The sequence below is a fragment of the Procambarus clarkii genome, chromosome 85 (genome assembly GCF_040958095.1).
Source record: "Procambarus clarkii isolate CNS0578487 chromosome 85, FALCON_Pclarkii_2.0, whole genome shotgun sequence".
Classification (NCBI taxonomy): domain Eukaryota; kingdom Metazoa; phylum Arthropoda; class Malacostraca; order Decapoda; family Cambaridae; genus Procambarus; species Procambarus clarkii.
Window position 1 is genome coordinate 13,576,964 of NC_091234.1, and position 288,358 is coordinate 13,865,321.

The following is a 288,358-nucleotide window of genomic DNA, read 5'->3' on the forward strand; positions in this document are numbered from 1 at the left end:
ATTTGTCGCTGGCGACAAATGAGCGGTTGTGTATGCTTGGCTTGCGTGATTCTGGGGCGTGTGTCCATTGTGGTTTATGTGAATCGCAGGTGCATGTATTTTATTTTTGTGTCCGGTTACAGGGGTTGGTGGACTGGTTTCGGGATGTCCTGGAGGTGTTTTGTGGTCCGGGTTGTCGGGGTGATGTTTTGCAGTTTTTGTTTTTGTATTTTCCGGCTTATCCGCTGCGGGTGCGTAATACATTATGTGTTTTGGCTGCTGATTATGTGTTTTGTGTGTGGGTTGGGAGGCGGGAGGGTTTTGGGATTGCCCGAATTTTAGGATTTTTACGGGGGCGCATGCGGTTTACCTGGTGGTGGTTGCAGCGCGCTTTTCCGGAGGAGTTTGGTCGGTGGTTCACAGATGCCTATGTTCGTGGGGTTGCCTTTGGGTCGGCGGGTGCCTTGGTGGCAAGGTGATGTTCTCGTCTTGGGTGGGGTTGGGGTGTTGATGGGGGGTTTAGAGGGGTTGGGGGGTTTCGGGGTTTGCTTTGCTATGCGCTCCCTTTCCGCTTCTTGGGGTGTCCTTGGCGGGGGTTGCGTGTGTTTGTGTGTCTCCCCCCTTGAGATGCTGCTGCTCCTGTGTGTGTGTGGTGTGTTTCCGTACCTCCGGGTGCCGGTTGTGTCCGTATGCGTGTGGGTGGGTGTTTTTGAGGGGGGTTTTGGCTCCTGCGTGGGCCTGGGTTTTTCTGCTGTACTGTTTTCTACTGTTCCTTTTGTGGCCGTGTTTCGCTTTGGCCTGTAACCCATTATTTTGCGTGCTTGGGTGCAGTGTGGTGTGCCGTGGTGGTGTGGGTGGTGTGAGTGTGTTTGTCTTGTTGTTTAGTGTGTGTTTAGTGTGTGTGTACATAATTTCTTCTCATTTAGTGTATGTCATTTTCCTGGGTAGCGCGTGTATGGTCCTATGCTCCTTTGTTCTTCTGTGTGTGTGGTAGGCGTGGTTTTGTGCACGTGATTCTATATCCACGTCTGTGTATGTTTATGTTATTGGTTCCAGGTGTGTTTAAATGTTATTTATGTACTTTATTGTTTTCTTTATTGTTCATGTAATTTTCTTGGCCATGTTCTGTGTTGCTATGTAGATATGAACTGTTTAGCCTATTGTTTCCATGTACTGTTTTAGCACTTATTTCCCTGTACTGTTTAGCCCATTGCTTCAATGCGTTTTTATTTTGTTCAGCGCTTGTGTTTGTTTTGCGGTTACTGTTATTGTTTAGTGTACAGACTGTTTATTCCTGTGTACTGTTCATTCATTGGTGTACTTGATGTGTACAGGTTTGCGTTGTTTTGTGTGTTCTTGTATTTGTGTAATTTATAAAAAAAAAAAAAAAAAAAAAAAAAAAAAAACTTATCCAGGCTTCGCGATTCACCCTTAACGGGTACGCCGGGGCGCATCCGATCCCACGATCGTCCTCGCCCCTAAATCAACAACAACAAGGGACTCCTGGTTCAACCTTGAAGCCGAGCGGAGGACTGGACACCTCCGCCTGGGTACCGCCGGTTCACGTTTTGTTTTCGCGTTTTGGCTTTGCTACTGCCGTTTGGCATCCCTTTTCAGCGGTCCGATTGTACGACGCCTGGCGCACATATCGCCTTGGGGTCACAGGATTGTTGATATATTTTTTTTGACGTGTACTGGCTGGTTCTCCCGGCGGGGTGACCGTGTTCGGGGGCCGGCTTGGCCGAGAGGTGACGGGGGTTGGCGGGTCTTGGTGGGCTCCTGGTGTGCCCTGAGCCGTGGTGGGCGGCCAGCTTCTGCTCTGCCGGAGGACACTGGATGACTTTTTGCGTTTTAGTTAGGGGCCGAGTTTTGGTTTTGCTACCTGGTGTTCTCTGTGTGGGGGCGGGGCCGGTGCTTGTCACCCTGAGGGACTCCTGGGGCTCCCCAATCATCTGCCTGACTGTGCGTTTATTTTCCGTAAGGCATATAAGTTTCTGGTGATTGGCGTCACTCGTTTTGCGATTTGTCTTGGCGTTCCACCTTTCCAGGCTTCGCGATTCACCCTTAACGGGTACGCCGGGGCGCATCGATCCCACGATCGTCGTCGCCCCTAAATCAACAACAACTTCCTACGGCGTCACCTGCTACATATTTACTTTTAACTTAGTTATGAAATTAGATTATTTCAGAGTAAAAATAGATTTGATCATGTTCTGCATTCAGCACCAACATTACAGTAAGTAAATATACCAAATTTCTTCATTACGTAATGCTAGGAGGATTTGGGTCAATTTGGGTAATTCTACGGACCGACTCGCACTGTATCTAGTGCATCCAAATACCCCAGTATATGTACCTAAGCCATGTAACTTTACCATTTTAATCTTTGAAATCATCTGATATTATGGATATTATATTGAGTGCATATTCTATGGCATTACCCCTTGAAATGATCCTCAAATTCTGCAACAGTGAACCAATATATAATCCTGATATTTTATCCTCATGTACCTAGTAATCCTTGTTCATTATAGTGTATTATTATTGTATATTAACCTAATCTCTGTTTATTGTGTCAAAATTTCTTACAATGTACTTGTAAAAACTTTGTCAATTTTACTGTAAATTATCTACTTAAAATTATCTGTTAGTTTAAGGACTTGCCCTAAACGCTATGCATGCAAGGCTTTACAAGAATGTAAAAATCAACATAATTTCTATGCACTCTACTAACCCCAATGTACCTTCTTGTATATAAATATAATAAATAAATAAATATATGAGGATGAAATTAGGTACTTTTTGGTTTCACTTTTTTAATAATGTATAAGTTGTACAGCTTCTGAATTCATTAGGGAGTGAGTTTCATAGACTAGGTCCCATTACACACAGAAATCACAATAGCGTGATGCATGAATGAACAAATCCACAAGGGCTATGACGAGGATTCGAACCTACGTCCGAGATCATCCCAGACGCTGCCTTACTCGACTGAGCTGCGACATGGTAAAAGAGTACCATGGTAATGAAGTATGGGCTAAGAGGTTGAACGGCCTATTGACATAGCTCGAGTGCATGGGAGTTGTGTAAAACCCTGTTTTGTGTCTCAGAGAGGCTGCAGGATCCAAGTAAATTAGTTACAACTTCTGGTTTCAACTCTTTTACCATGTCGTAGCTCAGTCAATTAAGGTAGCATCTGGGATGATCTCGGACGTAGGTTCGAATCCGCGTCACAGCCCTTGTGGATAGGTCACATTATTTGTACACGTTTATTTTGACTCTGAAGATATCAAAGAGATATTTATTTCTAGTGTGGTGATTATAGGTTGTATAACATCTGTCAAGGAAGATGTTTCAGATCAGGATCAATATACAGTACAGCAATTGTTGATATACTCTTAAAAATCATATATTATGATCCCTACTCTGCTGTCCTTTAAATATACCACTCCCTAATCTATCCACATCATATGGTATCTGTGCATAGGGTTCAACCACTACAAATTATTTTAAGCCCATCATCACCCAGCAAAAATCTTCTATTAGAACTATAACAAACTCTGTCTTTATAAAACACAGACCCTCTGTTTAAATCCCTAAATATGTTAAATATTACTCACTCCACACATATTCTCTTGTGCTATTTAGATGTTCAAAACCTTATTCCTAAATGCTAATACTGATCTGTTCTCAATACTTATAATGATACTGATCTCAAACTCTTCCTTGATTTATGTAACAGTATCCTTGAGCACCCCACCAAAAATAAATATATCTTTGATATAATTTCAGAAAATATTAATTTGATTGCCAGTATGGATAATGTAATTGCCAGTGATGCTAATACAGTATAATTAACGGTCATGCTAATATAACTGCCAGTCAGGCTAAAATAATTGACAGTCAAACAGGCTGATGAAATCAGCAGACAATTATAGCGTAACTGATAGTTAGGCATAAGAAATGTAAGTGTTTGACCAGGTTATCAATGCCAGTATGTCTACTATAAACTCTTGCATAGGAATGTGATGAGGTAATTCCTTGATTAATATACATTTCTCCTACCAATAAAAAAAAGGACTCATCTTGAACATGTCTTAAACTATGTTCTTCACCAGCTCCAATGCGATTAATAATATCACAACAACAATGTCCAAACATAAGTACAGAGACTACATAAATTATAATTACCCAAAACGCTATGCATGTTAGTGGCTTTACAAGAATGTAAAATCATCAATGCTATGTACTCTCATAACCCCATTGTACCTTCTTGTATATAAATAAACAAATAACATATATAATACATTTTAAATTAATTTCTAAAGAGAACAAAAATAAAAAGCACATTGTTATTTAAATATAAACATAAAACACATTTCAAATTTGGTTTATTCTTTGCAAAAAGAAATAAATATTTCATTAATTATGAGCAATATGGAGTTTGTCTAGTGACAGCTTATTTAGCTCTTGCTTGGTCTACGAGGAGCACCTAACTAATACACTGACAGCTTCTCAAGTTCTGGCATGGTCTATGAAGAGCATCTAACTTTCATTAAGAAACAAAATAATAAAATACCTTTAGATCTTTACCTGTCATAGTGAAGCGAATTTCTCACAAATATATACATAAACTCTGAACGACATCCATCTGTGTGATAGCACAATATTTTTATGATGAAGCTAAACTTCCAAAGTGAATACTATATTTAAAATAAAAAAATCAAATAAAAATGTTTATTCAGGTAAAATTACATACATAAGAAATGAGTTACAAACATAATTTATTTATTTATTTATATACAAGAAGGTACATTGGAGTTAACAGAGAATACAGAAATTAAGTTTAATTTACATTCTTGTAAAGCCATTAGCACACATAGCATTTCGGGCAAGTTGGATGATAATGTTGGATTTATTGATAGACCTAGTAAATACAATACCTAAAGCCACTAATACACACAACATTTTGGGCAAGGCATGGGGAAAACACTTAGACTAAAGCTTAATAGTAATTGTGATTTAAGTATAAATTGTGTAGAAAAAGAAAAAGAAGGAAGGGGGGAGGGACCATGACATAAATCAGCAATTTTACAACTTGGCCAACAGTATTGTTTGAAAATAACAAGACATAGGTTGACATTAAGGGAGTAAGGTAGGTTACATGGATTTTATTAGGTAGAACTTAGTTTTTCTCTTAAACAGTTTGAGAGAGGTACAGCCTTTGACATGAATAGGAAGGTCATTACACATTCTGGGTCCCTTGATTTGTAGAGCATTTCTTGTTTAGTTAAGGTAAACTCTTGGAATATCAAAGAGGTATTTGTTTCTGGTGAAGTGCCCATGGGTTCTGTTATAACCTTCTAGGAAGCGTTTAAGGTCAGGATTGGCATTACAGTTCAGAGTTTTAAAAAGTAGAGTACACATGAGAGGATGTGCAGTGACTTAATATCTTACATATTAAAAGTGTTAAGTAAGGGTACCGAGTGCTGTCTGGGGCCAGAGTTTGATATTGTTCTAATAGCAGCTTTGTGTTGAGTAATTAGAGGACATAATTATATTAAATTACATTATGTTAGATGCAATTAAATGTACATTAATGTAAGTTAATGTACTAATATGTGTCTCATTATACTTCAACATTCTCTCAATTATCTCCCACACTCAGAGTGTTTAGCTTATCACCTGAATGTATCATCCTGTGTGTCTTCATATATCCAAGACGATTGAATCTCTTTCCACACTCTGGACACGCATGAGGTTTATGACCTGAATGCACTAACATGTGACGTATTATATTTCCACGTTCTGTAAATTTTTTGCCACACTCGGCACATTCAAAACGTCTTTCATCCGTATGCACCATTCTGTGTTTCTTCATATCTGCAAGACATCTAAATCTCTTTCCACACTCTGGGCACTCATGAGGTTTGTAACCTGAATGCACTAACATGTGAGACTTCATACTTCCAAGTTGACTGAATCTCTTCCCACACTCTGAACACTCATGGGGTTTATGACCTGAATGCACCATTCTGTGTCGCTTCAAACTTCCAAGTTGACTGAATCTCTTTCCACACTCTGGACACTCGTAAGGTTTGTGACCTGAATGCACCATCCTGTGTCTCTTCATACTTCCAAGTTGACTAAAACTCTTTCCACACTCTGGACACTCATGCGGTTTGTGACCTGAATGCACTAACATGTGACATACTATATTTCCACGTTCTGTAAATTTTTTACCACACTCGGCACATTCATAACGTCTTTCATCCGTATGCAACATCCTGTGTCTCTTCATATCTCCAAGACGTCTGAATCTCTTCCCACACTCTGGACACACACGAGGTTTGTCATCAGAATGTACTAACATGTGAGTCTTCATACTTCCATGTTGATTGAATCTCTTCCCACACTCTGGACACTCATGAGGTCTATGACCTGAATGCACCATCCTGTGTACCTTCATACTTCCAAGTTGACTGAATCTCTTTCCACACTCTGGACACTCATGAGGTTTATGACCTGAATGCACCATTCTGTGTATGTTCATATTTCCAAGTAGACTGAATTTCTTCCCACACTCTAGACACTCATGAGGTTTATGACCTGAATGGACTAACATGTGAGTCTTCACACTTCCAAGCCGACTGAATACCTTCCCACATTCTGAACACTGGTGAGTTTTCATCTTCTTTATGATAGCTGTAGTTTGTGTGTGAAGATTTTTTCCTCCAGATGTCATCAGGGTCCGGCGTCAATGTTGACGGTTAGAAAAGGCTGGAGTGTTGTTTCTTACAGTTTGACTTGATGTGAATACTTGGCGGTCAATGGTGGTACTTCTTCTTTACGATAGGTGCAGTTTGTGCCAAGGTTTTAAGCTCCTCTCTGGACACTCACCAGCGACTTCTGTTGACAAAATGGCACCCGCCGCACATACAAGCATTCTAATGTTTGTTTTTGGTTCCATTTTTTTATTTCCTACTTCTTGTTTTTTGCTTATACGCGTTTTCTGCATTTATCACCTATATTTTGCTCATATTTTCCAGTTAAAGAATGTACTTGTAACACTTTTTTAGATAATACCATAAGATTTTATACTTTTTGAAGGAATCATTTCTCTCCTCGTGGATGGAATCCACAGAAGACAAACTCTGACTCCATTATTGATTATTTCATTCTCTCTCTCTCTCTCTCTCTCTCTCTCTCTCTCTCTCTCTCTCTCTCTCTCTCTCTCTCTCTCTCTCTCTCTCTCGCTCCCTCTCTCTCCCTCTCTCCCTCCCTCTCTCTTCCCCTCTCTCCCTCCCTCTCTCTCCCCCTCTCTCTCCCCTCTCTCTCTTCCTCTCTCCCTCCCTCTCTCCTCTCTCTCTCTCTCACCCCCCCTTCTCTCTCTCTCTCTCTCTCTCTCTCTCTCTCTCTCTCTCTCTCTCTCTCTCTCTCTCTCTCTCTCTCTCTCTCTCTCTCTCTCTCTCTCTCTCTCTCTCTCGCTCCCTCCCTCTCTCTCCCTCTCTCCCTCCCTCTCTCTTCCCCTCTCTCCCTCCCTCTCTCTCCCCCTCTCTCTCCCCTCTCTCTCTTCCTCTCTCCCTCCCTCTCTCCTCTCTCTCTCTCTCCCCCTCTCCCTCTCTCTCTCTCTCTCTCTCTCTCTCTCTCTCTCTCTCTCTCTCTCTCTCTCTCTCTCTCTCTCTCTCTCTCTCTCTCTCTCTCTCTCTCTCCTTCTTTCTGTCTATATCTTTCTCCCCTCTTTCCTCTCACCTCCCTGCTCTCTTCTCTCTTTCTCTCTCTCTTCTTTTTTCCCCTCTCACGTGTTTCTCTATTCTCTCCTTCACGCTCGACTCCTCTTTCTCTCTTATCTTTCTCCCCCCCTCTATCTCTCTCCCTCTCCTTTCTCCTTCTCTCTCTCTCTGTTTCCTCTCTCTCTCTTCACCCTCTCTCTGTCTTTCTAAATGCAATTAAGATAATAATACCTAATATTTCCAGTACTGTAGTTTTTTTGCAGGGATATTCTTGTGCGAGCCCTAAGCCTCTGGCTGGCCCACTAAGTGTTGCTTGTTTCTGTTTTACTTGGGCAGAGTATGAGTATTCATGACTCGTATGGTCGGTTCAGTAAGATTTTGCCATATGTGTTTAACCTCTTCTTCTGCTCTGTGGAATCTAAGTTGAAATCTTAATGTGTTTGTAACTGTGCACTGTGTTAGATAATGTTCCAGTGGTCTGTCGGGAATTTCTCCACGGTGCTGACATTTCCTCTCATCTTCCGGAACCTGTAAGCCTATTTCCCATGCACATGGGTATCCAAGCCTGATGCGATGTAAGTGTACTTCTGTTGCTCTACTGTTCCTTTTCATCAAACTAAGTGGTTCGTAGTTGGTTGAATTCTTGTGCCAACCCGCAGATCCTGATGTTGCAACTGCTGTGTTGTGGTCACTGTACATCTTTTGCATTGCTCTGTTTCTAATTACTTTCTTAATCTGTGATAGACTCTGTGGTATGGAAATGTCTACATTTCTTCTCTTAGTTGCAAGTTTTGCAGCTTCGTCTGCAATGTCATTTCCTATTATTCGCACATGACTTGGCACCCAGTTGATAAGTACTCATCGGCCTTGTCGTTTGAGTGTTTACATTAATGATATGACATTTGTGATCAGATTTATGTTATCACATATGTGTTCTAGTTGCAATGCTTCAATGGCGGTTCTCGAATCTGTATGTATGATAACATGTTGTCGGTGTTCAGCAAGAGCATGTTCCAAAGCCTTTTGAATGGCTAGCATCTCTGTAGAGTCATTTGTCACCCATTTGAGAGCCTCCAACTATTTACAAAGTTTCCTGCTTTAACTGCAGCTCCTGTTTCTTGTCCCTGTTGGTCTACTGATCCATCTGTGAAGTAAGTAAAGCTGTCGGATGCCATGTTTGCTCCTATATGCATCTGTGCAATGTTACGTAGCAGATGAGGATTTGTCTGGTTCTTTTTTCCTTCAATACCATAATCTTAAAGTCTTGCTGGAGGAGATTCCCAAGGGGCTTGCATAACAAAGTCTGCATGTATGTCGTCGACACCCTTCTCAGTGACTGTGTTTGTTATATCGAATGTATTGATGGTGTTTATCGCACAATGGGTCCACCTGTTGCTAATGGAGGCTCTTCTGTCCAGAGTTAGTGCTCCAGTGATTATATCTTTAAGTGAACTGATTCTAGGTCTAGTCAATATCTTGGTCAGCAAATACTGTAGTTAATAATTAGAATTAACGTTTTAATAACCTTTGCTCCAAAACGATATATCATAACATTTATAACACGTTTTATACTCGTCTTTACAAATTCTCAAAACACGTATATTAAACGTAATTTAAAACGTGTCCAAAACAATGAAATACTATTTTTAGCACGTTAAGAAAACGCGATAATGTTTGGTGGGATTACCTCTCTTTTTGGCAGTTCTTCTGCAATTTTATCTCCTCTTATATAACTAAGAATTATTCTGGATTCTATCATTACCTCCTTTTACAACAAGGTATTAGTTTATTTTAACTGCATTAAACTGCAGTATGTTTTCCCGCAATTTAGTTTCCTCTCATTTCCAGAATCTTTTTTTTATTCCGCTTGATGCTGACCTCTGGTTAACCTCAGCAAATTATTCTGCATTAGTCCCCCCCCCCCCCCTTCCTAACTCAACTGCATAAATTTTATGGATTTCTTCTTTATTGCAATTATCCGCAGTACTAATGTCCTGGCATTTTATACCCCTCTTTTCTGCAGCTCATGGATCCGCTTATGTTGGTACCTTCATTTATCTGCAGAGCCTTACTGTTTTATTTTCCCTTTCATTCCCTGCAGTTGTATATGCCGCCTTTCGTTACCCTACTTTAACAACTCATTTACTAGCATTTCTCTACTTTGCTTTTCCCTTGAAAAGCATTAAGGTTTTCTCTTAGGCCAAAAATTGCCTCCTTTACAGAGGTAGTATTAGCGCTCGCCTGCATTTTGCTTCAGTTCAAGCCCTCTGGCAATTCTTACACAATGATTTATTATGCAGTTCTTTTGCATTAATTCTGATTTGGTTCAAGTATTACACACTTGTGTAACAGTCTCCTCCTTTGGTTTTCCTTATACGACTCCAGAGAGTTGTTACTGTTGGTAACCTTAGTATAACAATTCTTAAGTTAATATGGAACAGCATTAAAGAAATTCATATTTTCTTTTAGTTTGTTCATTATTAATGAATTCCACATATTCTTGTTCATATATATATATATATATATATATATATATATATATATATATATATATATATATATATATATATGTATATATATATGTATATATATATATATATATATATATATATATATATATATATATATATATATATATAAATATATATATATATATATATATATATATATATATATATATATATATATATATATATATATATATATATATATATATATATATATATATATATAGTATTAAATACGACCGAAAAAGAAAGATTAACAATTCTAACACGAATTTTCTCTATCTTTCTTATGTTTCTTTTCACTTTTGATGGTAATTCAAAGATCAATTCTCCAAAATTCATTTTTATTTCTAGTCTGACGCGACACTTGAGCGCGTTTCGTAAAACTTATTACATTTTCAAAGAGTTTAGTTTACAAACACACAACTGAAACTGAATAGAGCTTTACACATCTTCGAGGTTTATATCTACATTTGGGTGAGGTGGATGAGGTGAAAAACGAACTTTCAACAATGGGTATTCAATGGGTATTAAATTCCAACACAAGACAGAACACGAAACAATGGGTATTGAATGGGTATTAAATTCAAACACAAGACAGAACACGAAACAATGGGTATTGAATGGAAGTAATTGTAGAAAGCCTATTGGTCCATATTTCTTGATGCTTCTATATTGGAGCTGAGTCTTGAAGTGGGTAGAATATAGTTGTGCATTAATTGGCTGTTGATTGCTGGTGTTGACTTCTTGATGTGTAGTGCCTCGCAGACGTCAAGCCGCCTGCTATCGCTGTATCTATCGATGATTTCTGTGTTGTTTGCTAAGATTTCTCTGGTGATGGTTTGTTTGTGGGAAGAGATTATATGTTCCTTAATGGAGCCCTGTTGCTTATGCATCGTTAAACGCCTGGAAAGAGATGTTGTTGTCTTGCCTATACTGTTATTTTTAGGCTTACAGCCCCCAAGAGGGCATTTGAAGGCATAGACGACGTTGGTCTCTTTTAAAGCGTTCTGCTTTGTGTCTGGAGAGTTTCTCATGAGTAGGCTGGCCGTTTTTCTGGTTTTATAGTAAATCGTCAGTTGTATCTTCTGATTTTTGTCTGTAGGGACTGTTACGTACCCTTATAAGATACGTAAGTAAATATATTAATATGTACATTTATAATTATGTGTAAATTACAAGCATGTATATTGTTATACTTATATATGTTCTATGCAAATGCACATTCATGTTACAGTGTTGGCGTTAGGCCCAACGTATCGTGGGAATGATTGTTTATTTCTTTGTGTGATCAGTTTTCCCACGGGAACTAATGATTTATATGTGATCATAAGTGGGTAACAGAGGTGAATAATAATTGAGTGAACTGTATCTGGCAAATTGTCGTGGGATCGTCCGTTGCTGGGTGTGCATGCCATTATTCCCTTCTGTATGCATATTTTAATTACTATGTAAAGAAACTATTACTTTAATTTGTGTATATCAATATGTATTAATTATTCATTAAGTTAGTTTAAGATTACTCTTGTCACAATGTATTGCTCCATTGTTGAAATAATAAATATTGTACTTTGGCAATTTATTCGCGGGGCAAGGCAATCTGTTTTGATTCTCGCGTTATTTTAGTCAGTAGCTGAGCAGGAACCAGGGAGATAACATCTTGGAGTTAAGTTATAATATTTTGTTCTGTCATAGCCAATATTAATATTTTAATTTAATGTCTGGAAGATACAGTGATATTTTTAATGTGATATATTGTGACCATATAATCATCTGTTTGCTTTTGAGATTTATTTAATATATTTATATATATATACTTGTTGTATCTCTTCTTCAGTCCTATGAAGATTTATTATTGTGCTCATTACTTATCAAGGGGTTATACTGGTGATTCGCTATTGAGAACAGCAGTTGTGTCGTATCCCTAGACGTAATTAAAGTTGGCTGCTGTAGGATCACGAGCCGTAACGTACGATAGGTAACAAAGAGTTATGGGGGCCTGTGCCGGGAAATATTGTTCTCACTTTAACTTAACTATGCTAATCTAACCTTGCCTTCCTAGGTACCAGTGTGTCAAGTGTCTCTGTGTGTTTCTTAAGAACTATTCCATGTGCCAAGCAAGCCTTCCTGTGTGTCAAGTAACAACGTTTCACGATTTTGAGGTAAGTCATCCTATATATTTTGTTTGTGCAGTGAGGCCAAGCGAATTTTCAGTGTGGTGACAATTTTACAGTGAAGTGTAGTGCAGTGCCATTGTGTTTAATTATTTTGTGAATCAAGTGCCAAGTGTTAGTAACGATGGAGGAGAAAGTTGCAGCGTTGGTGGCTCAACCAGACTTTGAAGGGATTCAGAACCTTAAAAAGACTGAGTTAATACAAATGGCAAATCAGTTGGATTTGACTGCCAGCAATAGAATGGTTAAAGCCCAAATATTGAAAGTCATTGTGACGCATTTTGTTGAGAATGGGGAGTTAGAAGAAGAAATTCTAGAGGAGTTAAGAGAGGAGTCGAGTGATCAGATGACGTTAAAGCGTCTTGAGTTAGAAGCGCAAATAGCCAATGCTAAGCTTGAAGCTCAAAGGGAACAGCAAATATTAGAGGCTGAAGCTCGTCAAAGAGAGATTGAAGCTCAACAGCAACAGAAAATATTAGAGGCTGAAGCTCAGCAAAGGGAGCTGGAGACTAGGCGTTTAGAAATTGCGGTACAGTTGCAAATAGAAGCCACAAAGAAGCAACAAGCCGAGGAACAAACTAGGCAATTAGAGATTCAACAACAAATGGCTGACACTAACTTCAGGCTTGAATCACAGCGTATGGCAGCTGGGCATGGAAATACTAGTAATGTTTCAACAAATAGTGATAATAATCCCATCAGGATGAATAAGTATATAGAGTTGCCCAAGTTCAATGAGGAGGATCCTGAGGTTTTCTTTGCACATTTTTATAAAATTGCCATCAGTATGAACTGGCCAAGGGATCAGTGGGTAGCCATTATGCAGTCTCAATTTAAGGGGCGTAGTCAGGAGGTTTTCACATCCCTACCTGACTCTCATAGTTTTGATTATGATTTTGTAAAGAAAAGCATCCTCAATGCGTACCAGCTAAATCCAGAGGCACACAGGCAAAAGTTCAGGAACCTAAGGAGAATCAGGGATCAGACAATAGCAGATTTTACTCGTCAGAAGACGAATTTTTGCAACAGATGGTTAAAGTCACTTGCAGTCACTGATTTTGATGCTCTAAAGAATCTTCTTATAATGGAAGAAGTATTGTCATGTCTTCCAGACCAGTTGTCTACTTTTATGGCAGAACAAAAGAATGTAACAGATATTGATGAGCTGTCAAAGCTCGCGGATGAGCATGAGTTGCTGACTAAGGCCCCGTTTACGGCCACTTCACCTAAGTCTAGTCGTAGAGTAAATTTCAATGCTCACCGTACTCCTTATCAGTATAAGTCTCCTCCTGGTGCGACAGTTACTCCCGTGAACTCTTCTCTTACTAACCCTAAGATGGTTACTCCATTGCCAGGATCATCTAAGCCTAGTAATGCTAATTCTAAACCGGCAGTTGGTTCTACCAGTGTGTCCACTGTCAAACATTGTACCCATTGTAAGAGAAGGGGGCATGTGATTTCTTCATGTTTTAGTTTGCATCCTGAACTACGACCAACTGGTCTTATTATGAGTAAAGGATGGCAACCTATTAATTCTTCATGTATTACAGTCAGTCCCAATTGGATGGCTGAATTCAAACCCTATATTTCCACAGGTACCTTATTATGTAATAATGGTAGACATAAGACTGTTCAATTACTCCGTGATACTGGAGCTTCCCAGTCTCTTATTACCCAGAAGGTACTTGATGATGTTGACACCCGAGATCTGGGTGAAGTTGTGCTTCTCCAGGGTATTGCCGGTAGTGTGCAACCAGTGTCCTTATTGCAAGTTAACCTTGATTCTAAATATACTTCAGGATGGTGTAATGTTGGTGTAAGTAAACAACTGCCCATTCCTGGGGTAGACATTATTCTAGGTAATGATTTTGGCAACCAAATGGTTGTAGGGCCCAAGTGTCCCATCATGTTAACTAAACCCCATAATGTATTAGCTCAACCAGTAGCAGATGATGATATTATTTACCCTGCTTGTGTTGTAACTAGATCAATGGGAAAAACAGGTGAGAGTAATCCTGTCTTCACTGAGGTTGCTGTTCCCAAGACCAGGACCCCTTCAGTAAAGGAGTGGGAGGTGGATCTTGAGGATTCTTTTATGACTCGACTGGATGATGAGAGTGAGGCCGTAGTAGAAGCCCCGCCGAACCTAGATCACAAGGGAAGTGAAGGTGAGGAGGCTGAACTATCTGTACCTTGCCCGCTTGTCTCCAGTGCGCCAGTTGTCGAGAGTGAGGCCGAAGTAGCTATGACTCCATTTTATTCTGATCAATCGGGAAAAGAGATCAAGCTACTAGGTTCTTGCCCGCTCGCTGCTGAGTCTGAGTCATTGCCCTTAAGTGTTGTACAGACTACTGATCCTAGTTTAAGTAAGTGTATTTCTGAGGCTCCTGATAATATTGATGCATTGGAGGAAGGGACGGGTTTCTTCTTCAAGGATCGACTTCTGATGAGAAGGTGGAGACCCAAGGGAACTCCCTCTTCAGAGGATTGTGAGATTAGAACCCAACTCGTTGTCCCCAATGATTATCGTAGGCAGGTCCTGCAGGCTGCACATGATGACCCCCTGGGAGGTCATCAAGGTATCACGAATATGTACCATAAGATAAGTAAATATTTTTTCTGGCCAAAGTTAAAGAAAGACGTGGTCAGATATTGTCATAACTGTATACCCTGTCAAATTGTTGGTAAACCAAATCAATCTGTACCTAGAGCACCATTGCAACCTATTGTAGTTCCTGATGAACCATTTACTCATGTTGTAATTGATTGTGTGGGTCCTTTACCTAAGACTAAATCGGGTAACATGTTTTTGTTCACTCTCATGTGTATGACTACTAGATTTCCTGAAGCTTATGCTCTACGGAATACCAAGGCTCATAATCTCATCAAGTGTCTTGAAAGATTCTTTTCGTTGTTTGGAATGCCTAGAGTTATTCAGAGTGATAATGGGGGAAATTTTGTTTCTAAAGTTTTCAGAACTTTTTGCGAATCCCGAGGGATTCGGCACCAATTATCCAGTCCATATCATCCACAAAGCCAAGGTGGACTTGAACGTTTCCACCAGACTTTGAAACAAATGCTGAAGACAACCGGAGAAACTCATCCACGAAATTGGGATGAGAATCTCCCCTTTGTGTTGTTTGCTGCTAGAGAAGGGCTACAAGAGTCATTGGGCTGTTCACCCTTTGAACTAGTGTTTGGTCACCAAGTAAGAGGTCCTCTTAAAATGCTACAAGAAAAGTTGTTGGGAGATGTCTCTGTTCATCAGAGTGGATTGTACTTGAGTGAGGTCAAGGCTAAGTTGTGTCGGGCTCGTGAGTTGGCGAAAGAACATCTGGGAAGGACTCAACAAGCCATGAAAGTAAGATATGACAAGAAGTTCAAAGCTAAGCTAAGGTCGTTTAATGTCGGAGATTTGGTGTTGGTGTTGAAACCTCGTATGGGGACTTCCATGTCCCATAAGTTCGCAGGACCCTACCAAGTGGTAGACAAGGTGGGAGACCTAACTTATAAACTAATTAACCCTAATCTTTCAGAACCCCAAATGACTGTGCACATTAACAGATTAAAAGCTTATGTTGGACCTGGTGTAGTAGCTTGTTTTAGTCGGGAAGAGTTACCACCTGAGGATAATCGTAGTGAGAGACATGATGTTAATATCCCACTTCTCAGTTCCAGTTCCAATGGCAGGGAGATGCTATGTCATTTACAGGAGGAACAACGTGATGAGTTCCAGGTTCTGCTGGACAACCATACATCTCTGTTTGGGGAGGTTCCTACCCAGACCCACCTCATCACACACGACGTTCAGCTCCTGGACAGCACCCCCATTCGACAACATCCGTACCGAGTGAATCCCGAAAAGAGGAAAATTATGCAAGCAGAAGTGGAATATCTGCTCCAGCATGATTTCATTCGGCCAAGTCAAAGTACTTGGAGCTCTCCGTGTTTGTTAGTGCCAAAACCAGATGGAACCTGGAGATTGTGCGTGGATTACAGGAAACTGAACAAGAACACTACAGTGGACGTTTTTCCTTTACCCTTGTTGGAAGAATGTATAGAGTCCATAGGTCATGCCGAATATGTAAGTAAGCTTGATTTGTCAAAAGGGTATTATCAAATTCCATTAACAGGGTATGCTAGAGAGGTTACTGCTTTTGTTACACCTGATGGTGTGTATGAATTTAATGTCATGCCATTCGGTTTGAGAAATGCACCTGCTACTTTTCAAAGACTCATGAATTTCTTACTCAAGGATGTGCCAGATTGTAGGGCCTACCTTGATGACATTGTTTTGTACAGTAAGAATTGGGCCGATCATCTCTTAGGCCTTAAGAACTTGTTTACAGTGTTGAAAAACGCGAAGTTAACCATAAATATGAATAAGTGTAGTTGGGCCAGAGGTACGATAACTTATCTTGGACACGAGGTAGGACAAGGTAAGATTATCCCCTTACAAGATAAGATTCAAGCCATTGTGGACTACCCAGTGTTGACCAATAAGAAAGGAGTCCAACGGTTTATTGGTATGTGTGCATATTATAGGCGTTATTGTAGAAATTTTTCAACAGTAGCTGCTCCTTTGACTAACTTGTTACGCAAGCAAGTAAAGTTTCAGTGGACACAAGATTGTCAGAATGCTTTTCAGAACCTAAAGGGCATATTGTCCACCTCACCTATTCTTGCCAGTCCCCAATTTGATAAACCATTTATATTACACATTGATGCGTCAGATGTTGGAATAGGTGCTGTGCTTATTCAAGTTGGTTTAGACCAGATTGAGCATCCTGTGTATTACTATTCTAGAAAATTTAATGCAGCTCAGAGAAATTATTCAGTGGTAGAAAAGGAGGCGTTGGGTCTTATATTGTCAATCAAGAAGTTTGAGATTTACTTATCAGGAAATAAAGTGTTAGTATTTACAGACCACAACCCCCTTATCTTTATAAATATGATGAAAGTCAAGAACCAACGAATTCTGCGCTGGTCATTGTTTTTGCAGGAATTTAATGTAGAAATCAAACATATTCCAGGCAGACAAAATGTTATTGCTGATGCTTTGTCAAGAAGTTTTGATGTACCATAAATGAAATGTTTCTTTTTACTTAACATTTTTACTTCGGAAAAAATGCCATTGATCTTCAATCCATTGCATTTTTTTTCTTGGAGGTGGAAGTGTTACGTACCCTTATAAGATACGTAAGTAAATATATTAATATGTACATTTATAATTATGTGTAAATTACAAGCATGTATATTGTTATACTTATATATGTTCTATGCAAATGCACATTCATGTTACAGTGTTGGCGTTAGGCCCAACGTATCGTGGGAATGATTGTTTATTTCTTTGTGTGATCAGTTTTCCCACGGGAACTAATGATTTATATGTGATCATAAGTGGGTAACAGAGGTGAATAATAATTGAGTGAACTGTATCTGGCAAATTGTCGTGGGATCGTCCGTTGCTGGGTGTGCATGCCATTATTCCCTTCTGTATGCATATTTTAATTACTATGTAAAGAAACTATTACTTTAATTTGTGTATATCAATATGTATTAATTATTCATTAAGTTAGTTTAAGATTACTCTTGTCACAATGTATTGCTCCATTGTTGAAATAATAAATATTGTACTTTGGCAATTTATTCGCGGGGCAAGGCAATCTGTTTTGATTCTCGCGTTATTTTAGTCAGTAGCTGAGCAGGAACCAGGGAGATAACATCTTGGAGTTAAGTTATAATATTTTGTTCTGTCATAGCCAATATTAATATTTTAATTTAATGTCTGGAAGATACAGTGATATTTTTAATGTGATATATTGTGACCATATAATCATCTGTTTGCTTTTGAGATTTATTTAATATATTTATATATATATACTTGTTGTATCTCTTCTTCAGTCCTATGAAGATTTATTATTGTGCTCATTACTTATCAAGGGGTTATACTGGTGATTCGCTATTGAGAACAGCAGTTGTGTCGTATCCCTAGACGTAATTAAAGTTGGCTGCTGTAGGATCACGAGCCGTAACGTACGATAGGTAACAAAGAGAACGTTTCTACTGACAATATCTTTCAGGACCCTTTCCTCCGTTTTATGGGCTGTGGAAAAGAAGTTCCTGTAAAATAGTCTAATAGAGGGTATAGGTGTTGTGTTAGTTGTCTCTTCAAAGGTTGCATGGCGTTTCACTTTCCTTCTTATGATGTCTTCCACGAAACCATTGGAGAAGCCGTTGTTGACTAGGACCTGCCTTACCCTACAGAGTTCTTCGTCGACTTGCTTCCATTCTGAGCTGTGGCTGAGAGCACGGTCTACATAAGCGTTAACAACACTCCTCTTGTACCTGTCCGGGCAGTCACTGTTGGCATTCAGGCACATTCCTATGTTTGTTTAACGATGCATAAACATTGTAAGCCTCCCTTTCCGAGTTTTTTCTTAAACTGTTGTGTAATATTGTAACTTAAAACTGGGTCAAGTTTGTACATACCAGAACTAACATTAAGAAGATTTGGACATTGACTAATTAGCACAGACTCAATTAAATTCCGTTCCACAAAACCATTGCAATTGACAGTGCTTTTCGCCCCATCCCAATTAATAGTGTGATCACACAAACTTGTATGTAGATACATACAAGACGTTTGTGCAGTTCTTATACTATAAGCATGTTGGGACATACGTAATTGTAAGGATTTTCCTGTTTGTCCAAGGTACACAGACTCACAATCATTGCAGAGAATCGAATACACACAACATGCTGTACCAGGGGAGTTTTTTTTTTTATTAAATTAGACTTGATCGTATTATTACTGAACACCATATTGATATTAAGGTTCTTAAAAACTGGGGAAAGTTTCTCAAATCCCATCGCATAAGGTACCACCAATGAGTTTCTATTTTCTGGTTTAGCTTTGGTGACAGTATTATAAAACGTAGGTTTAGCTTTCCCAAACGAACAATCCAAAAACATCTTAGTCTTGCATCCAAAAACATCATGAGTGGGGAGTCTTGCGAGGAGTCGTCCCATGAGTGGGGAGAGCCGTCTTGGGTTCCCCCACAAATAACATCGACGCCATGCCAGCAGGGTAGACTGGGGGCCTCAGTTAGGATGGCAGGACGTCCCACTTCGCTCGGTAGAGAACAGCAACCTGTTCAACGGGAACATGAACAACCACACCAACAGCAGGAACTACCCAACATAACACCAATACCACAGCACCCACAACACCTAGGTACACCTCATCCGTCACTACAACAACCCCAACCCCACCTCCCATACCTACCCCATCCTCAATTCCCATACCAACCCCATCCTCAATTCCCATACCAACCCCATCCTCAGTTCCCATACCAACCCCATCCTCAGTTCCCATACCAACCCTTCCCCCAACCCCAGGCCACTCCATACCCATTCCAACCCCAGGCCACCCCATACCCATACCCATACCCATTCCAACCCCAGGCCACCCCATACCCATTCCAACCCCAGGCCACCCCATACCCACCCCAACCTCAATCCACACCCCAACCCGAGGCCACCCACACCATACCTCAGCCTCAACCCCAACCTCAATCCACACCCCAACCCGAGGCCACCCACACCATACCTCAGCCTCAACCCCAACCTCAATCCACACCCCAACCCGAGGCCACCCACACCATACCTCAGCCCAAACCCCAACCTCAACCCAGTTCCCAACCCCAGGACCCACCCACTGCCAGTAGCTCCGCGTCATATACAGAGGGACTTGTGAGTCTGATTCCCAAGTTGACTCTGCCGACACTCAGAGGTAGGGAGTTGCCGCTTATTAAGGTGGAACGCAACCGCCAGGTGGAAGACTGGCTTTGTGAAATTGGTTCGATGCTGGAAGCTGTCCCAGAGGATAGATCGAAAATTGCTCTCGCTATGGGGGCTTGCGTGCACGTAGCCGGTCCACTGGCGGGATTTACAGAGTTTCAGCACCTGACATCTTGGCCTCAGTTTGTCCAAGCGATTAGGGACAGATTCAAAGACAAGGTTTCAGAGGATGAGGCTTACTTTTATCTCGAGTCACTTAAGAGGGATGGCCGAAGCACTGTCAAGGATTTCGGGTCAATATTAAAGAGAAGGGTTGACGACCTCACTAAGGAACTGGGGTTCGATTCGAGTCAGGCAGAGCAATTCGCTAAAGAGTTGTTCTGCAAAACGTTACCTTCCGATATGGGGCCATTGTTCCTTGCGGGGAGAGCGGGTGTGAGTTATAAAGACCTAGTCCAACAGGCCGCCACAGCCCTAGACAGGCAGACGCGCGCAGGGACATCGGGCACTCAGTTGTCGCCATACGTAGAGGCGGTAAGTAAAGGCGAGGGAGCCAAGCCGAGTCACTGTGGCGCGGGTTCATCAGGCAGGAGGCAGCCCTCAGCTGCAAGTTCGAGCCACCCTGCGCGGGGTAACAACAGAGATCCGCGGAGGTGTTACTCCTGCTGGAAGCGCGGGCATATACAGAGGGACTGTAAAGTCACTATTACGAGAGCATGAAAGCAGTCTCCTAGTGATGGTAGGCCTACTTTTGAGGTGAAAGTGGAAGGTGTGAGATTGACAGCTTTTGTTGATACAGGAAGCCAGGCAACAGTAATTAAAAAGTCAGCCTTCAGCAATTTTAAGAATGCACGTCTTAAACGTTGCGCAAAGACATTAACAGCAGTCAATGGGGAAAAGATTGAGATCGTAGGTCAAGGTACAGTTAATTTTGAGATTGATGGGGAATTGCAGCCTCACACATGTACGATCGTAGAGAACCTTGATTTTCCTGGTCACATCTTAATGGGAACTGATTTTCTGTCGCGATTTGATTATTCCTTGTCTGCTCAAAAAGGGGCTAGGAACTGCAGGTTGCAGTTGGGACAGACTTCCTACCCAGTGGAGATGATCGACCATCCCCCAGTTGTAGCTTCAATTAAGAGGAAGCTGAAATATAATGCGCACTATCCAAAATTGATTTTTAAGTCTCTTCCAGACACAATTAAGAGGTCATGCGCATTGCATGCATTGACCAAACAGAGTTGCCCACCACATTCTGTTAAATTTATTAAAGTAGCCGTGGGACGTCACATCCAACCAGGTACCACCCTTCAGGTGGCTGGGAGATGTGATAGTTTATTAATTCCTCATCACTTAGTTGCAGTGCTCGATAAAGGTGCACTCATTCCAGTTGTCAATCTTTCACATAAGACTTTTCGCTTCAGGGCAGGTGATAGGGTATCTCAGGGAACCATGGTGGAGGACACAGAAATCTTTCACCATGAGTCAGCTGAGACGCCAGCCGTCACTGCACAATGTAGTGCACTGAATATGCTGAACACTAAAACTCTATCCAAAGTACAATACGAAACGAGAAATGTTGCACAGAATGTAGAGGAAATAGAAAAATTAATTTCAGCACTTGATTTGCAACATGTTGCACAGGCGGATAGGAAGGCACTGAGAGGAGTTTTACGAAAATTCCCGAAATTGTTTGCGACAGAGGATGACCAGATTGGTCTCCTTGATAAGATTGAGCACACCATTCCAACTGGTGACCATTTGCCTGTGTACACAAGACAGTGGAGGTTGCCGGAACAGGCAAAGAACATTATCAGGGAGGAGTGCCAGAAAATGTTGAGACAGGGCGTGATAGAGCCTAGTACGTCACCATGGCTCTCTCCTGTTGTGCTAGTTCGGAAACCGGACGGTAGTTATCGTTTCTGTGTTGACTACAGGAAGGTGAACGAATTAACTAAGGGTGATGTGTATCCGTTGCCCCGAATACAGGAGATAATAGATCAATTTGGTGCTGCTAAGTATTTCTCAACTCTTGACGCAAAATCGGCGTATTGGGCGATTCCGGTGGCAGAACAAGATAGGGAAAAAACAGCATTCTCGGATGGTAGGCACACTTATCAATTCCGTAGGATGCCGTTTGGTTTGAAGACAGCGCCTTCGTCGTTTCAGAGGGCCATCAACTTTATCCTTAGTCCGGTACTGGGTAGGCATTCTTTAGCGTACCTGGATGATGTTGTGATATATTCCAGGACGTTTGAGGAACACCTGCAGGACTTGACTGAGACTTTGAAGTTGTTAGATAAGGCAGGTTTCAGGCTGAATGTTCAGAAGTGCACCCTGGCGGCTCAGAAATTCAAATTTCTGGGGTTCCAGGTGTGCCGACCTGACCCAGATTCTTGCCGCGCCATTGCTGACATGCCTACTCCAAGGACAGCAAAGGACGTGCGTAGGTTTTTGGGGGCGGCCGGATATTTTCGTCGTCATATTGAAGGTTTCGCTGGCATTTCAGCACCCCTGACTGATCTGACAAAGAAAAATGCGAAGTTTGTGTGGAAATCAGAACATGACGAGGCCTATCGCAAACTGAAAGATCAACTAATCACGACACCGGTATTGGCTATTCCTGATTTTGAGAAAGAGTGGGAAGTGCACACTGACGCCAGCGGTATGGCTATTGGCAGGTGCTTAATTCAGCGAGACGCAGATAATTTACCCCATCCAGTAGCCTATTTCAGTAGGAAGGTCAAAGGACCTGAAGTTCGCTATTCAGCTACGGATCGGGAGGCACTGGCAGTAGTAGAATCAGTTAGGTATTTCGAGCCTTACCTATTTCAGCGGCATTTTGTAATCTACACAGACCATCGAGCGTTAACACATATATTTAAAAAGCGAACGAAATGCCCACGAATGTCACGCTGGTCTCACGAACTTTCGGCCCACTCATTCCAGATCTTGTACAAGCCTGGTCCAGCACATGTTGTGCCAGATACGCTAAGTAGAAATATAGCGGCAATGCAGATTAATGAAAATATTGAAACTATTCCATCAGATAAAATGAGAGAATACCAAATGAACGAGCCGAGATGGAAAGAGATTATTGAGTATTTAGAGGGAGGAAAATACCCGAAAAAGAAAAAGAATTTACCTATACATGATTTTGAGATGAAACAGGGCGTCCTGTATTATGTTAATAGCCAGAATGATAGGGCAGTATTTCAGCTAGTTATTCCGGACGCGTTGCGGTCATCAGCGTTAAAGCTTGCGCATGCTTCAAAAATTGCAGGGCATCAGGGGATCTTTAAAACGCACTTAAAAGCAAAGTCTCTATTTTATTTTCCAGGATTACTTTCTGAGGTAATCAATTTCGTGAAGTCGTGCCCTCGTTGCCAGAGGAGGAAAGGCACCCTTAAGGTACAAGCCCCAATTCAGGAATTTCCTGAAATTCGTGAACCGTTAGATCGTGTGGGGGCCGATCTGATTGATTTACACCACAGTCATTCAGGTAACAGATATGTGTTGGTGCTAGTTGACCATCTGTCTAGATACACTACACTAGTTGCATTACCTCAGAAGGATTCTCGTACGGTTGCAGATGCGTTCTTGCGTAGGTTCGTTACTGTATTCGGACCTCCTAAAGTTTTAGTCTCTGACCGGGGTCAAGAATTCAATGGGAATATATTTAGAGAAGTTTGTAAGATTTTAGAGACAACTTCGGCTTTTACAACGGCCTACCACCCACAAGCAAACGGAATGACGGAACGGACTAATCGTTCATGTCAAGGATATGCTTGCAATCCTTGCTGAACATGATGCAAACACCTGGGATGAACACCTACCCTATGTTCAGTTCGCCTTGAATACTGCCATCCACCAATCAATTAACACCCAACCACTTCATTTGTTTACTGGTAATTCATGCAATTTCCCGTCAGGTCTGCTTAACAGACATAATGTTGCATACGGGGAGGACTATCCTTCAGAGGTCCTGGGTAAAATGAGAAATGCATGGAATATTGCAGCTGAAGCGTCCAAGAAGGCACGGACTCGGTATGCTCATTTTTATGACAAGAAAGTGCGCCCTCTTGAGTTGAAGGAAGGAAGCCTCGTATTGAGAGTGAATGAGGCTGCGCCCGCCAATCAGAGCAGGAAACTAGCTCCGAGGTGGCGAGGACCATATAGAGTAATTAAAAGGGCGGGGCCGGTTAATCTTGTTATAAAAGGAGTGTTCGAGGACCAGGTGGAAAGGACAATTCACGTGAATAAATTGAAACATTATCATGCTAGAGAGGAATTAGAACTGCCTTCAGCGGGTCTAGTTCCTGACTCAGCAGTGCTGACTCAGGGCTTCACCGACGAGTCAGAAGATGAGGATGACCCTCTGTCATCGCTCATCAGTAGTCAGGTGCAGTCTCGCCACCCTATGGTGACGAGATCTCGCGTTATACAGTAAAGTAACTTCCTTGGTTAGTATAATTTAGTATTCATTAGATTTTCCTGTAAAGGCAATGAGATGTACTATGTCTATACTTGACTCAGGTAGCAACTTTTACCGTGCTCTGGGGTTCCACCTCCACCAAACCCAGAGTATATCTATGCTTCCGCTGTGTTGTGTCTGTCTGTTCCCAGGTCTGATTGGTACACCGACCCAGTTGTTCCAGCCACACGTGAACCCTTGTCTGTAAAGACCGAGGGGGGAGGCACGTTACACAAAGCCCTCCCCCCACCAGACCCAGTAACCCATACATCAGTTACTTTGGGGATGAGTGACTGTCCAAGAGTCACCCGGCCGACGCCTCACGTCACTAACGAGGTTGTCAGGGCCAGCGAGCTGTCCACATTATAGCAGTCACCGGAGGTGCCATACAACGCCGGGGTAGCTGTCTCGAGATCACTAATACCCACCTGCTGCGTCATCAAGACTGCAGCCATTCCAGCAGTGTTGGAGGAGAGGTCAAGAAATGGAAAGCGCGTAGCAGTACTCAAGAATTTCGCCGGAAGATTAATGATTACGTCATCTGAAGTAACAAGAAAGCGGAAGTAAGGCGGTCACAGGTGGAAGGCACGGTTTCCCTACAGAGTACCGGGACTCGCCAATAGAAGGTCGCAAAATTGTCTCCTTTGGCCTAAAGTCGGCGGTACGAGGGTATACACAGTTGGTGTTTACGGCCTAGTAACCTGGTGACATCAAGAAACGCCTGAGATGACGTGAGCAATGATGGAAGACGAGATTCACCTGTTCTGCAAACAAGCAACCCGCCTCTACGACCTTCTGACACCACTCCTGCTAAGAGACACCGTTGGTACATCCAGTCCTGCTCTGCTGTGGTCATCTGCGCCGTCAAGTTTAACATCAAGACTGCCGTGTGAACTGTGATTGATATGAAGGCGTGTGGACTGTCGAGAGCAAGATTAATGGCCTAAGTAACAGTATTCTACAGCTGTCACTTGGCACTCAGCTCTACTACACTCTGTCGTCATTCAGGAGTACCGGATGGGAGTACAAGAGGACCAGGTATTGATGTCTACACATGAGAAGAAGCAAGATCGACACCGTCATCGTCAGCGACTACATTCGGCATCCAGCAACATCGATTTTTTTTTCTCGATTACTCAATATGAACAATTGATACAAACAACAAAGTTGGCTCTGAACATCTGTGTAAAGAATATCTGGACACTTTTGTTTAAATGTTGAAAAACAGAGTTAGAATCACAATCCTTTTTAAATGTTGAAAAACAGATTTAAAATAATTCTGGTATAATATATGAAAATTTAACTATAAATTGGTCAGTAATCAAAATCGAAGCCCCTGTGTAATTGTCTCAGCCCAGAACAAACGGTTATGGAAAATTATGTTGTGATACTTTTTCAGAATGTTTGAACACAGGAGAGGCGGACCAATATAAACATTGACACTTCTAGTGAGTGAGAACACTTGGCTGTTCAGTCAGCTGAAACCTGTGATATAGTATAGGAATTTTTATTTTTAGATACATGTAATAAACGTTAGGTGTGTTCCTTAACATGTCAAGGTTGACATTGATGGGGAGTGGTTAGTACACGGATGTGTACCTGATAGTTCCGTAGTACGCTCCCGGATGACTGAAAGTTCAGTCTGAAGTTATAACTTTAATGTTTATGTTTGAGCACGGTGTGGCCGGCTCTAGAGGACACATAGACTTGGCTAGTGAAGAGCCAAGAGAGTTTAATAGCTAGTCTTTGATGATAGAGTAGGGACATGTTATTTAGCTATGTCAGTAAGGATAGGATGTATGTTTCTTGATGTTAGAAGATTGCTGTCAGTTGACAGCTGAGAAATTTATGAAATATGAACATGTTTATTATGATGTTGGACTATTATTTGTCAAATTTTATTAGTTAGGTTAGCTTTTGTTTGTGGCATGAGTTGAATTGTGGGTTTGGATACTAAACCTCGTGAATTTTAACAAATTAACAAGGTTTACTAAGTGCTTGTGCGGGGGGGTTGTAACAAACTAGGCTGGTTGTAAGAATTATCCAGAGTGGTTTATCGACAAAAGAGAATGGGAAGATGAGCCCGCATGGTGACCTGGGGACCTGACCCCCAGGGGAATTCGCGGTGGAAATAACCGACGCTTTGTTCATAGCTGCGTATAATGAATCATCCTATAGTATTCAGTAATTTAGAGAAATTAGCCTTTATTCATTTTGTATTAAAATTGTATTGTATAATAGTACTGGGTACAACATCAAGAGTATTCTAATTATTGAGTTTAAGTCACCATCAGTGACGTCACGAATCAGATCTAACTTGTAAGGCGGAGTGACCGGCGGTCATAGGTCATTAGGGTTGACAGGTCTACTATTTCTCAGTTTTAATAACCATTTTTGTGATCGGGAACAGCTCTGCCGTTAGATGTTTGTGTAATTTAATTTCAGTAAAATAATTCAACCAGTCTGGATCAATTAAGTACAACAGAGTTTAATTGTTATAACTTAAACCTTGCTAGTAACTTGGTAGAACTTTGACTGACTAGGCGGAAGGATACAATGCTCTGTCTGGGGTAGACCAGACAAGGGAGAGATCAGTGTGGAAACGGGAGCAGCTGGGATAAGAGGTCAAACATCTTACCTCTCCCCAAGACCAGCCCAACATCTAGAGCTGGTCGCCCAAGGTATAGTTGCTATTGTTAATTATAGGGATAGTCTTCTCATTTGCCACTCAGGTCAAGTAGGGAGTGTTAAAGTGACAGGGAGTGAACATATTTAGATTTTTGTTTTAGTTTTCTTTTAATAAATTAAGTTAATAATTTGCATTTTTATTGTTTCCATGTGTTTTATGTGTATACTTGTCCTGGTCACGTGGTCCACACGAGGCAGAGTTGCATTGGGCGCCGATTCTAACATCGGATCGGAATTCATCATCCCCATCTAATTAATTCCACACTCAAGTTTCCGAGGTTATAAACTACTAGTGGGGATCAAGCCCCAAGGTTGATTAATTAGCGTGATCGATCCAGACCTCGATCATTGCTCTGTGTAGCTGGTCTGGTGGTGGCAGCGTAGAGGCGACTCTAGGGTTTTGCTCAGAGCCTAGGTCACGTCATACTGGGTGTAGAATCCTAAGTCGGTCAATCGTCTTAGGACCACGTGGCGTGGAGTTGGCTTTGGTAAAAGTTTTGGAGTCCCTTGGTAGAGAATAAAAAGTAAGAATACGGGTAGAGGGAGTAGAAGGAAGATAAGTAGAGAGAGAAACTCTAACCCGTGTTACAATATAACAGGGGGATATTAATAGGGTATTAAAAATATCAGCACAAGGCAGAACACGAAACAATGGGTATAAATTGGATAAGTTTAGATTTAGGAAAGACTTGGGTAAATACTGGTTCAGTAACAGGGTGGTTGATTTGTGGAACCAATTGCCGCGTAACGTGGTGGAGGTGGGGTTCCTCGATTGTTTCAAGCGCGGGTTGGACAAGTATATGAGTGGGATTGGGTGGTTATAGATAGGAGCTGGCTCGTATGGGCCAATAGGCCTTCTGCTGTTACCTTTGTTCTTATGTTCTTATCGTTCTCAAAGACGTCAGCATACTGGGGACTCGCTGCCGGGGCTATTGCTAGCTGGCCTTACACGATTTTGTTCCCAGGAAGACTTTAGATTCTGAGCACCCATCAGCTCAAAACACCACGGTTTTGTGAGGAAGAACACATCAATACTCGAAAACCCAGAGAATACCTTGTTGGAAGGAAGTTAATCAGTTCACTCTACAATTGATGGATAAACAACGTTGTTGATTAGCTGATGTCCAGCTGACTATTATTCTGCACAACCCAGTACGCAGGCAGCCCAAACTGTTGTACTGCACTCGTCGCCCATGAGTTTTATTTTTAGGACTGTGTAAATGACCAGGTCAGTTCGTCCTACCCTGAAAGGCGAGACGATGCCTGCAGGTGTATTGAGCCTAACAGGTAAAGGTAGACCAATGTGCTCAATTTGGTGTTGGGAATCCCTGATTCCACCTGGAGGAATCATTTTACGACCTCCGTTGGAGAGCAATGAATTGCTCCAGGCCTAGGAGTGTCTCAGGCATTAGGTAGGGCAGTGAATCGGTACTTATTATGTAGAGTCGTCATGGGGAAGTCTGATAGAGAAACAATAGAGGCAGCTGTAACGGTTCTATTGTTACGTAAAGTATGGTGACAATAAACACAAAGATAATAAATATATTTGGTAGAATATACAGAAGTACGCAGGTGATAAATTTGGTGAGCAATGGTGTGAGTTGAGTGCACTGAACGTCAGTACAGTATTATATTATTGGGATAATCTACACGCTACTGAACTCCTCTGCCCAGGGGATGAAAGTAAAAACACTTGATTAAGGAACCTAACTGGTCGGTGAATTGTACGCCCTGCTCGCGTTGTATAACCCTCCAAGTTAACTTTCTCCTTTTCGCTGATAGCATCTAACTGGGGTCGTAGTGTGGGAGGTCGCACAGGATCGTCCGTCGTCGTAGGATCAGGTGGCGGTGCAGCTGGTAACTGGTGTTGTAGGATGGGAGGTCGTACAGGGTCGTCCGTTGTCGTAGGTGGCGGTGCTGCTGGTAACTGTGGTCGAAAAGTAAATGGCGTAGTCGGTGGATGTGTGCCTGGAGGGATGCCAGGGGCAGCGTCACATGGAGCTGGTTTAAGGCAATCAATGGAGATGTTTACCCGCTGTCCTCTGCGTTTAATGGTGAAGAACTTTCAGCCCGTCCTCCAAAAATGGGGGTGGTAAATGTATGACAAATAAGTACAATTATGTACTATTCATAGCAGTTAGGAATTGTACTTATTTTCACTTAGTATTAAATCGTACTGATAAATATATTGTGAATATTTGAGTTTACCTGAAAAACTGAATAGAAAACCACAATCTCACCTAACCGTCTTAGTTTTTGAAGATAATAATTTTATTTCTTCTTAATTACAATTAGTACTTAATCTATAGCTATATTGATATTACAGTTTTATAAAACTAATAAAACAAAATTAAAATATATCAATAAATTGTAAAGTAACTTGGATTATTTTAAAATTTTGTATAAAATCTACATTGTTTAATAAGCCTGAAAAATCAATTCCAAATATTTAAAACTTGTGTATTGCAACTTGACATTAAAATCTTCATCCTAAAATTCTGAGTGTCTTAACAGAAAACGAGGAGAATTAAATTGGGGAAGGGTTGGGTAAACGTAACAGCCCCATAAGTGCAATTATGCATTGTTTATGACAGTAAGAAAATGTACTTATAGCACTTGGTATTAAATCGTACTGTCAATTCGGAGGATGGGTTGAGAACTTCGGTGTTCGAGAAATAACTTTAAATGGTCCTTCGTAAGGTGACTGTAGAGGGCATCAAACAGCGTAGACTCTTACAAACACGTGTTCAGTTATATGGAGCTCATGAGGCGCACATGTAACGAGTTGTCGGTTGGCGTGGTGGTGTAGGCCGAATGTTTGTCATGGCCGCCCGTAACTTCTGGAGAAAAGTGGGGTCTGGGGGGGGGGGTGATAAGTGGCGTCGGGGTTGAGCATTCGCCCGGAAGCTGCAGGCTAGATCCGTATACTAAGTCTGCTACCGAGAATCCACTGCCCTCCTTCGTGGCCGAACGAATGCCAAGCCAGACTAATGGAAGGTTGTTGATCCAATCATCAGGGCGTGCTTGAGCTCTTAGGGCGGCTTTTAGTTGTCTATGAAAGCGTTCTACCATTCCGTTCGACTCAGGGTGGTATGCTGTGGTTCGGTTGTGTGTTGTGCCGAGGAATTCCACAAGTTCCTTCCATAGATATGATTCGAACTGTCGTCCTTGGTCGGTGATGAGGACAGAGTGTCTGCCAAAAACGGGCGACCCATGCAGAGAGGAAAGCCTGGACCACTGACTCAGCTGAGATGTTGATTAATGGGATTGCTTCCGGCCATCTGGAGAATCGATCGATGCAGGTGAGTAGATAAGAATATCCTCTTGCCGACGGTAACGATCCAATGTCGTCTGCATGCACCACCTCGAAACGGTCAGAAGGTAACGGGAACTGTTGAAGCGGGCCTCTTTGTAAGTGTGTTCTCGCTCGCTGGCACTGGAGACATGAGCGAGTCTACCATCGAACATCGGTATTAATTCCTGGCCATACGACACGCTCCGTTAGTAGTTTCTGGGAAGCACGTACTCCTGGATGTGCTAGGGAGTGAAATACTGAGAATGTTTTCCAGTGAAACTGGACTGGAATGTAGGGCCTAAGTGCTCCCGTCCGTGAAGTGGCACAGATTATATTACCGCCAACTTCCATGGGAATCTCGATGAACCGGAGAGCTGTGTCAGATGTTCATAATCGCTGCAGATCAGGTTCTTCCTGTTGGGCCTTGCTGATTCCACAATAGTCCATCTGAGCTGGGTTTTTCCACGACGTGGTTTATGGTGGGTCGAGACAGTGCATCGGCTATGATATTGTTAGTTCCTTTGACATGGCAGATATCTGAGGTAAATTGGGAGATAAATCCAAGGTGGTTTGCTACTCGAGGAGAGTGACCACCATTGGCCCCCAGTGCATACGTGAGGGGTTTGTGGTCTGTGCGGATGTGGAAATTCCGCCCCTCGAGGAAGTGCCGGAAACGTTGTATGGCTGCGTAGATGGCGAGCAGTTCCCTATCAAAAGTGCTGTACTTCTTTTGAGTGGGTGACAGGCGCGCTGAAAAGATGCAATTGGGCGCCATTCTCCTTCAATGAGCTGTTGTAGTACAGCACCAATAGCTGTGTTTGAAGCGTCGGTAGAGTGTGGTGGGAGTGTTAGACACTGGGTGTCCAAGCAAGGTGAATTACGCCAGCTTGTGTTTTATGTCGGTGAATGCTGTCTCTGTCTGGGGGAGTCCACTCCAATAGAAGACGGGACGTGTTTCCGACCACGTAAGAGGTTGTACAAGTGTCGCAAGATGTCCGAACAATGTGGGGAAAATCGATGATAAAAATTCACAACACCAAGAAATTCTTGCAACTTCTTTGGAGTGGATGGGTGCGGGAGTTCCTTGATTGCCTCGATTTTCTTTTCTAGTGGTTGGACCCCTGCTGCTGACACACGGTGTCCCAAGAAATCCAGCTCTGGAACATGGAAAATACACTTCTCGGAGTTGAGCTGCAAGCCGAAGTTGCACAGACGGGTGAGGAGTCGGAGGTGTAGCAGATGTTCTGTTGATGTACTGGCCACCAGCAGATCATCAATGTAGGCATAGCAAAAAGGAAGGTCCTTAACTACTTGGTCGATGAAGCTTTGAAATGTCTAGGCTGCATTCCGTAGACCAAAAGTCATCCGGACGAATTCAAACAGTCCAAAAGGTGTTGTGATCGCTGTTTTCGGAATGTCTGCCAGTTCTACGGGGATCTGGTGAAATGCCTGCACAAGGACAATTTTCGAAAAAACGGTTGCGTTGCTCAATCCCTGTGAGAAATCCTGGATGTGTGGTATTGGGTAGCGACACGGCAGAGTACGAACGTTGAGAGCCCTGCAGTCCCCGCAATGGCGCCATTTCCCTGGGGCTGTTTTCGGGACCATATGGAGAGGTGAAGCCCAAGGACTGTTCGAAGGGCGGATTATTCGTGCCTCCTGTAGCTTGTTGAACTCGGCACGTGCTACCGCCAATCGTTCCGGTGCCAGGCAGCGTGGTCTTGCGATGGTAGATGCTCCCGTTGTAGTAATGTGATGCGTATTCATATGTTGCACTTCAGGTCGAGGGCTGGCGGGCTGGGTCACATCTTTGAATTCATCCAGGAGTGCTTGAAGTTCCGTAGATGCACTGGGATGACGCTGTTAACCTGTGTAGAGGTATTAGGAGAGGCTCGAAGTACTGCCCTTGCGGGATCCACAATAAGTCGATGGTGTTGCAGGAAATCCCATCCAAGAATGGGTTGTTCGACATCCGCTATGAGGAAAGTCCACGTAAAGCGACCCAGAGGCAAAATCGAGAACCAGGGCGCGGGTCACATATGTACAAACAGGCGTATCATTGGCGGCACGTAAGTCCAAACCAGGAGTACGGGTTGGTTTGACCAGTGGGGAAGGCAACACACTAGCTGCTGCACCTGTGTCAACGAGGAAACGGCATGTGGTTATGATGTCAGATATGTAGAGCAGTGTAGTGTTTGAAATGGCGGGGTTATTGGCCGTTAACAGTCCCCGCCGAAGTAGTTTCCCGACCAGGAACAAGGAGCCCTACAGTTGTGGGCTTGGTGTCCGAACCTCTGGTGGTAAGAACAAAGCTCTCCCCGATGTTCTCACTGTAGCCTAGAGACTGATACTGGATTCACGTAGTACTTCCTTCCTGGGCGGAAAAAACGCTGGTTTAGGCGGACGTAGTTGTTGGGTGTCTGTAGTCTGCTGTGTAACACTGGGGTGGGACAGCATAGCGTTATCAGACGTCGTATGAAGCAGGTCTGCCAGTGTAGCCAGCTGGGCTAATGGGGTATCGTCAGCCATACTGAATAGGGCCGGTTGAATGTGTTTTGAACAGAGTTGTATCTAGAGTGATCTCACAATCTCGCTGGGGGCTGGACCAGTTGTAGTATGCATTACATACTGAATATGCCGCAGAAGCTGGGCTGGTGTTTTGTCTGCTAATCTTTTGTCAGTGAGGAGTTGATCCCTTTGTTGAATGCGGCGTTTCATCGCTGCCTGTAGAAGAGCGGCCTTCAATGCGGTGTACGTCTTGGTGTCCGGTGATGACAGCGGGGGGCAGTGTGCATAGCCTCCGAGGGAAGATTGGCAGGGTACAGGCATTTTGGGCTTTCTCAGTAGTAATTTCGTGAAGGTCGAAAATAGCCTCCATCTGCATGAACCAAAATTCTGGATCATCTGCGTTGTATGCTGGAAACCTGGTAGATAAATCCATGACGAAGATCTAGTTTGCGACTAGGTGTTCTTTTCACTCACTGGATCACCAATGTAACGGTTCTATTGTTACGTAAAGTATGGTGACAATAAACACAAACACTAAGATTATATATATTTGGTCGAATATACAGAAGTACACAGGTGATACTTTGGCGAGCAATGGTGAGAGTTGAGCGCACTGAGCGTCGGTACAGTATCTCGCAAGTGTCTGTTCTAGACCACACTTGAAAGTAGACTAGTTATTATTCGCCACTCTACTGGTTGTATGCTCGGGCAACACCTCACCGTTCTCCAAAGGTTTACAGAAATAGTATGTGGAAGTTGGGAAAGGTTTGAGTTCCATAATTAGTACCAAGAAGAGCTTTGCTACTCTCATTAGTCCTAATGCATTTGGAGCGAGTATATTATTGGGATAATCTACTCGCTACACAGCTTTTAGACGAGGAGGGGCAGTAGACCGAAGTGCAGCAAGCACTGCAGAAAACTGCTATCGAGGCTTCACCACGTGCTTCTATCAGCAAAACACCAGACATAATGGACTTAGAGGACAGTACCAGTCACACACCAGCCAGTGTAAGACAATGTACTTCTCCACAGCCCAGGCACAAGACCACTGTGAGACCAGAGGGGACACCACCAGTTCCCCACTTGTGGGGGGAGGGGGACTTAGTAACAGTTAATTGATTGACAATTCAGAGGCGGGCCGAAAGAGCACAGCTCAACCCCTGCAAGCACAACTAGGCGAGTACCAGACATCGTCACTCTGCACATCTTCCAGCATTAAAGATAATGCAGACAGACAACTTTCCTACAGCATATGGAGTAGTAATGGCAATGAACAGGAACAACCAGAGCTCAAACTTTCCATCTCAGTCAACCTGAGAGGAGAAGTAATGATGACACCACGAGACCAACAGACTGCAAATTACTTAAAAAAGTACCAATCCTGCAACGAAAACTGTTACCTGGTTGATGGGGTTCTGGGAGTTCTTCTACTCCCCAAGCCCGGCCCGAGGCCAGGCTTGACTTGTGAGAGTTTGGTCCACTAGGCTGTTGCTTGGAGCGGCCCGCAGGCCCACATACCCACCACAGCCTGGTTGGTCCGGCACTCCTTGGAGGAATAAATCTAGTTTCCTCTTGAAGATGTCCACGGTTGTTCCGGCAATATTTCTTATGCTTGCTGGGAGGACGTTGAACAACCGCGGACCTCTGATCTTTATACAGTGTTCTCTGATTGTGCCTATGGCACCTCTGCTCTTCACTGGTTCTATTCTGCATTTTCTTCCATATCGTTCACTCCAGTACGTTGTTATTTTACTGTGTAGATTTGGTACAAATCTCCAGTATCTTCCAGGTGTATATTATTTGATATCTCTCTCGTCTTCTTTCTAGTAAGTACATTTGGAGGGCTTTGAGACGATCCCAATAATTTAGGTGCTTTATTGCGTCTATGCGTGCCGTATATGTTCTCTGTATTCCCTCTATTTCAGCAATCTCTCCTGCTCTGAAGGGGAAAGAGAGTACTGAGCAGTACTCAAGACGGGACAACACAAGTGACTTGAAGAGTACAACCATTGTGATGGGATCCCTGGATTTGAAAGTTCTCGTAATCCATCCTATCATTTTTCTGGCTGTAGCAATATTTGCTTGGTTATGCTCCTTAAACGTTAGGTCGTCAGACATTATTATTCCCAAATCCTTTACATGCTGTTTTCCTACTATTGGTACATTTGATTGTGTTTTGTACTCTGTATTATGTTTAAGGTTCTCATTTTTACCGTACCTGAGTACCTGGAACTTATCACTGTTAAACATCATGTTATTTTCTGATGCCCAGTCGAAAACTATTAATATCAGCTTGAAGTTTTTCAATGTCTTCAGCTGAGATAATTTTCATACTGATTTTTGTGTCATCTGCAAAGGATGATACGAAGCTGTGACTTGTATTTTTGTCTATATCTGATATGAAAATAAGGAAAAGCAGCGGTGCTAGGACTGTACCCTGAGGTACAGAGCTTTTAACTGCACTTGGACTAGATTTTATATGGTTGACCGTTACTCGCTGAGTCCTGTTTGACAGAAAACTGAGTATCCAGCGTCCTACTTTACCGGTTATTCCCATTGACTTCATTTTGTGTGCTATCACGCCATGGTCACATTTATCGAAAGCCTTTGCGAAGTCCGTGTATATCACATCAGCATTCTGTTTTTCTTCTAATGCCTCAGTGACTTTGTCGTAGTGCTCAAGTAGCTGTGAGAGGCACGATCTTCCCGCTCGAAATCCATGTTGGCCTGGGTTGTGAAGGTCATTGGTCTCCATGAAATTGGTGACCTGACTCCTAATCACTCTCTCAAATATTTTTATGATGTGCGATGTTAGTGCAACTGGTCTATAATTCTGTGCCAATGCTTTGCTCCCTCCTTTGTGTAGAGGGGCTATGTCTGCTACTTTAAGCGCATCTGGTATCTCTCCCGTGTCCAAAGTCTTCCTCCACATTATACTGAGTGCATGTGCTACCGGCACTTTGCATTTCTTTATAAATATTGAATTCCATGAGTCTGGACCTGGGGCCGAGTGCATGGGCATGTTTTCAATCTATCTTTCAAAATTTAGTGCGCTCGTGTTGATATCAGTTATATTTGTGCTTGGAAAAGCTGGGCACTTCAAAAAGAAGCAAACAAGTCCTGCTTTATGGATACCCAATCGACTTTCCACTGGCTCCAGTACCAGAACACAAGCACTTTCAGAACTAAGAGGCATGAGTTATGGGAACAGACTACGTGAACTGCATCTCACTTCGCTGGAAGACAGAAGAACTAAGGGAGACATGATCACCATATACAAAATTCCCAGGGGAATTGACAGGGTAGACAAGGATGGATTATTTACCACGGGTGGTACAAGCACAAGAGAGGGGACACAGGTGGAAGCTGAGTACCCAAAATGAGCCACAGACACATTAGAAAGAACTTTTTCAGTGTCAGAGTAGTTAATAAATGGAATGCACTAGGCAGTGATGTGGTAAGATGATAAACACACAGTCCAGCTACAGTAGTCACAACTGTAGGTGGTGTTTACCTATCGTGCTTCCTCGAGAAATCGAACTCGGTCCCGTAGGGGAACTAAAGAGAACGAATACCGGAAGGCTGAACTAAGTTCAACCGCAAGGAATTTGGCACGTACGAAAGAGAACTCACTATTTGAACACTCACGTTATTTTATACTGGTATGACATCCACTCATAACAATCACTCACTGCCCAAGCTGTTGCTTGAAGCACGAGCCAGGGGTGACGGAGTGAGGTGAGGATTGAGGTAGGACGCTGTGCTCGGAGGCAGCGAGGTGCGACAAGCGAGGCGAGAGCCCTGCCCTTAGGCAGCACGGCCGGTGAGGTGGCTGCGCACGCGACACTAAGGTCGGAAATTGCTTAATTCCCCCAGCAATAAACGGAGAGAACGCGCACTCGATATACACCGGTTTATACACAAGCGTGATGTTGCTGAAGGCTGACTGTCTGCACGTTTGAATATGTTTGGGGACACCACGAGGGACGCCAGGGGACACTGGCGTGGACATAAACACAGAGCAGAGTCAAAATTGGCAGTCCACGCTTCCCACAGTAAGGAATATTGACCCACGATCTTCGCTCAAACACTTGGAATCACTACTTGATTCTTATTTGTCACTGAGCAATGATGGATTGCTCACAGTGAAACCGGCAACTCACGATCACTTGAACACAGTCCAATTGCACCTGTGGTGGAGGGTGACGCATGTAATGGCAGAGACCACGTATCTTTGTTGATTTTACCACTAGCGGTGCCCCGTCACTGAAGGCATCTGTAACTGTAATGGGGATGAGGGGGTGGATGAGGTAGGGTGAAATGGCTGGCTTAACGTTATATGGATGAGAGGAACCAGAGGAAGCCAGGACCTTGGCTTCCCACATCTTGACAGCACGGCCTTCACAAAATGCCCGCCCTTGAGCGGGAATCACACACCCGCAGCGTTGTGGCGCGAGAAATACAGGCAGCGGCTCCCATGATGCCAGGCACTCGCGAATCAGTGGCTGCGAGGGTGCACTCGTGTCGCAACCAATCACAGCGGAGCTGGCTGGTGACATCACGTCACCGGCAGGGAACCGCTGGCCACTTGAAACAGTCCTTGTTCCTTCTCTCTCCCCTTCTCGCTGTGGCCATGGGCCAATCTTACAGAGTTCAGAGAACCTGTAACTATTCACTGAGAATGCCTACATCAACGAGAGCTAATTGTTTGTAATGCTGAAGGCATCCCCTTTCGAATGAGATGCAATTTCGACCTTCTGTCTCCACTAACATGAAAAATTGGTTTTTGTGTACATCCTGGGCACATCTCCTAAATTTTCTAAGGCAAAATATCCTTTTCTTCTATTTAATAAATGCAAGCTAGCTGAGAAGTGAGCCAAAATCTATCTTCTTACTCGGAACACTGGCAAGATATTCCCAGGACTCTCCACTGCTGAGAGACACTAGCAGGAGATCGGATGATGGCCGGAGATGGGGATGCACAAGACAGTCTGTTGGTACCTGCTCATGTGTTTACCCACGTCTCATTTCCAGTTAAATACTTTATCACATGCAAATACGACGAGTTCCTGGATTCTGCTACGTTCCCTGCGGACACACGTCGTTATCACGCAGATGTAAAGTGTACTAGAGGCTACAGCCAACGACGCCTTTACTTTGTTGGCCGACTTTGCAAAGATTAAGTTTAACACAGGCAGTAGCTAGGTACAGAATTGCATCATGATGCCCAGGCCGGCAAGGTGCCGGCTTCCCGGTCCTCCTCAAACTATCCAGTCAGACACGCATCTAGGGCCTTTGCCAATCACAGCTCCCGTGCTTGGTGTGCAAAGTGGCGTCCCTAAGGCGTCTGTGCCTTGGTTGCTATGGGAACTGCTAGGGCTGGCTGGCCACCTCACGGCTTCCCTGCTGCTCTGCTCCTTTCTCCCTCACTCCTACAGTAATAAGCTGTTACACGCTCAAACTATTTCCACAAATGCGTTTCAACAGCCATTGTAATATATTTGGAATGCTGACGACCTCAATTCTCCAACGAGCCAAAACACGGGATGTCTCGGGTATGGGTTACCAAATCTAGACAGAGTGCATGGCCATTTACGGGCCCGGTGCCCGGCGGTGCTCGTGCATTCCACACAAGACATTTTAGCTGGTAAAAACCCATACCCTCACACTTGGCAACTGGCCGCTTCACATACTTCACACATGGACCAGTAGATCAGCAGGGACAAGAATTCAGAGCTGCAGATAAGGCAGGAAATTCTATATTTAGTTGGAGACTCAAACAGGTGTTCAGTTTTATTGAGATGCTATCCATTCAAAAGGCTTTGGAACAGGCTCTGGCTGGACACCGACAACATACCATGCATACAGATTCAAGAACTGCCATTGAAACCTTGCAACAAGAACATATACATGACAACATTCATCTGATCAGTCATATAATTAATGCAACACTCAAACGTCAAGGCTGTCGGGTACTTATCAACCGAGTAAGTGATGTGTGAATAATAGGAAATGACATTGCAGACGAAGCTGCAAAAGTTGCAACAAAGATTGGAAATGTAGACATTCACAGGGTCTATCACAGATTAAGAAAGTAATTAGAAATATATCAATGCAAAAGATATACAGTGATCACAACACAACAGTTGCAACATCAGGATCTGCAGGTTGGTACACGAATTCGACCAACTATGAACCACTTATTTTGATGAAAATGAACCGTAAAACAGAAGAACACTTACATTGCATCAGGCTTGGATACCCATGTGCATGGGGAAATAAGAACATAAGAACAAAGTTCCAAGAACTGCCAAAACGTCTAATCTACGAGAGTTGTTGTCCCTCCCCAGTGTTAAAAGCAGAATTAAGGAACTGAATGCTAAGCTTGCAATTAGGATTGCCAGAGATCCCCATTACAACGATATTGCTAAGAAAAAACTGAGCTCTGGCTACTTTCAGGGGGAAACAAGAGAAGCAAAACATGGCATCACAGATCAGTCTGCTACCTCGAAGAGCTTCACCTGCTTGAGCAAGCCCGTGAGCTCCTCCCTGGGAGGATGACTCGGGCAATATTATCATCAATGAAATGGCAATGAAAAAATCTAACATGTTACCACAATAAATGAGGCACAAGTATCTCGAGGAAATTTATAAAGAAGCCGGAGATGAACTAGATCAAATCTACACTGGCGGGTCATCTAATCCTGTCAATGTTAGGGCTGGTGCAGCATTCATGGTAATCAAGGATAATACTTTCCGAAGTAGAAATGAAGAAAAAGCGCGTTTTGAGAACTATGCCTCTTCAACGCAAGCAGTGCTAACTGCCATTGTTATGGCGTTAAGGTTTCTTGAATGGAACACTAGCGGTGAAGTGTTTTGCACTGATTCAAGAGCAGCACTTCAAAGCCTAAGTAAAAATCGGGCAGAAAATCTTGCAATAGTCTCTGAAATTCAGAGAGCTGTGAGAGTACTTACCTATATATAGGCCACCAAATTTAGACACAATGGAAGCAAAGCATCTATGGGATGAAATATCTAGAGCATCTAGATCTAACAGTATTTATGTCATGGGTGACTTTAACTTTAGTGGAATAAACTGGTTGAACAAAACAGGGAATAGTGAAGCAGATTTTCTAGAATTAATTGACGATTGCTTTCTTACACAACACATTAAGGAACCAACGCGGGAAAATAATATTTTAGATTTTGTGTTAACTAACATGGAAACACAAATTAATGACATCGAAATAGGGAGTGAGCTAGGGAACAGTGATTACAAAGTTATCAGATTTAGCATAGAATGGAATAGACCTGTAGGAGAAAATTCAGTTAAAGTGCCAGATTTTCGAAAAGCTGATTTTAATAGCCTAAGAAATTTTTTGGGTCAAATGGATTGGAAAGTCTTGGGTATGGGGTGTGGGCCGGTCTTAGAGCAAGACATGAACCCAGCGAAAGGTGACGTAAAAGGGGATTTCGATGTGGATTTAATATATAACTTATTTAAGAATATTCTAAAAAAGCACAGGAACGTAGTATACCATACAAATTGAATAGATCGAGAACTAATGACCCAAAGTGGATAATAAATAATTTAAAGAACCTTATAGGTAAAAAGAGAGCTTGGTACAAAAGGATTAAGAATGGGGAAGTCAGGTTAGAACAGGAATTCATACAACTGGTTAGAAATGTTAAAAAAGAGATTCGGAAAGCAAAAAGAAACTATGAAGTTCGCATAGCAGAGCAAGCAAAGTCAAATCCTAAAGGGTTTTTTCAGTTATATCGAACTAAGACTAGGGAACGGATAGGTCCATTAAATTCTGAGACAGGTCAAATAACGGATAATGACAAGGAGATGAGTAGTATTTTTAACAAATATTTTATAGCTGTATTTACTAAAGAAGAACTTAACAATATGCCTTCAGCCGAACAAGTCTATGTGGGTGGGGATGAGGACAGGTTGACTAGTTTAGCAGTTACCAGGGGGGATGTAATTAAACAATTAGAAAAACTAAAACCAAACAAATCCCCAGGGCCGGATGAAGTGTTTGCCAGGGTGCTTAAAGAATGCAAAGAGGAGCTTTCCGAGCCACTGTCTACCATATTTAATAAATCAATAGAGTCAGGCAGAGTGCCAGAGTCATGGAAGGTAGCTAATCTGGTACCAATTTTTAAGAAAGGAGAAAGCGTCAAACTATCGGCCAATTAGCCTAACGTCTATTGTGGGAAAGTTACTTAAATCAATAATTGCAAATACAATTCGTCTCCATCTTGAAAAACATAAATTAATAAATGAGTCGCAACATGGTTTTACAAATGGCCGTTCATGTTTAACAAATTTGCTAACTTTTTATTCCAGCATAGTTGAGGCAGTTGATAGTGGTAAGGATTGTGATGTTGTGTACCTTGACTTTAGCAAAGCTTTTGATACAGTGCCACATGAAAGACTAATTAAAAAAATAGAAGCTCATGATATTGGGGGTGCTATACTAAGTTGGATTAGGGCATGGCTATTCCAAAGGAAACAGAGTTAGTATAAATGGGGTTAAGTCAGAGTGGGATAATGTTGTTAGTGGAGTACCTCAAGGCTCTGTCCTGGGACCTCTGTTGTTTATAATATATATAAATGATTTAGATTCAGGTTTTAGTAGCAACATCTGCAAATTTGCAGATGATACAAAAATCGGTAGGGAAATCAACACAAAAGAAGACTCGCTATCACTTCAAGTTGATCTAAATAGGGTTTTAGAATGGTCAAAAGATTGGCAGATGCAGTTTAATGCTGATAAATGTAAAGTTTTGAGGCTGGGTAATGATGATAGAGTTACAAGATACAAGCTAGATGGTGTTGAGATTGCGAAGTTGGATTGCGAAAGGGATCTGGGAGTTATGATTAGTAAGAATTTAAAACAAAAGGATCAATGCATGAATGTTCGTAATAAGGCGAATAGGACACTGGGATTTATTAATTGCAGCGTTAGTAACAAGACACCTGGTGTGGTTCTTCAGCTATATCTTGCTCTGGTTAGGCCCCATTTAGATTATGCAGTTCAGTTTTGGTCGCCGTACTATAGAATGGATATAAATTCACTTGAACGTGTCCAGCGTAGGATGACAAAGTTAATTCCCCAAATTAGAAGTCTTTCATATGAAGAAAGATTAATAAAGCTTAAATTGCATTCAATGGAAAGACGAAGAGTTAGGGGTGACATGATAGAAGTTTACAAGTGGTTGAATGGACATAACAAAGGGGATATTAATAGGGTATTAAAGGTATCAACTCAAGACAGAACACGAAACAATGGGTATAAATTGGATAAGTTTAGATTTAGGAAAGATTTGGGTAAATACTGGTTCGGTAACAGGGTTGTTGATTTGTGGCACCAATTGCCGCGTAACGTGGTGGAGGTGGTGTTCCTCGATTGTTTCAAGCGCGAGTTGGACAAGTATGTGAGTGGGATTGGGTGGTTATACAATAGGAGCTGCCTCGTATGGGCCAATAGGCCTTTTGCAGTTATCTTTGCTCTTATGTTCTTATGTAATGGCTCCAAAGAGCCTCCACTTACGGGCTCACCATAGCCCGTGCTACCGGAACTTATTGTTCTGAGTAGCGAATCTTAAACAACAACAACAGCCGCGTAACGTGGTGGAGGTTGGGTCCTTCGATTCTTTCAAGGGTGGGTTGGACATGTGAGTGGGATTGGTTTGTTATAGATAGAAGCTGCCTCGTATGGGCCAATAAGCCTTCTGCAGTTACCTCTGTTCTTATTTTATATTTTTTAATTTTGCCCCGAGGGGCGACTTTATTGGGCAGCGCCACTCATCTTGTGAGTGGACACATCGCCATAGCAGCATGTACAACACTCCCAAAAAGGAAGAAAACCCGCTGGTTTGTTCATCCTGTCACTTGTACCCAGACACAGCTGGGACTTGCTTAACTGTCTCAAGTTAAGTCATAGACAACTGGGAACGCTTCCATGGAAGAAATGAAATGTATGCACGTGATGGGGTGCATCTATCGAGGGCTGGGGTTGTTGCTGTTGCGAACTCGTTGGAACCAGTGGTTAGAGGTGTTTGTTTGGGTTTAAACTGTTAGTAGATAGTGGTATGGGAATTGATTTGGAGGAAGGAGGTAATAAAAGTATGTGTTCGTGGGAGAAAAGAATTGGCAAAATGATCAGGGAAAGAAAAGGGCCTCAAAATAACAATTCACTTAGGATATATTACACTAACAGTAGAAGTCTAAGAAATAAAATTAATGAATTAAATGCTCTTGTCAGCACAGAACAAAAAGATATTATTGCACTTACCGAAACGTGGATGAACGTAGAAAATAGAGAACTATTAGCTGAATATCAGATAAATGGATTTAAACTATTTCACACAGATAGATATATTAGACGAGGAGGGGGAGTAGCCATATATGTTAGGGACAATTTGAAATGTAGTCTCAAAGAGGGACTCAAAACTGAGCCACACACAGAAACTACTTGGATAGAATTAAACGAAAAAGCAAATAATATTATAATAGGAGTTATATATAGGCCACCAAATTTAGACAGAATGGAAGCAAAGCATCTATTGAATGAAATATCTAGAGCATCTAGATCTAACAGTATTCATGTCATGGGTGACTTTAATGTTAGTGGAATAAACTGGGTGAACAAAACAGGGAATAGTGAAGCAGAAGATTTTCTAGAATTAATTGACGATTGCTTTCTTACGCAACACATTAAGAAACCAACGCGGGAAAATATTATTTTAGATTTAGTGTTAACTAACAGGGAAACACAAATTAATGACATCGAAATAGGGAGTGAGCTAGGGAACAGTGATTACAAAGTAATCAGATTTAGCATAGAATGAAATAGACCTGTAGGAGAAAATTCTGTTAAAGTGCCAGATTTTCGAAAAGCTGATTTTAATAGCCTAAGATTTTTTTTGGTCAAATAGATTGGAAACTCTTGGGTATGGGGTATGGGCCGGTCCTAGACCGAGACATGAACCCAGCGATAGGTGACGTATAAGGGGATTTCGATGTGGATTTAATATATAACTTATTTAAGAATATTCTAAACAAAGCACAGGAACATAGTATACCATACAAATTGAATAGGTCGAATACTAATGGCCCAAAATGGATAAATAATTTAAAGAACCTTATAGGTAAAAAGAGAGCTTGGTACAAAAGGATTAAGAATGGGGAAGTCAGGTTAGAACAGGAATTCATACAACTGGTTAGAAATGTTAAAAAAGAGATTCGGAAAGCAAAAAGAAACTATGAAGTTCGCATAGCAGAGCAAGCAAAGTCAAATCCTAAAAAGTTTTTTCAGTTATATCGAACTAAGACTAGGGAACGGATAGGTCCATTAAATTCTGAGACAGGTCAAATAACGGATAATGACAAGGAGATGAGTAGTATTTTTAACAAATATTTTATAGCTGTATTTACTAAAGAAGAACTTAACAATATGCCTTCAGCCGAACAAGTCTATGTGGGTGGGGATGAGGACAGGTTGACTAGTTTAGCAGTTACTAGGGAGGATGTAATTAAACAATTAGAAAAACTAAAACCAAACAAATCCCCAGGGCCGGATGAAGTGTTTGCCAGGGTGCTTAAAGAATGCAAAGAGGAGCTTTCCGAGCCACTGTCTACCATATTTAATAAATCAATAGAGTCAGGCAGAGTGCCAGAGTCATGGAAGGTAGCTAATGTGGTACCAATTTTTAAGAAAGGAGATAGATCACTTGCGTCAAACTATCGGCCAATTAGCCTAACGTCTATTGTGGGAAAGTTACTTGAATCAATAATTGCAAATACAATTCGTCTCCATCTTGAAAAACATAATTTAATAAATGAGTCGCAACATGGTTTTACAAATGGCCGTTCATGTTTAACAAATTTGCTAACTTTTTATTCCAGCATAGTTGAGGCAGTTGATAGTGGTAAGGATTGTGATGTTGTGTACCTTGACTTTAGCAAAGCTTTTGATACAGTGCCACATGAAAGACTAATAAAAAAATAGAAGCTCATGGTATTGGGGGTTCTATATTAACTTGGATTAGGGCATGGCTATTCCAAAGGAAACAGAGAGTTAGTATAAATGGGGTTAAGTCAGAGTGGGATAATGTTGTTAGTGGAGTACCTCAGGGCTCTGTCCTGGGACCTCTGTTGTTTATAATATATATAAATGATTTAGATTCAGGTTTGAGTAGCAACATTTGCAAATTTGCCGATGATCCGAAAATCGGTAGGGAAATTAATTCGAAGGAGGACTCACTATCACTTCAAGTTGATCTAGATAGGGTCTTGAAATGGTCAAAGGATTGGCAAATGCAGTTTAATGCTGATAAATGTAAAGTTATGAGGCTAGGTAATGATGATAGAGTTACAAGATACGAGCTAGATGGTGTTGAGATTGCGAAATCAGATTGCGAAAGGGATCTGGGAGTTATAATTAGTAAGAATTTAAAACCAAAGGATCAATGCATGAATGTTCGTAATAAGGCGAATAGGACACTGGGATTTATTAATCGAAGCGTTAGTAACAAGACACCTGGTGTGGTTCTTAAGCTATATCTTGCTCCGGTTAGGCCCCATTTAGATTATGCAGTTCAGTTTTGGTCGCCATATTATGGAATGGATATAAATTCACTTGAACGTGTCCAACGTAGGATGACTAAGTTAATTCCCCAAATTAGAAATCTTTCATATGAAGAAAGATTAACAAAGCTTAAGTTGCATTCACTGGAAAGGCGAAGAGTTAGGGGTGACATGATAGAGGTTTACAAGTGGATGAATGGACATAACAGGGGGAATATTTATAGCGTATTAAAAATATTAACACAAGACAGAACACGAAACAATGGGTATAAATTGGATAAGTTTAGATTTAGGAAAGACTTGGGTAAATATTGGTTCAGTAACAGGGTTGTTGATTTGTGGAACCAATTGCCGCGTAACGTGGTGGAGGTGGTGTCCCTCGATTGTTTCAAGCGCGGGTTGGACAAGTATACGGGTGGGATTGGGTGGTTATAGAATAGGAGCTGCCTCGTATGGGCCAATAGGCCTTCTGCAGTTACCTTTGTTCTTATGTTCTTAATTTGCTAACTTTTTATTCCAGCATAGTTGAGGCAGTTGATAGTGGTAAGGATTGTGATGTTGTGTACCTTGACTTTAGCAAAGCTTTTGATACAGTGCCACATGAAAGACTAATTAAAAAAATAGAAGCTCATGGTATTGGGGGTGCTATATTAACTTGGATTAGGGCATGGCTATTCCAAAGGAAACAGAGAGTTAGTATAAATGGGGTTAAGTCAGAGTGGGATAATGTTGTTAGTGGAGTACCTCAGGGCTCTGTCCTGGGACCTCTGTTGTTTATAATATATATAAATGATTTAGATTCAGGTTTGAGTAGCAACATTTGGAAATTTGCCGATGATCCGAAAATCGGTAGGAAATTAATTCGGAGGAGGACGCACTATCACTTCAAGTTGATCTAGATAGAGTTTTGAAATGGTCAAATGATTGGCAAATGCAGTTTAATGCTGATAAATGTAAAGTTCTGAGGCTAGGTAATGATGATAGAGTTACAAGATACGAACTAGATGGTGTTGAGATTGCGAAGTCGGATTGCGAAAGGGATCTGGGAGTTATGATTAGTAAGAATTTAAAACAAAAGGATCAATGCATGAATGTTCGTAATGAGGCGAATAGGACACTGGGATTTATTAATCGAAGCGTTAGTAACAAGACACCTGGTGTGGTTCTTCAGCTATATCTTGCTCTGGTTAGGCCCCATTTAGATTATGCAGTTCAGTTTTGGTCGCAGTATTACAGAATGGATATAAATTCACTTGAACGTGTCCAACGTAGGATGACTAAGTTAATTCCCCAAATTAGAAATCTTTCATATGAAGAAAGATTAACAAAGCTTAAGTTGCATTCACTGGAAAGGCGAAGAGTTAGGGGTGACATGATAGAGGTTTACAAGTGGATGAATGGACATAACAGGGGGGATATTAATAGGGTATTAAAAATATCAACACAAGACAGAACACGAAACAATGGGTATAAATTGGATAAGTTTAGATTTAGGAAAGACTTGAGTAAATACTGGTTCAGTAACAGGGTTGTTGATTTGTGGAACCAATTGCCGCGTAACGTGGTGGAGGTGGTGTCCCTCGATTGTTTGAAGCGCGGGTTGGACAAGTATATGAGTGGGATTGGGTGGTTATAGAATAGGAGCTGCCTCGTATGGGCCAATAGGCCTCCTGCAGTTACCTTTGTTCTTATGTTCTTAAGCTTTGTTAATCTTTCTTCATATGAAAGATTTCTAATTTGGTGAATTAACTTAGTCATCCTACGCTGGACACGTTCAAGTGAATTTATATCCATTCTATAATATGGAGACGAAAACTGAACTGCATAATCTAAATGGGGCCTAACTAGAGCAAGATATAGCTTGAAAACCACACCAGGTGTCTTGTTACTAACGCTGCGATTAATAAATCCAATTGATAGATTTGCCTTATTACGAACATTTATGCATTGATCCTTTTGTTTTAAATTCTTATTAATCATAACTCCCAGATCCCTTTCGCAATCCGACTTCGCAATCTCAACACCATCTAGCTCGTACCTTGTAACTCTATTATCATTACCTAACCTCAGAAGTTTACATTTATCAGCATTAAACTGCATCTGCCAATCCTTTGACCATTTCAAAACCCTATCTAGATCAACTTGAAGTGATAGTGAGTCCTCCTCCGAATTAATTTCCCTACCGATTTTCGGATCATCGGCAAATTTGCAAATGTTGCTACTCAAACCTCAATCTAAATCATTTATATATATTATAAACAACAGAGGTCCCAGGACAGAGCCTTGAGGCACTACACTTACAACATTTTCCCACTCTGACTTGATTCCATTCATACTAACTCTCTGTTTCCTTTGGTATAGCCATGCCCCTAATCCAGCTTAATATAGCACCCCCAATACCATGAGACTATCTTTTTAATCAGTCTTTCATGTGGCACTGTATCAAAAGCTTTGCTAAAGTCAAGGTACACAGCATCACAATCCTTACCACTATCAACTGCCTCAACTATGCTAGAATAAAAAGATAACAAATTTGTTAAACATGAACGGCCATTTATAAAACCATGTTGCGACTCAAATATTAATTTATGTTTTTCAAGATGAAAACGAATTTTATTTGCTATTATAGATTCGAGTAACTTTCCCACAATAGACGTTTGGCTAATTGGTCGATAGTTTGACGCAAGTGATCTATCTCCTTTCTTAAAAACTGGTATCACATTAGCAACTTTCCAAAACTCTGGCACTCTGCCTGACTCTATTGATTTATTAAATATGGTTGACAGTGGGTCACAAAGCTCCTCTTTGCATTCTTTAAGCACCCTGGCCAACACTTCATCCGGCCCTGGGGATTTGTTTGGTTTGAGTTTTACTATTTGTTTAAGAACATCCTCCCTGGTAACTGCTAAACTCGTCAACCTGTCCTCGTCCCTACCCACATAGACTTGTTCGGCTGAAGGCATATTGTTAAGTTCCTCTTTAGTAAATACAGATACAAAATATTTATTAAAAATACTACTCATCTCTTCATCACTATCTGTTATTTGACCTATCTCAGTTTTTAATGGACCTACCTTTTCCCTAGTCTTAGTACGATATAACTGAAAAAAAAACTTTAGGATTTGTCTTTGCTTGCCCTGCTATGCGAACTTCATAGTTTCTTTTTGCTTTCCTCATCTCTTTTTTAACATTTCTAACCAATTGTACGAATTCCTGTTCTAAAGTGACCTCCCCATTTTTAATCCTTTTGTACCAAGCTCTCTTTTTACCTGTAAGGTTCTTCAAATTCATTGTTATCCACTTTGGGTCATTAGTATTCGATCTATTCAATTTGTATGGTATACTACGTTCCTGCGCTTTGTCTTGTTAAATAAGTTATATATTGAATCCATATCGAAATCCCCATTTAAGTCACCTATCGCTGGGTTCATGTCTCGCTCCAAGACCGGCCCACACCCCATACCCAAGACTTTCCAATCAATTTGACCCAAAAAAATTCTTAGGCTATTAAAATCAGCTTTTCGAAAATCTGGCACTTTAACAGAATTTTCTCCTACTGGTCTATTCCATTCTATGCTAAATCTGATTTTTTTGTGATCACTGTTTCCTAGCTCACTCCCTATTTCGATGTCATTAATTTGTGTTTACCTGTTAGTTAACACTAAATCTAAAATATTATTTTCCCGTGTTGGTTCCTTAATGTGTTGCGTAAGAAAGCAATCGTCAATTAATTCTAGAAAATCTTCTGCTTCACTATTCCCTGTTTTGTTCACCCAGTTTATTCCGCTAAAATTAAAGTCACCCATGACATAAATACTGTTAGATCTAGATGCTCTAGATATTTCGTCCCATAGGTGCTTTGCTTCCATTCTGTCTACATTTGGTGGCCTACATATAACTCCTATTATAATATTATTAGCTTTTTCGTTTAATTCTATCCAAATAGTTTCTGTGTGTGGCTCAGTTTTGATTTCCTCTTTGAGACTACATTTTAAATTGTCCCTAACATATATGGCTACTCCACCTCCTCGTCTAATATATCTATCTGTGTGAAATAGTTTAAATCCATTTATTTGATATTCAGCTAATAGTTCTCTATTTTCTACATTCATCCACGTTTCGGTAAGTGCAATAATATCTATTTTTTCTGTGCAGACAAGATCATTTAATTTGTTAATTTTATTTCTTAGACTTCTACTGTTAGTGTAATATACCCTAAGTGAATTGTTATTTTGAGGCCCTTCTCTTTCCCTGATCATTTTGCCAATTCCTTTCTCCCACAAACACATACTTTTATTACCTCCTTCCTCCAAATCAATTCCCATACCTCTATCTACTAACAGTTTAAACCCAAACAAACACCTCTAACCACTTCTTCCAACGAGTTCGCAACAGCAACAACCCCAGCTCTCGATAGATGCACCTCATCACGAGCATACATTTCATTTCTTCCATAGAAGTGTTCCCAGTTGTCTATGAAAGATATTGCATTTGATTTGCAATATCTTTCCAGCCGGTAATTGACACCAAGTGCCCTCGATATCCATTCATTTCCCACTCCCTTTCTTGGAAGAATGCCACATATGATCGGGATTCCTCCCTTGCTCCTAACTAATTCTATGGCTGTTTTATACCTCTGAATCAGTTCCTCACTCCTAGCTCGACCAACATCATTTCCTCCCACGCTAATGCAAATAATGGGATTGTTTCCATTTCCAGCCATAATATCATTCATGTTGTTTATAATATCACCAATGCCAGCTCCGGGATAGCAAACCCTTAACCTGTTCCCCCTATCTCTAGCACAAAACGTTCTATCCAAATATCTTATCTGGGAATCTCCCACAACTAAGGTTTGCTTAGGTACTTCCTTTACTCTCTGAGGGGCCTGCGCTTCCTTGCTCTTCGTTGCTTTCCCTTTTGCGTGATCCGCAGTCTTACCACAGCACTCGTCCTCCAAAACGTCAAATGAATTAGAAGTTGCTATTGCGTTTGAAGGCGGCTTTATCAAAGTTTTCTTAAGGCCCCTGTCTTTCACAACTCTCCAGGACGAGGTCTCTTTACTACTGGTCTCCTCCTTCGTTACTTCTCGTTGTTCTTTCAGCTGACGCACCTCCTCCCGCAGAGTCCAACTCTGTCCTCAGGGCTCTCACAAGAGTCACCAGGTCCTTCACTACAACTTCCATATTGCTATGATAATATAACATCATCACCTAGCCTCAGAACTTTACATTTATCAGCATTAAACTGCATTTGCCAATCCTTTGACCATTTCAAAACCCTATCTAGATCAACTTGAAGTGATAGTGAGTCCTCCTCCGAATTAATTTCCCTACCGATTTTCGGATCATCGGCAAATTTGCAAATGTTGCTACTCAAACGTGAATCTAAATCATTTATATATATTATAAACAACAGAGGTCCCAGGACAGAGCCCTGAGGTACTCCACTAACAACATTATCCCACTCTGACTTAACCCCATTTATACTAACTCTCTGTTTCCTTTGGAATAGCCATGCCCTAATCCAAGTTAATATAGCACCCCCAATACCATGAGCTTCTATTTTTTTAATTAGTCTTTCATGTGGCACTGTATCAAAAGCTTTGCTAAAGTCAAGGTACACAACATCACAATCCTTACCACTATCAACTGCCTCAACTATGCTGGAATAAAAAGTTAGCAAATTTGTTAAACATGAACGGCCATTTGTAAAACCATGTTGCGACTCATTTATTAATTTATGTTTTTCAAGATGGAGACGAATTGTATTTGCAATTATTGATTCAAGTAACTTTCCCACAATAGACGTTAGGCTAATTGGCCGATAGTTTGACGCAAGTGATCTATCTCCTTTCTTAAAAATTGGTACCACATTAGCTACCTTCCATGACTCTGGCACTCTGCCTGACTCTATTTATTTATTAAATAGGGTAGACAGTGGTTCGGAAAGCTCCTCTTTGCATTCTTTAAGCACCCTGGCAAACACTTCATCCGGCCCTGGGGATTTGTTTGGTTTGAGTTTTACTATTTGTTTAAGAACATCCTCCCTGGTAACTGCTAAACTCGTCAACCTGTCCTCGTCCCTACCCACATAGACTTGTTCGGCTGAAGGCATATTGTTAAGTTCCTCTTTAGTAAATACAGATACAAAATATTTATTAAAAATACTACTCATCTCTTCATCACTATCTGTTATTTGACCTGTCTCAGTTTTTAATGGACCTACCTTTTCCCTAGTCTTAGTACGATATAACTGAAAAAAAACTTTAGGATTTGTCTTTGCTTGCCCTGCTATGCGAACTTCATAGTTTCTTTTTGCTTTCCTCATCTCTTTTTTAACATTTCTAACCAATTGTACGAATTCCTGTTCTAAAGTGACCTCCCCATTTTTAATCCTTTTGTACCAAGCTCTCTTTTTACCTGTAAGGTTCTTCAAATTCATTGTTATCCACTTTGGGTCATTAGTATTCGATCTATTCAATTTGTATGGTATACTACGTTCCTGTGCTTTGTCTTGTTAAATAAGTTATATATTGAATCCATATCGAAATCCCCATTTAAGTCACCTATCGCTGGGTTCATGTCTCGCTCCAATACTGGCCCACACCCCATACCCAAGACTTTCCAATCAATTTGACCCAAAAAATTTCTTAGGCTATTAAAATCAGCTTTTCGAAAATCTGGCACTTTAACAGAATTTTCTCCTACTGGTCTATTCCATTCTATGCTAAATCTGATTTTTTTGTGATCACTGTTTCCTAGCTCACTCCCTATTTCGATGTCATTAATTTGTGTTTACCTGTTAGTTAACACTAAATCTAAAATATTATTTTCCCGTGTTGGCTCCTTAATGTGTTGCGTAAGAAAGCAATCGTCAATTAATTCTAGAAAATCTTCTGCTTCACTATTCCCTGTTTTGTTCACCCAGTTTATTCCGCTAAAATTAAAGTCACCCATGACATAAATACTGTTAGATCTAGATGCTCTAGATATTTCGTCCCATAGGTGCTTTGCTTTCATTCTGTCTACATTTGGTGGCCTACATATAACTCCTATTATAATATTATTAGCTTTTTCGTTTAATTCTATCCAAATAGTTTCTGCGTGTGGCTCAGTTTTGATTCCCTCTTTGAGACTACATTTTAAATTGTCCCTAACATATATGGCTACTCCACCTCCTCGTCTAATATATCTATCTGTGTGAAATAGTTTAAATCCATTTATTTGATATTCAGCTAATAGTTCTCTATTTTCTACATTCATCCACGTTTCGGTAAGTGCAATAATATCTATTTTTTCTGTGCAGACAAGAGCATTTAATTCGTTAATTTTATTTCTTAGACTTCTACTGTTAGTGTAATATACCCTAAGTGAATTGTTATTTTGAGGCCCTTCTCTTTCCCTGATCATTTTGCCAATTCCTTTCTCCCACAAACACATACTTTTATTACCTCCTTCCTCCAAATCAATTCCCATACCTCTATCTACTAACAGTTTAAACCCAAACAAACACCTCTAACCACTTCTTCCAACGAGTTCGCAACAGCAACAACCCCAGCTCTCGATAGATGCACCTCATCACGAGCATACATTTCATTTCTTCCATAGAAGTGTTCCCAGTTGTCTATGAAAGATATTGCATTTGATTTGCAATATCTTTCCAGCCGGTAATTGACACCAAGTGCCCTCGATATCCATTCATTTCCCACTCCCTTTCTTAGAAGAATGCCACATATGATCGGGATTCCTCCCTTGCTCCTAACTAATTCTATGGCTGTTTTATACCTCTGAATCAGTTCCTCACTCATAGCTCGACCAACATCATTTCCTCCCACGCTAATGCAAATAATGGGATTGTTTCCATTTCCAGCCATAATATCATTCATGTTGTTTATAATATCACCAATGCCAGCTCCGGGATTGCAAACCCTTAACCTGTTCCCCCTATCTCTAGCACAAAACGTTCTATCCAAATATCTTATCTGGGAATCTCCCACAACTAAGGTTTGCTTAGGTACTTCCTTTACTCTCTGAGGGGCCTGCGCTTCCTTGCTCTTCGTTGCTTTCCCTTTTGCGCGATCCGCAGTCTTACCACAGCACTCGTCCTCCAAAACGTCAAATGAATTAGAAGTTGCTATTGCGTTTGAAGGCGGCTTTATCAAAGTTTTCTTAAGGCCCCTGTCTTTCACAACTCTCCAGGACGAGGTCCCTTTACTACTGGTCTCCTCCTTCGTTACTTCTCGTTGTTCTTTCAGCTGACGCACCTCCTCCCGCAGAGTCCAACTCTGTCCTCAGGGCTCTCACAAGAGTCACCAGGTCCTTCACTACAACTTCCATATTGCTATGATAATATAACATCATCACCTAGCCTCAGAACTTTACATTTATCAGAATTAAACTGCATTTGCCAATCCTTTGACCATTTCAAAACCCTATCTAGATCAACTTGAAGTGATAGTGAGTCCTCCTCCGAATTAATTTCCCTACCGATTTTCGGATCATCGGCAAATTTGCAAATGTTGCTACTCAAACCTGAATCTAAATCATTTATATATATTATAAACAACAGAGGTCCCAGGACAGAGCCCTGAGGTACTCCACTAACAACATTATCCTACTCTGACTTAACCCCATTTATACTAACTCTCTGTTTCCTTTGGAATAGCCATGCCCTAATCCAAGTTAATATAGCACCCCCAGTACCATGAGCTTCTATTTTTTTAATTAGTCTTTCATGTGGCACTGTATCAAAAGCTTTGCTAAAGTCAAAGTACACAACATCACAATCCTTACCACTATCAACTGCCTCAACTATGCTGGAATAAAAAGTTAGCAAATTTGTTAAACATGAACGGCCATTTGTAAAACCATGTTGCGACTCATTTATTAATTTATGTTTTTCAAGATGGAGACGAATTGTATTTGCAATTATTGATTCAAGTAACTTTCCCACAATAGACGTTAGGCTAATTGGCCGATAGTTTGACGCAAGTGATCTATCTCCTTTCTTAAAAATTGGTACCACATTAGCTACCTTCCATGACTCTGGCATTCTGCCTGACTCTATTGATTTATTAAATAGGGTAGACAGTGGTTCGGAAAGCTCCTCTTTGCATTCTTTAAGCACCCTGGCAAACACTTCATCCATCCCTGGGGATTTGTTTGGTTTGAGTTTTACTATTTGTTTAAGAACATCCTCCCTGGTAACTGCTAAACTCGTCAACCTGTCCTCGTCCCTACCCACATAGACTTGTTCGGCTGAAGGCATATTGTTAAGTTCCTCTTTAGTAAATACAGATACAAAATATTTATTAAAAATACTACTCATCTCTTCATCACTATCTGTTATTTGACCTGTCTCAGTTTTTAATGGACCTACATTTTCCCTAGTCTTAGTACGATATAACTGAAAAAAAAACTTTAGGATTTGTCTTTGCTTGCCCTGCTATGCGAACTTCATAGTTTCTTTTTGCTTTCCTCATCTCTTTTTTAACATTTCTAACCAATTGTACGAATTCCTGTTCTAAAGTGACCTCCCCATTTTTAATCCTTTTGTACCAAGCTCTCTTTTTACCTGTAAGGTTCTTCAAATTCATTGTTATCCACTTTGGGTCATTAGTATTCGATCTATTCAATTTGTATGGTATACTACGTTCCTGTGCTTTGTCTTGTTAAATAAGTTATATATTGAATCCATATCGAAATCCCCATTTAAGTCACCTATCGCTGGGTTCATGTCTCGCTCCAAGACCGGCCCACACCCCATACCCAAGACTTTCCAATCAATTTGACCCAAAAAATTTCTTAGGCTATTAAAATCAGCTTTTCGAAAATCTGGCACTTTAACAGAATTTTCTCCTACTGGTCTATTCCATTCTATGCTAAATCTGATTTTTTTGTGATCACTGTTTCCTAGCTCACTCCCTATTTCGATGTCATTAATTTGTGTTTACCTGTTAGTTAACACTAAATCTAAAATATTATTTTCCCGTGTTGGTTCCTTAATGTGTTGCGTAAGAAAGCAATCGTCAATTAATTCTAGAAAATCTTCTGCTTCACTATTCCCTGTTTTGTTCACCCAGTTTATTCCACTAAAATTAAAGTCACCCATGACATAAATACTGTTAGATCTAGATGCTCTAGATATTTCGTCCCATAGGTGCTTTGCTTCCATTCTGTCTACATTTGGTGGCCTACATATAACTCCTATTATAATATTATTAGCTTTTTCGTTTAATTCTATCCAAATAGTTTCTGTGTGTGGCTCAGTTTTGATTCCCTCTTTGAGACTACATTTTAAATTGTCCCTAACATATATGGCTACTCCGCCTCCTCGTCTAATATATCTATCTGTGTGAAATAGTTTAAATCCATTTATTTGATATTCAGCTAATAGTTCTCTATTTTCTACATTCATCCACGTTTCGGTAAGTGCAATAATAATATCTGTTTTTTCTGTGCAGACAAGAGCATTTAATTCATTAATTTTATTTCTTAGACTTCTACTGTTAGTGTAATATATCCTAAGTGAATTGTTATTTTGAGGCCCTTCTCTTTCCCTGATCATTTTGCCAATTCCTTTCTCCCACAAACACATACTTTTATTACCTCCTTCCTCCAAATCAATTCCCATACCACTATCTACTAACAGTTTAAACCCAAACAAACACCTCTAACCACTGGTTCCAACGAGTTCGCAACAGCAACAACCCCAGCCCTCGATAGATGCACCCCATCACGAGCATACATTTCATTTCTTCCATAGAAGTGTTCCCAGTTGTCTATGAAAGATATTGCATTTGATTTGCAATATCTTTCCAGCCGGTAATTGACACCAAGTGCCCTCGATATCCATTCATTTCCCACTCCCTTTCTTGGAAGAATGCCACATATGATCGGGATTCCTCCCTTGCTCCTAACTAATTCAATGGCTGTCCTAAATCTCTGTATTAGTTCCTCACTTCTAACTCGCCCAACATCATTACCCCCTGCACTAATACAAATAATGGGTTTGTTTCCATTTCCCGCCATAATATCATTCATGTTTTCAACAATATCACCAATTCCAGCTCCCTGATAGCAGACCCTTAACCTGTTCCCCCTATCTCTGGCACAAAACGTTCTGTCTAAATACCTCACTAGGGAATCTCCCACAACCAAAATTCGCTTCCGTACTGCCCTAACTTTCTGAGCAGCCTGAGGGTCCTGCGCTCTGCCGTTCCTCGCTGCAGGCGCACTACAGCACTCGTCCTCCAACACGGCAAATGAATTTGCCGTCCATAAGGCGTCTGTAGGCGGCCTTGTCAAAGTCTTCTTAAGACCCCTGTCTTTCACTACTCTCCACGATGAGGTCTCGTCAACACTGGTCTCCTCCTTCGTTTCCTCTCGAAGTCTCAGCCGTCGTACCTCCTCCCGCAGGGAATCCATCTCTGCTCTCAGAGCTCCAACCAAACTCACCAAATCATTCGCTAATCCTTCCATTATTGCAATAATAATGTTACTCCAGAGCTCCAGCTAACACAACCTCTCACTGTGACAGCACCTGACATAGATGATTCCCTATGACTGGGATTGTCCGAATGTATCAGTGGCTGATACTACAGATGTGGCGATGGATGGGGGTCTTCATGATGGTTTTCAGCCTGGAGGGCTGGCTATACCAGTTATGGAGCTGGTGGGGTTAGTGTTTTCTAGGTTTTCCGTTTTTTCTTTTCTTGCTCTGGCTGAGCAGTGCTATCGTTAGAGTTTGATGACGTGGCCTCCATGAGGAAGTCTTGAACCGTGTAGGTGTCGTATTTGTGATGCGGCGGTGGAGCTCCTACAATGATTTCCTCGTCTGAGGAGTCCGTAACCTCCGTTGTGGGCGTTTTTGTCTTTCGCCTCGCAGCCTTAGGTAGGCTTAGGTGTCGTTGATTGGTGGTTGTAGCTATTTCAGGAGCGCTGGTGGTGCTGTTATCGTTTGTAGACAGCACGTCTGCTAGCGCGGCTGCTGAGATAGTGATGGTAGGAGTGTTGGGAGCTGGAGAAGGAATTACCTCAGTTTGTGTCGCCCGGGTCATGGGCGGTTCTGGAGTCGCTGTTGAAGTTGACCACCTGGTGGTCGTCCTGGTGGTAGTCTCTGGAGTGGTAGAGGAGGCAGTGAGATTTACGCTAGTGGCTATGATGGGGGCCAGGCCATTGTCTATGTATAATGCGTTTAGTTCACTGACAAAGCGCTGGTTGTCGGGTCCTGCAAGCCTTTCCGCTAGTTTAAGAAGACCAGGGATAATGCCTGCACGTGATGCAGGGGGCTGTGAAGGAGCCTGTGGGACCTTGGAGACCTTGGGTCCCCAGTGAGAAGGCTGTGTCGCCTGCAGGGAGGAGTCACATGTTGGTTGGACCGGAAAGTCTTCTGATCGACTAATGAGAGCTGAGGTGGTGAGTTGAACGCTTGGGGCTCTGTGAAAGAATGCCACATTCATTCGAGGAGGTAGACGAGTTGTTTCTTTTGGCTTCAACCTGGGCCTTGATGATTTCCTGTCTGCGGGGGCAGCGGTAGGAAATTGCGGGGTGATTGCCATCACAGAGCAAGCAGTGATGGACTGTTGCCTTACATATGGAGTAGTGATGGTCCAGTGCGCACAGGCTGCACCTCTGGACAGGGTGCTGACACTTGTTGGTCGGGTGGGAGAGCTCGTAGCACTTAAAGCACTGCTGGATCTGATGGTATCGTTCCTTTTTTATTTGGTGGGGTGGTATTTTTAGGCCGAAGCAGTAGAATCCTTGTGTGGCAGCCTGGGTGGCCGCAGCTATGGTGGTGAACGTAATCTTCATTGATGTTTTGTCGGTGTTGCAGAACTCTAGATTGAATACCGACAGGTTTGGATTTTCGTCCTCGATATTGTTTATGATATGATGTTGAGGTCGCTCAGCGATCCACCGGCTAGTCCTGCTGGTAAAAACAGTTCTTCCGGCCAGGAACTGACGTGGGAAGTGAGGATGTAGGTAGTGCTCTTTGCGAAGAAAGGCATCGTTAGTGAGGAGTTTTTCTAGCTCCTCTTCACATGAAAAGTAGAGCACGATATCTTCACCTTCCTGACTAATGTCAGCGGGTTTGAGGCCAGTTACGTCCTTCAGAACCTTTAAAGTATTGCTTCTTCCGATAGCATGACCGTCAAGTGGAGTAGCTCTGACCTTAAGACGTTTGGGTCGCATTGTGACCACACTGCGCCTTGTGATGTGTTGGCGGGAGATGCCTCTCCCGTCCTGTGTGCCACGACGAATGGAATTGACTGTGTGTTAGTTAGTTACGCGGCAATTGGTTCTACAAATCAACATCCCTGCCTATTTGAGAAGAGGTGTAGTGAGCATTAAACACAATTTTTCCTTAACGGAGAATTAAAAAATTTTCGGAGATGGAGATCTCCTTGAGGAGATAAACAGCTCTTGAGGTCTGCCCATCTTTTGTACCCCTCATTAAATGAGTATATCATAAGAACATAAGAACAAAGGCAACTGCAGAAGGCCTGTTGGCCCATACGAGGCAGCTCCTATTTATAACCACCCAATCCCACTCATATACATGTCCAACCCATGCTTGAAACAATCGAGGGACCCCACCTCCACAATGTTACGCGGCAATTGGTTCCACAAATCAACAACCCTGTTACTGAACCAGTATTTACACAAGTCTTTCCTATATCTAAACTTATCCAATTTATACCCATTGTTTCGTGTTCTGTCTTGTGTTGATACTTTTAATACCCTATTAATATCCCCTCTGTTATGTCCATTCACCTACTTGTAAACCTCTATCATGTCACCCCTAACTCTTCGCCTTTCCAGTGAATGCAACTTAAGCTTTGTTAATCTTTCTTCATATGAAAGATTTCTAATTTGGGGAATTAACTTAGTCATCCTACGTTGGACACGTTCAAGTGAATTTATATCCATTCTATAATATGGCGACCAAAACTAAACTGCATAATCTAAATGGGGCCTAACTAGATCAAGATATAGCTTGAGAACCACACCAGGTGTCTTGTTACTAACGCTGCGATTAATAAATCCAAGTGTCCGATTTGCCTTATTACGAACATTTATGCATTGATCCTTTTGATTTAAATTCTTACTAATCATAACTCCCAGATCCCTTTCGCAATTCGACTTCGCAATCTCAACACCATCAAGCTCGTATCTTGTAAGCCTATCATCATTACCTAACCTCAGAACTTTACATTTATCAGCATTAAACTGCATCTGCCAATCCTTCGACCATTTCAAAACCCTATCTAGATCAACTTGAAGTGATAGTGAGTCCTCCTCCGAATTAATTTCCCTACCGATTTTCGTATCATCGGCAAATTTGCGAATGTTGCTACTCAAACCTGAATCTAAATCATTTATATATATTATAAACAACAGAGGTCCCAGGACAGAGCCCTGAGGCACCCCACTTACAACATTTTTCCACTCTGACTTGACTCCATTTATACTAACTCTCTGTTTCCTTTGGTATAGCCATGCCCTAATCCAGCTTAATATAGCACCCCCAATACCATGAGACTCTAACTTTTTAATCAGTCTTTTATGTGGCACTGTATCAAAAGCTTTGCTAAAGTCAAGGTACACAACATCGCAATCCTTACCACTATCAACTGCCTCAACAATGCTAGAATAAAAAAATAACAAATTTGTTAAACATGAACGGCCATTTATAAAACCATGTTGCGACTCATTTATTAATTTATGTTTTTCAAGATGAAGACGAATTTTATTTGCTATTATAACCGTGAATGGCTCATTAAATCAGCTATGTTTCATTGGATCTGTAAACCCACTTACTTGGATAACTGTGGTAATTCTAGCTATTATAGATTCGAGTAACTTTCCCACAATAGACGTTAGGCTAATTGGTCGATAGTTAGACGTAAGTGATCTATCTCCTTTCTTAAAAACTGGTATCACATTAGCAACTTTCCAAAACTCTGGCACTCTGCCTGACTCTATTGATTTATTAAATATTAAATATCCTAAAATGTTTATTTCTTCCATATGTTCACGTAAAAAATTCAGCCTTAGCATTTTATGAAGTCAAATAAAGTAACGTTAAATTTGTACTATTAAACCTACTCATTACCTGGGCACAAGAGTTAACAAGATAGAATGCAGCATTCACACAGCCCCTTATAGCATCCATAAAAACAAAGTAACTGCAGAAGGCCTATTGGCCCATACGAGGCAGCTCCTATTTATAACCACCCAATCCCACTCGTATGCATGTCCAAACCACGTTTAAACTAAGTGTCCCCCACCTCCACCACGTTACGCTGTAATTGGTTCCACAAATCAACAACCCTGTTACCGAACCAGTATTTACCCGTCTTTCCTAAATCTAAACTCATCCAATTTATACCCATTTGTTTCGTGTTCTGTCTTGTGTTGATACTTTTAATACCCTATTAATTTCCCCTTTATGTCCATTCATCCACTTGAAAAGCTTCATCATGTCACCCCTAATTCTTTGCCTTTCCAGTGAATGCAATTTAAACTTTATTAATCTTTCTTCATATGAAATATTTCTAATTTGGGGAATTAACTTTGTCATCGTATGCTGGACACGTTCAAGTGAATTTATATCCATTCTATAATACGGCGACCAAAACTAAACTGCATAATCTAAATGGGGCCTAACCAGAACAAGATATCGCTGAAGAACACCACCAGGTGTCTTGTTACTAACGCTTAGATTAGTAAATCCGTGTCCCATTTGCCTTATTACGAACATTCATGCATTGATCCTTTGGTTTTAAATTCTTAATAATCATAACTCCCAGATCCCATTCGCAATCCGACCTCGCAATACACGGAGCTGGTATTGGTGATATTATAAACAACATGAATGATATTACGGCTGGAAATGGGAACAATCCCGTTATTTGCATTAGCGCGGTCGGAAATGATGTTGGTCAAGTTAGAAGTGAGGAACTGATTCATATGTATGAAGCAGCCATAGAATTAGTTAGAAGCAAGGGAGGAATCCCGATCATATGTGGCATTCTTCCAAGAAAGGCAGTGGGAAATGAATGGATGTCGAGGGCACTTGGTGTGAATTGCTGGCTGGAAAGATATTGCAAATCAAATGCAATATCTTTCATAGACAGCTGGGAACACTTTAGAAATGAAATGTATGCTCGGGATGGAGTGCATCTATCGAGGGCTGGGGTTGTTGTTGTTGTTGCGAACTCGTTGGAACCAGGGGTTAGAGGCGTTTGTTTGGGTTTAAACTGTTAGTAGATAGTGGTATGGGAATTGATTTGGAGGAAGAAAGTAATAAAAGTATGTGTTTGTGGGAGAAAAGAATTGGCAAAATGATCAGGGAAAGGGAAGGGCCTTAAAATAACAATTCACTTAGGGAATGTTACACTAACAGTAGAAGTCTTAGAAATAAAATTACCGAATTAAATGCTCTTGTCTGCACAGAAATAATAGATATTATTGCACTTACCGAATTGTGAATGAATGTAGAAAATAGTTATTAGCTGAATATCAAATAAATGGATTTAAACTATTTCTCAGATAGATATATTAGACGAGGAGGGGGAGTAGCCATATATGCTAGGGACAATTTGAAATGTAGTCTCAAAGAGGGAATCAAAACTGAGCCACACACAGAAACTATTTGGATAGAATTATACGAAAAAGCAAATAATATTATAATAGGAGTTATATATAGGCCACCAAATTCAGACAGAATGGAAGCAAAGCATCTATAGGATGAAATATCTAGAGCATCTAGATCTAACAGTATTTGTCATGGTTGACTATAATTTTAGTGGAATAAACTGGTTGAACAAAACAGGGTATAATGAAGCAGAAGATTTTCTAGAATTAATTGACGATTGCTTTCTTACGCAACATAAAAAAGGAATCAACGCAGGGAAATTGAGGCTAGGTAATGATGATAGAGTTACAAGATACGAGCTAGATGGTGTTGAGATTGTGAAGTCGGATTGCGAAAGGGATCTGGGAGTTATGATTAGTAAGAATTTAAAACAAAAGGATCAATGCATAAATGTTGGTAATAAGGCAAATCGGACACTTGGATTTATAAATCGCAGCGTTAGTAACAAGACACCTGGTGTGGTTCTCAAGCTATATCTTGCTCTAGTTAGGCCCCATTTAGATTATGCAGTTCAGTTTTGGTCGCCATATTATAGAATGGATATAAATTCACTTGAACGTGTCCAGCGTAGGATGACTAAGTTAATTCCCCAAATTAGAAATCTTTCATATGAAAGATGTCGGCTCCTCCGCTGCAGCCTTCAGGTCCTCCAGCATGTCGGCTCGGTCCGCTGCAGCCTTCAGGTCGTTAATACCTGCTTCTCTCACCCTTACTCGCAACTCAGGATGGAGCATTGACATAAACTTCTCCATCACTATCAGTCGTTTGATATCATCCGCCGACTCCGGTTCCTCCGCCTTCAACCATCGTAGGAATTTCCGTTCCATATCCCTGGCAGTCTCGGCGTAAGTCTTTCCCAACGCTCTTGTACACTCTCTGAACCGCTTCCGGTACATTTCCGGAGTCAGCCGGAATGAGTGGAGCACCGCATTCTTAATCGCGTCGTAACTAGTACACTCCCCTAGGTCCAGCATGTTGTAGGCTTCCCGGGCCTCACCAGTCAACCTGCCCTGGACCAGAGCAGCCCAATCATCTTCCGGCCACTCCTTCAGAGTTGCTATCTGTTCAAAGTGTTCGAAGAACGCCTCAGCTTCTTGTGGTTCAAACGTAGGTAAGTCACGTTCCCTTACCTTGAGGTCATCCCGCCGTGCAGGTAGTGAGGGCAGACCACGTTCAACGCGACGTAATTCGACTTCTTTCTTTGCCTTTATCTCCTCCAGTCGCAGTTGTCTCTCTCCTTCTTCTCGCTGCAGACGAGCTTCTCGCTCCTCTCGCTGCAGCCGTGCTTCTCGCTCATGCTCCTCTCGCTGAAGCTACAGTTCAGCTGCACGTTCCTCTCGCTGCAGCTGTAGCCGTGCTTCTCTCTCCTCTCGTCGCAGCTGGGCTTCCAGTTGCATCTTCATTATTTCTAGTTGCAGGCTTCTCTTACTACAGCTGGACCTTCCACTGCTCCCATGTTCACTGTGAATTCCCTCCACACTGGTAGGCGCTTGGGGTGGCTCTAGTCGGGACGGTTCACCTTGCGACGGCTCTCCTCGGGATGGCTCCTCTTGAGATGGCTCCTCTCCCGTCGCCTCCTCTCGAGCTGTGAGCTGTGCCATGATCTCTATCCTTCGCTCCGCTACCTTAGTCGTCCTCAACCTGATCCCAAAGTGGTTTGCCACTTGTTGGAGCTGGGGCTTGGTACACTCTTCCAAAATTCTCTCGTCCCTTGTGTCAATAAATTTCTTTACTTTGTCCTCCTCCATCTCTATATCATTGAGCATACCCGACAGCACAGACAAGTTAGTAGGCACTAATTTCACCGTTTCAGTCCCTTAGCTGGTTGAGTAACAGTACCACTGAATTCACTGGCCACACTGTATTTGTACCCTGGCAACACTTGTCTTGAAATTTGGGCCACACTGTAGCTTGATCCACGCTTCCTGGCGAAGTTCCCAGTTCTTGGCTACCGGGGTTCGAATCCTGGCAAGGTCGCCAGTTCTTGTCACGTGGGGGTGGGCCGGGGCTCTGCTAGCACTCAGCTGCTAGGGGCTCAAAAGGCTGGGTACTCAGCCCCTCTGATTCCCTGGATTCACCGGAGTCTCCTTAGTCACACAAGAGAGGACCAACAATGCCCACCTCCACAGGTCTTTGCTTCCACCAAAAAAAGGGGGGTGCCACTGATTCACCCTGGAAGCCCTTCAGTCAAACACGGGGAAACTGCTGTTAACAGTTCCAGCCTAGACCCGTGGAGGAGTGAAGGAAGACTCAGGCTTACTTTATAACAATAACCTCCCTGAGTCTTGCCTGCTAGACAAAAGGGTTGCAGGAACTCTTTTCTCACCTGTTCTCTATCTTCTTCTTAACAAGGTCGCCAGCTGGGTTATTATATCTGCACCCCAGCAATGCAGTTCAGTGGGTGTATTATATATTGTTTGTAGCCAGAAGGTTGCTACTCCAATAGATCTGCTACTAGACTACTAGACTGTTGGCCCAGGGTACTCTCCCAGGAAGGTCTGTATGGCTTTACCTCTCTCTAGCCACTACGTTTATAGTTGCCACCATTCAGGCACTGATACTGATCGGATGGCTAAGGGTACACTTTTATGTAAGTCTGTGCTGTCTTTACCACTCTCCAGGCAATAAGAACTTCTATAGAGAATGTTCCCTAGGTGGTACTATGATAACCTTCGTGTATGCTCATAGAGAAATATCATAATGGAGGCACACTTAAACACAATGAAAAGGTGTGAATTTACTGATGCAAATTACATGATCACACATACAATCACAAGTAATACATGAATATGAAAATAAGGGTAATAAGTCTGGAGATCGTCAGCCTCTTCTTCCGCGACCTCCAACACTCCTTCAACTGGGCAGAAAGACAGGAGTCCCACACTTTCTCACAGGAGGGCCTCTTCACCACGTCGGCGCCTCTTCTTCACTGTCCTGCCATCCATACACACTGTCCCCTCTGACAGTCTTGGACACAAGCTGCCTTGCAGCCTATTCTACTACTAAAGTATTAATGTCCTGTTGCCACATACATAAGTAAATATTGTGGCCTAACTAGCCTACTCATACAAGGGGTAATGGGAGGGAAAATGATCTACCTTACATTCCTGGCTCACGACGCCTGTCCCTCGATGGTGTGAGGTTCCCACGCTTCCTGAGTCGATCCTTGACGATCCAGGAACGTTCCGCAGGTCCTCAGGTGTCGTGAAGCTTTCGCGTCGTCGCCGTTCCAATCCCTGAGATTCAGCTTGTGGGACATTTGGGGCTTGACTCTAATTATTTAAATATTAATATAGTAAATTCAATTACGAAGGACCACCCACTTTTATAGTAAAAGAGGGAAACTGAGAAAATATGATCATTAGAAAATTCTAGATGAACCAGTAACTATGGATAAAATACTAGAGAATATGATCATTGAAATAATTAATGGGCTGTATAATTAAATGAATCAAAGCCTCAAACACCTACATTGGGGGGTATTACTGGAATTCAGTACGTCCAGGAACTAGTGTGGTTCGTTCACCAGTTCAATGTATAATAATCTAATCCTATGAATATTTATGAAATCATTATCGTTATCATTAATGGGAACATAGATTATGAATATGTATAATAATAATTATAATAAACACATGTTAATCCAATGAACAGGGTTCTGCATGTAAAAGAGTACAGATAATAATCAAGGAATACAAAGAAATCTTAGCTTAATGACGATTCCTTAGAAGTTAGTTAAGACTCATCTTCTGATTCCCCTGGACTCGTCATGGAACACTGGGAGGTGATTAACATGAGAAATGACAGCTCGGAGAATTCTTCACCCACGCTGTAAATCAAATTAATTTCAGTAGTAACAAATTAAACTACTAGGAATCTATATTCAAGAAAACGAGATTAAACATCAGGAAAATAATAACCTGTAGTTTTTAGTTGTCATACGTCGTCACGACAAGCTACCCAGCTATAAACCCACCCCCTATCTGATGCATCAAACAAGGATCAAGGTACTTAGCTAATATGGGCACTGTGTAAGTTAAGGCTTGCCGAAGGTCGCGTCCTAGGCTCCGGTCTAGCCTATCCTAGATACTGACGCGCTTCACTGGCCGGTCACGTGGAGTTACATAGAACCAAATTTAACAGGTTCCGTAAATGACACTGACACCAGGTGAAGATATTGTCTGCAAAGGTTCTTCACACCTCACAGTGGAGACTTTCTTCTGGAGATTTGATAGCGTTTACCCTGATGGCTGGGTAATGGCATCTTCTCGTGAGCACCACGTGAACACGTCTACTCGTGAGCGCTTCAACACGTGGACTCGCGTCTCTTCCGCCCCGCTCCGCGTCCCGCGTTTGTTAAACAAATTATTTGTTATGGATATTGTCATTTCTCGCAGTTGTGCTTGAAATGCTCGGGTGAGGACGGGTTTATTATTTGGAAGAGTTAAATATTATTATTTGCCCGTTTTATGATAGTAAACGAACAATGGAGAAGAATTATAATCTCTCCAGGGCATTCACGCGTGACGTTAATTTTATTACTAGATAACAGCTATAACTATAAACGCTCTATTTGGCTTTAGTTGGAGATCAGTTTATCTGTAATTAATTATCACACAGAACACCGTTGTTTATAGAGAATCAAATTCAATTCTCAGACACATTGGACATAAATGTGTTTATTACAATGGAATCTGACGCAATACTGGCATCGGGTGACGTAAGAATTCTAGCCTTATTGTACAGATGTAATTATTAGTACATGTGAACTCTACGTTGGGTTAATTTTAATCACTACAATGATTAGTAGAATTAGTAGTAATTAATGAGAATACAACAGTGTTGTATTTAGTGTTGGAAATTTCCAACACAGCTACCCCAATCCTGGTTCATCGATGGGCACTGAGTTAACCACTATTTTCCCACACTCGCCCCTTCCACAAGGCGTTGCTCCAAGTCCTAGGCACGGTGTCGTCCTTCCAAAACCCTCAGTGGATGTGACCTGGTCACAGCTAGGCTTGCCCGCCACACCTTCTCAGGCCCTCAACGTCCAGCGTCGCCGCCCAGCGTCGTCACCGAATATTTTCCAAGCTTGGCACTCTTTTGCTCAATAAACTTGGTTCCTTTTTGCTTCCCAGAAGCGCGGGGTCTCCAATACATCAGATGGGCTGCGATAGCCAGCACTAATCCACTACGAAAGGCTTGTAGAGCCTCAAATCCTTGAGAGCTGACCGAGGTGCGTCCTCTCGCTTCCAAGGTCAGGTCAACTCTGACGTTGGCGCCACCCTGGGGCACTCGATGACGTCATGGCGGGCCCTGATTGGTCGCCTGCGACCTAAGTCGGCCAATCCGCGATCAGCTAGTGTCCCTTCCAAAACGTCATATCTGCATTAGGGGATACTCTTTCATTTTATATCAGGGCGCCAATTTCCCCTTATTTACAACTTATAATGTAACTTCCTCCCTTAACTGGCAGCCGGTCTGGTCGCCACATATATCAATAGAGTCCCTGAACTTCAGAGAATCAGTAGGGAGAGCTGATATGACTCTTAAAGCAGGCAAACGAAAGAGATAGGAGAGGGCACCGTAACAATATATATATATATATATATATATATATATATATATATATATATATATATATATATATATATATATGTATATATATATATATATATATATATATATATATATATATATATATATATATATATATAATATATATATATATATATATATATATATATATATATATATATATATATATATATATATATATATATATATATATATATATATATTGTTGGGGTTTATACTCTCTTATATTCTTACTCTGGTTCGTGTTCTTCCCTGCGTTGCTGTGCTTCTCGTTCCTCACGCCTCAGCTGTGCTTCTGCTTCTCGCTCCTCTTTGCGCTGCTGTGCTTCTCGCTCTTCTCTGCGCTGCTGTGCTTCTCGCTCTTCTTTGCGCTGCTGTGCTTCTCGCTCTTCTCGCTTCAGCTGTGCTTCCAGCTGCAACTTCATTATTTCCAGCTTAACGCTGTGCCTGCTGCCGCTGGATCCCCTGCTGCTTCCACCAATGCTCAGGTGTTCTCCCACACTGGCAGGTGTCCGTGGTCGTTCCTCCCCCAAAGCTTCGTCTCGTGCTCTGAGCTGTGCCATTATCTCCAGTCTCCTTTCATCAACTCTGGCAGATCTCAGCTTTATTCCAAAATGATCTGCTATTGCCTGTAACTGTGCCTTGGTGCACTCCTCCAGCACCTGTTCATCTCTAGTGTCAATAAACCTTGTTACTTTATCATCCTCCATCTTGTGCTATGAATGATAATCTGCACCTGATCTCTAATACCACTGCCAAGTACCACCACTGCAACCTTTATTTCGATCGATATCCTGGCGAGGTCGCCAATGTTGGGGTTTATACTCTCTTATATTCTTACTCTGGTGAGCAACCGTTATCAGTACTTATCTTATCCGTACGCCACCTGTTGGGGTTTACACTTACTCTCGGGTGATCAACAGTATACTTTCAATGTCACTCACCGTAGCACTGCGGGTCTTCACTCTAATCCTCTCGGCGCCACTGCACGCCAGGAGAGTATCCCAGTCAATCCCAACCGGCCTCTGATTGAGAAGGAGTGGGAACACGACTCGTTCCTTTAACTGTCATGCGCCCGCCCCAACACTAGGGCTTTACTATTAACCACAAGGTCGCCAACTGGTGTTTTCGGTGTCCAGTAACACGTCAGTGGACTGGTTGAATTGTGGTAGCCTTGGCAAGGTCACACTCAATAGATCAGGAATCAGGCAGGTACTTACTTTTATCACTCTTTGCTTTCAAACATAATATAGCCACAAGATAAATGGAGGGGATGATATTAAACACAAAAGTATTTTGTAATTTACTTAAAATTCATTCAAAGATGTAACAAGGTCATATCAATTATTAATCAGCTGATCCAGGCGGGTGTCGGTCGTTCCCACGTATATTATACGCACACTACGGTGGCAACACTTCCCCCCTCTTGTAAATGTCACGATCAGCTGAGCGCCCCCTTTCCGCACGAAAAAGTTTATTGCTTGTTTCTCTAGCGGCACGCGCGCTGTTTCTTTAAGTTCTCACAGTCACTAGAAGCTCGCACACTTGATATTTGCAACAATAGCACGTATTATCTCGCTACACTGTACTTGGGCTCTAAGCAATCGTTTCTATAATAAATGCGACAATAATTTACTGTAATGGTTTTATACACTGCTCGTCATTTAATGGTAACTTATGGATTATTTAACACTGGAGTTCTCAGTACTTCCTTTTGTGGGCGATAATACAATAAATCACTGCACTCGCAAATGGTTAATCAATGCACGAACATAGACATATATAGTATAGATAAATCAGACATCAATAAATGGTAAATAAATAGTACTGGGCAATAACCTAACTTCCAAATACTGGCATAATATTATATATAATTTATCCTCTATGTTCACATTAAATTCTCATGAAAGATACTCAAACGCACAGTAAATTCATCACTTAATCCGGGCGCCTGTACACACCAATAATAATACATATAAGTATCGTGAGTACTCTTGATAGTACTTATTCTGCACACTGGTGCCTTACTGTGATATAGGTGAGCCTTGTTCATGACATACAAAATCCTCAGGCTGAATAATATAGCCGAATAATATAGCTGACTAAGGGGAATGGGGAGGGAAACTAGAACCACCTACTTTCACCTATCCTCCGATGAGAATTGAGTTGTAGCTCCTGGTCCTGGCTCCTGCCTTGTGTCGGGAACGCCCCCACGCACTCGTTGTCGTGTCCTCCAGGAACCTCGACCAATGTCCCACCGTTAGCGCGTCGTCTCCGTGCCTTCTTCCCAGCAGGTCCGTGCTCCTCCTCGACTTCTTGTAGGGTTGGAGTCGGTCTCCTGGCCGTCGACTTCTCCCAACTACGGCTGTCCGCCTACTTCTCGGCTGCAGTCGTCCGGATTCCCAACTAGTCCTCTTCTTCCTCTGCTACCCAGTGGCTCTGGTCAGCCACTACGCCGTCACGAATGGGTGAACTGCCTCAGACGTCACCTACGTCACTGCACAGACTTCACTTCTCCTTGCACAGTACCTGTCCTGGAGCACTTCTTGCTCAATAACCGTCGATTCCTTCTCTGGTTCAACACATGAACTAAGGAAGACCTCACAGAGTACTGGCAGACTTCAGGTGACGCGTAAATCCACGGGAGCGGGAAACAACTGTCAAACTGACAGGACCAATCGTCGCACGTCCAACCTCCTTGACGTGTCGTGTCTGACTGATGGTGCCAACGCGGCGCGCTGCCCGGACCCCCCTTCCTTCGTGACGTCACATTCGCCACGGGAGGTTTTCATTGGCTCCCTGTGCCACATTGCTGTCGGTGACCAATCCGGTGTCACTGACGTCACACAGTTTTGGTGGGAAAACAGGAGGGCCAGCGCCATCTTGGCTTCCTAAAGGGCCTAAACCACAGGCCAAAATATTACTGTTTCACAAATTTCTCGGCTCTCCGAAAACACTCCACTCTCCCACATATATCAAATTGATGCCTGCGACGTAGAGAACGCTTGGGTAAAGGGGACATGACTCTTACTGCAGGCGTGGGAGAAATATAAGGGGGAGAACACCGTCACATACCCCTCCCCTTAAAATAAGAGTCATGTCTGGTTAGTGTATACGGGATAGGGCATCTGCTACTACGTTGTCCTTCCCCTTGATGTGCTTGATTTCCAGCCGGTACTCTTGCAGTAACAACGCCCACCTCGTCAGACGTTGGTTGGAGTTCTTCATTTTGTATAGAAAGGTGAGAGGGTTGTGATCTGTGAATACCAGAACAGGTCTCGCCCCTCCTCCCACGTACACATCAAAGTGCTTCAGGGCCATAACAAGCGCCAATGCCTCTTTCTCGACGGTGCTATAGGCCCGCTGGTATTTTACAAACTTCTTCGAGTAGAACGCTACTGGCCTATGTACTTCACTCCTTTCTTGAGCCAACATGGCCCCTATTCCAACGTCGCTGGCGTCAACATACAGTATGAATCCGGCTGAAAAATCTGGAGATATTAATACCGGGGCCTCCGTCAACAATTTCTTGGTCTTTTCAAAAGACTCTTGGCAGGCCTCTCCCCATCTCCATCTTACATTCTTGGAGAGTAGCTCGGTTAGGGGATGCGCTACCGTGGAGAAATTCCTGCAGAACCCACGATAGTACCCTATTATCCCAAGGTACCTTAGCAACTCTTTAGGCGTTCTGGGCACGGGGTATTCCTTGATGGCTGATACTTTGTTATCAACAGGAGTGACTTCACCTTGGCCGATGACAAAACCAAGGTACTCTAAGTGAGCTTTCCCAAACTCGCTCTTAGCCAAATTTACAGTCAAGTTAGCCTCCTCTAACCTTCTGAACAATTCCCTGAGTCTCTCCAGATGCGTCTTCCAATCGTCGGCGTACACGACGATGTCATCGATGTAAACCGTGCAGCCTGTGGCACCCCTTAACAGCTCATTCATCATCCGCTGGAAGCAGCTGCCGCTGTTTTTCATACCAAAGGGCAATACCTTGTACTGGTACAGCCCGTCAGGAGTTGCGAAAGCTGATATCTTCCTGGCCTCAGGAGTCAGAGAGATCTGGTAGTACCCCATGAGAAGATCGACCTTGGATACGTACCGCGCACTGCCCACCTGGTCAATGCAATCGCTCACCCTTGGCATGAGGTGAGAATCTGCCACTGTGATGGAGTTCACCCTCCTGTAATCTGTACAAAAGCGGTATGTTCCGTCGCTTTTCCTCACCAACAAGCATGGGGAACTCCACTCACTTTTACTGGGCTCCGCAAGGTCGTTCTCAAGGAGATACTCCACCTCCTTTCTCATCAGCTCTCGCTTCTCCGGGCTCACTCTATATGCACTCTGCTTGACGGGCCTGGCGTCCCTCACCTCCACCTCGTGCGTTACACTCCTGTGTCGCCGGGGCACGTTGGTGAAGAGGGAGGCATTCTCTCTCAGTAGGTTCGTCAGGTCCGCTCTCTGTTGCCCTTCCAGATGTAGTAGCTTGTCCTTGATGTTTTCCAGAGTTCTCAGTGTTGGTGAGACGGGTGCCATCCGCCCTGGACCACTTTCCTTCCTCCTCCGGGAGTTCTTGGTCCACCTGCATACACAGAACTGTCTTCTGTTGGGGTTCTCGGGTTGCCGTCCCGTCCTGCCTGGCGGTTCCTCCTTCCACAGTGAAGAAAGGTTTCAGGCGGTCTACGTGACACACCTGCTTCTTGCGGGGTTTATCCGGCTTCCCAATTTCGTACGACACAGGACCCAACCGCCGTAGCACCTGGTATGGTCCCTCGAACCGCGACTCGGTCACCCTACCTTTACCTGGCAGCAAAACCATCATCTGGGACCCGACCTGGAAATCCCTCTGCGTAGCTCTCTTGTCGTACCACTCCGACATCTTACGCTGCGCCTCCTTCAGGTGTTTCCCAGCCAGTTCCTTCGCTAGAGTGAGACGTTCTTTGAACTTCTGGACATATTTGTTCACCGTTCCCACGGTAGCTCCCGGTGTCCATTGTTCCCTCAGCATGGACAGAGGACTTCTCACCTCGTGTCCATACACTAGCTGGAATGGTGAGAATCCTAATGATTCTACCACCGCGTTACGTATGGCAAATAACGCGGGGTATACAGCCTCATCCGACTCAGCCCCCTGTTCTGTGCAGAATACTCTCAGAACGGTCTTCAATGTGGAGTGGAATCTTTCGATCGCCCCCTGCGACTGCGGTCGGTAGGGCGACGACCGAATCTGAGTCACTCCCCATCCTGTCACCGTCTGTCGGAACCATTTAGACTGAAATATGCTTTCGCAGTCTGTCTGAATCTCTCTGGGCATCCCCACCCAAGAGAAGAATCGTTGTAGTTGGCCGGCTACTCCTTTCGACGTCAAACGTCGCATCGGGACGGCTTCTGGAAATCTGGTGGACGCACACATTATCGTCATTAGGTAGGTGTTCCCTCGCTTCATCCTTGGCAAAGGACCCACCCCGTCAACTAACAGACGCTCGAATGCAGGACCAAACGCTGGAACAGGGATCAATGGGGCCTTCGGTATTGCGGATTGGCTCTTCCCTGCCCTCTGGCATGGTAAGCACGTCTTACAATAGCGCCTCACCTCGGCGTCCATACCTGGCCAGTAGAAATAATCCCTGATCCTTCGCAGCGTCTTGGTCACCCCCAGGTGACCTGCAGAGTCCACAGAGTGCGATAGGTCCAACACGGCCGCTCTGCACTGGGCCGGCAACACTACCTGGTGCCTCGTACTTAGAGACTCTTCTCCGGCCTCCACCCTCACAGGTCTCCACTGCCTCATCAGCATGCCGTCTTGAAGGTAAAAATGAGTAGCCTTCTCAGGACCAACACGTCCTCCTTTGGCCTCACTAATCAATTCGGGGAACTCCTCCTGCTGCAACTCTCCGAGACGAGTGCGGTCTACCCCTAGAGAACTGGTGAGGGTCACCTGCAACTCACCATTTGGGCTGTCTTCGCCCTCCGCTCGTTCTCCGGGTCCTACGAAGAGGTGATCTATTCCCAGGCTGTCGGACGTCTCCTCAGCCCCATCAGATCCACAACCTCCTGGTGCTTCGCGCTGTCTCGGCATCACAGCACAAACTGGGAACGCCACCGGTGCGATTCCCTTCTCGTCCCCACAGGCGTCTAACTCTCCGCCTGTCTCCTTGTATTGTTCTAGGCACTCTTCGTCTTTCACGAGATTCGGAAGGACATATCTTCCACATGCGTCATTCCCCAAGATGACCTGTGCCTCCATCTTGGGCATTGATGTACAGACCCCCACCACAAGGGTCTGGCAGCCATAATCGGAATCCAAAGTTACCTGGTGTAGGGGCACCCTCACTGGGCCTCCCACAGTGGTCACACTTGCCACCCCCACACTGGTACTCTCGTAACCCTCGGGGAACAGGGTTTCACTCACCAGGGTAAAATCGGCCCCAGTGTCTCTTAATATCTTCACTGGGATGGGGTCTGCGTCCCCCATCCTTACGGTTCCCTGACACACGAATGGGTGAACTCCCTTCTCCCCATTCAGCACGGGTTCATCCCGCACTCTCTCGGCCCTCTGGTCCTCGAACCTCACTAAAGCAACGTGTCCCCGCTGCTTAGGGCGTCTGCATTCCCGCGCGACGTATCCGATTATTCCGCAGTTGTAGCAGCGGACCCTCGTCGGAGACCATCCGCCACCACTCGCCTTAGCACTGCCTCCAGAGGCCGTCGCTCCCTGTGTCTTTCTCGCACCATTTGTCGCCTCCTTTGTCGCAGCAACAGCTCCCGAGCTCTCAGCTTGGTTCTTCTTGATCGGCTCTACAGCACCTTTTGATCCTCGGGTGTCCCAATTTGAAAGGTGGGACTTGGGAGAACTCGCTCCTGTCCTCCATCCATCTGTCCTTCTATAATTCCTATTGTTTCCGGCGTGTACGGGTGGTCGGTGCTGTCCCTCTCGGCGTGGGCGTAGGGCTTCTTCTAACATGTCGGCTCGGTCGGCTGCGGCCCTCAGGTCCTTTATGTCCGCCTCCTTTATCCTCACCCTGATCTAAGGAGAGAGCACGGACATAAACTTTTCCATGACCATTAGCTCCTTGACCTCTTCGACCTACCTCGCTCCTTCAGAGTCCAGCCACTTAAGGAACTTTCTTTCCATGTCCCTCGCCGTCTCCGCATAAGACTTTCCTGGTGAACGGGTACATTCCCTGAACCTCTTTCTGTAACACTCCGGCGTGAGCTTGAAGGAATGGAGCACAGCTCGTTTTACCGCATCGTAGTTGGTGCATTCTCGGAAGTCGAGCATAGTGTAGGCTTCACGAGCTTCACCTGTGAGCCTCCCTTGAACCAGCTCCGCCCACTCCGCCCTCGGCCACCTCTTCAGAGCAGCCACCCTTTCAAAGTGATCGAAGAAACTTTCGGCTTCATTTGGCACAAAGACCGGCAGATCTCGTTCCCTCACTCGTCGGTCTTCCTGTGGCGGCGGAGCAGGTGCACCTAGTCCTAGTTCAGCTCGCTTCAGCTCCACCTCCTTGTTGGCTTCTATTTCCTGTTGTCTCATTCTAGCCTCTCGCTCGTGTTCTTCCCTGCGTTGCTGTGCTTCTCGTTCCTCACGCCTCAGCTGTGCTTCTGCTTCTCGCTCCTCTTTGCGCTGCTGTGCTTCTCGCTCTTCTCTGCGCTGCTGTGCTTCTCGCTCTTCTTTGCGCTGCTGTGCTTCTCGCTCTTCTCGCTTCAGCTGTGCTTCCAGCTGCAACTTCATTATTTCCAGCTTAACGCTGTGCCTGCTGCCGCTGGATCCCCTGCTGCTTCCACCAATGCTCAGGTGTTCTCCCACACTGGCAGGTGTCCGTGGTCGTTCCTCCCCCAAAGCTTCGTCTCGTGCTCTGAGCTGTGCCATTATCTCCAGTCTCCTTTCATCAACTCTGGCAGATCTCAGCTTTATTCCAAAATGATCTGCTATTGCCTGTAACTGTGCCTTGGTGCACTCCTCCAGCACCTGTTCATCTCTAGTGTCAATAAACCTTGTTACTTTATCATCCTCCATCTTGTGCTATGAATGATAATCTGCACCTGATCTCTAATACCACTGCCAAGTACCACCACTGCAACCTTTATTTCGATCGATATCCTGGCGAGGTCGCCAATGTTGGGGTTTATACTCTCTTATATTCTTACTCTGGTGAGCAACCGTTATCAGTACTTATCTTATCCGTACGCCACCTGTTGGGGTTTACACTTACTCTCGGGTGATCAACAGTATACTTTCAATGTCACTCACCGTAGCACTGCGGGTCTTCACTCTAATCCTCTCGGCGCCACTGCACGCCAGGAGAGTATCCCAGTCAATCCCAACCGGCCTCTGATTGAGAAGGAGTGGGAACACGACTCGTTCCTTTAACTGTCATGCGCCCGCCCCAACACTAGGGCTTTACTATTAACCACAAGGTCGCCAACTGGTGTTTTCGGTGTCCAGTAACACGTCAGTGGACTGGTTGAATTGTGGTAGCCTTGGCAAGGTCACACTCAATAGATCAGGAATCAGGCAGGTACTTACTTTTATCACTCTTTGCTTTCAAACATAATATAGCCACAAGATAAATGGAGGGGATGATATTAAACACAAAAGTATTTTGTAATTTACTTAAAATTCATTCAAAGATGTAACAAGGTCATATCAATTATTAATCAGCTGATCCAGGCGGGTGTCGGTCGTTCCCACGTATATTATACGCACACTACGGTGGCAACACTTCCCCCCTCTTGTCAATGTCACGATCAGCTGAGCGCGCCCTTTCCGCACGAAAAAGTTTATTGCTTGTTTCTCTAGCGGCACGCGCGCTGTTTCTTTTAAGTTCTCACAGTCACTAGAAGCTCGCACACTTGATATTTGCAACAATAGCACGTATTATCTCGCTACACTGTACTTGGGCTCTAAGCAATCGTTTCTATAATAAATGCGACAATAATTTACTGTAATGGTTTTATACACTGCTCGTCATTTAATGGTAACTTATGGATTATTTAACACTGGAGTTCTCAGTACTTCCTTTTGTGGGCGATAATACAATAAATCACTGCACTCGCAAATGGTTAATCAATGCACGAACATAGACATATATAGTATAGATAAATCAGACATCAATAAATGGTAAATAAATAGTACTGGGCAATAGCCTAACTTCCAAATACTGGCATAATATTATATATAATTTATCCTCTATGTTCACATTAAATTCTCATGAAAGATACTCAAACGCACAGTAAATTCATCACTTAATCCGGGTGCCTGTACACACCAATAATAATACATATAAGTATCGTGAGTACTCTTGATAGTACTTATTCTGCACACTGGTGCCTTACTGTGATATAGGTGAGCCTTGCTCACGACATACAAAATCCTCAGGCTTAATAATATAGCCGAATAATATAGCTGACTAAGGGGAATGGGGAGGGAAACTAGAACCACCTACTTTCACCTATCCTCCGATGAGAATTGAGTTGTAGCTCCTGGTCCTGGCTCCTGCCTTGTGTCGGGAACGCCCCCACACACACGTTGTCGTGTCCTCCAGGAACCTTGACCAATGTCCCACCGTTAGCGCGTCGTCTCCATGCCTTCTTCCCAGCAGGTCCGTGCTCCTCCTCGACTTCTTGTAGGGTTGGAGTCGGTCTCCTGGCCGTCGACTTCTCCCAACTACGGCTGTCCGCCTACTTCTCGGCTGCAGTCGTCCGGATTCCCAACTAGTCCTCTTCTTCCTCTGCTACCCAGTGGCTCTGGTCAGCCACTACGCCGTCACGAATGGGTGAACTGCCTCAGACGTCGCCTACGTCACTGCACAGACTTCACTTCTCCTTGCACAGTACCTGTCCTGGAGCACTTGTTGCTCAATAACCGTCGATTCCTTCTCTGGTTCAACACATGAACTAAGGAAGACCTCACAGAGTACTGGCAGACTTCAGGTGACGCGTAAATCCATGGGAGCGGGAAACAACTGTCAAACTGACAGGACCAATCGTCGCACGTCCAACCTCCTTGACGTGTCGTGTCTGACTGATGGCGCCAACGCGGCGCGCTGCCCGGACCCCCCTTCCTTCGTGACGTCACATTCGCCACGGGAGGTTTTCATTGGCTCCCTGTGCCACATTGCTGTCGGTGACCAATCCGGTGTCACTGACGTCACACAGTTTTGGCGGGGAAACAGGAGAGCCAGCGCCATCTTGGCTTCCTAAAGGGCCTAAACCACAGGCCAAAATATTACTGTTTCACAAATTTCTCGGCTCTCCGAGAACACTCCACTCTCCCACATATATCAAATTGATGCCTGCGACCTAGAGAACGCTTGGGTAAAGGGGACATGACTCTTACTGCAGGCGTGGGAGAAATATAAGGGGGAGAACACCATCACAATATATATATATATATATATATATATATATATATATATATATATATATATATATATATATATATATATATATATATATATATATATATATATATATATATATATATATATATATATATATATATATATATATATATATATATATATATATATATTGTGACTGTGTCCCACTCCTATATTTCTTCCTTCCCAGCTTAGAAGAGTCATATCTCCGTAGCCTTAGTATTCTCTGATGTTCAGGGAACATTTTCATGTGTGGGAAAGCGTGGAGCGTGATTAAGCTGGCTGTAAAATGACCAGCTAAGTTTGATAATGCAAGGGGCTTACGCCTCTTGGGGCACAAGATGGTGCCGAGCCATCCTGTTTCCCGCCAAGGGGTCGTTACACGCCCGTCACCTGATTGGCCAGGTGAGGTCACGTGCCGGGAGTGACCAATGACGAGAGCCCTCGGGTGGTGTGACGTCACGAGGCGGAGGGCTCTCAGGGCGGCTGGCGCCAGAGGCGGGAGAGAGTACGTCACGAGCCGCTATAGTGAGAGGACGCGCTCGAGTGAGCTCCGGATCTAGAGAGCCCTTACCAGTAGATTTAAGCTTTGCTTCGATTCTGCAGACAGTCTGAGAGGCCATCCAAGTTCCGTGGAGTGCCCGGAAGCAAGGACGGGCCGGATTAGAGAGCCAAGAGCTCTATCAAAAGTCTGCAGCAGATGGAACGTTGGGCTGGTGACGTCTGGGAAGCCCAGAGGACCACGTATTACACATCAAGCGAGAAGCTACGGCCTGGGAAGCCCAGAGGACCACGTATTACACATCAAGCGAGAAGCTACGGCCAGGCCAAATCTACTGGCAGTTAAGGCGAGGGGAAGCTGTGCTGGACTGCGAGGTGCCGACAGTGCCAGTGAGAGTGGAGGACGACGCTGGAGGTACCTGTCTCCAGTACCCCGGAGAATAGTAGGAGGAAGGCGGTACCTGTTGGGAATGAGCATGGCGAAGACGCGATACCACGAGGACGACAGAGGAACCTGTGTGTGTGTGTGGGAACTGATTGTCGGCAGACCAGAAGCCAGGACCAGGAACCTCAACATCCCTCAACAGAGGACGAGTCGGCTTCGTTGTTGGAATGAAATAAGGTAGATAATTGTCCCTCCCTTTACCCCTTTTGATCTAGGCGAGCTAGGGTATTTTATATGTTGTTAACATTTCTACTTATCATTTTATTGTCAAAGTGACAGAATGTTAGACTAGGAGCCAAGAGCTCATTTAGGCATGAGTTGGTGTATGTGAGCATTAAAGCGGTGATGTTAGTGATCCTGTAGGTGGTAGCTGGTGTGCAAGGAGCCAGCAACGAACTCTGAAACGCCCAGCTGATTGCATTGCTAGAGGCGTGGGAAAGTCACGACGTTCCTGACAGTTGGAGCTGTCAGCTGATCGTGTTGCCAGAGGCGCGAGGTGTGTGCCCGCGGCTGGAGGTGTGGACCCAGTCAGCTGATAGTGTTGCCAGAGACGTGTCAAAAGAGTGTTGCCACCAGCGGTCGATTCCACTAATAGACATTTCCTTATGCAACTTATATGTATATAAATATATCTTTTCTTCAGTAAACTTTTATACTAACAGATGAGTTTAACTGAGCCTCCATTCACTAGGGCTATATATATATTGAGTGAAATCATTTTATGATACCTTGCACTGCACGTGATATTGCATCCTTGATTAAGATAACCAATAAGACCACTGATGTGTAGCTGGGACATGAGTATAAACACCCAGCTGGCAACCTCAGAGCAGACTAGATATCAGAGAGAGAGAGAACCTCCCAGTGTCAGGACGGGCAGGTTCAGGTGAGTTATAGGAGGCTTGAACCTCCCCACTCGCTAGGGGTGTATAAGGCCAGCCCTTGGCTGACTGGGGAAGCCCCGGGGCGGACAGTGGCGCCAGGAACTGAGGGGCTAAGACTCCTGGGAGCAACCCCAACCACAGATTGGAAAGGGGTGAACCCTGACAATATATATATATATATATATATATATATATATATATATATATATATATATATATATATATATATATATATATATATATATATATATATATATATATATATATACACACACACACACACACACACACATAGACTTGCCTAAACTCGCAAGTGAAGTTAACTAACTTTAGACACTCACCCACCAGGGACTCGAACCCAACCAGCACATTTGCTTCCCAGCACCTGGCATAACTTAGTATGCCTTAACCCACTCCACCAACCTCAGATCTTTAAAAAGGATGGAAATTTTGGGGTATTTAACCCCCAAATATCTCTAACCCCCAAGGGCACCAGAGAGGTGTGACCTTGGCACAACAGCAGTCAATTGGCTGTTGATTGCTGGTGTTGACTTTTTGATGTGTAGGGCCTCGCTGATGACGAGTCTCCTGCTATCGCTGTATCTATTGATGATTTCAGTGTTGCTGATTAAGATTTCCCCGGTGATGGTCTGGTTGTGAGAGATGATTGTATGTTCCTTGATGGAGACCTGTTGTTTATGCAGTGTTACTCGCCTAGAAAGAGACGTTCTTGTCTTGTCTATGTACTGAGGGCTGACGTCCCCAAGTGGGCACGTTAAGGCATAGACGACGTTGGTTTCTATCAAGGCGTTCTGTTTGGTGTCATGAGACTTCTCCATGAGTAGGTTGGCCGTTTTCTTGTTTTGTAGTAAATTGTTAATTGTATCTTCTGATTTGTGTCTGTGGGGATAACGTTCATATTAATAATATCTTTCAGGACACTTTCCTCTGTTTTGTGAGCCGTTGAAAAGAAGTTCCTGTAAAACAGTCTAATTGCAGGTACAAGTGTAGTGTTAGTTGACTCTTCAGATGTTGCATGGCGTTTCACCTTTCTTTTGATGACGTCTTCAACATAGCTGTTAAAGAAGCCATTGTTGACTAGGGCCTGCCTTACTCTACAAAGTTCTTCGTCGACCTGCTTCCAACCAGAGCTGTGAGTGAGAGCTCGGTCGATGTATGCATTAACGACACTCCTCTTGCACCTGTCTGGGAAGTCACTGCTGGCATTAAGGCACATTCCTATGTTCGTTTCCTTAGTGTAGACTGCAGTATGGAAGCCACCATTCCTCTCCGTGACTGTTACATCTAGAAAGGGCACCTTCCCATCACTCTCAATCTCGTAAGTGAAACTCAATACCGAATTTTGCTCGAATGCCTCCTTCAGCTGCTGCAGACGTCTAACATCAGGTACCTGCATATAAATATCATCAACGTACCTGCAGTATATGGCGGGATTCAAGTCTATGTCAACTAAGACCCTTTGCTCTATGGTTCCCTTGTAGAAGTTCGCAAACAGGACACCTAGGGGAGAACCCATGGCGACCCCATCTACTTGCTTATACTGTCTGATTTACCAGTCTGACCATGTAAACACATGCACACTCATTGCAAGGGATAGAGTACACACAACCTGCTACAGATGAGGGCGAATTCTTAATTAACATGGATATAATTGTATTATTATTTTTGAACACTGGGTTAATATTAAGATTTTCAGGGCTTGGGCAAGATTTATTAGTCCATCAAAATATGGTAATACCAACGAGTTTTAAAGATCTGGTTTTGACTTGGGAGCTTGTTTGTAGAACGTTCTTTTAGCTTGACCAAATGCTACATCCAAGGCTGATTTTGGGTATTTTAACTTCTTCCCAATTTCAAATATTTTCGTTATTTCTTCATCAACAAATTCTGGGCTGTAAACTCTCATGGCTCTGAGAAATATTCCAGAAAATTCTGCCAACTGTCAAGGTCTGCCCCCTTCCAACCTATGGTTGGGGTCGTTCCACGAGTCTTCGCCCCACAGTACCAGGCGCCACTGCTCTCCCTGGGGCATCCCCAGTCAACTAAGGGCTTGCCATATATATACCTCTAGCGAGAGGAGAGGTTCATGTCTATCTGTGACACACCTGAACCTGCCCGTCTTGACACTGGGACACACTCTTAGATATCTGGTCTGCTCAGGTCGCCAGCTGGGTGTTTATACTCGTGTCCCAGCAACACGTCACTGGTCTCATTAGTTATCTTAATTTAAGGATGCAATCTCATGTGCAGTGCAAGGTGACCTCAATGGTTTCACTCAAAATAGCCCTAGAGAATGAAGGCTCACTCAAACACACAGGCAAGATTAAAAATTTACTGACGAAAAATATATACAACGTTGTATAGGGAAATAATCAGGTGGAAATTTCCGATGGCGGCAACCTTCTCTCGTCGCGTCTCTGGCAACACGGTCAGCTGACTGGGTCCACACGTCAGGTGACGGGCACACACCTCGCGCCTCTGGCAACACGATCAGAAAAAAATTTTTACTTGTGTTGCAAAAGACAAACTAAACTTACCTATACTAACCTCCCTAGGCCTTATACACGATATCTAAGGCCTAATATAGTACATACATGTGCTACATTAGGCCTAAGTATATTTAAGTTTGTGCTTTAGCTCCATTTATGTTTAAAGAATTCCTTACTAGTCAGTTTACTAGTAACTAAAAGCTAAGTACGTACGAATTCTGACTATTAACGATCGTCACAATTGGTACTATCTAAACAGGAGGATGGTTTGACCTTCGGCATTTTCATTAATTTTTGGTCTACTGTTCTTAATTAGTTTTGGTATCAGTAGGAGCTGTCTCCCCTAGGTCAAGCTGCCTTCTTCAATCCCACTTTATTATGGTGTTACGTTGTCTTGATACTTACTGCGTGTATCATCCATTATACATAATTTGTTTATCAACATAATCGATGAGGAATTGCTCATTCTTGGCCAACGCCTTGTTTTCATTGACTCCCGAGGATAGGATCTTTACTGTGAGCTGGGAGGTGTGAGGGGGGAGAACCTGTGAAATGTGAGAGGTACAGGGATATGTGAGGAGAATAGAAAAGACGTTGCTGTTATAACTAGTGGTTGCGTCCGTTGTTAACTCACTCCAGCTACCTTCAAGCAAGGAGCCAGGCGACTCGTCCCACCTGACACTAATTATGGACCGACAATACATCTTACTCTTTGGACTCTTTGTGCTTTATGCTGATGATGGTTGGTCATTGGTTCCCAAACGACCATTCATCAGCACCAGGAAGCTGGAGGTGCTGTCGGAGGCCTTGGACTTGTTCCGTGGCTGGACTGTGATACTGTACCTGGATCCTGCTGTTCCAGGCCAAACCCAGCAATCGGTAATGGCCCTGGAGGAAATGCAGGAGACGTTTCACACGACTATAAATCTTGGAGTGAATGAGAGGTGGAGGCCAGACCAGCAGGTTGTGGCGCTCTCTCAAGGCATTTCCGTGCTCCACCTCGTCCTCTTCATCGCTGACCCAACACAGTTCCTACAGCCGCTATGGCTAGACTGGAAGCCCCTGCACCTATTACTCTTCAGCCTGGCACCCAGCTCCTGTCTCGATGTCCTTAGTGAGGAGGTTTTCAGCAGCATCAGAAGTCTGGCTCTAATTGACGAGATCCCGAGTGAGGGAAATGGAAAGTCTAATGCAATGGGGGTGTTTACTATCTTGCCTTTCTCATCAAGCAGGGCGACATTCCTCGGTAAATGGAATCCCCAGTTTTTTACTCGGAGAGAAATATTGTTTCCTGACCGCTTTCCTGCATTTGAAGGGTACAGGTTTGAGTTGGCCACCACCTTGGACGACGAACCTTTCTTATATCAGAGGAAGTCTGATAACGCCATATCAGGGTCAGGAATGAGGATGTTGGCTGCGCTCTCAGCATCACTAAACTTCACCTACACAATGACGGAGAGTGCGCCTGACCACAAGTGGGGCAGAATGGAAAACGGAACCTGGGTTGGAATTCTGGGAATGATTTATAGAAAAGAAAAAAAATTCACCGTGAATTGTTTTGGGATGACCTATGAACGTATGAGAGACTTTGCAGCATCTGAGCAATATTTAGTGTATAGCTGTGGAGCCTTCCTGTTGAGGCCTCATCCCCTGGCGACGTGGAGGAACGTGTACCGGCCCCTTCAACCCCTGGTGTGGGCTGCTGTTATCGCCTCTCTTGTGGTCGCTGTTGGACTCCTAACTCTCCAGGTGAGTCGGGCCTTTCATTCACTGGTGCATATAATCAGCCCAACACACTCACAGATGAGGTTAACATATACATTGATATAAAAGAGTAGAAATGTACACAACAATGCACAGACACACACACACACAAATTGAAAAGCCATGGAAGAAGAAAATAAACTCTTAAAAATAGCTATGGAAGAAGTTAAAGTAAATTTAAACATAAATGACTATAATAGGTTAGGTAAGGAAATTCAACAGGAGAAACAGCTTTTGTCAGCACAAATGGAGGAAGTTATACAGGGAATAGAACAGTGTAAGAAAGATATGCAACTCACGTATGCATAAGTGCATACGTGAGTATGCACTTATAAGTATTTACAGTCTCCGTGGTGTAGTGGTAAGACACTCGCCTGGCGTTCCGCGAGCGCTATGTCATGGGTTCGTATCCTGGCCGGGGAGGATTTACTGGGCGCAATTCCTTAACTGTAGCCTCTGTTTAACGCAACAGTAAAATGTGTACTTGGATGAAAAAACGATTCTTCGCGGCAGGGGATCGTATTCCAGGGACCATAGGATTAAGGACTTGCCCGAAACGCTACGCGTACTAGTGGCTGTACAAGAATGTAACAACTCTTGTATATATTAAAAAAAAAAAAAAAAAAAAAAAAAGTGGCCAAGGAGAAGGAAAAAATAGAAGAAGCAGTAAAGGAAGTCAAACACTGCAGCAACCAAGATAAAACAAACATTAGGCTGGAAGTGAGAAAAGAATTGGCATCTATCTTGAGGTTATCTTGAGATGATTTCGGGGCTTTAGTGTCCCCGCGGCCCGGTCCTCGACCAGGCCTCCACCCCCAGGAAGCAGCCCGTGACAGCTGACTAACACCCAGGTACCTATTTTACTGCTAGGTAACAGGGGCATAGGGTGAAGGAAACTTTGCCCATTGTTTCTCGCCGGCGCCTGGGATCGAACCCAGGACCACAGGATCACAAGTCCAGCGTGCTGTCCGCTCGGCCGACCGGCTCCCAACCGGTCCCAACCAATCTAACCCGAAGTTGGTGCAAAACACAGTTGATCGGAGTAAGTCCCTGATAATTTTTGGCTGCAAAGAAAAGGAGATAACATCTAGGTCAGAAAGAGCTGTAGAAGAAGCAAAAGTAGTAGATAAAACTGTTGGCCTCGTGGAAGGTCTTGCAATCATAGAGAATGTGTGCGACTACATTAGAATAAGCAGAAATGTAAAAGGGAAAGATCGACCTTTGAGGATCACCCTAAATGGTGCCAAACAGATGGAAGAAGTACTAAGGAATGCTAGAAAATTACAAAGTGATGAGGATGGGAAAGTGTGGTAGTTAAGACGAGATCTTTCAAAAGAAGATAGGGAGAAGCTGAAACTGAACCTCGCCGAGACAATACGTTTAAATGAGAGCAGGAATGAAGAAGAAATCAATTCTTTTTTCTACAAAGTGATAGGGGTAGGCAGAGCAGTAAAGTGGTACATAAAGGCAAACGAACAAAATCATTAGAGAGAGGGGGAGTGAAATATAAGAAGAGGGGGAACAAGTTCCTGAAAATTGCATACACCAACATAGATGGAGTAAGATCGAAGATACTGGAGTTAAGTGATGTAATACAGCTGCAGACACCAAACATTATTGCACTCACGGAGACAAAACGTGAAGATGTTATTTTAAATGAGGTCATATTCCCAAGGGGCTACTCAATTTGGAGACGGGACAAAAAAATTAGGAAAGGCAGTGGCGTTGCTGTGCTGGTGAAAGAACACCTAAAGGTGAACGAAATAATGACTGCCAATCCACAAGAAGTTGACATAATAGCACTAGAGATCTGCCATGAGGATGATAAACTAATGATCATAAATGCATATAGTCCACCACCAAGCAGCACATGGTCAAAGGAGGAGCTAGATAGTTAACGAGAAGGTCAAATAACAATGAGAGAGATCATAGCAAGAGCGGATAACGATAGATCACGACTTTTGATAGTCGGCGACTTCAACTTGAAATCCATAGACTGGGAAGCATATGAAGCTAAAACAGAAGATTTTTGGACCTGTAAATTTGTAGACCTCATCCTGGAAACATTCTTGTATCATGTTAAACAAGCTACGAGGATGAGGAAAGGGGACATTCCCTCCATGCTAGATTTGATATTTACCAGGAAGGAGGAAGAAATATTTGACATTCAGTACCTTCCTCCCTTGGGTAAAAGTGACCATGTCTTTTTGGGAATAAAGTATGCAATGCGTTAAAATCTGGAAGAAAATAAGAAGGTTGATGCAATTGAAAAACCTGACTTTAGGAGAGGACATTATGGCAACCTTAAAAAAAAATTTAGTGAGTATAATTAGACAGACTTGTTGCTAGGCAAGGAAGTGAATGAGATGTATGTTAAGTTTTGTGAAATATATGATAAAGGCACAAACAAAATTATACCAAAACAGAGATGCAGAACTAGGAAACAGGATTGGTTCAACAGAAATTGTGAGAGGGCCACAGACCAAAAGACACAAAAATGGAATGAATACAGGAAGAGGCCAAACCCCCAAACATACCAGCGATACAAAGATGCGAGAAACAACTACACGGCAGTGAGGAGAGTGCTAGAAAGAAATTTTGAAAAAGAGATTACAGACAAATGTAAAACAGAACCAGGTCTATTCTATAAATTCATAAACAACAAATTGCAGGTAAAGGATAATATTCAGAGGTTGAAAATGGGAAATAAATTCACAGAAAATGAAAAGGAAATGTGTGAAACATTAAATGATAAGTTCCAATGTGTGTTTGTACAAAATGAAATCTTCAGGAAACCAGATACAATAAGAATTCCAGAGAACAGCATAGAGCACATAGAGGTGTCTAGAGACGAAGTGGAAAAAATGCTCAAGGAGCTAAATATGAACAAAGCAGTTGGTCCAGATGGAGTTTCACCATGGGTTCTGAGAGAATGTGCACCTGAGCTCAGCATTCCACTTCAACTGATTTTTCAGGCATCCCTGTTTACAGGAGTTGTAGCTGATATGTGGAAAAAGGCTAACATAGTTCCAATCTACAAAAGTGGAAGCAGGGAAGACCCCCTTAATTGTAGACCTAAATCATTGACAAGTGTAATAGTCAAAATATTGGAAAAAATAATTAAAACTAAATGGGTAGAACACCTGGAGAGAAATGATATAATATCAGACAGACAGTATGGTTTTCGATCTGGAAGATCCTGTGTATCTAATTTACTCAGTTTCTATGATCGAGCAACAGAGATATTACAGGACTGGGTTGACTGCATCTATCTGGACCTAAAAAAGGCTTTCGACAAAGTTCCACATAAGAGGTTTTTCTGGAAACTGGAAAAATATTGGAGGGGAGACAGGTAAGCTTCTAACATGGATGAAAAGTTTTCTGACTGACAGAAAAATGAGGGCAGTAATCAGAGGCAATGTATCGAACTGGAGAAATGTCACAAGTGGAGTACCACAGGGTTCAGTTCTTGCACCAGTGATGTTTATTGTCTACATAAATGATCTACCAGTTGGTATACAGAATAATATGAACATGTTTGCTGATGATGCTAAGATAATAGGAAAGATAAGAAACTTAGATGATTGTCATGCCCTTCAAGATGACCTGGACAAAATAAGTATATGGAGCACCACTTGGCAAATGGAATTTAATGTTAATAAATGCCATGTTATAGAATGTGGAATCGGAGAAGATAGACCCCACACAACCTATATATTATGTGAGAAATCTTTAAAGAATTCTGATAAAGAAAGAGATCTAGGGGTGGTTCTAGATAAAAAAAAAACTATCACCTGAGGACCACATAAAGAATATTGTGCGAGGAGCCTATGCCACGCTTTCTAACTTCAGAATTACTTTTAAATACATGGATGGCGATATACTAAAGAAATTGTTTACGACTTTTGTTAGGCCAAAGCTAGAATATGCAGCGGTTGTGTGGTGCCCATATCTTAAGAAGCACATCAACAAACTGTAAAAGGTGCAAAGACATGCTACTAAGTGGCTCCCAGAACTGAAGGGCAAGAGCTACGAGGAGAGGTTAGAGGCATTAAATATGCCAAAACTAGAAGACAGAAGAAAAAGAGGTGATATGATCACTACATACAAAATAGTAGCAGGAATTGATAAAATCGATAGGGAAGATTTCCTGAGACCTGGAACTTTAAGAACAAGAGGTCATAGATTTAAACTAGCTAAACACAGATGCCGAAGAAATATCAGAAAATTCACTTTCGCAAACAGAGTGGTAGACGGTTGGACCCAAGTTAGGTGAGAAGGTGGTGGAGGCCAAGGCCGTCAGTAGTTTCAAAGCGTTATATGACAAAGAGTGCTGGGAAGACGGAAGAGTTATGTGAATTACAATTCACATAAGAATAGAGCGACCTACCATGAACACCCAAATCACGGAACTATTTACTCTACCCACCATGAGAGTAAGGACAAGACAAGAACATATCGATGCCAACACAGAAGACAATGTCCAACATAACAGGCCAATTACACTGGATTAATCTTTGTGTTTAGATAGGAGATGCCTCGTATGGGCCAATAAGCCTTCTGCAGCCCCTATGTTTATCCCTTATGTATCCCCCCATGTTTTCACCTTCATTGTATTATCACCTGACCTAATGCGGGTATAAAATCAACTAGTATTGTAAGATCTGTTCACTTGAGAATGAACCATGGAGGTTCGAAACGTCGTGCAAATTATACAAATAAGTGTAATACACTCTATAGTAAATCACTTCTTTTCTTCACCTTAAAAGTACGAAAATGAGTTTTGGAGAACTCCTATTTCAATTAAGCCCTGATGCTAAGAAAATAGTTAGAGGGATAGAAGCCCTAAACCAGAAAATAATAAATACAGAATATGCGGTCATATTCAATGAAACATGTTTGAAAGAAAACCTGCTGCCAGTATACACCAATATATATATATATATATATATATATATATATATATATATATATATATATATATATATATATATATATATATATATATATATATATATATATATATATATATATATATATATATATATATATATATATATATATATATATATATATATATAAATATATATCTATATTAGTATATTTTGGTAGCAGTCTTTCCTGTAGACATATATTATTATATATGACCGAAAAAGTAAGATTATTAATTCTAACACGAATTTTCTCAATATTTCTTATGTTTCTTTTCACTGTCGATGGTAATTGAAAAATCAATTCTCCAAAATTCATTTTTATTTCTAGTCTGACGCGACACTTGAACGCGTTTCGTAATAGTTTATTACATTTTCAAAGACTTTAGTTTACACACACAACAATAACCTGCAAACACTAAACAGAGTTTAAACAGCTTTCATTTTATACCTGCATTTGGGTGAGGTGATATATTACAACAGTTTTGGATGAGGTGAAAACAAACTTCAACACAAGACAGAACACGAAACAATGGGTATAATGTTTGGTAAGTTAAAGGGAAGAATGGAAGTAACTGCATAGGGCCTATTGGCCCATATTTCTTTATGCTTCCATATTGGTGTGGAGTCTTGAAGTGGGTTGAATATAGTTGTGCATTAATTTTCTGTTGATTTCTGGTGTTGACTTCTTTATGTGTAGTGCCTCGCAGATATCAAGCCGCCTGCTATCACTGTATCTATCGATGATTTCCGTGTTTTTTGTTAAGACTTCTCTGGTGATGGTCTGGTTGTGGGAAGAGATTATATGTTCCTTAATGGAGCCCTGTTGCTTATGCATCGTTAATCGCCTGGAAAGAGATGTTGTTGTCTTGCCTATCTACTGAGTTCTTTGAGGCTTACAGTCCCCAAGTGGGCAATTGAAGGCATAGACGACGTTGGTCTCTTTTAAAGCGTTCTGTTTTATGTCTGGAGAGTTTCACATGAGTAGGTTGGCCGTTTTCTTGGTTTTATAGTAAATCGTCAATTGCCTCCTCTGTAGGGAAAGGACCTGCCTTACCCTACAGAGTTCTTCATCGATTTGCTTCATCCTGAGCTGTGGCTGAGAGCACGGTCGACATAAGCGTTAACAACACTCCTCTTGTACCTGTCTGGGCAGTCACTGTTGGCATTGAGGCACATTCCTATGTTTGTTTCCTTAGTGTAGACTGCAGTGTGGAAACCTCCGCTCCTTTCCATGACTGTTACATCTAGAAAGGGCAGCTTCCCATCCTTCTCCATCTCGTAAGTGAAACGCAACACAGGATTCCGCTCAAATGCCTCCTTCAGCTCCTTCAGATGTTTGACATCAGGTACCTGTGTAAAAATGTCGTCAACATACCTGCAGTATATGGCCGGTTTCAAGTTCATGTCGACTAAGACCTTTTGCTCGATGGTAACCATGTAGAAGTTCGCAAACAGGACACCTAAGGGAGAACCCATGGTGACCCCATCTACTTGCTGATACATGTGCCCATCCGGGCTCGAGAAGGGTGCCTCTTTAGTACAAGCATGGAGAAGTTTCCTTTAGAATGTTTTCTGGTATTTCAAGAGGAGTACAGGCCGGCTCATGATACGCTCTGTCCACTATCATCCCAATTGTTTCATCCACAGGTACGTTGGTAAACAGTGATTCTACGTCCAACGAGGCTCTTATCCCTGTGCCCCGTGTGCCCCGCAGTAAGTCAACAAATTCCTTTGCAGACTTCAGGCTGAAGGCGCAAGGGACATAAGGAGTCAGCAGGCCGTTGAGTCGCTTCGCCAATCTGTATGTGGGTGTGGGTATCTGGCTGATGATTGGCCGAAGTGGGTTTCCAGGCTTGTGTGTCTTGACATTTCCATACGCGTATCCAGGTTTGTATTCCCCATTAATCTTTGGCAGGTGGAGTCCGGATTTCTTGGCGTCCACAGTTTCGATCAATTTGTTAACCTTTGCTTTCAATCCGGCTGTAGTGTCCTTCGTTACCCTTTGAAATTTAGTTTGGTCAGAGAGTATGAGGTTCATTTTCGCCAGATATTCGTCTTTTTTAAGAATGACATATATTGGCGACTTGTCACCTCTCCTGACGACTATCTATTTGTTCTCACGAAGGCTCTTAGCTGCCGCTTTGAGCTCAGGGGACAGTATGGTGCTTCTGTAGTTGCCTCGATTCTTTCCTCCTGCTGCAATAAGTTGTGTTTGTAAGGTGTCCTTGGTGGTGCCCTTCTTTTGTGTCTCGAGGTCGAATATGTCGTCCAACAGGATCTCCAACTCCACTTTCCGGGCCATCTCACTTGGTCTGGACATAACGTGACAGTTTATACCCAGATTTAGGAGAGTGACTTGGTCCTCAATGAGGTTGATTCCTGCAAGGTTCAGGAAGCCATCTCTCGGTCGTGGAATTGCCACAGGTCCTCCATATAATGTTGTTAGTTTCTTGATTATCCTGGTTTCGGTGTTGAGGTGATGTCGATCTATGAGGATGACGAGGTATTGCTCGATGCGAGCACGGAGACTTTCGTCGATGTTGCCGTTTCTCCATTGGTTTGTAGCATGAAGTAGTTGCGTTTTGTTGTCTTTGATTTCATTTTCTGCCTTGTGTATCTGATTTCGAATCAGATCTTGGCGATATTTTAACGTGAAGGCTTGATTCCTTGCTGCTGGGTCGTGCGTTTTAATATTAGTATATTTTGGTAGTAGTCTTTCCTGTAGACATATATTATTAAATATGACTGAAAAAGTAAGATTAAAAATTCTAACACGAATTTTCTCAATATTTCTTATGTTTCTTTTCACTGTCGATGGTAATTGAAAAATCAATTCTCCAAAATTAATTTTTGTTTCTAGTCTGACGCGACACTTGAGCGCGTTTCTTAATAACTTATTACATTTTCAAAGACTTTAGTTTACACACACACAACTATAACCTGCAAACACTAAACAGAGTTTAAACAGCTTTCATTTTATACCTGCATTTGGGTGAGCTGATATGCCCAATATTATACCCATTTTTTCGTGTTCTGTCTTGTGTTGAAAGTTTGTTTTCACCTCATCCAAAACTGTTGTAACATATCACCTCAAAGTGATATGTTACAACATATCAGTTATTTCCCTTCAGATGCTCTACGAGCCTTTTCCTCACGATCTTCTCCATCACCTTGCATGGTATACAAGTTAGGGAAACTGGCCTGTAGTTCAATGCCTCTTGCCTGTCACTCTACTTATATATTGGGACTACGTTAGCTGTCTTCCAACTTTCTGGTAGGTTCCTTGTTTCCAGTTACCTGTTATACACCATAGAGAGTGGCACACTTAGTGCTTCTACACCTTCCTTTAGTATCCATGGTGAGATTTTGTCAGGCCCAACAGCCTTTGTCACATCCAGCTCAAACAGACACCTTTTGACCTCATCACTGGTGAGGTCAAATTTCTCCAAGGTTGCTTGGTTTGCCTCCTCCTCATTTAGTGCAGGGGCTTCTCCTTGTTCTATTGTGAAGACCTCCTGGAATCTCTTGTTGTGTTCTTCACACACCTCCTTGTCATTTTCCGTGTATCGGTTCTCCCCTTTTTTCAATTTCATCACTTGTTCCTTCACTGCTGTTTTCCTCCTGATGTGGCTGTGGAGCAGCTTTAGTTGGGTCTTGGCTTTACTCGCTATGTCATTTTCAAACTGTCTCTCTGCTTTCCTCCTCACTCTGAGGTACTCATTTCTGGCCCTCTGGTATCTCTCCCTGCTCTTCGGTGTTCTGTTATTTATGTAGTTTCTCCATGTTCTTTTATTCAGATGCTTCGCTCCCTTGCATTCCTGGTTGAACCAAGGATTTTTCTGTTGTTTTTCGTTTCTCTCCTTTTGGACTTGAATAAACCTGTCTGCAGCTTCCTGGCACTTCTGGGTGACAAAATCCATCATGTCCTGCACATTCTTGTCTCTAAGTTCTGTTTCCCATGGTATTCCCATGAGGAAGTGCCTCATCTTGTCATATTTTCCTCTTCGGCAATTTAGTCTTTTCCCCTCCGATCCCATCCTTGGATAGATTATCCCTACCTCCACCAAGTACTCAAAAGTCAGTACACTGTGGTCACTCATTACTATTGGGGCATCAACTTTGACTTCCCTTATTTCTGACTCATTTAGGGTGAAAATCAAGTCGAGTCTAGCTGGTTCATCTTTGCCTCTCACTTTTTTGGGTTCTCTGACATGCTGGCTCAGAAAGTTCCTTGTTGCTACTTCCAAGAGTTTAGCTCTCCACGTATCTGCACCACCATGTGGGTCCCCATTCTCCCAGTCTATTTTCAATGGTTGAAATCGCCCATGATTAAGAGTCTTGAGCCATTTATGCAGGCAACTGATGCTGCTCTCTCTATTATATTATTGGTTGCCATGTTGTTCCTATCAAACTCCTATCTAGATCTTCTGTCATTTATTGGAGGGTTGTAAATAACTGCCACTATTATCTTAGGTCCACCCATTGTTATAGTTCCTGTTATGTAATTTCTGAACCCGTCACAACCCGGAATTTCCATCTCATCAAAACTCCAGTCCTTCCTTATCAGCAGGGCCACTCCTCCACCTCCTCTCCCTTCCCTCTCTTTCCTTACTATATAGTAGTACTTTGGGAAAACAGCATCTGTTATGACTACTGACAATTTTGTTTCCGTGAGTCCTATTAAATCAGGGTTTTCTTCTAGTGCCCTTTCTGCCAGTTCACTTGCTTTATTGGTAATCCCATCAATGTTTGAGTACATTACCTTGAAGCTCACTTTCTTATATCCATTTTCACACTCGCTCCCCAAAAGTACAGGAAGTTGTTCCATGGTCGTTGCTACTTGGGCAGGCTAATCCTCCTGTGAGGTAGTTGCCAGGGGTTCAGGGGGAGGTGTAGTGGGGGATGGAGGGCTTAAGTCTTGCTCAGGCCTGCTTGGGGCAGGAAGAAGCCATGGGAGTGAGGAGGCAGGGAATGATGAGGTTGGGGAAAATGGATAACTTGGGGAGAGTTCAGGCCCTTCTGTGATGTAGTTGACAGGGGTTTGGGAGAAGGTGGAGTAGGGGATGGAGGGCTTAGGTCTTGCTTGGGCCTGCCTGGGGCAGGAAGACCAGGCGTTGGGAAAGTAGGAGATACTCGGTGTAAGGGGAGAGGGAGGATATAGGTGATATGGTGGGCATTGTGCAGGAGCAAGGAAGGGTTGTGCTAGGGGTTAGGGGGGCCCTATTAGATGGTGGGCGAGTCCCGTGACACTATGACACATTAAGTGTACGAGGCCTGATACACTATGACACAGTAAGTGTACGAGGCCTGAGACATTATGACACCAGAAAGTGTACGAAACCTGAGAAACTATGACACCAGTAAGTGTACAAGGTCCGAGACACTAAAACACAGTAAGTGTACGAGACCTGAGACACTAGACAGAGTAAGTGAACGAGGCCTAAGGCACTATGACACCAGTAAGTGAACGAGGACTCAGACACTAAACAGAGCATGTGAACGAGTTATGAGACACTATGACACCAGTAAGTGTACGAGGCCTGAGACACTTGACACCAATAAGTGTACGAGGTCTGAGACACTTGAAACCAGTAAGTGCACGAGGCCTGAGAAACTAGACACCAGTAAGTGTACGAGGCCTGAGACACTTGACACCAGTAAGTGAACGAGTTCTGAGACACTTGACACCAGTAAGTATACGAGGCCTGAGACACTTGACACCAGTAAGTGTCCGAGGCCTGAGACACTATGACACAATAAAAGAACGAGGCCTGAGACACTATGACACAGAAAGTGTACGAGGCGTGAGACACTATGACACCAGAAAGTGTACGAGGCCTGAGATACTATGACACAGTAAGTGAACGAGGACTGAGACACTGTGACACAGTAGGTGTACGAGGCCTGAGACACTTTGACACCAGTAAGTATACGAGGCCTGAGACACTATGACACAGTAAGTGTACGAGGCCTGAGACACTTTGACACCAGTAAGTGTACGAGGCCTGAGACACTACGACACCATTAAGTGTACGAGGCCTGAGACACTATGACACAGTAAGTGTACGAGGCCTGAGACACTACGACACCATTAAGTGTACGAGGCCTGAGAAACTATGACACAGTAAGTTAACGAGGCCTGAGACACTATGACACAGTAAGAGTACGAGGCCTGAGAGACTATGACACCAGTAAGTGTACGAGGCCTGAGACCCTATGACACAGTAAGTGTACGAGGCCTGAGACACTATGACACCAGAAAGTGTACGAGACCTGAGAAACTATGACACAGTAAGTTAACGAGGCCTGAGACACAATGACACAGTAAGAGTACGAGGCCTGAGAGACTTTGACACCAGTAAGTGTACGAGGTCTGAGACACTAGACACCAGTAAGAGTACGAGGCCTGAGACACTATGACACCAGTAAGTGCACGAGGCCTGAGAAACTTTGACACAGTAAGTGTATGAGGTCTCAGACACAATGACACCAGTAAGAGTACGAGGCCTGAAACACACGATACAGAGTAAGTGAACGAAGCCTGAGACACTATGACACCAGTAAGTGTACAAGGTATTAGACACTAAACAGAGCAAGAGAACGAGTCATGAGACACTATGACACCAGTAAGTGTACGAAGCCTGAGACACCTGGCACCAGTAAGTGTACGAGGTCTGAGACACTTGACACCAGTAAGTGTATGAGGCCTGAGACCCTTGACACCAGAAGTGTAAGAGGCCTGAAACACTTGACACCAGTAAGTGTCCGAGGTCTGAGACATTTGACACCAGTAGGTGTACAAGGCCTGAGACATTATGACACCAGTAAGTGTACGAGGTCTGAGACACTATGACACCAGTAACTGTAAGAGGTCTGAGACACTATGACACAGTAAGTGTTCGAGGCCTGAGACACTATGACACAGTAAGTGTTCGAGGCCTGAGACACTATGACACAGTAAGTGTACGATGCCTGAGACACTATGACACCAGTAAGTGAACGAGGCCTGAGACACTAAGACACAGTAAGTGAACGAGGCCTGAGACACTATGACACAGTAGGTGTACGAGGCCTGAAACACTATGACACAGTAGGTGTACGAGGCCTGATACACTATGACACAGTAAGTGAACGAGGCCTGAGACACTATGACACAGTAGGTGAACGAGGGCTGAGACACTATGACACAGTATGTGAACGAGGCCTGACACACTATGACACAATAAGTATACGAGGCCTGAGACACTATGACACAGTAAGTGAACGAGGCCTGAGACACTGTGACACAGTAAGTGAGCGAGGCCTGAGACAATATAACACAGTAGGTGTACGAGGTCTGAGACACTTTGACACAGAAAGTGAACGTGGCCTGAGACACTAGACAGAGTAAGTGAACGAGGCCTGAGACACTATGACACCAGTAAGTGTACGAGGCCTGAGACACTTGACACCAGTAAGTGTACGACGTCTGAAACACTTGACACCAGAAAGTGTACGAGGCCTGAGACACTTGACACCAGTAAGTGTACAAGTTCTGAGACACTTGACACCAGTAAGTGTACGAGGCCTGAGACACTATGACACCAGTAAGTGAACGAGGCCTGAGACACTAAGACACAGTAAGTGAACGAGGCCTGAGACACTAGGACACAGTAAGTGTACGAGGCCTGAGACACTATGACACCAGTAAGTGTATGAGGTCTGAGACACTAGACACCAGTAAGTGTACGTGGCCTGAGACACTATGACACAGTAAGTGTTCGAGGCCTGAGACACTATGACACAGTAAGTGTACGACGCCTGAGACACTATGGCACCAGTAGGTGTACGAGGCCTGAAACACTATGACACAGTAGGTGTACGAGGCCTGATACACTATGACACAGTAAGTGAACGAGGAATGAGACACTATGACACAGTAAGTGAACGAGGCCTGAGACACTATGACACAGTATGTGAACGAGGCCAGAGACACTATGACACAATAAGTGTACGAGGACTGAGACACAATGACACAGTAAGTGAACGATGCCTGACACACTAGACACCAATAAGTGTTCGAGGTCTGAGACACTGGACACCAGTAAGTGTTCGAGGCCTGAGACAATATGACATAGTAAATATACAAGGCCAGATACACAATGACACAGTAAGTGTGTAAGGCCTGAGAATCTAGACACCAGTAGGTGTTCGAGGCCTGAGACACTATGACACCAGTAAGTGTACGAGGTCTGAGACACTAGACACAAGTAATTGTACGAGACCCAAGACACAATGACACAGCAAGTGTACGAGGCCTGAGACACTATGACACCAGTAAGTGTACGAGGCCTGAGACACTATGACGCCAGTAAGTGTACGAGGCATCAGACACTATTACACAGTAAGTGTACGAGGCCTGAGACACTATGACACAGTAAGTGTACGAGGCCTGAGACACTATGAAACAGTAAGTGTACGAGGTCTGAGACACTATGACCAAGTAAGTGTACGAGGCCTGAGACACTATTACACAGTAAGTGTACGAGGCATCAGGCACTATTACACAGTAAGTGTACGAGGCCTGAGACACTATGACAACAATAAGTATACGAGGTCTGAGACACAATGACACCAATAAGTGTACGTGGCCTGAGACACTATGACACAGTAAGTGTTCGAGGCCTGAGACACTATGACACCAGTAAGTGTTGGGGGCCTGAGACACTATGACACAGTAGGTGTACGAGTCCTGAGAGACTATGACACAGTAAGTGTACGAGGCCTGAGACATTATGACACAGTAAGTGTATGCGGTCTGAGACACTATTACACCAGCAGGTGTACGAGGTCTGAGACACTATGGCACCAGTAACTATACGAGGTCTGAGACACTATGACACAGTAAGTGTACGAGACCTGAGACACTATAACACAATAAGTGTACGAGACCTGTGACACTAGACAGAGTAAGTGAACGAGGCCTGAGACACTTGACTGAGTAAGCGAACGAGGCCTGAGACAGTATGACACCAGTAAGTGAACGAGGCCTGAGACACTATGACACAGTAAGTGAACGAGGCCTGAGACACTAGACAGAGTAAGTGAACGAGGCCTGAGACACTAGACAGAGAAAGTGAACGAGACCTGAGACACCATGACAAGAGTAAGTGTACGAGGCCTGAGACACTTGACACCAGTAAGTGTAGGATGTCTTAAACACTTGACACCAGTAAGTGTACGAGGCCTGAGACACTTGACACCAGTAAGTGTACAAGGTCTGAGACACTTGACAGCAGTAAGTGTACGAGGCCTGAGACACTATGACACCAGCAAGTGAACGAGGCCTGAGACACTATGACACAGTAAGTGAACGTGGCCTGAGACACTATGATACAGTAAGTGTACGAGGCCTGAGACACTATGACACCAGTAAGTGAACGAGGCCTGAGACACTATGACACAGTAAGTGAACGAGGCCTGAGACACTATGACACAGTAAGTGTACGAGGCCTGAGACACTATGACACCAGTAAGTGTATGAGGCCTGAGACACTATGACACAGTAAGTGAATGAGGCCTGAGACACTATGACACAGTAAGTGTACGAGGTTTTTGACACTATGACACCAGTATGTGTACGAGGCCTGAGACACTATGACACCAATAAGTGTACGTGGCCTGAGACACTATGACACAGTAAGTGTTCGAGGCCTGAGACACTATGACACAGTAAGTGTACGACGCCTAAGACACTATGACACCAGTAAGTGTACGAGGCCTGAGACACTATGACACAGTAGGTGTACGAGTCCTGATACAATATGACACAGTAAGTGAATGAGGCCTGAGAAACTATGAAACAGTAAGTGAACGAGGCCTGAGACACTATGACACAGTATGTGAACGAGGCCTGAAACACTATGACACAATAAGTGTACGAGGCCTGAGACACTATGACACAGTAAGTGAACGAGGCCTGAAACACTAGACACCAATAAGTGTTCGAGGTCTGAGACACTGGTCACCAGTAAGTGTTCGAGGCCTGAGACAATATGACAGTAAGTGTACAAGGCCAGATACACTATGACACAGTAAGTGTACAAGGCCTGAGAATCTAGACACCAGTAAGTGTTCGAGGCCTGAGACACAAGACACCAGTAAGTGTTCGAGGCCTGAGACACTAGACACCAGTAAGAGTTCGAAGCCTGAGATAATATGACACAGTAAGTGTACGAGGCGTGAGACACTATGACACCAGAAAGTGTACGAGGCCTGAGATACTATGACACAGTAAGTGAACGAGGCCTCAGACACTATGACATAGTAAGTGTACGAAGCCTGAGACATTGTGACACCAGTAAGTGTAAGAGGCCTGAGACACTATGACACCAATATGTGTACGAGGCCTGAGACACTTTGACACAGTAAGTGTACGAGGCCTGAGAGACTATGACATAGTAAGTGTACGAGGCCTGAGACACTATGACACAGAAAGTGAACGAGGCCTGAGACACTATGACACCAGTAGGTGTACGAGGCCTGAGACACTATGACACCAGAAGGTGTACGAGGTCTAAGACACGAGACACCAGTAAGTGTACGAGGCCTGAGACACTATGACGCAGTAAGTGTACGAGGCCTGAGACACTATGACACCAGTTGGAGTACGAGGTCTGCGACACTACGACACCTTTAAGTGTACGAGGCCTGAGACACTATGACAAAGTAAGTGTACGAGGCCTGAGACACGATAACACCAGAAAGTGTACGAGACCTGAGAAACTATGACACAGAAAGTGAACGAGGCCTGAGACACTATGACACCAGTAAGTGTACGAGGCCTGAGACACTATAACATAGTAAGTGTACGAGGCCTGAGACACTTTGACACCAGTAAGTGTACGATGCTTGAGAAACTATGACACATTAAGTGTACGAGGCCTGAGACACTATGGCACCGTAAGTGAACGAGGCCTGAGACACTATGACACAGTAAGTGAACGAGGCCTGAGACACTATGACACAGTAAGTGTACGAGGTCTCAGACACTATGACACCAGTAAGTGTAAGAGGTCTGAGAGACTATGACACATTAAGTGTACGAGGCCTGAGACACTGTGACACAGAAAGTGAACGAGGCCTGAGACACTATGACACCGGTTGGTGTACGAGGTCTGAGACACGAGACAACAGTAAGTGTACGAGGTCTGAGACACTATGACACCAGTAGGAGTACGAGGTCTGAGACACTACGACACCATTAAGTGTGCGAGGTCTGAGACACTATGACACAGTAAGTGAACGAGGCCTGAGACACTATGACACATTAAGGGAATGAGGCCTGATACCCCTTGACACAGTAAGTTTACGAGGTCTGAGTCGCTATGACACCAGTAAGTGTACGAGGTCTAAGACACTAGACACCAGTAAGTGTATGAGGCCTGAGACACTATGACACAGTAAGTGTACGAGGCCTGAGACACTATGACACAGTAAGTGAACGAGGCCTGAGACACTATGACACAGTAAGTGTACGAGGTCTCAGACACTATGACACCAGTATGTGTAAGAGGTCGGAGACACTATTACACAGTAAGTGTACGAGGCCTGAAACACTAGACAGAGTAAGTGAACGAAGCCTGAGACACTATGTCACCAGTAAGTGTACAAGGTATTAGACACTAAACAGAGCAAGAGAACGAGGCATGAGACACTATGACACCAGTAAGCGTACGAGGCCTGAGACACTTGATACCAGTAAGTGTCCGAGGTCTGAGACATTTGACACCAGAAGGTGTATAAGGCCTGAGACACTATAACACCAGTAAGTGTACGAGGCCTGAGACACTATGACACAGTAAGTGAATGAGGCCTGAGACACAATGACACAGTACGTTTACGATGTCTGATACACAATGACACCAGTAAGTGTACGAGGTCTAAGACACTAGACAACAGTAATTGAACGAGGCCCGAGACACTATGACACAGCAAGTGTACGAGGCGTGAGACACTATGACACCAGAAAGTGTACGAGGCCTGAGATACTATGACACAGTAAGTGAACGAGGACTGAGACACTGTGACACAGTAAGTGTACGAGGCCTGAGACACTGTGACACAGTAAGTGTACGAGGCCTGAGACATTATGACACCAGAAAGTGTACGAGACCTGAGAAACTATGACACAGTAAGTGTACGAGACCTGAGACACTAGACAGAGTAAGTGAACGAGGCTTAAGACACTATGACACCAGTAAGTGAACGAGGACTCAGACACTAAACAGAGCATGTGAACGAGTTATGAGACACTATGACACCAGTAAGTGTACGAGGCCTGAGACACTTGACACCAGTAAGTGTACGAGGTCTGAGACACTTGAAACCAGTAAGTGCACGAGGCCTGAGAAACTAGACACCTGGAAGTGTACGTGGCCTGAGACACTTGACACCAGTAAGTGAACGAGGTCTGAGACACTTGACACCAGTAAGTATACGAGGCCTGAGACACTTGACACCAGTAAGTGTACGAGGTCTGAGACACTATGACAAAGTAAGTGTACGTGGCCTGAGCCACTATGACACAGTAAATGTACGAGGTCTGAGACACTATTACACCAGCAGGTGTACGAGGCCTGATACACTATGACACAGTAAGTGAATGAGGCCTGAGACACTATGACACAGTAGGTGAACGAGGGCTGAGACACTATGACACAGTATGTGAACGAGGCCTGAGACACTATGACACAATAAGTATACGAGGCCTGAGACGCTATGACACAGTACGTGAACGAGGCCTGAGACACTGTGACACAGTAAGTGAACGAGGCCTGAGACACTATGACACCAATAAGTGTTCGAGGTCTGAGACACTGGACACCAGTAAGTGTTCAAGGCCTGAGACAATATGACACAGTAAGTGTACAAGGCCAGATACACTATGAGACAGTGAGTGTACAAGGCCTGAGAATCTAGACACCAGTAAGTGTTCGAGGCCTGAGACACTAGACACCAGTAAGAGTTCGAGGCCTGAGATTATATGACACAGTAAGTGCACGAGGCGTGAGACACTATGACACCAGAAGGGTACGAGGCCTGAGATACTATGACACAATAAGTGAACGAGGCCTCAGACACTTTGGCACAGTAAGTGTACGAGGCCTGAGACACTATGACACAGTAAGTGTACGAGGCCTGAGACACTATGACACCAGTAAGTGTACGAGGTCTGAGACACTATGGCAAAGTAAGTGTACGAGGCCTGAGACACTATGACACAGTAAGTGAACGAGGTCTGAGACACTATTACACCAGCAGGTGTGCGAGGTCTCAGACACTATGACACCAGTAAGTATACGAGGTCTGAGACACTATGCCACCAGTAACTGTATGAGGTCTGAGACACTATGACACAGTAAGTGTACGAGACCTGAGACACTAGACAGAGTAAGTGAACGAGGCCTGAGACACTAGACTGAGTATGCGAACGAGGACTGAGACACTATGACACCAGTAAGTGAACGTGGCCTGAGACACTAGACAGAGAAGGTGAACGAGGCCTGAGACACTATGACACCAGTAAGTGTACGAGGCCTGAGACACTATGACACCAGTAAGTGTACGAGCCTTGAGACACTTGACACCAGTAAGTGTACGACGTCTGAAACACTTGACAATAGAAAGTGTACGAGGCCTGAGACACTTGACACCATTAAGTGTACAAGTTCTGAGACACTTGACACCAGTAAGTGTACGAGGCCTGAGACACTATGACACCAGTAAGTGAACGAGGCCTGAGACACTAAGACACAGTAAGTGAACGAGGCCTGAGACACTATGACACAGTAAGTGTACGAGGCCCGAGACACTATGACACCAGTAAGTGTATGAGGTCTGAGACACTAGACACCAGTAAGTGTACGAGGCCTGAGACACTATGACAGAGTAAGTGTACGAGGCCTGAGACACTATGACACCAGTAAGTGTACGATGTCTGAGACACTATGACACAGTAAGTGTTCGAGGCCTGAGACACTATGACACAGTAAGTGTACGACGCCTGAGACACTATGGCACCAGTAGGTGTACGAGGCCTGAAACACTATGACACAGTAGGTGTACGAGGCCTGATACACTATGACACAGTAAGTGAACGAGGAATGAGACACAATGACACAGTAAGTGAACGAGGCCTGAGACACTATGACACAGTATGTGAACGAGGCCTGAGACACTATGACACAATAAGTGTACGAGGCCTGAGACACTATGACACAGTAAGTGAACGAGGCCTGACACACTAGACACCAATAAGTGTTCGAGGTCTGAGACACTGGACACCAGTAAGTGTTCGAGGCCTGCGACAATATGACATAGTAAATGTACAAGGCCAGATACACAATGACACAGTAAGTGTGTAAGGCCTGAGAATCTAGACACCAGTAAGTGTTCGAGGCCTGAGACACTATGACACCAGTAAGTGTACGAGGTCTGAGACACTAGACACAAGTAATTGTACGAGGCCCGAGACACTATGACACAGCAAGTGTACGAGGCCTGAGACACTATGACACCAGTAAGTGTACGAGGCCTGAGACACTATGACACCAGTAAGTGTACGAGGCATCAGACACTATTACACAGTAAGTGTACGAATCCTGAGACACTATGACACAGTAAGTGTACGAGGCCTGAGACACTATGACACCAGTAAGTGTACGAGGTCTGAGACACTATGACAAAGTAAGTGTACGAGGCCTGAGACACTAAGACACAGTAAGTGTACGAGGTCTGAGACACTATTACACCAGCAGGTGTACGAGGTCTGAGGCACTATGACACCGGTAAGTATACGAGGTCTGAGACACTATGACACAGAAAGTGAACGAGGCCTGAGACACTATGACACAGTAAGGGAATGAGGCCTGAGACACTATGACACAGTAAGTTTACGAGGTCTGAGACACTATGACACTAGTAAGTGTACGAGGTCTGAGACACTAGACACCAGTAAGTGTACGAGGTCTGAGACACTATGACACTAGTAAGTGTACGAGGTCTGAGACACTAGACACCAGTAAGTATACGACGCCTGAGACACTATGACACAGCAAGTGAACGAAGCCTGAGACACTATGACACCAGAAAGTGTACGAGGACTGAGACACTATAATACCATTAAGTGTACGAGGCCGGAGACACTATGACACCAGTAAGTGTACGAGGCCTGAGACAGTATTACACAGTAAGTGTACGAGGCCAGAGACACTATTACACAGTAAGTGTACGAGGCCTGAGACACTATGACACCAGTAAGTATACGAGGTCTGAGACACTATGACACCAATAAGTGTACGTGGCCTGAGACACTATGACACAGTAAGTGTTCGAGGCCTGAGACACTATGACACCAGTAAGTGTTGGGGGCCTGAGACACTATGACACAGAAGGTGTACGAGTCCTGATACAATATGACACAGTAAGTGAATGAGGCCTGAGAGACTATGACACAGTAAGTGAACGAGGCCTGAGACACTATGACACCGGTTGGTGTACGAGGTATGAGACACGAGACAACAGTAAGTGTACGAGGTCTGAGACACTATGACACCAGTAGGAGTACGAGGTCTGAGACACTACGACACCATTAAGTGTGCGAGGTCTGAGACACTATGACACAGTAAGTGAACGAGGCCTGAGACACTATGACACCATAAGGGAATGAGGCCTGATACCCCTTGACACAGTAAGTTTACGAGGTATGAGTCGCTATGACACCAGTAAGTGTACGAGGTCTAGGACACTAGACACCAGTAAGTGTACGAGGCCTGAGACACTATGACACAGTAAGTGTACGAGGCCTGAGACACTATGACACAGTAAGTGAACGAGGCCTGAGACACTATGACACAGTAAGTGAACGAGGCCTAAGACACTATGACACAGTAAGTGAACGAGGCCTGAGACACTATGACACAGTAAGTGTACGAGGTCTCAGACACTATGACACCAGTATGTGTAAGAGGTCGGAGACACTATTTCACAGTAAGTTTACGAGGCCTGAAACACTAGACAGAGTAAGTGAACGAAGCCTAAGACACTATGTCACCAGTAAGTGTACGAGGCATGAGACACTATGACACCAGTAAGTGTACGAGGCCTGAGACACTATGACGCAGTAAGTGTGCGAGGCCTGAGACACTTTGACACCAGTAAGTGTACGAGATCTGAGACACTATGAGAAAGTAGGTGTACGTGGCCTAAGACACTATGACACAGTAAATGTACGAGGTCTGAGACACTATTACACCAGCAGGTGTACGAGGTTTCAGAAACTATGACACCAATAAGAATACGAGGTCTGAGACACTATGACACAGTAGGTGTACGAGGCCTGATACACTATGACACAGTAAGTGAACGAGGCCTGAGACACTATGACACAGTAGGTGAACGAGGGCTGAGACACTATGACACAGTATGTGAACGAGGCCTGAGACACTATGACACAATACGTATACGAGGCCTGAGACACTATGACACAGTAAGTGAACGAGGCCTGAGACACTGTGACACAGTAAGTGAACGAGGCCTGAGACACTATAACACAGTAGGTGTACGAGGTCTGAGACACTTTGACACAGAAAGTGAACGAGGCCTGACAAACTAGACACCAATAAGTGTTCGAGGTCTGAGACACTGGACACCAGTAAGTGTTCGAGGCCTGCGACAATATGACATAGTAAATGTACAAGGCCAGATACACAATGACACAGTAAGTGTGTAAGGCCTGAGAATCTAGACACCAGTAAGTGTTCGAGGCCTGAGACACTATGACACCAGTAAGTGTACGAGGTCTGAGACACTAGACACAAGTAATTGTACGAGGCCCGAGACACTATGACACAGTAGGGAACGAGGCCTGAGACACTATGACACAGTAAGTGTACGAGGTCTCAGACACTATGACACCAGTATGTGTAAGAGGTCGGAGACACTATTTCACAGTGAGTGTACGAGGCCTGAAACACTAGACAGAGTAAGTGAACGAAGCCTGAGACACTATGTCACCAGTAAGTGTACAAGGTATTAGACACTAAACAGAGCAAGAGAACGAGGCATGAGACACTATGACACCAGTAAGCGTACGAGGCCTGAGATACTTGATACCAGTAGGTGTACGAGGTCTGAGACACTTGACACCAGTAAGTGTACGAGGCCTGAGACACTTGACACCAGTAAGTGTCCGAGGTCTGAGACATTTGACACCAGAAGGTGTACAAGGCCTGAGACACTATAACACCAGTAAGTGTTCGAGGCCTGAGACACTATAACACCAGTAAGTGTACGAGGCCTGAGACACTATGACACAGTCAGGGAATGAGGCCTGAGACACAATAACACAGAACGTTTACGATGTCTGATACACTATGACACCAGTAAGTATACGAGGTCTAAGACACAGTAAGGGAATGAGGCCTGAGACACTATGACACAGTAAGTTTACGAGGTCTGAGACACTATGACACTAGTAAGTGTACGAGGTCTGAGACACTAGACACCAGTAAGTATACGACGCCTGAGACACTATGACACCAGAAAGTGTACGAGGCCTGAGACACTATGATACCATTAAGTGTACGAGGCCGGAGACACTATGACACCAATAAGTGTACGAGGCCTGAGACAGTATTACACAGTAAGTGTACGAGGCCAGAGACAGTATTACACAGTAAGTGTACGTGGCCTGAGACACTATGACACAGTAAGTGTTCGAGGCCTGAGACACTATGACACCAGTAAGTGTTGGGGGCCTGAGACACTATGACACAGTAGGTGTACGAGTCCTGATACAATATGACACAGTAAGTGAATGAGGCCTGAGAGACTATGACACAGTAAGTGAACGAGGCCTGAGACACTATGACACCGGTTGGTGTACGAGGTATGAGACACGAAACAACAGTAAGTGTACGAGGTCTGAGACACTATGACACCAGTAGGAGTACGAGGTCTGAGACACTACGACACCATTAAGTGTGCGAGGTCTGAGACACTATGACACAGTAAGTGAACGAGGCCTGAGACACTATGACACAGTAAGGGAATGAGGCATGATACCCCTTGACACAGTAAGTTTACGAGGTCTGAGTCGCTATGACACCAGTAAGTGTACGAGGTCTAAGACACTAGACACCAGTAAGTGTACGAGGCCTGAGACACTATGACACAGTAAGTGTACGAGGCCTGAGACACTATGACACAGTAAGTGAACGAGGCCTGAGACACTATGACACAGTAAGTGAACGAGGCCTGAGACACTATGACACAGTAAGTGAACGAGGCCTGAGACACTATGACACAGTAAGTGTACGAGGTCTCAGACACTATGACACCAGTATGTGTAAGAGGTCGGAGACACTATTTCACAGTAAGTGTACGAGGCCTGAAACACTAGACAGAGTAAGTGAACGAAGCCTGAGACACGATGTCACCAGTAAGTGTACGAGGTCTGAGACACTAGATACCAGTAATTGTACGCGGCCCGAGACACTATGACTTAGCAAGTGAACGAAGCCTGAGACACTATGACACCAGAAAGTGTACGAGGCATGAGACACTATGACACCAGTAAGTGTACGAGGCCTGAGACACTATGACACAGTAAGTGTACGAGGCCTGAGACACTTTGACACCAGTAAGTGTACGAGATCTGAGACACTATGAGAAAGTAAGTGTACGTGGCCTAAGACACTATGACACAGTAAATGTACGAGGTCTGAGACAATATTACACCAGCAGGTGTACGAGGTTTCAGAAACTATGACACCAGTAAGAATACGAGGTCTGAGACACTATGACACAGTAGGTGTACGACGCCTGATACACTATGACACAGTAAGTGAACGAGGCCTGAGACACTATGACACAGTAGGTGAACGAGGGCTGAGACACTATGACACAGTATGTGAACGAGGCCTGAGACACTATGACACAATAAGTATACGAGGCCTGAGACACTATGACACAGTAAGTGAACGAGGCCCGAGACACTGTGACACAGTAAGTGAACGAGGCCTGAGACACTATAACACAGTAGGTGTACGAGGTCAGAGACACTTTGACACAGAAAGTGAACGAGGCCTGACAAACTAGACACCAATAAGTGTTCGAGGTCTGAGACACTGGACACCAGTAAGTGTTCAAGGCCTGAGACAATATGACACAGTAAGTGTACAGGGCCAGATACACTATGACACAGTGAGTGTACAAGGCCTGAGAATCTAGACACCAGTAAGTGTTCGAGGCCTGAGACACTAGACACCAGTAAGAGTTCGAGGCCTGAGATAATATGAGACAGTAAGGGAATGAGGCCTGAGACACAATAACACAGTACGTTTACGATGTCTGATACACTATGACACCAGTAAGTATACGAGGTCTAAGACACTAGACACCAGTAATTGTACGAGGCCCGAGACACAATGACACAGCAAGTGTACGAGGCCTGAGACACTATGACACCAGAAAGTGTACGAGGCCTGAGACACTATGACACCTGTAAGTGTACGAGGCCTCAGACACTATGACACCAGTAAATGTACGAGGCCTGAGACACTATGACACCAGTAAGTGTACGAGGCATCAGACACTATTACACAGTAAGTGTACGAGGCCTGAGACACTATGACACAGTAAGTGTATGAGGCCTGAGACAATATGACACCAGTAAGTGTACGAGGTCTGAGACACTATGACAAAGTAAGTGTACGAGGCCTGAGACACTAAGACACAGTAAGTGTACGAGGTCTGAGACACTATTACACCAGCAGGTGTACGAGGTCTGAGGCACTATGACACCAGTAAGTATACGAGGTCTGAGACACTATGACACAGAAAGTGAACGAGGCCTGAGACACTATGACACAGTAAGGGAATGAGGCCTGAGACACTATGACACAGTACGTTTACGAGGTCTGAGACACAATGACACTAGTAAGTGAACGAGGTCTGAGACACTAGACACCAGTAAGTATACGACGCCTGAGACACTATGACACAGCAAGTGAACGAAGCCTGAGACACTATGACACCAGAAAGTGTACGAGGCCTGAGACACTATGATACCATTAAGTGTACGAGGCCGGAGACACTATGACACCAGTAAGTGTACGAGGCCTGAGACAGTATTACACGGTAAGTGTACGAGGCCTGAGACAGTATTACACGGTAAGTGTACGAGGCCTGAGACACTATTACACAGTAAGTGTACGAGGCCTGAGACACTATGACACCAGTAAGTATACGAGGTCTAAGACACTATGACACCAATAAGTGTACGTGGACTGAGACATTATGACACAGTAAGTGTTCGAGGCCTGAGACACTATGACACCAGTAAGTGTTGGAGGCCTGAGACACTATGACACAGTAGGTGTACGAGTCCTGATACAATATGACACAGTAAGTGAATGAGGCCTGAGAGACTATGACACAGTAAGTGTACGAGGCCTGAGACATTATGACACAGTAAGTGTACGCGGTCTGAGACACTATTACACCAGCAGGTGTACGAGGTCTCAGACACTATGACACCAGTAGGTATACGAGGTCTGAGACACTATGACACCAGTAACTATACGAGGTCTGAGACACTATGACACAGTAAGTGTACGAGACCTGAGACACTATAACACAATAAGTGTACGAGACCTGAGACACTAGACAGAGTAAGTGAACGAGGCCTGAGACACTTGACTGAGTAAGCGAACGAGGCCTGAGACAGTATGACACCAGTAAGTGAACGAGGCCTGAGACACTATGACACAGTAAGTGAACGAGGCCTGAGACACTAGACAGAGTAAGTGAACGAGGCCTGAGACACTAGACAGAGAAAGTGAACGAGACCTGAGACACCATGACAAGAGTAAGTGTACGAGGCCTGAGACACTTGACACCAGTAAGTGTAGGATGTCTTAAACACTTGACACCAGTAAGTGTACGAGGCCTGAGACACTTGACACCAGTAAGTATACGAGGCCTGAGACACTATGACACCAGCAAGTGAACGAGGCCTGAGACACTATGACACAGTAAGTGAACGAGGCCTGAGACACTATGACACAGTAAGTTTACGAGGTTTTTGACACTATGACACCAGTATGTGTACGAGGCCTGAGACACTATGACACCAATAAGTGTACGTGGCCTGAGACATTATGACACAGTAAGTGTTCGAGGCCTGAGACACTATGACACCAGAAAGTGTACGAGGCCTGAGACACTATGACACAGTAAGTGAACGAGGCCTGAGACACTATGACACAGTAAGTGTACGAGGCCTGAGACACTATGACACCAGTAAGTATATGAGGCCTGAGACACTATGGCACAGTAAGTGAACGAGGCCTGAGACACTTTGACACAGTAAGTGTACGAGGTTTTTGACACTATGACACCAGTATGTGTACGAGGCCTGAGACACTATGACACCAATAAGTGTACGTGGCCTGAGACACTATGACACAGTAAGTGTTCGAGGCCTGAGACACTATGACACAGTAAGTGAATGAGGCCTGAGAGACTATGAAACAGTAAGTGAACGAGGCCTGAAACACTATGACACAGTATGTGAACGAGGCCTGAAACACTATGACACAATAAGTGTACGAGGCCTGAGACACTATGACACAGTAAGTGAACGAGGCCTGACACACTAGACACCAATAAGTGTTCGAGGTCTGAGACACTGGTCACCAGTAAGTGTTCGAGGCCTGAGGCAATATGACAGTAAGTGTACAAGGCCAGATACACTATGACACAGTAAGTATACAAGGCCTGAGAATCTAGACACCAGTAAGTGTTCGAGGCCTGAGACAAAAGACGCCAGTAAGTGTTCGAGGCCTAAGACACTAGACACCAGTAAGAGTTCGAGGCCTGAGATAATATGACACAGTAAGTGTACGAGGCGTGAGGCACTATGACACCAGAAAGTGTACGAGGCCTGAGATACTATGACACAGTAAGTGAACGAGGCCTCAGACACTATGACATAGTAAGTGTACGAAGCCTGAGACATTATGACACCAGTAAGTGTACGAGGCCTGAGACACTAAGACACCAATAAGTGTACGAGGCCTGAGACAATTTGACACAGTAAGTGTACGAGGCCTGAGAGACTATGACACCAGTAAGTGTACGAGGCCTGAGACACTATGACACCAGTAAGTGTACGAGGCCTGAGAAACTTTGACACAGTAAGTGTATGAGGTCTCAGACACAATGACACCAATAAGAGTACGAGGCCTGAAACACACGATACAGAGTAAGTGAACGAAGCCTGAGACACTATGACACAAGTAAGTGTACGAAGCCTGAGACACTTGGCACCAGTAAGTGTACGAGGTCTGAGACACTTGACACCAGTAAGTGTATGAGGCCTGAGACCCTTGACACCAGAAGTGTACGAGGCCTTAGGAGCCGGTCGGCCGAGCGGACAGCACACTGGACTTGTGATCCTGTGGTCCTGGGTTCGATCCCAGGCGCCGGCGAGAAACAATGGGCAGAGTTTCTTTCACCCTATGCCCCTGTTACCTAGCAGTAAAATAGGTACCTGGGTGTTAGTCAGCTGTCACGGGCTGCTTCCTGGGGGTGGAGGCCTGGTCGAGGACCGGGCCGCGGGGACATTAAAAAAAAGCCCCGAAATCATCTCAAGATAACCTGAAGAAGATAACACTTGACACCAGTAAGTGTCCGAGGTCTGAGACATTTGACACCAGTAGGTGTACAAGGCCTGAGACATTATGCCACCAGTAAGTGTACGAGGTCTGAGACACTAGACACCAATAAGTGTAAGAGGTCTGAGACACTATGACACAGTAAGTGAACGAAGCCTTAGACATTATGACACAGTAAGGGAATGAGGCCTGAGACACTATGAAACAGTAAGTTTACGAGGTCTGAGACACTATGACACCAGTAAGTGAACGAGGTCTGAGACACTAGACACCAGTAAGTGTACGACGCCTGAGACACTTTGACACCAGTAAGTGTACGAGGTCTGAGACACTAGATACCAGTAATTGTACGAGGCCCGAGACACTATGACATAGCAAGTGAACGAAGCCTGAGACACTATGACACCAGATAGTGTACGAGGCATGAGACACTATGACACCAGTAAGTGTACGAGGCCTGAGACACTATGACACCAGTAAGTGTACGAGGCCTGAGACACTTTGACACCAGTAAGTGTACGAGGTCTGAGACACTATGACAAAGTAAGTGTACGTGGCCTGAGACACTATGACACAGTAAATGTACGAGGTCTGAGACACTATTACACCAGCAGGTGTACGAGGTTTCAGAAACTATGCCACCAGTAAGAATACGTGGTCTGAGACACTATGACACAGTAGGTGTACGAGGCCTGATACACTATGACACAGTAAGTGAACGAGGCCTGAGACACTATGACACAGTAGGTGAACGAGGGCTGAGACACTATGACACAGTATGTGAACGAGGCCTGAGACACTATGACACAATAAGTATACGAGGCCTGAGACACTATGACACAGTAAGTGAACGAGGCCTGAGACACTGTGACACAGTAAGTGAACGAGGCCTGAGATACTATAACACAGTAGGTGTACGAGGTCTGAGACACTTTGACACAGAAAGTGAATGAGGCCTGACAAACTAGACACCAATATGTGTTCGAGGTCTGAGACACTGGACACCAGTAAGTGTTCAAGGCCTGAGACAATATGACACAGTAAGTGTACAAGGCCAGATACACTATGACACAGTGAGTGTACAAGGCCTGAGAATCTAGACACCAGTAAGTGTTCGAGGCCTGAGACACTAGACACCAGTAAGAGTTCGAGGCCTGAGATACTATGACACAATAAGAGAACGAGGCCTCAGACACTTTGACACAGTAAGTGTACGAGGCCTGAGACACTATGACACAGTAAGTGTACGAGGCCTGAGACACTATGACACCAGTAAGTGTACGAGGTCTGAGACACTATGGCAAAGTAAGTGTACGAGGCCTGAGACACTATGACACAGTAAGTGAACGAGGTCTGAGACACTATTACACCAGCAGGTATGCGAGGTCTCAGACACTATGACACCAGTAAGTATACGAGGTCTGAGACACTATGACACCAGTAACTGTACGAGGTCTGAGACACTATGACACAGTAAGTGTACGAGACCTGAGACACTAGACAGAGTAAGTGAACGAGGCCTGAGACACTAGACTGAGTAAGCGAACGAGGACTGAGACACTATGACACCAGTAAGTGAACGTGGCCTGAGACACTAGACAGAGTAAGTGAACGAGGCCTGAGACACTATGACACCAGTAAGTGTACGAGGCCTGAGACACTATGACACCAGTAAGTGTACGAGGCCTGAGACACTTGACACCAGTAAGTGTACGACGTCTGAAACACTTGACAATAGAAAGTGTACGAGGCCTGAGCCATTTGACACCAGTAAGTGTACAAGTTCTGAGACACTTGACACCAGTATGTGTACGAGGCCTGAGACACTATGACACCAGTAAGTTAACGAGGCCTGAGACACTAAGACACAGTAAGTGAACGAGGCCTGAGACACTATGACACAGTAAGTGTACGAGGCCTGAGACACTATGACATCAGTAAGTGTATGAGGTCTGAGACACTAGACACCAGTAAGTGTACGAGGCCTGAGACACTATGACAGAGTAAGTGTACGAGGCCTGAGACACTATGACACCAGTAAGTGTACGATGTCTGAGACACTATGACACAGTAAGTGTTCGAGGCCTGAGACACTATGACACAGTAAGTGTACGACGCCTGAGGCACTATGGCACCAGTAGGTGTACGAGGCCTGAAACACTATGACACAGTAGGTGTACGAGGCCTGATACACTATGACACAGTAAGTGAACGAGGAATGAGACACTATGACACAGTAAGTGAACGAGGCCTGAGACACTATGACACAGTATGTGAACGAGGCCTGAGACACTATGACACAATAAGTGTACGAGGCCTCAGACACTATGACACAGTAAGTGAACGAGGCCTGACACACTAGACACCAATAAGTGTTCGAGGTCTGAGACACTGGACACCAGTAAGTGTTCGAGGCCTGCGACAATATGACATAGTAAATGTACAAGGCCAGATACACAATGACACAGTAAGTGTGTAAGGCCTGAGACACTATGACACCAGTAAGTGTACGAGGTATGAGACACTAGACACAAGTAATTGTACGAGGCCCGAGACACTATGACACAGCAAGTGTACGAGGCCTGAGACACTATGACACCAGTAAGTGTACGAGGCCTGAGACACTATGACACCAGTAAGTGTACGAGGCATCAGACACTATTACACAGTAAGTGTACGAATCCTGAGACACTATGACACAGTAAGTGTACGAGGCCTGAGACACTATGACACCAGTAAGTGTACGAGGTCTAAGACACTATGACAAAGTAAGTGTACGAGGCCTGAGACACTAAGACACAGTAAGTGTACGAGGTCTGAGACACTATTACACCAGCAGGTGTACGAGGCCTGAGACACTATGACACAGTAAGGGAATGAGGCCTGAGACACTATGACACAGTAAGTTTACGAGGTCTGAGACACTATGACACTAGTAAGTGTACGAGGTCTGAGACACTAGACACCAGTAAGTATACGATGCCTGAGACACTATGACACAGCAAGTGAACGAAGCCTGAGACACTATGACACCAGAAAGTGTACGAGGCCTGAGACACTATGATACCATTAAGTGTACGAGGCCGGAGACACTATGACACCAGTAAGTATACGAGGTCTGAGACACTATGACACCAATAAGTGTACGTGGCCTGAGACACTATGACACAGTAAGTGTTCGAGGCCTGAGACACTATGACACCAGTAAGTGTTGGGGGCCTGAGACACTATGACACAGTAGGTGTACGAGTCCTGATACAATATGACAAAGTAAGTGAATGAGGCCTGAGAGACTATGACACAGTAAGTGAACGAGGCCTGAGACTCTATGACACCGGTTGGTGTACGAGGTATGAGACACGAGACAACAGTAAGTGTACGAGGTCTGAGACACTATGACACCAGTAGGAGTACGAAGTCTGAGACACTACGACACCATTAAGTGTGCGAGGTCTGAGACACTATGACACAGTAAGTGAACGAGGCCTGAGACACTATGACACAGTAAGGGAATGAGGCCTGATACCCCTTGACACAGTAGGTTTACGAGGTCTGAGTCGCTATGACACCAGTAAGTGTACGAGGTCTAAGACACTAGACACCAGTAAGTGTACGAGGCCTGAGACACTATGACACAGTAAGTGTTCGACGCCTGAGACACTTTGACACCAGTAAGTGTACGAGGTCTGAGACACTAGATACCAGTAATTGTACGAGGCCCGAGACACTATGACATAGCAAGTGAACGAAGCCTGAGACACTATGACACCAGATAGTGTACGAGGCATGAGACACTATGACACAGTAAGTGTACGAGGCCTGAGACACTTTGACACCAGTAAGTGTACGAGGTCTGAGACACTATGACAAAGTAAGTGTACGTGGCCTGAGACACTATGACACAGTAAACGTACGAGGTCTGAGACACTATTACACCAGCAGGTGTACGAGGTTTCAGAAACTATGCCACCAGTAAGAATACGTGGTCTGAGACACTATGACACAGTAGGTGTACGAGGCCTGATACACTATGACACAGTAAGTGAACGAGGCCTGAGACACTATGACACAGTAGGTGAACGAGGGCTGAGACACTATGACACAGTATGTGAACGAGGCCTGAGACACTATGACACAATAAGTATACGAGGCCTGAGACACTATGACACAGTAAGTGAACGAGGCCTGAGACACTGTGACACAGTAAGTGAACGAGGCCTGAGATACTATAACACAGTAGGTGTACGAGGTCTGAGACACTTTGACACAGAAAGTGAATGAGGCCTGACAAACTAGACACCAATATGTGTTCGAGGTCTGAGACACTGGACACCAGTAAGTGTTCAAGGCCTGAGACAATATGACACAGTAAGTGTACAAGGCCAGATACACTATGACACAGTGAGTGTACAAGGCCTGAGAATCTAGACACCAGTAAGTGTTCGAGGCCTGAGACACTAGACACCAGTAAGAGTTCGAGGCCTGAGATACTATGACACAATAAGAGAACGAGGCCTCAGACACTTTGACACAGTAAGTGTACGAGGCCTGAGACACTATGACACAGTAAGTGTACGAGGCCTGAGACACTATGACACCAGTAAGTGTACGAGGTCTGAGACACTATGGCAAAGTAAGTGTACGAGGCCTGAGACACTATGACACAGTAAGTGAACGAGGTCTGAGACACTATTACACCAGCAGGTATGCGAGGTCTCAGACACTATGACACCAGTAAGTATACGAGGTCTGAGACACTATGACACCAGTAACTGTACGAGGTCTGAGACACTATGACACAGTAAGTGTACGAGACCTGAGACACTAGACAGAGTAAGTGAACGAGGCCTGAGACACTAGACTGAGTAAGCGAACGAGGACTGAGACACTATGACACCAGTAAGTGAACGTGGCCTGAGACACTAGACAGAGTAAGTGAACGAGGCCTGAGACACTATGACACCAGTAAGTGTACGAGGCCTGAGACACTATGACACCAGTAAGTGTACGAGGCCTGAGACACTTGACACCAGTAAGTGTACGACGTCTGAAACACTTGACAATAGAAAGTGTACGAGGCCTGAGCCATTTGACACCAGTAAGTTAACGAGGCCTGAGACACTAAGACACAGTAAGTGAACGAGGCCTGAGACACTATGACACAGTAAGTGTACGAGGCCTGAGACACTATGACATCAGTAAGTGTATGAGGTCTGAGACACTAGACACCAGTAAGTGTACGAGGCCTGAGACACTATGACAGAGTAAGTGTACGAGGCCTGAGACACTATGACACCAGTAAGTGTACGATGTCTGAGACACTATGACACAGTAAGTGTTCGAGGCCTGAGACACTATGACACAGTAAGTGTACGACGCCTGAGACACTATGGCACCAGTAGGTGTACGAGGCCTGAAACACTATGACACAGTAGGTGTACGAGGCCTGATACACTATGACACAGTAAGTGAACGAGGAATGAGACACTATGACACAGTAAGTGAACGAGGCCTGAGACACTATGACACAGTATGTGAACGAGGCCTGAGACACTATGACACAATAAGTGTACGAGGCCTCAGACACTATGACACAGTAAGTGAACGAGGCCTGACACACTAGACACCAATAAGTGTTCGAGGTCTGAGACACTGGACACCAGTAAGTGTTCGAGGCCTGCGACAATATGACATAGTAAATGTACAAGGCCAGATACACAATGACACAGTAAGTGTGTAAGGCCTGAGACACTATGACACCAGTAAGTGTACGAGGTATGAGACACTAGACACAAGTAATTGTACGAGGCCCGAGACACTATGACACAGCAAGTGTACGAGGCCTGAGACACTATGACACCAGTAAGTGTACGAGGCCTGAGACACTATGACACCAGTAAGTGTACGAGGCATCAGACACTATTACACAGTAAGTGTACGAATCCTGAGACACTATGACACAGTAAGTGTACGAGGCCTGAGACACTATGACACCAGTAAGTGTACGAGGTCTAAGACACTATGACAAAGTAAGTGTACGAGGCCTGAGACACTAAGACACAGTAAGTGTACGAGGTCTGAGACACTATTACACCAGCAGGTGTACGAGGCCTGAGACACTATGACACAGTAAGGGAATGAGGCCTGAGACACTATGACACAGTAAGTTTACGAGGTCTGAGACACTATGACACTAGTAAGTGTACGAGGTCTGAGACACTAGACACCAGTAAGTATACGATGCCTGAGACACTATGACACAGCAAGTGAACGAAACCTGAGACACTATGACACCAGAAAGTGTACGAGGCCTGAGACACTATGATACCATTAAGTGTACGAGGCCGGAGACACTATGACACCAGTAAGTATACGAGGTCTGAGACACTATGACACCAATAAGTGTACGTGGCCTGAGACACTATGACACAGTAAGTGTTCGAGGCCTGAGACACTATGACACCAGTAAGTGTTGGGGGCCTGAGACACTATGACACAGTAGGTGTACGAGTCCTGATACAATATGACAAAGTAAGTGAATGAGGCCTGAGAGACTATGACACAGTAAGTGAACGAGGCCTGAGACTCTATGACACCGGTTGGTGTACGAGGTATGAGACACGAGACAACAGTAAGTGTACGAGGTCTGAGACACTATGACACCAGTAGGAGTACGAAGTCTGAGACACTACGACACCATTAAGTGTGCGAGGTCTGAGACACTATGACACAGTAAGTGAACGAGGCCTGAGACACTATGACACAGTAAGGGAATGAGGCCTGATACCCCTTGACACAGTAGGTTTACGAGGTCTGAGTCGCTATGACACCAGTAAGTGTACGAGGTCTAAGACACTAGACACCAGTAAGTGTACGAGGCCTGAGACACTATGACACAGTAAGTGTACGAGGCCTGAGACACTATGACACAGTAAGTGAACGAGGCCTGAGACAGTATTACACAGTAAGTGTACGAGGCCAGAGACACTATTACACAGTAAGTGTACGAGGCCTGAGACACTATGACACCAGTAAGTATACGAGGTCTGAGACACTATGACACCAATAAGTGTACGTGGCCTGAGACACTATGACACAGTAAGTGTTCGAGGCCTGAGACACTATGACACCAGTAAGTGTTGGGGGCCTGAGACACTATGACACAGTAGGTGTACGAGTCCTGATACAATATGACAAAGTAAGTGAATGAGGCCTGAGAGACTATGACACAGTAAGTGAACGAGGCCTGAGACACTATGACACCGGTTGGTGTACGAGGTATGAGACACGAGACAACAGTAAGTGTACGAGGTCTGAGACACTATGACACCAGTAGGAGTACGAGGTCTGAGACACTACGACACCATTAATGTGCGAGGTCTGAGACACTATGACACAGTAAGTGAACGAGGCCTGAGACACTATGACACAGTAAGGGAATGAGGCCTGATACCCCTTGACACAGTAGGTTTACGAGGTCTGAGTCGCTATGACACCAGTAAGTGTACGAGGTCTAAGACACTAGACACCAGTAAGTGTACGAGGCCTGAGACACTATGACACAGTAAGTGTACGAGGCCTGAGACACTATGACACAGTAAGTGAACGAGGCCTGAGACAGTATTACACAGTAAGTGTACGAGGCCAGAGACACTATTACACAGTAAGTGTACGAGGCCTGAGACACTATGACACCAGTAAGTATACGAGGTCTGAGACACTATGACACCAATAAGTGTACGTGGCCTGAGACACTATGACACAGTAAGTGTTCGAGGCCTGAGACACTATGACACCAGTAAGTGTTGGGGGCCTGAGACACTATGACACAGTAGGTGTACGCGTCCTGATACAATATGACAAAGTAAGTGAATGAGGCCTGAGAGACTATGACACAGTAAGTGAACGAGGCCTGAGACACTATGACACCGGTTGGTGTACGAGGTATGAGACACGAGACAACAGTAAGTGTACGAGGCCCGAGACACTATGACACAGCAAGTGTACGAGGTATGAGACACTAGACACAAGTAATTGTACGAGGCCCGAGACACTATGACACAGCAAGTGTACGAGGCCTGAGACACTATGACACCAGTAAGTGTACGAGGCCTGAGACACTATGACACCAGTAAGTGTACGAGGCATCAGACACTATTACACAGTAAGTGTACGAATCCTGAGACACTATGACACAGTAAGTGTACGAGGCCTGAGACACTATGACACCAGTAAGTGTACGAGGTCTAAGACACTATGACAAAGTAAGTGTACGAGGCCTGAGACACTAAGACACAGTAAGTGTACGAGGTCTGAGACACTATTACACCAGCAGGTGTACGAGGCCTGAGACACTATGACACAGTAAGGGAATGAGGCCTGAGACACTATGACACAGTAAGTTTACGAGGTCTGAGACACTATGACACTAGTAAGTGTACGAGGTCTGAGACACTAGACACCAGTAAGTATACGATGCCTGAGACACTATGACACAGCAAGTGAACGAAGCCTGAGACACTATGACACCAGAAAGTGTACGAGGCCTGAGACACTATGATACCATTAAGTGTACGAGGCCGGAGACACTATGACACCAGTAAGTATACGAGGTCTGAGACACTATGACACCAATAAGTGTACGTGGCCTGAGACACTATGACACAGTAAGTGTTCGAGGCCTGAGACACTATGACACCAGTAAGTGTTGGGGGCCTGAGACACTATGACACAGTAGGTGTACGAGTCCTGATACAATATGACAAAGTAAGTGAATGAGGCCTGAGAGACTATGACACAGTAAGTGAACGAGGCCTGAGACTCTATGACACCGGTTGGTGTACGAGGTATGAGACACGAGACAACAGTAAGTGTACGAGGTCTGAGACACTATGACACCAGTAGGAGTACGAAGTCTGAGACACTACGACACCATTAAGTGTGCGAGGTCTGAGACAGTATGACACAGTAAGTGAACGAGGCCTGAGACACTATGACACAGTAAGGGAATGAGGCCTGATACCCCTTGACACAGTAGGTTTACGAGGTCTGAGTCGCTATGACACCAGTAAGTGTACGAGGTCTAAGACACTAGACACCAGTAAGTGTACGAGGCCTGAGACACTATGACACAGTAAGTGTACGAGGCCTGAGACACTATGACACAGTAAGTGAACGAGGCCTGAGACAGTATTACACAGTAAGTGTACGAGGCCAGAGACACTATTACACAGTAAGTGTACGAGGCCTGAGACACTATGACACCAGTAAGTATACGAGGTCTGAGACACTATGACACCAATAAGTGTACGTGGCCTGAGACACTATGACACAGTAAGTGTTCGAGGCCTGAGACACTATGACACCAGTAAGTGTTGGGGGCCTGAGACACTATGACACAGTAGGTGTACGAGTCCTGATACAATATGACAAAGTAAGTGAATGAGGCCTGAGAGACTATGACACAGTAAGTGAACGAGGCCTGAGACACTATGACACCGGTTGGTGTACGAGGTATGAGACACGAGACAACAGTAAGTGTACGAGGTCTGAGACACTATGACACCAGTAGGAGTACGAGGTCTGAGACACTACGACACCATTAAGTGTGCGAGGTCTGAGACACTATGACACAGTAAGTGAACGAGGCCTGAGACACTATGACACAGTAAGGGAATGAGGCCTGATACCCCTTGACACAGTAGGTTTACGAGGTCTGAGTCGCTATGACACCAGTAAGTGTACGAGGTCTAAGACACTAGACACCAGTAAGTGTACGAGGCCTGAGACACTATGACACAGTAAGTGTACGAGGCCTGAGACACTATGACACAGTAAGTGAACGAGGCCTGAGACAGTATTACACAGTAAGTGTACGAGGCCAGAGACACTATTACACAGTAAGTGTACGAGGCCTGAGACACTATGACACCAGTAAGTATACGAGGTCTGAGACACTATGACACCAATAAGTGTACGTGGCCTGAGACACTATGACACAGTAAGTGTTCGAGGCCTGAGACACTATGACACCAGTAAGTGTTGGGGGCCTGAGACACTATGACACAGTAGGTGTACGCGTCCTGATACAATATGACAAAGTAAGTGAATGAGGCCTGAGAGACTATGACACAGTAAGTGAACGAGGCCTGAGACACTATGACACCGGTTGGTGTACGAGGTATGAGACACGAGACAACAGTAAGTGTACGAGGTCTGAGACACTATGACACCAGTAGGAGTACGAGGTCTGAGACACTACGACACCATTAAGTGTGCGAGGTCTGAGACACTATGACACAGTAAGTGAACGAGGCCTGAGACACTATGACACAGTAAGGGAATGAGGCCTAATACCCCTTGACACAGTAGGTTTACGAGGTCTGAGTCGCTATGACACCAGTAAGTGTACGAGGTCTAAGACACTAGACACCAGTAAGTGTACGAGGCCTGAGACACTATGACACAGTAAGTGTACGAGGCCTGAGACACTATGACACAGTAAGTGAACGAGGCCTGAGACACTATGACACAGTAAGTGAACGAGGCCTGAGACACTATGACACAGTAAGTGAACGAGGCCTGAGACACTATGACACAGTAAGTGTACGAGGTCTCAGACACTATGACACCAGTATGTGTAAGAGGTCGGAGACACTATTTCACAGTAAGTGTACGAGGCCTGAAACACTAGACAGAGTAAGTGAACGAAGCCTGATACACTATGTCACCAGTAAGTGTACGAGGTCTGAGACAGTAGATACCAGTAATTGTACGAGGCCCGAGACACTATGACATAGCAAGTGAACGAAGCATGAGACACTATGACACCAGAAAGTGTACGAGGCATGAGACACTATGACACCAGTAAGTGTACGAGGCCTGAGACACTATGACACAGTAAGTGTACGAGGCCTGAGACACTTTGACACCAGTAAGTGTACGAGATCTGAGACACTATGAGAAAGTAAGTGTACGTGGCCTAAGACACTATGACACAGTAAATGTACGAGGTCTGAGACACTATTACACCAGCAGGTGTACGAGGTTTCAGAAACTATGACACCAGTAAAAATACGAGGTCTGAGACACTATGACACAGTAGGTGTACGAGGCCTGATACACTATGACACAGTAAGTGAACGAGGCCTGAGACACTATGACACAGTAGGTGAACGAGGCCTGAGACACTATGACACAATAAGTATACGAGGCCTGAGACACTATGACACAGTAAGTGAACGAGGCCTGAGACACTGTGATACAGTAAGTGAACGAGGCCTGAGACACTATAACACAGTAGGTGTACGAGGTCAGAGACACTTTGACACAGAAAGTGAACGAGGCCTGACAAACTAGACACCAATAAGTGTTCGAGGTCTGAGACACTGGACACCAGTAAGTGTTCAAGGCCTGAGACAATATGACACAGTAAGTGTACAAGGCCAGATACACTATGACACAGTGAGTGTACAAGGCCTGAGAATCTAGACACCAGTAAGTGTTCGAGGCCTGAGACACTAGACACCAGTAAGAGTTCGAGGCCTGAGATAATATGACACAGTAAGTGCACGAGGCGTGAGACACTATGACACCAGAAAGTGTACGAGGCCTGAGATACTATGACACAATAAGTAAACGAGGCCTCAGACACTTTGACACAGTAAGTGTACGAGGCCTGAGACACTATGACACAGTAAGTGTACGAGGCCTGAGACACTATGACACCAGTAAGTGTACGAGGTCTGAGACACTATGGCAAAGTAAGTGTACGAGGCCTGAGACACTATGACACAGTAAGTGAACGAGGTCTGAGACACTATTACACCAGCAGGTATGCGAGGTCTCAGACACTATGACACCAGTAAGTATACGAGGTCTGAGACACTATGACACCAGTAACTGTACGAGGTCTGAGACACTATGACACAGTAAGTGTACGAGACCTGAGACACTAGACAGAGTAAGTGAACGAGGCCTGAGACACTAGACTGAGTAAGCGAACGAGGACTGAGACACTATGACACCAGTAAGTGAACGTGGCCTGAGACACTAGACAGAGTAAGTGAACGAGGCCTGAGACACTATGACACCAGTAAGTGTACGAGGCCTGAGACACTATGACACCAGTAAGTGTACGAGGCCTGAGACACTTGACACCAGTAAGTGTACGACGTCTGAAACACTTGACAATAGAAAGTGTACGAGGCCTGAGCCATTTGACACCAGTAAGTGTACAAGTTCTGAGACACTTGACACCAGTATGTGTACGAGGCCTGAGACACTATGACACCAGTAAGTTAACGAGGCCTGAGACACTAAGACACAGTAAGTGAACGAGGCCTGAGACACTATGACACAGTAAGTGTACGAGGCCTGAGACACTATGACATCAGTAAGTGTATGAGGTCTGAGACACTAGACACCAGTAAGTGTACGAGGCCTGAGACACTATGACAGAGTAAGTGTACGAGGCCTGAGACACTATGACACCAGTAAGTGTACGATGTCTGAGACACTATGACACAGTAAGTGTTCGAGGCCTGAGACACTATGACACAGTAAGTGTACGACGCCTGAGACACTATGGCACCAGTAGGTGTACGAGGCCTGAAACACTATGACACAGTAGGTGTACGAGGCCTGATACACTATGACACAGTAAGTGAACGAGGAATGAGACACTATGACACAGTAAGTGAACGAGGCCTGAGACACTAAGACACAGTATGTGAACGAGGCCTGAGACACTATGACACAATAAGTGTACGAGGCCTCAGACACTATGACACAGTACGTGAACGAGGCCTGACACACTAGACACCAATAAGTGTTCGAGGTCTGAGACACTGGACACCAGTAAGTGTTCGAGGCCTGCGACAATATGACATAGTAAATGTACAAGGCCAGATACACAATGACACAGTAAGTGTGTAAGGCCTGAGACACTATGACACCAGTAAGTGTACGAGGTATGAGACACTAGACACAAGTAATTGTACGAGGCCCGAGACACTATGACACAGCAAGTGTACGAGGCCTGAGACACTATGACACCAGTAAGTGTACGAGGCCTGAGACACTATGACACCAGTAAGTGTACGAGGCATCAGACACTATTACACAGTAAGTGTACGAATCCTGAGACACTATGACACAGTAAGTGTACGAGGCCTGAGACACTATGACACCAGTAAGTGTACGAGGTCTAAGACACTATGACAAAGTAAGTGTACGAGGCCTGAGACACTAAGACACAGTAAGTGTACGAGGTCTGAGACACTATTACACCAGCAGGTGTACGAGGCCTGAGACACTATGACACAGTAAGGGAATGAGGCCTGAGACACTATGACACAGTAAGTTTACGAGGTCTGAGACACTATGACACTAGTAAGTGTACGAGGTCTGAGACACTAGACACCAGTAAGTATACGATGCCTGAGACACTATGACACAGCAAGTGAACGAAGCCTGAGACACTATGACACCAGAAAGTGTACGAGGCCTGAGACACTATGATACCATTAAGTGTACGAGGCCGGAGACACTATGACACCAGTAAGTATACGAGGTCTGAGACACTATGACACCAATAAGTGTACGTGGCCTGAGACACTATGACACAGTAAGTGTTCGAGGCCTGAGACACTATGACACCAGTAAGTGTTGGGGGCCTGAGACACTATGACACAGTAGGTGTACGAGTCCTGATACAATATGACAAAGTAAGTGAATGAGGCCTGAGAGACTATGACACAGTAAGTGAACGAGGCCTGAGACTCTATGACACCGGTTGGTGTACGAGGTATGAGACACGAGACAACAGTAAGTGTACGAGGTCTGAGACTCTATGACACCAGTAGGAGTACGAAGTCTGAGACACTACGACACCATTAAGTGTGCGAGGTCTGAGACACTATGACACAGTAAGTGAACGAGGCCTGAGACACTATGACACAGTAAGGGAATGAGGCCTGATACCCCTTGACACAGTAGGTTTACGAGGTCTGAGTCGCTATGACACCAGTAAGTGTACGAGGTCTAAGACACTAGACACCAGTAAGTGTACGAGGCCTGAGACACTATGACACAGTAAGTGTACGAGGCCTGAGACACTATGACACAGTAAGTGAACGAGGCCTGAGACAGTATTACACAGTAAGTGTACGAGGCCAGAGACACTATTACACAGTAAGTGTACGAGGCCTGAGACACTATGACACCAGTAAGTATACGAGGTCTGAGACACTATGACACCAATAAGTGTACGTGGCCTGAGACACTATGACACAGTAAGTGTTCGAGGCCTGAGACACTATGACACCAGTAAGTGTTGGGGGCCTGAGACACTATGACACAGTAGGTGTACGAGTCCTGATACAATATGACAAAGTAAGTGAATGAGGCCTGAGAGACTATGACACAGTAAGTGAACGAGGCCTGAGACACTATGACACCGGTTGGTGTACGAGGTATGAGACACGAGACAACAGTAAGTGTACGAGGTCTGAGACACTATGACACCAGTAGGAGTACGAGGTCTGAGACACTACGACACCATTAAGTGTGCGAGGTCTGAGACACTATGACACAGTAAGTGAACGAGGCCTGAGACACTATGACACAGTAAGGGAATGAGGCCTGATACCCCTTGACACAGTAGGTTTACGAGGTCTGAGTCGCTATGACACCAGTAAGTGTACGAGGTCTAAGACACTAGACACCAGTAAGTGTACGAGGCCTGAGACACTATGACACAGTAAGTGTACGAGGCCTGAGACACTATGACACAGTAAGTGAACGAGGCCTGAGACAGTATTACACAGTAAGTGTACGAGGCCAGAGACACTATTACACAGTAAGTGTACGAGGCCTGAGACACTATGACACCAGTAAGTATACGAGGTCTGAGACACTATGACACCAATAAGTGTACGTGGCCTGAGACACTATGACACAGTAAGTGTTCGAGGCCTGAGACACTATGACACCAGTAAGTGTTGGGGGCCTGAGACACTATGACACAGTAGGTGTACGCGTCCTGATACAATATGACAAAGTAAGTGAATGAGGCCTGAGAGACTATGACACAGTAAGTGAACGAGGCCTGAGACACTATGACACCGGTTGGTGTACGAGGTATGAGACACGAGACAACAGTAAGTGTACGAGGCCCGAGACACTATGACACAGCAAGTGTACGAGGTATGAGACACTAGACACAAGTAATTGTACGAGGCCCGAGACACTATGACACAGCAAGTGTACGAGGCCTGAGACACTAAGACACCAGTAAGTGTACGAGGCCTGAGACACTATGACACCAGTAAGTGTACGAGGCATCAGACACTATTACACAGTAAGTGTACGAATCCTGAGACACTATGACACAGTAAGTGTACGAGGCCTGAGACACTATGACACCAGTAAGTGTACGAGGTCTAAGACACTATGACAAAGTAAGTGTACGAGGCCTGAGACACTAAGACACAGTAAGTGTACGAGGTCTGAGACACTATTACACCAGCAGGTGTACGAGGCCTGAGACACTATGACACAGTAAGGGAATGAGGCCTGAGACACTATGACACAGTAAGTTTACGAGGTCTGAGACACTATGACACTAGTAAGTGTACGAGGTCTGAGACACTAGACACCAGTAAGTATACGATGCCTGAGACACTATGACACAGCAAGTGAACGAAGCCTGAGACACTATGACACCAGAAAGTGTACGAGGCCTGAGACACTATGATACCATTAAGTGTACGAGGCCGGAGACACTATGACACCAGTAAGTATACGAGGTCTGAGACACTATGACACCAATAAGTGTACGTGGCCTGAGACACTATGACACAGTAAGTGTTCGAGGCCTGAGACACTATGACACCAGTAAGTGTTGGGGGCCTGAGACACTATGACACCAGTAAGTGTTGGGGGCCTGAGACACTATGACACAGTAGGTGTACGAGTCCTGATACAATATGACAAAGTAAGTGAATGAGGCCTGAGAGACTATGACACAGTAAGTGAACGAGGCCTGAGACTCTATGACACCGGTTGGTGTACGAGGTATGAGACACGAGACAACAGTAAGTGTACGAGGTCTGAGACACTATGACACCAATAGGAGTACGAAGTCTGAGACACTACGACACCATTAAGTGTGCGAGGTCTGAGACACTATGACACAGTAAGTGAACGAGGCCTGAGACACTATGACACAGTAAGGGAATGAGGCCTGATACCCCTTGACACAGTAGGTTTACGAGGTCTGAGTCGCTATGACACCAGTAAGTGTACGAGGTCTAAGACACTAGACACCAGTAAGTGTACGAGGCCTGAGACACTATGACACAGTAAGTGTACGAGGCCTGAGACACTATGACACAGTAAGTGAACGAGGCCTGAGACAGTATTACACAGTAAGTGTACGAGGCCAGAGACACTATTACACAGTAAGTGTACGAGGCCTGAGACACTATGACACCAGTAAGTATACGAGGTCTGAGACACTATGACACCAATAAGTGTACGTGGCCTGAGACACTATGACACAGTAAGTGTTCGAGGCCTGAGACACTATGACACCAGTAAGTGTTGGGGGCCTGAGACACTATGACACAGTAGGTGTACGAGTCCTGATACAATATGACAAAGTAAGTGAATGAGGCCTGAGAGACTATGACACAGTAAGTGAACGAGGCCTGAGACACTATGACACCGGTTGGTGTACGAGGTATGAGACACGAGACAACAGTAAGTGTACGAGGTCTGAGACACTATGACACCAGTAGGAGTACGAGGTCTGAGACACTACGACACCATTAAGTGTGCGAGGTCTGAGACACTATGACACAGTAAGTGAACGAGGCCTGAGACACTATGACACAGTAAGGGAATGAGGCCTGATACCCCTTGACACAGTAGGTTTACGAGGTCTGAGTCGCTATGACACCAGTAAGTGTACGAGGTCTAAGACAGTAGACACCAGTAAGTGTACGAGGCCTGAGACACTATGACACAGTAAGTGTACGAGGCCTGAGACACTATGACACAGTAAGTGAACGAGGCCTGAGACAGTATTACACAGTAAGTGTACGAGGCCAGAGACACTATTACACAGTAAGTGTACGAGGCCTGAGACACTATGACACCAGTAAGTATTCGAGGTCTGAGACACTATGACACCAATAAGTGTACGTGGCCTGAGACACTATGACACAGTAAGTGTTCGAGGCCTGAGACACTATGACACCAGTAAGTGTTGGGGGCCTGAGACACTATGACACAGTAGGTGTACGCGTCCTGATACAATATGACAAAGTAAGTGAATGAGGCCTGAGAGACTATGACACAGTAAGTGAACGAGGCCTGAGACACTATGACACCGGTTGGTGTACGAGGTATGAGACACGAGACAACAGTAAGTGTACGAGGTCTGAGACACTATGACACCAGTAGGAGTACGAGGTCTGAGACACTACGACACCATTAAGTGTGCGAGGTCTGAGACACTATGACACAGTAAGTGAACGAGGCCTGAGACACTATGACACAGTAAGGGAATGAGGCCTAATACCCCTTGACACAGTAGGTTTACGAGGTCTGAGTCGCTATGACACCAGTAAGTGTACGAGGTCTAAGACACTAGACACCAGTAAGTGTACGAGGCCTGAGACACTATGACACAGTAAGTGTACGAGGCCTGAGACACTATGACACAGTAAGTGAACGAGGCCTGAGACATTATGACACAGTAAGTGAACGAGGCCTGAGACACTATGACACAGTAAGTGAACGAGGCCTGAGACACTATGACACAGTAAGTGTACGAGGTCTCAGACACTATGACACCAGTATGTGTAAGAGGTCGGAGACACTATTTCACAGTAAGTGTACGAGGCCTGAAACACTAGACAGAGTAAGTGAACGAAGCCTGATACACTATGTCACCAGTAAGTGTACGAGGTCTGAGACAGTAGATACCAGTAATTGTACGAGGCCCGAGACACTATGACATAGCAAGTGAACGAAGCATGAGACACTATGACACCAGAAAGTGTACGAGGCATGAGACACTATGACACCAGTAAGTGTACGAGGCCTGAGACACTATGACACAGTAAGTGTACGAGGCCTGAGACACTTTGACACCAGTAAGTGTACGAGATCTGAGACACTATGAGAAAGTAAGTGTACGTGGCCTAAGACACTATGACACAGTAAATGTACGAGGTCTGAGACACTATTACACCAGCAGGTGTACGAGGTTTCAGAAACTATGACACCAGTAAAAATACGAGGTCTGAGACACTATGACACAGTAGATGTACGAGGCCTGATACACTATGACACACTAAGTGAACGAGGCCTGAGACACTATGACACAGTAGGTGAACGAGGCCTGAGACACTATGACACAATAAGTATACGAGGCCTGAGACACTATGACACAGTAAGTGAACGAGGCCTGAGACACTGTGATACAGTAAGTGAACGAGGCCTGAGACACTATAACACAGTAGGTGTACGAGGTCAGAGACACTTTGACACAGAAAGTGAACGAGGCCTGACAAACTAGACACCAATAAGTGTTCGAGGTCTGAGACACTGGACACCAGTAAGTGTTCAAGGCCTGAGACAATATGACACAGTAAGTGTACAAGGCCAGATACACTATGACACAGTGAGTGTACAAGGCCTGAGAATCTAGACACCAGTAAGTGTTCGAGGCCTGAGACACTAGACACCAGTAAGAGTTCGAGGCCTGAGATAATATGACACAGTAAGTGCACGAGGCGTGAGACACTATGACACCAGAAAGTGTACGAGGCCTGAGATACTATGACACAATAAGTGAACGAGGCCTCAGACACTTTGACACAGTAAGTGTACGAGGCCTGAGACACTATGACACAGTAAGTGTACGAGGCCTGAGACACTATGACATTAGTAAGTGTACGAGGTCTGAGACAATATGGCAAAGTAAGTGTACGAAGCCTGAGACACTATGACACAGTAAGTGAACGAGGTCTGAGACACTATTACACCAGCAGGTGTGCGAGGTCTCAGACACTATGACACCAGTAAGTATACGAGGTCTGAGACACTATGACACAGTAAGTGTTCGAGGCCTGAGACACTATGACACCAGTAAGTGTTGGGGGCCTGAGACACTATGACACAGTAGGTGTACGAGTCCTGATACAATATGACAAAGTAAGTGAATGAGGCCTGAGAGACTATGACACAGTAAGTGAACGAGGCCTGAGACTCTATGACACCGGTTGGTGTACGAGGTATGAGACACGAGACAACAGTAAGTGTACGAGGTCTGAGACACTATGACACCAGTAGGAGTACGAGGTCTGAGACACTACGACACCATTAAGTGTGCGAGGTCTGAGACACTATGACACAGTAAGTGAACGAGGCCTGAGACACTATGACACAGTAAGGGAATGAGGCCTGATACCCCTTGACACAGTAGGTTTACGAGGTCTGAGTCGCTATGACACCAGTAAGTGTACGAGGTCTAAGACACTAGACACCAGTAAGTGTACGAGGCCTGAGACACTATGACACAGTAAGTGTACGAGGCCTGAGAGACTATGACACAGTAAGTGAACGAGGCCTGAGACACTATGACACCGGTTGGTGTACGAGGTATGAGACACGAGACAACAGTAAGTGTACGAGGTCTGAGACACTATGACACCAGTAGGAGTACGAGGTCTGAGACACTACGACACCATTAAGTGTGCGAGGTCTGAGACACTATGACACAGTAAGTGAACGAGGCCTGAGACACTATGACACAGTAAGGGAATGAGGCCTAATACCCCTTGACACAGTAGGTTTACGAGGTCTGAGTCGCTATGACACCAGTAAGTGTACGAGGTCTAAGACACTAGACACCAGTAAGTGTACGAGGCCTGAGACACTATGACACAGTAAGTGTACGAGGCCTGAGACACTATGACACAGTAAGTGAACGAGGCCTGAGACATTATGACACAGTAAGTGAACGAGGCCTGAGACACTATGACACAGTAAGTGAACGAGGCCTGAGACACTATGACACAGTAAGTGTACGAGGTCTCAGACACTATGACACCAGTATGTGTAAGAGGTCGGAGACACTATTTCACAGTAAGTGTACGAGGCCTGAAACACTAGACAGAGTAAGTGAACGAAGCCTGATACACTATGTCACCAGTAAGTGTACGAGGTCTGAGACAGTAGATACCAGTAATTGTACGAGGCCCGAGACACTATGACATAGCAAGTGAACGAAGCATGAGACACTATGACACCAGAAAGTGTACGAGGCATGAGACACTATGACACCAGTAAGTGTACGAGGCCTGAGACACTATGACACAGTAAGTGTACGAGGCCTGAGACACTTTGACACCAGTAAGTGTACGAGATCTGAGACACTATGAGAAAGTAAGTGTACGTGGCCTAAGACACTATGACACAGTAAATGTACGAGGTCTGAGACACTATTACACCAGCAGGTGTACGAGGTTTCAGAAACTATGACACCAGTAAAAATACGAGGTCTGAGACACTATGACACAGTAGATGTACGAGGCCTGATACACTATGACACACTAAGTGAACGAGGCCTGAGACACTATGACACAGTAGGTGAACGAGGCCTGAGACACTATGACACAATAAGTATACGAGGCCTGAGACACTATGACACAGTAAGTGAACGAGGCCTGAGACACTGTGATACAGTAAGTGAACGAGGCCTGAGACACTATAACACAGTAGGTGTACGAGGTCAGAGACACTTTGACACAGAAAGTGAACGAGGCCTGACAAACTAGACACCAATAAGTGTTCGAGGTCTGAGACACTGGACACCAGTAAGTGTTCAAGGCCTGAGACAATATGACACAGTAAGTGTACAAGGCCAGATACACTATGACACAGTGAGTGTACAAGGCCTGAGAATCTAGACACCAGTAAGTGTTCGAGGCCTGAGACACTAGACACCAGTAAGAGTTCGAGGCCTGAGATAATATGACACAGTAAGTGCACGAGGCGTGAGACACTATGACACCAGAAAGTGTACGAGGCCTGAGATACTATGACACAATAAGTGAACGAGGCCTCAGACACTTTGACACAGTAAGTGTACGAGGCCTGAGACACTATGACACAGTAAGTGTACGAGGCCTGAGACACTATGACATTAGTAAGTGTACGAGGTCTGAGACAATATGGCAAAGTAAGTGTACGAAGCCTGAGACACTATGACACAGTAAGTGAACGAGGTCTGAGACACTATTACACCAGCAGGTGTGCGAGGTCTCAGACACTATGACACCAGTAAGTATACGAGGTCTGAGACACTATGACACAGTAAGTGTTCGAGGCCTGAGACACTATGACACCAGTAAGTGTTGGGGGCCTGAGACACTATGACACAGTAGGTGTACGAGTCCTGATACAATATGACAAAGTAAGTGAATGAGGCCTGAGAGACTATGACACAGTAAGTGAACGAGGCCTGAGACTCTATGACACCGGTTGGTGTACGAGGTATGAGACACGAGACAACAGTAAGTGTACGAGGTCTGAGACACTATGACACCAGTAGGAGTACGAGGTCTGAGACACTACGACACCAGTAACTGTACGAGGTCTGAGACACTATGACACAGTAAGTGTACGAGACCTGAGACACTAGACAGAGTAAGTGAACGAGGCCTGAGACACTAGACTGAGTAAGCGAACGAGGACTGAGACACTATGACACCAGTAAGTGAACGTGGCCTGAGACACTAGACAGAGTAAGTGAACGAGGCCTGAGACACTATGACACCAGTAAGTGTACGAGGCCTGAGACACTATGACACCAGTAGGAGTACGAGGTCTGAGACACTACGACACCATTAAGTGTGCGAGGTCTGAGACACTATGACACAGTAAGTGAACGAGGCCTGAGACACTATGACACAGTAAGGGAATGAGGCCTGATACCCCTTGACACAGTAGGTTTACGAGGTCTGAGTCGCTATGACACCAGTAAGTGTACGAGGTCTAAGACACTAGACACCAGTAAGTGTACGAGGCCTGAGACACTATGACACAGTAAGTGTACGAGGCCTGAGACACTATGACACAGTAAGTGAACGAGGCCTGAGACAGTATTACACAGTAAGTGTACGAGGCCAGAGACACTATTACACAGTAAGTGTACGAGGCCTGAGACACTATGACACCAGTAAGTATACGAGGTCTGAGACACTATGACACCAATAAGTGTACGTGGCCTGAGACACTATGACACAGTAAGTGTTCGAGGCCTGAGACACTATGACACCAGTAAGTGTTGGGGGCCTGAGACACTATGACACAGTAGGTGTACCAGTCCTGATACAATATGACAAAGTAAGTGAATGAGGCCTGAGAGACTATGACACAGTAAGTGAACGAGGCCTGAGACACTATGACACCGGTTGGTGTACGAGGTATGAGACACGAGACAACAGTAAGTGTACGAGGTCTGAGACACTATGACACCAGTAGGAGTACGAGGTCTGAGACACTACGACACCATTAAGTGTGCGAGGTCTGAGACACTATGACACAGTAAGTGAACGAGGCCTGAGACACTATGACACAGTAAGGGAATGAGGCCTGATACCCCTTGACACAGTAGGTTTACGAGGTCTGAGTCGCTATGACACCAGTAAGTGTACGAGGTCTAAGACACTAGACACCAGTAAGTGTACGAGGCCTGAGACACTATGACACAGTAAGTGTACGAGGCCTGAGACACTATGACACAGTAAGTGAACGAGGCCTGAGACACTATGACACAGTAAGTGAACGAGGCTTGAGACACTATGACACAGTAAGTGAACGAGGCCTGAGACACTATGACACAGTAAGTGTACGAGGTCTCAGACACTATGACACCAGTATGTGTAAGAGGTCGGAGACACTATTTCACAGTAAGTGTACGAGGCCTGAAACACTAGACAGAGTAAGTGAACGAAGCCTGATACACTATGTCACCAGTAAGTGTACGAGGTCTGAGACAGTAGATACCAGTAATTGTACGAGGCCCGAGACACTATGACATAGCAAGTGAACGAAGCATGAGACACTATGACACCAGAAAGTGTACGAGGCATGAGACACTATGACACCAGTAAGTGTACGAGGCCTGAGACACTATGACACAGTAAGTGTACGAGGCCTGAGACACTTTGACACCAGTAAGTGTACGAGATCTGAGACACTATGAGAAAGTAAGTGTACGTGGCCTAAGACACTATGACACAGTAAATGTACGAGGTCTGAGACACTATTACACCAGCAGGTGTACGAGGTTTCAGAAACTATGACACCAGTAAGAATACGAGGTCTGAGACACTATGACACAGTAGGTGTACGAGGCCTGATACACTATGACACAGTAAGTGAACGAGGCCTGAGACACTATGACACAGTAGGTGAACGAGGCCTGAGACACTATGACACAATAAGTATACGAGGCCTGAGACACTATGACACAGTAAGTGAACGAGGCCTGAGACACTGTGACACAGTAAGTGAACGAGGCCTGAGACACTATAACACAGTAGGTGTACGAGGTCAGAGACACTTTGACACAGAAAGTGAACGAGGCCTGACAAACTAGACACCAATAAGTGTTCGAGGTCTGAGACACTGGACACCAGTAAGTGTTCAAGGCCTGAGACAATATGACACAGTAAGTGTACAAGGCCAGATACACTATGACACAGTGAGTGTACAAGGCCTGAGAATCTAGACACCAGTAAGTGTTCGAGGCCTGAGACACTAGACACCAGTAAGAGTTCGAGGCCTGAGACACTATGACACCAGTTGGAGTACGAGGTCTGAGACACTACGACACCTTTAAGTGTACGAGGCCTGAGACACTATGACAAAGTAAGTGTACGAGGCCTGAGACACTATGACACCAGAAAGTGTACGAGGCCTGAGATACTATGACACAATAAGTGAACGAGGCCTCAGACACTTTGACACAGTAAGTGTACGAGGCCTGAGACACTATGACACAGTAAGTGTACGAGGCCTGAGACACTATGACATTAGTAAGTGTACGAGGTCTGAGACACTATGGCAAAGTAAGTGTACGAGGCCTGAGACACTATGACACAGTAAGTGAACGAGGTCTGAGACACTATTACACCAGCAGGTGTGCGAGGTCTCAGACACTATGACACCAGTAAGTATACGAGGTCTGAGACACTATGACACCAGTAACTGTACGAGGTCTGAGACACTATGACACAGTAAGTGTACGAGGCCTGAGACACTAGACTGAGTAAGCGAACGAGGACTGAGACACTATGACACCAGTAAGTGAACGTGGCCTGAGACACTAGACAGAGTAAGTGAACGAGGCCTGAGACACTATGACACCAGTAAGTGTACGAGGCCTGAGACACTATGACACCAGTAAGTGTACGAGGCCTAAGACACTTGACACCAGTAAGTGTACGACGTCTGAAACACTTGACAATAGAGAGTGTACGAGGCCTGAGACACTTGACACCAGTAAGTGTACAAGTTCTGAGACACTTGACACCAGTAAGTGTACGAGGCCTGAGACACTATGACACCAGTAAGTGAACGAGGCCTGAGACACTAAGACACAGTAAGTGAACGAGGCCTGAGACACTATGACACAGTAAGTGTACGAGGCCTGAGACACTATGACACCAGTAAGTGTATGAGGTCTGAGACACTATAGACACCAGTAAGTGTACGAGGCCTGAGACACTATGACACCAGTAAGTGTACGATGTCTGAGACACTATGACACAGTAAGTGTTCGAGGCCTGAGACACTATGACACAGTAAGTGTACGACGCCTGAGACACTATGGCACCAGTAAGTGTACGAGGCCTGAGACACTATGACACAGTAAGTGAACGAGGCCTGACACACTAGACACCAATAAGTGTTCGAGGTCTGAGACACTGGACACCAGTGAGTGTTCGAGGCCTGCGACAATATGACATAGTAAATGTACAAGGCCAGATACACAATGACACAGTAAGTGTGTAAGGCCTGAGAATCTAGGCACCAGTAAGTGTTCGAGGCCTGAGACACTATGACACCAGTAAGTGTACGAGGTCTGAGACACTAGACACAAGTAATTGTACGAGGCCCGAGACACTATGACACAGCAAGTGTACGAGGCCTGAGACACTATGACACCAGTAAGTGTACGAGGCCTGAGACACTATGACACCAGTAAGTGTACGAGGCATCAGACACTATTACACAGTAAGTGTACGAGGCCTGAGACACTATGACACCAGTAAGTGTACGAGGTCTGAGACACTATGACAAAGTAAGTGTACGAGGCCTGAGACACTAAGACACAGTAAGTGTACGAGGTCTGAGACACTATTACACCAGCAGGTGTACGAGGTCTGAGGCACTATGACACCAGTAAGTATACGAGGTCTGAGACACTATGACACAGAAAGTGAACGAGGCCTGAGACACTTTGACACAGTAAGGGAATGAGGCCTGAGACACTATGACACAGTAAGTTTACGAGGTCTGAGACACTATGACACTAGTAAGTTTACGAGGTCTGAGACACTAGACACCAGTAAGTGTACGAGGTCTGAGACACTATGACACTAGTAAGTGTACGAGGTCTGAGACACTAGACACCAGTAACTATACGACGCCTGAGACACTATGACACAGCAAGTGAACAAAGCCTGAGACACTATGACACCAGAAAGTGTACGAGGCCTGAGACACTATGATACCATTAAGTGTACGAGGCCGGAGACAGTATTACACAGTAAGTGTACGAGGCCAGAGACACTATTACACAGTAAGTGTACGAGGCCTGAGACACTATGACACCAGTAAGTATACGAGGTCTGAGACACTATGACACCAATAAGTGTACGTGGCCTGAGACACTATGACACAGTAAGTGTTCGAGGCCTGAGACACTATGACACCAGTAAGTGTTGGGGGCCTAAGACACTATGACACAGTAGGTGTACGAGTCCTGATACAATATGACACAGTAAGTGAATGAGGCCTGAGAGACTATAACACAGTAAGTGAACGAGGCCTGAGACACTATGACACCGGTTGGTGTACGAGGTATGAGACACGAGACAACAGTAAGTGTAAGAGGTCTGAGACACTATAACACCAGTAGGAGTACGAGGTCTGAGACACTACGACACCATTAAGTGTGCGAGGTCTGAGACACTATGACACAGAAAGTGAACGAGGCCTGAGACACTATGACACAGTAAGGGAATGAGGCCTGATACCCCTTGACACAGTAAGTTTACGAGGTCTGAGTCGCTATGACACCAGTAAGTGTACGAGGTCTAAGACACTAGACACCAGTAAGTGTACGAGGCTTGAGACACTATGACACAGTAAGTGTACGAGGCCAGAGACACTATGACACAGTAAGTGAACGAGGCCTGAGACACTATGACACAGTAAGTAAACGAGGCCTGAGACACTATGACACAGTAAGTGAACGAGGCCTGAGACACTATGACACAGTAAGTGTACGAGGTCTCAGACACTATGACACCAGTATGTGTAAGAGGTCGGAGACACTATTTCACAATGAGTGTACGAGGCCTGAAACACTAGACAGAGTAAGTGAACGAAGCCTGAGACACTATGTCACCAGTAAGTGTACAAGGTATTAGACACTAAACAGAGCAAGAGAACGAGGCATGAGACACTATGACACCAGTAAGCGTACGAGGCCTGAGACACTTGATACCAGTAGGTGTACGAGGTCTGAGACACTTGACACCAGTAAGTGTACGAGGCCTGAGACACTTGACACCAGTAAGTGTCCGAGGTCTGAGACATTTGACACCAGAAGGTGTACAAGGCCTGAGACACTATAACACCAGTAAGTGTACGAGGCCTGAGACACTATAACATCAGTAAGTGTACGAGGCTTGAGACACTATGACACAGTAAGGGAATGAGGCCTGAGACACAATAACACAGTACGTTTACGATGTCTGATACACTATGACACCAGTAAGTATACGAGGTCTAAGACACTAGACACCAGTAATTGTACGAGGCCCGAGACACAATGACACAGCAAGTGTGCGAGGCCTGAGACACTATGACACCAGAAAGTGTACGAGGCCTGAGACACTATGACACCTGTAAGTGTACGAGGCCTCAGACACTATGACACCAGTAAATGTACGAGGCCTGAGACACTATGACACCAGTAAGTGTACGAGGCATCAGACACTATGACACAGTAAGTGTACGAGGCCTGAGACACTATGACACAGTAAGTGTACGAGGCCTGAGACAATATGACACCAGTAAGTGTACGAGGTCTGAGACACTATGACAAAGTAAGTGTACGAGGCCTGAGACACTAAGACACAGTAAGTGTACGAGGTCTGAGACACTATTACACCAGCAGGTGTACGAGGTCTGAGGCACTATGACACCAGTAAGTATACGAGGTCTGAGACACTATGACACAGAAAGTGAACGAGGCCTGAGACACTATGACACAGTAAGGGAATGAGGTCTGAGACACTATGACACAGTAAGTTTACGAGGTCTGAGACACAATGACACTAGTAAGTGTACGAGGTCTGAGACACTAGACACCAGTAAGTATACGACGCCTGAGACACTATGACACAGCAAGTGAACGAAGCCTGAGACACTATGACACCAGAAAGTGTACGAGGCCTGAGACACTATGATACCATTAAGTGTACGAGGCCGGAGACAATATGACACCAGTAAGTGTACGAGGCCTGAGACAGTATTACACGGTAAGTGTACGAGGCCTGAGACACTATTACACAGTAAGTGTACGAGGCCTGAGACACTATGACACCAGTAAGTATACGAGGTCTGAGACACTATGACACCAATAAGTGTACGTGGCCTGAGACATTATGACACAGTAAGTGTTCGAGGCCTGAGACACTATGACACCAGTAAGTGTTGGAGGCCTGAGACACTATGACACAGTAGGTGTACGAGTCCTGATACAATATGACACAGTAAGTGAATGAGGCCTGAGAGACTATGACACAGTAAGTGTACGAGGCCTGAGACATTATGACACAGTAAGTGTACGCGGTCTGAGACACTATTACACTAGCAGGTGTACGAGGTCTCAGACACTATGACACCAGTAGGTATACGAGGTCTGAGACACTATGACACCAGTAACTATACGAGGTCTGAGACACTATGACACAGTAAGTATACGAGACCTGAGACACTATAACACAATAAGTGAACGAGACCTGAGACACTATACAGAGTAAGTGAACGAGGCCTGAGACACTTGACTGAGTAAGCGAACGAGGCCTGAGACAGTATGACACCAGTAAGGGAACGAGGCCTGAGACACTATGACACAGTAAGTGAACGAGGCCTGAGACACTAGACAGAGTAAGTGAACGAGGCCTGAGACACTAGACAGAGAAAGTGAACGAGACCTGAGACACCATGACAGGAGTAAGTGTACGAGGCCTGAGACACTTGACACCAGTAAGTGTAGGATGTCTTAAACACTTGACACCAGTAAGTGTACGAGGCCTGAGACACTTGACACCAGTAAGTATACGAGGCCTGAGACACTATGACACCAGCAAGTGAACGAGGCCTGAGACACTATGACACAGTAAGTGAACGAGGCCTGAGACACTATGACACAGTAAGTTTACGAGGTTTTTGACACTATGACACCAGTATGTGTACGAGGCCTGAGACACTATGACACCAATAAGTGTACGTGGCCTGGGACATTATGACACAGTTAGTGTTCGAGGCCTGAGACACTATGACACCAGAAAGTGTACGAGGCCTGAGACACTATGACACCAGCAAGTGAACGAGGCCTGAGACACTATGACACAGTAAGTGAACGAGGCCTGAGACAGTATGACACCAGTAAGTGAACGAGGCCTGAGACACTATGACACAGTAAGTGAACGAGGCCTGAGACACTAGACAGAGTAAGTGAACGAGGCCTGAGACACTAGACAGAGAAAGTGAACGAGACCTGAGACACCATGACAGGAGTAAGTGTACGAGGCCTGAGACACTTGACACCAGTAAGTGTAGGATGTCTTAAACACTTGACACCAGTAAGTGTACGAGGCCTGAGACACTTGACACCAGTAAGTATACGAGGCCTGAGACACTATGACACCGGCAAGTGAACGAGGCCTGAGACACTATGACACAGTAAGTGAACGAGGCCTGAGACACTATGACACAGTAAGTTTACGAGGTTTTTGACACTATGACACCAGTATGTGTACGAGGCCTGAGACACTATGACACCAATAAGTGTACGTGGCCTGGGACATTATGACACAGTAAGTGTTCGAGGCCTGAGACACTATGACACCAGAAAGTGTACGAGGCCTGAGACACTATGACACCAGCAAGTGAACGAGGCCTGAGACACTATGACACAGTAAGTGAACGAGGCCTGAGAGACTATGACACAGTAAGTGTACGAGGCCTGAGACACTATGACACCAGTAAGTATACGAGGCCTGAGACACTATGACACCAGCAAGTGAACGAGGCCTGAGACACTATGACACAGTAAGTGAACGAGGCCTGAGACACTATGACACAGTAAGTTTACGAGGTTTTTGACACTATGACACCAGTATGTGTACGAGGCCTGAGACACTATGACACCAGTAAGTGTACGAGGCCTGAGACACTTGACACCAGTAAGTATACGAGGCCTGAGACACTATGACACCAGCAAGTGAACGAGGCCTGAGACACTATGACACAGTAAGTGAACGAGGCCTGAGACACTATGACACAGTAAGTGTACGAGGTTTTTGACACTATGACACCAGTATGTGTACGAGGCCTGAGACACTATGACACCAATAAGTGTACGTGGCCTGAGACACTATGACACAGTAAGTGTTCGAGGCCTGAGACACTATGACACAGTAAGTGTACGACGCCTAAGACACTATGACACCAGAAAGTGTACGAGGCCTGAGACACTATGACACAGTAGGTGTACGAGTCCTGATACAATATGACACAGTAAGTGAATGAGGCCTGAGAGACTATGAAACAGTAAGTGAACGAGGCCTGAGACACTATGACACAGTATGTGAACGAGGCCTGAAACACTATGACACAATAAGTGTACGAGGCCTGAGACACTATGACACAGTAAGTGAACGAGGCCTGACACACTAGACACCAATAAGTGTTCGAGGTCTGAGACACTGGTCACCAGTAAGTGTTCGAGGCCTGAGACAATATGACAGTAAGTGTACAAGGCCAGATACACTATGACACAGTAAGTGTACAAGGCCTGAGAATCTAGACACCAGTTAGTGTTCGAGGCCTGAGACAAAAGACACCAGTAAGTGTTCGAGGCCTGAGACACTAGACACCAGTAAGAGTTCGAGGCCTGAGATAATATGACACAGTAAGTGTACGAGGCATGAGACACTATGACACCAGAAAGTGTACGAGGCCTGAGATACTATGACACAGTAAGTGAACGAGGCCTCAAACACTATGACATAGTAAGTGTACGAAGCCTGAGACATTATTACACCAGTAAGTGTACGAGGCCTGAGACACTATGACACCAATAAGTGTACGAGGCCTGAGACACTTTGACACAGTAAGTGTACGAGGCCTGAGAGACTATGACATAGTAAGTGTACGAGGCCTGAGACACTATGACACAGAAAGTGAACGAGGCCTTAGAAACTATGACACAGTAGGTGTACGAGGCCTGAGACACTATGACACCAGTAGGTGTACGAGGTCTGAGACACGAGACACCAGTAAGTGTACGAGGCCTGAGACACTATGACACAGTAAGTGTACGAGGCCTGAGACACTATGACACCAGTTGGAGTACGAGGTCTGAGACACTACGACACCTTTAAGTGTACGAGGCCTGAGACACTATGACAAAGTAAGTGTACGAGGCCTGAGACACTATGACAATGTAAGTGTACGAGGCCTGAGACACGATAACACCAGTAAGTGTACGAGGCCTGAGAAACTATAACATATTAAGTGTACGAGGCCTGAGACACAATAACATATTAAGTGTACGAGGCCTGAGACACTTTGACACCAGTAAGTGTACGAGGCTTGAGAAACTATGACACATTAAGTGTACGAGGCCTGAGACACTATGGCACCGTAAGTGAACGAGGCCTGAGACACTATGACACAGTAAGTGAACGAGGCCTGAGACACTATGACACAGTAGGTGTACGAGGTCTCAGACACTATGACACCAGTAAGTGTAAGAGGTCTGAGACACTTTGACAGCAGTAAGTGTACGAGGCCTGAGACACTATGACACATTAAGTGTACGAGGCCTGAGACACTATGATACAGAAAGTGAACGAGGCCTGAGACACTATGACACCGGTTGGTGTACGAGGTCTGAGACACGAGACAACAGGTAAGTGTACGAGGTCTGAGACACTATGACACCAGTAGGAGTACGAGGTCTGAGACACTACGACACCATTAAGTGTGCGAGGTCTGAGACACTATGACACAGTAAGTGAACGAGGCCTGAGACACTATGACACAGTAAGAGAATGAAGCCTGATACCCCTTGACACAGTAAGTTTACGAGGTCTGAGTCGCTATGACACCAGTAAGTGTACGAGGTCTAAGACACTAGACACCAGTAAGTGTACGAGGCTTGAGACACTATGACACAGTAAGTGTACGAGGCCTGAGACACTATGACACAGTAAGTGAACGAGGCCAGAGACACTATGACACAGTAAGTGAACGAGGCCTGAGACACTATGACACAGTAAGTGAACGAGGCCTGAGACACTATGACACAGTAAGTGTACGAGGTCTCAGACACTATGACACCGGTATGTGTAAGAGGTCTGAGACACTATTACACAGTAAGTGTACGAGGCCTGAAACACTAGACAGAGTAAGTGTACGAGGCCTGAGACACTATGACACCAGAAAGTGTACGAGGCCTGAGACACTATGACACCTGTAAATGTACGAGGCCTCAGACACTATGACACCAGTAAGTGTACGAGGCCTGAGACACTATGACACAGTAATTGTACGAGGCTTGAGACACTATGACACAGCAAGTGTACGAGGTCTGAGACACTATTACACCAGGAGGTGTACGAGGTTTGAGACACTATGACACCAGTAAGTATACGAGGTCTGAGACACTATGACACCAGTAAGTGTACAATGTCTGAGACACTATGACACAGAAAGTGTACGAAGTCTGAGACACTAGACTGAGTAAGCGAACGAGGCCTGAGTAACTATGACACCAGTAAGTGAACGAGGCCTGAGACACTATGACACCAGTAAGTGTACGAGGCCTGAGACACTTGACACCAGTAAGTGTACGAGGTCTGAGACACTTCACACCAGTAAGTGTACGAGGCCTGAGACACTTGACACAGTAAGTGTACGAGGTCTGAGACACTTGACACCAGTAAGTGTACGAGGTCTGAGACACTTGACACCAGTAAGTGTACAAGGCCTGAGACACTTGACACCAGTAAGTGTACGAGGTCTGAGATACTTGAGAGCAGTAAGTGAACGAGGCCTGAGACACTATGACACCAGTATGTGTACGAGGCCTGAGACACTATGACACCAATAAGTGTACGTGGCCTGAGAAACTATGACACAGTAAGTGTTCGAGGCCTGAGACACTATGACACAGTAAGTGTACGACGCCTAAGACACTATGACACCAGTAAGTGTACGAGGCCTGAGACACTATGACACAGTAGGTGTACGAGTCCTGATACAATATGACACAGTAAGTGAATGAGTCCTGAGAGACTATGAAACAGTAAGTGAACGAGGCCTGAGACACTATGACACAGTATGTGAACGTGGCCTGAAACACTATGACACAATAAGTGTACGAGGCCTGAGACACTGTGACACAGTAAGTGAACGAGGCCTGACACACTAGACACCAATAAGTGTTCGAGGTCTGAGACACTGGTCACCAGTAAGTTTTCGAGGCCTGAGACAATATGACAGTAAGTGTACAAGCCCAGATACACTATAACACAGTAAGTGTACAAGGCCTGAGAATCTAGACACCAGTAAGTGTTCGAGGCCTGAGACAAAAGACACCAGTAAGTGTTCGAGGCCTGAGATACTAGACACCAGTATGAGTTCGAGGCCTGAGATAATATGACACAGTAAGTGTACGAGGCGTGAGACACTATGACACTAGAAAGTGTACGAGGCCTGAGATACTATGACACAGTAAGTGAACGAGGCCTCAGACACTATGACATAGTAAGTGTACGAGGCCTGAGACACTATGACAAAGTAAGTGTACGAGGCCTGAGACACGATAACACCAGTAAGTGTACGAGGCCTGAGTACACTATAACATATTAAGTGTACGAGGCCTGAGACACTATGACACCAGTTGGAGTACGAGGTCTGAGACACTACGACACCTTTAAGTGTACGAGGCCTGAGACACTATGACAAAGTAAGTGTACGAGGCCTGAGACACTATGACAAAGTAAGTGTACGAGGCCTGAGACACTATGACAAAGTAAGTGTACGAGGCCTGAGACACGATAACACCAGTAAGTGTACGAGGCCTGAGACACTATAACATATTAAGTGTACGAGGCCTGAGACACAATAACATATTAAGTGTACGAGGCCTGAGAGACTATGACACATTAAGTGTACGAGGCCTGAGACACTATGATACAGAAAGTGTACGAGGTCTAAGACACTAGACACCAGTAAGTGTACGAGGCCTGAGACACTATGACAGAGTAAGTGTACGAGGCCTGAGACACTATGACACAGTAAGTGAACGAGGTCTGAGACACTATGACACAGTAAGTGTACGAGGTCTCAGACACTATGACACCAGTATGTGTAAGAGGTCTGAGACACTATTACACAGTAAGTGTACGAGGCCTGAAACACTAGACAGAGTAAGTGAACGAAGCCTGAGACACTATGTCACCAGTAAGTGTACAAGGTATTAGACACTAAACAGAACAAGAGAACGAGGCATGAGACACTATGACACCAGTAAGCGTACGAGGCCTGAGACACTTGATACCAGTAGGTTACGAGGTCTGAGACACTTGACACCAGTAAGTGCACGAGGCCTGAGACACTTGACACCAGTAAGTGTCCGAGGTCTGAGACATTTGACACCAGAAGGTGTACAAGGCCTGAGACACTATAACACCAGTAAGTATACGAGGCCTGAGACACTATGACACAGTAAGGGAATGAGGCCTGAGACACAATGACACAGTACGTTTAAGAGGTCTGAGACACTATGACACCAGTAAGTGTACGAGGTCTAAGACACTAGACACCAGTAATTGTACGAGGCCCGAGGCACTATGACACAGCAAGTGTACGAGGCCTGAGACACTATGACACCAGAAAGTGTACGAGGCCTGAGACACTATGACACCTGTAAATGTACGAGGCCTCAGACACTATGACACCAGTAAGTGTACGAGGCCTGAGACACTATGACACAGTAATTGTACGAGGCTTGAGACACTATGACACAGTAAGTGTACGAGGTCTGAGACACTATTACACCAGCAGGTGTACGAGGTTTGAGACACTATGACACCAGTAAGTATACGAGGTCTGAGACACTATGACACCAGTAAGTGTACAATGTCTGAGACACTATGACACAGAAAGTGTACGAGGCCTGAGACACTAGACTGAGTAAGCGAACGAGGCCTAAGTAACTATGACACCAGTAAGTGAACGAGGCCTGAGACACTATGACACCAGTAAGTGTACGAGGCCTGAGACACTTGACACCAGAAAGTGTACGAGGTCTGAGACACTTGACACCAGTAAGTGTACGAGGCCTGAGACACTTGACACCAGTAAGTGTACGAGGTCTGAGACACTTGACACCAGTAAGTGTACGAGGTCTGAGACACTTGACACCAGTAAGTGTACGAGGCCTGAGACACTTGACACCAGTAAGTGTACGAGGTCTGAGATACTTGACAACAGTAAGTAAACGAGGCCTGAGACACTATGATACCAGAAAGTGAACGAGGCCTGAGACACTATGACACAGTAAGTGAACGAGGCCTGAGACACTATTACACAATAAGTGTACGAGGTCTCAGTCACTATGACACGAGTATGTGTAAGAGGTCTGAGGCACTATTACACAGTAAGTGTTCGAGGCCTGAAACACTAGACAGAGTAAGTGAACGAAGCCTGAGACACTATGTCACCAGTAAGTGTACAAGGAATTAGACACTAAACAGAGCAAGAGAACGAGGCATGAGACACTATGACACCAGTAAGCGTACGAGGCCTGAGACACTTGACACCAGTAAGTGTACGAGGTCTGAGGTACTTGACACCTGTAAGTGTACGGGGTCTGAGATACTTGACACCAGTAAGTGTATGAGGCCTGCGACCCTTGACACCAGTAAGTGTACGAGGCCTGAGACACTTAACACCAGTAAGTGTCTGAAGTCTGAGATATTTGACACCAGTAGGTGTACAAGGCCAGATACACTATGACACAGTAAGTGTACAAAAACCTGAGAATCTAGACACCAGTAAGTGTTCGAGGCCTGAGACACAAGACACCAGTAAGTGTTCGAGGCCTGAGACACTAGACACCAGTAAGAGTTCGAGGCTTGAGATAATATGACACAGTAAGTGTATGAGGCGTGAGACACTATGACACCAGAAAGTGCACGAGACCTGAGATACTATGACACAGTAAGTGAACGAGGCCTCAGACACTATGACACAGTAAGTGTACAAGGCCTGAGACATTATGACACCAGTAAGTGTACGAGGCCTGAGACACTATGACACCAATAAGTGTATGAGGCCTGAGACACTTTGACACAGTAAGTGTACGAGGCCTGAGAGACTATGACATAGTAAGTGTACGAGGCCTGAGACACTATGACACAGTAAGTGTTCGAGGCCTGAGACACTATGACACCAGTAGGAGTACGAGGTCTGAACACTACGACACCATTAAGTGTACGAGGCCTGAGACACTATGACACAGTAAGTGTACGAGGCCTGAGACACGATGACACCAGAAAGTGTACGAGACCTGAGAAACTATGACACAGTAAGTGAACGAGGCCTGAGACACTATGACACAGTAAGTGTACGAGGCCTGAGAAACTATGACACATTAAGTGTACGAGGCCTGAGACACTATGACACAGTAAGTGAACGAGGCCTGAGACACTATGATACAGTAAGTGAACGAGGCCTGAGACACTATGACACAGTAAGTGTACGAGGTCACAGACACTATGACACCAGTAAGTGTTAGAGGTCTGAGACACTATAACACAGTACGTGTACAACGCCTGAGACACTATGACACCAGTAGGAGAACGAGGTCTGAGACACTATGACACAGTAAGTGAACGAGGCCTTAGAAACTATGACATTGTAGGTGTACGATGCCTGAGACACTATGACATTGTAGGTGTACGAGACCTGAGACACTAGACAGAGTAACTGAACGAGGCCTGAGACACTAGACAGAGTAAGTGAACGAGGCCTGAGACACTTGACACCAGTAAGTTTACGAGGTCTGAGACACTTGACACCAGTAAGCGTACGAGGCCTAAGACACTTGACACCAGTAGGTGTACAAGGTCTGAGACACTATGACAGAGTAAGTGTACGAGGCCTGAGACACTATGACATCAGTAAGTGTACGAGGCCTGAGACACTATGACACAGTAAGTGTACGAGGCCTGAGACACTATGACACAGTAAGTGTACGACGCCTGAGACACTATGACATCAGTAAGTGTACGAGGCCTGAGACACTATGACACAGTAAGTGTACGACGCCTGAGACACTATGACATCAGTAAGTGAACGAGGCCTGAGACACTATGACACCAGTGAGTGTACGAGGCGTGAGACACTAGACACCAATATGTGAAGAGGATTGAGACACTATGACACAGTAAGTGAACGAGGCCTGAGACACTATGACACAGTAAGGGAATGAGGCCTGAGTCACTATGACACAGCAAGTGAACGACGCCTGAGACACTATGATACCAGAAAGTGTACGAGGCCTGAGACACTATGACACAGTAAGGGAATGAGGCCTGAGTCACTATGACACAGCAAGTGAACAACGCCTGAGACACTATGATACCAGAAAGTGTACGAGGCCTGAGACACTATGACACCAGAAAGTGTACGAGGCCTGAGACACTATGAAACCATTAAGTGTGCGAGGTCTGAGACACTATGACACAGTAAGTGAACGAGGCCTGAGACACTATGACACAGTAAGGGAATGAGGCCTGATACCCCTTGACACAGTAAGTTTACGAGGTCTGAGTCGCTATGACACCAGTAAGTGTACGAGGTCTGAGTCGCTATGACACCAGTAAGTGTACGAGGTCTAAGACACTAGACACCAGTAAGTGTACGAGGCCTGAGACACTATGACACAGTAAGTGTACGAGGCCTGAGACACTATGACACTGTAAGTGAACGAGGCCTGAGACACTATGACACAGTAAGTGAACGAGGCCTGAGACACTATGACACAGTAAGTGAACGAGGCCTGAGACACTATGACACAGTAAGTGTACGAGGTCTCAGACACTATGACACCAGTATGTGTAAGAGGTCGGAGACACTATTACACAGTAAGTGTTCGAGGCCTGAAACACTAGACAGAGTAAGTGAACGAAGCCTGAGACACTATGTCACCAGTAAGTGTACAAGGTATTAGACACTAAACAGAGCAAGAGAACGAGGCATGAGACACTATGACACCAGTAAGCGTACGAGGCCTGAGACACTTGATACCAGTAGGTGTACGAGGTCTGAGACACTTGACACCATTAAGTGTACGAGGCCTGAGACACTTGACACCAGTAAGTGTCCAAGGTCTGAGACATTTGACACCAGAAGGTGTACAAGGCCTGAGACACTATAAAACCAGTAAGTGTACGAGGCCTGAGACACTATGACACAGTAAGGGAATGAGACCTGAGACACAATGACACAGTACGTTTACGAGGTCTGAGACACTATGACACCAGTAAGTGTACGAGGTCTAAGACACTAGACACCAGTAATTGTACGAGGCCCGAGACACTATGACACAGCAAGTGTACGAGGCCTGAGACACTATGACACCAGAAAGTGTACGAGGCCTGAGACACTATGACACCTGTAAGTGTACGAGGCCTCAGACACTATGACACCAGTAAATGTACGAGGCCTGAGACACTATGACACCAGTAAGTGTACGAGGCATCAGACACATTTACACACTAAGTGTACGAGGCCTGAGACACTATGACACAGTAAGTGTACGAGGCCTGAGACACTATGACACCAGTAAGTGTACGAGGTCTGAGACACTATGACAAAGTAAGTGTACGAGGCCTGAGACACTAAGACACAGTAAGTGTACGAGGTCTGAGACACTATTACACCAGCAGGTGTACGAGGTCTGAGGCACTATGACACCAGTAAGTATACGAGGTCTGAGACACTATGACACAGTAAGGGAATGAGGCCTGAGATACTATGACGCAGTAAGTTTACGAGGTCTGAGACACTATGACACTAGTAAGTGTACGAGGTCTGAGACACTAGACACCAGTAAGTATACGACGCCTGAGACACTATGACACAGCAAGTGAACGAAGCCTGAGACACTATGACACCAGAAAGTGTACGAGGCCTGAGACACTAAGATACCATTAAGTGTACGAGGCCGGAGACACTATGACACCAGTAAGTGTACGAGGCCTAAGACAGTATTACACAGTAAGTGTACGAGGCCTGAGACTCTATTACACAGTAAGTGTACGAGGCCTGAGACACTATGACACCAGTAAGTATACGAGGTCTGAGACACTATGACACCAATAAGTGTACGTGGCCTGAGACACTATGACACAGTAAGTGTTCGAGGCCTGAGACTCTATGACACCAGTAAGTGTTGGAGGCCTGAGACACTATGACACAGTAGGTGTACGAGTCCTGATACAATATGACACAGTAAGTGAATGAGGCCTGAGAGAATATGACACAGTAAGTGTACGAGGCCTGAGACATTATGACACAGTAAGTGTACGCGGTCTGAGACACTATTACACCAGCAGGTGTACGAGGTCTCAGATACTATGACACCAGTAACTATACGATGTCTGAGACACTATGACACAGTAAGTGTACGAGACCTGCGACACTATAACACAATAAGTGTACGAGACCTGAGACACTAGACAGAGTAAGTGAACGAGGCCTTAGACACTTGACTGAGTAAGCGAACGAGGCCTGAGACAGTATGACACCAGTAAGTGAACGAGGCCTGAGACACTAGACAGAGTAAGTGAACGAGGCCTGAGACACTAGACAGAGAAAGTGAGCGAGACCTGAGACACCATGACAAGAGTAAGTGTACGAGGCCTGAGACACTTGACACCAGAAAGTGTAGGATGTCTTTAACACTTGACACCAGTAAGTGTACAAGGCCTGAGACACTTGACACCAGTAAGTGTACAAGGTCTGAGACACTTGACAGCAGTAAGTGTACGAGGCCTGAGACACTATGACACCAATAAGTGTACGTGGCCTGAGACACTATGACACAGTAAGTGTTCGAGGCCTGAGACACTATGACACAGTAAGTGTACGACGCCTAAGACACTATGACACCAGTATGTGTACGAGGCCTGAGACACTATGACACAGTAGGTGTACGAGTCCTGATACAATATGACACAGTAAGTGAATGAGGCCTGAGAGACCATGAAACAGTAAGTGAACGAGGCCTGAGACACTATGACACAGTATGTGAACGAGGCCTGAAACACTATGACACAATAAGTGTACGAGGCCTGAGACACTATGACACAGTAGGTGAACGAGGCCTGACACACTAGACACCAATAATTGTTCTAGGTCTGAGACACTGGTCACCAGTAAGTGTTCGAGGCCTGAGACAATATGACAGTAAGTGTACAAGGCCAGATACACTATGACACAGTAAGTGTACAAGGCCTGAGAATCTAGACACCAGTAAGTGTTCGAGGCCTGAGACACAAGACACCAGTAAGTGTTCGAGGCCTGAGACACTAGACACCAGTAAGAGTTCGAGGCCTGAGATAATATGACACAGTAAGTGTACGAAGCGTGAGACACTATGACACCAGAAAGTGTACGAGGCCTGAAATACTATGACACAGTAAGTGAACGAGGCCTCAGACACAATGACATAGTAAGTGTACGAAGCCTGAGACATTATGACACCAGTAAGTGTACGAGGCCTGAGACACTATGACACCAGTAAGTGTACGAGGCCTGAGACACTTTGACACAGTAAGTGCACGAGGCCTGAGAGACTATGACATAGTAAGTGTACGAGGCCTGAGACACTATGACACAGAAAGTGAACGAGGCCTTAGAAACTATGACACAGTAGGTGTACGAGGCCTGAGACACGAGACACCAGTAAGTGTCCGAGGCCTGAGACACTATGACACAGTAAGTGTACGAGGCCTGAGACACTATGACACCAGTTGGAGAACGAGGTCTGGGACACTACGACACCTTTAAGTGTACGAGGCCTGAGACACTATGACAAAGTAAGTGTACGAGGCCTGAGACACGATAACAGCAGAAAGTGTACGAGACCTGAGAAACTATGACACAGAAAGTGAACGAGGCCTGAGTCACTATGACACCAGTAAGTGTACGAGGCCTGAGACACTATAACATAGTAAGTGTACGAGGCCTGAGACACTTTGACACCAGTAAGTGTACGAGGCTTGAGAAACTATGACACATTAAGTGTACGAGACCTGAGACACTATGGCACCGTAAGTGAACGAGGCCTGAAACACTATGACACAGTAAGTGAACGAGGCCTGAGACACTATGACACAGTAAGTGTACGAGGTCTCAGACACTATGACACCAGTAAGTGTAAGAGGTCTGAGACACTTTGACAGCAGTAAGTGTACAAGGCCTGAGAGACTATGACACATTAAGTGTACGAGGCCTGAGACACTATGACACAGAAAGTGAACGAGGCATTAGAAACTATGACACAGTAGGTGTACGAGGCCTGAGACACTATGACACCAGTAGGTGTACGAGGTCTGAGACACGAGACACCAGTAAGTGTACGAGGCCTGAGACACTATGACACAGTAAGTGTACGAGGCCTGAGACACTATGACACCAGTTGGAGTACGAGGTCTGAGACACTACGACACCTTTAAGTGTACGAGGCCTGAGACACTATGAAAAAGTAAGTGTACGAGGCCTGAGACACTATGACAAAGTAAGTGTACGAGGCCTGAGACACTATGACAAAGTAAGTGTACGAGGCCTGAGACACGATAACACCAGTAAGTGTACGAGGCCTGAGACACTATAACATATTAAGTGTACGAGGCCTGAGACACAATAACATATTAAGTGTACGAGGCCTGAGAGACTATGACACATTAAGTGTACGAGGCCTGAGACACTATGATACAGAAAGTGTACGAGGTCTAAGACACTAGACACCAGTAAGTGTACGAGGCCTGAGACAATATGACAGAGTAAGTGTACGAGGCCTGAGACACTATGACACAGTAAGTGAACGAGGTCTGAGACACTATGACACAGTAAGTGTACGAGGCCTGAAACACTAGACAGAGTAAGTGAACGAAGCCTGAGACACTATGTCACCAGTAAGTGTACAAGGTATTAGACACTAAACAGAACAAGAGAACGAGGCATGAGACACTATGACACCAGTAAGCGTACGAGGCCTGAGACACTTGATACCAGTAGGTGTACGAGGTCTGAGACACTTGACACCAGTAAGTGCACGAGGCCTGAGACACTTGACACCAGTAAGTGTCCGAGGTCTGAGACATTTGACACCAGAAGGTGTACAAGGCCTGAGACACTATAACACCAGTAAGTATACGAGGCCTGAGACACTATGACACAGTAAGGGAATGAGGCCTGAGACACAATGACACAGTACGTTTAAGAGGTCTGAGACACTATGACACCAGTAAGTGTACGAGGTCTAAGACACTAGACACCAGTAATTGTACGAGGCCCGAGGCACTATGACACAGCAAGTGTACGAGGCCTGAGACACTATGACACCAGAAAGTGTACAAGGCCTGAGACACTATGACACCTGTAAATGTACGAGGCCTCAGACACTATGACACCAGTAAGTGTACGAGGCCTGAGACACTATGACACAGTAATTGTACGAGGCTTGAGACACTATGACACAGTAAGTGTACGAGGTCTGAGACACTATTACACCAGCAAGTGTACGAGGTTTGAGACACTATGACACCAGTAAGTATACGAGGTCTGAGACACTATGACACCAGTAAGTGTACAATGTCTGAGACACTATGACACAGAAAGTGTACGAGGCCTGAGACACTAGACTGAGTAAGCGAACGAGGCCTGAGTAACTATGACACCAGTAAGTGAACGAGGCCTGAGACACTATGACACCAGTAAGTGTACGAGGCCTGAGACACTTGACACCAGTAAGTGTACGAGGTCTGAGACACTTGACACCAGTAAGTGTACGAGGCCTGAGACACTTGACACCAGTAAGTGTACGAGGTCTGAGACACTTGACACCAGTAAGTGTACGAGGTCTGAGACACTTGACACCAGTAAGTGTACGAGGCCTGAGACACTTGACACCAGTAAGTGTACGAGGTCTGAGATACTTGACAACAGTAAGTAAACGAGGCCTGAGACACTATGACACCAGAAAGTGAACGAGGCCTGAGACACTATGACACAGTAAGTGAACGAGGCCTGAGACACTATTACACAATAAGTGTACGAGGTCTCAGTCACTATGACACGAGTATGTGTAAGAGGTCTGAGGCACTATTACACAGTAAGTGTTCGAGGCCTGAAACACTAGACAGAGTAAGTGAACGAAGCCTGAGACACTATGTCACCAGTAAGTGTACAAGGAATTAGACACTAAACGGAGCAAGAGAACGAGGCATGAGACACTATGACACCAGTAAGCGTACGAGGCCTGAGACACTTGACACCAGTAAGTGTACGAGGTCTGAGGTACTTGACACCTGTAAGTGTACGAGGTCTGAGATACTTGACACCAGTAAGTGTACGAGGCCTGAGACACTTAACACCAGTAAGTGTCTGAAGTCTGAGATATTTGACACCAGTAGGTGTACAAGGCCAGATACACTATGGCACAGTAAGTGTACAAAAACCTGAGAATCTAGACACCAGTAAGTGTTCGAGGCCTGAGACACAAGACACCAGTAAGTGTTCGAGGCCTGAGACACTAGACACCAGTAAGAGTTCGAGGCTTGAGATAATATGACACAGTAAGTGTATGAGGCGTGAGACACTATGACACCAGAAAGTGCACGAGGCCTGAGATACTATGACACAGTAAGTGAACGAGGCCTCAGACACTATGACACAGTAAGTGTACGAGGCCTGAGACATTATGACACCAGTAAGTGTACGAGGCCTGAGACACTATGACACCAATAAGTGTACGAGGCCTGAGACACTTTGACACAGTAAGTGTACGAGGCCTGAGAGACTATGACATAGTAAGTGTACGAGGCCTGAGACACTATGACACAGTAAGTGTTCGAGGCCTGAGACACTATGACACCAGTAGGAGTACGAGGTCTGAACACTACGAAACCATTAAGTGTACGAGGCCTGAGACACTATGACACAGTAAGTGTACGAGGCCTGAGACACGATGACACCAGAAAGTGTACGAGACCTGAGAAACTATGACACAGTAAGTGAACGAGGCCTGAGACACTATGACACAGTAAGTGTACGAGGCCTGAGAAACTATGACACATTAAGTGTACGAGGCCTGAGACACTATGACACAGTAAGTGAACGAGGCCTGAGACACTATGATACAGTAAGTGAACGAGGCCTGAGACACTATGACACAGTAAGTGTACGAGGTCTCAGACACTATGACACCAGTAAGTGTTAGAGGTCTGAGACACTATAACACAGTACGTGTACAAGGCCTGAGACACTATGACACCAGTAGGAGAACGAGGTCTGAGACACTATGACACAGTAAGTGAACGAGGCCTTAGAAACTATGACATTGTAGGTGTACGATGCCTGAGACACTATGACATTGTAGGTGTACGAGACCTGAGACACTAGACAGAGTAACTGAACGAGGCCTGAGACACTAGACAGAGTAAGTGAACGAGGCCTGAGACACTTGACACCAGTAAGTTTACGAGCTCTGAGACACTTGACACCAGTAAGCGTACGAGGCCTAAGACACTTGACACCAGTAGGTGTACAAGGTCTGAGACACTATGACAGAGTAAGTGTACGAGGCCTGAGACACTATGACATCAGTAAGTGTACGAGGCCTGAGACACTATGACACAGTAAGTGTACGAGGCCTGAGACACTATGACACAGTAAGTGTACGACGCCTGAGACACTATGACATCAGTAAGTGTACGAGGCCTGAGACTCTATGACACAGTAAGTGTACGACGCCTGAGACACTATGACATCTGTAAGTGAACGAGGCCTGAGACACTATGACACCAGTGAGTGTACGAGGCGTGAGACACTAGACACCAATATGTGAAGAGGATTGAGACACTATGACACAGTAAGTGAACGAGGCCTGAGACACTATGACACAATAAGTGAACAAGGCCTAAGACACTATGACACAGTAAGAGAACGAGGCCTGAGACACTATGACAGAGTAAGGGAATGAGGCTTGAGACACTATGACACAGTAAGTTTACGAGGTCTGAGACACAATGACACCAGTAGGTGTACGAGGTCTGAGACACTAGACACCAGTAAGTGTACGAGGCCTGAGACACTTGACACCAGTAAGTGTATGAGGCTTGAGACCCTTGACACCAGTAAGTTTACGAGGCCTGAGACACTTGAAACCAGTAAGTGTCCGAGGTCTGAGACATTTGACACCAGTAGGTGTACAAGGCCTGAGACATTATGACACCAGTAAGGGTACGAGGCCTGAGATGCTAGACACCAATAAATGTAAGAGGTCTGAGACACTATGACTCAGTATGTGAACGAGGCCTGAGACACTATGACACAGTAAGGGAATGAGGCCTGAGTCACTATGACACAGCAAGTGAACGACGCCTGAGACACTATGATACCAGAAAGTGTACGAGGCCTGAGACACTATGACACCAGAAAGTGTACGAGGCCTGAGACACTATGAAACCATTAAGTGTGCGAGGTCTGAGACACTATGACACAGTAAGTGAACGAGGCCTGAGACACTATGACACAGTAAGGGAATGAGGCCTGATACCCCTTGACACAGTAAGTTTACGAGGTCTGAGTCGCTATGACACCAGTAAGTGTACGAGGTCTGAGTCGCTATGACACCAGTAAGTGTACGAGGTCTAAGACACTAGACACCAGTAAGTGTACGAGGCCTGAGACACTATGACACAGTAAGTGTACGAGGCCTGAGACACTATGACACTGTAAGTGAACGAGGCCTGAGACACTATGACACAGTAAGTGAACGAGGCCTGAGACACTATGACACAGTAAGTGAACGAGGCCTGAGACACTATGACACAGTAAGTGTACGAGGTCTCAGACACTATGACACCAGTATGTGTAAGAGGTCGGAGACACTATTACACAGTAAGTGTTCGAGGCCTGAAACACTAGACAGAGTAAGTGAACGAAGCCTGAGACACTATGTCACCAGTAAGTGTACAAGGTATTAGACACTAAACAGAGCAAGAGAACGAGGCATGAGACACTATGACACCAGTAAGCGTACGAGGCCTGAGACACTTGATACCAGTAGGTGTACGAGGTCTGAGACACTTGACACCAGTAAGTGTACGAGGCCTGAGACACTTGACACCAGTAAGTGTCCAAGGTCTGAGACATTTGACACCAGAAGGTGTACAAGGCCTGAGACACTATAAAACCAGTAAGTGTACGAGGCCTGAGACACTATGACACAGTAAGGGAATGAGACCTGAGACACAATGACACAGTACGTTTACGAGGTCTGAGACACTATGACACCAGTAAGTGTACGAGGTCTAAGACACTAGACACCAGTAATTGTACGAGGCCCGAGACACTATGACACAGCAAGTGTACGAGGCCTGAGACACTATGACACCAGAAAGTGTACGAGGCCTGAGACACTATGACACCTGTAAGTGTACGAGGCCTCAGACACTATGACACCAGTAAATGTACGAGGCCTGAGACACTATGACACCAGTAAGTGTACGAGGCATCAGACACATTTACACACTAAGTGTACGAGGCCTGAGACACTATGACACAGTAAGTGTACGAGGCCTGAGACACTATGACACCAGTAAGTGTACGAGGTCTGAGACACTATGACAAAGTAAGTGTACGAGGCCTGAGACACTAAGACACAGTAAGTGTACGAGGTCTGAGACACTATTACACCAGCAGGTGTACGAGGTCTGAGGCACTATGACACCAGTAAGTATACGAGGTCTGAGATACTATGACACAGTAAGGGAATGAGGCCTGAGACACTATGACGCAGTAAGTTTACGAGGTCTGAGACACTATGACACAGCAAGTGAACGAAGCCTGAGACACTATGACACCAGAAAGTGTACGAGGCCTGAGACACTAAGATACCATTAAGTGTACGAGGCCGGAGACACTATGACACCAGTAAGTGTACGAGGCCTAAGACAGTATTACACAGTAAGTGTACGAGGCCTGAGACTCTATTACACAGTAAGTGTACGAGGCCTGAGACACTATGACACCAGTAAGTATACGAGGTCAGAGACACTATGACACCAATAAGTGTACGTGGCCTGAGACACTATGACACAGTAAGTGTTCGAGGCCTGAGACTCTATGACACCAGTAAGTGTTGGAGGCCTGAGACACTATGACACAGTAGGTGTACGAGTCCTGATACAATATGACACAGTAAGTGAATGAGGCCTGAGAGACTATGACACAGTAAGTGTACGAGGCCTGAGACATTATGACAGAGTAAGTGTACGCGGTCTGAGACACTATTACACCAGCAGGTGTACGAGGTCTCAGACACTATGACACCAGTAAGTATACGAGGTCTGAGACACTATGACACCAGTAACTATACGATGTCTGAGACACTATGACACAGTAAGTGTACGAGACCTGCGACACTATAACACAATAAGTGTACGAGACCTGAGACACTAGACAGAGAAAGTGAACGAGGCCTTAGACACTTGACTGAGTAAGCGAACGAGGCCTGAGACAGTATGACACCAGTAAGTGAACGAGGCCTGAGACACTAGACAGAGTAAGTGAACGAGGCCTGAGACACTAGACAGAGAAAGTGAACGAGACCTGAGACACCATGACAAGAGTAAGTGTAAGAGGCCTGAGACACTTGACACCAGAAAGTGTAGGATGTCTTTAACACTTGACACCAGTAAGTGTACGAGGCCTGAGACACTTGACACCAGTAAGTGTACAAGGTCTGAGACACTTGACAGCAGTAAGTGTACGAGGCCTGAGACACTGTGACACCAATAAGTGTACGTGGCCTGAGACACTATGACACAGTAAGTGTTCGAGGCCTGAGACACTATGACACAGTAAGTGTACGACGCCTAAGACACTATGACACCAGTATGTGTACGAGGCCTGAGACACTATGACACAGTAGGTGTACGAGTCCTGATACAATATGACACAGTAAGTGAATGAGGCCTGAGAGACCATGAAACAGTAAGTGAACGAGGCCTGAGACACTATGACACAGTATGTGAACGAGGCCTGAAACACTATGACACAATAAGTGTACGAGGCCTGAGACACTATGACACAGTAGGTGAACGAGGCCTGACACACTAGACACCAATAAGTGTTCTAGGTCTGAGACACTGGTCACCAGTAAGTGTTCGAGGCCTGAGACAATATGACAGTAAGTGTACAAGGCCAGATACACTATGAGACAGTAAGTGTACAAGGCCTGAGAATCTAGACACCAGTAAGTGTTCGAGGCCTGAGACACAAGACACCAGTAAGTGTTCGAGGCCTGAGACACTAGACACCAGTAAGAGTTCGAGGCCTGAGATAATATGACACAGTAAGTGTACGAGGCGTGAGACACTATGACACCAGAAAGTGTACGAGGCCTGAAATACTATGACACAGTAAGTGAACGAGGCCTCAGACACAATGACATAGTAAGTGTACGAAGCCTGAGACATTATGACACCAGTAAGTGTACGAGGCCTGAGACACTATGACACCAGTAAGTGTACGAGGCCTGAGACACTTTGACACAGTAAGTGCACGAGGCCTGAGAGACTATGACATAGTAAGTGTACGAGGCCTGAGACACTATGATACAGAAAGTGAACGAGGCCTTAGAAACTATGACACAGTAGGTGTACGAGGCCTGAGACACTATGACACCAGTAGGTGTACGAGGTCTAAGACACGAGACACCAGTAAGTGTACGAGGCCTGAGACACTATGACACAGTAAGTGTACGAGGCCTGAGACACTATGACACCAGTTGGAGAACGAGGTCTGAGACACTACGACACCTTTAAGTGTACGAGGCCTGAGACACTATGACAAAGTAAGTGTACGAGGCCTGAGACACGATAACAGCAGAAAGTGTACGAGACCTGAGAAACTATGACACAGAAAGTGAACGAGGCCTGAGTCACTATGACACCAGTAAGTGTACGAGGCCTGAGACACTATAACATAGTAAGTGTACGAGGCCTGAGACACTTTGACACCAGTAAGTGTACGAGGCTTGAGAAACTATGACACATTAAGTGTACGAGACCTGAGACACTATGGCACCGTAAGTGAACGAGGCCTGAGACACTATGACACAGTAAGTGAACGAGGCCTGAGACACTATGACACAGTAAGTGTACGAGGTCTCAGACACTATGACACCAGTAAGTGTAAGAGGTCTGAGACACTTTGACAGCAGTAAATGTACAAGGCCTGAGAGACTATGACACATTAAGTGTACGAGGCCTGAGACACTATGACACAGAAAGTGAACGAGGCCTGAGACACTATGACACCGGTTGGTGTACGAGGTCTGACACACGAGACAACAGTAAGTGTACGAGGTATGAGACACTATGACACCAGTAGGAGTACGAGGTCTGAGACACTACGACACCATTAAGTGTGCGAGGTCTGAGACACTATGACACAGAAAGTGAACGAGGCCTGAGACACTATGACACCGGTTGGCGTACGAGGTCTGACACACGAGACAACAGTAAGTGTACGAGGTATGAGACACTATGACACCAGTAGGAGTACGAGGTCTGAGACACTACGACACCATTAAGTGTGCGAGGTCTGAGACACTATGACACAGTAAGTAAACGAGGCCTGAGACACTATGACACAGTAAGGGAATGAGGCCTGATACCCCTTGACACAGTAAGTTTACGAGGTCTGAGTCGCTATGACACCAGTAAGTGTACGAGGTCTAAGACACTAGACACCAGTAAGTGTACGAGGCCTGAGACACTATGATACAGTAAGTGTACGAGGCCTGAGACACTATGACACAGTAAGTGAACGAGGCCTGAGACACTTGACACCAGTAAGTGTACGAGGCCTGAGACACTTGACACCAGTAAGTGTACGAGGTCTGAGACACTATGACACCAGTAAGTGTACGAGGCCTGAGACACTTGACACCAGTAAGTGTACGAGGCCTGAGACACTATGACACCAGTAAGTGTACGAGGCCTGAGACACTTGACACCAGTAAGTGTACGAGGCCTGAGACAATATGACACCAGAAAGTGAACGAGGCCTGAGACACTATGACACAGTAAGTGAACGAGGCCTGAGATACTATTACACAGTAAGTGTACGATGTCTCAGTCACTATGACACCAGTATGTGTAAGAGGTCTGAGACATTTGACACCAGAAGGTGTACAAGGCCTGAGACACTATAACACCAGTAAGTGTACGAGGCCTGAGACACTATGACACAGTAAGGGAATGTGGCCTGAGACACAATGACACAGTACGTTTAAGAGGTCTGAGACACTATGACACCAGTAAGTGTACGAGGTCTAAGACACTAGACACCAGTAATTGTACGAGGCCTCAGACACTATGACACCAGTAAGTGTACGAGGCCTGAGACACTATGACACAGTAATTGTACGAGGCTTGAGACACTATTACACCAGCAGGTGTACGAGGTCTGAGACACTATGACACCAGAAAGTATACGAGGTCTGAGACACTATGACACCAGTAAGTGTACAATGTCTGAGACACTATGACACAGAAATTGTACGAGACCTGAGACACTAGACAGAGTAAGCGAACGAGGCCTGAGTAACTATGACACCAGTAAGTGAACGAGGCCTGAGACACTATGACACCAGTAAGTGTACGAGGCCTGAGACACTTAACACCAGTAAGTGTACGAGGTCTGAGACACTTGACACCAGTAAGTGTACGAGGCCTGAGACACTATGACACCAGAAAGTGAACGAGGCCTGAGACACTATGACACAGTAAGTGAACGAGGCCTGAGACACTATTACACAGTAAGTGTACGAGGTCTCAGTCACTATGACACCAGTATGTGTAAGAGGTCTGAGACACTATTACACAGTAAGTGTACGAGGCCTGAAACACTAGACAGAGTAAGTGAACGAAGCCTGAGACACTATGTCACTAGTAAGTGTACAAGGAATTAGACACTAAACAGAGCAAGTGAACGAGGCATGAGACACTATGACACCAGTAAGCGTACGAGGCCTGAGACACTTGACACCAGTAAATGTATGAGGTCTGAGGTACTTGACACCTGTAAGTGTACGAGGTCTGAGATACTTGACACCAGTAACTGTATGAGGCCTGCGACCCTTGACACCAGTAAGTGTACGAGGCCTGAGACACTTGACACCAGTAAGTGTTTGAAGTCTGAGATATTTGACACCAGTAGGTGTACAAGGCCTGAGACACTCTAACACCAGTAAGTTTGCGAGGCCTGAGACACTAGACACCAATAAGTGTTCGAGGTCTGAGACACTTGACACCAGTAAGTGTTCGAGGCCTGAGACAATGTGACACAGTAAGTGTACAAGGCCAGATACACTATGACACAGTAAGTGTACAAAAACCTGAGAATCTAGACACCAGTAAGTGTAGGAGGCCTGAGACACAAGACACCAGTAAGTGTTGGAGGCCTGAGACACTAGACACCAGTAAGAGTTCGAGGCTTGAGATAATATGACACAGCAAGTGTACGAGGCGTGAGACACTATTACACCAGAAAGTGCACGAGGCCTGAGATACTATGACACAGTAAGTGAACGAGGCCTCAGACACTATGACACAGAAAGTGTACGAGGCCTGAGACACTTTGACACAGTAAGTGTACAAGGCCTGAGAGACTATGACATAGTAAGTGTACGAGGCCTGAGACACTATGACACAGTAAGTGTACGAGGCCTGAGACACTATGACACCAGTAGGAGCACGAGGTCTGAGACACGATGACACCAGAAATGACACAGTAAGTGAACGAGGCCTGAGACACTATGACACAGTAAGTGTACGAGGCCTGAGACACGATGACACCAGAAAGTGTACGAGACCTGAGAAACTATGACACAGTAAGTGAACGAGGCCTGAAACACTATGACACAGTAAGTGTACGAGGCCTGAGAAACTATGACACCAGTAAGTGTACGAGGCTTGAGAAACTATGACACATTAAGTGTACGAGGCCTGAGACACTATGACACAGTAAGTGAACGAGGCCTGAGACACTATGACACAGTAAGTGAACGAGGCCTGAGACACTATGACACAGTAAGTGTACGGAGTCTCAGACACTATGACACCAGTAAGTATAAGAGGTCTGAGACACTATAACACAGTACGTGTACGAGGTCTGAGACACTATGACACAGTAAGTGAACGAGGCCATAGAAACTATGACATTGTAGGTGTACGATGCCTGAGGCACTATGACATTGTAGGTGTACGAGGCCTGAGACACTAGACAGAGTAACTGAACGAGGCCTGAGACACTAGACTGAGTAAGCGAACGAGGCCTGAGTGACTATGACACCAGTAAGTGAACGAGGCCTGAGACACTATGACACCAGTTAGTGTACGAGGCCTGAGACACTTGACACCAGTAAGTTTACGAGGTCTGAGACACTTGACACCAGTAAGCGTACGAGGCCTAAGACACTTGACACCAGTAGGTGTACAAGGTCTGAGACACTATGACAGAGTAAGTGTACGAGGAATGAGAGACTATGACACCAGTAAGCGTACGAGGCCTGAAACTCTATGACACAGTAAGTGAACGAGGCCTGAGACACTATGACACAGTAAGTGTACGAGGCCTGAGACACTATGACACCAGTAAGTGTACGAGGCCTGAGACACTATGACACAGTAAGGGAATGTGGCCTGAGACACAATGACACAGTACGTTTAAGAGGTCTGAGACACTATGACACCAGTAAGTGTACGAGGTCTAAGACACTAGACACCAGTAATTGTACGAGGCCTCAGACACTATGACACCAGTAAGTGTACGAGGCCTGAGACACTATGACACCAGTAAGTGTACGAGGCCTGAGACACTTGACACCAGTAAGTGTACGAGGCCTGAGACACTATGACACCAGTAAGTGTACGAGGCCTGAGACACTTGACACCAGTAAGTGTACGAGGCCTGAGACAATATGACACCAGAAAGTGAACGAGGCCTGAGACACTATGACACAGTAAGTGAACGAGGCCTGAGATACTATTACACAGTAAGTGTACGATGTCTCAGTCACTATGACACCAGTATGTGTAAGAGGTCTGAGACATTTGACACCAGAAGGTGTACAAGGCCTCAGACACTATAACACCAGTAAGTGTACGAGGCCTGAGACACTATGACACAGTAAGGGAATGTGGCCTGAGACACAATGACACAGTACGTTTAAGAGGTCTGAGACACTATGACACCAGTAAGTGTACGAGGTCTAAGACACTAGACACCAGTAATTGTACGAGGCCTCAGACACTATGACACCAGTAAGTGTACGAGGCCTGAGACACTATGACACAGTAATTGTACGAGGCTTGAGACACTATTACACCAGCAGGTGTACGAGGTCTGAGACACTATGACACCAGAAAGTATACGAGGTCTGAGACACTATGACACCAGTAAGTGTACAATGTCTGAGACACTATGACACAGAAATTGTACGAGACCTGAGACACTAGACAGAGTAAGCGAACGAGGCCTGAGTAACTATGACACCAGTAAGTGAACGAGGCCTGAGACACTATGACACCAGTAAGTGTACGAGGCCTGAGACACTTAACACCAGTAAGTGTACGAGGTCTGAGACACTTGACACCAGTAAGTGTACGAGGCCTGAGACACTATGACACCAGAAAGTGAACGAGGCCTGAGACACTATGACACAGTAAGTGAACGAGGCCTGAGACACTATTACACAGTAAGTGTACGAGGTCTCAGTCACTATGACACCAGTATGTGTAAGAGGTCTGAGACACTATTACACAGTAAGTGTACGAGGCCTGAAACACTAGACAGAGTAAGTGAACGAAGCCTGAGACACTATGTCACTAGTAAGTGTACAAGGAATTAGACACTAAACAGAGCAAGTGAACGAGGCATGAGACACTATGACACCAGTAAGCGTACGAGGCCTGAGACACTTGACACCAGTAAATGTATGAGGTCTGAGGTACTTGACACCTGTAAGTGTACGAGGTCTGAGATACTTGACACCAGTAACTGTATGAGGCCTGCGACCCTTGACACCAGTAAGTGTACGAGGCCTGAGACACTTGACACCAGTAAGTGTTTGAAGTCTGAGATATTTGACACCAGTAGGTGTACAAGGCCTGAGACACTCTAACACCAGTAAGTTTGCGAGGCCTGAGACACTAGACACCAATAAGTGTTCGAGGTCTGAGACACTTGACACCAGTAAGTGTTCGAGGCCTGAGACAATGTGACACAGTAAGTGTACAAGGCCAGATACACTATGACACAGTAAGTGTACAAAAACCTGAGAATCTAGACACCAGTAAGTGTAGGAGGCCTGAGACACAAGACACCAGTAAGTGTTGGAGGCCTGAGACACTAGACACCAGTAAGAGTTCGAGGCTTGAGATAATATGACACAGCAAGTGTACGAGGCGTGAGACACTATTACACCAGAAAGTGCACGAGGCCTGAGATACTATGACACAGTAAGTGAACGAGGCCTCAGACACTATGACACAGAAAGTGTACGAGGCCTGAGACACTTTGACACAGTAAGTGTACAAGGCCTGAGAGACTATGACATAGTAAGTGTACGAGGCCTGAGACACTATGACACAGTAAGTGTACGAGGCCTGAGACACTATGACACCAGTAGGAGCACGAGGTCTGAGACACGATGACACCAGAAATGACACAGTAAGTGAACGAGGCCTGAGACACTATGACACAGTAAGTGTACGAGGCCTGAGACACGATGACACCAGAAAGTGTACGAGACCTGAGAAACTATGACACAGTAAGTGAACGAGGCCTGAAACACTATGACACAGTAAGTGTACGAGGCCTGAGAAACTATGACACCAGTAAGTGTACGAGGCTTGAGAAACTATGACACATTAAGTGTACGAGGCCTGAGACACTATGACACAGTAAGTGAACGAGGCCTGAGACACTATGACACAGTAAGTGAACGAGGCCTGAGACACTATGACACAGTAAGTGTACGGAGTCTCAGACACTATGACACCAGTAAGTATAAGAGGTCTGAGACACTATAACACAGTACGTGTACGAGGTCTGAGACACTATGACACAGTAAGTGAACGAGGCCATAGAAACTATGACATTGTAGGTGTACGATGCCTGAGGCACTATGACATTGTAGGTGTACGAGGCCTGAGACACTAGACAGAGTAACTGAACGAGGCCTGAGACACTAGACTGAGTAAGCGAACGAGGCCTGAGTGACTATGACACCAGTAAGTGAACGAGGCCTGAGACACTATGACACCAGTTAGTGTACGAGGCCTGAGACACTTGACACCAGTAAGTTTACGAGGTCTGAGACACTTGACACCAGTAAGCGTACGAGGCCTAAGACACTTGACACCAGTAGGTGTACAAGGTCTGAGACACTATGACAGAGTAAGTGTACGAGGAATGAGAGACTATGACACCAGTAAGCGTACGAGGCCTGAAACTCTATGACACAGTAAGTGAACGAGGCCTGAGACACTATGACACAGTAAGTGTACGAGGCCTGAGACACTATGACACCAGTAAGTGTACGAGGCCTGAGTCACTATGACACCAGTAAGTGTACGAGGCCTGAGACACTACGACACAGTAAGTGTACGAGGCCTGAGACACTATGACACAGTAAGTGTACGAGGGCTGAGACACTATGACACCAGTAAGTGTACGAGGCATGAGACACTATGATACAGTATGGGTACGAGGCCTGAGACACTGTGACACATAAGTGAACGAGGCCTGAGACACTATGACACAGTAAGTGAACGAGGCCTGAGACATTATGACACAGAAAGTGTACGAGCTCTGAGACACTATGACACCAGTAAGTGTACGAGGCATGAGACACTATGATACAGTATGGGTACGAGGCCTGAGACACTGACACATAAGTGAACGAGGCCTGAGACACTATGACACAGTAAGTGAACGAGGCCTGAGACACTATGACACAGAAAGTGTACGAGCTCTGAGACAGTATGACACAGTAAGTGAGCACGGCCTGAGACACTATAATACAGTAGGTGTACGAGGCCTGAGACACTATGACACCAGTAAGTGTACGAGGTCTGAGACACTATGACAAAGTAAGTGTACGAGGCCTGAGACACTATGACACAGTAAGTGAACGAGGCCTGAGACACTATGACACCAGTAAGTGTACGAGGTCTGAGACACTATGACAAATTAAGTGTACGAGGCCTGAGACACTATGACACAGTAAGTGAACGAGGCCTGAGACACTATGACACAGTAAGGGAATGAGGTCTGATACCCCTTGACACAGTAAGTTTACGAGGTCTGAGTCGCTATGACACCAGTAAGTGTACGAGGTCTGAGTCGCTATGACACCAGTAAGTGTACGAGGTCTAAGACACTAGACACCAGTAAGTGTACGAGGCCTGAGACACTATGACACAGTAAGTGTACGAGGCCTGAGACACTATGACACTGTAAGTGAACGAGCCCTGAGACACTATGACACAGTAAGTGAACGAGGCCTGAGACACTATGACACAGTAAGTGAACGAGGCCTGAGACACTATGACACAGTAAGTGTACGAGGTCTCAGACACTATGACACCAGTATATGTAAGAGGTCGGAGACACTATTACACAGTAAGTGTACGAGGCCTGAAACACTAGACAGAGTAAGTGAACGAAGCCTGAGACACTATGTCACCAGTAAGTGTACAAGTTATTAGACACTAAACAGAGCAAGAGAACGAGGCATGAGACACTATGACACCAGTAAGCGTACGAGGCCTGAGACACTTGATACCAGTAGATGTACGAGGTCTGAGACACTATGACACCAGTAAGCGTACGAGGCCTGAGACACTTGATACCAGTAGATGTACGAGGTCTGAGACACTTGACACCAGTAATTGTACGAGGCCCGAGACACTATGACACAGCAAGTGTATGAGGCCTGAGACACTATGACACCAGAAAGTGTACGAGGCCTGAGACACTATGACACCTGTAAGTGTACGAGGCCTCAGACACTATGACACCAGTAAATGTACGAGGCCTGAGACACAATGACACCAGTAAGTGTACGAGGCATCAGACACATTTACACACTATGTGTACGAGGCCTGAGACACTATGACACAGTAAGTGTACGAGGCCTGAGACACTATGACACCAGTAAGTTTACGAGGTCTGAGACACTATGACAAAGTAAGTGTACGAGGCCTGAGACACTAAGACACAGTAAGTGTACGAGGTCTGAGACACTATTACACCAGCAGGTGTACGAGGTCTGAGGCACTATGACACCAGTAAGTATACGAGGTCTGAGACACTATGACACAGAAAGTGAACGAGGCCTGAGACACTATGACACAGTAAGGGAATGAGGCCTGAGACACTATGACACAGTAAGTTTACGAGGTCTGAGACACTATGACACTAGTAAGTGTACGAGGTCTGAGACACTAGACACCAGTAAGTATACGACGCCTGAGACACTATGACACAGCAAGTGAACGAAGCCTGAGACACTATGACACCAGAAAGTGTACGAGGCCTGAGACACTAAGATACCAGTAAGTGTACGAGGCCTAAGACAGTATTACACGGTAAGTGTACGAGGCCTGAGACACTATTACACAGTAAGTGTACAAGGCCTGAGACACTATGACACCAGTAAGTATACGAGGTCTGAGACACTATGACACCAATAAGTGTACGTGGCCTGAGACACTATGATACAGTAAGTGTTCGAGGCCTGAGACACTATGACACCAGTAAGTGTTGGAGGCCTGAGACACTATGACACAGTAGGCGTACGAGTCCTGATACAATATGACACAGTAAGTGAATGAGGCCTGAGAGACTATGACACAGTAAGTGTACGAGGCCTGAGACATTATGACAGAGTAAGTGTACGCGGTCTGAGACACTATTACACCAGCAGGTGTACGAGGTCTCAGACACTATGACACCAGTAAGTATACGAGGTCTGAGACACTATGACACCAGTAACTATACGAGGTCTGAGACACTATGACACAGTAAGTGTACGAGACCTGCGACACTATAACACAATAAGTGTACGAGACCTGAGACACTAGACAGAGTAAGTGAACGAGGCCTTAGACACTTGACTGAGTAAGCGAACGAGGCCTGAGACAGTATGACACCAGTAAGTGAACGAGGCCTGAGACACTAGACAGAGTAAGTGAACGAGGCCTGAGACACTAGACAGAGAAAGTGAACGAGACCTGAGACACCATGACAAGAGTAAGTGTACGAGGCCTGAGACACTTGACACCAGTAAGTGTAGGATGTCTTAAGCACTTGACACCAGTAAGTGTACGAGGCCTGAGACACTTGACACCAGTAAGTGTACAAGGTCTGAGACACTTGACAGCAGTAAGTGTACGAGGCCTAAGACACTATGACACCAATAAGTGTACGTGGCCTGAGACACTATGACACAGTAAGTGTTCGAGGCCTGAAACACTATGACACAGTAAGTGTGCGACGCCTAAGACACTATGACACCAGTAAGTGAACGAGGCCTGACACACTAGACACCAATAAGTGTTCTAGGTCTGAGACACTGGTCACCAGTAAGTGTTCGAGGCCTGAGACAATATGACAGTAAGTGTACAAGGCCAGATACACTATGACACAGTAAGTGTATAAGGCCTGAGAATCTAGACACCAGTAAGTGTTCGAGGCCTCAGACACAAGACACCAGTAAGTGTTCGAGGCCTGAGACACTATGACACCAGTAAGAGTACGAGGCCTGAGACACTTTGACACAGTAAGTGCACGAGGCCTGAGAGACTATGACATAGTAAGTGTACGAGGCCTGAGACACTATGACACAGAAAGTGAACGAGGCTTTAGAAACTATGACACAATAGGTGTACGAGGCCTGAGACACTATGACACCAGTAGGTGTACGAGGTCTAAGACACGAGACACCAGTAAGTGTACGAGGCCTGAGACACTATGACACAGTAAGTGTACGAGGCCTGAGACACTATTACACAGTAAGTGTACGAAGCCTGAGACACTATGACACCAGAAAGTGAACGTGGCCTGAGACACTATGACACAGTAAGTGAACGAGGCCTGAGACACTATTACACAGTAAGTGTACGAGGTCTCAGTCACTATGACACCAGTATGTGTAAGAGGTCTGAGACATTTGACACCAGAAGGTGTACAAGGCCTGAGACACTATAACACCAGTAAGTATACGAGGCCTGAGACACTATGACACAGTAAGGGAATGAGGCCTGAGACACAATGACACAGTACGTTTAAGAGGTCTGAGACACTGACACCAGTAAGTGTACGAGGTCTAAGACACTAGACACCAGTAATTGTACGAGACCTCAGACACTATGACACCAGTAAGTGTACGAGGCCTGAGACACTATGACACAGTAATTGTACGAAGCTTGAGACACTATGACACAGTAAGTGTACGAGGTCTGAGACACTATTACACCAGCAGGTGTACGAGGTCTGAGACACTATGACTCCAGTAAGTATACGAGGTCTGAGACACTCTGACACCAGTAAGTGTACGAGGTCTGAGACACTATGACACAGAAAGTGTACGAGACCTGAGACACTAGACAGAGTAAGTGAACGAGGCCTGAGACACTAGACTGAGTATGCGAACGAGGCCTGAGTAACTATGACACCAGTAAGTGAACGAGGCCTGAGACACTATGACACCAGTAAGTGTACGAGGCCTGAGACACTTGACACCAGTAAGTGTACGAGGTCTCAGACACTTGACACCAGTAAGTGTACGAGGCCTGAGACACTTGACACCAGTAAGTGTACAAGGTCTGAGACACTTGACAGCAGTAAGTAAACGAGGCCTGAGACACTATGACACCAGAAAGTGAACGAGGCCTGAGACACTATGACACAGTAAGTGAACGAGGCCTGAGACACTATTACACAGTAAGTGTACGAGGTCTCAGTCACTATGACACCAGTATGTGTAAGAGGTCTGAGACACTATTACACAGTAAGTGTACGAGGCCTGAAACCCTAGACAGAGTAAGTGAACGAAGCCTGAGGCACTATGTCACCAGTAAGTGTACAAGGAATTAGACACTAAACAGAGCAAGAGAACGAGGCATGAGACACTATGACACAAGTAAGCGTACGAGGCCTGAGACACTTGCCACCAGTAAGTGTACGAGGTCTGAGGTACTTGACACCTGTAAGTGTACGAGGTCTGAGATACTTGACACCAGTAAGTGTATGAGGCCTGTGACCCTTGACACCAGTAAGTGTACGAGGCCTGAGACACTTGACACCAGTAAGTGTTTGAAGTCTGAGATATTTGACACCAGTAGGTGTACAAGGCCTGAGACACAATAACACCAGTAAGTGTGCGAGGCCTGAGACACTAGACACCAATAAGTGTTCGAGGTCTGAGACACTTGACACCAGTAAGTGTTCGAGGCCTGAGACAATGTGACACAGTAAGTGTACAAGGCCAGATACACTATGACACAGTAAGTGTACAAAAACCTGAGAATCTAGACACCAGTAAGTGTAGGAGGCCTGAGACACAAGACACCAGTAAGTGTTGGAGGCCTGAGACACTAGACACCAGTAAGAGTTCGAGGCTTGAGATAATATGACACAGAAAGTGTACGAGGCGTGAGACACTATTACACCAGAAAGTGCACGAGGCCTGAGATACTATGACACAGTAAGTGAACGAGGCCTCAGACACTATGACACAGTAAGTGTACGAGGACTGAGACACTATGACACCAATAAGTGTACGAGGCCTGAGACACTTTGACACAGTAGGTGTACAAGGCCTGAGAGACTATGACACAGTAAGTGTACGAGGCCTGAGACACTATGACACCAGTAGGAGTACGAGGTCTGAACACTACGACACCATTAAGTGTACGAGGCCTGAGACACTATGACACAGTAAGTGTACGAGGCCTGAGACACGATGACACCAGAAAGTGTACGAGACCTGAGAAACTATGACACAGTAAGTGAACGAGGCCTGAGACACTATGACACAGTAAGTGTACGAGGCCTGAGAAACTATGACACCAGTAAATGTACGAGACCTGAGAAACTATGACACATTAAGTGTACGAGGCCTGAGACACTATGACACAGTAAGTGAACGAGGCCTGAGACACTATGACACAGTAAGTGAACGAGGCTTGAGACACTATGACACAGTAAGTGTACGAGGTCTCAGACACTATGACACCAGTAAGTGTAAGAGGTCTGAGACACTATTACACCAGCAGGTGTACGAGGTCTGAGATACTATAACACAGTACGTGTACGAGGCCTGAGACACTATGACACCAGTAGGAGAACGAGGTCTGAGACACTATGACACAGTAAGTGAACGAGGCCATAGAAACTATGACATTGTAGGTGTACGATGCCTGAGGCACTATGACATTGTAGGTGCACGAGACCTGAGACACTAGACAGAGTAACTGAACGAGGCCTGAGACACTAGACTGAGTAAGCGAACGAGGCCTGAGTAACTATGACACCAGTAAGTGAACGAGGCCTGATTCACTATGACACCAGTTAGCGTACGAGGCCTGAGACACTTGACACCAGTAAGTTTACGAGGTCTGAGACACTTGACACCAGTAAGTTTACGAGGTCTGAGACACTTGACACCAGTAAGCGTACGAGGCCTAAGACACTTGACACCAGTAGGTGTACAAGGTCTGAGACACTATGACAGAGTAAGTGTACGAGGAATGAGAGACTATGACACCAGTAAGCGTACGAGGCCTGAAACTCTATGACACAGTAAGTGAACGAGGCCTGAGACACTATGACACAGTAAGTGTACGAGGCCTGAGACACTATGACACCAGTAAGTGTACGAGGCCAAAGTCACTATGACACCAGTAAGTGAACGAGGCCTTAGACACTACGACACAGTAAGTGTACGAGGCCTGAGACACTATGACACAGAAAGTGTACGAGGGCTGAGACACTATGACACCAGTAAGTGTACGAGGCATGAGACACTATGATACAGTATGGGTACGAGGGCTGAGACACTATGACCCAGTAAGTGAACGAGGCCTGAGACACTATGACACAGTAAGTGAACGAGGCCTGAGACACTATGACACAGAAAGTGTACGAGCTCTTAGACAGTATGACACAGTAAGTGAACGCGGCCTGAGACACTATAACACAGTAGGTGTACGAGGCCTGAGACACAATGACACAGTAAGCGTATGAGGCCTGAAACACTATGCTACCAGGAAGTGTACGAGGCCTGGGACACTATGACACAGTAAATGTACGAGGCCTGAGACACTATGACACCAGTAAGTGTACGAGGTCTGAGACACTATGACAAAGTTAGTGTACGAGGCCTGAGACACAATGACACAGTAAGTTTACGAGGTCTGAGACACTATGACACAGTAAGTGTACGAGGTCTGAGACACTATGACACCAGTAAGTGTACGAGGTCTGAGACACTATTACACCAGCAGGTGTACAAGGTATGAGACACTATGACACCAGTAAGTATATGAGGTCTGAGACACTATGACACCAGTAAGTGTACGAGGTCTGAGACACTATGACACAGTAAGTGTACGAGACCTGAGACACTAGACAGAGTAAGTGAACGAGGCCTGAGACACTAGACTGAGTAAGCGAACTAGGCCTGAGACACTATGACACCAGTAAGTGTACGAGGCCTGAGACACATGACACCAGTAAGCGTACGATGTCTGAGACACTTGACACCAGTAAGTGTACGAGGCTTGAGAAACTTGACACCAATAAGTGTACAAGGTTTGAGACACTTGACACCAGTAAGTGTACGAGGCCTGAGACACTATGACACCAGTAAGTGAACGAGGCTTGATACACTATGACACAGTAAGTGAACGAGGCCTGAGACACTATTACACAGTAAGTGTACAAGGTCTCAGTCACTATGACACCAGTATGTGTAAGAGGTCTGAGACATTTGACACCAGAAGGTGTACAAGGCCTGAGACACTATAACACCAGTAAGTATACGAGGCCTGAGACACTATGACACAGTAAGGGAATGAGGCCTGAGACACAATGACACAGTACGTTTAAGAGGTCTGAAACACTGACACCAGTAAGTGTACGAGGTCTAAGACACTAGACACCAGTAATTGTACGAGACCTCAGACACTATGACACCAGTAAGTGTACGAGGCCTGAGACACTATGACACAGTAATTGTACGAAGCTTGAGACACTATGACACAGTAAGTGTACGAGGTCTGAGACACTATTACACCAGCAGGTGTACGAGGTCTGAGACACTATGACTCCAGTAAGTATACGAGGTCTGAGACACTCTGACACCAGTAAGTGTACGAGGTCTGAGACACTATGACACAGAAAGTGTACGAGACCTGAGACACTAGACAGAGTAAGTGAACGAGGCCTGAGACACTAGACTGAGTATGCGAACGAGGCCTGAGTAACTATGACACCAGTAAGTGAACGAGGCCTGAGACACTATGACACCAGTAAGTGTACGAGGCCTGAGACACTTGACACCAGTAAGTGTACGAGGTCTGAGACACTTGACACCAGTAAGTGTACGAGGCCTGAGACACTTGACACCAGTAAGTGTACAAGGTCTGAGACACTTGACAGCAGTAAGTAAACGAGGCCTGAGACACTATGACACCAGAAAGTGAACGAGGCCTGAGACACTATGACAGAGTAAGTGAACGAGGCCTGAGACACTATTACACAGTAAGTGTACGAGGTCTCAGTCACTATGACACCAGTATGTGTAAGAGGTCTGAGACACTATTACACAGTAAGTGTACGAGGCCTGAAACACTAGACAGAGTAAGTGAACGAAGCCTGAGGCACTATGTCACCAGTAAGTGTACAAGGAATTAGACACTAAACAGAGCAAGAGAACGAGGCATGAGACACTATGACACCAGTAAGCGTACGAGGCCTGAGACACTTGACACCAGTAAGTGTAAGAGGTCTGAGGTACTTGACACCTGTAAGTGTACGAGGTCTGAGATACTTGACACCAGTAAGTGTATGAGGCCTGTGACCCTTGACACCAGTAAGTGTACGAGGCCTGAGACACTTGACACCAGTAAGTGTTTGAAGTCTGAGATATTTGACACCAGTAGGTGTACAAGGCCTGAGACACTATAACACCAGTAAGTGTGCGAGGCCTGAGACACTAGACACCAATAAGTGTTCGAGGTCTGAGACACTTGACACCAGTAAGTGTTCGAGGCCTGAGACAATGTGACACAGTAAGTGTACAAGGCCAGATACACTATGACACAGTAAGTGTACAAAAACCTGAGAATCTAGACACCAGTAAGTGTAGGAGGCCTGAGACACAAGACACCAGTAAGTGTTGGAGGCCTGAGACACTAGACACCAGTAAGAGTTCGAGGCTTGAGATAATATGACACAGTAAGTGTACGAGGCGTGAGACACTATTACACCAGAAAGTGCACGAGGCCTGAGATACTATGACACAGTAAGTGAACGAGGCCTCAGACACTATGACACAGTAAGTGTACGAGGACTGAGACACTATGACACCAATAAGTGTACGAAGCCTGAGACACTTTGACACAGTAGGTGTACAAGGCCTGAGAGACTATGACACAGTAAGTGTACGAGGCCTGAGACACTATGACACCAGTAGGAGTACGAGGTCTGAACACTACGACACCATTAAGTGTACGAGGCCTGAGACACTATGACACAGTAAGTGTACGAGGCCTGAGACACGATGACACCAGAAAGTGTACGAGACCTGAGAAACTATGACACAGTAAGTGAACGAGGCCTGAGACACTATGACACAGTAAGTGTACGAGGCCTGAGAAACTATGACACCAGTAAATGTACGAGACCTGAGAAACTATGACACATTAAGTGTACGAGGCCTGAGACACTATGACACAGTAAGTGAACGAGGCCTGAGACACTATGACACAGTAAGTGAACGAGGCCTGAGACACTATGACACAGTAAGTGTACGAGGTCTCAGACTCTATGACACAGTACGTGTACGAGGCCTAAGACACTTGACACCAGTAGGTGTACAAGGTCTGAGACACTATGACAGAGTAAGTGAACGAGGAATGAGAGACTATGACACCAGTAAGCGTACGAGGCCTGAAACTCTATGACACAGTAAGTGAACGAGGCCTGAGACACTATGACACAGTAAGTGTACGAGGCCTGAGACACTATGACACCAGTAAGTGTACGAGGCCTAAGTCACTATGACACCAGTAAGTGAACGAGGCCTGAGACACTACGACACAGTAAGTGTACGAGGCCTGAGACACTATGACACAGAAAGTGTACGAGGGCTGAGACACTATGACACCAGTAAGTGTACGAGGCATGAGACACTATGATACAGTATGGGTACGAGGGCTGAGACACTATGACACAGTAAGTGAACGAGGCCTGAGACACTATGACACAGTAAGTGAACGAGGCCTGAGACACTATGACACAGAAAGTGTACGAGCTCTTAGACAGTATGACACAGTAAGTGAACGCGGCCTGAGACACTATAACACAGTAGGTGTACGAGGCCTGAGACACAATGACACAGTAAGCGTATGAGGCCTGAAACACTATGCTACCAGGAAGTGTACGAGGCCTGGGACACTATGACACAGTAAATGTACGAGGCCTGAGACACTATGACACCAGTAAGTGTATGAGGTCTGAGACACTATGACAAAGTAAGTGTACGAGGCCTGAGACACAATGACACAGTAAGTTTACGAGGTCTGAGACACTATGACACAGTAAGTGTACGAGGTCTGAGACACTATGACACCAGTAAGTGTACGAGATCTGAGACACTATTACACCAGCAGGTGTACAAGGTATGAGACACTATGACACCAGTAAGTATATGAGGTCTGAGACACTATGACACCAGTAAGTGTACGAGGTCTGAGACACTATGACACAGTAAGTGTACGAGACCTGAGACACTAGACAGAGTAAGTGAACGAGGCCTGAGACACTAGACTGAGTAAGCGAACTAGGCCTGAGACACTATGACACCAGTAAGTGTACGAGGCCTGAGACACATGACACCAGTAAGCGTACGATGTCTGAGACACTTGACACCAGTAAGTGTACGAGGCTTGAGAAACTTGACACCAATAAGTGTACAAGGTTTGAGACACTTAACACCAGTAAGTGTACGAGGCCTGAGATACTATGACACCAGTAAGTGAACGAGGCTTGATACACTATGACACAGTAAGTGAACGAGGCCTGAGACACTATGACACAGTAAGTGTACGAGGCCTGAGACACTATGACACCAGTAAGTGAACGAGGCTTGAAACACTATGACACAGTAAGTGAACGAGGCCTGAGACACTATGACACAGTAAGTGTACGAGGCCTGAGACACTATGACACCAGTAAGTGAACGAGGCTTGAGACACTATGACACAGTAAGTGAACGAGGCCTGAGACACTATGACACTGTAAGTGTACGAGGCCTGAGACACTAGACAGAGTAAGTGAAAGAGGCCTGAGACACTAGACTGAGTAAGCGAACTAGGCCTGAGACACTATGACACCAGTAAGTGTACGAGGCCTGAGACACATGACACCAGTAAGCGTACGATGTCTGAGACACTTGACACCAGTAAGTGTACGAGGCTTGAGAAACTTGACACCAATAAGTGTACAAGGTTTGAGACACTTAACACCAGTAAGTGTACGAGGCCTGAGACACTATGACACCAGTAAGTGAACGAGGCTTGATACACTATGACACAGTAAGTGAACGAGGCCTGAGACACTATGACACAGTAAGTGTACGAGGCCTGAGACACTATGACACCAGTAAGTGAACGAGGCTTGAAACACTATGACACAGTAAGTGAACGAGGCCTGAGACACTATGACACAGTAAGTGAACGAGGCCTGAGACACTATGACACCAGTAAGTGAACGAGGCTTGAGACACTATGACACAGTAAGTGAACGAGGCCTGAGACACTATGACACTGTAAGTGTACGAGGCCTGAGACACTATGACACAGTAAGTTTACGAGGTCTGAGACACTATTACACCAGCAGGTGTACGAGGTATGAGACACTATGACACCAGTAAGTACACGAGGTCTGAGACACTATGACACCAGTAAGTGTACGAGGTCTGAGACACTATGACACAGAAAGTGTACGAGACCTGAGACACTAGACAGAGTAAGTGAACGAGGGCTGAGACGATAGACTGAGTAAGCGAACGAGGCCTGAGACACTATGACACCAGTAAGTGAACGAGGCTTGATACACTATGACACAGTAAGTGAACGAGGCCTGAGACACTATGACACAGTAAGTGTACGCGGCCTGAGACACTATGACACCAGTAAGTGAACGAGGCTTGAGACACTATGACACAGTAAGTGAACGAGGCCTGAGACACTTTGACACAGTAAGTGTACGAGGCCTGAGACACTATGACACCAGTAAGTGTATGAGGTCTGAGACACTAGACACCAGTAAGTGTATGAAGCCTGAGACACTATAACAGAGTAAGTGTAAGAGGCCTGAGACACTATGACACCAGTAAGTGTACGAGGCCTGAGACACTATGACACAGTAATTGAACGAGGCATGAGACACTATGACACCAGTAAGTGTACGAAGCCTGAGACACATGGCACCAGTAAGTGTACGATGTCTGAGACACATGACACCAGAAAGTGTACAAGGTTTGAGAAACTTGACACCAGTAAGTGTACGAGGCCTGAGACACTATGACACCAGTAAGTGAACGAGGCTTGAGACAGTATGACACAGTAATTGAACGAGGCCTGAGACACTATGCCACAGTAAGTGTACGAGGTCTTTGACACTATGACACCAGTATGTGTACGAGGCCGGAGACACTATGACACCAGTAAGTGTACGAGACCTGAGACACTGTAACGGAGTAAGTGTAAGAGGCCTGAGACACTATGACACCAGTAAGTGTACGAGGCCTGAGACACTGTGACACAGTAATTGAACGAGGCCTGAGACACCTATGACACAGTAAGTGTTCGAGGTCTTTGACACTATGACACCAGTATGTGTACAAGGCCGGAGACACTATGACACCAGTAATGTACGAGGCCTTAGACACTATGACACAGTAGGTGTACGAGGCCTGTTACACTATGACACATTAAGTGAACGAGGCCTGAGACACTATGACACAGTAAGTGAACGAGGCCTGAGTCACTGTGACATAGTAAGTGAACGTGGCTTGAGACACTATGAGACAGTAATTGTACGAGGCCTGAGACACTATGACACCAGTAAGTGTATGAGGTCTGAGACACTAGACACCAGTAAGTTTACGAGGCCTGAGACACTATGACACCAGTAAGCGTACGAGGCCTTAGATACTATGGCACCAGTAAGTGTACGAGGCCTGAGACACTATGACACCAGTAAGTGTACGAGGCCTGAGACACTACGACACAGTAAGTGTACGAGGCCTGAGACACTATGACACAGTAAGTGTACGAGGGCTGAGACACTCTGACACCAGTAAGTGTATGAGGCCTGAGACACTATGATACAGTAGGGGTACGAGGCCTGAGACACTATGGCACAGTAAGTGAACGAGGCCTGAGACACTATGACACAGTAAGTGAACGAGGCCTGAGACACTTTGACACAGAAAGTGTACGAGCTCTGAGACAGTATGACACAGTAAGTGCAAGCGGCCTGAGACACTATAACACAGTAGGTGTACGAGGCCTGAGACACAATGACACAGTAAGCGTATGAGGCCTGAAAAACTATGCTACCAGGAAGTGTACGAGGCCTGAGACACTATGACACAGTAAGTGTACGAGGCCTGAGACACTATGACACAAGTAAGTGTACGAGGTCTGAGACACTATGACAAAGTAAGTGTACGAGGCCTGAGACACAATGACACAGTAAGTTTACGAGGTCTGAAACACTATTACATCAGCAGGTGTACGAGGTATGAGACACTATGACACCAGTAAGTATACGAGGTCTGAGACACTATGACACCAGTAAGTGTACGAGGTCTGAGACACTATGAAACAGTAAGTGTACGAGGTCTGAGACACTATGACACAGTAAGTGTACGAGACCTGAGACACTAGACAGAGTAAGTGAACGAGGACTGAGACACTATGACACCAGAAAGTGTACGAGGCCTGAGACACATTACACCAGTAAGTGTACGATGTCTGAGACACTTGACACCAGTAAGTGTACGAGGCCTGAGAAACTTGACACCAGTAAGTGTTCAAGGTTTGAGACACTTTACACCAGTAATTGTACGAGGCCTGAGACACTTTGACACCAGTAAGTGAACGAGGCTTGAGACACTATGACACAGTAAGTGAACGTGGCCTGAGACACTATGACACAGTAGGTGTATGAGGCCTGAGACACTATGACACCAGTAAGTGTATGAGGTATGAGACACTAGACACCAGTAAGTGTATGAAGCCTGAGACACTATAACAGAGTAAGTGTAAGAGGCCTGAGACACTATGACACCAGTAAGTGTACGAGGCCTGAGACACTATGACACAGTAATTGAACGAGGCCTGAGACACTATGACACACTAAGTGTACGAGGTCTTTGACATTTTGACACCAGTATGTGTACGAGGCTGGAGACACTATGACACCAGCAAGTGTACGAGGCCTGAGACACTATGACACAGTAAGTGTACGAGGCCTGAGACACTATGACACAGTAAGTGTACGACGCCTGAGACACTATGACACCAGTAAGTGTACGAGGCCTTAGACACTATGACACAGTAGGTGTTCGAGGCCTGATACACTATGACACAGTAAGTAAACTAGGCCTGAAACACTATGACACAGTAAGTGAACGAGGCCTAAGACACTATGACACAGTAGGTGTACGAGGCCTGATACACTATGACACAGCAAGTAAACTAGGCCTGAAACACTATGACAAAGTATGTGAACGAGGCCTGAGACACTATGACACCAGTAAGTGTACAAGACCTGAGACACTAGACAGAGTAAGTGTACGAGGAATGAGAGACTATGACACCAGTAAGTGTACGAGGTCTGAGACACTATGACAAAGTAAGTGTACGAGGCCTGAGACACAATGACACAGTAAGTTTACGAGGTCTGAAACACTATTACATCAGCAGGTGTACGAGGTATGAGACACTATGACACCAGTAAGTATACGAGGTCTGAGACACTATGACACCAGTAAGTGTACGAGGTCTGAGACACTATGAAACAGTAAGTGTACGAGGTCTGAGACACTATGACACAGTAAGTGTACGAGACCTGAGACACTAGACAGAGTAAATGAACGAGGACTGAGACACTATGACACCACTAAGTGTACGAGGCCTGAGACACATTACACCAGTAAGTGTACGATGTCTGAGACACTTGACACCAGTAAGTGTACGAGGCCTGAGAAACTTGACACCAGTAAGTGTTCAAGGTTTGAGACACTTTACACCAGTAATTGTACGAGGCCTGAGACACTTTGACACCAGTAAGTGAACGAGGCTTGAGACACTATGACACAGTAAGTGAACGAGGCCTGAGACACTATGACACAGTAGGTGTATGAGGCCTGAGACACTATGACACCAGTAAGTGTATGAGGTATGAGACACTAGACACCAGTAAGTGTATGAAGCCTGAGACACTATAACAGAGTAAGTGTAAGAGGCCTGAGACACTATGACACCAGTAAGTGTACGAGGCCTGAGACACTATGACACAGTAATTGAACGAGGCCTGAGACACTATGACACACTAAGTGTACGAGGTCTTTGACATTTTGACACCAGTATGTGTACGAGGCTGGAGACACTATGACACCAGCAAGTGTACGAGGCCTGAGACACTATGACACAGTAAGTGTACGAGGCCTGAGACACTATGACACAGTAAGTGTACGACGCCTGAGACACTATGACACCAGTAAGTGTACGAGGCCTTAGACACTATGACACAGTAGGTGTTCGAGGCCTGATACACTATGACACAGTAAGTAAACTAGGCCTGAAACACTATGACACAGTAAGTGAACGAGGCCTAAGACACTATGACACAGTAGGTGTACGAGGCCTGATACACTATGACACAGCAAGTAAACTAGGCCTGAAACACTATGACACAGTATGTGAACGAGGCCTGAGACACTATGACACCAGTAAGTGTACAAGACCTGAGACACTAGACAGAGTAAGTGTACGAGGAATGAGAGACTATGACACCAGTAAGTGTACGAGCTCTAAGACACTATGACACAGTAAGTGAACGAGGCCTGAGACACTGTGACACAGTAAGTGAACGAGGCATGAGACACTATGACAAAGTTCGTGAACGAGGCCTGAGACACTAAGACACAGTAAGTGAACGAGGTCTGAGACATTATGACACAGTAAGTGAACGAGGCCTGAGAGACTATGACAAAGTAATTGAAGGAGGTCTGAGACACTATGACACCAGTAAGTGTTCGAGGCCTGAGACAATATAACACAGTAAGTGTACTAGGCTAGATACACTATGACACAGAAAGTGTACACGGCCTGAGAATACAGACTCCAGTAAGTGTACGAGGTCTGAGACACTAGACAAAAGTAAGTGAACTAGGCCTGAGACACTATGACACAGTAAGATATCTTGAGGTTATCTTGAGATGATTTCGGGGCTTTTTAGTGTCCCCGCGGCCCGGTCCTCGACCTGGCCTCCACCCCCAGGAAGCAGCCCGTGACAGTTGACTAACACCCAGGTACCTATTTTACTGCTAGGTAACAGGGGCATAGGGTGAAAGAAACTCTGCCCATTGTTTCTCGCCGGCGCCTGGGATCGAACCCAGGACCACAGGATCACAAGCCCTGCGTGCTGTCCGCTCGGCCGACCGGCTTCCAGTAAGTGTACGAGGCCTGAGAAACTAGACACCAGTAAGTGTACGAGGCCTTAGGCACTAGTCACCAGTAAATGTATGAGGCGTGAGTCACTATGACACCACTAAGTGTACGAGGCTTAAGACATTATGACACCAGTAAGTGTACGAAGCCTGAGACACAATGACACCAGAAAGTGTACGAGGCCTGAGACACAATGACTCCAGTAAGTGTACAAAGCCTGAGACACTATGACACCAGTAAGTTTAGGAGGCTTGAGACACTATTACTCAAAAAGTGTACGAGGCCTGAGACACTATGACACAATAAGTGTACGAGGCCTGAGACACTATAACACAGTAGGTGTACGAGGTCTGAGGCACTATGACACAGTAAGTGAACGAGGCCTGAGACACTATAACACAGTAGGTGTACGAGGTCTAAGGCACTATGACACAGTAAGTGAACGAGGCATGAGACACTAGACACCAATAAGTGTTCGAGGTCTGAGTCACTGAACACCAGTAAGTGTTCGAGGCCTTAGACAATATGACACAGTAAGTGTACAAGGCCAGATCCACTATGACACAGTAAGTGTACAAGGCCTGAGAATCTAGATACCAGCAAGTGTACGAATCCTGAGACACTAGACACCAGTAATGTTCAAGGCCTGAGACACTAGACACCAATAAGTGTTCGAGGCCTGAGACAATATGACACAGTAAGTGTACAAGGCCTGAGATACTAGACACCAGTTAGCGTACGAGGCCTGAGACACTACAAACCAGTAAGTGTACGAGGCCTGATGTAACACGGGGGGGGGGGGTCTTGAATTATCTTTCCTCCTTTTCCCCCCTCTACCCGTATTCTTACTTTTTATTCTCTACAAGGGACTCCAAAACTTTTACTAAAGCCGACTCCACGCCACGTGGTCCTAAGACGATTGACCGTCTTAGGATTCTACAACCCGTATGACGTGACCTAGGCTTTGAGCAAAACCCTAGAGTCGCCTCCGCCGCCACCACCAGACCAGTAACACTGAGCAATGATCGAGGTCTGGATCGATCATGCTAATTAATCAACCTTGGGGCTTGATCCCCACTATAACCGATGACCTTGAGTGTGGAATTAATTACACGGTAAAGATGACTTCCGATTTGGTGTTAGAATCGGCGCCCAATTCAACTCTGCCTCGTAGGGACCACGTGACCAGGACAAATTCATATACATATACATACACATGGAAATAATAAAAATACAAATTATTAACTAATTAATTTATTACAAGAAAACTAAAACAAAACCTAAATGGTTATCACTCCCTACTTGACCTGAACGGCAATGAATTGACTATCCCTATAAGAGCTCATAGAGCAACTCTACCTTGGGCGACCAGCTCAGATCATGGGGGAGGTAAGATGGTTGTCCTCTCCCAGTTGATCTCGAGTTCACACTGATCTCCCTCTCTCTGGTCTTCCCCAGACTAGAGCATTGTATTGTTCCGCATCGCTTACCAAGTTACTTAGCAAGGTTTAAGTTATAACAATTAACCTCTGTTGTACTTAATTGATCCAGACTGGTTGAATTATTTTACTGAAGTTAAATTACACAAGCATCTAACGGCAGAGCTGTTCCCGATCACCAAAATGGTTATTTGAACTTTAAGAAATAGTGGACATGTCAACTCTGATGACCTATGACCGCCAGGGCACTCCGCCTTACAACTTAGATCTGATTCGTGACGTCACTGATGGTGACTTAAATCAATAATTAGAATACTCTTGATATTGTACCCAGTAATATTATACAATACAATTTTAATACAAAATGAATAAAGGCTAATTTCTCTAAATAAGTGAATACTATAGAATGGTTCATTATACGAAGCTATGAACAAGGCGTCGATTATTTTCACCGCGAATTCCCTGGGGTCAGGTCCCGGGTCACCACGCGGGTCCAGTTTCCCATTCTCTTTTGTCGATAAACCACTCTGGATAATTCTTACAACCAGCCTAGTTTGTTACACTGAGACACTATGACACCAGAAAGTGTACGAGGCCTGAGACACTACACACCTGTAATTGTAAGATACCCGAGACACTCAACACCAATAAGTGTACGAGGCCTGAGAAACTACACACCAGTAAGTGTACGAGGACTGAGAAACTAGACACCAGTAAGTGTACGAGGCCTTAGGCACTAGTCACCAGTAAATGTATGAGGCGTGAGTCACTATGACACCACTAAGTGTACGAGGCTTAAGACATTATGACACCAGTAAGTGTACGAAGCCTGAGACACTATGACACCAGTAAGTTTAGGAGGCCTGAGACACTATGACACAATAAGTGTACGAGGCCTGAGACAATATTACACCAGTAAGTGTACGAGGCCTGATACACTATGACTCCAGTAAGTGTACAAAGCCTGAGACACTATGACACCAGTAAGTTTAGGAGGCCTGAGACACTATGACACAATAAGTGTACGAGGCCTGAGGCACTATTACACCAGTAAGTGTACGAGGTCTGAGACACTATGACAAATTAAGTGTACGAGGCCTGAGACACTATGACACAGTAAGTTTACGAGGTCTGAGACACTATTACACCAGCAGGTGTACGAGGTATGAGACACTATGCCACCAGTAAGTATACGAGGTCTGAGACACTATGACACCAGTAAGTGTACGAGGTCTGAGACACTATGACACAGTAAGTGTACGAGGCCTGAGACACTTGACACCAGTAAGTGTACGATGTCTGAGACACTTGCCACCAGTAAGTGTACGAGGCCTGAGAAACTTGACACCAGTAAGTGTACAAGGTCTGAGACACTTGACACCAGTAAGTGTACGAAGCCTGAGACACTATGACACCAGTAAGTGAACGAGGCCTGAGACACTATGACACAGTAAGTGAACGAGGCCTGAGACACTATGACACAGTAAGTGTACGAGGGCTGAGACACTATGTTACAGTAAGTGTACGACGCCTGAGACACTATGACACAGTAGGTGTACGAGGCCTGAGACACTATGACACCAGTAAGTGTATGAGGGCTGAGACACATGACACCAGTAAGTGTACGATGTCTGAGACACTTGACACCAGTAAGTGTACGAGGCTTGAGAAACTTGACACCAATAAGTGTACAAGGTTTGAGACACTTGACACCAGTAAGTGTACGAGGCCTGAGGCACTATGACACCAGTAAGTGTATGAGGTCTGAGACACTAGACACCAGTAAGTGTATGAAGCCTGAGACACTATAACAGAGTAAGTGTAAGAGGCCTGAGACACAATGACACCAGTAAGTGTACGAGGCCTGAGACACTATGACACAGTAATTGAACGAGGCCTGAGACACTATGACACCAGTAAGTGTACGAGGCCTGAGACACTATGACACCAGTAAGTGAACGAGGCTTGAGACAGTATGACACAGTAATTGAACGAGGCCTGAGACACTATGACACAGTAAGTGTACGAGGTCTTTGACACTATGACACCAGTATGTGTACGAGGCCGGAGACACTATGACACCAGTAAGTGTACGAGACCTGAGACACTGTAACGGAGTAAGTGTAAGAGGCCTGAGACACTATGACACCAGTAAGTGTACGAGGCCTGAGACACTATGACACAGTAATTGAACGAGGCCTGAGACACCTATGACACAGTAAGTGTACGAGGTCTTTGACACTATGACACCAGTATGTGTACGAGGCCGGAGACACAATGACACCAGTAAGTGTACGAGGCCTGAGACACTATGACACAGCAAGTGTACGAGGCTTGAGACACTATGACACAGTAAGTGTACGACGCCTGAGACACTATGACACCAGTAAGTGTACGAGGCCTTAGACACTATGACACTGTAGGTGTACGAGGCCTGTTACACTATGACACAGTAAGTGAACGAGGCCTGAGACACTATGACACAGTAAGTGAACGAGGCCTGAGTCACTGTGACACAGTAAGTGAACGTGGCCTGAGACACTTTGAGACAGTAATTGTACGAGGCCTGAGACACTATGACACCAGCAAGTGTATGAGGTCTGAGACACTAGACACCAGTAAGTTTACGAGGCCTGAGACACTATGACACCAGTAAGCGTACGAGGCCTGAGACACTATGACACCAGTAAGTGTACGAGGCCTGAGACACTATGACACCAGTAAGTGAACGAGGCCTGAGACACTACGACACAGTAAGTGTACGAGGCCTGAGACACTATGACACAGTAAGTGTACGAGGGCTGAGACACTATGACACCAGTAAGTGTACGAGGCCTGAGACACTATGATACAGTAGGGGTACGAGGCCTGAGACACTATGGCACAGTAAGTGAACGAGGCCTGAGACACTTTGACACAGTAAGTGAACGAGGCCTGAGACACTATGACACAGAAAGTGTACGAGCTCTGAGACAGTATGACACGGTAAGTGCAAGCGGCCTGAGACACTATAACACAGTAGGTGTACGAGGCCTGAGACACAATGACACAGTAAGCGTATGAGGCCTGAAAAACTATGCTACCAGGAAGTGTACGAGGCCTGAGACACTATGACACAGTAAGTGTACGAGGCCTGAGACACTATGACACAAGTAAGTGTACGAGGTCTGAGACACTATGACAAAGTAAGTGTACGAGGCCTGAGACACAATGACACAGTAAGTTTACGAGGTCTGAAACACTATTACATCAGCAGGTGTTCGAGGTATGAGACACTATGACACCAGTAAGTATACGAGGTCTGAGACACTATGACACCAGTAAGTGTACGAGGTCTGAGACACTATGAAACAGTAAGTGTACGAGGTCTGAGACACTATGACACAGTAAGTGTACGAGACCTGAGACACTAGACAGAGTAAGTGAACGAGGACTGAGACACTATGACACCAGTAAGTGTACGAGGCCTGAAACACATTACACCAGTAAGTGTACGATGTCTGAGACACTTGACACCAGTAAGTGTACGAGGCCTGAGAAACTTGACACCAGTAAGTGTACAAGGTTTGAGACACTTTACACCAGTAATTGTACGAGGCCTGAGACACTATGACACCAGTAAGTGAACGAGGCTTGAGACACTATGACACAGTAAGTGAACGAGGCCTGAGACACTATGACACAGTAAGTGTACGAGGCCTGAGACACTATGACACCAGTAAGTGTATGAGGTATGAGACACTTGACACCAGTAAGTGTATGAAGCCTGAGACACTATAACAGAGTAAGTGTAAGAGGCCTGAGACACTATGACACCAGTAAGTGTACGAGGCCTTAGACACTATGACACAGTAGGTGTACGAGGCCTGATTCCCTATGACTCAGTAAGTAAACTAGGCCTGAAACACTATGACACAGTAAGTGAACGAGGCCTAAGACACTATGACACAGTAGGTGTACGAGGCCTGATAAACTATGACACAGTAAGTAAACTAGGCCTGAAACACTATGACACAGTAAGTGAACGAGGCCTGAGACACTATGACACCAGTAAGTGTACAAGACCTGAGACACTAGACAGAGTAAGTGTACGAGGAATGAGAGACTATGACACCAGTAAGTGTACGAGCTCTAAGACACTATGACACAGTAAGTGAACGAGGCCTGAGACACTGTGACACAGTAAGTGAACGAGGCATGAGACACTATGACAAAGTACGTGAACGAGGCCTGAGACACTATGACACAGTAAGTGAACGAGGTCTGAGACACTATGACACAGTAAGTGAACGAGGCCTGAGAGACTATGACAAAGTAATTGAAGGAGGTCTGAGACACTATGACACCAGTAAGTGTTCGAGGCCTGAGACAATATAACACAGTAAGTTTACTAGGCCAGATACACTATGACACAGAAAGTGAACACGGCCTGAGAATACAGACTCCAGTAAGTGTACGAGGTCTGAGACACTAGACAAAAGTAAGTGAACTAGGCCTGAGACACTATGACACAGTAAGATATCATGAGGTTATCTTGAGATGATTTCGGGGCTTTTTAGTGTCCCCGCAGCCCGGTCCTCGACCAGGCCTCCACCCCCAGGAAGCAGCCCGTGACAGTTGACTAACACCCAGGTACCTATTTTACAGCTAGGTAACAGGGGCATAGGGTGAAAGAAACTCTGCCCATTGTTTCTCGCCGGCGACTGGGATCGAACCCAGGATCACAGAATCACAAGCCCTGCGTGCTGTCCGCTCGGCCGACCGGCTTCCAGTAAGTGTACGAGGCCTGAGAAACTAGACACCAGTAAGTGTTCGAGGCCTGAGACAATATGACACAGTAAGTGTACAAGGCCTGAGATACTAGACACCAGTTAGCGTACGAGGCCTGAGACACTACAAACCAGTAAGTGTACGAGGCCTGATGTAACACGGCGGGGGGGGGGGTTTCTCGAATTATCTTTTCTCCTTTTCCCCCCTCTACCCGTATTCTTACTTTTTATTCTCTACAAGGGACTCCAAAACTTTTACTAAAGCCGACTCAACGCCACGTGGTCCTAAGACGATTGACCGTCTTAGGATTCTACAACCCGTATGACGTGACCTAGGCTTTGAGCAAAACCCTAGAGTCGCCTCCGTCGCCACCACCAGACCAGTAACACTGAGCAATGATCGAGGTCTGGATCGATCATGCTAATTAATCAACCTTGGGGCTTGATCCCCACTATAACCGATGACCTTGAGTGTGGAATTAATTACACGGTAAAGATGACTTCCGATTTGGTGTTAGAATCGGCGCCCAATTCAACTCTGCCTCGTAGGGACCACGTGACCAGGACAAATTCATATACATATACATACACATGGAAATAATAAAAATGCAAATTATTAACTAATTAATTTATTACAAGAAAACTAAAACAAAATCTAAATGGTTATCACTCCCTACTTGACCTGAACGGCAATGAATTGACTATCCCTATAAGAGCTCATAGAGCAACTCTACCTTGGGCGACCAGCTCAGATCTTGGGGGAGGTAAGATGGTTGACCTCTCCCAGTTGATCTCGAGTTCACACTGATCTCCCTCTCTCTGGTCTTCTCCAGACTAGAGCATTGTATTGTTCTGCATCGCTTACCAAGTTACTTAGCAAGGTTTAAGTTATAACAATTAACCTCTGTTGTACTTAATTGATCCAGACTGGTTGAATTATTTTACTGAAGTTAAATTACACAAGCATCTAACGGCAGAGCTGTTCCCGATCACCAAAATGGTTATTTGAACTTTAAGAAATAGTGGACATGCCAACTCTCATGACCTATGACCACCAGGGCACTCCGCCTTACAACTTAGATCTGATTCGTGACGTCACTGATGGTGACTTTACTCAATAATTAGAATACTCTTGATATTGTACCCAGCAATATTATACAATACAATTTTAATACAAAATGAATAAAGGCTAATTTCTCTAAATAAGTGAATACTATAGAATGGATCATTATACGAAGCTATGAACAAGGCGTCGATTATTTTCACCGCGAATTCCCTGGGGTCAGGTCCCGGGTCACCACGCGGGTCCAGTTTCCCATTCTCTTTTGTCGATAAACCACTCTGAATAATTCTTACAACCAGCCTAGTTTGTTACACTGAGACAGTATGACACCAGAAAGTGTACGAGGCCTGAGACACTACACACCTGTAATTGTAAGATACCCGAGACACTCAACACCAATAAGTATACGAGGCCTGAGACACTACACACCAGTAAGTGTACGAGGCCTGAGGCACTAGTCACCAGTAAATGTATGAGGCGTGAGTCACTATGACACCACTAAGTGTACGAGGCTTAAGACATTATGACACCAGTAAGTGTACAAAGCCTGAGACACTATGACACCAGAAAATGTACGAGGCCTGAGACACTATGACTCCAGTAAGTGTACAAAGCCTGAGACACTATGACACCAGTAAGTTTAGGATTCCTGAAACACTATTATTCAAAAAGTGTACGAGACCTGAGATACTATTACACCAGTAAGTGTATGAGGCCTGATACACTATGACTCCAGTAAGTGTACAAAGCCTGAGACACTATGACACCAGTAAGTTTAGGAGGCCTGAGACACTATGACACAGTAAGTGTACGAGGCCTGAGACACTATTACACCAGTAAGTGTACGAGGTCTGAGACACTATGACAAATTAAGTGTACGAGGCCTGAGACACTATGACACAGTAAGTTTACGAGGTCTGAGACACTATTACACCAGCAGGTGTACGAGGTATGAGACACTATGCCACCAGTAAGTATACGAGGTCTGAGACACTATGACACCAGTAAGTGTACGAGGCCTGAGACACTATGACACAGTAAGAGTACGAGACCTGAGACACTAGACAGAGTAAGTGAACGAGGCCTGAGACACTAGACTGAGTAAGCGACCGAGGCCTGAGACACTATGACACCAGTAAGTGTACGAGGCCTGAGACACTTGACACCAGTAAGTGTACGATGTCTAAGGCACTTAACACCAGTAAGTGTACGAGGCCTGAGACACTTGACACCAGTAAGTGTACGAGGCCTGAGACACTATGACACCAGTGAGTGAACGAGGCCTGAGACACTATGACACAGTAAGTGAACGAGGCCTGAGACACTATGACACAGTAAGTGTACGAGGCCTGAGACACTATGACACCAGTAAGTGTATGAGGTCTGAGACACTAGACACCAGTAAGTGTACGAGGCCTGAGACACTAACAGAGTAGGTGTAAGAGGCCTGAGACACTATGACACCAGTTAGTGTATGAGGCCTGAGACACTATGACACAGTAAGTGAACGAGGCCTGAGACACTATGACACAGTAAGTGTACGAGGGCTGAGACACTATGACACAGTAAGTGTACGACGCCTGAGACACTATGACACAGTAGGTGTACGAGGCCTGAGACACTACGACACCAGTAAGTGTACGAGGGCTGAGACACTATGACACAGTAAGTCTACGACGCCTGAGACACTATGACACAGTAGGTGTGCGAGGCCTGATACACTATGACACAGTAAGTGAACGAGGCCTGAGACACTATGACACAGAAAGTGAACGAGGCCAGAGACACAATGACAGAATAAGTGTACGAGCCCTGAGACACTATGACACAGTAAGTGAACGAGGCCTGAGACACTGTGACACAGTAAGTGAACGTGGCCTGAGACACTATGACACAGTAAGTGAACGAGACCTGAGACACTAGACACCAATAAGTGTTCGAAGTCTGAGACACTGGACACCAGTAAGTGTTCGAGGCCTGAGACAATATGACACAGTAAGTGTACAAGGCCAGATACACTATGACACAGTAAGTGTACAAGGCCTGAGAATCTAGACATCAGTAAATGTTCGAGGCCTGAGACACTACACACCAGTAAGTGTTCGAGGCCTGAGACACTAGAGACCAGTATGTGTTCGAGGCATGAGACAATATGACACAGTAAGTGTACGAGGCCTGAGACACTACACACCAGTAAGTGTACGAGGCCTGAGAAACTAGACACCAGTAAGTGTACGAGGCCTGAGGCACTAGTCACCAGTAAATATATGAGGCGTGAGTCACTATGACACCACTAAGTGTACGAGGCTTAAGACATTATGACACCAGTAAGTGTACAAAGCCTGAGACACTATGACACCAGAAAGTGTACGAGGCCTGAGACACTATGACTCCAGTAAGTGTACAAAGCCTGAGACACTATGACACCAGAAAGTGTACGAGGCCTGAGACACTATGACACCAGTAAGTTTAGGATTCCTGAAACACTATTATTCAAAAAGTGTACGAGACCTGAGATACTATTACACCAGTAAGTGTATGAGGCCTGATACACTATGACTCCAGTAAGTGTACAAAGCCTGAGACACTATGACACCAGTAAGTTTAGGAGGCCTGAGACACTACGACACAGTAAGTGTACGAGGCCTGAGACACTATTACACCAGTAAGTGTACGAGGTCTGAGACACTATGACAAATTAAGTGTACGAGGCCTGAGACACTATGACACAGTAAGTTTACGAGGTCTGAGACACTATTACACCAGCAGGTGTACGAGGTATGAGACACTATGCCACCAGTAAGTATACGAGGTCTGAGACACTATGACACCAGTAAGTGTACGAGGTCTGAGACACTATGACACAGTAAGTGTACGAGACCTGAGACACTAGACAGAGTAAGTGAACGAGGCCTGAGACACTAGACTGAGTAAGCGACCGAGGCCTGAGACACTATGACACCAGTAAGTGTACGAGGCCTGAGACACTTGACACCAGTAAGTGTACGATGTCTGAGGCACTTAACACCAGTAAGTGTACGAGGCCTGAGACACTTGACACCAGTAAGTGTACGAGGCCTGAGACACTATGACACCAGTAAGTGAACGAGGCCTGAGACACTATGACACAGTAAGTGAACGAGGCCTGAGACACTATGACACAGTAAGTGTACGAGGCCTGAGACACTATGACACCAGTAAGTGTATGAGGTCTGAGACACTAGACACCAGTAAGTGTTCGAGGCCTGAGACACTATAACAGAGTAAGTGTAAGAGGCCTGAGACACTTTGACACCAGTTAGTGTATGAGGCCTGAGACACTATGACACAGTAAGTGAACGAGGCCTGAGACACTATGACACAGTAAGTGTACGAGGGCTGAGACACTATGACACAGTAAGTGTACGACGCCTGAGACACTATGACACAGTAAGTGTACGAGGCCTGAGACACTACGACACCAGTAAGTGTACGAGGGCTGAGACACTATGACACAGTAAGTGTACGACGCCTGAGATACTATGACACAGTAGGTGTGCGAGGCCTGATACACTATGACACAGTAAGTGAACGAGGCCTGAGACACTATGACACAGAAAGTGAACGAGGCCAGAGACACAATGACAGAATAAGTGTACGAGCCCTGAGACACTATGACACAGTAAGTGAACGAGGCCTGAGACACTGTGACACAGTAAGTGAACGTGGCCTGAGACACTATGACACAGTAAGTGAACGAGACCTGAGACACTAGACACCAATAAGTGTTCGAAGTCTGAGACACTGGACACCAGTAAGTGTTCGAGGCCTGAGACAATATGACACAGTAAGTGTACAAGGCCAGATACACTATGACACAGTAAGTGTACAAGGCCTGAGAATCTAGACATCAGTAAATGTTCGAGGCCTGAGACACTACACACCAGTAAGTGTTCGAGGCCTGAGACACTAGAGACCAGTATGTGTTCGAGGCATGAGACAATATGACACAGTAAGTGTACGAGGCGTGAGACACTATGACACCAGAAAGTGTACGAGGCCTGAGATACTATGACACAGTAAGTGAACGAGGCCTCAGACACTATGACACAGTAAGTGTACGAGGCCTGAGACACTATGATGCCAGTAAGTGTACGAGGCTGAGACACTATGACACCAGTAAGTGTACGAGGCCTGAGACACTTTGACACAGTAAATGTTAGAGGCCTGAGACACTATGACACCAGAAAGTGTACGAGGCCTGAGACGCTATGACACAGTAAGTGAACGAGGCCTTAGAAACTAAGACACAGTAGGTGTACGAAGCATGAGACACTATGACACCAGTAGGTGAACGGGGTCAGAGACATGAGACACCAGTAAGTGTACGAGGCCTGAGACACTATGACACAGTAAGTGTACGAGGCCTGAGACACTACGACACCATTAAGTGTACGAGGCCTGAGACACTATGACACAGTAAGTGTACGAGGCCTGAGACACTATGACACCAGAAAGTGTACGTGACCTGAGAAACTATGTTACAGTAAGTGAACGAGGCCTGAGACACTATGACACAGTAAGTGTACGAGGCCTGAGACACTATGACACCAGTAAGTGTACGAGGCCTGAGACTCTATGACACCAGTAAGGGTACGAGGCCTGAAACACTTTGACACAGTAAGTGTACGAGGCCTGAGACACTATGACACCAGTAAGTGTACGAGGTCTGAGACTCTATTACACAGTGAGTGTACGAGGCCTCAAACACTAGACAGAGTAAGTGAACGAAGCCTGAGACACTATGTCACCAGTAAGTGTTCAAGGTATTAGACACTAAACAGAGCAAGAGAACGAGGCATGAGACACTATGACACCAGTAAGCATACGAGGCCTGAGACACTTGACACCAGTAAGTGTACGAGGTCTGAGACACTTGACACCAGTCAGTGTATGAGGTCTGAGACATTTGCCACCAGTAGGTGTACAAGGCCTGAGACACTATAACACCAGTAAGTGTACGAGGCCTGAGACACTATGACACCAGTAAGTGTACGAGGTCTGAGACACTATTACACCAGCAGGTGTACGAGGTATGAGACACTATGACACCAGTAAGTATACAAGGTCTGAGACACTATGACACCAGTAAGTGTACGAGGTCTGAGACACTATGACACAGTAAGTGTACGAGACCTGAGACACTAGACAGAGTAAGTGAACGAGGCCTGAGACACTAGACTGAGTAAGCGAACGAGGCCTGAGACACTATGACACCAGTAAGTGAACGTGGCCTGAGACACTAGACAGAGTAAGTGAACGAGGCCTGAGACACTATGACACCAGTAAGTGTACGAGGCCTGAGACACATGACACCAGTAAGTGTACGATTTCTGAGACACTTGACACCAGTAAGTGTACGAGGCCTGAGAAACTTGACACCAGTAAGTGTACAAGGTTTGAGACACTTGACACCAGTAAGTGTACGAGGCCTGAGACACTATGACACCAGTAAGTGAACGAGGCTTGAGACACTATGACACAGTAAGTGAACGAGGCCTGAGACACTGAGACACAGTAAGTGTACGAGGCCTGAGACACTATGACACCAGTAAGTGTATGAGGTCTGAGATACTAGACACCAGTAAGTGTTCGAAGCCTGAGACACTATAACAGAGTAAGTGTAAGAGGCCTGAGACACTACGACACAGTAATTGAACGAGGCCTGAGACACTATGACACAGTAAGTGTACGAGGTCTTTGACACTATGACACCAGTATGTGTACGAGGCCGGAGACACTATGACACCAGTAAGTGTACGAGGCCTGAGACACTATGACACAGTAAATGTACGAGGCCTGAGACGCTATGACACAGTAAGTGTACGACGCCTGAGACACTATGACACCAGTAAGTGTACGAGGCCTTAGACACTATGACACAGTAGGTGTACGAGGCCTGATACACTATGACACAGGAAGTGAACGAGGCCTGAGACACTATGACACAGTAAGTGAACGAGGCCTAAGACACTATGACACAGTATGTGAACGAGGCCTGAAACACTATGACACCAGTAAGTGTACATGACCTGAGACACTAGACAGAGTAAGTGTACGAGGAATGAGAGACTATGACACCAGTAAGTGTACGAGGCCTGAGACACTATGACACAGTAAGTGAACGAGGCCTGAGACACTGACACTAGTAGGTGTACGAGGTCTGAGAAGCTATGACACAGTAAGTGAACGAGGCCTGAGAGACCATGACAAAGTAATTGAAGAAGGTCTGAGACACTATTACTCAAAAAGTGTACGAGACCTGAGACACTATTACACCAGTAAGTGTACGAGGCCTGATACACTATGACTCCAAAAAGTGTACAAAGCCTGAGACACTATGACACATGTAAGTTTAGGAGGCCTATGACACTATTACACCAGTAAGTGTACGAGGTCTGAGACACTATGACAAATTAAGTGTACGAGGCCTGAGACACTATGACAAATTAAGTGTACGAGGCCTGAGACACTATGACACAGTAAGTTAACGAGGTCTGAGACACTATTACACCAGCAGGTGTACGAGGTATGAGACACTATGCCACCAGTAAGTGTACGAGGTCTGAGACACTATGACACAATAAGTGTACGAGACCTGAGACACTAGACAGAGTAAGTGAACGAGGCCTGAGACACTAGACTGAGTAAGCGAACGAGGCCTGAGACACTATGACACCAGTAAATGTACGAGGCCTGAGACACTTGATACCTGTAAGTGTACGATGTCTGAGACACTTGACACCAGTAAGTGTACGAGGCCTGAGAAACTTGACACCAGTAAGTGTACAAGCGCTGAGACACTTGACACCAGTAAGTGTACGAGGCCTGAGACACTATGACACCAGTAAGTGAACGAGGCCTGAGACGCTATGACACAGTAAGTAAACGAGGCCTGAGACACTATGACACAGTAAGTGTACGAGGCCTGAGACACTATGACACCAGTAAGTGTATTAGGTCTGAGACACTAGACACCAGTAAGTGTACGAGGTCTGAGACACTATAACAGAGTAAGTGTAAGAGGCCTGAGACACTATGACACAAGTAAGTGTATGAGGCCTGAGACACTATGACACAGTAAGTGAACGAGGCCTGAGACACTATGACACAGTAAGTGTACGAGGGCTGAGACACTATGACACAGTAAGTGTACGACGCCTGAGACACTATGACACAGTAGGTGTACGAGGCCTGAGACACTACGACACCAGTAAGTGTACGAGGGCTGAGACACTATGACACAGTAAGTGTATGACGCCTGAGACACTTTGACACAGTAGGTGTACGAGGCCTGATACACTATGACACAGTAAGTGACCGAGGCCTGAGACACTATGACACAGTAAGTGAACGAGGCCAGAGACACTATGACACAATAAGTGTACGAGGCCTGAGACACTATGACACAGTAAGTGAACGAGGCCTGAGACACTGTGACACAGTAAGTGAACGTGGCCTTAGACACTATGACACAGTAAGTGCACGAGGCCTGAGACACTAGACACCAATAAGTGTTCGAGGTCTGAGACACTGGACACCAGTAAGTGTTCGAGGCCTGAGACAATATGAGACAGTAAGTGTACAAGGCCGGAGAATCTAGACATCAGTAAGTGTTCGAGGCCTGAGACACTAGACACCAGTAAGTGTTCGAGGAATGAGACACTAGAGACCAGTATGTGTTCGAGGCATAAGACAATATGACACAGTAAGTGTACGAGGCGTGAGACACTATGACACCAGAAAGTGTACGAGGCCTGAGATACTATGACACAGTAAGTGAACGAGGCCTCAGACACTATGACACAGTAGGTGTACGAGGCCTGAGACACTATGACACCAGTAGGTGAACGGGGTCAGAGACATGAGACACCAGTAAGTGTACGAGGCCTGAGACACTATGACACAGTAAGTGTACGAGGCCTGAGACACTACGACACCATTAAGTGTACGAGGCCTGAGACACTATGACACAGTAAGTGTACGAGGCCTGAGACACTATGACACCAGAAAGTGTACGTGACCTGAGAAACTATGTTACAGTAAGTGAACGAGGCCTGAGACACTATGACACAGTAAGTGTACGAGGCCTGAGACACTATGACACCAGTAAGTGTACGAGGCCTGAGACTCTATGACACCAGTAAGGGTACGAGGCCTGAAACACTTTGACACAGTAAGTGTACGAGGCCTGAGACACTATGACACCAGTAAGTGTACGAGGTCTGAGACTCTATTACACAGTGAGTGTACGAGGCCTCAAACACTAGACAGAGTAAGTGAACGAAGCCTGAGACACTATGTCACCAGTAAGTGTTCAAGGTATTAGACACTAAACAGAGCAAGAGAACGAGGCATGAGACACTATGACACCAGTAAGCATACGAGGCCTGAGACACTTGACACCAGTAAGTGTACGAGGTCTGAGACACTTGACACCAGTCAGTGTATGAGGTCTGAGACATTTGACACCAGTAGGTGTACAAGGCCTGAGACACTATAACACCAGTAAGTGTACGAGGCCTGAGACACTATGCCACCAGTAAGTGTACGAGGTCTGAGACACTATTACACCAGCAGGTGTACGAGGTATGAGACACTATGACACCAGTAAGTATACATGGTCTGAGACACTATGACACCAGTAAGTGTACGAGGTCTGAGACACTATGACACAGTAAGTGTACGAGACCTGAGACACTAGACAGAGTAAGTGAACGAGGCCTGAGACACTAGACTGAGTAAGCGAACGAGGCCTGAGACACTATGACACCAGTAAGTGAACGTGGCCTGAGACACTAGACAGAGTAAGTGAACGAGGCCTGAGACACTATGACACCAGTAAGTGTACGAGGCCTGAGACACATGACACCAGTAAGTGTACGATTTCTGAGACACTTGACACCAGTAAGTGTACGAGGCCTGAGAAACTTGACACCAGTATGTGTACAAGGTTTGAGACACTTGACACCAGTAAGTGTACGAGGCCTGAGACACTATGACACCAGTAAGTGAACGAGGCTTGAGACACTATGACACAGTAAGTGAACGAGGCCTGAGACACTGAGACACAGTAAGTGTACGAGGCCTGAGACACTATGACACCAGTAAGTGTATGAGGTCTGAGATACTAGACACCAGTAAGTGTTCGAAGCCTGAGACACTATAACAGAGTAAGTGTAAGAGGCCTGAGACACTACGACACAGTAATTGAACGAGGCCTGAGACACTATGACACAGTAAGTGTACGAGGTCTTTGACACTATGACACCAGTATGTGTACGAGGCCGGAGACACTATGACACCAGTAAGTGTACGAGGTCTGAGACACTATGACACAGTAAGTGTACGAGGCCTGAGACGCTATGACACAGTAAGTGTACGACGCCTGAGACACTATGACACATGTAAGTTTAGGAGGCCTGTGACACTATTACACCAGTAAGTGTACGAGGTCTGAGACACTATGACAAATTAAGTGTACGAGGCCTGAGACACTATGACAAATTAAGTGTACGAGGCCTGAGACACTATGACACAGTAAGTTAACGAGGTCTGAGACACTATTACACCAGCAGGTGTACGAGGTATGAGACACTATGCCACCAGTAAGTATACGAGGTCTGAGACACTATGACACCAGTAAGTGTACGAGGTCTGAGACACTATGACACAGTAAGTGTACGAGACCTGAGACACTAGACAGAGTAAGTGAACGAGGCCTGAGACACTAGACTGAGTAAGCGAACGAGGCCTGAGACACTATGACACCAGTATATGTACGAGGCCTGAGACACTTGATACCAGTAAGTGTACGATGTCTGAGACACTTGACACCAGTAAGTGTACGAGGCCTGAGAAACTTGACACCAGTAAGTGTACAAGCGCTGAGACACTTGACACCAGTAAGTGTACGAGGCCTGAGACACTATGACACCAGTAAGTGAACGAGGCCTGAGACGCTATGACACAGTAAGTAAACGAGGCCTGAGACACTATGACACAGTAAGTGTACGAGGCCTGAGACACTATGACACCAGTAAGTGTATTAGGTCTGAGACACTAGACACCAGTAAGTGTACGAGGTCTGAGACACTATAACAGAGTAAGTGTAAGAGGCCTGAGACACTATGACACAAGTAAGTGTATGAGGCCTGAGACACTATGACACAGTAAGTGAACGAGGCCTGAGACACTATGACACAGTAAGTGTACGAGGGCTGAGACACTATGACACAGTAAGTGTACGACGCCTGAGACACTATGACACAGTAGGTGTACGAGGCCTGAGACACTACGACACCAGTAAGTGTACGAGGGCTGAGACACTATGACACAGTAAGTGTATGACGCCTGAGACACTTTGACACAGTAGGTGTACGAGGCCTGATACACTATGACACAGTAAGTGACCGAGGCCTGAGACACTATGACACAGTAAGTGAACGAGGCCAGAGACACTATGACACAATAAGTGTACGAGGCCTGAGACACTATGACACAGTAAGTGAACGAGGCCTGAGACACTGTGACACAGTAAGTGAACGTGGCCTTAGACACTATGACACAGTAAGTGCACGAGGCCTGAGACACTAGACACCAATAAGTGTTCGAGGTCTGAGACACTGGACACCAGTAAGTGTTCGAGGCCTGAGACAATATGAGACAGTAAGTGTACAAGGCCGGAGAATCTAGACATCAGTAAGTGTTCGAGGCCTGAGACACTAGACACCAGTAAGTGTTCGAGGAATGAGACACTAGAGACCAGTATGTGTTCGAGGCATAAGACAATATGACACAGTAAGTGTACGAGGCGTGAGACACTATGACACCAGAAAGTGTACGAGGCCTGAGATACTATGACACAGTAAGTGAACGAGGCCTCAGACACTATGACACAGTAGGTGTACGAGGCCTGAGACACTATGACGCCAGTAAGTGTACGAGGCCTGAGACACTATGACACCAGTAAGTGTACGAGGCCTGAGACACTTTGACACAGTAAGTGTTAGAGGCCTGAGACACTATGACACCAGAAAGTGTACGAGGCCTGAGACGCTATGACACAGTAAATGAACGAGGCCTTAGAAACTAAGACACAGTAGGTGAACGGGGTCTGAGACACGAGACACCAGTAAGTGTACGAGCCCTGAGACACTATGACACCAGTAGGAGAACGGGGTCTGAGACACGAGACACCAGTAAGTGTACGAGGCCTGAGACACTATGACACAGTAAGTGTACGAGGCCTGAGACACTATGACACCAGTAGGAGTACGAGGTCTGAGACACTACGACACCATTAAGTGTACGAGGCCTGAGACACTATGACACCAGAAAGTGTACGTGACCTGAGAAACTATGTTACAGTAATTGAACGAGGCCTGAGACACTATGACACAGTAAGTGTACGAGGCCTGAGACACTATGACACCAGTAAGTGTACGAGGCCTGAGACTCTATGACACCAGTAAGTGTACGAGGCCTGAGACACTTTGACACAGTAAGTGTACGAGACCTGAGACACAATGACATAGTAAGTGTGCGAGGCCTGAGACACTATGACACCAGTAAGTGTACGAGGTCTGAGACGCTATTACACAGTGAGTGTACGAGGTCTGAGACGCTATTACACAGTGAGTGTACGAGGCCTCAAACACTAGACAGAGTAAGTGAACGAAGCCTGAGACACTATGTCACCAGTAAGTGTTCAAGGTATTAGACACTAAACAGAGCAAGAGAAAGAGGGATGAGACACTATGACACCAGTAAGCATACGAGGCCTGAGATACTTGACACCAGTAGGAGTACGAGGTCTGAGACACTTGACACCAGTCAGTGTATGAGGTCTGAGACATTTGACACCAGTAGGTGTACGAGGCCTGAGACACTATAACAGAGTAAGTGTAAGAGGCCTGAGACACTATGACACCAGTAAGTGTACGAGGCCTGAGACACTATGACACAGTAAGTGTACGACGGCTGAGACACTATGACACAGTAAGTGTACGACGCCTGAGACACTATGACACAGTAGGTGTACGAGGCCTGAGACACTACGACACCAGTAAGTGTACGAGGGCTGAGACACTATGACACAGTAAGTGTACGACGCCTGAGACACTATGACACAGTAGGTGTACGAGGCCTGATACACTATGACACAATAAGTGAACGAGGACTGAGACACTATGACACAGTAAGTGAACAAGCCCAGAGACACTATGACACAATAAGTGTACGAGGCCTGAGACACCATGACACAGTAAGTGAAAGAGGCCTTAGACACTGTGACACAGTACGTGAACGTGGCCTGAGACACTATGACACAGTAAGTGAACGAGGCCTGAGACACTAGACACCAATAAGTGTTCGAGGTCTGAGACACTGCTCACCAGTAAGTGTTCGAGGCCTGAGACAATATGACACAGTAAGTGTACAAGGCCAGATACACTATGACACAGTAAGTGTACAAGGCCGGAGAATCTAGACATCAGTAAGTGTTCGAGGCCTGAGACACTAGACACCAGTAACTGTTCGAGGAATGAGACACTAGAGACCAGTATGTGTTCGAGGCATGAGACAATATGACACCAGAAAGTGTACGAGGCCTGAGATACTATGACACAGTAAGTGAACGAGGCCTCAGACACTATGACACAGTAAGTGTACGAGGCCTGAGACACTATGACGCAAGTAAGTGTACGAGGCCTGAGACACTATGACACCAGTAAGTGTACGAGGCCTGAGACACTTTGACACAGTAAGTGTTAGAGGCCTGAGACACTATGACACCAGAAAGTGTACGAGGCCTGAGACGCTATGACACAGTAATTGAACGAAGCCTTACAAACTAAGACGCAGTAGGTGTACGAAGCCTGAGACACTATGACACCTGTAGGTTAACGGGGTCTGAGACATGAGACACCAGTAAGTGTACGAGACCTGAGACACTATGACACAGTAAGTGTACGAGGCCTGAGACACTATGACACCAGTAGGAGTACGAGGTCTGAGACACTACGACACCATTAAGTGTACGAGGCCTGAGACACTATGACACAGTAAGTGTACGAGGCCTGAGACACTATGACACCAAAAAGTGTACGTGACCTGAGAAACTATGTTACAGTAAGTGAACGAGGCCTGAGACACTATGACACAGTAAGTGTAAGAGGCCTGAGACACTATGACACCAGTAAGTGTACGAGGCCTGAGACACTATGACACCAGTAAGTGTACGAGGCCTGAGACACTTTGACACAGTAAGTGTACGAGACCTGAGACACAATGACATAGTAAGTGTGCGAGGCCTGAGACACTATGACACCAGTAAGTGTACGAGGTCTGAGACACAATTACACAGTGAGTGTACGAGGCCTCAAACACTAGACAGAGTAAGTGAACGAAGCCTGAGACACTATGTCACCAGTAAGTGTTCAAGGTATTAGACCCTAAACAGAGCAAGAGAACGAGGCATGAGACACTATGACACCAGTAAGCATACGAGGCCTGAGACACTTGACACCAGTAAGTGTACGAGGTCTGAGACACTTGACACTAGTCAGTGTATGAGGTCTGAGACATTTGACACCAGTAGGTGTACAAGGCCTGAGACACTATAACACCAGTAAGTGTACGAGGCCTGAGACACTATGACACCAGTAAGTGTACGAGGTCTGAGACACTATTACACCAGCAGGTGTACGAGGTATGAGACACTATGACACCAGTAGGTATACGAGGTCTGAGACACTATGCCACCAGTAAGTGTACGAGGTCTGAGACACTATGACACAGTAAGTGTACGAGACCTGAGACACTAGACAGAGTAAGTGAACGAGGCCTGAGACACTAGGCTGAGTAAGCGAACGAGGCCTGAGACACTATGACACCAGTAAGTGAACGTGGCCTGAGACACTAGACAGAGTAAGTGAACGAGGCCTGAGACACTATGTCACCAGTAAGTGAACGTGGCCTGAGACACTAGACAGAGTAAGTGAACGAGGCCTGAGACACTATGACACCAGTAAGTGTACGAGGCCTGAGACACATGGCACCAGTAAGTGTACAATGTCTGAGACACTTGACACCAGTAAGTGTACGAGGCCTGAGAAACTTGACACCAGTAAGTGTACAAGGTTTGAGACACTTGACACCAGTAAGTGTACGAGGCCTGAGACATTATGACACCAGTAAGTGAACGAGGCTTGAGACACTATGACACAGTAAGTGAACGAGGCCTGAGACACTATGACACAGTAAGTGTACGAGGCCTGAGACACTATGACACCAGTAAGTGTATGAGGTCTGAGATACTTGACACCAGTAAGTGTACGAAGCCTGAGACACTATAACAGAGTAAGTGTAAGAGGCCTGAGACACTATGACACCAGTAAGTGTACGAGGCCTGAGACACTACGACACAGTAAATGAACGAGGCCTGAGACACTATGACACAGTAAGTGTACGAGGTCTTTGACACTATGACACCAGTATGTGTACGAGGCCGGAGACACTATGACACCAGTAAGTGTACGAGGCCTGAGACACTATGACACAGTAAGTGTACGAGGCCTGAGACGCTATGACACAGTAAGTGTACGACGCCTGAGACACTATGACACCAGTAAGTGTACGAGGCCGTAGACACTATGACACAGTAGGTGTACGAGGCCTGATACACTATGACACAGGAAGTGAACGAGGCCTGAGACACTATGACACAGTACGTGAACGAGGCCTAAGACACTATGACACAGTATGTGAACGAGGCCTGAGACACTATGACACCAGTAAGTGTACAAGACCTGAGACACTAGACAGAGTAAGTGTACGAGGAATGAGAGACTATGACACCAGTAAGTGTACGAGGCCTGAGACACTATGACACAGTAAGTGAACGAGGCCTGAGAAACTATGACACCAGTAGGTGTACGAGGTCTGAGAAGCTATGACACAGTAAGTGAACGAGGCCTGAGAGACTATGACAAAGTAATTGAAGAAGGTCTGAGACACTATGACACCAGTAAGTGTTCGAGGCCTGAGACAATATAACACAGTAAGTGTACTAGGCCAGATACACTATGAAACAGTAAGTGTACACAGCCTGAGAATACAGACTCCAGTAAGTGTACGAGGTCTGAGACACTATTACACAGAAAGTGAACGAGGCCTGAGACACTATGACACCAGAAAGTGTACGAGGCCTGAGACACTATTACTAAAAAAGTGTACGAGGCCTGAGACACTATGGCTCAATAAGTGTACGAGGCCTGAGACACTATTACACCAGTAAGTGTACGAGGCCTGAGACACTATGACACAGTAAGTGAACGAGGCCTGAGACACTATGACACAGTTAGTGTACGAGGCCTGAGACACTATGACACAGTAAGTGAACGAGGCCTGAGACACTAGACACCAATAAGTGTTCGAGGTCTGAGTCACTGGACACCAGTAAGTGTTCGAGGCCTTAGACAATATGACACAGTAAGTGTACAAGGCCAGATCCACTATGACACAGTAAGTGTACAAGACATGAGAATCTAGATACCAGCAAGTGTACGAATCCTGAGACACTAGGCACCAGTAATGTTCAGGGCCTGAGACACTAGACAACAGTAAGTGTTCGAGGCCTGAGACAATATGACACAGTAAGTGTACGAGGCCTGAGATACTAGACACCAGTAAGCGTACGAGGCCTGAGACACTACAAACCAGTAAGTGTACGAGGCCTGATGTAACACGGGGGGGGGGGGGGTTCTCGAATTATCTTTTCTCCTTTTCCCCCCTCTACCCATATTCTTACTTTTTATTCTCTACAAGGGACTCCAAAACTTTTACTAAAGCCGACTCCACGCCACGTGGTCCTAAGACGATTGACCGTCTTAGGATTCTACAACCCGTATGACGTGACCTAGGCTTTGAGCAAAACCCTAGAGTCGCCTCCGCCGCCACCACCAGACCAGTAACTCTGAGCAATGATCGAGGTCTGGATCGATCATGCTAATTAATCAACCTTGGGGCTTGATCCCCACTATAACCGATGACCTTGAGTGTGGAATTAATTACACGGTAAAGATGACTTCTGATTTGGTGTTAGAATCGGCGCCCAATTCAATTCTGCCTCGTAGGGACCACGTGACCAGGACAAATTCATATACATATACATACACATGGAAATAATAAAAATGCAAATTATTAACTAATTAATTTATTACAAGAAAACTAAAACAAAACCTAAATGGTTATCACTCCCTACTTGACCTGAACGGCAATGAATTGACTATCCCTATAAGAGCTCATAGAGCAACTCTACCTTGGGCGACCAGCTCAGATGTTGGGGGAGGTAAGATGGTTGACCTCTCCCAGTTGATCTCGAGTTCACACTGATCTCCCTCTCTCTGGTCTTCCCCAGACTAGAGCATTGTATTGTTCCGCATCGCTTACCAAGTTACTTAGCAAGGTTTAAGTTATAACAATTAACCTCTGCTGTACTTAATTGATCCAGACTGGTTGAATTATTTTACTGAAGTTAAATTACACAAGCATCTAACGGCAGAGCTGTTCCCGATCACCAAAATGGTTATTTGAACTTTAAGAAATAGTGGACATGTCAACTCTGATGACCTATGACCGCCAGGGCACTCCGCCTTACAACTTAGATCTGATTCGTGACGTCACTGATGGTGACTTAACTCAATAATTAGAATACTCTTGATATTGTACCCAGTAATATTATACAATACAATTTTAATACAAAATGAATAAAGGCTAATTTCTCTAAATAAGTGAATACTATAGAATGGTTCATTATACGAAGCTATGAACAAGGCATCGATTATTTTCACCGCGAATTCCCTGGGGTCAGGTCCCGGGTCACCACGCGGGTCCAGTTTCCCATTCTCTTTTGTCGATAAACCACTCTGGATAATTCTTATAACCAGCCTAGTTTGTTACACTGAGACACTATGACACCAGAAAGTGTACGAGGCCTGAGACACTACACACCTGTAATTGTAAGATACCCGAGACACTCAACACCAATAAGTGTACGAGGCCTGAGACACTACACACCAGTAAGTGTACGAGGACTGAGAAACTAGACACCAGTAAGTGTACGAGGACTGAGAAACTAGACACCAGTAAGTGTACGAGGCCTTAGGCACTAGTCACCAGTAAATGTATGAGGCGTGAGTCACTATGACACCACTAAGTGTACGAGGCTTAAGACATTATGACACCAGTAAGTTTAGGAGGCCTGAGACACTATGACACAATAAGTGTACGAGGCCTGAGACACTATTACACCAGTAAGTGTACGAGGCCTGATACACTATGACTCCAGTAAGTGTACAAAGCCTGAGACACTATGACACCAGTAAGTTTAGGAGGCCTGAGACACTATTACACCAGTAAGTGTACGAGGTCTGAGACACTATGACAAATTAAGTGTACGAGGCCTGAGACACTATGACACAGTAAGTTTACGAGGTCTGAGACACTATTACACCAGCAGGTGTACGAGGTATGAGACACTATGCCACCAGTAAGTATACGAGGTCTGAGACACTATGACACCAGTAAGTGTACGAGGTCTGAGACACTATGACACAGTAAGTGTACGAGGCCTGAGACACTTGACACCAGTAAGTGTACGATGTCTGAGACACTTGCCACCAGTAAGTGTACGAGGCCTGAGAAACTTGACACCAGTAAGTGTACAAGGTCTGAGACACTTGACACCAGTAAGTGTACGAGGCCTGAGACACTATGACACCAGTAAGTGAACGAGGCCTGAGACACTATGACACAGTTAGTGAACGAGGCCTGAGACACTATGACACAGTAAGTGTACGAGGGCTGAGACACTATGACACAGTAAGTGTACGACGCCTGAGACACTATGACACAGTAGGTGTACGAGGCCTGAGACACTATGACACCAGTAAGTGTACGAAGGCTGAGACACATGACACCAGTAAGTGTACGATGTCTGAAACACTTGACACCAGTAAGTGTACGAGGCTTGAGAAACTTGACACCAATAAGTGTACAAGGTCTGAGACACTATGACACAGTAAGTGAACGAGGCCTGAGACACTATGACACAGTAAGTGTAAGAGGCCTGAGACACTATGACACCAGTAAGTGTACGAAGGCTGAGACACATGACACCAGTAAGTGTACGATGTCTGAGACACTTGACACCAGTAAGTGTACGAGGCTTGAGAAACTTGACACCAATAAGTGTACAAGGTCTGAGACACTATGACACAGTAAGTGAACGAGGCCTGAGACACTATGACACAGTAAGTGAACGAGGCCTGAGACACTATGACACAGTAAGTGAACGAGGCCTGAGTCACTGTGACACAGTAAGTGAACGTGGCCTGAGAAACTATGAGACAGTAATTGTACGAGGCCTGAGACACTATGACACCAGTAAGTGTATGAGGTCTGAGACACTAGACACCAGTACGTTTACGAGGCCTGAGACACTATGACACAGTAAGTGTACGAGGCCTGAGACACTATGACACCAGTAAGTGTATGAGGTATGAGACACTAGACACCAGTAAGTGTATGAAGCCTGAGACACTATAACAGAGTAAGTGTAAGAGGCCTGAGACACTATGACACCAGTAAGTGTACGAGGCCTGAGACACTATGACACAGTAATTGAACGAGGCCTGAGACACTATGACACAGTAAGTGTACGAGGTCTTTGACACTATGACACCAGTATGTGTACGAGGCCGGAGACACTATGACACCAGTAAGTGTACGAGACCTGAGACACTGTAACGGAGTAAGTGTAAGAGGCCTGAGACACTATGACACCAGTAAGTGTACGAGGCCTGAGACACTATGACACAGTAATTGAACGAGGCCTGAGACACCTATGACACAGTAAGTGTACGAGGTCTTTGACACTATGACACCAGTATGTGTACGAGGCCGGAGACACTATGACACCAGTAAGTGTACGAGGCCTGAGACACTATGACACAGTAAGTGTACGAGGCTTGAGACACTATGACACAGTAAGTGTACGACGCCTGAGACACTATGACACCAGTAGGTGTACGAGGCCTTAGACACTATGACACAGTAGGTGTACGAGGCCTGTTACACTATGACACAGTAAGTGAACGAGGCCTGAGACACTATGACACAGTAAGTTTACGAGGCCTGAGACACTATGACACAGTAAGTGTACGAGGCCTGAGACACTATGACACCAGTAAGTGTATGAGGTATGAGACACTAGACACCAGTAAGTGTATGAAGCCTGAGACACTATAACAGAGTAAGTGTAAGAGGCCTGAGACACTATGACACCAGTAAGTGTACGAGGCCTGAGACACTATGACACCAGTAAGTGTATGAGGTCTGAGACACTAGACAGCAGTAAGTTTACGAGGCCTGAGACACTATGACACCAGTAAGTGTACGAGGCCTGAGACACTATGACACCAGTAAGTGTACGAGGCCTGAGACACTACGACACAGTAAGTGTACGAGGCCTAAGACACTATGGCACAGTAAGTGTACGAGGGCTGAGACAATATGACACCAGTAAGTGTACTAGGCCTGAGACACTATGATACAGTAGTGGTACGAGGCCTGAGACACTATGGCACAGTAAGTGAACGAGGCCTGAGACACTATGACACAGTAAGTGAACGAGGCCTGAGACACTATGACACAGAAAGTGTACGAGCTCTGAGACAGTATGACACAGTAAGTGCAAGCGGCCTGAGACACTATAACACAGTAGGTGTACGAGGCCTGAGACACAATGACACAGTAAGCGTATGAGGCCTGAAAAACTATGCTACCAGGAAGTGTACGAGGCCTGAGACACTATGACACATTAAGTGTACGAGGCCTGAGACACTATGACACAAGTAAGTGTACGAGGTCTGAGACACTATGACAAAGTAAGTGTACGAGGCCTTAGGCACTAGTCACCAGTAAATGTATGAGGCGTGAGTCACTATGACACCACTAAGTGTACGAGGCTTAAGACATTATGACACCAGTAAGTTTAGGAGGCCTGAGACACTATGACACAATAAGTGTACGAGGCCTGAGACACTATTACACCAGTAAGTGTACGAGGCCTGATACACTATGACTCCAGTAAGTGTACAAAGCCTGAGACACTATGACACCAGTAAGTTTAGGAGGCCTGAGACACTATTACACCAGTAAGTGTACGAGGTCTGAGACACTATGACAAATTAAGTGTACGAGGCCTGAGACACTATGACACAGTAAGTTTACGAGGTCTGAGACACTATTACACCAGCAGGTGTACGAGGTATGAGACACTATGCCACCAGTAAGTATACGAGGTCTGAGACACTATGACACCAGTAAGTGTACGAGGTCTGAGACACTATGACACAGTAAGTGTACGAGGCCTGAGGCACTTGACACCAGTAAGTGTACGATGTCTGAGACACTTGCCACCAGTAAGTGTACGAGGCCTGAGAAACTTGACAGCAGTAAGTGTACAAGGTCTGAGACACTTGACACCAGTAAGTGTACGAGGCCTGAGACACTATGACACCAGTAAGTGAACGAGGCCTGAGACACTATGACACAGTTAGTGAACGAGGCCTGAGACACTATGACACAGTAAGTGTACGAGGGCTGAGACACTATGACACAGTAAGTGTACGACGCCTGAGACACTATGACACAGTAGGTGTACGAGGCCTGAGACACTATGACACCAGTAAGTGTACGAAGGCTGAGACACATGACACCAGTAAGTGTACGATGTCTGAGACACTTGACACCAGTAAGTGTACGAGGCTTGAGAAACTTGACACCAATAAGTGTACAAGGTCTGAGACACTATGACACAGTAAGTGAACGAGGCCTGAGACACTATGACACAGTAAGTGTAAGAGGCCTGAGACACTATGACACCAGTAAGTGTACGAAGGCTGAGACACATGACACCAGTAAGTGTACGATGTCTGAGACACTTGACACCATTAAGTGTACGAGGCTTGAGAAACTTGACACCAATAAGTGTACAAGGTCTGAGACACTATGACACAGTAAGTGAACGAGGCCTGAGACACTATGACACAGTAAGTGAACGAGGCCTGAGACACTATGACACAGTAAGTGAACGAGGCCTGAGTCACTGTGACACAGTAAGTGAACGTGGCCTGAGACACTATGAGACAGTAATTGTACGAGGCCTGAGACACTATGACACCAGTAAGTGTATGAGGTCTGAGACACTAGACACCAGTAAGTTTACGAGGCCTGAGACACTATGACACAGTAAGTGTACGAGGCCTGAGACACTATGACACCAGTAAGTGTATGAGGTATGAGACACTAGACACCAGTAAGTGTATGAAGCCTGAGACACTATAACAGAGTAAGTGTAAGAGGCCTGAGACACTATGACACCAGTAAGTGTACGAGGCCTGAGACACTATGACACAGTAATTGAACGAGGCCTGAGACACTATGACACAGTAAGTGTACGAGGTCTTTGACACTATGACACCAGTATGTGTACGAGGCCGGAGACACTATGACACCAGTAAGTGTACGAGACCTGAGACTCTGTAACGGAGTAAGTGTAAGAGGCCTGAGACACTATGACACCAGTAAGTGTACGAGGCCTGAGACACTATGACACAGTAATTGAACGAGGCCTGAGACACCTATGACACAGTAAGTGTACGAGGTCTTTGACACTATGACACCAGTATGTGTACGAGGCCGGAGACACTATGACACCAGTAAGTGTACGAGGCTTGAGACACTATGACACAGTAAGTGTACGAGGCTTGAGACACTATGACACAGTAAGTGTACGACGCCTGAGACACTATGACACCAGTAAGTGTACGAGGCCTTAGACACTATGACACAGTAGGTGTACGAGGCCTGTTACACTATGACACAGTAAGTGAACGAGGCCTGAGACACTATGACACAGTAAGTGAACGAGGCCTGAGTCACTGTGACACAGTAAGTGTACGAGGCCTGAGACACTATGACACCAGTAAGTGTATGAGTTCTGAGACACTAGACAGCAGTAAGTTTATGAGGCCTGAGACACTATGACACCAGTAAGTGTACGAGGCCTGAGACACTATGACACCAGTAAGTGTACGAGGCCTGAGACACTACGACACAGTAAGTGTACGAGGCCTAAGACACTATGACACAGTAAGTGTACGAGGGCTGAGACAATATGACACCAGTAAGTGTACGAGGCCTGAGACACTATGATACAGTAGTGGTACGAGGCCTGAGACACTATGGCACAGTAAGTGAACGAGGCCTGAGACACTATGACACAATAAGTGAACGAGGCCTGAGACACTATGACACAGAAAGTGTACGAGCTCTGAGACTTTATGACACAGTAAGTGCAAGCGGCCTGAGACACTATAACACAGTAGGTGTACGAGGCCTGAGACACAATGACACAGTAAGCGTATGAGGCCTGAAAAACTATGCTACCAGGAAGTGTACGAGGCCTGAGACACTATGACACAGTAAGTGTACGAGGCCTGAGACACAATGACACAGTAAGTTTACGAGGTCTGAAACACTATTACATCAGCAGGTGTACGAGGTATGAGACACTATGACACCAGTAAGTATACGAGGTCTGAGACACTATGACACCAGTAAGTGTACGAGGTCTGAGACACTATGAAACAGTAAGTGTACGAGGTCTGAGACACTATGACACAGTAAGTGTACGAGACCTGAGACACTAGACAGAGTAAGTGTACGATGTCTGAGACACTTGACACCAGTAATTGTACGAGGCCTGAGAAACTTGACACCAGTAAGTGTACAAGGTTTGAGACACTTTACACCAGTAATTGTACGAGGCCTGAGACACTATGACACCAGTAAGTGAACGAGGCTTGAGACACTATGACACAGTAAGTGAACGAGGCCTGAGACCCTATGACACAGTAAGTGTACGAGGCCTGAGACACTATGACACCAGTAAGTGTATGAGGTATGAGACACTAGACACCAGTAAGTGTATGAAGCCTGAGACACTATAACAGAGTAAGTGTAAGAGGCCTGAGACACTATGACACCAGTAAGTGTACGAGGCCTGAGACACTATGACACAGTAATTGAACGAGGCCTGAGACACTATGACACAGTAAGTGTACGAGGTCTTTGACATTATGACACCAGTATGTGTACGAGGCCGGAGACACTATGACACCAGTAAGTGTACGAGGCCTGAGACACTATGACACAGTAAGTGTACGAGGCCTGATACACTATGACTCAGTAAGTAAACTAGGCCTGAAACACTATGACACAGTAAGTGAACGAGGCCTAAGGCACTATGACACAGTAGGTGTACGAGGCCTGATACACTATGACACAGTAAGTAAACTAGGCCTGAAACACTATGACACAGTAAGTGAACGAGGCCTGAGACACTATGACACCAGTAAGTGTACAAGACCTGAGACACTAGACAGAGTAAGTGAACGAGGAATGAGAGACTATGACACCAGTAAGTGTACGAGCTCTAAGACACTATGACACAGTAAGTGAACGAGGCCTGAGACACTGTGACACAGTAAGTGAACGAGGCATGAGACACTATGACAAAGTACGTGAACGAGGCCTGAGACACTATGACACAGTAAGTGAACGAGGTCTGAGACACTATGACACAGTAAGTGAACGAGGCCTGAGAGACTATGACAAAGTAATTGAAGGAGGTCTGAGACACTATGACACCAGTAAGTGTTCGAGGCCTGAGACAATATAACACAGTAAGTGTACTAGGCCAGATACACTATGACACAGAAAGTGTACACGGCCTGAGAATACAGACTCCAGTAAGTGTACGAGGTCTGAGACACTAGACAAAAGTAAGTGAACTTGGCCTGAGACACTATGACACAGTAAGATATCTTGAGGTTATCTTGAGATGATTTCGGGGCTTTTTAGTGTCCCCGCGGCCCGGTCCTCGACCAGGCCTCCACCCCCAGGAAGCAGCCCGTGACAGTTGACTAACACCCAGGTACCTATTTTACTGCTAGGTAACAGGGGCATAGGGTGAAAGAAACTCTGCCCATTGTTTCTCGCCGGCGCCTGGGATCGAACCCAGGACCACAGGATCACAATCCCTGCGTGCTGTCCGCTCGGCCGACCGGCTTCCAGTAAGTGTACGAGGCCTGAGAAACTAGACACCAGTAAGTGTACGAGGCCTTAGGCACTAGTCACCAGTAAATGTATGAGGCGTGAGTCACTATGACACCACTAAGTGTACGAGGCTTAAGACTTTATGACACCAGTAAGTGTACGAAGCCTGAGACACTATGACACCAGAAAGTGTACGAGGCCTGAGACACAATGACTCCAGTAAGTGTACAAAGCCTGAGACACTATGACACCAGTAAGTTTAGGAGGCTTGAGACACTATTACTCAAAAAGTGTACGAGGCCTGAGACACTATGACACAATAAGTGTACGAGGCCTGAGACACTATTACACCAGTAAGTGTACGAGGCCTGAGACACTATGACACAGTACGCGAACGAGGCCTGAGACACTATAACACAGTAGGTGTACGAGGTCTGAGGCACTATGACACAGTAAGTGAACGAGGCCTGAGACACTAGACACCAATAAGTGTTCGAGGTCTGAGTCACTGAACACCAGTAAGTGTTCGACGCCTTAGACAATATGACACAGTAAGTGTACAAGGCCAGATCCACTATGACACAGTAAGTGTACAAGGCCTGAGAATCTAGATACCAGCAAGTGTACGAATCCTGAGACACTAGACACCAGTAATGTTCAAGGCCTGAGACACTAGACACCAGTAAGTGTTCGAGGCCTGAGACAATATGACACAGTAAGTGTACAAGGTCTGAGATACTAGACACCAGTTAGCGTACTAGGCCTGAGACACTACAAATCAGTAAGTGTACGAGGCCTGATGTAACACGGGGGGGGGGGGTTTCTCGAATTATCTTTTCTCCTTTTCCCCCCTCTACCCGTATTCTTACTTTTTATTCTCTACAAGGGACTCCAAAACTTTTACTAAAGCCGACTCAACGCCACGTGGTCCTAAGACGATTGACCGTCTTAGGATTCTACAACCCGTATGACGTGACCTAGGCTTTGAGCAAAACCCTAGAGTCGCCTCCGCTGCCACCACCAGACCAGTAACACAGCAATGATCGAGGTCTGGATCGATCATGCTAATTAATCAACCTTGGGGCTTGATCCCCACTATAACCGATGACCTTGAGTGTGGAATTAATTACACGGTAAAGATGACTTCCGATTTGGTGTTAGAATCGGCGCCCAATTCCACTCTGCCTCGTAGGGACCCCGTGACCAGGACAAATTCATATACATATACATACACATGGAAATAATAAAAATGCAAATTATTAACTAATTAATTTATTACATGAAAACTAAAACAAAATCTAAATGGTTATCACTCTCTACTTGACCTGAACGGCAATGAATTGACTATCCCTATAAGAGCTCATAGAGCAACTCTACCTTGGGCGACCAGCTCAGATCTTGGGGGAGGTAAGATGGTTGACCTCTCCCAGTTGATCTCGAGTTCACACTGATCTCCCTCTCTCTGGTCTTCCCCAGACTAGAGCATTGTATTGTTCCGCATCGCTTACCAAGTTACTTAGCAAGGTTTAAGTTATAACAATTAACCTCTGTTGTACTTAATTGATCCAGACTGGTTGAATTATTTTACTGAAGTTAAATTACACAAGCATCTAACGGCAGAGCTGTTCCCGATCACCAAAATGGTTATTTGAAGTTTAAGAAATAGTGGACATGTCAACTCAGATGACCTCTGACCACCAGGGCACTCCGCCTTACAACTTAGATCTGATTCGTGACGTCACTGATGGTGACTTAACTCAATAATTAGAATACTCTTGATATTGTACCCAGTAATATTATACAATACAATTTTAATACAAAATGTATAAAGGCTAATTTCTCTAAATAAGTGAATGCTATAGAATGGTTCATTATACGAAGCTATGAACAAGGCGTCGATTATTTTCACCGCGAATTCCCTGGGGTCAGGTCCCAGGTCACCACGCGGGTCCAGTTTCCCATTCTCTTTTGTCGATAAACCACTCTGGATAATTCTTACAACCAGCCTAGTTTGTTACACTGAGACACTATGACACCAGAAAGTGTACGAGGCCTGAGACACTACACACCTGTAATTGTAAGATACCCGAGACACTATGACGCCAGTAAGTGTACGAGGCCTGAGACACTATGACACCAGTAAGTGTACGAGGCCTGAGACAATTTGACACAGTAAGTGTACGAGGCCTGAGACGCTATGACACAGTAAGTGAATGAGGCCTTAGAAACTAAGACACAGTAGGTGTGCGAGGCCTGAGACACGAGACACCAGTAAGTGTACGAGGCCTGAGACACTAAGACACAGTAAGTGTGCGAGGCCTGAGACACTATGACACCAGTAGGAGTACGAGGTCTGAGACACTACAACACCATTAAGTGTACGAGGCCTGAGACACTATGACACAGTAAGTGTGCGAGGCCTGAGACACTATGACACCAGTAGGAGTACGAGGTCTGAGACACTACGACACCATTAAGTGTACGAGGTCTGAGACACTACGACACCATTAAGTGTACGAGGCCTGAGACACTATGACACAGTAAGTGTACGAGACCTGAGACACAATGACATAGTAAGTGTGCGAGGCCTGAGACACTATGACACCAGTAAGTGTACGAGGTCTGAAACGCTATTACACAGTAAGTGTACGAGGCCTGAAACACTAGACAGAGTAAGTGAACGAAGCCTGAGACACTATGTCACCAGTAAGTGTTCAAGGTATTAGACACTAAACAGAGCAAGAGAACGAGGCATGAGACACTATGACACCAGTAAGTGTACGAGGTCTGAGACACTTGACACCAGTAAGTGTATGAGGCCTAAGACCCTTGACACCAGTATGTGTCTGAGGTCTGAGACATTTGACACCAGTAGGTGTACAAGGCCTGAGACACTATAACACCAGTAAGTGTACGAGGTCTGAGACACTAGACACCAGTAATTGTACGAGGCCCGAGACACTAGACTGAGTAAGTGAACGAGGCCTGAGAAACTATGACACCAGTAAGTGTATGAGGTCTGAGACACTTGACACCAGTAAGTGTATGAGGTCTGAGACACTTGACACCAGTAAGTGTACGAGGCCTGAGGCACTATGACACCAGTAAGTGAACGAGGCCTGAGACACTATGACACAGTAAGTGAACGAGGCCTGAGACACTATGACAGAGTAAGTGTACGAGGCCTGAGACACTATGACACCAGTAAGTGTACGAGGCCTGAGACACTTTGACACAGTAAGTGAACGAGGCCTGAGACACTATTACACAGTAAGTGTACGAGGCCTTAGACACTATGACAAAGTGTACTAGGCCTGAGACACTATGACACCAGAAAGTGTATGAGGCCTGAGACACTATGACACAGTAAGTGAACTAGGCCTGAGACACTATGACACAGTAAGTGTACGAGGCCTTAGACAATATGACAAAAGTATGTGTACGATGCCTGAGACACTATGACACCAGTAAGTGTACGAGGCCTGTGACACTATGATACAGTAAGTGTACGAGGCCTGAGATACTATGGCACAATAAGTGTACGACGCCTGAGACACTATGACACAAGGAAGTGTACGAGGCCTGAGACACTATGACACAGTAAGTGAACTAGGCCTAAGACACTATGACACAGTAAGTGAACGTGGCCTGAGATACTATGACACAGTAAGTGAACGAGGCCTGAGACACTACGACACAGTATGTGAACGAGGCCTGAGACACTATGACACAATAAGTGTACGAGGCCTGAGACACTATGACACAGTAAGTGAACGAGGCCTGATGCACTATGACACAGTAGGTTTACGAGGTCTAAGACACTATAACACCAGTAAGTGTAGGAGGTCTGAGACACTAGACACCAGTAATTGTACGAGGCCCGAGACACTGTGACACCAGTAGGTGTACGAGACCTTAGAAACTATGAGACAGCAAGTGTACGAGGCCTGAGACACTACACACCTGTAAGTGAACGAGGCCTGAGACACTAGACACCAGTAAGTGTACGAGGCCTGAGACATTATGACACCAGTACGTGTACGAGGCCTGAGACACTACTCACCAGTGAGTGTTCGAGGCCTGAGACACTAGACACCAATATGTGTACGAGGTTTCAGACACTATGACACAGTAAGTGAACGAGGCCTGAGACACTATGACAGTAAGTTTACGAGGTCTAAGACACTATGACACCAGTAAGTGTAGGAGGTCTGAGACACTAGACACCAGTAATTGTACGAGGCCTGAGACAATATGACACAGTAAGTGTACGAGGGCTGAGACACTATGACACCAGTAGGTGTACGAGGCCTGAGATACTATGACACAGTAGGGGTACGAGGCCTGAGACAATATGACACAGTAAGTGAACGAGGCCTGAGACACTATGACACAGTAAGTGAACGAGGCCTGAGACACTATGACACAGTAAGTGTACGAGGCTTGAGACACTATGGCACAGTAAGTGAACGATGCCTGAGACACTATGACACAATAAGTGTACGAGGCCTGAGACACTATGACACAGTAAGTGAACGAGGCTAGAGACACTATGACACAATAAGTGTACGAGGTCTGAGACACTATGACACAGTAAGTGAACGAGGCTAGAGACACTATGACACAGTAAGTGTACGAGGTCTGAGACACTATGACACAGTAAGTAAACGAGGCCTGAGACACTATGACACAGTAAGAGTACGAGGCCTGAGACAATATGACACAGTAACTGAACGAGGCCTGAGACACTATGACACCAATACGTGTATGATGCCTGAGACTACACACCAGTAAGTGTATGAGGCCTGAGGCACTAGTCACCAGTAAGTGTACGAGGCCTGAGACACTATAACACCAGTAAGTGTACGAGGCGTAAGACACAATGACACCAGTAAGTGTACGAGGCCTGAGACACTATGATACCAGAAAGTGAACGAGTCGTGACACACTAGACACCAATAAGTGTACTTGGCCTGAGACACTATGGCACCAGAAAGCGTTTCAAGCCTGAGACACTATGGCACCAGAAAGTGTGCGAGGCCTGAGACACTATGGCACCAGAAAGTGTGCGAGGCCTGAGACACTATGACACCAGAAAGTGTGCGAGGCCTGAGACACTATGCCACCAGTAAATGTACGAGGCCTGAGACACTATTACTCAAAAAGTGTACGAGGCCTGAGACACTGTGACACAGTAAGTGTACGAGGCCTGAGACACTATTACTCAAAAAGTGTACGAGGCCTGAGACACTATGACACCAGGAAGTGTACGTGGCCTGAGACACTATTACTCAAAAAGTGTACGAGGCCTGAGACACTGTTACACAGTAAGTGTACGAGGCCTGAGACACTACACACCAGTAAGTGTACGAGTCCTGAGACACTACACACCAGTAAGTGTACGAGTCCTGAGACACTACACACCAGTAAGTGTACGAGTCCTGAGACACTACACACCAGTAAGTGTACGAGTCCTGAGACACTACACACCAGTAAGTGTACGAGTCCTGAGACACTACACACCAGTAAGTGTACGAGTCCTGAGACACTACACACCAGTAAGTGTACGAGTCCTGAGATGCTAGACACCAGTAAGTGTATGAGTCCTTAGACAATAGACACCAGTTAGTATACGAGGCCTAACACACTAGACACCAGTTAGTGTACGAGGCCTGACTCTTTAGACACCACTAAGTGTACGAAGCCTGTTTTGACGAATCATTCATTACTGGTGTTCAGGAAGAGTTAACATTGCTGCCTGCCTCCGCAGATCCAATTTTTTTCGTTAGAAATTGACAAAAATGGTGATGTGTGCAGGAGCGTGTGGCGGGGGCGGCCATGGTGGGCGGCGTGGGGTCCAGCTGGCTCTACCTACTGAGAGGACCACTGAACCAGAGCTTGCCGGCTCTCCCCCGCACTGTGTGGCGGCAGATGTTCGTCGGTGTGTGGTACCTCTATTGTCTCATCATCAGTGGCGCCTACACCTGCAACCTCATAGCCATCTTCACCAGACCAACCTATCCACAGCACCTCCACACTCTCCAGCACCTGGTTGACAGTCACTACAGGTAAAGTTCCCAGTACCTGGTTGACAGTCACTACAGGTAAAGTCCCCATTACCTGGTTGACAGTCACTACAGGCAAAGTTCCAAGCATCTGGTCGACAGTCACTTCAGGTAAAGTCCAGAGTACCTTGTTGACAGTCACTGCAGGTAAAGTCCCCAGTACCCACAGTACCTCCACACTCTTGACAACGTGGTTGACAGTCACTACAGGCAAAATCCTCAGCATCTGGTTGAGAGTCACTTCAGGTAAAGTCCAGAGTACTTTGTTGACAGTCTCTACAAGTAAAGTTCCCAGTACCCACAGTACCTCCACACTCTCCACAACCTGGTTGACAGTCACTATTGATAAAGTCCCTATTACCTGGTTGACAGTCACTACAGGTAAAGTCCCCAGTACCCACAGCACCGCCACACTCTCCAGCAACTGGTTGATAGTCACTACAGGTAAAGTCCCCAGTATTTGGTTGACAGTCACTGCAGGTAAGGTCCCCAGTACTTGGTTGACAGCCACTACAGGTGTAATGATCTGTGCAGACCATAGCTTCTCCCCTTTTCCATTTTTTTCCTTCCCCTTCTCCTTCTTCTCCTCTCCTCTTTCTTCCCGCTCCCCTTTCTCCCCTCTCCCCTTGCCGTCGATCGTCTCCCCCTCCCTTGTTCATCCCTCTCTTATTTTCCTTCCCATCCCCTCCCTGATCATTCTTTCTCACCCCCCCCCTTGTTGGCCGTTCCTGCCATATTCTACTCGAGTCAAGAGATCCCTGGTGACTTGACAGTCCTTCAAATTTCCAGGCCCACTCCCAGCCCATTCTATTCCCATTCATTTCCTTCTCTACCCTTCCCCCCTCCCCCCACCACTCTGCTCCCCTCTTCCCCCTGTCCTCTATACCAGTGACGAACTGGAGGGCCAATAACCTCGGTGCCATAAACCCGTACTCTCAAGTTACCCCTTGAGTGGCCAGCGCAGCTTTCCCACGAGTTAGTTGTTACGGCTTATTCCAAGTAAGTAATTATCAAACGAAGGCACCAAACCGGGAAGGCTATGTAGCACCATCAAATATGCGGGATAATCAGAGGGCGCTGAATATCACCAAGGATGCCAAAACGAGAACAGAAACGCATAAGACGAACGAAATCAATAGTATATGAGTCACCAAGAATACTATCGAGGTTCAAGCGACCACGGGGGACGGTCGGAAAACAAGACACACGTTCGTCCCGTAAATCAGGACATTCAACAAGGATATGCACGACCGTAAGAGGGACAATGCAATTTGGACAATAAGGAGCAGGGCGGCACTCCATCAAGTGACCATGGGTTGAGCGAGTATGGCCAATATGCAACCTCGCCAGAGCCGTTTCCCATCGCTGGTTACGGTGGTAGGAGGACGGCCAATCCGGAGGTAAGGGACACATAGGTGCAATCAGGAAAAACAACAGAGTAGCCTACACCGTCCACAGACTTAGATCCATCGGTGAAGACGGAAACGGAGCGGGAGTGAGAAGAAAAGTCCTCAAGGAAAAGGCGTTTTAGAACAGTAGGAGGGGTAAAAGCTTTAGTGATGCAGGCTAAGGATGTACAAAACTGCGGAAGGTGGACTCTCCACGGGGGCAAAAAGGAACAACACGAGGAGAAATATTAGAAATATGAACTGAAAGAGAATGGCTTATTCCAAGTTACATGAGTTTTCTGTCAAGAGAAACAGACCCTTATGGTCAAGCCTGGAGCTGATTGGTTGAAAACCAGGGAGGCCTAGGAGACGGGGTTAGGCTCATGGCACTGTTTGGTCTAAGACTCAAGAGGCGGAGTCCCCCAGGGTAGTGTCAGACAACCATTGGCCAAGCCTCCCGAACACCCAGTTTGGTTTGAATTCATTGGCTCTAGTCTTTGGAAGGCGGGGATTTATTTGGGCCTAAGAAACTAGGTGGGTAGAGTTTGTTGTCCACTGGTAAGCTTGTTAAAAAAAAAAGTTGTCTTGGGCAGAACTTGGAGATAGGTCCCATCAGGGCCTTAGAGCAGCTGTCACCATCTCTAGTTAGATTGAATTATTTGATTGTAAATGCCTTTTTGCTCAAGCGTTAGCTTAGGAATATTTGATTGCACAAACAACAACAGATCGCTCGAGTTGTAATTTTATTCACGACGCAATTCTACATTGAACGAAGCAGGAGCAGATTGATTCGGTGATGGCATTTCCAATTGATTTAGAACTTTGTTCGCGATTTCTAAGCACAAATCTTCAATCATTATTAACTCTTCGTTGTAGATTTCTGCTATGAAATCCATGTCCATATTTGAATTTTCCTTCGTGTTCAATGGATAATATTTTCAGCAATGTGCGATTTATATTTCTCCTATAACTCTGTTGGAGATGAATGAGAGCATGCGGTCAATATGATTGCAAACAATGCCCGAATTTGATTTGGATGTGACGTGTTGGACATGTCATTAATGCATACATCCCAGTGTCATTCGTTCTCCAATAAATTCAGAGCATGACATGCACTACGGAAAGTGGCATGTGTTACGCCGTTGACAAATCTCAATGGCTGGAAAGACGTTGGAACGGGCACATTTACCAACAGTATGCAAAGAAAGAAGCATTCATCTTGATTGGGATGCACGGTGTACAGTCTGCCTATCGTAGTTTATTTAAATATGCCAGATTGTCCATCGAATCGCTCTCCTTGTTTGCGTCGTTCAAATTATTTTCTACTGACATTCCACGTGTAATACGTAGGGACTTCCGAATTCAGCAGTGTTTTTGCAAACGCGTCATTTTGACATAACGTGAAGAAAGCAGTTAACGTTGTAGCTGGTGGATTCATAGCTGTTTGTTGCACATTTGCAGCTGTGAAATAAACGTGTTGTCCATTTTCTTGTTTTGAAAACAAAAACAAAAAATACTAACAAAATATTTCAATTCAAACAGATCAATCAACACAGCTCAATTTCACCACCAATTGCACTGAAAAATAAGAACAGTTAAAAAAGACATGAAAAACAATGAAAAAAGAATCAAATAAGCTATACCCACGAAATGAATAGTATGGTAAACAACACAGCTCAATTCCAATGCAACGTCACACAGTAATTAAATAAAAATTAATCAAAATCTATGAAAATTCAATTTATCGATGCAATTGGAAACATTGAAATGGAATTGTAACATATTTTGTATTGCGTGTTTTCCTCTTACGTGCAACAGATGGCGCTGTTTTTCAAAAAACGCATGTTTTTACCTGTCACAGGAGTAGCATCTAAATAGTAGGTATATAAAAACATGCACGTATTCGAATGGAACGTTGTGTCAAAATTTCAAAGCAATCAGTGAAGAACTTTTGGAGATTACAGCGTGTGTTGCTCTTATGTCCTACAAATGGCGCTGTTTAAAAAAAAAGCGTGTTTTTTTCCTGTCACAGGTGAGGCATGTATATAGTAGGTTTATATGAACACTTGCCTATTCGAATGCAATGTTGTATCAAAATTTCAAAGAATAGGTAAAGAGGTTTCGAAGATTTCCCTCCCATGAAAAACACGAAAAACACAACTTTTCAAAAAAAGTATGTTTTTTCCCGTCACAGACGTGACTTCTATACAGTATGTATTTAAAAACCTGCTCGGATGCAAATGGAACGTTGTGTGAAAATTTCAAGGTAATCAATGAAGAACTTTGAGATTAGAGATTTTGAACAAACGCACATTTAAATATTTATTTATTTAGATTTTTAAATTAATGCACCCTTCTTATGTTGCTCCCTCACATTTAATATTTCTTAATAACAACGGGTAGTTCATTGAGGGTCACAGTGATCTGCAAGCAGTGTTAAGTTAGGGTACTGAGTGGGTAAAAGGGAGAGTGAGGTCAGGGTTATTACAATGGTGGCAGCGGTGGGTAGTACCTGGTTGGGTCACTAAAGGTAAAAACCTCAGTACCTGGTTTATGGTCACTACATGTAAAGTCCCCATTACCTGGTTGACAGTCACTACATGTAAAGTCCCCATTACCTGGTTGACAGTCACTACATGTAAAGTCCCCAGTACCCTCAGCACCTCTTACCTCAGTAATGAGCTGGTTAGGGATTTATACCTCAAAAGGGAGCTCTTGTTGTTGCACCAGACTGTTACTTGTGTACAGGGGGACAGCATCGCCAAGCACTTCCTGACATTTATACCTCAAAAAAGAGCTCTTGTTGTTGCTCCAGACTGTTACTTGTGTACAGGGGGACAGCATCGCCAAGCACTCCCTGACAGAACAAACAGCCGACCTCGACAGCCACACTCCCGCTACCGTTGGACGACCAACGATGGACACTTGAATGCTTGCAATTTACCTGGGAGATCATCCTGTATGCATCTTGATCTTGGAGAGGAATTAAGAGTCACCAATTGAAGGTTGCAGTTCCAAAACTGGCCTTTTTGTCTTGAGCACACTACTCGAGCTGCCGTGACTTCCCACTCACTCCTTGTTTAGAGTGATCTCCTAAATTCGTGAATTAGTGTCTATTGTCACCCTATCTGCAGCCGTGACCCCTCACTCTCTCTCTCTCTCTCGCTTTCCATGAAACCTCACCAGGACAAGAGCAAAAACTAGCTAACATATATAAAATATTTAATATATAAAACATACATAATAAAAGATATATAATATACAAGATTACCATACAACACTAAGCTGCTACAACCCGGTAGCACTCCAATATCATATCCTGGCTTATTACAGCCACTATGGGTCGCAACCGGGTTCTTGATCGATGACCCTAATAGTATCCGTCCCCAAGTCGGTAGCGGCTTTCAAGGAGTTGGCTAGATAATGCAAATAAAAAATAAAAGGGGGAGGGGGGAGAATGAACACAACACTTAATCCTTTATCAAAATATTCACTTAACTTATTATCACCATCATCACCTTAAATATAAAATATAAAAACTATATATCTGGGGTGTGAGTTTTCAGTTGCATATTGTCCTGGGGACCATTCAGGCTTGTTCGCATTTGTGTTCCTCACGTGTGCCCCAAAGAATGAGGTGATTTGGTAAAATGCTATGCCCAAGATTACTATCCGAGTGCCGGCGGTGGGGTGGTTCAAATAGCCTCGGCTATCACCTCATTAGTCCGGTCGTGATGGTCAAGTGGATTAAGGCGTCTTGTACATACCAGTTGCGTTGCTCCTGGGAGTATGGGTTCGAGTCACTTCTGGGGTGTGAGTTTTCAGTTGCATATTGTCCTGGGGACCATTCAGGCTTGTTCGCATAAAATATAAAATGAAATATTATTACTACACGTGGATATTTACATGTGTCGTTCTCACAGAGGACACTGAGCACTCCTCCATGCTAACACGATGCAGCCTTTGTCAACTTCCGTGTTTCCTCAACACACAGTACCGTCCTCAATCAGTAAAGGGAAACACCGAGTCTATCCTTGCCGTGGGCCAGCCTACCGATAGTATCACTAGGTGCCTCTTGTGATTGCCCACAATCACTCTCCAGCCAAGTCCTGGCAGAAATCCTCAGCCACGCTCTGATTGGGGCCACTACACAGACAAATACAGGGGTAGCGAACCCCTGGCAGAAGCCTCTAGCGATGGGCTAGTAACGCTCCTCAATGGAACCTCACTGTCGGTCGTCTCTCCCTTTAGCCAGTCCTGGAATACACCGAATTCTTTCACTTCTATTCCAATAACAGAAATCAGAAACCACACACTGAAATCGGCGGCGGCTCACTTAGTCGTCAGGCGGAACTAAGTTGGGAGAGTATTGGCTGCCCAAGGCAGATTGCCTTCCTCAGTACCACTGCTGCCCCGCGTCACATCTGTGCATACAGACACGTCATCAGATATAGAGAACTGGTGAAAACAGGAAGCAACACTCACTCACTGGGGCATTGACATTATGCTCGTAGCTACAACAGATGGTGCTGGTCTTGAATCATCACATCACTAGAGGTCACTCACTACGACCTCACTGGTTACTCAAGGCAGGAATCTTGAGCCAATTATACTTACTGCACCACTTCCAATAGATGGCGTTGTCCAGGTAGAGTCCAATTCAGTGGGGGGTTTAGAGCAGACTCAGATGGCACTGAAGTCGCTCCTCCATATGTCGACGGTGTCGTCGGGTTCATAACACCTATTACTATTACTGGTTAGGTGTAGTTCAAAATGTTGGACGGAACTGATTAGAGCCACCGTGTCTTTCTTTATCGCTGAATAATTTAGCTGAATGGGGATAAACTTTTTGGAATAGTAAGCTACGGGATGCTCTACTCCTTTTGCATCGTTCTGAGATAATACGGCCCCGAGGCCATAATCGGAAGCACCTATAGTTAGGATAGACCTATCCTCAAAGTTCGGGGACATAAGGATGGGAGAAGAGATCAAAATCGCCTCGAGGCTCTCAAAAGCCTCCTGGCAATGTTTATCCCATAAAAATTTCACACCCATCTTTAAAAAATTTGTCAGGGGGACGGCAATAGATGAAAAATTTGGGACAAACATACAGTAGAAACCGGCCATACTAAGGAAACGCAGGATTTCCTTCCTTGTGGACGGTGTAGGGTACTGGATATTTGTTTCTACTTGCTGGATTTTGGTGTGATCCATCCTCTTCCCACCTCATGCCCTAAAAAGACGACGGAGGTCTTAGCAAACTCAGATTTGTGCAAGTTGACTACTAATCCTGACTGGAGCATGACCTTAAAGAATTCCTCTGAATTCTTAAAGAATTTCTCTGAAATATGACGTAGATGGTCCTCCCAACTTACATCACATATCAAGACGTCATCAATATAGTGCATGGTATTTTCTATATCACACAACACAATACACATCAACCTCTGGAAGGTGGACGCTACGTTCTTCATCCCGAACGGCATCACCTGGCATTCAAACATGCCGTCGGGAGTCACGAACGGGGAGATGGGTTTGGCTCGCTTCGTGAGGGGAACTTGCCAATAGCCCTTAAATAGGTCGATCTTTGTTAGGTAACGAGCTTTGCCTATGGCATCAAGACATTCCTCTACTCTGGGGAGAGGATAGGTATCAGCTACTGTGACCTTATTCACCTGGCGATAATCAATACATAATCGGTATTTCTTACCAGGTTTGGGCACTAGTAGAATCCGGGATGACCATGGGCTTGTGCTCGGGGCTAACAGATGGTGTTGCCACATATACTGCACCTCGTTTTTCACCACCTTTTACTTCAGAGGGTTGAGACGGTATGGTTGTTTGATCGGCCTGGCTCCCTAGTCCAGAATAACTTCATGCTGTAGAACACATGTTCGTCCTAGAGTATCTCTCAATATAGTCTTGTATTGCTGGATCAGTTTCAACAAGGACGGTTGTTTTCCTCCGGTTACATGCGTTACATGCAAATTGCATAAAATCTCTGAGTTAGTCAGTACCTTTTCAGCCTCTTCCATTACCTCTGTGTCATCTCTAGTCGTCACCATGGTTATTGGGTGAATATCCTGGCTCTGATATTTCTTTACCATGTTGACGTGGACCAATGTTTTTTCCTACGATCTGGTGTGCTAAGAATATAATTATTACAAGCTATTTTTTCAAAATCGGATAAGGACCTATGAACTTGGCACTTAGACTCCCCATCACCGTGGGAGAACATACCAACACTAGATCTACTTCGAAATCCCTTTTCTTCGTTGTTTGATCATACCAGCGCTTGGTGGTAACTTGGGTATTCACTAAGTTCCTCTTGTCTATCTCCCACGCGGAAAACAACTTGCCTTTGTTGCTGGACAGCAAGTCAATAGCGTCTACGTCTTTTTCCTGGTCCAGCCATTGGTCCCGTACTACTTCCAATAGACCTCTAACAGTATGGTCATAAACCATTTCAAATGGGGGTACCCCCCGGGATTCATTGGGAACTGACCTTACCCCAAATAGGAGGTAAGGTAGGTCTTCAGCCCATTTGCTCTGCTGGTCATAGCAGTATTTCCTCAGCATGCCCTTCATTGTCTGGTGGAACCGCTCCAAGGCTCCTTGCGATTCGGGATGATAGGCACTGGATGTAATCAGTGGGATCCCAAGGTCGGCCATCTGTTGGCGAAACAAACGAGAAGTAAAATTCGTTCCCTGATCCGTCTGGATGGTCTTTGGGAGACCATATTGGGAGACGAACCAGAGGAGATGTTTCACAATTATCTTTGCCGTGATGGTCTTCATGGGGATCGTTTCTGGGTACCTACTAACCCGATCTAGTATCGTGAGAAGGTACTGCACCCCAGATGTAGAAGGCAGAAGAGGGTCTACTATATCAAGAATGAGGTGCTCTAAAGGCTCACCTATGGAGGGTATAGGGCAAAGAGGAGCTTTGGGGACAGGCTGGTTCACCTTTCCTGCTATCTAGCACACGTGGTATGATTTGCAGAAGCGTCGTACATCCCTCTTCATCTGTGGTCAGAAGAAACACCTAGCCAGGCGATGAAAGGTTTTTGAAACCCTGCAATGCCCGGCAAATCGGTCGACATGATCTGTGTCTAACAGCTTAGCTCGGAACACAGCAGGGATGACTATCTGTTTATCTACCTCAGTTGACTGGGGATATTTCGGTGGGCACCTGCGACACAGTACTTTATTTGACCAGAAATACAGGTCACCTCCTTTCGCAGGGGACTATGGTATCTGCCAGTGCCTGTACTTGAAGGTCCTCCTTCTGCTATTCTATCAGACTCGCTCAGGTCTACTGTTCGGGTATAGGTGTCAGGGGCCAGCGAGACTGGTAAAGGACTACTCGTAACCTGTGTGGGTAGATGGAGAGTCAAACAAGGTATTTAAATCCAATGGTACCTGGGATTGTGCCTGGGATCTCGTTTGCGCGGCTACTACTGGACTCGCATCTTTATAAACTGGGTCGTCCACTACCAGGAGATATATTTGCACCAAACCTAGGGCCAAGTCATTGGCCAAGATAACCTTAATCCCCTCTATATGAAGATTACCCACCACAGCTAACGTACACTCGCCGCTGAAGTACTGTGACTCCTGATGTACTTGTACTAAAGGGGCATTGTACAATGTGGAAGGAAACCCGCCTAAGATAACATTTTGTTTCCCATCAACCGATACTCCTTCGGGTAATGATTTTTCCAAAATCAGAGACTGGGCAGCTCCACTGTCTCAGTACTATCACGGGCTTACCTGAGTGGTCACTTTATACATACCCTTGGGAATTGTATTGGGCGAACAACTCTTTGTTTCTTCTTCTCTAGGGCGGCCGCTGGTGGTGCTGTACAACTCGCCAGCATAACTTCCCTACATGAGTCGTTACTAGTTCTGCCACGACACTTAGCAGCTATGTGCCCTCTCTTCCCTCAGGTCCAACACACTACGTCCCTCTTTGGACTGATCCTTCTAGGACTACCTGGGGTTGATTTGCTGGCACCCCGTGGGACGGTCTTATCCTCCGGTTTATGCTTTGCCGAGTATTTCGTGTAGCTCTTGGGACATACCAAGTAGGAAGCCTACGTGTCAGGATGTATTCCTCGGCCATAGTGGCTGCTGCACTCATGGTCCCTACCTGCTGTTCTTCTAGGTATGTCTTGAGATCTCCAGACAGGCAATCTTTGAAGTCCTTCAACAATATGAGCTGCTCGAGTTGCTCCGTCTTCACTTTTTGAGACGCACACCATTCTTGGAAAAGCCATTCCTTGATGTTTGCAAACTCAGTAAACGTGTGCTCCGAGGTCTTTTTCAGGTTCCTGAACTTTTGCCTATAAGCCTCCGGCACCAACTGATAAACCATGAGCTCTACCTTCTTCACCGCATCGTTTTCACTGGAATCATCCAGCGACAACGTAGAGTATGCAATTTGGGTCTTCCCTGTCAGGATGGACTGGATCTTGATGGCCCAATTCTCCTGTGGCCAATCCAATGATGCGGCTGCCTTCTCGAAGGCAGCAAAAAACTTGGAGACTTCTTTCTCGCTGAATTTGGGAACCATCTTTATATTTCTCACTGGATCGAAACTACTAGATTCATTCGTTTCCCTCCGACCACCTAATCTTAGCACGTCTAACTCGTGTAGTCTTTCCTCTTTTTCTTGTCTTTCTCGCTCCTATCTCTTTTCTCTTTCTCGTGCTTCTCTTTCCCTTCTTTCTTGTTCTCGTGTGTGTGACTGTGGGCTGGCCATCTCTTGTGTGTGTCTGTGGGCTGGCCATCTCTTGTGTGTGTGTGTCTGTGGGCTGGCCATCTCTTGTGTGTGTCTGTGGGCTGGCCATCTCTTGTGTGTGTCTGTGGGCTGGTCATCTCTTGTGTGTGTCTGAAGGTTGGCCAACTCTTGTGTGTGTGTCTGTGGGCTCGCCAGATCTTGTGTGTGTGTCTATGGGCTGGCTAGCTCTGGTGTATGTGACTGTCGGCTGGCCATCTCTTGTGTGTGTCTGTGGGCTGGCCATCTCTTGTGTGTGTGTCTGCGGGCTAGCCATCTCTTGTGCATTTCTATGGGCTGGCCAGTTCTTGTGTGTGTGTCTTTGGGCTGACCATCTTTTGAGTGTGTCTGTGGGCTGGCCAACTCTTGTGTGTGTGTCTGTGGGCTCGCCATCTCTTGTGTGTGTTTCTGTGGGCTGGCCATCTCTTGTGTGTGTCTGTGGGATGACCATCTCTTGAATGCGTCTGTGGGCTGGCCAAATCTTGTGTTTGTGTGTCTGTGGGCTCGCCCGCTCTTGTGTGTGTCTGTGGGTTGGTCATCTCTTGAGTGTGTGTGTCTGTGGGCTCGCCAGCTCTTGTGTGTGTCTATGGGCTGGCCAGCTTTTGTGTGTGTCTGTGGGCTTGCCAACTCTTGAGAGTGTCTGTGGGCTGGCCATCTCTTGTGTGTGTGTCTGTGGGCCAGCCGTCTCTTGTGCATGTCTGTCGCCTGGCCAGCTCTTGTGTGTGTCTGTGGGCTGGTCATCTCTTGTGTGTGTCTGTGGGCTGGTCATCTCTTGTGTGTGTCTGTGGGCTGGTCATCTCTTGTGTGTGTGTCTTTGGGCTGGCCAGCACTTGTGTGTGTTTGTGGACTGGTCATCTCTTGTGTGTGTGTCTGTCGGTCGGCAATCTCTTGTGCATGCCTATGGGCTGGCCAGCTCATGTGTGTGTCTGTAGGCTGGCTATCTCTTGTGTGTGTTTCTGCGGGCTGGCCATCTCTTGTGTGTGTCTGTGGGCTGGCAATCTCTTGTGTGTGCCTGTGGGCTGGTCATCTCTTGTGTGTGTCTGTGGGCTGGCAATCTCTTGTGTGTGCCTGTGGGCTGGTCATCTCTTGTGTGTGTCTGTGGGCTGGCAATCTCTTGTGTGTGCCTGTGGGCTGGTCATCTCTTGTGTGTGTCTGTGAGCTGGCAATCTCTTGTGTGTGTCTTTGGGGTGGCCATCTCTTGCGTGTATGTCTGTGGGCTTGCCAACTCTTCTGTGTGTCTGTGGGCTGACCAGCTCTTGTGTGTGTGTCTGTGGGGTGGCCAGCTCTTGTGTGTTTGTCTGTGGGCTTGCCATTTCATGTGTGTGTCTGTGACTGGCCATCTCTTAAGTGTGTCTGTGGGCTGGCCAGCTATTGTGTGTGTGTCTGTGGGCTAGTCATCTCTTGTGTGTGTCTGTGGGCTGGCCAGCTCTTGTGTGTGTCTGTGGGCTGGCCAGCTCTTGTGTGTGTCTGTGGGCTGGCCAGCTCTTGCGTGTGTGTCTGTGGGCTGACCATCTCTTGAGTGTGTCTGAGGGCTGGCCATCTCTTGAGTGTGTCTGTGGGCTGGCCAGCTCTTGTGGGTGTGTGTCTGTGGGCTGGCCCCCTCCTGTGTGTGTCTGTGGGCTGGCCATCTCTTGTGCATGTCAGTCGGCTGGCCAGCTCTTGTGTGTGTGTCTGTGGGCTGGTCGTCTCTTGTGTGTGTGTCTGTGGGCTGGCCATCTCTTGAGTGTGTCTGTGGGCTGGCCAGCTCTTGTGGGTGTGTGTCTGTGGGCTGGCCCCCTCCTGTGTGTGTCTGTGGGCTGGCCATCTCTTGTTTGCGTGTCTGTGGACTGGCAATCTCATGTATATGTCTGTGGGTTGGCCAGCTCTTGTGTGTGTGTCTGTGGGCTGACCATCTCTTGAGTGTGTCTGTGGGCTGGCCAGCTCGTGTGTGTGTGTGGGGGGGGGGCTTGTCATCTCTTGTGTGTCTAGGGCTGGCCAGCTCTTGTGTGTGAGTCTGTGGGCTGGTCATCTCTTGTGTGTGTTTCTGTGGGCTTACCATCTCTTGTGTGTGTCTGTGGGCTGGTCATCTCTTGTGTTTGTGTCTGAAGGCCGGCCATCTCTTGTGCATGTCTATGGGCTGGCCAGCTCTTGTGTGTGTGTCTGTGGGCTGGCCATCTCTTGTGTGTGTCTATGTGCAGGCCATCTCTTGAGTGTGTGTTTCTCTGCGCGGGCCATCTCTTGTGTGTGTCTGTGGGCTGGCCATCTCTTGTTTGTGTGTCTGTGAACTCGCAATCTCTTGTGTATGTCTGTGGGCTGGCCATCTCTCGCGTGTGTGTGTATTTATGGGCTGGCCAGCTCTAGTGTGTGTCTGTGAGCTGGTCGTCTCTTGTATGTGTTTCTGTGGGCTGGCTATCTCTTGTGTGTGTCTGTGGGTGGGCCAGCTCTTGTGTTTGTGTCAGTGGGCTTGCCATCTCCTGTGTGTGTCTGAAGGCTGAACATCTCTTGTGTGTGTCTGTGGGCTGGCCATCTCTTGTGTGTGTGTGTGTGTGTGGGCTTGTCATATCTTGTGTGTGTCTAGGGCTGGCCAGCTCTTGTGTGAGAGTCTGTGGGCTGGCCATTTCTTGTGTGTGTTTCTGTGGGCTTGCCATCTCTTGTGTGTGTCTGTGGGCTGGTCATCTCTTGTGCAAGTCTATGGGCTGGCCAGTTCTAGTGTGTGTATATGTGGGCTGGCCATCTCTTGTGTGTGTGTGTGTCTGTGGGCTGGCCATCTCTTGTGTGTGTGTCTGTGGGCTGGCCATCTCTTGTGCATGTCTATGGGCTGGCCAGCTCTTGTGTGTGTCTGTGGGCTGGCCATCTCTTGTGTGTGTGTCTGTTGGCTGGCCAGTTCTTGTGTGTATCTGTGGGCTGGCCATCTCTTGTGTGTGTTTCCGTGGGCTGGCCATCTTTTGTGTGTGTCTGTGGGTTGGCCAGCTTTTGTGTGTGTGTCTGTGGGCTGGCCATCTCTTGAGTGTGTCTGTGGGCTGGGCAGCTCTTGTGTGTGTGTCTGTGGGCTGGCCATCTCTTGAGTGTGTCTGTGGGCTGGCCAGCTCGTGTGTGTGTGTGTATCTGTGGGCTGGCCAGCTCTTGTGTGTGTCTGTGGGCTGGCCTTCTCTTGTGTGTGTCTGTGGGCTGGCCAGCTCTTGTGTGTGTGTCTGTGGGCTTGCCATCTCCTGTGTGTGTCTGTAGGCTGGTCATCTCTTGTGTGTGTCAGTGAGCTGTCAGCTCTTGTGTGTGTGTCTGTGGGCTGGCCATCTCTTGTGTGTGTGTCTGTGGGCTGGCCATCTCTTGTGTGTGTGTGGGGGGGGGGGCTTGTCATCTCTTGTGTGTGTCTAGGGCTGGCCAGCTCTTGTGTGTGAGTCTGTGGGCGTGCCATCTCTTGTGTGTGTTTCTGTGGGCTTAGCATCTCTTGTGTGTGTCTGTAGGCTGGTCATCTCTTGTGTGTCTGTGGGCCGGCCATCTCTTGTGCAAGTCTTTGGGGTGGCCAGCTCTTGTGTGTGTGTCTGTGGGCTGGCCATCTCATGAGATTGTCTGTGGGCTGGTCATCTCTTGTGTTTGTGTCTGTGGGCCGCCCATCTCTTGTGCATGTCTATGGGCTGGCCAGCTCTTGTGTGTGTGTCTGTGGGCTGGCCATCTCTTGTGTGTGTCTATGTGCAGGCCATCTCTTGAGTGTGTGTTTCTCTGCGCGGGCCATCTCTTGTGTGTGTCTGTGGGCTGGCCATCTCTTGTTTGTGTGTCTGTGAACTCGCAATCTCTTGTGTAGGTCTGTGGGCTAGCCATCTCTCGTGTGTGTGTGTATTTATGGGCTGGCCAGCTCTAGTGTGTGTCTGTGAGCTGGTCGTCTCTTGTATGTGTTTCTGTGGGCTGGCTATCTCTTTTGTGTGTGTCTGTGGGTGGGCCAGCTCTTGTGTTTGTGTCTGTGGGCTTGCCATCTCCTGTGTGTGTCTGTAGGCTGAACATCTCTTGTGTGTGTCTGTGGGCTAGCCATCTCTTGTGTGTGTGTGTGTGGGCTTGTCATATCTTGTGTGTGTCTAGGGCTGGCCTGCTCTTGTGTGTGAGTCTGTGGGCTGGCCATTTCTTGTGTGTGTTTCTGTGGGCTTGCCATCTCTTGTGTGTGTCTGTGGGCTGGTCATCTCTTGTGCAAGTCTATGGGCTGGCCAGTTCTAGTGTGTGTATATGTGGGCTGGCCATCTCTTGTGTTTGTGTGTCTGTGGGCTGGCCATCTCTTGTGTGTGTGTCTGTGGGCTGGCCATCTCTTGTGCATGTCTATGGGCTGGCCAGCTCTTGTGTGTGTCTGTGGGCTGGCCATCTCTTTTGTGTGTGTGTCTGTTGGCTGGCCAGTTCTTGTGTGTATCTGTGGGCTGGCCATCTCTTGTGTGTGTTTCCGTGGGCTGGCCATCTTTTGTGTGTGTCTTAGGGTTGGCCAGCTTTTGTGCGTGTGTCTGTGGGCTGGCCATCTCTTGAGTGTGTCTGTGGTCTGGCCAGCTCTTGTGTGTGTGTCTGTGGGCTGGCCATCTCTTGAGTGTGTCTGTGGGCTGGCCAGCTCGTGTGTGTGTGTGTATCTGTGGGCTGGCCAGCTCTTGTGTGTGTCTGTGGGCTGGCCTTCTCTTGTGTGTGTCTGTGGGCTGGCCAGCTCTTGTGTGTGTGTCTGTGGGCTTGCCATCTCCTGTGTGTGTCTGTAGGCTGGTCATCTCTTGTGTGTGTCAGTGAGCTGTCAGCTCTTGTGTGTGTGTCTGTGGGCTGGCCATCTCTTGTGTGTGTGTGGGGGGGGGCTTGACATCTCTTGTGTGTGTCTAGGGCTGGCCAGCTCTTGTGTGTGAGTCTGTGGGCGTGCCATCTCTTGTGTGTGTTTCTGTGGGCTTAGCATCTCTTGTGTGTGTCTGTAGGCTGGTCATCTCTTGTGTGTGTCTGTGGGCCGGCCATCTCTTGTGCAAGTCTTTGGGGTGGCCAGCTCTTGTGTGTGTGTCTGTGGGCTGGCCATCTCATGAGCTTGTCTGTGGGCTGGTCATCTCTTGTGTTTGTGTCTGTGGGCCGCCCATCTCTTGTGCATGTCTATGGGCTGGCCAGCTCTTGTGTGTGTGTGTCTGTGGGCTGGCCATCTCTTGTGTGTGTCTATGTGCTGGCCATCTCTTGTGTGTGTGTTTCTTTGCGCGGGCCATCTCTTGTGTGTGTCTGTGGGCTGGCCATCTCTTTTTTGTGTGTCTGTGAACTCGCAATCTCTTGTGTATGTCTGTGCGCTGGCCATCTCTTGTGTGTGTGTGTATTTATGGGCTGGCCAGCTCTTGTGTGTGTCTCTGAGCTGGTCGTCTCTTGTGTGTGTTTCTGTGGGCTGGCCATCTCTTGTGTGTGTATCTGTTGGTTGGCCAGCTCTTGTGTTTGTGTCTGTGGGCTTGCCATCTCTTGTGTGTGTCAGTGGGCTGGCCAGCTTGTGTGTGTGTATCTGTGGGCTGGCCATCTCTTGTGTGTGTTTGTGTGGGCTTGTCATCTCTTGTGTGTGTCTTGGGCTGGCCAGCTCTTGTGTGTGTCTGTGGGCTGGCCTTCTCTTGTGTGTGTTTCTGTGGGCTGGCTATCTCTTGTGTGTGTCTGTGGGCTAGCCAGCTTTTGTGTGTGTGTCTGTGGGCTTGCCATCTCCTGTGTGTGTCTGTAGACTGGTCATCTCTTGTGTGTGTCAGTGGGCTGCCAGCTCTTGTGTGTGTGTCTGTGGGCTGGCCATCTCTTGTGTGTGTGTGTGTGTGTGTGTGGGCTTGTCATCTCTTGTGTGTGTCTAGGGCTGGCCAGCTCTTGTGTGTGAGTCTGTGGGCTGGCCATCTCTTGTGTGTGTTTTTGTGGGCTTGCCATCTCTTGTGTGTGTCTGTGGGCTGGTCATCTCTTGTGCAAGTCTATGGGCTGGCCAGCTCTAGTGTGTGTGTCTGTGGGCTGGCCATCTCTTGTGTCTCTGTGTCTGTTGGCTGGCCATCTCTTGTGCATGTCTATTGGCTGGCCAGCTCTTGTGTGTGTGTCTGTGGGCTGACCATCTCTTGTGTGTGTCTATGTGCTGGCCATCTCTTGTGTGTGTGTTTCTGTGCGCGGGCCATCTCTTGTGTGTGTGTCTGTGGGCTGGCCATCTCTTGTTTGTGTGTGTGTGAACTGGCAATCTCTTGTGTATGTCTGTGGGCTGGCCAGCTCTTGTGTGTGTGTGTATTTGTGGGCTGGCCAGCTCTTGTGTGTGTCTGTGAGCTGGTCGTCTCTTGTGTGTGTTTCTGTGGGCTGGCCATCTCTTGTGTGTGTGTCTGTGGGTTGGCCAGCTCCTGTACTTTTGGGTGTGGGCTTGCAATCTCCTGTGTGTGTCTGTAGGCTGAACATCTCTTGTGTGTGTCAGTGGGCTGGCCAACTCTTGTGTGTGTGTCTGTGGGCTGGCCATCTCTTGTATGTGTTTGTGTGGGCTTGTCATCTCTTGTGAGTGTCTGTGGGCTGGCCACCTCTTGTGTGTGAGTCTGTAGGCTGGCCATCTCTTGTGTGTGTGTCTGTGGGCTTGCCATCACTTGTGTGTGTCTGTGGGCTGGTCATCTCTTGTGTGTCTGAGGGCTGGTCAGCTCTTGCGTGTGTGTGGCTGTTGGCTGGCCAGCTCTTGTGTGTGTCTGGGTAGGTAGACAAGACAGTCACAGATATAAATACCTTGAAAAACTCAAAACCGGAACATATTTGCAAATTCTACGCTAAAGGAATATGCAAATATGGAAAATTGGGAGCAAATTGCCATTTTCTGCATCCTCGAAAATGCAGGAACATGTTGGAGAGGGGTACATGCCGTTTTGGAACAGGGTGTAGATACTTCCACCCTAAATTATGTCAGTTTTCAATTAGGGACAAAAAATGCTACAATCTTCAGTGTCCGGAATTCCATGTGAGAGGTACAGAGCGTTATAGACGGGAAGATCAATATGACACTACTGGAAATTTTTTAGAGGAAGGCAGAAACAGAGTAGTAAATATAAGAGAGAGGAACAGTCAGATGGAACCACTACAGGATTACAGAGGGGAACGGAGATACCCACATGACTGGAATTCAAATTATCAACAAGCACACAGGTACTACACCAGACAACACCCGTCCTACTACCAAAACTGGACGAATCACTTCCAAAACGACACACCCTGGACGCAAACACAGTGGCCTCCTTACCAGAGCCTCAGATATTAACACCAAGTAAGGCTTCCAGCACTTCCACTAACACGATAACGTCATTTATATTTGCTAACATCCAGGGTATAAAAACACGCAAATCCAACAAAGTTCAATTTATAGATGGTCTCCTTCATGAGGCAAATGCAGTGTTTGCAGCCCTAACAGAAACCCACACAAAGGACTACCATGATGGTGAAATATGGATCTCAGAGTACAATCTTTTCAGATGTGATAGGAAACACCGGCTTCAGGGTGGGGTCAGCCTCTACATCAAAGACACACTCATCTGTACTGAGCTGCTAAACACCTCAAATGATATGGTGGAAGTGCTGATAGTCAAAATAGAGATTTTAAATGTAGTTATTGTCCTTGTATATAAGTCACCGGAGGCAAACCCTCAGCAGTTTAAAGACCAACTAATGAAAATAGAACACTGCTTGGAAAACCTCACAAATCCAGCTCCGAGCATCATCCTGCTTGGGGACTTCAACCTACGGCACCTGAAATGGAAGCACCTGGCTAATACGGTAATATCAGAAAGAACCCTAAATGAACAGGCACATGCAAATGACCTGCTACGGATGTGCGACAGGTTTGCCTTAAACCAGCAAATAGTAAAACCAACTAGGAAGGAGAACACGCTGGACCTCATTTTCACTAATAATGATGAATTGATCAGGAACATAATGATTACAAATACCTGTTACTCAGATCACAACTTAATTGAAGTTATGACAACCATGGGGAGTAGACCTTCAAAACCAGTCCAGATTCCCGGTGGAGGAGATTTCAGCAAATTCAACTTCAATAATAAACAGATAAACTGGAAGCAAATAAACCAGGACTTCACAGAAATAAACTGGGAAGAACAGCTAGAAAATGCCAACCTGAACCAGTGCCTGGAAAAAATAAGCTCAGTAGCACTAGAAATATGTTCAAACCGCATACCTCTAAGAAAAAAGAGGAAGAGATGCAGATTGGAACGGGAACGTCGTTCCCTATATAGGCGAAGAAAACGAATCGCGTAACAACTTGAGAGTCGCACCCTATCTCAAGAACGGCGAAGAAGGTTAGGTAGAGAAATAGACACAATTGAGCGGAAGCTACAAGAATCATACAAAGCCCAGGAGAGGCAAAGAGAGCAAAAGGCCATCAGTGAAATAGAAAGAAATCCGAAATATTTTTTCTCCTATGCAAAATCAAGATCAAAAACCACATCTAGTATCGGGCCCCTGCGAAAGGGAGATGGAACTTTCACCGATGACAACAAAGAAATGAGCGAGCTACTGAGGACGCAGTACGACTCTGTTTTCAGCGAGCCATTAAACACACTAAAGATTGATAACCCAAATGAATTTTTCATGGATACGATACCAACATCAAATCATATATCAGACGTCACCCTATCCCCACTGGATTTTGAAGAAGCCATAAACAGTATGCCTATGCACTCTGCACCAGGCCCGGATTCTTGGAACTCCATATTCATAAAGAACTGTAAAAAACCACTATCGCAGGCCCTCCACATTCTGTGGAGACAAAGCCTAAATACTGGCGTTATTCCTGATATACTAAAAACAGCAGAGATAGCACCACTTCATAAAGGAAGAAATAAGGCAGAGGCAAAAAATTACAGACCGATAGCACTAACATCGCACATCATAAAAAATTTTGAGAGTGCTAAGAAGTAAAATCACAAAATACATGGAATCACAGCAACTCCATAACCCCGGACAACATGGTTTCAGAACAGGGCGCTCTTGCCTGTCGCAGTTGCTGGACCACTATGATATGGCATTAGATGCTATGGAAGGCAAACAAAACGCGGATGTAATTTACACAGATTTCGCAAAAGCTTTTGATAAATGTGACCATGGTGTTATTGCACATAAAATGCGTTCAAAAGGAATTACCGGAAAAATAGGCAGATGGATCTACAATTTCCTGACCAACAGAACCCAATGTGTAATAGTCAACAAAATAAAATCCAGCCCATCAACCGTGAAGAGCTCAGTCCCCCAGGGTACTGTGCTTGCTCCAGTACTTTTTCTCATCCTCATTTCGGACATAGACAAGAACACAACCTATAGCACTGTATCATCCTTTGCAGATGACACTAGGATCTTCATGAGAGTAGGCAACATAGAGGACACAGCGAACCTCCAGTCACATGTAGATCAGGTCTTTCTAAGGGCTACAGAAAATAATATGGTGTTTAACGAGGATAAGTTCCAGCTCATGCGCTATGGAAAAAATGAAAATATAAAAACGGAAACCACGTACAAAACTCAGGCAAATCATAACATAGAACGAAAAGGCAATGTAAAGGATCTGGGTGTACTCATGTCGGAAGACCTTACCTTTAAAGAACACAATAAAGTAGCCGTCACAACTGCAAGAAAAATGACAGGTTGGATAACAAGAACTTTTCACACTAGAGATGCTATACCGATGATGATACTTTTCAAAACGCTTGTGTTCTCTAGAGTGGAGTACTGCTGCACAATGACAGCACCTTTCAAAGCTGGAGAAATTGCTGACCTGGAGAGCGTGCAGAGATCCTTTACTGCTAGAATCCACTCAGTAAAACATCTAAACTATTGGGACCGACTAAAGAGCCTAAAACTGTACTCCCTTGAGCGCAGGCGGGAGAGGTACATAATAATTTACACGTGGAAAATATTAGAGGGGCTGGTCCCAAACCTGCACACAGAAATAACATCACATGAGACCAGAAGACATGGCAGGATGTGCAGAATACCCCCGTTGAAAAACAGAGGTGCAACTGGTACTCTGAGAGAGAACTCTATCAACATCAGAGGTCCGAGACTGTTCAACACGCTTCCGCTACACATAAGGGACATAACTGGCCGACCCCTCTGTTACGGACCCGAGCCCAGCGTCCGAGCACGGAGCAGTGACGACCACGCCATCTGTGGGTCAGCTCCCGAAACCCCCTCCAAGTGGACGGCGCCATCAAATGAGGACAGGAAATACCAGCCACAAGGGCTAGTTTCCCGTCCTGATCAGCTCATAACACAGCCGCTGCTGACCTCTGGTGAGGTGGCGCTTAGACAGCAACGCCATCTATGGAGTGGATAGGTGGGCGTTTGGGTCTGAGCCGGTAAGTGACGTGCCCTAGAGTGTCCCTAGTACTGATGACGTGTCTGATTACAGAGTCGACCTGGGACTGCTGTAATGAACGTTGGATCAGTCTACCCAAGGCAGCCGTCTTGTCTCCAGGTATTTGCTGCAGCAACTGTGAGTCGCCCCCCCGGATGAACACTGTGGTGTTAGCCTGCCTGTGAAGTGGCAGTTGAGGGATTGTCATACCCGGGACTGACTGGTGGAGACGCTTAACCACTGGGGTGTTGTGGAAAGGAGAGTGACCTGTGGGATCACACGAGGCTCCTGACTAGGGCTCGCGACCTTAGTATCGATCGTGGAGTGGCCTAACCAGCGTTGCTGATTGGAACCTGCCAGCTACCGGCTGGATTTGTGGTTGACGGCCTCCACGACGGTGCCCCCAGTGGAACTGTGATTTGGCAGTAAGGCCACAAGAGGACTAAGAGCTTAGCCTTGTTGAGCACCGTGAACATCCAGAGTCTTCAGAGGAAGACTACGTTGTATATAATAGTGTTTAACCCCCCCCCCCTGTGTAACCTTTTATATATTATTTATGGTGACGGTAATAATTATATTATTAAGTTTTTGCCTTTATTTCCCTTCCCCTTTAATTTACTTGCGTTACGGATCACATCCCTTGAAAGCCACTACTAGCTTGGGGCCGGATACCCTACCTCTAACAACATCAGAGAAAGAACCTGGTTGCGACCCGAGAGGGCCGTAACATAATTGGCATCCTCAGCGGGATCCGACCCCTTGTCAAGTATGTTTGACAGGGGTGGTGAAGTGGCGTAATCCCTGTAAATAATTTCCCCTGTGTGTGACTATTAGGACGTCGGGGTCTGCCCGAAACGCTTTGCATAATAGTGGCTTTAGGCATTGTATGTACTAGCTCTATCTATAAAGCCAACAAACTTTGTAAAAATCTCTTTATGTATGTACCTTACCTAAATAAAAATTATTATTATTATTATACGTCCTGTGCGGTGCTCGGAGTGACTAAGTGCAATATTGTGCAGTGCGGTGTTCGCTGTGATTAAGTGTAATATTGTGTAGTGCGGTGCTCGGTGTGGTTCAGTGCAATATTGTAGAGCGATGCGCTCGCTGTGATTAAGTGCAATATTGTGTAGTGCGGTGCCCGGTGTAATTACGTGCAATATTGGCAAGTGAGGTGCTAGGTGCAATAAAGTGCAATATTGACGTAGAACAGTGCTCGGTGCGTTAAGTGCTAACGAAAGCGGTGTGTTAAGTGCTAGTGTGCTAGTGACAATGGCAGAAAAAGCGACCATCGACGATCTGGACGATGTTCAGGCTTTTCTGAACAGGGAGGACTGTCTTGCCAGATTAAAATATCTGGGGAAACAGGAACTAGTGTTAGTGAGTGCCTACCTGGAGATAAAGATACGTGCCAGTGATTCCCGTGTGGAGATCTTGTCCAAAGTTCACCGGCATTTGAAGGCCGAGGAAAAACAGGAAGGTGAGGCACAAGGTACAAAAGAAAGTGAAGAAGTAGCTTCCACTGAAAAGGAAGATAAAGGCAGTGACATTGACAGTGATGCAGGTGAGCTAAATATAAGTTTACTTACAGTAAAAATGCGTGCCTTGGAAATTAATCGTGAGATAGAATGGAAGAAATTAGAAATAGAACGAGAATTGAAAGATAAAGAATTGGCGATGAGGCGTTTAGAATTAGAAAGAGAAGAAAGAAGAGAAGAGCGAGAAAGAGAAGAGAAACGAGAGAGAGAAGAACGAGAAAGAGAAAGAGAAGAGCGAGAAAGGGAAGAGAAACAGCGAGAGAGAGAAGAAAAAGAAAGACAGACAACATGAGCTAGAAGTATTGCGGTTAGGTGGTGGGAGGCAAAGAATGGAAACAAGTATTTTCGATCCGGTGAGGAACATCAAAATGGTCCCGAAGTTCAACGAGAAGGAAGTTTCGAAGTTCTTCGCGGCCTTCGAGAAAGTTGCAGCCTCTTTGGAGTGGCCAAGGGAGAATTGGGCCATCATGATACAGTCAGTCTTGACTGGGAAGGCCCAAATCGCCTACTCCACGTTGTCCCTTGACGACTCCGGCGATTATGACAAGGTGAAGAAGGTAGTGCTCATGGCGTACCAATTGGTACCTGAGGCTTACAGGCAGAAGTTCAGGAACCTGAAAAAGACCTCAGGGCACACTTTCACCGAATTCGCCACTATCAAAGAGCGACTTTTCCAGGAATGGTGTGCCTCTCGGAAGGTGGAGACCAAAGAAGACCTCGAGCAGCTCATACTGTTAGAGGACTTCAAGGATTGTTTGTCTGAAGACCTGAAGACGTACTTAGAGGAGCAGCAGGTGGAGACCTTGAGTGCGGCAGCCACCATGGCTGAGGAATACATCCTGACGCACAGGCCTTCTGCTAAGTACGTCCCGAGGAATTACCCACGCCGGTTCGACAAACCTCATCAGGAAGAGGAGAGACCCGTCCCACAAAGTGCTAAGAAGACGCCCCCAAGTAGCCCTCGAAGGACTAGTTCTAGTAGTCCGAAACACCAGAGTCCGAGGAGGAATATGGTGTGCTGGACTTGTGGGCAGAAAGGGCATGTAGCTGCTATGTGCCGAGGCAGAAGAGGTAGCGGCCCACGTAGGGAGGTGATGATGAAGAGCTGTGTGACACCACCAGTAGGAAGCCAGTCTATGACTAGTCAGGAAGAATTCAGATTGTTTTCCCCTCACACTTCAAGCGGGTATGTATTGAGTGGTCATACTGGTAGATCTGTTGTAGTACTCAGAGATAGTGGAGCAGCCCAGTCCCTGATCGTGAGAGACTCGTTACCCGAGGGAGTGAGAGTAGACGGGAGACAAAAGGTTGTCCTGGTTGGGTTTCCTAGGATGCAGTATATCGTCCCCTTAGTGCCGGTACATCTCGACTCGCCTTACTTCAGCGGCACATGTGCGTTGGCAGTAGTCGATACCCTGCCTATAGCTGGGATTGACTTGATACTAGCCAACGACTTGGTGACGGATTGGAGCAACAATCATCCCAGGATTGTGGACGAGTCAGCCGGAACAGCAAGGTCCAAGGTAACGGCAGGCAGTGGTAATGTCCGGGTACAGACAGACCCGGAACTAAGTAATATGTTTAATTTGTCCTCTCACCTACAGATTGACAGCATGCTAGCAGAGTCTCCTGATTCTTCTCCCGACGAGGAACATGAGGTTATGATGGCAGAAGCGACTGAGCGAGAAGAGGGGCCTCGTGTGAAAGTACCCACGGATACCAACGAGTCTGGAGCGAAGGCGGATGTGTACTTGCGGTATGGCAAGGTACAGCGTCCATTGAACCGGCCAGAGATTCCCCAGACGTCGGAGGTATGTGAGATATGTGCGAAAGTTCTAGTGCCCTCTTCGATCCAAACCAGGCTAATGGAGATAGCCGGTTATGGACATTACAGGCTCAGGAAGCTTATCCCTCAGTTAACCAAATGTTTCCTAGCGGTATTTTTTGTTCTTGTGTGTGTTCTCAGTAAGGACCAGTGGACGACCCGACAGATGATGGCTCCCATGAACATCGTGAAGAGATCCCAGGGATTGGAGATTTGCACTGCAAGTGTTGCAGTCAAAGGAGGGACCTGGAAGGTGATGGTAGATACAGGAGGTACGAGATGTGAAATTATGAGTGACGATTTCCGACAGGTTGACACCCCCCCTGCGTGATTGCTGAGCCTAAATGCAGCGTTATACGGAACGTTGGTCGACCTGACAGTGGCAGAGCAGACACCCTCTGCGGTGTACAAGCAGCTCCGTTGGAACTAGGTGTGGGCCTTGTAGGCGAGTGTGCAGTAAGTACTGACTTGCCCACTGTCGCTGTCACTCTAAATGATCAGACCCCTGTATTCCAGGTTCCCGTCTCCCTGAAGGACTACCGGACCGGTACCAGAAATGCCGTCTGTGACCAGCCATCATCGGTGCCACGACACAGGGAAGTGTCGAGTCGCCCCGGATCGTGTCTATACCGATCCTTACTCAAGAGATGTGAGATGATGCCCCTGCTTGGCATCGCAGTGGAGGTGTGGAAGATTACATCAGGCAGATCATCGTCTTCCACCTGCAAGTTTCCTTCATGCCAGAGTTGCCCAGTGGAACAGTTCTGTGGACAGGACATCCTCGCCATTCCAGTTCTTAGTGTACGTGAGTCCATTTGGAGTTGTGTCCCCGTACTAATTTGGTTTGTTTTTCTCTTTATAGAACCCCAAACCAAATTCCTTTTGGTGGGGAGGTGTTACGGACCTGAGCCCAGCGTCCGAGCACAGAGCAGTGACGGCCACGCCATCTGTGGGTCAGCTCCCGAAACCCCCTCCAAATGGACGGCGCCATCAAGTGAGGACAGGAAATACCAGCCAAAAGGGCTAGTTTCCCGTCCTGATCAGCTCATAACACAGCCGCTGCTGACCTCTGGTGAGGTGGCGCTTAGACAGCAACGCCATCTATGGAGTGGATAGGTGGGCGTTTGGGTCTGAGCCGGTAAGTGACGTGCCCTAGAGTGTCCCTAGTACTGATGACGTGTCTGATTACAGAGTTGACCTGGGACTGCTGTAATGAACGTTGGATCAGTCTACCCAAGGCAGCCGTCTTGTCTCCAGGTATTTGCTGCAGCAACTGTGAGTCGCCCCCCCAGATGAACACTGTGGTGTTAGCCTGCCTGTGAAGTGGCAGTTGAGGGATTGTCATACCCGGGACTGACTGGTGGAGACGCTTAACCACTGGGGTGTTGTGGAAAGGAGAGTGACCTGTGGGATCACACGAGGCTCCTGACTAGGGCTCGCGACCTTAGTATCGATCGTGGAGTGGCCTAACCAGCGTTGCTGATTGGAACCTGCCAGCTACCGGCTGGATTTGTGGTTGACGGCCTCCACGACGGTGCCCCCAGTGGAACTGTGATTTGGCTGGCCTGTGGCCAGGGTAGACTCAAGAGAATCGAAGGATTCATCGTAAGGCCACAAGAGGACTAAGAGCTTAGCCTTGTTGAGCACCGTGAACGTCCAGAGTCTTCAGAGGAAGACTACGTTATATATAATAGTGTTTAACCCCCCCCCCCCCTGTGTAACCTTTTATATATTGTTTATGGTGATGGTAATAATTATATTGTTAAGTTTTTGCCTTTATTTCCCTTCCCCTTTAATTTACTTGCGTTACGGATCACATCCCTTGAAAGCCACTACTAGCTTGGGGCCGGATACCCTATCTCTAACAACATCAGAGAAAGAACCCGGTTGCGACCCGAGAGGGCCGTAACACCCTCACAGTGTTCAAGAGAGAACTGGATAAGCACCTCCAAAGGATACCTGATCAACCAGGCTGTGACTCATACGTCAGGCTGCGAGCAGCCGCGTCCAACAGCCTGGTTGATCAGTCAGACAACCAGGAGGCTTGGTCGACGACCGGGCCGCGGGGACGCTAAGCCCCGGAAGCACCTCAAGGTAACCTCAAGGTACGTCTGTTGGTTTTGTCATCTCGTGTGTGTGTCTGTGGGCTGGCCATATCTTGTGTGCGTCTGTGTTGTGGCTAGCTCTTGTGTGTGTGAATCTTTGAGCTGACTATCTCTTATGTGTGTCTGCGGGCTGGCCAGCTCGTATGTCTGTGTCTGTGGGCTGGCCAGCTCTTGTGTGTCGGTGGGCTGGCCAGCTCTTGTGTGTCTGTGGGCTGGCCAGCTCTTGTGTGTGTGACTGTGGGCAGGCCATCTATTGTGTCTGTCTGTGGGCAGGCCATCTCTTGTGTGTGTCTGTGGGCTGGCAATCTCTTGTGTATGTCTGGAGTTGGCCAGCTCTTGTGTGTGTGTCTGCGAGCTGGCTAGCTCTGGTGTGTGTGACTGTGGGCTAGCCATCTCTTGTGTTTGTCTGTGGGCTGGCCAGCTCTTGTGTGTGTGTCAGTGGGCTGCCCAGCTCTTGTGTGTGTCTGTGGGCAGGCCATCTCCTGTGTGTGTGTCTGCGGGCTATCCATCTCTTGTGCATGTCTATGGGCTGGCCAGTTATTGTGTGTGTGTTTTTGGGCTGGCCATCTTTTGAGTGTGTCTGTGGGTTGCAAGCTCTTGTGTGTGTGTGTCTGTGGGCTGGCCAGCTCTTGTGTGTGTTTGTGGGTTGGCCAGCTCTTGTGTGTGTTTCTGTGGGCTGGCCATCTCTTGTGTGTGTCTGTGGGCTGGTCATCTCTTGTGTGTGTCTGAAGGTTGGCCAACACTTGTGTGTGTGTCTGTGGGCTCGCCAGCTCTTGTGTGTGTGTCTATGGGCTGGCCAGCCTTTGTGTGTGTCTGTGGGCTGGCCAGCTCATGTGTGTGTGTCTGTGGGCTGGCCATCTCTTGTGTGTGTCAAAGGGGCTGGCCAGCTATTGTGTGTGTTTCTGAGGGCAGGTCATGTCTTCTGTGTGTCTGTGGGCTGGCCAGCACTTGTGTGTGTGTGTGTCTGTGGGCTGCCCAGTTCTTTCGTGTGTCTGTGGGCTGGCCATCGCATGTGTGTGTGTCTGTGGGCTAGCCATCTTTTGTGCATGTCTGTCGGCTGGCCACCTCTTGTGTGTCTGTGGGCTGGCCAGCTCTTGTGTGTGTGTCTGTGGCCTGGCTTGCTCTTGTGTGTGTGACTGTGGGTTGGCCATCTCTTGTGTGTGTCTGTGGGCTGGCCAGCTCTTGTGTGTGTGTCTGTGGGCTGGCCAGCTTTTGTGTGTGTCTGTGAGCTGGTCATCTCCTGTGTATGTGTCTGTTGGCCGGCCATCTCTTGTGCATGTCTAATGGCTGGGAAGCTCTTGTGTGTTTACTAGTTGTGTTTTTTACGGGGGTTGATCTTTGCTCTTTCGGCCCGCCTCTCAACTGTCAATCAACTGTTCACTAACTACTACTTTTTTTTTTTTTTTTTTCACACCACACACACACCCCAGGAAGCAGCCCGTGACAGCTGACTAACTCCCAGGTACCTATTTACTGCTAGGTAACAGGGGCACTTAGGGTGAAAGAAACTTTGCCCATTTGTTTCTGCCTCGTGCGGGAATCGAACCCGCGGCACAGAATTACGAGTCCTGCGCGCTATCCACCAGGCTACGAGGCCCCCATTGTGAGCTCGTGTGTGTGTGTGTGTCTGTGGGCTGGCCATCTCTTGAGTGTGTCTGTGGGCTGGCCATCTCTTGAGTGTGTCTGTTGGCTGGCCAGCTCTTGTGTGTGTGTGTCTGTGAGCTGGCCTGCTCTTGTGTGTGTCTGTGGGCTGGCCATCTCTTGTGTGTGTGTTTCTGTGGGCGGGCCATCCCTTCTGAGTGTCTGTGGGCTGGCCATCTCTTGTTTGTGTCTGTGAGCTGGCCAGCTCTTGTGTGTGTGTCTGTGGCCTGACCAGCTATTGTACTCACCTAGTTGTACTCACCTAGTTGTGCTTGCGGGGGTTGAGCTCTGGCTCTTTGGTCCCGCCTCTCAACCGTCAATCAACAGGTGTACAGGTTCCTGAGCCTATTGGGCTCTATCATATCTACACTTGAAACTGTGTATGGAGTCACCCTCCACCACATTGCTTCTTAATGCATTCCATTTGTCAACCACGCTGACACTAAAAATGTTCTTTCTAATATCTCTGTGGCTTATTTGGGCACTCAGTTTCCATCTGTGTCCCCTAGTGCGTGTGCCCCTTGTGTTAAATGGCCTGTCTTTATCAACCCTGTCGATTCTCTTGAGAATCTTGAATGTGGTGATCATGTCCCCCCTAACTCTCTCTTCTCGTAGCTTCTTACCTAGTCTCTTCTCGTAGCTCATACCTCTCAGCTCGGGTACTAGTCTGGTGGCAAACCTTTGAACCTTTTCCAGTTTATTCTTATGCTTGACTAGATATGGACTCCATGCTGGAGCCGCATACTCCAGGATTGGTCTGACATATGTGGTATATAATGTTCTGAAAGATTCCTTACACAAGTTTCTAAAGGCCGTTCTTATGTTAGCCAACCTGGCATATGCTGCTGATGTTATCCTCTTGATATGAGCTTCAAGGGACAGGTCTGGCGTGATATCAACCCCCAGGTCTCTCTCTCTCTCTGACTCTTGATTGAAGTATTTCATCTCCCAAGTGATACCTTGTATCTGGTCTCCTGCTTCCTACCCCTATCTTCATTACATTACATTTGCTTGGGTTAAACTCTGACATCCATTTGTTCGACCATTCCTGCAGCTTGTCCAGGTCTTCTCGAAGCCTCAAGCTGTCCTCCTCTGTCTTAATCCTTCTCATAATTTTGGCGTCGTCAGCAAACATTGATAGGAATGAGTCTATACCCTCTGGGAGATCATTTACGTATATCAGAAACAGGATAGGTCCAAGCACAGAGCCCTGTGGGACTCCACTGGTGACTTCCCGCCATTCTGAGGTCTCACCCCTCACTATAACTCTCTGCTTCCTATTGCTTAGGTACTCCCTTATCCACTGGAGCGCCCTACCAGTTACTCCTGCCTGTTTCTCCAGCTTATGCATCAACCTTTTATGGGGTACTGTGTCAAAGGCTTTCCGACAGTCCAAAAAAATGCAGTCCGCCCATCCTTCTCTTTCTTGCTTAATCTTTGTCACCTGATCATAGAATTCTATCAAGCCTGTAAGGCAAGATTTACCCTCCCTGAACCCATGTTGATGGGTTGTCACGAAGTCTCTTCTCTCCAGATGTGTTACTAGGTTTTTTCTCACAATCTTCTCCATCACCTTGCATGGTATACAAGTTAAGGACACTGGCCTGTAGTTCAGTGCCTCTTGTCTGTCACCCTTTTTAAATATTGGTACTACATTAGCAGTCTTCCATACTTCTGGTAGGTCTCCCGTTTCCAGTGACCTACTATACACTATGGGGAGTGGCAAGCTAAGTGCTCCTGCACACTCTTTCAATAACCATGGTGAGATTCCATCCGGCCCAACAGCTTTTCTCACATCCAGCTCCAATAGGTGCTTCTTGACCTCATCTCTTGTAATTTCGAACCTTTCCAAGGTCACCTGGTTTGCTGCCACCTCTCCTAGCACTGTGACTTCTCCCTGTTCTATTGTAAAGACCTCCTGGAACCTTTTGTTGAGTTCTTCACACATCTCTTTGTCATTCTCTGTGTACCTGTCCTCGCCCACCCTAAGTTTCATCACCTGTTCCTTCACTGTTGTCTTTCTCCTGATGTGACTGTGTAGTAGCTTTGGTTCGGTCTTGGCTTTATTAGCTATATCATTTTCATACCTTTTCTCAGCTGCTCTTCTCACACTAACATACTCGTTCCTGGTTCTCTGGTATCTCTCTCTACTTTCTGGTGTTCTGTTATTACGGAAGTTCCTCCATGCCCTTTTGTTCAGCTCCTTTGCTTTCATACATTCCCTATTAAACCACGGATTCTTCCTTTGCTTCTCTGTTTTTTCCTGTTGGGCTGGGACAAACCTGCTTACAGCCTCCTGACATTTTTGGGTGACATAGTCCATCATGTCTTGTACAGACTTAGTTCCGAGTTCTGTGTCCCAATGTATATCCCATAGGAATTTATTCATCTCCTCGTAGTTTCCCTTTCGGTACGCCAGCCCTTTGTTTCCCAGTTCTTTTTTGGGGGTGATAATTCCTAGCTCAACCAGGTACTCAAAGCTCAATACACTATGATCACTCATTCCCAAGGGGGCTTCCAACTTAACGTCCCTTATATCCGACTCATTTAGGGTAAATATCAGATCAAGCAAGGCTGGTTCATCCCCTCCTCTCGTTCTTGTCGGTCCCTTGTCGGTACTCACCTAATTGTGCTTGCGGGGGTTGAGCTTTGGCTCTTTGGTCCCGCCTCTCAACTGTCAATCAACTGGTGTACAGATTCCTGAGCCTACTGGGCTCTATCATACCTACATTTGAAACTGTGTATGGAGTCAGCCTCCACCACATCACTTCCTAGTGCATTCCATTTATTAACTACTCTGACACTGAAAAAATTCTTTCTAACGTCTCTGTGGCTCATCTGGGTACTAAGTTTCCACCTGTGTCCCCTTGTTCGTGTCCCACCCGTGCTGAAGAGTTTGTCTTTGTCCACCCTGTCAATTCCTTTGTCCACCCGGTGTGTGTGTTTGTGGGATGGCCAGTTCTTGTGTGTGTGTGTCTATGTGCGGGCCATCTCTTTTGTGAGTGTGGGCTGGCCATCTCTCGTGTGTGTGTGTTAGTAGGCTGGCCACCTCTTGTGTGTCTGTGGGCTGGCCACCTCTTGCGTGTGTCTGTGGGCTGGCCAGCTCTTGTGTGTGTCTGTGAGCTGGCCGTCTCTCGTGTGTGTCTGTGGGGTTGCCATCTCTTGTGTGTGTTTGTGGGCTGTCCATCTCTTATGTGTGTGTCTGTCGGATGACTATCTCTTGTGTTTGTGTCTGTGGGCTGGCTATCTCTCGTGTGTGTTCTCTGTGGGCTGGCCGTCTCTCGTGTGTGTCTGTGGGGTTGCCATCTCTTGTGTGTGTGTGTGGGCTGCCCATCTCTTGTGTGTGTATGTGGGCTGGCCATCTCTCGAGTGTGTATCTGTGGGCTGGCTATCTCTCGTGTGTGTGTCTGTGTGCTGCCCATCTCTTGTGTGTACGTTTGTCTGTGGGCTGGACATCTCTTGAGTGTGTGTCTGTGGGTTGGCCATCTCTTGTGCGTGTGTGTGTTTGTCTGTGGGTTGGCCATCTCTTGTGTGTGTGTGCTAGTGGGCTGGCCAGCTCCTGTGTGTGTCTCTGGGCTAGCTGCCTCTTGTGTGTGTTTGTGGGCTGGCCATCTCTTGTGTGTGCTTGTCTGTAGGCTGGCCATCTCTTGTGTGTGTTTGTCTGTGTGCTGGCCATCTCTTGTGTGAGTGTTTGTGGGCTGGCCTTCCCTTGTGCGTGTGTGTCTGTTGGCCGGCCATCTCTTGTGTGTGTATGTCTGTTGGCTGGCCATTTCTTGTGTGTGTGTGTCTGTGGGCTGGCCATCTCTCATGTATATGTTCCTGTGGGCTAGCCATCTCTTCTGTGTGTCTGCGGGCTGGCAATCTCTTGTGTGTGTCTGTGGGCTGGCCATCTCTTCAGTGTGTGTCTGTAGGCTGGCAATCTCTTCTGTGTGTCTGTGGGCTGGTCATTTCTTGTGTGTGTCTGTGGGCTGGCCATCTCTGACGTGTGTGTTTGTAGGCCGGCCATCTCTGACGTGTGTGTGTGTAGGCTGGCCGTCTCTCGTGTGTGTGTCTGTGGGCTGGCCATCTCTCGTGTGTGTGTCTGTGGGCTGGCCATCTCTCGTGTGTATGTCTGTAAGCTTGCCATCTCTTGTGTATGTGTCTGTGGTCTGGGCATCTCTCGTGTGTGTGTCTGTGGGCTGGCCATCTCTCGTGTGTGTGTCTGTGGGCTGGCCATCTCTCGTGTGTGTGTCTGTAAGCTTGCCATCTCTTGTGTGTGTGTCTATGGGCTGGCCATCTCTTGTGTGTGTGTCTCTGGGGAGGCCATCTCTTGTGTGTGTGTCAGTCGGTGGGCTGCCCATCTCTTGTGTGTGTGTGTTTGTGGGCTGGCCATCTCTTGTGTGTTTGTCTGTGGGCTGGCCATCTCTTGTGTGTATGTCTGTGGGCTGGCCAGTTTTTTTGTGTGTGTGTCTATATACGGGCCATCTCTTGTGTGTGTGTGTCTATATGCGGGCCATCTCCTGTGTGAGTCTGTGGGCTGGCCATCTCTCGTGTGTGTGTGTTAGTGGGCTGGCCACCTCTCGTGTGTGTCTGTGGGATGGCCATCTCTTGTGTGTGTTTGTCTGTGGGCTGGCCATCTCTTGTGTGTGTGTGCTAGAGGGCTGGCCAGCTCAAGTGTGAGTCTCTGGGCTGGCTGTCTCTTGTGTGTGTCTGTGGGGTAGCCAGCTCTTGAGTGTATGTCAGTGGGCTGGCCAGCTCTTGTGTTTGTGTCTGTGGGCTAACCAGTTCTTGTGTGTGTGTCTATATGCGGGCCATCTCTTGTGTGAGTCTGTGGGCTGGCCATATCTCGTATGTGTGTCTGTGGGATGGCCAGCTCTAACGTATGTTTGTCTGTGGGCTGGCCATGTCTTGTGTGCGTGTTTGTATTCTGGCCATCTCTTCTGTGTGTGTGTGTGTGTCTGTTGGCTTGCCATCTCTTGTGTGTGTGTGTCTGTTGGCTGGCCATCTCTTGTGAGTGTGTGTCTGGGCTTGCCATCTCTCGTGTGTGTGTCTCTGTGGGCTAGTCATCTCTTCTGTGTGTCTGTGGGCTGGCCATCTCTTGTGTGTGTTTGTCTGTGGGCTGGACATCTCTTGTGCGTGTGCTAGTGGGCTGGCCAGCTCTTGTGTGTGTCTGTGCGCTGGCCATCTCTTGTGTGTGTTTGTGTTCTGGCCATTTCTTGTGTGTGTTTGTCTGTGGGCTGGATATCTCTTATGTGTGTGTCTGTGGGCTGGCCATCTCTTGTGTGTGTTTGCCTGTGGGCTGGCCATCTTTTGTGTGAGTGTTTGTGGGCTGGCCATCTCTTGTGTGTGTGTCTGTGGGCTGGCCATCTCTCGTGTGTGTGTCTTTGGGCTGGCCATCTCTCGTGTGTGTGTCTGTAAGCTTGCCATCTCTTGTGTGCTCTGTCTGTGGGCTGGCCATCTCTCGTGTGTGTCTGTGGGCTGGCCATTTCTCGTGTGTGTGTCTGTGGGCTGGCCATCTCTCGTGTGTGTGTCTGTGGGATGGCCAGTTCGAGTGTGTGTCTGTGGGGTGGCCAGCTCTTGCGTGTGTGTCTGTGGGCTGGCCAGTTCTTGTGTGTGTGTCAGTGGGTGTCCCAGCTCTTGAGTGTGTGTCTATGGGCTAGCCAGTTCTTGTGTGTGTGTCTGTGGGCTGGGCAGTTCGTGTGTGTGTGTCAATGTGCGGGCCATCTCTTTTGTGAGTGTGGGCTGGCCATCTCTCGTGTGTGTGTGTTAGTAGGCTGGCCACCTCTTGTGTGTGTCTGTGGGCTGGCCACCTCTTGCGTGTGTCTGTGGGCTGGCCAGCTCTTGTGTGTGTCTGTGAGCTGGCCGTCTCTCGTGTGTGTCTGTCGGGTTGCCATCTCTCGTGTGTGTGTCTGTGTGCTGGCCATCTCTCGTGTTTGTGTGTGTGTGGGCTGCCCATCTCTTGTGTGTACGTTTGTCTGTGGGCTGGACATCTCTTGAGTGTGTGTCTGTGGGTTGGCCATCTCTTGTGCGTTTGTGTGTTTGTCTGTGGGCTGACCATCTCTTGTGTGTGTGTGCTAGTGGGCTGGCCAGCTCCTGTGTGTGTCTCTGGGCTAGCTGTCTCTTGTGTGTGTTTGTGGGCTGGCCATCTCTTGTGTGTGCTTGTCTGTGGGCTGGCCATCTCTTGTGTGAGTGTTTGTGGGCTGGCCTTCCCTTATGTGTGCGTGTCTGTTGGCCGGCCATTTCTTGTGTGTGTGTGTCTGTGGGCTGGCCATCTCTCGTGTGTGTGTCTGTAAGCTTGCCATCTCATGTGTGTGTGTCTGTGGGCTGGCCATCTCTCTTCTGTGTGTCTGTGGGCTGGCCATCTCTCTTCTGTGTGTCTGTGGGCTGGCCTTCTCTCGTGTGCGACTCTGTGAGCTGGCCATCTGTCGTGTGTGTGTCTGTGGGCGGCCCATCTCTTGTGTGTGTGTCAGTCTGTGGGCTGGCCATCTCTTGTGTGTGAGTCTGTCTGTGGGTTGATCATCTCGAGTGTGTGTCTGTGGACTGGCCATCTCTTGTGTGTGTCTGTGGGCTGGCCATCTCTTGTGTGTGTGTGTCTGTTGGGTGGCCAGCTCTTGTGTATGTGTCTATGGGCTGGCCAGCTCTTGTGTGTGTGTCTGTGGGCTGGCCAGCTCTTGTGTGTGTTTCTATATGAGGGTCATCTCTTGGTTTGAGTCTGTGGCCTGGCCAGCTCTCGTGTGTTTGTGTGTGTTAGTGGGCTGGCCACCTCTTCTGTGTTTCTGTGGGCTGGCCACCTCTGGCGTGTGTCTGTGGGCTGGCCAGTTCTTGTGTGTGTCTGTGGGCTGGCCGTCTATAGTGTGTGTGTCTGTGGGCAGGCCATCTCTCGTGTGTGATTCTGTGGGCTGGCTATCTCATGTGTGTGTGTCTGTGGGCTGGCCATCTCTTGAGTGTGTGTCTGTGGCTGCCCATCTCTTGTGTGTATGCCTGTCTGTGGGCTGGCTATCTCTTGAGTGTGTGTCTGTGGGCTTGCCATCTCTTGAGTGTGTGTCTGTGGGCTGCCCATCTCTTTTGTGTATGTCTGTCTGTGGGCTGGCCATCTCTTGAGTGTGTGTCTGGGGGCTGGCCATCTCTTGTGTGTGTGTCTGTGGGCTGGCCAGCTCTTGAGTGTGTGTCTGTGGGCTGGCCAGCTCTTGTGAATGCGTCTGTGGGCTGTCCAGCTCTTGTGTGTGTGTCTGTGTGCTGGCCAGTTCATGCGTGTGTGTCTATTTGCGGGCCATCTCTTGTGTGAGTCTGTGGGCTGGCCATCTCTCGTGTGTGTGTCTGTGAGATGGCCAGTATGAGTGTGTGTCTGTAGGGTGGCCAGCTCTTGTGTGTGTGTCTTTGGGGTGGCCAGTTCTTGTGTGTGAGTCTATATGCGGGCCATCTCTTGTGTGAGTCTGTGGGCAGGCCATCTCTCGTGTGTGTGTTAGTGGGCTGGTCACCTCTTGTGTGTGTCTGTGGGTTGGCCACCTCTTGCGTGTGTCTGTGGGGTTGCCATCTCTTGTGTGTGTGTGTCTGTGGGATGGCCATCTCTTGTGTGTGTTTGTGAGCTGGCCATCTCTTGTGTGTGTGTCTGTCTGTGGGTTGGCCATCTCTTGAGTGTGTGTCAGTGGGCGGCCGATCTCTTGTGTGTGTGTCAGTCTGTGGGCTGCCCATCTCTTGTGTGTATGTGTATGTGGGCTGGCCATCTCTTGTGTGTGAGTCTGTGCGCTGGCCATCTCTTGTGTGTGTGTTTGTGGGCTGGCTATCTCGTGTGTGTGTGTGTCTGTGGTTTTGCCATCTCTTGTGTGTGTGTGTCTGTAGGCTCGCCATCTCTTGTGTGTGAGTTTTTGGGCTGGGAATCTCTTGTGCGTGTGTGTCTGTGGGCTGGCCACCTCTTGTGTGTGTCTGTGGGCTGGCCACCTCTTGTGTGTGTCTGTGGGCTGGTCATCTCTCGTGTGTGTTTCTGTGCGATGGCCAGTTCGAGAGTGTGTCTGTGGGGTGGCCAGCTCTTGTGTGTGTGTCTGTGGACTGGCCAGCTCTTGTGTGTGTGTCTGTGGGCTTGCCAGTGCTTGTGCGTGTGTCTATATGAGGGCCATCTCTTTTGTGAGTCTGTGGGCTGGCCAGCTCTCGTGTGTGTGTGTGTGTGTGTGTGTTAGTGGGCGTACCAGCTCTACTGTGTGTCTGTGGGCTGGCCACCTCTTGCCTGTGTCTGTGGGCTGGCCGTCTCTTGTGTGTGTCTGAGGGGTTGCCATCTCTCGTGTGTGTTGTATGTGGGCTGGCCGTCTCTCGTGTGTGTATCTGTGGGGTAGCCATCTCTTGTGTGTGTGTCTGTGGGCTGGCCGTCTCTTGTGTGTGTGTGTCTTTGGGCTCGCCATCTCGTGTGTGTTTGTAGGTTGGCCATCTCTTGTGTGTTTGTGTGTGTCCGTGGGCTGGCCATCTCACGTGTGTGTGTCTGTGAGCTGGCCATCTCTCGTGTGTGTGTCTGTGGGCTGGCCATCTCCCGTGTGTGATTCTGTGGGCTGGCCATCTCTTGTGTTTGTGTCTGTGGGCTGGCCATTTCTTGAGTGTGTGTCTGTGGGCTGCCCATTTCTTGTGTGTATGTCTGTCTGTGGGCTGGCCATCTCCTGAGTGTGTATGTGGGCTGGCCATCTCTTGTGTGTGTTTATGTTGACTGGCCATCTTTTGAGTGTGTGTCTGTGGACTGACAATCTCTTGTGTGTGTGTCTGTGGGCTGTCCATCTCTTGTGTGTGTGTCTATCGGATGACTATCTCTTGTGTGTGTGTTTGTGGGCTGGCCATCTCCCGTGTGTGTGTCTGTAGGATGGCCAGTTCGAGTGTGTGTCTATGGGTTGGCCACCTCTTGCGTGTGTCTGTGGGCTGGCCATCTCTTGTGTGTGTCTGTGGGCTGCCCGTCCCTAGTGTGTGTGTCTGTGGGGTTGCCATCTCTTGTCTGTGTGTCTGTGGGCTGGCCATCTCTCGTGTGTGTGTTAGTGGGCTGGTCACCTCTTGTGTGTGTCTGTGGGTTGGCCACCTCTTGCGTGTGTCTGTGGGCTGGCCATCTCTTGTGTGTGTCTGTGGGCTGCCCGTCCCTAGTGTGTGTGTCTTTGGGGTTGCCATCTCTTGTCTGTGTGTCTGTGAGCTGGCCATCTCTCGTATGTGTCTGTGGGGTTGCCGTCTCTTGAGTGTGTTTCTATGGGCGTGCTATCTCTTGTGTGTGTGTGTCTGTGGGCTGGCCATCTCTTGTGTGTGTTTGTGAGCTGGCCATCACTTGTGTGTGTGTCTGTCTGTGGGTTGGCCATCTCTTGAGTGTGTGTCAGTGGGCGGCCGATCTCTTGTGTGTGTGTCAGTCTGTGGGCTGCCCATCTCTTGTGTGTTTGTGTCTGTGGGCTGGCCATCTCTTGTGTGTGAGTCTGTGCGCTCGCCATCTCTTGTGTGTGTGTTTGTGGGCTGGTTTTCTCGTGTGTGTGTGTGTCTGTGGGCTTGCCATCTCTTGTGTGTGTGTGTCTGTAGGCTCGCCATCTCTTGTGTGTGAGTTTTTGGGCTGGGAATCTCTTGTGCGTGTGTGTCTGTGGGCTGGCCACATCTTGTGTGTGTCTGTGGGCTGGTCATCTCTCGTGTATGTGTCTGTGGGCTTGCCAGTTCTTGTGTGTGTGTCTATATGAGGGCCATCTCTTTTGTGAGTCTGTGGGCTGGCCAGCTCTCGTGTGTGTGTGTGTGTGTTAGTGGGCGTGCCAGCTCTACTGTGTGTCTGTGGGCTGGCCACCTCTTGCCTGTGTCTGTGGGCTGGCCAGCTCTTGCGTGTGTCTGTGGGCTGGCCGTCTCTTGTGTGTGTGTCTGAGGGGTTGCCATCTCTCGTGTGTGTTGTATGTGGGCTGGCCGTCTCTCGTGTGTGTATCTGTGGGGTAGCCATCTCTTGTGTGTGTGTCTGTGGGCTGGCCGTCTCTTGTGTGTGTGTGTCTTTGGGCTCGCCATCTCGTGTGTGTTTGTAGGTTGGCCATCTCTTGTGTGTTTGTGTGTGTCCGTGGGCTGGCCATCTCACGTGTGTGTGTCTGTGGGCTGGCCATCTCTCGTGTGTGTGTCAGTGGGCTGGCCATCTCCCGTGTGTGATTCTGTGGGCTGGCCATCTCTTGTGTGTGTGTCTGTGGGCTGGCCATTTCTTGAGTGTGTGTCTGTGGGCTGCCCATCTCTTGTGTGTATGTCTGTCTGTGGGCTGGCCATCTCCTGAGTGTGTATGTGGGCTGGCCATCTCTTGTGTGTGTTTATGTGGACGGGCCATCTCTTGAGTGTGTGTCTGTGGATTGACAATCTCTTGTGTGTGTGTCTGTGGGCTGTCCATCTCTTGTGTGTGTATCTATCGGATGACTATCTCCTGTGTGTGTGTTTGTGGGCTGGCCATCTCCCGTGTGTGTGTCTGTAGGATGGCCAGTTCGAGTGTGTGTCTATGGGGTGGCCAGCTCTCGTGTGTGTGTCTGTAGGCTGGCCATCTCTCGTGTGTGTGTCTGTAAACTTGCCATCTCATGTGTGTGTGTCTGTGGGCTGGCCATCTCTCTTCTGTGTGTCTGTGTGCTGGCCATCTCTCTTCTGTGTGTCTGTGGGCTGGCCTTCTCTCGTGTGCGATTCTGTGGGCTGGCCATCTGTCGTGTGTGTGTCTGTGGGCGGCCCATCTCTTGTGTGTGTGTGTCAGTCTGTGGGCTGCCCATCTCTTGTGTGTATGTGTCTGTGGGCTGGCCATCTCTTGTGTGTGAGTCTGTCTGTGGGTTGATCATCTCGAGTGTGTGTCTGTGGACTGGCCATCTCTTGTGTAGTGTCTATGGGCTGTCCATCTCTTGTGTGTGTGACTTTGGGCGAGCCATCTCTTGTGTGTGTCTGTGACTGGCCATCTCTTGTGTGTGTGTGTCTGTTGGGTGGCCAGCTCTTGTGTGTGTGTCTATGGGCTGGCCAGCTCTTGTGTGTGTGTCTGTGGGCTGGCCAGCTCTTGTGTGTGTGTCTATGGGCTGGCCAGTTCTTGTGTGTGTGTCTGTGGGCTGGCCAGTTCTTGTGTGTGTGTCTGTGGGCTGGCCAGTTCTTGTGTGTGTGTCTGTGTTTATCCTTGTTTACCCGGTCGATTCCTCTGAGGATTTTGTAGGTTGTGATCATGTCTCCCCTTACTCTTCTGTCTTCCAGTTTCGTAAGGTGCATTTCCCGCAGCCTTTCCTCGTAACTCATGCCTCTTAGTTCTGGGACTAGTCTAGTGGCATACCTTTGGGCTTTTTCCAGCTTCGTCTTGTGCTTGACAATGTGCGGGCTCCATGCTGGGGCCGCATACTCCAAGGATTGGTCTTACATATGTGGTGTACAAGATTCTGAATGATTCCTTACACAGGTTCCTGAACGCTGTTCTGATGTTAGCCAGCCTCGCATATGCCGCAGACGTTATTCTTTTTATGTGGGCTTCAGGAGACAGGTTTGGTGTGATATCAACTCCTTGATCTTTCTCACTGTTCGTTTCATTAAGTACTTCATCTCCTATTCTGTATCCTGTGTTTGGCCTCCTATTTCTACCACCTAGTTTCATTACTTTGCATTTACTCGGGTTGAACTTCAACAGCCATTTGTTGGACCATTCACTCAGTCTGTCTAGGTCATCTTGTAGCCTCCTACTATCGTCCTCAGTTTCAATCCTCCTCATAATTTTTGCATCATCGGCAAACATTGAGAGAAACAATTCTATACCCTCTGGAAGATCATTTACATATATCAGAAACAGTATAGGTCCAAGGACTGACCCCTGCGGTACTCCACTCGTAACGTCTCGCCAATCTGAGTGGCCAGCAATCTGTGTGGCCAGCTCTTGTGTGTGTCTGTGACGTTGCCATCTCTTGTGTGTGTGTCTGTGGGCTGGCCATCTCTCGTGTGTGTGTTGTCTGTCGGCTGGCCGTCTCTCGTGTGTGTTTGTTGCCATCTCTTGTGTGTGTGTCTGTGGGCTGGCCATCTCTTGTGTGTGTTTGTGGGCTACCCATCTCTTGTGTGTATGTCTGTCTGTGGGCCGGCCATCTCTTGAGTGTGTGTCTGTGGGCTGGCCATCTCTTGTGTGTGTGTGTCTGTCTGTGGGCTGGCCACCTCTTGAGTGTGTTTAAGTGGGCTGGCCATCTCTTGAGTGTGTTTCTGTGGACTGGCCATCTCTTGTGTGTGTACCTGTGGGCTGGTCATCTCCTGTGTATGTCTATGGGCTGGCCATCTCTTGTGTGTGTATGTGGGCTGGCCATCATTCGTGTGTGTGTCTGTGGGCTGCCCATCTCTTGTGAGTATTTCTGTCTGTGGGCTGGCCATCTCTTGAGTGTGTATCTGTGGGCTGGCCATCTCTTGTGTGTGTGTCTGTCTGTGGGCTGGCCATCTCTTGTGTGTGTGTCTGTCTGTGGGCTGGCCATCTCTTAAGTGTGTTTAAGTGGGCTGGCCATATCCTGTGTGTGTGTCTGTGGGCTGGCCATCTCTTGTGTGTGTTTTTCTGTGAGCTGGCCATCTCTTGTGTTTTTGTTTTTGGGCTGGCCATCTCTTGAGTGTGTGTGCTAGTGGGCTGGCCAGCTCTTGTTTGTCTGTTGGCTGGCCATCTCTTGTGTGTGTTTGTGGGCTGGCCATCTCTTGTGTGTGTTTGTCTGTGGGCTGGCCATCTCTTGTGTGAGTGTTTGTGGTCTAGCCATTTCTTGTGTGTGACTGTCTGTTGGCTGGCCATCTCTTGTGTGTGTGTCTATCGGATGACTATCTCTTGTGTGTGTGTTTGTGGGCTGGCCATCTCCCGTGTGTGTGTCTGTGGCATGGCCAGCTCTTGTGTGTGTCTGTGGGCTGTCCATCTCTTGTGTGTGTGTCTATCGGATGACTATCTCTTGTGTGTGTGTTTGTGGGCTGGCCATCTCCCGTGTGTGTGTCTGTGGGATGGCCAGTTCGAGTGTGTGTCTGTGGGTTGGCCAGCTCTCGTGTGTGTGTTGGTAAGCTTGCCATCTCATGTGTGTGTGTCTGTGGGCTGGCCATCTTTTGTGTGTGTCTATATGCGGGCCATCTCTCATGTGTGTCTGTGGGCTTGCCATCTCTCGTGTGTGTGTGTTAGTGGGCTGGCCACCTCTTGCGTGTGTCTGTGGGCTGGCCAGCTCTTGTGTGTGTCTGTGGGTTGGCTGTCTCTAGTGTGTGTGTCTGTGACGTTGCCATCTCTTGTGTGTGTGTCTGTGGGCTGGCCATCTCTCGTGTGTGTGTTGTCTGTTGGCTGGCCGTCTCTCGTGTGTCTGTTGCCATCTCTTGTGTGTGTGTCTGTGGGCTGGCCATCTCTTGTGTGTGTTTGTGGGCTACCCATCTCTTGTGTGTATGTCTGTCTGTGGGCCGGCCATCTCTTGAGTGTGTGTCTGTGGGCAGGCCATCTCTTGGGTGTGTGTCTGTTTGTGGGCTGGCCATCTCTTGAGTGTGTTTCTGTGGACTGGCCATCTCTTGTGTGTGTGCCTGTGGGCTGGTCATCTCCTGTGTGTGTGTGTCTATGGGCTGGCCATCTCTTGTGTGTGTATGTGGGCTGTCCATCTCTTGTGTGTGTGTCTGTGGGCTGCCCATCTCCTGTGTGCGTATGTGGGCTGGCCATCTCTCGTGTGTGTGTCTGTGGGCTGGCCATCTCTCGTGTGTGTGTCTGTGGGCAGCCCATATCTAGTGTGTATTTCTGACTGTGGGCTGGCCATCTCTTGAGTGTGTATCTGTGGGCTGGCCATCTCTTGAGTGTGTATCTGTGGGCTGGCCATCTCTTGTGTGTGTGGCTGTCTGTGGGCTGGCCATCTCTTGAGTGTGTATCTGTGGGCTGGCCATCTCTTGTGTGTGTGGCTGTCTGTGGGCTGGCCATCTCTTAAGTGTGTTTGAGTGGTGCTGGCCATATCCTGTGTGTGTGTCTGTGGGCTGGACATCTCTTGTGTGTGTTTGTCTGTGAGCTGGCCATCTCCTGTGTGTGAGTTTGTGGGCTGGCCATCTCTTGTGTATGTTTGTCTTTGGGCTGGCCATCTCTTGTGTGTGTGTGCTAGTGGGCTGGCCAGCTCTTGTTTGTCTGTTGGCTGGCCAGCTCTTGTTTGTCTGTTAGCTGGCCATCTCTTGCGTGTGTGTCTGTGGCCTGGCCATCTCTCGTGTGTATGTTCTTGTGGGCTAGCCATCTCTTCTGTGTGTCTGCGGGCTGGCCATCTCTTGTGTGTGTGTGGGCTGGCCGTCTCTCGTGTGTGTGTCTGTGGGCTGGCCATCTCTTGTGTGTGTGTCTGTGGGCGAGCCATCTCCTGTGTGTGTGTCAGTCTATTGGCTGCCCCTCTCTTGTGTGTGTGTGTCTGTGGGCTGGCCATCTCTTCTGTGTGTGCGTGTGTCTGTGGCATGGCCAGCTCTTGTGTGTGTCTGTGGGCTGGCCATCTCTCGTGTGTGTGTCTATAAGCTTGCCATCTCTTGTGTGTGTGTCTGTGGGCGAGCCATCTCCTGTGTGTGTGTCAGTCTATTGGCTGCCCATCTCTTGTGTGTGTGTGTCTGTGGGCTGGCCATCTTTTCTGTGTGTGTGTGTGTCTGTGGCATGGCCAGCTCTTGTGTGTGTCTGTAGGCTGGCCAGCTCTTGTGTGTGAGTCTGTAGGCTGACCAGCTCTTGAGTGTGTGTCTTTGGGCTGGCCAGCTCTTCTGTGTGAGTCTGTGGGCTGGCCATCTCTCGTGTGTGTGTCTGTGGGATGGGCATCTCTCGTGTGTGTGTCTGTGGGCTAGCCATCTCTCGTGTGTGTGTCTGTGGGCTGCCCATCTCTTGTGTGTATGTCTGTCTGTTGGCTGGCCATCTCTTGAGTGTGTATCTGTGGGCTGGCCATCTCTTGTGTGCGTGTGTCTGTGGGCTGGCCGTCTCTTGTGTGTGTATGTAGGCTGGCCATCTCATGTGTTTGTATGTGGGCTGGCCATCTTTCGTGTGTGTGTCTGTGGGCTGGCCATCTCTCGTGTGTGTGTCTGTGGGCTAGCCATCTCTCGTGTGTGTGTCTGTGGGCTGCCCATCTCTTGTGTGTATGTCTGTCTGTTGGCTGGCCATCTCTTGAGTGTGTATCTGTGGGCTGGCCATCTCTTGTGTGCGTGTGTCTGTGGGCTGGCCATCTCTTGAGTGTGTGTATGTGGGCTGGCAGTCTCTTCTGTGTGTCTGTTGGCTCGCCATCTCTTGAGTGTGTGTCTGTGGGCTGGCAATCTCTTGTGTGTGTGTTTGTAGGCTCGCTATCTTTGAAGTGTGTCTGTGTGTGTGTGGGCTAGCCGTCTCTCGTGTGTGTGTCTGTGGGATGGCCATCTCTCGTGTGTGTGTTCTGTGGGCTGGCCATCTCTCGTGTGTGTGTCTGTAAGCTTGCCATCTCTTGTTAGTGTGTTTGTGGGCGGGCGATCTCTTGTGTGTGTGTGTGTTGGCAGGCCATCTCTTGTGTGTTTGTCAGTTTATGGGCTGCCCATCTCTTGTGTGTGTGTGTCTGTGGGCTGGCCGTGTATTGTGTGTGTGTCTGTTGGCTGGCCCTCTCTTGTGTGTGAGTTTGTAGGCTGGGTATCTCTTGTGTGTGTGTGTGTCTGTGGGCTGGCCAGCTCTTGTGTGTCTGTGGGCTGGCCATCTCTCGTGTGTGTGTCTGTGGGATGGCCAGTTCGAGTGTGTGTCTGTGGGCTGGCCAGCTCTTGTGTGTGTGTCTGTAGGCTGGCCAGCTCTTGAGCGTATGTCTTTGGGCTGGCCAGCTCTTGTGTGTGTGTCTGTGGGCTGTCCAGTTCTTGTGTGTGTGTGTCTATATGCAGGCCATCTCTTGTGTGAGTCTGTGTGCTGGCCATCTCTCGTGTGTGGGTCTGTGGGACGGCCAGCTCTTGTGTGCGTGTCTGTGGGATGGCCAGCTCTTGAGTGTGTATCTGTAGGCTGGCCAGCTTTAGTGTGTGTGTCTGTGGGCTGGTGTTGGAAATTTCCAACACAAATACCACACAGTTGTATTATTATTAATTATTACTAAAATCTACTAATTACTGTAGTAACTAAAATTAACCAACAGTAGAGTTCACATGAACTAATAATTGTATCTGTACAATAATGCTAGAATTCTTACATAACCAAACACCAGTATTGCGTCAGATTCTACCAAAATAAACACATTTAAATCCAGTGTGTCAGAGAATTGAGTTTGATTCTCTAAAAACAACAGTGTTCTGTGTGATAATTATTTACCGATAACCTGACTCCCAAATAATGCCAAATTAAGCGTTTCTAGTTACAACTGTTATCTGGTAATAAATTTAACGTCACACGTGAATGCCCTGGAGAGAATTAATATCATTCTCCATTGCTCGTTTAACATCGTAAATCGAGCAAATAATAATATTTAACTCCCCAGAATTATAAACCCGTCATTATCCCAACGTTTTAGCCGCAACTGCGGGAAATAATATTATTCGTAGTAAATAATTTGTGTGGCGAATGCGGGGACGCGGAGCGAGGAGGGAGACGCCATATTACCGAGAGAGCGTGTGGAGGCCTCGACGAGAGAGGAAAGTCGCCAAAGTGCGGTGTGAAGACTAGTTGTGGAATTGAGCAACTTGTTTGGTGTCAGTGTCATAGGATACATTGTGGTGAATCGTCAACGAGAATTAACTTGACATTCAGCCCGGAACTTGTCAATTTGTTCCGTGTAATCCATCGTGACCGGCCAGAGAAGCGCGTCGACATCTAGGCCAAGCTAAAAGCCACGTGTTCGCCATTGCGACGCTAGAGCCTGAGACGCGAGCTTCGGCAAGCTTCAACTTATACAGTGCCCTATTAGCTAAGTACACTTATTCCCTTTTGATGCATCATTAGAGATAGTTTACAGCAGGGTAGCTTGTCGTCACGCCGAGCGACATAAATAAAACACATGTTAGTATAATTTTCCACTCTCCATTTCCAATTTCTTGAATATAGAGATTTAGCAGCCTAATATGTTGCTACGTAATATATCTTGATTTACAGCTTGCATGTGAAGAATTCCCCGAGCTGTTACTTTCCCGTGTTAATCATCTCCCAGTGTTCCATGATGAGTTCAGGAGATTCCGAGGATGATTCATGACTGATGTCTTGGAAAACGTCTTCAAACTGAGACCCTTTTCCGTATTCAATTATTCAAATTATCTGTATTGTATTATTACTATTGATCACTGTGCACTGGATTTAACACGTGTTTATTATAATCATCAATTTCTGATATTCATAATCTATGTTCTTATTGGTTACAAATTCTCTATTGATTCTCTAATTGGTCATAAGATTAGGTTATTACATAATGAACTGGTGTACGAACCACACTAGTTCCTAGACATATATTAAGTTCTAGCAATATCCCCCCAATGTAGGTGTTTGAGGCTTTGATTCAATTAAATTATATATACAGCCTATTAATTATTCAAGTGATTATATTTTCTAGAATTGATCCATAGTTACTGGTTCCTCCAGGAATTTCCAATGATCACTTTTTATTAGTTTCCCTCTTTACTATAAAAGCGGATGGTCCTTCGTAATTGATTTCATTACTTTAATAATTAAATAGAGTCAAGCCCCAAATGTCCCACATTATGGTCCTTATCGAACCGGATAAACATAAATTATAATTATAAATACTAATTAGTAATAACTAATCCCTGTGTGATGTAGCATAGACTAACCATTTTAATAAATTGTGTCTACCAACAGCGTAACCCATAGGTTAGCCTAAGTCACACCAATTCATTGCTACTTATACCTTATGTATAAGGTAGCACTCGTGGGACACAGTTAATTGCCCACAACACTTAGGCCTACACTTCATACTGAAGTAAGAATCTTTAGGTCACCAGGAGCAACAGCTCATAACTTGTATATTAATCACTAACACCAATTATGTGTTAACCATTTGGGCTGTACAAATATTTCAATATATGACTGTCAGCAGACTGTCCATTATAGCCTGAATTCATGTCATAATTACTGATTTACTCAAGTCAGTGGATCATTAACATTTTAGGATCCAGTATACTAATATAAATTGCTGATCCCATGCTAATTAATCATTACTAACCCTGATAACATTTTATTCCACAATTAGGAGTACATTCAGGAGTTAAATATTATTTACGGCAGTAGAATACTTGTCAAACACAATTAATTCTCTTGTGTTCATTTAATTTCTTATACACATAATTCTACCAGTGTATATATATTATATAAACTATAAAATCCAAAAAAAACAAAAATACAGCACAATTATTTGCACATTACTGCACCACAATATAATCTTTGCCAACCTTTATTAGATAGCAATTTAGGCTGTGATTGTGCTGAATTTGGCACAAGCATAGACTAAATGAATTTGTAGTTTCTTAAGTAGAAATTCTCACGACTAGGCTTGAGCTAGTTAGTGATATACATTATTTATTTTTGTGCTGACCCTATCAAGGGTGGGATTAACCATATATTGTGTAATTATATTTTATTGCATATTTCTACGTACATCTTTGAGTGTTACGATAAGTTCACTACCCATCCAAGGCTGATTTTGAAGAGCTAAGCTGAGGAACATCTGTAGTGAGACCAAGGTACCACTCAAATCTTAGTTGCTTATTATTAGGTAGGTAGCTAACTTCTAAATGAGGTAAATTACAACCAGCCTCAAGAAAATACCAGGCTGTCAATAATTATACCTGCTCTACATAAAGGAGCAGACACCATAGCTGTACAAGTAGCTATATAAGCCCTATAAGGCTCAATTTACATCCAGAATGGATACTCCTGCAATATTAAGGAGAATCGGTATTACCCTGAGATGTCTTCAAAAGCACCTGTCAAGACGACTTGACGAATGTGAGAACGGTTTAGAAAACAACCCAATTGACTTCTTTGAGTTCAACCTTTCCACAGAGGCAGCTAACGAAAAATATGTCCAGGTGAAGGAGACAATCGAGGCTTATAGGAACAAACTCCTTAGCAGTAATACTGACCCAGACGAATTATGTCTGATAGAATCTGATCTTGATGAATATGAATGTATCATTCAAGACAAGTTAGATCACTATAGAAGAGTGCTTGCGAAACAAAATGATCCTGAGTGGATAGAACATTTTTGTAGAAGACCTACAACCGAGCAAGCACCCAGCTCAGATGAAATACATGAGCTACCTCAAGATGAGGAGAATCCTCTAATCAATGCTGATCACTATACAGGATCAACAACTGAAGTTCAACCTTCATTTTCTAACATCTCATCTAATACAACTTCACGTAATGATTTGTTTACAGAGTCTGATCAATCTTCAGACAGCTCTTCTCAATGTTCCCTGGATTCTATAAGTTCAATACATGAGGCTACTGAATTAGCTAGCTCCTCACAGGAACCCAGAGAAACAAGTAAAGCTACAGATGAAACTCTTGGTGAAGCTGCAATAATCAGTGAATCTGAACCAGAAAATGATAAAGCTAATGCTGCAACAGCAACCGAAGTTGTAATTAAAGCTGAGGCTAAGCAAGAAGCCTAAAGCAACACAAGTAATGGTCACAATTGCTCACACCAGCCTTCTAAAGTAAGTGCTAACAATGAGAAGACTATTATAAACCTTGTACACCAATTATTAGATTTATCTTCACCAGAACAATCAGTTGACTCTTTACAAGCCTTTAGTTTTCAGCTTGAGTCACTGTTAAATTCCTTCAGTAAAGAGGTGGATCACTCAACTGCTGAGTGGATGACAAAAATTGTCATCCAAAGAAAATTGTCTGGTGACACACTTAATAAGTTATATGTATACCAGAATGGTAATACCCTGTCAATGCAGGTTATATTTGCAGGTTTGCGCAATATAAGTAATAATACAGCAAACCAGGCACTTAATGCTTCATCTGAATGCACCAAAACTGTATCCACATCAGTTTCCTTACCTGAAACTCCTAAAGTGACACTGTTACTAGTTAACAAGGGTGCTAATAATCAATGTAATAACAATGAATCCAACATTGATTCATCAGTAAGGCCTAAGAGCCCCACAGGTGCTCCTAAGAGACCTAATAGTTCAAAGAGCACCCCCAGTAACTCCACAGGTGCTCCTAAGAGACCTAATAGTCCAAAGAGCACTCCCAAGAGCCCAGTAATGGCTCCCCAGAGTACACCAAGTACTCACAAGAGAATAAATAACAAGCAAATGCAAGCAGCAAAACCATCACAACCTGCAAGTACTGTTTTACCTAAACCGGTAACCCCTAAACGAGCTGTAGGTTGGGGAATGTGCTTGTTTTGCAATCAAAAACATTCTCTGTACAAATGTACCAATTATCCTAATAGAGACACAAGAGTCAGACGACTCAAACAGTTACACAAATGTACTAGGTGTCTCAAATCACATAATGTTAATAGCTGTGACACCCCACTGAACACCTGCAATAGGTGTAGACGGGGCAAGCATCATGCTGCACTGTGCAAATTAGTTAGGACAAATTATGTCAATCCTAGAATAGGAGGTAGAGAATCTACATCAGTACAGTGCTGCAAAGTGCGAGATGTGTACAGCGTAATTTCACAAGCATCTCAAGTGGATGCTGCTTTGCCTACTGCCCAACTTCAAGTAAAGAACAGAGGAGCCAATATCACCACACGTGGACTATTTGACCAAGGTTCCCAGGGAACTTTCATAACTCAGAAAGCTGCAGAGGCACTTAATTTACAACCAATCAGACAGGTAAAATTAAACTTGTCAGGGTTCATGATAAATCGAGGAACCCATGAATACTCAGTAGTTCAACCGCTTGTACGACTAGGTAGTCATGCCAAGGCTGTCCAAGCCATTGTTGTAGATCAAATACCTTTTGACTAAAATATTAAGGGTCTGGGGTACACAGCCCACTTCCTGCAGGAATGTGAAATTAATTTGGCTGACAACAAGTTAACGTCTGACCGCCTTAACAATGTAGATGTACTAGTAGGAGCCGACTACTATTACCAGTTCATAACTGGACATGTTAAACGATTGGGCATGAATATGCTCCAATCTGCAGGTGGCTACTTACTTACAGGTAAAGTTCTGAATGTGAACAAGCCTAAGCCTGCCAACAATAATAAATTAGTCAGCAGTAAATCAATTCTCCAGCAGCAAGCTAAAGGGAGAAACACAGCTGAGTAATAAACCCAGATTGAATGTAGTGCAATTAGTACTCGCCGAGATGTTTCATAGCTCTCAGTGGAAACCCAGTGGTCCGTACTCAAACAAGTACAAGTCACAGCGACCAAGCCATTGAATCCACTGCAGACCTAGAATTATTCTCGACAAGTAGTAATTGACCACACTCAGTCTTCCTAGGTAAATTATAATGTTGGGCTAGAGAATCTAGTACTCCCTAGGTAATTAATAATGTTAGGCTAGAAAATCTAGCACACAATGCCACTGGCATTTCCTGAATTTAGTAATACTATGAAGTCATCAAGCAACTTCTGTAATTATAAATTCACTAGGACCACTGGTTCACAATACTTGCGCTTGAGGTTTGCCAAGAAAACCTTCTTAATACAATGTTTTCTGCACTAAGAGTTAGTGATAAATACTTGCATCAATTTTGTTTGAGTTGTTTTTCTTCCGTTTCTGCTTAATTAGTGTAGAAACGCAGCACGAACAAACTTGCAAACTTACCAATACGTAAGTGAATCTACAGAGAACTAATAACCCGTGAAACGTTTAGGTTGGGAAAATGTTACAAACGATCTTGAATAGGATTAATCGTAGCAGTAATTTAATTTCCAGCAATCTTAGGTTTCCCTTTGTTTAATGCATTATCGTTAAACATCAGCATTGTTAATTAACATGCTTCATGAGCTTAATATAGCTCACCTTAGAATTAACATAACAATAGAGTGCTTATTGTTCCCCATGCGAATACGAGCTTAATACTGCTCGCCATGACAATTGAACGCTTTGATGTTCCCCATGCCACGAGCACTGCTCGCCATGATAATTGAACAGTGCAATACTCTACCTCGTTAATTCGAGCTCACTATAGCTCACCCTGTTGACATGCTTACCGAGCTCAATATAGCTCCCCATGTTAACGAGCTCACTGTAGCTCACCCTGTTAACGAGCTCACCCTGTCAACACTGTTGACGAGTTCAATATAACTCACCCTGTTAACTCTGTTAACGAGCTCACTGTAGCTCACCCTGTCAACACTGTTGACGAGTTCAATATAACCCACCCTGTTAACTCTGTTAACGAGCTCACTGTAGCTCACCCTGTCAACACTGTTGACGAGTTCAATATAACTCACCTTGTTAACATGCTTACCGAGCTCAATATAGCTCCCCATGTTAACGAGCTCACTGCAGCTCACCCTGTCAACACTGTTGACGAGTTCAATATAACTCACCTTGTTCACGAGTTCAATATAGCTCGACCTGTTAATGAGCTCAATACAGCTCCCAATGTTAATTCGAGTACATTTTTGCTCACAATTAGCTTAGTCCCTTACTTAGGTAGGTTAGAAATTTAAACCATTTATTTAGGTAGGTTTACGGGCTTTAGTTAGTGTCAACTGAGTACTAGCCTAATCTGTACTCACCATTAATTACAGTTGACTATACTTATAGAGACTGATTTCATAAACTCAATTTCATGTAAAGGTTGATTTCGTATTAACAAGTTTACAGTGTCAAGCCATTCAGTGTCAAGCCAGCTGCCATTCAATTAGCTCATAAGTCAGAATGACTAGGCTACTAATCTCACTGTCGACTCAGAATTTTCCTTGATTTAATGAATAAACCCTTTCAGTTCTCTAATTTTCCACTATCTTAGCTAGTTAGCAAATTAGTTGTACCATCAGTCAGAATGACTACTGCACGGCAGTGCACATTAAATTCAATTTCCTCATTTGATTTTGGGGTGACCATGATGCTGCGTGATGTTATTGTCTAGTAACTCAATAGTTACAAGTCACAGTGACCTTACTGTAGTGTCATAGTCTTCTTGGTCTTAAATGACCCAATAATACTTTACTGTATAATAATGTAGAATACAACTTATACAATAATGTTATTAGTTCTTAGGAACTCTTTCTGAGTTTGCCTACGATTCAGCGACTACATAATACACCATTACATGTCACTGAGACCCTAGTTGTTGAGTTTATTGCAAGCTTTAGAGAGTTCCTAATTACCGATAACTTAATCATTTAATGTTTCAATATTTAATACATGTTTCCAGTAGAGCAGTTGTTCAACAATGCAAACGGAAACTACAAGCCTATTATAGCTCTGACCAAGAGCAAATACTTTCCCATCCAATTTAAGTAACCATGATGATACTGTGGTGTGATGTCAGGTAACAAATCATTACAAGTCACTATGACCCAAGACACTCTCATCACAGTAGATTTTCAGTTATTTGAATTGTGTGATTTAAATTCTTAATTGTTGTATAGGCTATAAATAACATTATTTGTCTAGAGTATCTGAGAGTTTGCAGATTTTGAGACTTAGTAACATAAACATTACATGTCATAGCGACACCAGTCCCAAAGTTTATTGTAGGCTTTCTTAGTTATTAATTTTAGGTAATTTATAATAACATGTTCCATCTAACATGAAATCTGCAAGACTTAAGTTTCTTGTATGTCCTTGACAAATACGGGACATTCGTTATGTGTGTACTAACATACAACCATACTAACATACTAATCTTAATATTAACTTCGGGATGGGTATGTCAGTACTCTACATTACACTGCGACCCGATAAATCTCCCCCCGGAGTTATGTTGGAAATTTCCAACACTAATATAACACAGTTGTATTATTATTAATTATTACTAAAATCTACTTATTACTGTAGTAACTAAAATTAACCAACAGTAGAGTTCACATGAACTAATAATTGTATCTGTACAATAATGCTAGAATTCTTACGTAACCAAACACCAGTATTGCGTCAGATTCTACCAAAATAAACACATTTATATCCAGTGTGTCAGAGAATTGAGTTTGATTCTCTAAAAACAACAGTGTTCTGTGTGATAATTATTTACCGATAACCTGACTCCCAAATAATGCCAAATTAAGCGTTTCTAGTTACAACTGTTATCTGGTAATAAATTTAACGTCACACGTGAATGCCCTGGAGAGAATTAATATCATTCTCCATTGTTCGTTTAACATCGTAAATCGAGCAAATAATAATATTTAACTCCCTAGAATTATAAACCCGTCATTATCCCAACGTTTTAGCCGCAACTGCGAGAAATAATATTATTCGTAGTAAATAATTTGTGTGGCGAATGCTTGGACGCGGAGCGAGGAGGGAGATGCCATATTACCGAGAGAGCGTGTGGAGGCGTCGACGAGAGAGGAAAGTCGCCAAATTGCGGTGTGAAGACTAGTTGTGGAATTGAGCAACTTGTTTGGTGTCAGTGTCATAGGATACAATGTGGTGAATCGTCAACGAGAATTAACTTGACATTCAGCCCGGAACTTGTCAATTTGTTCCGTGTAATCCATGGTGACCGGCCAGAGAACCGCGTCGACATCTAGGCCAAGCTAAAAGCCACGTGTTCGCCATTACGACGCTAGAGCCTGGGACGCGAGCATCGGCAAGCTTCAACTAATACAGTGCCCTATTAGCTAAGTACACTTATTCCCTTTTGATGCATCATTAGAGATAGTTTACAGCAGGGTAGCTTGTCGTCACGCCGAGCGACATAAATAAAACACATGTTAGTATAATTTTCCACTCTCCATTTCCAATTTCTTGAATATAGAGATTTAGCAGCCTAATATGTTGCTACGTAATATATCTTGATTTACAGCTTGCGTGTGAAGAATTCCCCCGAGCTGTTACTTTCCCGTGTTAATCATCTCCCAGTGTTCCATGATGAGTTCAGGAGATTCCGAGGATGATTCATGACTGATGTCTTGGAAAACGTCTTCAAACTAAGACCCTTTTCCGTATTCAATTACTCAAATTATCTGTATTGTATTATTACTATTGATCACTGTGCCCTGGATTTAACACGTGTTTATTATAATCATTAATTTCTGATATTCATAGTCTATGTTCTTATTGGTGACAAATTCTCTATTGATTCTCTAAATGGTCATAAGATTAGGTTATTACATAATGAACTGGTGTACGAACCACACTAGTTCCTAGACATATATGAAGTTCAAGCAATAGCCCCCAATGTAGGTGTTTGAGGCTTTGATTCAATTAAATTATATATACAGCCTATTAATTATTCAAGTGATTATATTTTCTAGAATTGATCCATAGTTACTGGTTCTTCTAGGAATTTCCAATGATCACTTTTTATTAGTTTCCCTCTTTACTATAAAAGCGGATGGTCCTTCGTAATTGATTTCATTACTTTAATAATTAAATAAATAGAGTCAAGCCCCAAATGTCCCACAGCTGGCCAGCTCTTAAGTGTGTGTCTGTGGGCTGTCCAGCTCTTGTGTGTGTTTACTAGTTGTGTTTTTGCGGGGGTTGAGCTTTGCTCTTTCGGCCCGACTCTCAACTGTCAATCAACTGTTTACTAACTACTTTTTTTTTTTTTTTTTTTTTTCCACACCACACACACACCAGGAAGCAGCCCGTGACAGCTGACTAACTCCCAGGTACCTATTTACTGCTAGGTAACAGGGGCACTTAGGGTGAAAGAAACTTTGCCCATTTGTTTCTGCCTCGTGCGGGAATCGAACCCGCGCCACAGAATTACGAGTCCTGCGCGCTATCCAACAGGCTACGAGGCCCCTAGAAGCCCCGAGGTGTGTATGTCTGTGGGCTGGCCAGTTCTTATGTGTGTGTCTATTTGCGGGCCATCTCTTGTGTGAGTCTGTGGGGTGGCCATCTCTCGTGTGTGTGTCTAGGATGGCCAGTTCGAGTGTCTGTCTGTGGGGTGGCCTGCTCTAGTGTGTATGTCTGTGGGCTGGCCAGCTCTTGTGTGTGTGTCTGTGGGCTGGCCAGCTCTTGGGTGTGTATCTATGGGCTGGCCAGCTCTTGTGTGTGTGTCTTTGGGCTGGCCAGTTCTTGTGTGTGTGTCTATATGCGGGCCATCTCTTGTGTGAGTCTGTGGGATGGCTATCTCTCGTGTGTGTGTGTTAGTGGGCTGGCCACCTCTTGTGTGTGTCTGTGGGCTGGCCACCTCTTGCGTGTGTCTGTGGGCTGCCCAGCTCTCGTGTGTGTCTGTGGGCTTGCTGCCTCTAGTATGTGTGTCTGTGGGGTTGCCATCTCTCGTGTGTGTTGTCTGTGGGCTGGCCGTCTCTCGTGTGTGTGTCTGTGGCGTAGCCATTTCTTGTGTGTGTGTCTGTGGGCTGGCCATCTCTTGTGTGTGAATGTCTGTTGGCTGGCCATCTCTTGTGTGTGTGTCTGTGGGCTGGTCATCTCTCGTGTGTGTCTCTGTTGGCTGGCCATCTCTTGTGTGTGTGTCTGTGAACTGGCTATATCTTGAGTGTGTGTCTGTGGACTGGCCATATCTTGAGTGTGTGTCTGTGAGCTGGCCATCTCTGACGTGTGTGTGTGTCTGTGGGCCGCCCATCTCTTATGAGTGTGTTTGTGGGGTGGCCATCTTTTGTGTGTGTCTCTGTGGGCTGACCATCTCTCCTGTGTTTGTCTGTGGGCTGACCATCTCTCCTGTGTTTGTCTGTGGGCTGATCATCTCTTGTGTGTGTATCTGTGGGCTGGCCATCTCTTGTGAGTGTGTGTGTGTGCTGGCCATCTCTTGTGGGTGTGTTTGTGGGCTGGCTATCTCTTGTGTGTGTGTGTGCTGGCCATCTCTTGTGAGTGTGTTTGTGGGCTGGCTATCTCTTGTGTGTGTGTGTGTGCTGGCCATCTCTTGTGTGTGTGTCTGTGGGCTGGCCATCTCTTGTGTGTGTATCTGTGGGCTGGCTATCTCTTGTGTGTGTGTGTGCTGGCTATCTCTTGTGTGTGTGTGTGCTGGCCATCTCTTGTGTGTGTGTCTGTGGGCTGGCCATCTCTTGTGTGTGTCTGTGGGACGGCCATCTCTTGTGTGTGTGTTTGTATGCTGACCATCTCTTGTGTGTGTCTGTGGGCTGCCCACCGCTTGTGTGTGTGTGTGTCAGTGGGCTGGCCATCTCTCGTGTGTGTGTCTGTGGGCTGGCCAGCTCTTGAGTGAGTGTCTATGGATTGGACATTTCTTGAGTGTGTGTGGGCTGGCCCTCTCTTGTGTGTGTCTGTGGGCTGGCGATCTCTTGTGTGCGTGTCTGTGGGCTGTCCATCTCTTGTATGTGTCTGTGGGCTGGCCACCTCTTGTGTGTGTCTGTGAGCTGCCCAGCTTTTGTGTGTGTCTGTGGGCTGACCACCTCTTGTGTGTGTGTCTGTGGGCTGGCCATGCATCTCTTTTGTGAGAGTTTGTGGGCTGGCCATCTCGTGTGTGTGTGTCTGTGGGCTGGCCATCTCGTGTGTGTGTGTCTGTGGGCTGGCCATCTCTCGTGTGTGTGTCTCTAAGATGGCCAGACGAGTGTGTGTCTGTTGGTTGGCCAGCTCTTGTGTGTGTGTGTCTGTGGGCTGGCCAGCTCTTGTGTGTGTGTGTTTGTCGGCTGGCCAGTTCATGTGTGTGTCTTTGGGCGGGCCATCTCTTGTGTGCGTCTGTGGTTTGGCTATCTCGTGTGTGTCTGTAGCTGGCAATCTCTTGTGTATGTGTCTGTGGGCTGGCCAGCTCTTGTGTGTGTGTGGTTGTGGGCGGGCCAGCTCTTGTGTTTGTAGCCTTAGAGGGCTGGCCAACTCTTGTGTGAGTCTGTGGGCTTGCCATCTCTTCTGTGTGTGTCTGTGGGCTGGCCTTCTCTTGTGTGTTTCTGTGGGCTGGCCATCTCTTGTGTGTATGTCTGTGGGCTGGCCATCTCTTGTGTGTGTGTCTGTGGGCTGGCCATCTCTCGTGTGAGTGTGTCTGTGGACTGGCCATCTCTCGTGTGAGTGTGTCTGTGGGCTGGCCATCTCTTGTGTGTGTGTGATTGGGGCTGGCCGTCTCTCGTGTGTGTGTCTGTGGGCTGGCCATCTCTTGAGTGTGTGTCTGTGGGCTGTCTATTTCTTGTGTGTGTGTCTGTCTGTGGGCAGGCCATCTCTTTGTGTGTGTGTGTCTGTGGGCTGCTCATCCCTTGTGTGTGTGTCTGTCTGTGGACTGGCCATCTCTTTTGTGTGTGTGTGAGTTCGATATTTTTTTTTTGTGTGTGTGGGCAGGCCATCTCTTGAGTGTGTCTATGGGCTGGCCAGCTCTTGTGTGTGTGTTTTTGGGCTGGCTAGCTCTTGTGTGTACTCACCTAGATGTACTCACCTAGTTGAGCTTGCGGGGGTTGAGCTCTGGCTCTTTTGTCCCGCCTCTCAACCGTCAATCAACAGGTGTACAGATTCCTTAGCCTATTGGGCTCTATCATATCTACACTTGAAACTGTGTATTGAGTCAGCCTCCACCACATCACTTCCTAATGCATTCAATTTGTCAACCACTCTGACACTAAAAAAGTTCATTCTAATATCTCTGTGGCTCATTTGCGCGCTCAGTTTCCACCTGTTTCCCCTTGTACGTGTGCCCCTTATATTAAATAGCCTGTTTTTATCTACCCTATCAATTCCCTTGAGAATCTTGAATGTGGTGATCATGTCCCCCCTAACTCTTCTGTCTTCCAGCGAAGTGAGGTTTAATTCCCGTAGTCTCTCCTCGTAGCTCATACCTCTCAGCTCGGGTACTAGTCTGGTGGCAAATCTTAGAACCATTTCCAGTTTAGTCTTATCCTTGACTAGATATGGACTCCATGCTGGGGCTGCATACTCCAGGATTGGCCTGACATATGTGGTATACAAAGTTCTGAATGATTCTTTACACAAATTTCTGAATGCCGTTCGTATATTGGCCAGCCAGGCATATGCCGCTGATGTTATCCTCTTGATATGTGCTGCAGGAGACAGGTCTGGCGTGATATCAACTCCCAAGTCTTTTTCTTTCTCTGACTCCTGAAGAATTTCCTCTCCCAGATGATACCTTGTATCTGGCCTCCTGCTCCCTGCTCCTATCTTAGAACAAGATAGAACCAAGAACAGAGCCCTGTGGGACTTTACTGGTGACTTCACGCCAATCGGAGGTCTCACCCCTCACCGTAACTCTCTGCTTCCTATTGCTTAGATACTCCCTTATCCACTGGAGCACCTTACCAGCTACACCTGCCTGTCTCTCCAGCTTATGTACCAGCCTCTTATGCCGTACTGTGTCAAAGGCTTTCCGACAATCCAAGAAAATGCAGTCCGCCCAGCCCTCTCTTTCTTGCTTAATCTATGTTACCTGGTCATAGAATTTTATTAAGCCAGTCAGGCAAGATTTACCCTCCCTGAACCCATGTTGTCGATTTGTCACGAAGTCCCTTCTCTCCAGATGTGCTACCAGGTTTTTTCTCACGATCTTCTCCTTCTTGAGTGTGTGTCTGTGAACTGGCCAACTTGAGAGTAATCACCTAGTTGTTGTGTTTGCGGGGGTTGAGCTTTGCTCTTTCGGCCCGCCTCTCAACTGTCAATCAACTGTACCAATTACTTTTTTTCCACGCCACACACACACACACACACCCCAGGAAGCAGCCCGTGACAGCGGACTAACTCCCAGGTACCTATTTACTGCTAGGTATTACGGGCATTCAGGGTGAAAGAAACTTTGCCCATTTGTTTCTGCCTCGTGCGAGAATCGAACCCGCGCCACAGAATTACGAGTCCTGCGCGCTATCCACCAGGCTACGAGGCCCCTAAAGTGTATGTGTCTGTGGGCTAGTCTGATCAATTCTGTGTCTGTGATAATTCATATTTCAGGGTTGCAAATCCTGTGGATGATTAAACAAGATATATTAATTTATATATTGTAATATATTATTATTCTAGAAAGTAAACAACTGCAAATGTTCAAGTAACATAAGTACCATAGCCGGTCGGCCGAGCGGACAGCACGCTGGACTTGTGATTCTGTGGTCCTGGGTTCGATCCCAGGCGCTGGCGAGAAACAATGGGCAGAGTTTCTTTCACCCTATGCCCCTGTTACCTTGCATTAAAATAGGTGCCTGGGTACCTATTTTAGTGTTGTCAGTCAGCTGTCACGGGCTACTTCCTTGGGGTGGAGGTCTGGTCGAGGACCGGGCCGCGGGGACACTAAAAAAAGCCCCGAAATCATCTCAAGATAACCTCAAGATAACCAGTAGATGAGCAATCAGTTTATTATTAACTTCACAAGCCGGATCACGATACACTCTGTCCATTATCGTCCTAATTGTTTCATAATTAAGAAAAAAATTAGAGAAAATATGTTAATTCAGGAAAACTTGGCTTATTAGGCAAATCGGGCCTTGCATAGCAGGCTGAGTACGACGTTCTGGCTACTAGGTACAACATATGTATATATATATATATGTCGTACCTAGTAGCCAGAACGCACTTCTTGGCCTACTATGCAAGGCCCGATTTGCCTAATAAGCCAAGTTTTCATGAATTAATTGTTTTTTGACTACCTAACCTACCTAATCTAACCTAACCTAACTTTTTCGGCTACTTAACCTAACCTAACCTATAAAGATAGGTTAGGTTAGGTTAGGTAGGGTTGGTTAGGTTCGGTCATATATTTACGTTAATTTTAACTAAAAAAAAAATTGACCTCATACATAATGAAATGGGTAGCTTTATCATTTCATAAGAAAAAAAAATAGAGAAAATATATTAATTCAGGAAAACTTGGCTTATTAGGCAAATCGGGCGTTGCATAGAAAGCTGAGAAATGCGTTCTGGCTACTAGGTACGACATATATATATATATATATGTATATATATATATATATATATATATATATATATATATATATATATATATATATATATATATATATTGCGTTCTAGTAGCCAGAACTCAATTCTTGGCCTACTATGCAAGGCCCGATTTGCCTAATAAGCCAAGTTTTCCTCAATTTCAATATTTTTTATTTTTTTTTTCTTATGAAATGATAAAGCTATCCATTTCATTATATGGGAGTTATTTTTTTTTAAATTTGAGTTACAACTAACAAAGATACATGACCGAACCCAACCTACCCAACCTAACCTAAACTAACAAAAGTGAATCAATAATTTATGTTCTTAATATAATATAATAAAAATATTTAAAATAAACCAACTGGAAACATTTTATTGAAAATATAGATCATCTCTCGGCCTATAGGCAAATCGAGCCTTGCATAGTAGGCCGAGAAGTGCGTTCTGGCTACTAGGTACGACATATATATATATACATATATATATATATATATATATATATATATATATATATATATATATATATATATATATATATATATATATATATATATATATGTCGTACCTAGTAGCCAGAACGCACTTCTCAGCCTACTATGCAAGGCCCGATTTGCCTAATAAGCCAAGTTTTCCTGAATTAATATATTTTCTCTAATTTTTTTCTTATGAAATGATAAAGCTACATATTTCATTATGTATGAGGTCATTTTTTTTTATTGGAGTTAAAATTAACGTAGATATATGACCGAACCTAACCAACCCTACCTAACCTAACCTAACCTATCTTTATAGGTTAGGTTAGGTTAGGTAGCCGAAAAAGTTAGGTTAGGTTAGGTTTGGTAGGTTAGGTAGTCGAAAAACAAATAATTCATGAAAACTTGGCTTATTAGGCAAATCGGGCCTTGCATAGTAGGCTGAGAAGTAGGTTCTGGCTACTAGGTACGACATATATATATATAAATATATATGCGAACAAGCCTGAATGATCCCCAGGACAATATGCAACTGAAAACTCACACCCCAGAAGTGACTCGAACCCATACTCCCAGAAGCAACGCAACTGGTATGTACAAGACGCCTTAATCCACTTGACCATCACGACCGGACATAATGAGGTCATAGCCGAGGCTATTTGAACCACCCCACCGCCGGCACTCGGATAGTAATCTTGGGCATAGCATTTTACCAAATCACCTCATTCTTTGGGGCACACGTGAGGAACACAAATGCGAACAAGCCTGAATGGTCCCCAGGACAATATGCAACTGAAAACTCACACCCCAGAAGTGACTCGAACCCATACTCCCAGAAGCAACGCAACTGGTATGTACAAGACGCCTTAATCCACTTGACCATCACGATCGGACATAATGAGGTGATAGCCGAGGCTATTTGAACCACCCCACCGCCGGCACTCGGATAGTAATCTTGGGCATAGCATTTTACCAAATCACCTCATTCTTTGGGGCACACGTGAGGAACACAAATGCGAACAAGCCTGAATGGTCCCCAGGACAATATGCAACTGAAAACTCACACCCCAGAGGTGACTCGAACCCATACTCCCAGAAGCAACGCAACTGGTATGTACAAGACGCCTTAATCCACTTGACTATCACGACCGGACATAATGAGGTGATAGCCGAGGCTATTTGAACCACCCCACCGCCGGCACTCGGATAGTAATCTTGGGCATAGCATTTTACCAAATCACCTCATTCTTTGGGGCACATGTGAGGAACACAAATGCGAACAAGCCTGAATGGTCCCCAGGACAATATGCAACTGAAAACTCACACCCCAGAAGTGACTCGAACCCATACTCCCAGAAGCAACCCAACTAGTATGTACAAGACGCCTTAATCCACTTGACCATCACGACCGGACATAATGAGGTGATAGCCGAGGCTATTTGAACCACCCCACCGCCGGCACTCGGATAGTAATCTTGGGCATAGCATTTTACCAAATCACCTCATTCTTTGGGGCACACGTGAGGAACACAAATGCGAACAAGCCTGAATGGTCCCCAGGACAATATGCAACTGAAAACTCACACCCCAGAAGTGACTCGAACCCATACTCCCAGAAGCAACGCAACTGGTATGTACAAGACGCCTTAATCCACTTGACCATCACAACCGGACATAATGAGGTGATAGCCGAGGCTATTTGAACCACCCCACCGCCGGCACTCGGATAGTAATCTTGGGCATAGCATTTTACCAAATCACCTCATTCTTTGGGGCACACGTGAGGAACACAAATGCGAACAAGCCTGAATGGTCCCCAGGACAATATGCAACTGAAAACTCACACCCCAGAAGTGACTCGAACCCATACTCCCAGAAGCAACGCAACTGGTATGTACAAGACGCCTTAATCCACTTGACCATCACGACCGGACATAATGAGGTGATAGCCGAGGCTATTTGAACCACCCCACCGCCGGCACTCGGATAGTAATCTTGGGCATAGCATTTTACCAAATCACCTCATTCTTTGGGGCACACGTGAGGAACACAAATGCGAACAAGCCTGAATGGTCCCCAGGACAATATGCAACTGAAAACTCACACCCCAGAAGTGACTCGAACCCATACTCCCAGAAGCAACGCAACTGGTATGTACAAGACGCCTTAATCCACTTGACCATCACGACCGGACATAATGAGGTGATATATATATAAATATATATATATATATATATATATATATATATATATATATATATATATATATATATATATATATATATATATATATATATATATATATATATATATATATATATATATATACATATATATAAATAAATGAATATATATATATATATATATATATATATATATATATATATATATATATATATATATATATATTATTAAATATGACCGAAAAAGTAAGATTAATAATTCTAACACGAATCGAGCAAAAAGTCTTAGTCGACATGAACTTGAAACCGGCCATATACTGCAGGTATGTTGACATTTTTACACAGGTACCTGATGTCAGACATCTGCAGGAGCTGAAGGAGGCGTTTGAGCAGAGTTCCCTGCTGCGTTTCACTTACGAGATGGAAAAGGATGGGAAGCTGCCCTTTCTAGATGTAACAGTCATGGAAAAGAGCGGAGGTTTCCACACTGCAGTCTACACTAAGGAAACACACATAGGAATGTGCCTAAATGCCAACAGTGACTGCCCAGACAGGTACAAGAGGAGTGTTGTTAAAGCATATGTCGAACGTGCTCTCAGCCACAGCTCAGAATGGAAGCAAGTCGACGAAGAACTCTGTAGGGTAAGGCAGGTCCTAGTCAACAACGGCTTCTCCAATGGTTTCGTCGAAGACATCATAAGAAGGAAAGTGAAACGCCATGCAACCTCTGAAGAGACAACTAACACAACACCTGTACCCCCTATTAGACTATTTTACAGGAACTTCTTTTCCACAGCTCATAAAACGGAGGAAAGGGTCCTGAAAGATATTGTTAATAGAAACGTTATCCCTACAGACAAAAATCAGAGGATACAACTGACGATTTACTATAAAACCAGAAAAACGGCCAGCCTACTCGTGAGAAACTCTCCAGACACAAAGCAGAACGCTTTAAAAGAGACCAACGTCGTCTATGCCTTCAAATGCCCTCTTGGGGACTGTAAGCTCCAAAAAAACCAGTATATAGGCAAGACAACAACATCTCTTTCTAGGCGTTTAACGATGCATAAGCAACAGGGCTCCATTAAGGAACATATAATCTCTTCCCACAACCAAACCATCGCCAGAGAAATCCTAGTAAACAACACAGAAATCATCGATAGATACAGCGATAGCAGGCAGCTTGACGTTTGCGAGGCACTACACATTAAAAAATCAACACCAGCAATCAACAGCCAATTAATGCACAACTATATTCTACCCACCTCAAGACTCCGCTCCAATATAGAAGCATCAAGAAATATGGACCAATAGGCTTTCTACAATCACTTCCATTCAATACCCATTGTTTCGTGTTCTGTCTTGTGTTGATGAAATTAATACCCTATTAAATACCACCTCACCCCATCCACCTCACTCAAATGTAGATATAAACAAATCGGAGATGTGTAAGTTCTATTCAGTTGTGTATGTGTAAACTAAAGTCTTTGAAAATGTAAGAAGTTTTACGAAACGCGCTCAAGTGTCGCGTCAGACTAGAAATAAAAATGAATTTTGGAAAATTGATTTTTGAATTACCACCAACAGTGAAAAGAAATGTACGAAAGATCGAGAAAATTTGTGTTAGAATTATTAATCTTACTTTTTCGGTCATATTTAGTAATATATGTCTACAGGAAAGACTGCTACCAAAATATACTAATATATATATATATATGTACATATTTTTTTTTTTTTTTTTTTTAAATGGGAAGGGAGTACCACCTCTAGCTGGAAGAAGGGGGACCCATAGCCTCGGAGGAAACCACGCATAACGCATTAGAGGGAATGTTTAGATCCCCTCCAATACAGTTTCTGTGTGCTTTTCTCCTACCACCCCCTTCCTTAAATATTTTTTGTGCTTTATTATGCATTTGATGGTTACAAGATATACATGGGTTGATACAAAAATAATAATGCAAAAAGGTGCTTAAAGGTTATGGATCTCTTGAAAAACACAACAATGGGAAACATTGATGAATGTCACAGACGGGTTCGATCATTGTTACAAGTCAAACACTTCTTCGAATTCCTCTGAAGTTGGACTAGTGCCCAAGACGCAACAGGCATTTCCCCTCTGAATCGCAACACTGAGGCGCTGGAACAAGAAACTTTTTGCTCTCTCGTCTTTTGTAGCGCTGATCAATTTGTCCCCCAATTCCTTCAGGAACTTCAATGCACATTTTCCCCACGAACCGAGGGTCTCCGAGCCGATCGGAACAAAGCTGTAGCAGTGTGCTAGACCTCTGTATTTAATAATTTTCTGCGATTCCCTGAAAGAAGCAGCACCACCGCTTTCACGTGTGCTGTAGTGGAGGTAGGTACTGGCCAGTGTGGCAGTGCACGTGTAGTCCCATACCACTTGCTTACCATCCTTCCAAGGTAGCAAGGTGACCCCATCAGGGCGCTTCTGAGGGTCGTTAGGTCTGGATAAGTGTGGTTCTCTTTGTGCCGGGCAGCGGGCTGTGGCGAGGCTCCTCTTGATGATGTCGTTGACTTCTTCATGTCTTCATGTCTTCATGTCATATGTACATATATATAAATAAATATATATATATATATATATATATATATATATATATATATATATATATATATATATATATATATATATATATATATATATATATATATATATATATATATATATATACCTGCATTTGGGTGAGGTGATATGTTACAACAGTTTTGGATGAGGTGAAAACAAAATTTCAACACAAGACAGAACACGAAACAATGGGTATAATATTTTGTAAGCTAAAGGGAAGAATGGAAGTAACTGCAGAGGGCCCATATTTCTTGATGCTTCTATATTGGTGCGGAGTCTTGAAGTGGGTAGAATATAGTTGTGCATTAATTGGCTGTTGATTGCTGGTGTCGACTTCTTAATGTGTAGGGCCTCGCAGACATCAAGCCGCCTGCTATCGCTGTATCTATCGATGATTTCCGTGTTTTTTGTTTAAACTTCTCTGGTGATTGTTTGGTTGTGGGAAGAGATTATATGTTTCTTAATGGAGCCCTGTTGCTTATGCATCGTTAATCGCCTGGAAAGAGATGTTGTTGTCTTGCCTATATACTGAATTCTTTGAGGCTTACATTCCCCAAGTGGGTATTTGAAGGCATAGACGACATTGGTCTCTTTTAAAGCGTTCTGCTTTGTGTCTGGAGAATTTCTCATGAGTAGGTTGGCCGTTTTCTTGGTTTTATAGTAGATCGTCAATTGTATCTTCTGATTTTTGTCTGTAGGGATAACGTTTCTATTACCAATATCTTTCAGGACCCTTTCCTCCGTTTTATGAGCTGTGGAAAAGAAGTTCCTGTAAAATAGTCTAATAGGGGGGTACAGGTGTTGTGTTAGTTGTCTCTTCAGATGTTGCATGGCATTTCACCTTCCTTCCTATGATGTCTTCAACGAAACCATTGGAGAAGCCGTTGTTGACTAGGACCTGCCTTACCCTACAGAGTTCTTCAACGACTTGCTTCCATCCTGAGCTGTGGCTGAGAGCACGGTAAACATAAGCATTAACGACACTCCTCTTGTACCTGTCTGGGCAGTCACTGTTGGCATTGAAGCACATTCCTATGTTTGTTTCCTTAGTGTAGACTGCAGTGTGGAAACCTCCGCTCCTTTCCATGACTATTACATCTAGAAAGGGCAGCTTCCCATCCTTCTCCATCTCGTAAGTGAAACGCAACCCAGAATTCCGCTCAAATGCCTCCTTTAGCTCCTGCAGATGTCTGACATCAGGTACCTGTGTAAAAATGTCGTCAACATACCTGCAGTATATGGCCGGTTTCAAGTTCATGTCGACTAAGACCTTTGTTTCGATGGTACCCATGTAGAAGTTCGCAAACAGGACACCTAGGGGAGAACTCATGGCGACCCCATCTATTTGCTTATACATGTGCCTATCCAGGCTCAAGAAGGGTGCCTCTTTAGTACAAGCTTGGAGTAGTTTCCTTAAAATGTTTTCTGGTATGTCAAGAGGAGTACAGGCCGGATCACGATACACTCTGTCCGCTATCATCCCGATTGTTTCATCCAAAGGTACGTTGGTAAACAGTGATTATACGTCCAAGGAGGCTCTTATCCCTGTGGCCCGTGTTCCCTGCAGTAAGTCAACAAATTCCTTTGGAGAGTTCAGGCTGAAGGTGCAAGGGACATAAGGAGTCAGTAAGCCGTTGAGTCGCTTCGCCAGTCTGTACGTGGGTGTGGGTATCTGGCTGATGATTGGCCGAAGTGGGTTTCCAGGCTTATGTGTCTTGACATTTCCATACGCGTATCCAGGCTTATATTCCCCAATAATCTTTGGCAGGTGGAGTCCGGATTTCTTGGCGTTCACAGTTTCAATCAATTTGTTGACCTTCGCTTTCAATTCGGCTGTAGTGTCCTTCCTTACCCTTTGGAATTTAGTTTGATCAGAGAGAATGAGGTTCATTTTCGCCAGATATTCGTCTTCTGTGGCAAATATTCTTTCTTTTTGATATTCGTCTATTCGTCATATGTATATATATATATATATATATATATATATATATATATATATATATATATATATATATATATATATATATATATAAATATATATATATATATATATATATATATATATATATATATATATATATATATATACATATATATATATATATATATGTCGTACCTAGTAGCCAGAACGCACTTCTCAGCCTACTATGCAAGGCCCGATTTGCCTAATAAGCCAAGTTTTCCTGAATTAATATATTTTCTCTAATTTTTTTCTTATGAAATGATAAAGCTACCCATTTCATTATGTATGAGGTCAATTTTTTGTTATTGGAGATAAAATTAACATAGATATATGACCGAACCTAACCAACCCTACCTAACCTAACCTAACCTATCTTTATAGGTTAGGTTAGGTTAGGTAGCCGAAAAAGTTAGGTTAGGTTTGGTTAGGTAGGTTAGGTAGTCGAAAAACAATTAATTCATGAAAACTTGGCTTATTAGGCAAATCGGGCCTTGCATAGTAGGCTGAGAAGTGCGTTCTGGCTACTAGGTACGACATATATATATATATATATATATATATACATATATATATATATATATATATATATATATATATATATATATATATATATATATATTTATTTATTTATTTATGTATACATATATGAAAATAATATTACTCATTATGAAATATATCTTATAATGAAATAGTCTAAGGAGAAATAATTAATGTGACTCAGTGGTAATAACTAATGCAATGATTTATATAAGGTTGGCATTGAAGGACCTCAGTGGCGGCACTTCATGGTTGCTGAAGAACGCCAATGATGATCTCTATAAGAAGTTGTGGAATAAAACCGACCTTATACCACATGATGATGCGCTGGTGGCCGCAATGATGGCAGGAACGCACGCCTTACTTACTGGCGATATGCTCGGCCAGACTCTCCTCGGACACCATTACAAGGTGATTGAAACTCTGTTCTGTGAGGGGAGGGACGGAGGATTTCTTTTCAACAATATATTCCATAACAATCTGTTTTTGTTTGTTCTGCTCTGTTGCTTTTGCCAGAATTTATAAATTAACAGCTATTCCTTCCCAGCTGATTTACATGAGAC

At 45.6% G+C, this 288,358-nt stretch overlaps 2 protein-coding genes across 2 annotated transcripts; one reads left to right on the top strand and one right to left on the bottom strand.

Annotated features, from left to right (window-relative positions):
- Positions 1-2,778: 2,778 nt before the first annotated feature.
- On the bottom strand, positions 2,779-6,941 carry LOC138358661 (zinc finger protein 98-like). Its single transcript, XM_069316738.1, has one exon. It carries the CDS (start codon positions 6,722-6,724, stop codon positions 5,627-5,629), a length of 1,098 nt encoding a protein of 365 aa, XP_069172839.1. The 5' UTR covers positions 6,725-6,941; the 3' UTR covers positions 2,779-5,626.
- Positions 6,942-83,443: 76,502 nt separating this feature from the next.
- Positions 83,444-221,706, top strand: LOC138358694 (glutamate receptor ionotropic, delta-2-like). The gene is made up of 2 exons (XM_069316849.1): positions 83,444-84,505; positions 221,452-221,706. Exons 1-2 carry the CDS (start codon positions 83,444-83,446, stop codon positions 221,704-221,706), a joined length of 1,317 nt encoding a protein of 438 aa, XP_069172950.1.
- Positions 221,707-288,358: the final 66,652 nt, after the last annotated feature.

What these genes read in the sequence shown, in the direction of transcription:
- LOC138358661 (XM_069316738.1), bottom strand. Translation starts at nt 6,724, where the DNA reads ATGACATCTGGAGGAAAAAATCTTCACACACAAACTACAGCTATCATA.
- LOC138358694 (XM_069316849.1), top strand. Translation starts at nt 83,444, where the DNA reads ATGGACCGACAATACATCTTACTCTTTGGACTCTTTGTGCTTTATGCT. An exon ending in TTGGACTCCTAACTCTCCAG is followed by an intron (nt 84,506 to 221,451) that starts GTGAGTCGGGCC and finishes TGATGTGTGCAG; the next exon opens with GAGCGTGTGGCGGGGGCGGC.